The following is a 288358-nucleotide window of genomic DNA, read 5'->3' as shown; positions in this document are numbered from 1 at the left end:
GGCTGCTATCAAGACTGACCTGAGTTCAGGAAAGGCAGGAGAAAAATAAATGGATTTTCTCTGAGAAAAGCCTGTTTTGGCTTCAGCCTTTCTTTCTTCTCCAGGAGCAAATGAGAAAGAAAGGACACAAGAGCCCCTGAGGTCCAGCAGAAGACCAGGGAGATGACCCACTAGCTCACACACTCTTTATTCACTTGCTGTCACCGTGTACTGCTTAGTTCATGGGTGAAATATGTAAAACAAAAAAAGTGCATGGGAGAAAAAGTGAAGTTCACTTCCCATCACTGCTACTTGACGTAACTTACAATGATGTGCTGCTTCTACTGGGCCTCTATGAATCCAATCTCCTGCCATACACAGACTGTACCATACTGTGATTTTCTCTCACAGCCCAAGACTAAAGTCAGATAAACACTTCCCAGAAATTAGAACTGCAAAATCTTCTCTCAAAATCACAAATATTTTTATCTTTTGTTCCAAAATTTTTAGCACACATCTTTGCATTGTATCTCTCTGCCATCCAAAGAAAGATGCAGTAGACGAAAGTGTTAAATTGGGTATCTGAGCGGTGGGAGGGGGGTGTCCATTGAAGATGTAGAGGATAACCTTCCAATGAATCCTTCTCAACTTCCCCTCTTTCAGATTATATACATATTTCTCTCCAGCAAAAACATGCTGGCGCTACGTGATAGTGTAGCAGATGGTATGCAAACCAGCAGCAAGAGAAATAGGCAGAATTTAATTACCTATCAACAACAGTCAAACAGCACTCAGAGACCTACACAGAACCCTGTGGAGGGATATTAAGAGCCATGTTTATGCACAAACACTACAAGGGAAATCAAAGACACCTCACTGTCCTTTTCAAATTACCTCTTCTCTGGGCCAATGAATAATCAATTGTATTTCTAACAGCCACTGTCACTTCACCTAAATGAACAAGTATTCTACAAGTGCCTCTTAATTTGCCTCAGGTTGTTTCTCTAAAGAAAGTATTTCAAGATACCCACTACTACATTTGCATGTGCATTTTTAATTCATGTAATGAAATACACACCTTGTGAAACAACAGGTCACAACCTGCTCTCAACAACCTGCTATATTTTCCAAAAACTCTGCTCTGTGGAAAAATTCACCCTTTACATGAAACTTTTCTAACTCCAGCTTTCATGTACCTGTCGATCGCAGATCTTATCTGGCTCTTGGGGAAGGAATAGCTTTCCTGTTTTCTGGAGATGAGAGTGGGGTGCTGTGGGAAGAAAGTTATCCTGATGTGAAAGAGGGTGTAAGATTTTCAGGATCACAGAAGTATATGACATTTCAGTCTGGTCCAGACTGTAATACACAACTATGAACAAATCAAGTTGAGAAAAGGATTTTTCCAATATAGGAGAGAGAAAAAAATAGATTGGTATCAGTGCCTATTTGTGTAAATCTGCCAAATACTGTAGAAGTCTGAAGTCTACACTGTTGCAAAGCGTACTTCCTGTCTGTCTGGACATAATTTCAATGACTGCACCTTCATTATCAGCCATTGAAAATCATGCAGCAGGAAAGCCTGCCCATAGTCATTATCTAATAAGAATTAACTGCTTTTTTAACAGAGCCATAATGTCAGCATTACATTCTGAACTATACTTTATGGTATGAACCTGATTTAAATTCAAGTGCCATTGCCTGCATTCCATTCTTGAAAGCAATGCTGCTACTTCTATTGTCACAACAGATCCTTCAACCCTCTTTTTTTTTTAATAGTATTGCTAATGGGTCATACCATTAATTTTTTCTTTTCAGTGTGGTTTAGTAAAGTTTTCCCTCATTGCCCAGCAAAATTTAAAATATAATATCTTAAGCCAAAAACCATGTAAGCTTGTATTTTATGTTGAGGCTCCTACTTTTTACAACTTACTTTTAACCAAGCCTATAAATCCTCATTACCGGGTATTCAAAAGCAGAAGTACCCAAAATCAGTTGTCACATTGTACTACCCTGGCAGATTCCAATTGTTAGAAGCTCACTCAGAAGTATTTATCACTTTGCCCTTTGAGACCACGCCAGTGAGCAAATGTAGCAGTGTTATAAAGCACATGCAAAAAAGTATTAAGAAAATACGGCACTGTAACTCAGCTGATAATTATATAATCACTGCTACTCTGGTAGAGTAGTAAGTTCCTTTCAAGAGTAGCTCTGTGAGCCAGCAAAAGCTGGTCTGCTATGAATTTGTGGTCTCTTGACTATGTGTTCCCAAGAAGGTGTGTGTCTTCCATGAGCAGACACTACATCAGACCTCTTCCCCCTACGGCTTGTCTCCTGTTTAACAGCTGAGTGTAAACTGACTCTCCTTAAAGGAAAGAGGATGATGCAGACTCTCCACCTTCTTCATTGACTCCCATTTTCATAAAACTAGGGAAATATCATTCTTTCTAGTATTTTCACTCCTCTGCCAAATTTGGTTGAAACTCAGCAAAAGTTATTTGTGGAAGGCAGGAAATGGATAGCTGTATGTATAGGACACAGAGCACGATCTCATAAATCTCTGCCTTAAGAGCATGTCATGTGAGATTTCCATTTCTGATTTTATGGGGGGATGCTGTTTCCAAATATCTAGCACTATGTCAACACTTCCGTAGGCTCCAACAGTATTGCTATCCACTGGGGAAAACACAAATCTCTCTTAACATAATTTAATTGAGATTGAGAGAAAGAACTCAGCTCCATATTAGAGTGCCTAAAAAATGAGACTTTCAAAACTGAAAGTTCAATTGCAATTTCCTTATAAAAGAAACAGAACTGCCTTAAAGGAGTCTGAAAAAGGCAATATATTCAGATAGAGAAATGAGCTTCCTTTGTCTTAATCTAGTGTATCAGAATATTACATTATTTAGCTAATCCACAGTTCATGAAAACCAGTGAAGTCCATAAGAAACTAATGCATTTATTTCTATAATACGTCTAAGGCTATTACACAGCAGTAACGTTGCATGCATTCAGAAGCCCAAATACTTCTACTTCACAGTACTTCAGCAAGAGGCTGCAGTGACCACTTTGCTTCAGACCTGTGAGATTAGTAATGGCTTTGACAAATGGAAAACTTCAGCTCCTATTTTCCATTAGCCATCCTTAATTTCCCCTGACCTTGCCCCATGTGCCCAAACACTCTAGCTGGAGATTTGCCAGTGGCTCCTAGTGAGGACAGGAATGAGCATTTATGCCACAGGGTACAATTCCTCCAATGGCCATGTACAAGTCATGGCATTTTTCAGCTTTATTGACGCTGATGGGAATACCACATATCTTCTACTCATCCCCTTTGGGTTGGATCTTCCAGCCAGACACAGGCTCAAAACACATCACCAAGCAAGGGCAAGATCCTAGCCTGCCAGTAACTTAAACACAAGATTTTAATTGTAACTTTTAGCAGTGTTGACTTTATGAACTTGTTTTGGGCACATATTCCAGAGTTGCTTTGCTGATGTGGGAATTTGTGGGATTTTTGTTTTGTTTTGTATTCATACTAATATTAAGTGATCTACTTCTGTAGTGGTGATTTGTAACAAGATGGAGTGCTATGTTTACTATGCTTGTATCTTGTTTAAGTCTATTTCAGTTTCCACCCCCCTGTACTATTCAGGACTGTTGTAATTTTGAAAGGCTAATTTTCAACCTCCTGTAATATAATTAGACTTGAAGGCTGGCACTTTATGTTGAAACTGAAGATGCTTTGGCTTTAAAAAATATAATAATTCTTAATAGATGAAAAACCCCATTTGGTCACATTCCATAGCATTTTCCCTGAAATAGGTAATCTTTTCTTAAAACTGATAATCTGTGGCTACAGCAAGTTTCATCCCTCTCACAGCTCAGTCATATTCCGCACTGTAGATGAAGCATCAGTGTATTCACCAGGGGAAAACAGAACTCAAGTTTATGTATGAAAGCATGTATTTCTTCTCCATTTACCAAGTCAGACTTTTTCATTACAAAGAGTAATTAAGAAATGTTATTCTTTGAGTTCTGCATAACTTGGTTTTAGCAGAGTTGGATGCCACTCTATCCTTCATTTGCACATCACAATTAAGCTGATGTAGATATAAATATAAATATGAATATTAAATATTTACATGAAATGCATATCAAACTGAACATCAAATTATATTTGTTTAAATTACATCTATTTAACTTGTCAAATAAAGAACTGACTTTTTAACACTTCAGCAGTCTTTAATTGCAAGAGCAGACCTGTCCTCTCAAATGTAACTTACTGCCTCAAGAGGAATCCTTCTCCTGAAGGCTGCTGGCACAGCAACAGGAGGATGTTTGCCTAACCCAGCAGAGAGCAGCTGGAGCTCCAGCTCCTGTGCAGCAGAAAGCAGTGGACCGTATGCTGAAGGCTGCAATTAATATTCACAGAAAACTATGACAGTTTGTCTGAGCAGAAAAGTCCTTAAATACCCTTATTCAGGCACCCTTATTTACTGCTTTTTTATGCCTGTGTCCCCGTGAACTGCTCCAGAGCACCACCTTGCCCTTGTTGAAGTCAGAGGTAAATCTCACATGCACATCAACTGGGACAAGGGGGCTCACAGGGACCAGGCAGTGGGATTTATCTTTTGCTCTGAACACGTTCACTGGATCAGACCCAGCTGTTGAGTTTGTGTCATTTTTAAGTGCACAGCATTTTAAGGAACTGCAGTGCTTCATCTGAAGCCTGAACAACTTGTTGCTCTGTTGTACTTTATTCGAGTTAAACTCATACAGCACTGCAAGAACACAGGAGAGCTGTGTTGACAGAGAAAGCAGCACAGCGCTGCAGGGTCTCAGTGCTCTGCAACAAGGATGTCCGTCAGAGGGACCCCAGTAAGTGAAAGAACACCCCCCCCCCAGACCTGTGCAATCCCTGTCTTGAAATGTCTGTGCCATACACATGTCCCCCTACTCGAGTCATCCCCCAGCTGTAAAACCTGCTCTCTCCCTTTGCACCACACTCACCTCTGTCCTGCCACCTCCCAACACGTCATGCCCCTTCATGTGACCAGAGATGACCCCACAGCTCATGGACACCTGCCACCATCGTGTGTGGGCCCCCCCCCCCCGTTTTCCTTTTACATACCCTTCACCTCTACCTGTTTTGCCCCACCTTGGCATAACAGAAGGAGATGAGCAGCAGCGGGAGCAGATATCCGAAGACAAACATGCAAACCACATACACCTTCTTGTAGCGTGGGTTGGGCCACTGCTCCCAACAAAAGGTCTGGTTGGAGGCCTCGCGGTGGAAGAGGCGCTGGTGGTGAGCCACAGGTGAGGCCATGGCAAAGGAGAGTGCCCAGATGAGCCCCACACCCAGCAGTGCGTTGCGGGAAACACGCAAGGCTGAGGAACGTCGGGAGTGCACAATGGCCACGTAGCGGTCCACTGACATGGCTGAGAGCGTGAAGATGCTCACTAGCATGGAGACAGTGAAGAAGTAGTGGATGAACTTGCAGACAAAGGCACCCAGCACCCAGGTAGGGAGCACATAGACTGTGGACTGGAACGGGATGCAGAAGAGCAGATAGGCCAGGTCAGCAATGCTCAGGTTGAGGATGAAGATGTTGGTAGTGCTGCGGCGCTTGCCTGGCTTGCTCCTTGCCAGCACCGTGATCACCAGCGAGTTGCCCAGCACCCCCATGGAGAAGATCAACACAAAGACGATCAAGGTGATGAAGTTCTCGATGCCGATGCCGAAAAGGGGCTTCCCCTCTGTCACTGGCAGCCCGGAGAGGTTGAACTCCCCGCGGGGCGGCTCTGCGCCATCTCGGGACCAGTTGAGGGGGGACGCCACGGCCTCCCCCAGCTCCATCCTCCCCCTTCCCCGCCGGCCAAAGTTTCCGCGGGGGAAAAAAGGAGCCGCCGCTCCCCGGCACCCCGCCCGCGGCCAGCCAGGGGCGGCAGTCCCCCACCAGGGCAGGGAGGTGCCGGGGAGGAAAAGAGGGAGAGAGAAAGGCAGGGAATGGGGAGGAAGGGAAGGCGGCGGGTGCCGCAGGGCAGGGTGCCCCTCGGCTCACAGGGGCGCAGGCTGCGCCGCCGGGCGCAGAGGCAGCGCCGCAGCCCCGTTGCCCCTGGCAGGCAGCAGGCTCTGTACACCGCCCGGCTGGCAGCGGAACCCCCAGACCCCCCCGAGAGCTTCGTCCGCTAGGGGCGGTGCTCCGCCCGCGGCAGCGCAATTCCCGCTGCTCCCGCCCCGCGGAGCGGCCGAGCCTTGTCGCCTGCTGCCGCTTCTTACGCCCGGAGACTGAGAGCCCCGGGGGCGTCTCCTTGGGGAAAGGAGAGCTGGGGGATCTTTCTTCGCCTTTTTTTTCCTCCCTCCTTCCCCCTTCCTCCTGGGTTTATCTTGCAATTGCTCCGCCGGGCTGCCCGCAGGCGCGACAGCCGGAGCCCGGGCAGAGAGCAGAACGGAGCGGAGAGGAGCGGAGCCGACGAGCCCTGGCCCCGGTCCTCACCTCGTAAAACTTCCGTATGCTTTTTGCCTCGGGAGGCTCAGAAGTTGCGGCTTCCAGCACGGCCGGAGTGGCGCTAGGCAGGTCCAGCTCGGCTTAAATGAACTCTCTTGGAGAGACAGAAATAGTTAAGCGCCTGCTTAAACCCACCTCAACAGGTAGCCGGCAGTAAGAGTGAGTCCGGACTAAGCACCGCCTACGCTGACTGTTGCCATCCCTTCACAGGTTTCTATTACTCGTTCCGCGGAGCGCAGTAGCTCACAAGACAAAAGGTGGCAGACGTTGTTACTAACTCCAGGGAAAAAGAAAGCAGAAAATAAAGCCTGGCCGCTTGTCAGGCTCCGGTTATAAAAGCCGCGTTCCCAAACCCTACCACCCGCCTCCATCCCCACGGAGGCAGTTCTTACCGGTGCTGGAATGACAACTTCTGAAAAGCGAAGCTTGCAGGACTGCACGAAATAGAAAAGTTCCTCTAGAATACGGATGTGAGAGCATGCAAATTTTCACACAGGCACATGGACCTTGTGAATTAAACAAGTTTGCCAAAGATTTCTTAACCATTTGTTTCAGTTGCCAGTAGGTCAGCTACCGCTGGTTATGTTACATTTTATATCTTTTCTCTAGGATCTTGAGATCTTGAAGGCATCTGGAGGGGACCTGGGGATCTTGACAGCTGATGCTGAAAAGCACCTCTGTAGTATGGAGCCCTGCTGGACACACAGCTGGAGGCCTGGGCTGGCAGAGGTACAGCTTCATCATATCACGGCCTGCTTGCTCAAGAGTTCAATGCTCCTGTGGGAACAGTGGGACAGACAGAGCTGCTCCAGTGTGCTGCTGAAGCCTTTTCTTTGCTTGCTTTGCAGCCCACAGTTTGACAGGGCTTTTGTACCTTTCTTTTTGCTACTTACATCGAGGCATCTGAGCAGCTGCACATCAGCTGATCACAAAGCAATGGACTTCCATAGATCTGGATTTTAATTGGACTTATATATGGCCTGGACCATTATGTCCAAAGGAAGACATGATGGGACAGCACAGTTTGGTTTCTATAGATAAGAGAAACTTTTATTTGAATTGGTCTATTTGCTATGTCTGTTGTAACTCAGTTATTAAGCAAAAGTACACTAGTAAAGATTCCTAAAATACTTATGGCTTTTTTTTCTTCTTACGTGCATACCTCATCATTTTGTTGAGGAGTTTGATTGCCATACAAATCTACTAGTCTCTATTTATGTAAGGGATTTGAGAATGGACATTGTTAAACATTTCTGGAATGTACCAGATGTTTCAGACTTTTTGGAAGCACTCTGAGAATATTGTGAAAATGAGTGGAAGTCTCCACAGATGTCCTCAGATTTCCACAGATTTCCACAGTCAATGCCTGTGCTTGCCACTGCAAATTCCTTCATATGGTGAGATACAAGTAATATTTTTGAATGCCACTGATGTTTTGCTTTTGAATCCTGTCTTGTTGCCAGACATCACTCTTTCCTAGGGTATCAGGAGTTCAACCCCAGCCTTGCTGCAGTTAATGCTAATGTTGCATTGATCACAGCTCTCTAACTGAAATGCTGCACTACTTCTCATAGCTCATGCCACTGTTTTCTTAGGAAATACTATCTTTTCAACATTATAGCCTGAAGAGTGACCAAGAATAGCAGACTATTTTACAGACAAGTGGGCAGGAAAAGTAGGTACAAAATCTAAATCAGTTTTAAGGAAAAGCAACCTGAAGATCACATTTGTGATCTGGATGGGAGCCTTGGCTCTATTAGATTCATTTAGATATTTAGATGGTTTTGCAGTTCAAGCTTTTAATTTCTGGTATGTATGTATTGTAAAGTATAGAGTTCTCATAAGACTGCCCCTGAGCATTAGAGATAAAAAACAGAATGCAACTATATTGCAGCTTTTCCACCAGGCCTACAGGCTTCAGCTTTTGCGTCAGTGAAGGCAAATTCCCACATGGACAGCACTCATGATTCCTGTTAAGATTGCCGTGTACAAACAGGTGTTGACTTGTTATCTAGACTGAGTAAAATCTTTGTGCAATAGAAAATTCCAATGGAAAAGTTGTTATGAGTTCAGTGCAAATAATTATATAATTAGATACATTAATTACTTGAAAAAGCATGAGAAAAAAGAATCATTAATATATGTATATATATTTATCTCTTAAGTGTGTGTCTCACACATTCCTTGAATTTAATTTTATTGAGTCTGTTCCCAAACATCTTTTGACATGAAAAGATCTACTTTTGTCAAAACTAAAATAGCCTATGAACTTCAGGAAGAGTGGGAAGTTAAATGCTATCTTCTCCTGTCTGTGGCCAGGTTCCACAGTTGTCTTTATCAGATGTTATTACCCCCAACAGTGTATTTTGCCTACATAATTTTCCATAGCAAACAATAGGAAAAATAGAAAAGATCTATAAAGGAGCTGAGAGCCAAAGTACCCTCTTTAGTCTAGACGTGCATGTTTACTCCTCAGTAGCTTAATCTGAAAGATATTACTGAGAAAAAACATTACAAGGATGTCCTTCCTTCTGCTCACTCCAATGGTCAGATAGCTTTTTTTTATTAGGTTCTAATAATGAGAAAAATTGACATAGAGTGGTACATTTTTCTTTCAGGAAAGAGAAATCATTTAACAATACAACAGCTTGATTTAAAATATTCATTACTATTGAAGTTTGTGACTATGTAACATATATAACAAACATGTAATCAAAATACTGTCAGTAAAATGCATTTGTATTTTAAAATGGGCATGTACTTAGCACATCAAAACCAATAAACAGACCATGTATTATTACAGATTTCCTCAACTTTTTAGCTACAGTCCCACTTTTCATTTTTAGGATAGCCTGAATAGTTGAGGCACAAAAATCAGTTATACAAACATGTACATAGGTGTATGTCTGTACACATTGTATCATTCTACAGAAATTAAATGTGTATAATAGGACATACAACTTCTTCAGAGATGTGTCTCAGTATTCCTGTAGTGAAGATCAAGCTCGAGTTGAGGTTCAAGCCTCTAAAATGTACCCAGTGTCAGTACAGAGAAACAATTTAAAGTGTACTTATATTAAAGCATATGAGTAGCCCTGAATATTTTAGAAATCTTTTGACAACTCGGCCCTGAACTGATTGACCAGTTTTCTTTGCTGCAAAAATATCCTCCAGTTTTGATCATGTTTTGTTTATAAAACAAGAGGCTGAAAACAGGCTAATTTTGAAGACTGACTCTTTTTATTTGTGAAAGATCAGACACAATAGTCACATCAACCATACCCCATTATTTTTCTTTATGACAAGTTCCTTGAATAGAAATTTGCACCATAGAGGCAGATGTGAACTTTAAATCTCATTGGAAAGATAAATAACCCCCTTTGATTCATCTTCTATAAATTTATTAGTACAGAAAAGTCAAGTCTCTATAAGCGTTAATTCCCCCTTCTATCTATATTTTGGGGAATAATGTAACCCTGAGGTCACAGTTGTCACTACATTCAGATTTCTGTAGCAGAGAGTTGTCACTAAGAAACTTAAGCTTATTGCTCCTTGCTGACATTTAGAAAGAACATCTGCCCTTGTTCATTTGAGAGCCATTGTCATTCCATCACAGTTTATGTTGACTATTTTTCTCCTAGTTCTCTATTCCAATTCTTAAAAATCAGTTCTAAAATAGCCTTTAAAGGGCAGGCAGTCAAAAGCAGAGAACTAAATTCGAAACTATAGTTTCCAAAATCCCATCGGTACTTCATATTACAATTAAGTGCTTTAAATTAAATTCTAATAATACAACTCATAAATTCTATATGAAAGCATGCATCCATACCTTATTCAATGTCCAGCAATCTTCTCAGTAAAAATGACAAAGCTAATAACCATGGCCTAGCAATATGCTCTTGCCTTAAAGTTGTTGAAAAGGGTTGCTTGGTTTGCTTTCCTTGTTTTGTGACAATTACCCCATGGGATGCTTTTAAATGTTGGCTGCAAAAGCCTCTTGCCTGTACATAAGAACACAGCTGTGTTTGATTTAAAACAGAGAGCATCTATACCTGATCTTCCTTGATTTAACAGAATCAAGAGTACTTTGATGAACGCTTGTAGTATAATACAGCACAATAGAGTAGGTCTTATAAAACTCTGGAGAGTGCGTGGGCATCCAGGTCATGGGCACAGCTCTTGTAGAAGTCATTTAAATGAACACTTAGTCTACCTTCAAGCAGCTTCACAAAATGGGCATCTGACTGGTTTGAGGTAGTAGAGCAAGAATAGAAAGGGTTACGTCCTGTAAAATGATCTTCATGTTTCTATATAGGAAAAAATTAAATACAAGCTAGAGAACATACCTCAGACATGGGAAACATCAAAGTTACCTATGCTGGAAGAGATCACAGTAGAGAGAGGTAATTTGGAACACATGACTGCTGCCAAAGCAGGTGTTCACTGCTGGTGAAGCAGCCAGAGGGAGTTTGCAGGTTGCTTTGGCTGGGGTCAGCTCCAGGCACAGGATAAGAAAGCAGTTGCCAAAGGGAGTGAATGAGCTGATGGAAGTAAACAGGCCAGGGCTACACTGAATAGCTTTGAACACCTTGATCACCAGGGCAGTTCTTTGGACAAAAAGAGAAAGCTGGTGGGTAGGAGGACAGCAGCCAGCAGAGGATAGATGGGTGACCTTCCAAGCAGTGGCTGATGCTGCTTGTCTCCTCTCCATCCTGGTGACAGCAACTTCGATGACAGCAACAGCCTGGATTTGGTTTGACTCAGTCTTACATATGCAAAACAAGCAAAACCCAATTTGTCCACATTGTTGAGGAGCCTGGAGTTGGCTCCAAATCCAACTATGTGAGAAAAAAAAAAAAATTAGAGGTTTGCCATTTTTCTGCACGTATCAAGTCCAAAAACTGTAAATCATGTGATTTTTATTATTCTTGGAATACTGAAAATTTGTTATATGGGTGGCTATGTAAGCAGAGGCTTATAGTTTCAAGGAAAATGCTAAAACTACACGTACATAGTTTGCACAGATACAGTAGAGAAAACCAAGCCTTTTGTAGACAAAAACCGCTAGTTCTCTATTTCTATTAATTTTGTATGGCAGACAGTCATCATATAAATTGTGAGGCAGGAAGAGAAACAAAACATATTTCCTATCTTCCCATTAAATGAACTGATAGAATTCAGTTAAGAACTCCCAGGGATGACAAGAAGGCTATTTTCTTTTACTGTTATGACTTTGTGTCAGAATTCGAGGAAAGGACATTAAAATATAGAGCTCTTAATTACAAATTCAACACAGAAAAAAAATCATTCCATAGTTTACATAGTTTTTGCAGAAGCTGTCAGTGCTGCTGTCAGCTGTGTGGGTTTTGGTGAATCTTTGTTCTAATTCTCATCTTCTTTTCTGATAGAGACTGGTTTTGGTTTCAGGTAAAACTTTTTATTGCAGTGGATTGAGGCAGCTTAAGCTCGATTTTGTCTGAGCCAGACTTTTTGTTATTGATTTTGGTAGCTACCTGAGTTGGGGCTTATTGATTCTGGTACAGCTGTACAGTGTTTTAATTTGCTCTGGGACATGGTCCAGAGGGTTCAGAGTCCAGATCATTAGACTGATTCTGGTTTTCACTGTTCTGAGAGTTCATGTGAGATGTTACTACTCAGAGTTTGTTTGATGTTTACCAAAAATATAAGTGAGGTTGTCTTACCTCCCCACATGACCCAAGACTCTCTGGGTACATGCAGAGCACCATGAAAGAGGGCTCTGCTGGAAGATATTCTAGTCTAATTGCCCTGCATCTCAGAAGGCAAACAGAAATCAGAGAGAATGATTTGTTATATCTAACTGATCTTCATAAATGCCTTTTTATCGTTAAAAAATGCCAGAGATGAAAACCTCACCACTTTCGCAGACACTCTGGTTTAGTGCTCAGCTGCAATTTACAATCAGAAAGCTGTTTGCTGCTGACTTACATTTCTAGTGCAGCGATTTAAGCATGCTCCTTTCTGAGCTGTGGGTATGGAAAACAGTTTATTCTCTTTCCTCCTGCAGGCACATTTTAATATTTGAAGACTCTCAGCCCTTGCTGGGTGCAGTTCAGATTCACAGGTGTCCATTTGGCAGTGGGAATTGAGAGAAAAAGTTTGATTCAGAATACAAAGATTGCCTGTGCCTGTCCTCCTGGAAGGAAAACAGCAATGCACATTGAAGTACAATGATCATTTTTAGCGAATCCAAAGCATTACACAGGCTGTTCTAAAAAACCACTGAAAGTAGATGCAATGGTGGAGTATGCATAGTTTGTCTATACGTGTCCCACTCTAACTGTCAGTCCTGTGTACAGCCTGGGCCTGTGTGTTACCAGCCCTATCATGGAGTAAGAGAAGCTGTGACCACTTCCAGTCATCAATATCCTTCATTATATTACTTTTGAGGTATTTCACTCCAAAACAGGTGCATACAGAGCTAATCTGTAGGTCCTTTTGTCTTCATGAGAACATGCTGATGTTCTTTAAACTGTTTCAGTCATGAAAGGATGATTTTATTCATGAAATATGCTCTTTTGCTATTCTTACACAAAATAGCATGTACTAGTCAAGACCACTATCAGTTGTATCTATCGATTGATTTCTGGAGACAGAATTGACTCTTCTGATTTTCTCAATGGAGGAAAAAAACCCAAACCAATAGATAAAAGATACTTCTTCAGCAAAGAACCTAGAGTTGTGTTGTCTAAATCTTCAGCAGAGCTTATCCAAATTGATATTAATGAAACTAAAATACTTTAGGGATTTGATTTCATATGATTACTGCATTTTCCTTATTATTTTGTACTGTATTGTTTTCTAAGAGCAAGATGTTTGCAGTCATACAAGTTCTTTGCAGCACTGTTTGTAGAAAACTGTATGGCTCAGAGATATGGTATTACACATAAATGATAGAAGAGAATGAGTTTGTATTTCTACTGTCTTAGGATAAATTTGCTCTAGGCTCTTATAATATTTATTTCCTTGTAAAAATTCTGAGGGAAGATTGCAATGCTTGAATTTTTTGTTATGTTAAGTTATTGAAAACAAATCACCAAATTCTCATTTCTCTCACCTGCTTAACAGTCACTAATCAAGTTTAAAAACTGCATGACCTAATATAGACTGACTCGAATCAATCAATCGATATGAAACTAACTCATGGCTGCTTACATTGACTTATGTCAATCATGCAAATAGTTTATTTTTTACTTTATTAGTAATCTCTAAACCAGAAATATTTAATGTCAAAATTTGTGTAATACATTACCTATTTTCTGCAATTTTCTGGCTATATGTGTGGAAAGTAGAGAACAATGTACCATTGTTAAGGACAAAAAATCAAGCAGAAATTCTTTGAGAGCATTGTATATAGACATAAGGTCAATGAAATTACATTCGTAAGTGTCTCTCAGTAAAGCAGTTTTGTGCCCAACTCACAACCTTAACTATCATAAACATCAGAAAGGGGGACTGTACATCAGCAAATTGTATGCCTGCACAGTAAAGCATCACCAGCAGTGATGTACTGAACTAGGCACAGGTTTATTCTAACAAAATCAGAATTTACTTGAGAGCATTGTTTTTGTTCTGGATACTTCAAGATCAGGTAGCTTCTTTGTATTGAAGGCAAACTGCTGTGAAATGTGAGGATGGCTTAACAAGAATGTGAATACTTTAAGAGCTCAGTCAAGTAACAAACTATGGACAGCTTTGAACATTTTAATATCTACTTTTTTTGAATCCCCTATCACTAGCAGCCACTTTTCAAGGCCAGTTATAGTCTCAAGAATGCTTTTCCAAGAATTACATTGATGTTTCTGTCTAGAACACATCAATTTCTCAAGTTGGCATGTTGGCATTTCCTATAAATGAGCAGTCATCATCAAGTACTGTGCTTTCCAGCTTTTTCATACAGCAGCTGCCATGAAGTAGGTGCCAACTATACATATGTGCACATGTAAATGAATCTATTTACCTGTTCTATTCATCCATCCATCCATCCACCCATCCATGCATCCATCTATTTTTCATCATCTCTGTATTTAGCTATTTCTTGGACATGAAATACAAATATTTTAACCATAAGAAGCTCTGAAGAGGCATGAAGTGTCAGAAGCTTGAACTCAGTGAGAAATTATTAGTCTTATTCTGTTCATCTGCAAGTGTGATGCAGGTAGACTTTATTAATACTGACTATTAATATTGATACTCTAATTTAAAAATAGTTAGCTTCTTTTTCTTGTGCCTTTTGAGATGACTTGTTAGGATATTCATTATTGAAAAAAGATCATAAAAAATCTTTTAAAAATAATCAGTAATGTTAAAATTGGCTGCCTATCAGCTCAAAAGAGGGCTGCATCTACTGAGATTTCAGCCAGAAATTCTCCTATGCTAATTTTCAATATCCTTACAATTAGGAGAAAATCTGTATCCACACCTGGGGTAGAAGGGACTTCCACTGAGAGAAACACATCCAGAGTATCAGAGAATTTTGAGTAAAGAGAGATACTAAAAATTACTTAACTGAAATAATGGATTTAGATGTTCATTTGGATCATTGACACAGATGTTACGGGATATTAACCTACTAGTTAGTTGTATCATCTACTTCTCACTTTCAAAACCCCCAAAATCTTGAGGGAAAACAAAAATCCTAATTGATTTTTCAAATATTCTTAGCTTAGAAAACATATTAAGATCTAGATTGCACAACAGTAGGCTACAAAGAGCCTTATACTGTAATAAATTTATAGTTTCTTAATTATTATTAGATCAAGAAATGCCAATGAAATCAGCTTTTAATTTGAGGGTTTGTATGGGGCCCGGAGTGAAGCAATGTTTTTGGTAGGTAACCACCAGAGGGAGCCGGGCGAGTCTGCAGAGAGGGTGACGGCAAAAAGTGACAAAGCAAAAATAGTGTTTAAAACAAAATACAAGAAAGGAAAGCTAATCTTGCCGGTTTGTTCCTGTGTAAGGTGCTGTTACACAAAGTGATGCTTCCATTGATTTCAGTAATGAAATCCGTATGGCTGAACAGTTTCCTGACTGAAATTCCAGAGAGGGTAATGAAGATTAAATGACACATTCTCATTTCTTTAAATCACATCAATACATTTATTTTCTTTTTTAATTAAATAGTTAGTGGTGCTTCATTACACAGCAGCTGAAGTGATGCCTTTTAAAAACTGATACATTTCTCTGACTTCTCATTGGGGCTGCCTTTATTTCAACATACACAACAAAGTAAAGACATTAGATTAGAAAACTCAAAAATATGTTTTCTTCATTAGGTACTAGTAGTACCCTTTTGATATCACAATGGTAACTGGAGAAACTAAGGTAGCATACCTGCAGAAATGAAATTACAACATACATAGGTGAAAACATCTCTCTGAATAGTTTCCCAGTTTAACAATAGTTCAATGTCAAAACTAATGTATCAAATGCAGTAACCAAAACAAAGTTTTAGATCAGCCATGTCCTTTTCAGTAATTTCAGTATATATTCAGGACTGGAGAATAAAGACTACACTCAGTGAGTTTGCAGACACCACTATTGTCAATACATTCAAGAGCAGGCTTAGAAACCCAAAGGGTCTGAGAAAAACTGAGCACTGATGCCACTTAGACGGCAGGATAGCATCTACACACACCCAGGTGAGGAACAATAGGTGAGGTAGTAATGATCTAGAAAAAGATCTGAGGATCACAGTGGATTTTAAGCTGGGCCATAACTAAGCCACATGATGCTATTACGAGAAAGGCAAATACATGCTGGACTATATAGATAAAACTGTCTTCTAAAATCCTTGGCTATACCAAAACAAAATGTTATTTGATTTTACCATGTGCTTTTTGAACTGCTGAAAATACATTAGTAGAAGTTTACTTCCATTGCTGAGAGCCTACTACATTACTGAAAGTCTGCTAGTTTAGGAACTTCTCTAGCTGAAAGGGGAGGCAGAGGCTGCTTTATTTTGCTGAGGTCACATGCATGTAAAGTTTGGGGCAATTTTAAATGACTGCTAATATTGAAATGTTTACCAGAACAAGGAGAAAAATAATTTGGCTTTTGGAAGCACTTAAACCAAACACCTGGGCTAAATTTTAAAGCTGAAATCTTAAGTTTTCATAAGTGTATGGGGGAGTCTATGTTTTGAAAACACTTATGATCTGCATGTGTAATAAAGGAATTACATTTCTAAATGCAAACGACAGTGATCCACCATAATTTTATTAGCCTTTTTCTCATAGTAATAGATTAAACATGGGATTATAATTGAAATGAAAGTTCCTTTTAAGAGCTGATTTCTTGAGATGATGGTGTAAAGAATTCAGCAATGTCACTGGCAGAATATCCAGATTCTCCTGTGTAAGGGTATGGGTTCTCTTTCCAGCAAGTTGAGTTTTAGCACTTTCTTATAAAATTAATGCTGCCCTTTTCTGTATTTTTATACAGTATAAAGAGAATCAAGGTTTTCTACTTCATCCACCTCAAATACTTTTTAGGAAAATAAGAGTTCTTTAATTTCCTTACTGTATTATCATTAATTGTAGAAGGTATAATAAAAATACATTTATTTTTCTTGTGTCAATCAGGGTTGTAGCCTGAATGTGCTATTGAATAATCTTTTAATCACATGCAAACTCATGCAATAAAACTGGTATTCGGGATAATTGCTTCAAGAATTGTAATATAATCCAATTTAACATCAGGCAAAGTACTATTTTAATTACAGTTGCAGCTAATCCAGTGAAAATACCCCATAAGATCATTCAATGGTTTATGAGTGGATGTGCTTGCATTTTGACTGCTACTCAGTAGCTGAACTCCATAAAACTCACAGTGATTACATGATATGGGCACTTGTTTCAGAGGTAAAAAATTGGCTTTTTATGTGATACCATGTCTTCATTTCCCAACATCTGACTGAATGTTTATACCTTATCCTCTGAAAAGTACAGTAAGGTACAACACACAGTGTTATCTGTGTGATAGTGCCTCTTCAGCAATTCCCTGAGGGACAGTAGGTACTGAATAAAAACTAGCATGCTGAAACAAGCCTCGAAAATTGCAGGAAAGAAACAGATCTGTTTGCTAAACCTCCTGCTCTCTGTGTCATGGTACAGGCTCTCTGATTCATAAGTTGTTTCACAATGTGACAAGATCCAGTCCTGGAGAATGGCAGAGTGGCACGGGAGCACAACTGAATGCTTCTCTGCGGTTGGAGTTGCTACACTTTTGTAAAAAGGAGGTGTGAATAGTAGGAATTCCTTTGTTTGCAGTCTTTGTTCCTGACTGGACTTTCAAACTGGAGGACAGAAGGAAAAAGCCAGCCTATTTTGCATATTAGAACTATCCCCTGCAAGATTCTGGATAATGTATAATATTGTCTTTCTAAACAGGGCAGGCTGGACTGATTCCTCAGCTTTGGTTAGGTATATTGATAAGTCAGAAAAAGAAACCAGCTACACCAGAAACCAGCTGGGAACGGGTTTACAGCTGTAAGACTAGGTCTGAGAGATGTTCACTCAGTTTTTAATGCTATACTGAGGAAATAATTAAAATTCCTTCCCCCCATCCTTTGCTATTACTAAATTACTCCCAGGGTGTTTTTTAATTGTGCAGATGCATTGCTGGCCAGAGACATATAAATGCTTAATGCAGAAAGCAGCCCCATTTTAGTTTTCCTTTCTGGACCTGATGGCAACAGGTGAAGTGAGCTGTGTATCAGTTCCCTGCTCATATCTGTGGGATATCATTTCTTGAAAAACAACTGCACAAAGAATAGCTTTCTTCCCACAAAGTAAAAGTGAGTCAGTGAGTAAGAATAGAAACCCTGAGCTCCAACTCAGACATGAAGCTATTTGATCTTCCTAGACAATTGCCTTTTATCAGCAGTTTTTAAAACTCTCATGGGTTTTATTTGTGCTAAACCAGAAAAAAATCCTTCGAGGTTAAATTACTGTTAATATTCCTAACATTTTGGCAAGTGTCCATGAGGAAACAATATATAATTACTTCATATGTTTAAAGGAAATGCAAATACTCAGTTGATACTCAGTCATGTGGAAAAATGGTACATGTAGCTAGCTATATAGCTCTTATAGATAGGAATATCATAGGATATCTTACTGATTTCTGTAGAAATAGCAGAACAAATAAGCATGTGCAGAAGTAGTAGTACCACCAAAGCCTTGTAAGACATTTTGTGAAAGCATTCCCTGGTCTGAAGCTAAATAACCAGGTCTTAACATCAAAAGGTTTTAATTCTCTCTTTCCTTTCCTTCTGGATAATTTGCTATAAATAGCATTCTATTGCTACCAAAAAAAAAAAAATATAACAGTTCTCTTTCAATCAGTGCACTTTTATTACTAATGACATTTAAACCACTGGAAGTAGATTTCTTGCCTTCTTGGGAAGATTTATAAAAGAGCACTTGTTGCCTTTCATGATTGGAAAAGCAAGAGCATTATGGCCCACTTCACAGCAAAGATTGGGGTGAGGTCATTTCTTACGCAGTGAACATTAGTCGTCTGCACTGCATATAACATTATGACCTGCCAGAGAGGAAAAAAAAAACAAAAATGAGAAAAAAGCAGAGCATAGGAATGTAACCAGAAGCAAGAGAGACTGTGGAACAACTCACCGATGATGGCTGTGCACCCATCACCAGAAAATCTTTCAACGCAGGGAAACTTTAGGGTTGATTTACAGATTCAGTCCAATGCAAACGCCTTTAATGACGCAATCTTGTGACATTTCGTTAAGATCTGTGTGTTAGATCTAACACAAACATGAAATGGCAGTATGGTGAACTTCAGTTAAATTTTAATTCAAGTACCATAAAAACAATAGAAAATATATATGTAAGGAAAGAAATAGTACCCCACAAGTAATTTCCAGGGAAAATGGTCAGAATTTTATTTCATAGAGTGATTTCCTGTGTATCAGTTATCCTGAATCTTTTTTGTAAGGTCTATACAGGTGGTATTGCCAGTATAAATAAGCCATTGGCACTGCAAAAAAAAAAAAAGTAATTTGATTCTAAAATATTGAAGTCAAAGGGAAAATTTTTCAATTTGCTTGAAAGAATCAAATGCAAAATTTGGTTTACCATGGTTTCCACATTTTCTGTAAATGAGCCTAAATAATACTAGAGAGAGATGGTGTTTTGTAGGACTGATAAAGCTGATGGCTTTGGAGTGACTGATTTTAATACATGAGCTGCCATCTTTATGTTCAAACTCAGAACATGTTGACCAAGAAAGACATAGTGTAATGAAATGTAATCTGCTGAAGAAATTCTATTTTTAAGGTAACATTTATACAAATACCTGTTTCTTCAGGGATTTCCTTTACTTATATCAATAACATTGATACACTGTTTCTCTGGGATAAAGTTTTTTCTAATCACTGATTGCTCATTATGTTTATGTTGGAAAAGAAGCATAATTGGTTATGATTTCAAAGGCATCACTAAATTTGAGGATAAAGCAGCAAGAACTCTAAAAAGACAAGGGAAGTTGCTTAAAATTATTGATTCTACCATGATACTTAACACTTTACTAGTTTTAGCTATTTGGTGTAATTCAGGGAAGTATCAGCAGGCAGGAGTAAGATCTGTAACAGCAGCAGATGAAATCAGGCTGTGAGCTGCAATGCTAGAGGCATGAGAAGCCAAGCTAAGAGGCCTAACAGCAGTCACAGTGACATCCATGCTTTGTATTCTTCATTTAAAATCATCGTGGTCAGGATCAAATCCACATGCTTTCAGAACAAGATCCTTTCCATTTGAAGAACCCACCTGCTTTCACATGAGTGATTGGCTGAGAGATAATGGTGGTTCATAAAGATCTAAACTCTGCTTTGCCTGTGGGCTACATATGTAGAAGTTCACACTAAGGAGTCAGGACTAGTTCTGATCCACAGGTTAGTTTATTAAACATTTTTTGTTTCAAAATTAGCATCCATATGCCTACATTACACCCTAACATTGTGTATTTGGTCGCTATACACTAAATACACAAAAATACAAGGTATCATGGAAATTACCATAATACTGTAGTTAATGCAAAACGTGACAGCACCTCAAATAGTTTTAGGTGATGAGTTAAAAAATACTTTCAGAGCAATGAAAATCTACTTAATTAAATGCCAAACTGGGCACTTATATTTTTGTTAGAAACATTAATTCTCATCACAAACTACGCAAAAAAAAAAACAGTTTCAAAACTTTTTTAAATCAAAATTGATTAGAATTAACACTAATAGTCTAATAAATGCCCCACAGTTAATGTCTCTTACTTTGGCCATCTCTTGATTACATGCATTTCCACCTAAGAACATGAGTGAATTTTCAGATGGAGTAAAGCCAAATGATACTGAACTCTGTCAGGTTGAGGGCAGTACAAAAATACTTGAAGGATAAATGACATTGTCTGATTAATAATCATCAATCAACACGGGGGAAGGTCTCTTATTTTTCAGCATAAATGCAACGGCAGACAATCACTGAATGACTTCTTATACTTGTAAATGTATTTTTTAAGCACAAAAAATTGCCTTCTTTCCATGAGGGCCATACTACAGAATCATATTTTGCTCTGAGATGTCTGGGTTCAGATTTGCTGAGTTAAATTTCTCTCACAGACCCACACCAAGAAAGAATTAGTTTCAACTCCACCAGACCTTGAAGTCATTAACTTGAGCAGAATTTACAGGTCCATACAGAATTGTTAAACCCCCTGCACAACAGATTGTCTTTTATATTTGTTTTAAAGGCTAATATTCTTTCGAATGACAATGAGGATCTACACTGTTGGAAGGGCAAACCAGTGAGTTTAAATGAGACAAGAAACTGGATAAAGAATTATGTGTAAAGAAGAATGTTTGTAGTAGAATGTAATGAATCCAAACAGCTTTGGATAAGGTTATTTGCCCTAAAGTTATGGGCAAAGTTCAGCCACAGATTTAAGCCTGCAAAAATTAGGCTCTGAAGATTTACTCCCAATAATTTCTGCCTAAATTTTTATTAAGGAGTGAGGGATGTAAAATATACATAAAGTAAGGGTAAATGGAAGGAAACCCAGGGGTTCACTTAGGCTGTATCTATATTAGCATATTAATTTTGATCAAGAGTGTATTTATGAGGCAAATCCCCAGCTGACCCTTGTTGCTGTACTTCAGTTCTCTCCACTCAGGGTGAGCCCAAGGGCTGCCTTGCAGCTGAAGCTGAGGTGGGGACGGAATATGCACCAAAGTACATACCACGCCCTGCATCAGATGATGTATATTCAGTGCCTCAACTAGCCTGAAGTGGGGTTAGGGTAAAAAAGCTGGAAATGTGTGTACTGTAGGGTTTGAGACTCCAGTTTAATTGGAGTTGGGTTTGACTGACCACCTCCCTTTGTGTTGTCTACTTGGTTCCATAATACAGCCGAAATGCAACTGCTGCCTGAAGGCAGGATGAAAATAATTTTGGCTTAGAGCAGTAATTAGTCTGAATCACAGGTTAAATAATTTGTTGAATTTGGGCCTAAGTTAGGTCCTTTAGGATAAATGTATGTTTTATACTGAGAATAATTGCAACAGGTTTTCTGGCTGTGCTTGTTGTGAACAAGTATTCAGTCAGTCCCTTAAGCAGCAGTTGTTTACAGCCGACATATCATTAGCCTGGGTATCCCTCCTGAATAGGTTTGCTTGGGGTAATGATCATTACACTTGGCAGTGGATCTGCCCTGGTATCTCCTTCACTGAGGGTAATGAGAAATAGTGAAATGAAATTCGAAAAATAAAGAAGCATAATTTGTAACTTGCATCCTTACTCAGCTGATGACATTATTGCTTGACATGTCAATAATAATGATAGTCAGTCATCTTAGCCCATTCTAGTCTTTCATAATAAAAACAGTTTCATCACAGTAATCTTCTAAATTTGAAGTGGTGTTTAGAAGGGAATTTATAAGAAAAATACATTTGAATAGTTCTTGCCTGAGTCCCCCTATTAATCATCCCTGAAATTCCCTTAAGGGTCTGTGCTAAAGAAATACATCTTAGTGGGAAATAATGATGTTTAGCTTCTTGCATTGCTAGACTCACATAATGAGTTATTAAAAGTCAGGGCCTTTCATATAGAATTTTAGTAATTACATAAAACAGAGATATAGCAATAAACCGAGATACTGTTTACTTCAAACTCATAATGGCTTGCAATAAGCTTATTTTTTCTCTGAAAATTAATAATCAGCTGCAGCTGTGGGTCTGGCTTTTAAAATAATGCAGAATATTTTCTCTCTTTCCTTTACACACATCCTACAAAAGCTGTAAAGATGTTTAGAAATAGTGAACAGAATTGAAAATTATTCAAATTAATTTCTTTGTCAGGCATATAAAGAAATTCAGGTCTAAAAAAGACTTTCTAGGTCAGTGCATCGCAGGCAATTCCTGTGAAAAGATAAGATACAGTCTTCTCAGTGTCATTGAGTGGCAGGAATTTCTTCATTATTATTGAAATACCACTTCTTTGAAAACATCAAATTTTATTTGCCTTTTGCTTAGTTCATGTTTCTCAGAGAATGTTGATTTGAAAAAAGGTGCTTTTAATCTTAGAGAACAGTTAAAGAATCGAAAAATTATGTGTCGAATCAGTTCTGTGATCCTCTACCTATACTTCGAAACTTCTGGTTTCATCAGTTTATTTTCCTCACTAATGCTTTTGGAATGGAGAGTGTTTCTGGTGTTTGTGAGTGTGTGTGCATGTGTGCACCCATGTGCCCTTATTTTTCAGTCCAGGAAATGGAAATGTTTCAGATCACATTAAGCAGAATGATAGAAAAATGTTAATAAGATGCTAGACAGCACAAAATCAAATTCATGTATAAAAAGCTCTTAAACATAAATCTGAGGAACCAACAACCGTAGAGGTCTGTCTGCTTTGCCAAAACTCCTACCCAGAACTCAATCACTAAATGAAAATTTCACTGAGTACCTACCCTACTTGGCAGCTTCTCAACAAGTTAAACATCACCTATGTAATATTCCTATGAATAAAGCAGTTCTGTACTTTTATTACTTTAGTTTTAAAAATTCAAAATATGAATTCTCCTTCATATGATTCTTCCAAATTCTCCCATCATGTTTACTTTCCTTTTCAAGGAATTTAAATTCTGACCCATAATAGCTATCCTTTGGATCCAAATGAAGGGCAGAATCAGTAGCAAAGGATGCCATTCTTTATACGTCACCTTATTACTCATGTGAGTCTGTCTAACAGGTAAAATGGGTTAGAAAAGCAAATATTTTTAAGACACATATATATAAAAAAATCCCAGTAATTTATATGAATAGTGGTATTCAAGGCTATGTTCTGTCACTCATTCTCTTTGCTTTATATGAATCATCATTAAAAATACTGTGACCAGGTAAAGCTGCTTAAAAGCTCCTGCTGACACTTCAACAGAAAAGGTTAAAAGCAAATTCTGACCAATATCTGCACTTACTTATGAGATCAATATACACTATTGAAATTTTAATGAAACAGCAGCTTTTTAATGCTAGGAAATTACCCAATTTATGTGCCTTTACTGGGGAATCTAAGCTCCATACATAAACAACAGACAAAGATTAATTTAAGTACTCTAAAATGTCCTCCAGACATCAAATCTCTCTCCTGACTACCAAAAAACCCTAGGCTATTCACCCATATTAGAGCTGTACAGAAAATGACGGTATGCACCATGCTGAGAAGTAAAAACATAAATAGAAAAGACACTCTCGAGTTCCCATAGGTTGAAAAACCCAATTGCTCTCACATATGTCAAAGTCAGTGACAGTTTCTTGTAAACACATGGACTATTGGAAAGATGACACACAAGTTATAATTAGAGTGTATTACATGGATAGATTCCAGACTGCTTCCCTGCTCTGTGTGCTTGCCTCCTGTAATGCGGTGTCTGCAAATTAACAGAGCTACTTTTGAGATAAGTCTTTTTGCTTGATTTATCATCAAAAATTATTTCTGGAAGGTAACTGTAAAATAAAAAAAACAAATAATAAAAATAATTATTTTTTTTTGTAATTGTGAGAACTCAGTTATGTGCTGTCAGTGGATATATGAAAAGAATCATCTTTCCAGTTTTTCAGTCAATCCTATCAGAGCCATACCAAAATATGTGGAAGATATCTCACAAAACTTTCAGTAATGCACTAATAAAAGGTTAAAGCTTCCTCCAAGGAAGATACTGTTCAGCTCTTCTCACTTTTTCATGTTTTCAATACACATTGGTTTCTAAGCTGTCCCAAGGAACTTGATATTTTGTTGATAAACAACTTCTGTTTTATAAAAACCATTTTCATTCTCACACTGTTCAAAAAATAGTGTTCATGTAATTGTATGCTTCCTAATAGATGTCAGGTTAAATTAAGGTTTCTTGTGTTCCAAATACATGTACTCCTCCCTTTATGCAGGTTGACTACATTGGCCCATATCCCACGAAAGAGCAATGGGTGATTGGGTTTATGCATTGTCTTGCAAAGACAGCTGAGGAATAAGAGAGGGGAAGCTCGCCCTGGAGAATGCAGATTATGCATTCTCTTGGGAATCTTTCTGGAAGAAAAGTTAAACCACAGCACAGTTCAATTAGCAATGCTGAACTACACTGATAAACCTTAGATCAACAAAATGTTACCATACGAACTCGGTGACCTCTTTAAAAAAGATTTTAAACCATTTCTCAATAGCAGCTATAAACTACTGATTTCAGTACTTTGGCTACAAAGTACTTAATCAACCAACTTCCAGGTTATGTGCCATAGGTTGAGCAGGCTTGTGCTGCGTTTAGGGACGGTTTAGTGGTGGACTTGGCAGTGTCAGATTAGTGGTTGGACTTGATCTCAAAGGTCTTTTCCAACCTAAAAGGTTCTATAATTTTGTACTTGTTCAGTTCTTTGAGAGAAGATAAAAGAGCCCACTGAAGAGTCAACGCTTCATTGTTTCAAGCCAAGGAATTAGGATTTAATCAAATCCATGTGAAAATCAACAATGATATAATTTTACTTTTTGCATCTGTGATACCTTACATGTTTTTTATTCCAAATTGTATTTAAAGAATTGTCAGTCTATTACTTTGGGTTTAAACAGACAAAAAAAGCTTCTTGAATTCCACATTAACTGATTTTTTAGTATGCATCAACATGGTAGCAATGGTCTTCATGAATACTCAGTCAAGGAAATGCATTATATGGCAGAGCTGAAATGCTAAATATGTCTCTATAATGCTGTTTATGTGCAAAAGGATTTATTTCTAGCAGTGAAAAACTGCTGGAGCCTTCTGTGCTTGCAGCTGGAGTCACATAAAAATAAGCAAATGAAATCATCGGTTTCTGTAAAATGTTCTGGGACAAAGTTTTTCAAATTAAAGAGGTGGATGTGACAAGGCGAATCCAGGGGAGACTGAATTGCCAGTAATTCTCTCACTACCCAAAAAAGTGGCAGTGAATCTTGTTCTGAAGCTTTGAAAATGTTATTTTTGAGAGATGTTGAAAATTTGAGATCAGACTTTATATCCTCAACTTTGTTTTTAACTATGAGATGTCCTGATAAATCTGATGCATGTATTTCTCTGGAAACATGAAGAGCACTAGTCAAAAGACATCTGCAAATGAACCTCTTCCACTTGGCTAATAGAATCACTTGTCTGTGCTGAACCTCTTAGCTGCCTGTGTCCTTTATCCAATTTTATGAGGTATTTTTGCAAATTTTTTTTATATATGTGTAATCTATAAATGTGCATATATAAGCACATGGAGAGAGACCTATGTTTCTTTATGTAAATGGTCTTCATTGTTTGCTTTCTTTTCCTTGATATGCATCTAACTGGTGCCAACCACCCAAAGCCAATTAGAATTATTAGAATCATATTGAAATTTACAGTAGAATGCTCTATTTCCAAATACTCATTCTCCCTGTTTCCCCCCCACCTCTTTTCCAGGACTAGTTAAAAAGCGGGAGAGAGCTCTGTGGAGTTCCCGGAGGTTTCTCGGAACTTTCTTGAATATAAAAAAATAATCTGAGAATTTTGTAATCCTGCTGCCTTAAACAGTGAGAGATGTATTTTTAAAACTCTAAAAATCTCTTTATCTGCAAGGATATATATATATATTGTTAGCTATATCCATTATATCTAATGTCTAATAGCAGAAAGACATGGCAAGAAAAAGAAAAAAAGTCAATGTAACTCAGTGATATTTCCTTAGCAAGGGAAGCTGTGGATAGTCTTCAGTTCATTGTCAAAAGTACAAGCTTCCATTTGTAATGTGAGCATAACTTCATAATTTCAAGTGCTATTTTTAACCCAGCTTCTTTTTGTGAAGTTACTCAGTGTGTCTCTCTTTTGTATAGTGCATTATCAGATCTTTCAGGTAAAAACAATGTTGAAGGAAAAAGTAAACAATAAAAAAAACCCCAACAAAACTGGAAGCTAAGGCTTACTGTTAGTTATAACTACTCATGTGTTAAAGAAGAGAAATTGTGAGATTTCCTCAAGCAGGAAGTATAATTGGAAGACAGCCTCAATTTATCCCAGCTTTCGCCTTGCAGAGAGTACAATGCTGTGGAAATGTGTTTATATGTCCCTTGTGTCTTGTTTTACAGCTGCTGGCAGTAATCTGAAAACTATTCATGAAGCATTATTCTGCATTTTCTATTTTATTCGAGCAAAATGTTTCTGTATGTGCACACTGCTACCTGCATGTCTAGTACCAGTGTTTACTGCAGTAACAATTCACTAACTGAAGCCTTGTGGTCAGATGTGTAATTTTCTGGTCAAGAATTCAGAAGTTTCAATAGCAATTTGCAGAAATCACTGCCCTTATTTCTTCTTCGCAATGCTGCTGCCTTCTGGCACCACCAGTCCAGCTGTCTTTCACCTACCCAGCTGAGAGCAAAATGGGACTGAATATGGTATTTTGATGACGTTCTTTCTCAGTACATCATCTTTTCATGTTGTAAAGAGTTAAGATTTTTTAGGACTCACACCGAAATTGTCTCTGCAGTTTCCAGTTTAAAGAATTTTCCATGAACATGAATGATATCATCAGCAGTTGTGGCTGCAAAATACCAGCGTCAGCTTGTTCTCCTCTTGGTAATCATTTCACTCACACTGTACTGTTTGCTGGATTTTAATAATTGCATAATAACATGCTTATCTGATCCCTTGTGCTCCTTAGTGGGCTGCCTTCTCTCCTCAGACAGGATTTATCATAAAATCAGTATATTCCCCTCAGACTGAAAAAGAGGAATTTTTAATTTGAAATTCAAATCCAAAGTTCTTGCTAATACACCTAGTGTTTTATGTCCACAGCAGAAAACTGTGGTACCAGGGGTTTAATTCCTCAGAGAACCTGCAAAAGCAGGTTATCAGCTTTCTCCTAAAATAGCACATGCGCAAGGCCATTTATTTGTTCTTCTGAAAGTTTTATCTTCATTTTTTAAATTTAATTCCTTTTTTTTTTTTTTGAACAAGTGTCTCAACAGTTTTGCATGCTCAGGTTGCTCAGCACAAAAAAACCCAGCAGTCCACCACAGCATTTTAGGTTCTGGGAACTAAGCCTAAAAACTCCTGTTTATTCCAACAGCGAACAAAGGAGCTGAAAACACAACAGATCTACAATGCCTGAGATTTTATTAATCTATTGTATCTGAAACACTAGTGGCTGCCTGCCTCCTATACCTGGTCTTTGCAACAGCTCTTGGTATGCTTGTGTGGTAGTGAGTAATTCAAGGGCCAAGCAATTGGAAAAGATATTTTCTAACAAAGTACTTGACTTTCTTTTATAATCTTTGAAGTGGGTGAGTGAGAAAAATACATAACTGTTGAGAAAACATTAGTTACACTTACTAATGTCTATGTAGTTTAGAATCTTGGCTCCTTTTAAGTTCTGCTGAACTCCAAGTATGTGGTCCCACTGAGTATTGTGGGGTCTTGCGTCAGAATTATCTGAGTAAGTATCTTCCTCTCCCCTCTTGGTGTCATACTATGGAGATCAGCTGAGCTGCTCCCAGACTGCTGCTCACAAGAGCCACTTATTTTATCAAGCAGGCAGCTATTGGCAATGCATTCCAACTAGGAGTACTGACAAGAGTAAACTGTCAGCATCAAACAACCCAAACATGAAATTTATTTTGCTATGTTTTCTCAAGTTTTATGAAAAAGAAATAGATTTTCATTCAATGAAGAACTATTTGTAATTTTCTTCTTGTTTGTGGGAAATTTTGCTGAAATTGGTGTCACTTTTTGCAGAAAAAGGCTTAATTGAAATGGCAAGTTCTGTCAAAATCTGCCTGGGGAAGCTTTGCTGACCAGCTCAATTGCTGTGCATGATTTATAACAGAGCACTGTTTGATGGTTTCCCCTCAGCTATCAGGGTAAGGATGTGGTGCAGCAGAGCAGACACTGAGCGTGGCATGGCCCTGCAACTCTGCTGAAGGCAAGGCTGTTACCCCTCTTATTTGACAAGTACACAGTGTCATCATTTATGATGCCAAACTGTTTATGTTCTTCTGCATCTTTTGCTACACCGTATTTCTATTTGCTTAGCATGTTGGCACCATGGTGCAATGCTGAGCTAAGGTTGCTATTACTACTGCAATTTAGTCCATTTCCAAGAAAGATGCCAAGCTTTCTCCACATACCATGCTTTGTTTGAGACAAATCAAGTGAATTCATACATTCTCTAAGCACAAAGGGTAACATCCATTTTCTGAGTATATAATCAAAGAAAAGAACAACATGTTCTCTTTTCTCTGTTTAATGTGACTCTACTGCTTGTACTAAAGCATAAACCCAGAGTATTTCTTCGGAGGGGAAGTTCTAAAATAACATGATGACAGCCCACATAATTTTATTCAAGTTAACAAGTATTTGGTGCCTTACAAAAATAATCTAAGCTACAATGCAGATAATTTTTACACTGTTTAAAATAACCTGTACCAGTTGTGAGGCTTGTGAGGCTCTTACCTAGCTCCACGGATGTCCCAGGAGGTGGATCAAGCCATAGGTCTGTATCACATGAGATTGGAAATATCAAACAGGCAGGGGAAACATTCAGCATCTGACATGATGAATGCAGGTTTATTCTGCAGAAGTCACGTGCATGTACCAGACATAAAGACAAACAGTGATGATTAATTTCTCTTCCAGTAAGTACTCATTTTCCAGCAATTTTCCTAGAACATTTGCAGCACAGTTTATTAGTATTTGCTTTGTATATCTGTTTTACTACCAGGAAAGACAGAGTGTTATTTAATGAAAGCAAATCTCCCCTGGTTACGTTGAAGGCTTGTGCACTGAATGCTCCTGGGTACCCTGCAGCCATAGCTAAGAACTCTGATATAGCCCACATAGTAGAACAGTATTTTCTTAAGCAGAACTTTTTTACCTGAGAACTTTTAGACTGTTCCTAATGAAAGGGCAAATTATGCCTGCCAGCTGCAGGTGATATACCTCATTCCCAAGATGATATAAATACAGTGTCTCTTACTATGTCTTCTTCAATAATGGATAATGAAATAATTGGTACAATACGAACTTCCCATTATTGCTCCTACTGCTGCCACAGTCCTTCAACTGCTTCTCTAATAAATCCCATGTGCACTAAAACTGCACTCCTTCTTCTGCCTGAAATCTAATGGCTCATGAATATGGGAAGAATGTTATTAGTATCTAGCAGTAGAAAAGTTTCTGACACGCTAGTGCTTCCTAACTTGCAAAAGTCCCCAGTTCCTTTATTATTTAAAGAAAAGAAACTACCAACATGTAGTTTCTATTTATTTATATATATATGTCTATATTTAACTACTGCTTAAATGCATCATGATCTTTCATGCACTTGTCCACCTGCACAGTATTCCCCAGTAGGGAATTTTTTGGCTATCCCCAAGCTTTCAAAGATAAGCATGTGACAATTCAGCCTTAGTGCAAACAGGGGCATGTAGCAGAAAATTACAAGGTCTTTTACAAGGTAATGTCTACATTTTCTGTTTTCCAAAATGTAACATCTAAATCATCTTGTCCTCTTAGTATTATTGTGTTACCATTAGGAGTAACATGCACTGTTCTTCTTTTGTGCTATGCTGCTCACTGAAACATCAGTTGTTTTACACATGCACAGATTTGCACTTGGGCACAAATCTTCTATTGTTTTCTGCTGATACCTTCACCAGTCAAAACGTGTTAGAGCTGCCACTGATGACTCTAACTAGCCTCTAGTGAAATATCATTCTTTTCTTCTGTTAGAGTGTTTGATGGGAATATTTTTTCATAGCCTTGCTGAAAAACTGTTTTAATTTTCTGTGTATACCAGTTATGCCTAAGAGGGTAAGAAATCAAGAGAGCTAAGTTATGGGATGGTGCCTATATCCAGTTCCCTCCTGTAGCATGCCTAGTAAGTGCACACATCCTTTCTTCCTCATAATACACAGTACATCAGTGCAAAAGTAGGAAGCGTATTGTTGTCAATGATACTATGAAAAAAACAAGCCAAATATCAGAGAAATGGTCCAGTTTCAACACCACAGTGGTGCAGGTCAGCCAATGCCCCTACTGTGCAGCTACAAGGAACGCTGAAAATGGCAGAAACTCTGAAGAAAGGTGCTTCAAGCCCATGATGGGGACTGCCTCCTCCCTCAGGATCCCATGCTGGCAGAGCAGGACTGGGCCTGAGGTAGGAAACACCCCATGGCTGTGGAGGGGCAGGTGTATGCCCTGGGCTGCCCACAGGGGCTGAGGGACAGCCCTGAAGTGATCCTGGGGCTAGAGTGGAAAACACTAGGGCAGAAGCACCAAGATGCCACTGAAGGGGCAGCAACAAGGTTTGAGTGAGAAACGCTGGGGTAAAGCAGGTGTATCAGCAAGCTGCTGGCAAGAACTGCAATGTGATTTGGGTGGGAAACATGGTGGGCCCTCAGGAGGATGCACCAAGGTGCCTCAGCAGGGACAGTCAACCACTAGTTTCCTCTCCTACCCTGTGTATATGGTGACTGTCGTCCTCATACTACTACCCAGGTCTCTTCGTTTATGATTCTCAATACAGTCCTTCACATTTTGGAACCTTGCAAGCAGAGATGCTCAGATTCATGGTTCTTTTTTTCCACTCCCACCAGTGTTTCATTAGTGCAGGTGTCACCACTGTCTCAGTCAATGCTCAGCCTCACCCCTTCTTCTCCACTCTCATACCTGAAGGAGCTTTGCAGCCAGGACTCAATTTTCCTTCTCCTGTTGCAGAAACCATGAGTTTTTTGTCATGAAAGAAATGCAGGGACTGATGAGTGTAAAATTTCTCTCATGGTGCCCTTGGCAAGATGCTAGTTTTCATCCTGCTTCTGCATATCAAGTGATTTGTTTCCATTCCCATTTTACTGTACAATAGTAGTAACACAACAATTCTAGCTTTCTCCATCATGAAGTATTTGCTGTACAGTTATGTTATCAGGAATAGAGCACTGATTAGTCAGTAATACACCATGTCAATCTCCAGGGTATGCACTTGAAAACTTTGATATCCGATTCCGCTTTAAAACAGACCAATAAATTTGCACCATGCATTCATGTTAACTTTGCACCAACCATTGGAGTGTTTTGGCTGTTGTGAACCTAGCATAGTTTTGTTTCCCTATAGGGTTTAATTGGCTTCTTAGGGAAAATGTGGAAGTTTTCGTGAAGGAATTTACGGCTATGGAACATTATTATAGAAGGGGTGATTTATTTTGTGATGGCTGGTCTTTGAGGTGCAGTATGGCAGGAAAGAAGGGCGCTAGTCCAGCAACAGCGGATGTTGCTGTGAGGGTGTCATGGTTTAAACACAGTCAGCCACACAGTCTCTCTCTCACCCTCCCCCCCACACACTTCTTGCCCTCCCCCTGCTACCGGAGGGATGGAGAGGAGAATCAAAAGAATGCAGCTCCCACGGATTGGGATAAGAACAGTCCAGTAACTAAGGTATAACACAAACCACTACTGCTACCATCAATAATAATAATGATAAAGGAAATAACAAGGGAAGAGAATACAACTGCTCACCACCCGCCGACTTATAACTCACCCCGACCACCCCACCCGACTGAGCACCAACCAGTACCTAGTCCCGTCCCCCAGTGTGCTAGCCCTCCCAGGTAACTCTCAGTTACATCCTGGGGATGACGTGCTGTGGTATGGAATACCTCTTTGGCTAGTTTGGGTCAGGTGTCCTGTCTCTGCTTCCTCCAGGCTTCCCCTCCTCCCTGGCAGAGCATGAGGCTCACAAAGCCCTTGGTCAGTCTAAACATTTGAGCAACAACTAAAAACGTCCATGTTATCAGCACTGCTCCCAGGCCAAAAGCCAAAACCACAGCACTGCACCAGCTACTAAGAAGAAAAAATGACTGCTACTGCTGAACCCAGGACAGAGGGGTAATTGAAGGCCACATAGAGGTATAAGTTGGGTATGCCTGAGCAGTATGATGGGATTGTTGTGGAAAGCTGATGATGGAATGGGCTTGAGAAAGGAAGGAGCCTCTAGACTTTCCTGGCTACCTCTGCCTCTTGTCTTTTGCCAAAGCAGCCTAAGGAGATCAGTGCTGGAGTGTTCCCAACAAACAACCTAAACAAGAAAAAATTTAATAAAGAAATGTGGAGGGTTATGGGGGAGTAGTAGCAAACCTCAACTATATTCACCTGGGGGAGGGTAAGGTCTTGAAATTAGGAGCAGTAGGACTGGATATGTAGGAGGAGAGGTCTGGGTGAAGTGTGGTTAGTACTATGGTTGAACTTGTGGGGTGAGCTTTGAATTACAATAAGGTTGGGAAGAGTGAAGATTTCACTTTGCTGTAAATTGGGGCTGTGCTTTCAAGTTCAGAGTTAGCCTGGATTCATTATCAGGCTCCTTTTATGTAGCATCATGCATGATCTGGAGCCACTGTTAGTGCAACAGTTAAACCAGAGTCTTTGCTTCCAAATGGAAAATATACCCATGCACCAGTTTAAGAAAAGAAATCACACTGATGTGCTGCTGAACTTCGTATTTCTTTTAGAGAGGGAGGTCTTCTGTACTAACTGGCTAATAGATCCACAAGCCTATTACTGTAATAGCTAAAAGAAAAGAATATGGAAGTGAAACATTAAAGCAGGTAAGTAAATAGTCAGATAATCTGCTATTTCCAGATTTTTGAATAAACAGATGAGTAAAGGTGCATACTAAAAAGTGGTTTCTCTATAAGTGATTCCCTGTAGGCAGTAGTATAAAGAAATGCACTTTCTGATACTTTCAGTCCTGTAAAACAGTTATTAGTCAATTCTCTAAACATTCCTTGATGAGCAAAATGGATGCTGGTAAAGCCACTGGTTAGTATAGTTCTAGGGAAAGGAGCATTTCCCTCAGTTAAAAAGCAAAAAGATTTTCAGATGTTTGTGTCTTACATTTTAGAGGTGAAAGAACTCTTTCTATATTCAATGAGAAGATAAGTAATAAATATGAGAAGCCAAACTATTTTCTTAGTTTCCTTGATTATTTTTTTAAACCTATTTATCCTGAGGATATGCTTTTCTAATCAGATTTGATGACTAAAACTTGAAAACATGAAAAGTAGATGCAATACACCAGTGAAGAATTCTAAACATGCTTCAGTTCTGATGATTTAAATGCCATTTTTATTCTATGCTGGTAGCAAAAGAACATCGGTGGAAGAAAATGTTTGTTTATTTGAGATGCAATTATAAAATATAAAAGACCTGGATGTTTGATTAGATTCAATTTACAAATCCTATTCTGTATATTCACACCCAGAATTCAAGTGTAGACAGGTCTTCTAAATTCAGAGGCTGCCAGATACAGATAATAAACATGAAATACTACAATGCTCATTACAAAATGTGATTGCACTGCTTTGAGGTAACATCATTTGACCTGCATTTGTTAGATAGCTGTTCTCTGACTTTTGACAGAAGTAAAAGTTCATCCTGTGAACAAAAAGGCCTCTGCTACTTCACTTGCCTGATCAAGTATTTATCTGTGTTTGTACTGTGTTTAAGGTCCAAAAATCCTGTAAATTTTGTGCCATAGACTGATTTAATTATTAATATATTCAAATTGTAACTGTCATAAAGCCAGTTTGTGACTGCTATCCTTTATGTGCATGACTGCAGTTATAGCAATCTTGTCATGTATTTCAGTAGTGTAAACAGTCTTGTGGAATAAAGAGAGCTTTGTAAATAAATGATAAGATGAACTGCACTTCAGATTTAGAAAATCAGCTTACTGGCTATGTACTTAGAGTGGGGGCTACAATTGCATCCTGCCTTGGGGTTAAAAAGTTGAATCTATATTTAACACATGTTACAGGGTAAGAGGTACTGAAGTTCTTGTAACAGGGTAAAAACTGAAATGGTAAAAACTGAAAAGTTCACATTTTCTTACTCAGCAGTCATAAACTAGTAACTTCTTTCACATCACGTAATACTGCTCCTACAAGAAGATGTAAAAGATAGAGGAAGGTTCATAAATGTTGCAGGAAAGTTTAACAACTTTGCAGTATTTTAGAATTTTCCACTTTTTTTCTCTTTTCTTTCTTCCTGATAACATTTCTTCAAACTTGGTCTTTTCTGCTTCTCCATCTTGTGATGTCACTTGCGTTTCAGCAGTGTTCCTGCTCAGAATATGGACAAGAATAACTGCTTCCCAATGGTTTTTTTTCATATATATTTTTATCTAATAATAAAAATATAATGAACCTAAAATAAGTTATTTGCAACGTCAGATCTCTGGGGTTTTATTTTGGTCAAGTTCTATACTAAAACACTGCATTAATTCCTGGCGAGTTAATTGCATATCCGAGATAAAATGGAAGAAACTGTAAATCAAATGCAGTATGAATTGCTAAGTTACTAACAGACATGTAAAAATGTATATAAAATAAACTATTATCTGAAATAACAAGATCATGATTTTTTTTTATATTCAACTTCAGAAATGACTGAGTACTGCTCTTAGGATTTAAATGTCAGCTGAATTCTGAAACAAATCTATGTAAAGCAATTTTGTAAAATTTCGCAGATCCTAAAACATCATTAACGTCTCCTTAATTCATTCTTGGTTTTAAACCATTTCCTATTGTGAATTTTAACACTATACTTTGCCATTCAGATGTGACAGCAATGACCATTGTAAGCTTTGCATAGATCAAAACCAAAAACACCAGCAACCTGACAACATCACAAAAATTGTCATCAGTTTGTAGGCAAAATTCCTCTTATTTCTATGTTGTCGTATTTGCTATAAATTAAGTAGGCTTATGCAATGCAAAGACAAAGGAAAAAGGTGTAAAGTTCCATAAATATTCAATTACTTGAAATTGTTAAAAGCTAAGAAGTAATTACCTAGCTTTAGAGAAATTTATGCTGAAAATCTTCAGCTAGCATGTAACTAAACTGTCCTATAAGTCTAATATATTAGCAATGCACAGTATGTTTCCATGCTTTATGTAATTTACTTTTTTTTTTTTAATCCATGCCATCTGTATGACACTGACAAATTGCCACAGCAATGTCAATTTTCCTGGCCCTGCAATGCCATGCCAAGTATAGTGCATGAGTATCAGCACAGGATGGAAAATTTAGGAGGAAGAGGGTTTAATAATACCTGTATTAGCTGTTAGTTTGCTTTCTTTTACTCAGGAAGGACAGCGCCATAATCGGTGTTAAGTTCAGGTGCATCTTTCAGGATAGTAGGTGTGTAGTAGCATTTTAATGTTTTGTGGAAATGATGTTTTGTTTGTCTTCATATGCCACCAAATATCATAGAACAGTTAAAACCTTTGGAGAAAGGGTTCAGTGGGTGTTAGGTGGAAAACCATGTCCAGGAAAGGCATGCTGGTACTTGATGGCACAGAGATAGTTACTTAGGGCAGCACAGAGAGTGGTAGGAGAATTCAGAGACCTAGTATGACAGCAGTACTTAATAGCATTACAAACTAATCCTTTTTATGTCATTTGCCATTACAGACATTTAAAATTACAGTACTGATGTAGAGAAGAATATTGCCCATCACTTTTAATCATGAAACAGAGGATTCATGAAACAAATTTACTTGCTTGACAGACCACAGGGACTTGTGAGGTTTCCACTTGTGTTCTCTTCTTTTATTGACTTTCTCAGTCTTTCACAGGAATTATCCAAACCTTTTGGAGTTACATGTGCTAATGGAACACAGATGCCTAAGAGAAAAACTACAGTCTCCCTAAGCTGTAACTCTGACACAAAACAACTGCTAAAGATTATTGTAGCAAAATGGTATTGTCTTTACAATTCATGCCTAAATCAGCTGTTTGCAGGAAAGACCAACATGTCTCTGGGCCCTTCTGTTCAGAGGGTCCTCTTTTTTGCTGTGGTTTTGTTAGTTTCCTGCTCCGGGAAAATGACTGACATTAAGGATAATGAATGTACTGACTCCCACTCCTGTTAACAATTAAGTCAGATTCAAGATTCTGCCTTGGTGTGGGCAGAGGAAGCTGGGCCTCATTAATGGTTCAGAAGGAAAGATCAGTGCACTATTTAATGTACTACAAAATGACAGCCAAGATCTCTGGATCTGATTTCAAGCTATGTTCTAGCTGCAATGTCTCATATGGCAGTTCTAGATTAAGTCATAATTGTTCCATTAGAAGACTGTTCATACTCACAAATTTGCACAGGATTAAGTCCGTTAAGGATTGTTAAATTCTTTAAGTTTGTTAGGATTGTTAAGTATCAACATTAATAGATTATATTTCTCCTAAGAAAAACAACTTGTGTCTGTTCATCACAGCATACCATTGTCATGGCTCTAGCTACCTTGGTGCAAAACTGAAGGTGAGATCCAGACAGAATTATTCCTCATATTCTTCTAGTAGTGTAGCCAAAATAGTGAAAAATTGAAGCATTCAATTTATAATTACTGTCTTTGTTCAGGAAAGGCTCATTATCATCTTTTGTGGCCCTCTGAATCTTGGTAAGTAAAGAGAGTTTTGCCTCTGTAAAAAGAATCTTGCCTCTGTAGCTGAACTAAAGCCAAAGAGTTTTTTATTACTGGTTTTCAAAACATTAAAATCTTGTATGCACCAAGATGTTACTTTCTGAATTGTGAAACTTTCTTAAAGATGTGTGTACTGAAGATTGGGATTGGATTTTGAATGCAGAAATGGAATGTTTACACAGGCCACAAGAACACAAAAAATTACGTGGCTGTTAAAATCTGCTATGTTTGGAGCCTGGTGGACCAAAAGTTCCCACTGTGGTCATCACCTCTGTACTTTGGGAGTTATATAATGGATGGTGGCAAATGCCCTGTGGGGGTGGTTGCAGCAATGGAAGCAGAGCAACTGGCAATGCACAGGTAAACCCATCTGGGCTGCTGCACTGTTGCACGATACCGCTGCCCAGGTGCAGAACCTGGTGGTAAAGGTGCACCATGTACCCAAGAGTCGGGTCACTGAGGAACACCAGAATGACCAACAGGTGGATAAAGCTGCTAAGACTGAAGTGGCTCAGATGGATTTAGATTGGCAACATAAAGGTGAATTACTTTTGGCCTGGTGGGCCCATGACACTTCAGGCCATCAGGGCAGAGATGCAATGTACAGATGGGCTCGTGATCGAGGGGTGGACTTAACAATGGACACTATCGCCCAGGTTATTCATGAGTGTGAGACACGTGCTGCAATTAAACAAGCCAAACAATTAAAGCCTCTTTGGTATGGAGGACGATGGCTGTAGCACAGATATGGGGAGGCCTGGCAGATTGACTGTATCACACTCCCACCAACCCACCAAGGCAAGCGCCATGTGCTTACCATGGTGGAAGCAACCACAGGATGGCTGGAAACATACGCTGTGCCCCACACCACTGCCCGGAACACTATCCTGGGCCTTGAGAAACAAATTTTATTGCAACGCATCACCCCAGAGAGAATTGAGTCAGATAATGGGACCCATTTCCAGAAAAACCTTATAGACACTTGGGCCAAGGAACATGGCATTGAGTGGGTATATCACATCCCCTACCATGCACCAGCCTCTGGGAAAATTGAACAGTACAATGGGCTGTTAAAAACTACACTGAGAGCAATGGGTGGGGGAACATTGGGATACACACTTACCAAAGGCCACCTGGTTGGTCAACACCAGAGGATCTGCCAACAGGGCTGTCTCAGCCCAGTCAGTACTTTTATATATTGTAGAGGGGGACAGAGTTCCTGTGATGCACAGAAATAATTTCCTGGGGAACACAGTCTGGGTTATTCCTACTTCAGCTAAAGGCAAACCCACTTGTGGGATTGCTTTTGCTCAGTGACCCAGATATACTTGGTGGGTAATGTGGCAAGATGGGGAATTTCGATGTATACCTTAAGGGGATTTGATTTTTGGGGAAAACAGACAATGACCTCAATTGTATGCTGTTGCCTGCTATGTAGTACTTTTATAGCCCACCAACCAGATGTCTTCAGGTCACCAGTGATTGGCCCCGACTTCCCTCTGACCATCATCCCAACAAAAAATGAAGTCCGACAAAACCAGACCAGTTCAGCAGTGACCAGACAAGTTCCACTGAAAGACTGTTACAAGAGATGTCTGACATCATGGACCAGATGAAGTCAGCAGCTGCACAGGGATTTGTCCATACACTAAGGCATAACTTCTGTGTGTGTGTATATATATATGAGACAAGAGTGATGGTATATTGAAAAATGTGTGATCTGAGCATGACGTGAATGGTATGGAATAAGGGGTGGATACTCTCCTGGGTTAAGCAGTAGCAGTCATTTTTCTCCTTCTTAGTAGCTGGTGCGGTGCTTTGGTTTTGACTTTTGGTCTGGGAACAGTGCTGATAACACCAATGATTTTAGTTGTTGCTCAGTAATGTTTACTCTGACCAAGGATTTTCTGAGTCTCATGCTCTGCCAGGGAGGAGGAGAAGCCAGGATGAAGCAGAGACAGGACACCTGACCCAAACTAGCCAAAGGGGTATTCCATGCCACAGCACGTCATGCCCAGTATATAAACTGGGGGCAGCTACCCAGAAGGGCTAGATCACTGCTCGGGTCAGGCTGGGTATCAACTGGCGGGTTGTGAGCGGTTGTATTCTCTTCCCTTGTTATTTCCCTTATCATTATTATTATTGGTGGTAGCAGTAGTGATTTGTGTTATACCTTAGTTACCAACCCGTGGGAGTTACATTCTTTTGATTCTCCTGAGTTCTGAGTTACTGTCTGGGCTTAAACCACATCAGGTAATTATCAGTGTTGTAACAAGAACATCATGATGGGCTATCATACATGCTTGTGAAGATTCGCATTGTGTCTTAAAAATGTTTGCATCTTCCACTGAAATATTTGGAGGTAGGTAATAGAAAATACAGTAAAATAAAAGTGATAGCAGCTGATCCAGCATATTCCTAAGTGCTGAAAATATTTTATGGTATTTATTGTGCATTCTGCAATTGTTGGTGGGAGGGGGGCAAATTACAGCTGCCAGGCAAAAAAGGTATTAGCATCTAGCTAGAGACTTTGCTCTGTTCAGCCATTCTTTCATTCAGCTTATGTTGACTCCCACTGACTGCTCCCTCACCCAAGCTTTATATTTCTGTGTTTCCATTGTTGTTAAATATGATTTTAATGCACAGAGTTTCAATTTTCAGCAGCATAATGAATGATTGGAGTCCAAAGGATACGGTAAATACAGTTGCCTTTCACTTGCTTTTGTTTGCTTGCTTGTATCACCCATTTTGTGCCTTTCTATTAGCTATTTAGATTATAAGTTCTTCAAGACAAAGATATAATAATTTTTCCATACATTCACTTCTTTCATCGTCTCTAGGTTCACTTAAAATACATTGTAATTGGTAACCCCAATACAAGAATCTCTATCAGTTTAACTTGTAGTTTTAACTTGCTTTTAAAATACTTAGTCTAATGACTTTTTTTTTTTTCACCTTAGAGAGTAACTGCTCAAACTGCTGCTTAGGCTTTGATACCACTGACAGTCTGTTATGCCTTATCAGATGTTGCTAAAATTTAATCTCATGTTTAATGAGTCTCATTAGAAAATAAATCATTTCTTAGATCCATTAATTTAAATGTACTTTGGCGAGAGCAGCTTCTGACACAGTTATTAATATTCTGTTCTCATATTGCTCATTTCTGAGTGACTGTGACTACCAGCAAGTATTTGGAGACATATATAATTAATGAGAATCAGAAGTATGCTTGGTTAATGAAAAAAACATAAGAGGAAGAATGAAATGTCCTCTGCTGAGTAACACTCTTTTATCCAAGGACAGAACAGCTGATCAGCCTGGATGGTGTTCACCTTAACATCATCTAATTTCTTTCATTTGGAAGGGATTTTGCTCTTCTTGTTTGTGGCAGGAGGGGCAGAACTTTTGTGCTGTGGTATATTATCCAGGGTTCTTTCTCTACCTGCTATCCATTACAGTTAGGTGTTTTCTCTCCATCCTTCCCCTTCAATGTTTCACAGCATCACAGGCAAGCAAGGATTTCAGATGGGGAGAACTGAGTTTCATATTGTCTCATTTTCTCTGTCTGCTGTACCAAAAGTCTTAGAAAATACATACCCTTCCCTCTGTTTGGCAAGAGCAGCCTGAGCTCTCATGCTATTTTTCCAGGGCAGACAGTGACAGGCAGGCTGGTGGTGCCTCATGGCATTGGCCCATGACATTGCTGTTAAAAACAAATGTATTGTTTCAGCTTCTTCCCCACCACGAGGAAAACACTATGGGTGTAAACAAGACCAAGAAAGTATTTGCATTGTAGCAGATGTTCAACTACAGATAACCCCATTGAAGAGATGGGAACACATTGCCAAGCAGCAGTTGAAGAGCACTGACAGAAAGGTGGGGCCTGTGGCAGGATAATATTATGTTTTAGTATTGCAGAAGAACCTGCTTTTAGAATAACTCTATACTGGAGTGAAAGGGATATGTTAAATCAAGGGTGATCTTCCAGAAGAATAGATTTGGTGAGTATGTGACATTTCTGTTGGCACAGGTAGTCTTCTTTAAGGCTGTCCATGTTTGCTTGTGCACCAGTGCATTGTGTTACAACTAACAGCACAGAAGTGTAAATAACTGAAGCCAGCTCTGCCTCTTCTTTGCTTCATGATCTTATATTGATTTTAGTTTGATTAATGAGGTGACTTTTTAGATGTCCAGTATTTCACTGTTAGCTGGTCTCCAGAGAGTGGTGAAGGCTGAACTTGTTACCACACATCTAAGAGGAATTCTGCAGTTACCAGAGCTAATTGTGACTCTCAGTGTGGTCATCACATGCTTCAAAACAAACTATTGGACAAGATTCTTAAAGTGTTAGGGTGACAATTTGTTCCCAAATCGTGTCGAGGAGGTTTGGCTGCAGCTTTGGTAACCTGCCACAGTTGGATGCCCTTGAATGCAGTAACAGTAGTATATTGCCTATAGAAAGACAGAATTAAAAATTATGCATATCCACCTAACAGGATATTTTTCCCTGTTAATCTGTTTTGAAGACTAAAACCAGATGCTGTGTGCCAGACAGTGCCAGACAGTAGAAAACGTACAATTCATGCGGGATAAACTTATTTAAAACCCCAAAACCTGCAATGGATCTTGTCTATCATTTATTTCTTTACCATTCCCCCCACTCTTCTAGCAGTAGGTTTTGAATTTTAAGAAAGCAATTCCATCACATTTCTCACTAATTGCTCTCCACTAGCAGGCTCAAGTTCTTCACATAATAAACATGCAGGAATTCAGTATATTGTATTTCACAAGGTGTAAAGGATGGAGCAAGCTAATACTCTATTATTGATGGAAGCTCCATGACTTTTATTCCTCCATCTTCGTAGATGTGCAAGCCACATACTAAGAAAGATGCTAGGTTTTGACTGCTTTTTGATGTAAAACATCTTTGCTCTATCCCTATTGCATTGTACTTAAAATAAGTAAAGAAACAGTTTTTTGATAATTTGTTTGATTTCATTATTTGCTTTATTCATACAAAGTATCAGCCATATGTACTATACGCTAAATACTGTGTAGGGATTTCTACCTCAGAACTGGATGTTTCAGGTGATGTAGCTTCACATAATAATCTAGCAACTATCTTGGTAAATTTTTCTATATTTATGAAGAGTTCTCTACCCACACTGATTCACTCGTGTCTTGGTACCCTTCTGCCAGAGTTTGCCACAGTGCTTTCCTCCTGATCTGGGACATCACTTGGGGATTACGTAATCCATGATGCTTTCCCTTCACCAGTGACCATGTCCCCCAGGAACAATCTGTTTATAGTGAGTCATCTGTTTCACAGATGATTGTCTGTAAGCTCATTCTTGTACAGAATATTACAGTTTTTCAAGATTTGGGGACAGATACCACTAGGCTGAAGGGAACTAGTAAAGAATGGAGAAGCAGTTTAACACAACAAATAAGACTGACAAACATGGGTTGTTTCATGGTTTTAATTTTTCCCCTGACAGCTTCTGTGTAGGACTTTGATTTCTGATCATTAACTGTGGATATCAGATGCATGACCAAATTTTTTCCACACTTGAAGGACTGCTAGATTTGACAGTTTTGTTTCAGTATGATCCAGGTTTTCTGCAGGCACTGTCACAGATAAGCTCTGTGGATTTATGCAAGCAATTTCATCTGTCTTTGCATCCATTTATCTCTTCATTTGTCTTGTCCACCTATGGAAGTTTTTCTTCAGCAGAATGATTCTTACTGTGGTTTTTGACTTTGCTGACATGACAGGCAAATATAATCTTGGCAGGGTCTTGCAAGCAATGTTGTAATACCAATAATTAAAATTACAATAACAAATATATAGCTAGAGACAACAAAATAACTTAAATAATGATTATTTTGTTTTTATAAATAACTGCAGAACATAGAAGTGTTAAAGAAAAAGTATTTTCTTTTTGTTTCTGTGCACCTCTACGAAAGCCTATGCTTTTAGAGAGGAACACAGGTAAAGACAGAGTAAGAAGATGGAAGAGCAATTCCAAATTACGGACTCTCATAATACAGATAAAGGAGAGGTCTAAATGTCAGCTAAATACAGCGATTTTCACATTTTGGTTTTGAATGAAAAAATCTTTTCCCTTCACAAAATCTCCTGCCTTTGGAATTCATATCATTCCACTGTTCAAAGAATAGAAAACCCCTGGGGGAAGCAAGAGTAATGCATTGTAAAGCTTTTGGAAACAGCCTGCTGCATTTGAAGAAGATAGTGTAGGCTTACTAGTTGATGAAACGTTTGTGCCTCATCTCCTATATAGTTTTCACCCCAAAGTTACTGAGCAGCTTGTGGAGCATGTGGCTTTGTTCTATTTTATTAAAAGATTCCTTCAGCCTTTAATGCAGTGGAAACCAATAATGATACTGACATTTTCCCTGCAAGCCTCACATTTAGCCATGGCTCTTTCCAAATATCTGTGTTGTGAACCCTCCATCTGACTAGTGTGACTGAAATGCAGCCTGTTCTGTTCCCCTCTGACTATAGGACTATGTACTGAGAAGGCAGAGTTTTATTGAGATAACCCAGTATTAGGTTTGTTTAATGTGAGCAATGCCATGCTCTTCCAGTTACATTAAACCCCACGCATGCTCAGTTACAGTAGAATGCAAATACAAGCATTTATTCACAATATCCCAAACCAGCACAGTTACAGATCATTACAAAAAAAAACCCCAAGCCAATCCAGATATATATGGAAAAAGAGAAGAAAAACCTTGCCTTATGTACTTAAAGCAAGGTTGTGTAAGAGAAGTCTTTCTCCCTCATTCACATAATAATGTGTCTGTTTTGAGAAGATATCATTTAGGGCTTGGGTCTTCCTTTACTGTCTCAGATTGCCTCTGCTCAGTAGCCTCCACCTGAAATCTTGACCATTACGGTTTATTTTAGCTTCCAACAGTGAAACACCTTCACAGTACATCTTCATGTAATTTTACATGTCCACTTGCTCCTCTTCCTAATGGTTTAAGTTGGAAGGGACTGTAAGGATCATCCAGTTCCAGCCCCCCTGCTATGGGCAGGGACACTTTCCAGTAGACCAGGTTGCTCAAAGCCTGTCCAGACTGCTCTTGAACACTGCCAGGGATGGGGCATCTACAACATCTCTGGGGAACCTATGCCAGTGTCTCACCACCCTCAGAGTAAAGAACTTCTAATGTCTAATCTAAACCTAACCTCTTCCAGTTTAAGTCTGTTCCTCCTTGTCTTATCCCTACATTGCCTTTTAAAAGTCTCTCTCCAGATTTCTTGTAGGCTCTCTTTAGGTACTGGAAGGCTGCTCTAAGGTCATCCGAGAGCCTTCTCTTCTCCAGGCTGAACAAGCCCAGCTCTCTCACAGCCTGTCTACATAGGAGAGGTGCTCCAGCCCTCTGAAAATCTTCGTGGCCCTCCTCTGGGCTCACTCAAGCAGGTCCATGTCCCTCTTGTGCTGAGGGCCCCAGAGCTGAATGCAATACTGCAGGTGAGGTCTCATGAGAGCAGAGTAGAGCGGGAGAATCACCTCTGTGGAACTCCTGGCCATTTTCCTTTTGATGTCCAGCTCAGAATAAGTGACCTAATCCCAGTGGAGCTGCTGTAAGCAGTAAAGATGGCTAAGATGTAAAGATGGCTAGAAATCTTGTAGATCTGCCTTTCAGATCTTGCACCTTCTTTCCACCCTCCAGAAGTTAAAATCCCTCAACCTGAGTTCCAGAAGATGCTGTCTTCTGGGCAATCTTTGATTTTTTGGGAACTGAAGTTCTCCAGCTGAAGCACAGCTCCTGGAAGAATTAAACTCCTGACAGTGTGAGTGGCTGAATGCAGATTTTAATTTTCTCCTCTCACCGCTGGACAGTCCACTGTATATGCATGAGCTTTCCCAGTAATGAAGAAAGAGGTTTGATCAGTGGCTTGGTTTGTTAACTGCCTCTGTGCAAGGGCTTGGACAAAGCTTAAAGAGCCCTCTTCACGAATTCACTATCCTGAAAGATCTCTCCTGTAGTATATATGCTGCCTCAAAAGTAGGTAGCTGTACAAATTACTTGCACTTCAGCCTTCTTGACTCCTTGAGATACTTGTCCCAAACACTTATGACAGGAAGCCTCGACCAACAACATCTTTCTCTTCATGGGGACTCAATATAAACACAAAGAGAAATATGGAAAAATTCATGTGTTGGTGTTTAACTTGATTGAACGCACTCAGAAAACACTGGCAATATTTACACCGTTCTACTGCTGTCTTTTAATCTTGTTTTGTACAGAGATCAAATTTAGTAATTTCCTGGATCTGGAAGAGAGAAAACAATTTCCTAATACAGAAAATTGATTTTCTGCATCAATATAGCTAATGGGCATGTGAGGTGCTAATGGGTGTGCATGAACTTTGTGTGAAGCATCATGATTATCACATTATCCTTTCCCAAATCATATGCATTTATTTCCCAATGACAGCCTTTTCCTCTTAATTTAATGGTAGGGAAAAAAAAAAAGAAGGAAAATATCTGGAGTTTTTTCTCAATGAGACTAATTTTTCAAGAGCAAAAGGAAAATTACAAGTTTTCTCAAATAAAAATAAAATCCAGAATTTATTAAAATAAAACTTTCTATCTCTTGTCCTGGAGAAATGTAACATCCGCTATTTTTAGTTCTTTTTGGAGCAGTTCAATCTGCACCCTGTTATAACAGCTGAAAAGCTTATTATCAGTCTCAGAAGAAGCTAGACACTGAATTGGTCCATACAAGCTGAAGACCTAACTCACATATAGCCTTGAAATGAAATGACTGTGAGAGTTCCTGTGGAAAAAGGCAGGTGGCAGTGCATCTATATTAGATACTTTTCTAATCATGCAGACAGACGTCACTTTTATAGATACATTAGTCCAGCACCTCTCTTGAGCAGTATATTCATGTACAAAAAGCTCTTGACATAACAGACCATTTTACAAAAGTCAAATTCACCTATCCTGACACCTCATATAGCAAATAATCTCGCAACTAATGTCAGTAGTTTTTAATAGGAGTGCTTGTAAAAATAAAAAAGTACTCCACACAACATTAAGAAGTTACAGGATCTATTCCTAAAGTGAGATTCTTTTTCCAAGTACAGGCATGTAGTAATGATACACTGTGTCACTAATTCTCAGTATTACTGGATAAATCTGAATTATTTATTTATTTACATTTTGATCTAGTATTCGAGAGATGGATACAAAGAAAAAGAAACTGACAATCATAATTTTCTTCCAAATTTAGTACTTTGCATGGGAAATAATGGAGAATATGAAAATGGTAAACATTATTCTATTCTTGAAGATACAAAAGACTTCATTAATAGAGTGTTTAGTGAGACAAGCAAAGTATACATAAATACTAGTTGATGCTTGATATGTTATGTTTTAACTTAATATTTCACTTTCAACAGGGAAAATTATGACAGAAGTTATCATTAAAACATTTCTTTCTAGTTAATAAAATGGTTTCCATATTTTTTTGTAACTGTTATCATCCTGAATTAAATCTCGGACAGCAGACTGTATGCTACACATCACAGAAAACTCAGTTCCTCTCCCTGAAGAGCTTACAGTCTGATTAAGCTAACATTAAAATTGCTGTACATCTGCTCACTAACTTAAGGGAAAGGGACTGACTGCATCAGCCCAGATTTAAGAGTTAAGGATCACAGTTGCATACTGCTTTGAATAGGCAGCTTCAGTGAATCTAAGTGCAAGATGACATTCGGCAAGCTGTTCTTTGCAAGTGGAACACCCATTAAAAGCACATTTTTCACCCCCACTCTAAGATGCTTTCTAGTCGAAAAGTGAAATACTTTTCAGTGAAAGTCCCAGCACTCAGCATGGGCAGAGCCAAACACAAGCTTTCCAGTGAGGCTGGACAGATTCTGCCTGGCTTGCTCAGCCTTCAGGATCAGCAAGAGAGGCCTAATCCTAAAAGAGATCCTTTAATTTTTACAGTTTAGAATCATAGAATCACAGAACAGTTAGGGTTGGAAAGGACCTTAAGATCACCTAGTTCCAACCCCCCTGCCATGGGCAGGGACACCTCACACTAAACCATGCCACCCAAGGCTTCGTCCAGCCTGGCCTTGAACACTGCCAGGGATGGAGCATTCACAACTTCCCTGGGCAACCCATTCCAGTGCCTCACCACCCTTACAGTAAAGAACTTCTTCCTTATATCCAATCTAAACCTCTGCTGTTAAATTTTTAACCCATTACCCCTTGTCCTATCATTACAGTCCCCAATGAAGAGTCCATCCCCAGCATCTGTATAGCCCCTCTTCAGATACTGTAAGGCTGTTATGAGGTCTCCTTACTGGTCTCCAGACGGACATTGAACTGTTGATCACAACTCTTTGCATATGGCTATCCAGTCAGTTCTTTATCCACTGAGTGGTCCACCTATCAAATTGATGTCTCTCCAATTTAGAGACAAGGATGTCATGTGGGACAATGTCGAATGCTTTGCACAAGTCCAGGTAGACGACATCAGCTGCTCCACCCCTGTCCATCACTTCTGTAGCCCCATCATAGAAGGCCACCAACTTGGTCAGGCAGGATTTTCCCCTAGTAAAGCCATGCTGGCTGTCACCAAGCACCTTGTTGTTTTTCATGTGCCTTAGCATGCCTTCCAGGAGAATCTGCTCCAAGATTTTGCAGGCACAGAGTTGAGACTGACTGGTCTGTAATTCCCTGTGTCATCCATTTTCCCCTTCTTGAAAATGGGGGTTATATTTCCCTTATTTCGGTCTTTGGGAATTTCACTTGACTGCCATGAGTTTTCAAATATGTTGGCCAGCAGCTTAGCTACTTCATTTGCCAGCTCCTTCAGGACCCGCGGATGGATTTCATCAGGGCCCATGGACTTGTGTACATTCAGGTTCTTAAGATGGTCTCGAACCAGATCCTCTCCTACAGTGGGCCCAAGGTCTTCGTTCTCACAGTCCCTGCGTCTGCCTTCCAAGACTTGGGTGGTGTGATCAGAGCCTTTGCCAGTGAAGACTGAGGCAATGAAGCCATTCAGAACCTCAGCCTTCTCCAAATCCTGTGTAGCCAGTTCTCTTGAAAGCTTCCAGAGAGGGCCTACGTTGTCCCTAGTCTGTTTTTTTATCTGCTACATACTATAGAATCCCTTCCTGTTATCCTTAATATCCCTAGCCAAGTTTAATTCTAACTGGGCCTTAGCTTTCCTAACCTGGTCCCTAGATTCCCAGACAACATCCCTGTATTCATCCCAGTCCACCTGTCCTTGCTTCCACCTTTTATAAGCCTCTTTTTTCCTTTGATTTTTTCTCAGCAGCTCAATAGTTTAGTTTCAATAATTTAGTTTCAATAAAGGAAGAGTTGAAACTTATTCTAGAAATACATTACTTCTTATGTTTACTGGCATTACATTATTACATTATTATATTTTAAAGACGTGCATAAGATTTGCAAATGGCAACTTAAGCAGTTTCTATGCCATTTGATGGGAAAACCTGGAGCTAACTAATAGCCATGAACTAAATGTATACTCATTATTAAAACTGGCACTTCTTTTCCTTATCTAGTTGCAAATAAGACTGCATTGAATCCCTTAGTTTGTGCCAAGCCAACAGGAGGTAGGTACTTTCAATAGAAATGTAGGTAGCATAGAATTCTTCACAGATCTTCATGAACTACAACCCCACAGCATGTGAAACTGATGTAGTCAGAAGCAAAAAAAAACCAAACCAAAACAGGCTATAATCTATAATAAAAGTGTACTGGCTGTAATAATGTTTATCAGTGTCTGGTGAACCCAAGGCCTTTTTGTGCTAAACACTTTTTCCAACACAAAAGTAAAAGATGGTGACTATTACAAAGACTAAATCATAGACAAGACAGCAGATGGACACTGGCAGATGGGAAGGAGTATAAAGAGCAAATACTATCGGTCAGCTTGCCTGGCAGTTGTTTCAGTACAGCAAGAGCTTAACCACAGTCATGCTGTGGGTGGGTGTTTTTATTTGTGGAGGGGGTAGGTGGTTCTTTGTGGTTTTATTTTTTTTAACATATGCATTATTGCGATTGAAGGCATTAAAGCAACTGGAAGGAGGATAAAGAGAGAGCTCTGAAAATGTTTACGGGGGGAACTGAAGGCGCAGATAATATCACACTGTCATCTCTACCTTCCCCTCTAAGGGTTTGTGTCAGTTGTAGTGGGTTTTATACTCACTAAGAAAATAACTGGCTTCATAGCTTTCCACTTCATACTACATGCCTACCTTCATTTTGCTGAAGTTCAGCTCTCCAAGAATATTAGCTGCATGAGATTTTGCTAATGGGGGGTGAAATGTATGTTACCTGTAAAATTAAATCCTGCAAAGTGAAGAGTTGTTCAGTCTAAGGGACTTGTGATATTAAATATGTACCTGATTTAACTTGGATTGATGCGTGATTGTCATCAAAATCACATTCTCCCTTAATAGTCTTTCTACAGTAGAACACTTTAATATTCCTCATTCTGTAATATGTCCTTTCCGAACACATCATTTTCTCATGCTGTGAGATGCTGACACCTGATGTAAAAATTATGCACCAGCTATATTACTAATACAGAAACGCAACTATCTTCTGCTATTCTGGACAGGCTGCTGACTTCAGTACATGCTAATTTACAGTAGTACTTTCACAAAACTTATCCTTGAACAAAGTTCAAAATAGAACAGTAAATCATGCTCATTTTCACGTGTAGTGAATAAATTATTAATTTTTTTGCCTATCACATTTAAATGGCTGTTTTAAAATTATTTTAGCAGTTTCTTACTGCATTCATTAATTTGAGTATTTTTTTAATATATGTGGGAAAATTATTTGTATTTTGTTAACCGGTAAGGATTTACTGGTTTCTTCCAGGTTTTCAAGGAGCTTAATGGAAAATTGTGGAAGAGAAGCCTAGTCATGCCTTCAGTCACTCTTGTACCAAACCCAAAATCTGATGAAAGATATGATATGTGAAGGAAACATTACACAAGGTAATCTGAAGACAATATATGTAGTGTTAACATAATAAGGATCACTGCAACAGGGCTATTTTCTAACAAAGACTTCCTTGGGTTAAGGCTCAACCACAGATAAGCCTGGTCCACAAAAATCTCACCCTCACATTTTTACTGAGGTAGTTTCAGCTACTGGCAGCTGTTCAGCTCTGATTGATTTTTCCAACAATTTACATCCATCACTATGTAATTACAACCTATAAATGTTGGCTTTCTTAGGCCTTCTTAGGCTTATTAATTTAATTTATAAAGACTTCCGACCATGTACACAGAACTGAATGCTCTGGGCAGAAACTTTAAGGTTCCACTATTTGAATGAAATTATTAAAATATACTACAATTATGAATATACTTATTTTAATTCTAAGCTCATTGATTCACTGAATTTGGCTGTTTCCCACTGGGGGTGACTATAGTAAGTTTAAAAAGCATTCACAAAGCCATCTTGATCTCTTTGATTTCCATTTGCTTTGTTTACTCTTGGAAATTCAGTTTTGTGCAGACAACTAACTAGCTTTTTGGGTTATTTTCCTGTTTTCCATTCTAAGTACTTTTTCCTTTTGAAAAGTCAGATTTCCAGTTTACATCATCTCTCTTGGCAATGCATCAGATTTCAGTCTTTCCACAGCTGTGTAAGCTGTACTACAATGGAGTATACTTATAATTTTCTTAATTTTAGAAAAAGGACATTCTTCTAAAACACTGAGAAGTGGATATTTTGTACCACTAATCGAAGACAGTACATAATCAGTCACTTATGCAATATTTAAGTAGATAGTTTTGCCTCTTCAGCATTGCTGTCACAAACATTCTTGTTTTAGCTACAAGCAGTACTGAGACAGAGATAACATGCTTGTGCACATTTTCTTTCCAATAATTAGCCTTCATCTCATTTTGATTACCAGTTTTAATGAAAAAAAGAAAACCTTCAAAAATTGGTTCTACGGACGAAAAAATGGCAGAAAGGAGATACTTGGTCTGACAAATAGCTCTTTCAGCTAGCATCGCTAAACCCCTACCCTAGACTTGCATAAGAAATTTAACAAAAAGAATTCTTCCCAATACTCGATTTTATGAAAACTCTGCCAGCTATTTGGGCCGCTTGTTGTTGCCCTCATAAATCTGCCACAGCTGTAAATAACACCATTTGTGGTCTGGCGTTCTGGTTGCATTCCTTAACTCAGTGAGCACCATCATGCCTTTTGATCAGTCCTCATTAGGATATTTTGGACTACCAAAAAGATGACATGTGTGACTTTAACGAAATGTATGCCATCGCCAGAGCCGATGTCACAGTTTTGAGAATCACAGGGGCAAGAAGAAGCAACCCAAAGAGAAATCCCTGATTGTACCTCCATGCTGTTGCAGACAGAACATGTCAAAGGCCATAGGAGCTCATTCTGGTAGTTAACCTTGTGCTTGTACTTAGTGTTCCCCATCTCTAAACTCATTTGCTACAAATGCAACTACTTTTTTTCTGCCCTTATTTTTTACAGTACACCACACACTGTAATGATGAACTGCTACTAAGAGCCTCTCTCTTTCTACCGGACTATTTGCTCAGTCCGCAGCATAATTCAACACATACCTGTTAGTCAGATGTAATCACCAAGAATAGACATTCTCTGGCACAAACTGAGATCCTGTCATGCTCATCTTTAAAAATTATTCTGATACCTGAGCTTTGTGGGCCTGTTACATTGTAGTGATGCTGCTATACCCTGCAAGGGCACTGTAGCCTCCTTTCTAAAACCAAACTTTACAGGTGCAAACAATAACCTTTTGTTGTTCACCTTCAATTTGTTAACTTAATCCTTTTGCAAATGTAGAATTTGGGGGAGGGAATGTTACACATCAATGGTTCTAGCTAAAGTGAGACCAAAGTTACGTGCATTTTATTAACAAGCATTGTAAGCACAGTTGATAGAATTCCTTCTTATTTACATTGCAACATCTATTTAATCTGCTCAGACTGAAAGAAAAGATAAGAGTGGTAAGCACACTACCATGAATGAAAAAGTGTTTCCCAGTGGGGAAAAGTCAGTGCAAACAAGTACATGCCCTATATTTGTGCACTTTACATATATAGAAAACTGCTTGTTGTTTTCAAACCCCTCTAGACTATTTCATAGTCTACAGAAAACAGAAAATGGCATGATTTCCTATCCTACAAAGTTGAAACCCAGCTGTAAAATGTGATTGTGTAATAGGAAACAGTGAGAAGGGGAAGGCCCTGGTTCAGTTATTAGAAATGTTTTCTGTTTTTTCTGTGCTGATATTGTCACAGCTGTATTCAGGCATTCTAGAGTATGTTTTATGTGTGAGACTGGTTGACTTCCTCTCATTGGAAACACGTTGAATAGCAATAAGGCAGAGCTGTGTAGATGTCTGCCCACACAGTGACTATAGCTTCTTCCCGCTTTAACAGGGGAAAACATAATGATGGCTATCATGTTTCAGATTTAAAGAATATGCTTTACTTAGCATAAAATTGATCTGAGCACACATCAGATTCTCTTGTAAAGACATATCGTATTTGAGCTGCATTCTGTGATTTAGTTTCAAATGAATTCAAGAGCTAGGTGATCACAAATAGCAAGTAATACAAATCTTCGCTTTGCAGACTGTCATCTCAAGAATTACACCGTAAGAAACAAAATTCTATTGCCATTATTTTATATCACATATTTAAATACATCTATAAAATGAATTTGTAAGTTCAAATGTCAGCATAATTATGTAAAGAATAATAAATGAGTTATTTCATTGTGGGTGCCAGGCAATCATTCTCTTAGGTAAGTACACTAATGCCATCTTTAGGTTATAAATCTGTTTTTTTCCAGTTTCCCTTTTTGGAAACTTTCACTTGGGGACTTTTAACTTTTTTTTTAACTGAAAAAAAGCATTCTTCCTTTTTTTTCATGAGGAAAAGTAAAAAGACTTCCAACTGGGCAGCCCCGCATGTAACACTTGTTTCCAAGTTTGGTCTGATAGGCAGTTAGGGCTGTTACATCCCTGGAATAAAGATGATTTCTCCAAATGGCTCCCATAAACTGGCATCAGAAATAAACCAGCGCTTCCATGCACTGCAGGTGTTGGGTTGAGAGAATGGGTATTGCGAATGGAGACACAGCCAAGCAGAACTTCCCCTGACACTGAGCTGAACGAGGACGGCTATTTTAAAAATGTTTATACTGAAATAGAGGAAGTGCTGTCAGTCACCCTAAAGAGAAGTCCCAGTTCTGAGAAACACACAATGTAAGAGCCAAGCTGTAGTAAGCAGAAAGGTGAAAATGAGTAGAACAGATGTTTGAGGCAGATAGCATTAGATATAGCCATTTCTGTCCCTCTTCATGTTAGTTTCCCATATGCCCACAGAAGCTTTTACCACATTCTTAGAATGGCCTAAGAAACAAGGGATATACATGTATCATATGCATATATATGTGTATTTTCATACATCCTTAAGTAATTAGTGAGAACAGAATCATAGAATCATAGAATAGTTAGGGTTGGGTTAGGGTTAGGACCTTAAGATCATCTAGTTCCAACGCCCCTGCCATGGACAGGGACACCTCACACTAAACCGTATCACTCAAGGCTCTGTCCAACCTGGCCTTGAACACTGCCAGGGATGGAGCATTTACCACTTCTTTGAGCAACCCATTCCAGTGCCTCACCACCCTAACAGTAAAGAACTTCTTCCTTAGATCCAATCTAAACTTCCCCTGTCTAAGTTTTACCCGTTACCCCTTGTCCTATCACTACAGTCCCTAATGAAGAGTCCCTGCCCAGAATCCCTATAGGCCCCCCTTCAGATACTGGAAGGCTGCTATGAGGTCTCCACGCAGCCTTCTCTTCTACAGGCTCAACAGCCCCAGCTCTCTCAGCCTGTCTTCATATGGGAGGTGCTCCAGTCCCCTGATCATCCTCATGGCCCTCCTCTGAACGTGTTCCAACAGTTCCATGTCCTTTTTATGTTGAGGACACCAGAACTGCACACAATACTCCAAGTGAGGTCTCACAAGAGCATAGTAGAGGGGCAGAATCACCTCCTTCGACCTGCTGGTCACGCTCCTTTTGATGCAGCCCAGGATACGGTTGGCTTTCTGGGCTGTGAGCATACACTGCAGCTGGCTCATGCTCATTTTCTTATTCACCAGCACCCCCAAGTCCTTCACCACAGAGCTGCTCTATCTCTTCTCCACACAACCTGTAGCTGTGCCTGGGATTGCTCCAACCCAGGTGTAGGACCTTGCACTTGTCATGGTTAAACTTCATGAGGTTGGCATCAGCCCACCTCACAAGCATGTCAAGGTCCCTCTGAATGGCATTCCTTCCCTCCAGCGTATCAACCGAACCACACAGCTTGGTGTCATCAGCAAACTTGCTGAGGGTGCACTCAATCCCACTGTTCATATCAGCGACAAAGATGTTGAACAAGACTGGTCCCAACACTGATCCCTGAGAGACACCACTTGTTACTCTTCTCCGGCTGAACATTGAGCCGTTGACCACAACTCTTTACATGCGGCCATCCAGACAGTTCTTTATCGACTGCGTGGTACATCTATCAAATTGATGTTTCTCCAATTTAAAGACAAAGATGTCATGTGGGACAGTGTTGAATGCTTTGCACAAGTCCAGGTAGATGACATCAACTGCTCTACCCCTGTCCATCAGTTCTGTAGCCCCATCATAGAAGGTCACCAAATTGGTCAGGCAGTTTGATTTGTATTAGTAAGTGAAGAGGCATTTACATACAGGCTTGTTTTCCATTCATTAGCTTGAAAATTAACCACACAGATCAGCCATCTTTCTCTGCTGTTTAAGTGCTAGTGAAAACCAGAAACATGGTAATGTGCTTAATAGCATTTAAACACATCAAATATTTTTTACTAACTTTTCCATCAGCTGGAATATTCGTGTTAAAAAAACACAAGAGTAAAACCTCCTTCTATTATATGACTTTTCTAACCAATACTGCAGCCGTACATGAGATCTATTTGAAATATCCTGTGAGATGATCAGTTTTACAGAAAAAAGGGTAGTCAGAGGCAACAATTAGAGACAAAAAACTACAAAATGGAAAAAACAACTTTGAAATTTTGCTACATTCATCTTCACAGTCCTGTGCTATTATAACCATTTTTGGATCTTTTTCAGCAAACAGGATATTGGTGGTGTCATAAAAAACATAGAATCATAGAACGGTTTGGGTTGGAAGGGACCTTAAAGATCATCTATTTCCAACCCCCCCACCATGGGCAGGGACACCTTCCACTAGACCAGGTTGCTCCAAGCCCCATCCAACCTTGAACACTGCCAGGGATGGAGCAGCAGCAGCTTCTCTGGGCAACCTGTGCCAGTGTCTCACCACTCTCATAGTAGGAAGAATTTTTTCATAATAATTATCTTAATGTTAATTACATTATTTATTTATGATAAAATAGTATCTTCAAAAATAATGTTAATTTCATGAAAAATCATTTGGAATTTGAAGATAAAATATTTAGGCAAACAATTCAGAACAAAAATTCCTGTTTTACCATTGTTAGGTTTTTTCTACTCTAAAAGGTAATATCACTCAAGTCTTTAAATTGTGGTATTTCTGTAAACGGCTACTTTTCTTTCTCATTCAGACAAGGCTATAACAAGGGCTGTCAATATTTGTTACACTGTCATTCACTCAACTGCTGTCTTCATCCAGTAGGGAATACTCATTGACCATGAGAAAGATTTTCTTTCCAGTGCATATCTACAGTGAGGTCATCTACCTTAATACCCATGGCTGGTAAGAAACTATAAGTTATGGCAAGATTTCTGAAGAGGATCTGTCCCCTTGTCTGCAAAACACCTCCTCAATTCTCACAATTCATTTAGAAAACAAAAATTCAATTTTTTGAAGATTCAAAGGCTTCAGAAACAGTGGCTTTTTCATTGCTCCTTTCATGGGTATTTGCTGAAGAAGGACATATTTTGAACCATTTTTCTAAGATCTTCTAAAGTTTAGCCACCATGACCATACAGAAAACTCTCAGCAACCAACTCTAAATATGGGGTTAATCAGTTATTAAGACATAGCTCCCAGTTTGTTTCTAGATCTCAGCATCTGTCTGTAATGATGTTCTGTTTGCCTGCACAATCAGTCCAAGATTACTCAAACAAGCACGTGCTGAGATGATGTTCTTGTATCAAAGTCTTGTCACGAAAAAAAGGTATCAAGAACTTGTTCTGATTCTGCTTATAAAAGTACGGTAAGCATTGTCTTGTTATTTTCAACTACTCATATATATTCAAAAAGTTTATGAAATACACATCATAAAAGGTTTTATGAAATATAGCAATCTCATAAACCTTTATAATTAAGACTTGATTCTAAGACTTAAATGAAAGTATTATCATCTGGAGTTCACTGAAGGTCCATTCATGAAAAAAAATCAAATGAGTTCTTAATTGGGTCTAGACTGTTTCCTCTACATGTAGGGCTTGGTATCATTAATTTTGCATCAGCAACCAGCACTGTCTCAGTGATGGTCCCTTATTACCGCATTTTGCCATTTACCATTTTCAGTTCTTGAAAGTGGCTAGCTGTTCTTTTCTCTTAATTCAATAGCATCCTGTGAATTTTAATGAAATCCTTCTTTGAGTTTATGTGACATTGGTCTGGTTATTCTTTATGCAGCTTTCATACCCAAACTATAGTTTCCCTAATAAGTCTAACCTATTGGCCAAGGAGGTCAATTGTTTCTCGTTAATAATAATAAATGGCCAATTCAAGCACAAAAGTACATATGAAATAGCAAATTCTGTTTTCTGTTATCCCTTTCTCTGACTTGCACTCAAACAATTTTTTGCTGGACAGTTAATTGTAAAAAAATACCAAGATTAATTTCCCTGTGACACTTGTTTTCATAGTGTCATTTATTCAGGTAGAGCTCTTTACAGTGGCCTAAAGAGCTGGGGTCAAATTGTGTGTGTGGAGTATTTTAAAAAGAAGATGACATTTTTCCTTTCTCCATGCAACAGGAAGCAAGCAGAAGAAGAAACGATAATGGCTTGCAAGATTCGGACACATTGCTGCTGAACATACACACTTGCCTTCTTTGTGCAGGGTTTCCAGGAGCTGGCATTCATTAGTAGCAGAATCATAAGGGACAAATCAGAATGTCAATGTTTCTAGCTACCAATGCTATCCAGTGATTATAGCATTTTTACAGAAGTTTAATTTTAACAAGTATATGTAAATAAGCATACTGACATCTGCCTATATATAAAAATCCTGGAGCAATAAGGGAAGCTACAAACTGATGCAGCTATACCATTTAACACTGCCGTACAAATGCAGTATTTTTTCAATCTTTTTTCCACATCCTGTAGTTTTGTCTTTTCCTCACACCTTTATACACCTTTAAGCCTCAACAGAGTAACAGTGCCTAATTGCATGCAGACACAAATACACACAGGTATTTACATGTATATATATTTAAATGCATAACTTCTGTATGCACATCTGTGTGCAAAGGTACGTTCACGTGTAAATCCAGAACCCAATATGTGCAGGATCATTTTTCTAGCTCAAAGGTACATGTAATATGAAAGTATGCAAGATTGGGGTTCTAGACTCCACTGTGATTTATGCGTCTGTTTTCTGAGAGTGCAGTCAGTGAGAGAATTTGGATCTAATTTTCCTTGATATTTTATGCAAAAAAGACAGAGATGACCACCTGCAGACTGAAACTGAGTGTTGACTTTTAAAGTTGATAAATGTTGGCTTTTTACTATGCTTTTTAACAAAGTTACCATTTAAAAGTAAAGCTATCCAAGAAGGTTAACTATCAGACTCATTTAAAGTGCTCCTCAAATTTCCAAAGAAATAAAGCAGTATCTTTTTGCCAGTGAAGGATGGTGAGGAAAGAGAGTGATTCTAAGCAGTATTTTCTGTATTCTTAATATAAACTTCCTAGGCTTTGGATTGTTCATAATGGTGGTATTTTGTCTATTCCTTTCCTCTGGAATCCTTCCTTCCTTCTGTGAGCTTTTGTAACTCACACTCCAGTGGTTTATCTGCAGGGTGTAGAATACTGTATGGTAGTCTTCAGTACTGTAATAGAGACCAACACTGCAAACTTCTCACTTTGCACTGTAAGGAACTACTGGAAGGATGTTTCTTTCATACAATGGAAATATTTATCCAAATAACTATCTGTAAGACACCAGAGTTTATAACCTGACACAAAATATTTTTCCTAAAACCTCCTCCATCTTCAAAGATGAACAGCAACCCAAAAAAAGATTTACATATTGAGGAACTAGTGGGTAACTGACTTAATAACTCTGCCCTGCAAATGAGGGAGGCTATGAGATACTGCACAGGTTGCCCAGAGAAGTTGTGGATCCTCCCTTCCCTCCATGTGCTCAGGGCCAGGTTTGATGGTGCTTTGAGCAGCCTGGTCTAGTGGAACGTGTCCCTGCCCACCTCCCTTGGCAGGGAGTTGGAACTGGATGCACTTTAGGGTCTCTTCCAAACCTAACCCTTCCCTCTGAACCCCACACAGCCCACCCTCAGGGGTCATGCTGTGAAGCTTCATCCCACAGAGGTGGCAGAAGCTTGCCTGCCTTTCATGCTCCAGTCTCACCGAGTCACATAGCTGCAGGAAGCCCCATCTAATTGGGGTGCCATTCCCGTTGAATCGATGAGTTGTTCCCGGTGACTCGGACCGGGCAGAGTACAAAGTTCCCTGCTCTCTGTTGCGGGCGCATGAAATTGAATCTAAACTTGCACGTAGCTTTGGTTCCTCCCCTCCCGAAGTCAAGTTTATTAAAACTAGGCCGAACCACGGGCACAAGTTACCGGCCCGCAGCAGGCAGGCCCGGGAGGGCGACGAGCAGCTTGGCAGGGACAGCAGGCACGTTGCCAGCACCCGCCTCGCTGTAGCGAACTCAGTTCCTAGTGGGACAATCCCCCCGCCTCTTCACCTGGTGGGACAGCGGTGCCCGCCCCGCGCACGATAATGGGATCCCGTCCCCCCTCACCCCAGGGGGGTCCCGTCCAGCTCGCCGCTTCTTCCTGGTTGCGGGCGGGCGGGCGGGCGGTGCCGGAGCCGCCGGGGAGCACCTCCTGCGCAGGTACCGGGGGCTAGCGCCGCGACGGTAGCCGCCGTCCTTTGAAGGGGAGGGCTGGGGGCAGGCAGAAGCAAGGGAACAAACCGCAGAGCTCCGGCACCAAGCGGGGGAAGTGCCTCGCTCGCCGGCGGGCGGAGGAAACGCGGTTGTGTGGCTCCTGAGCGCCGTGTAGTTTCTCCCGCCCTCCCGGCTCCATCCCTGCCCCTCCCGGTGGGTGGCCGGGACGGGAGGGGTGCTGCCCTCCTTCACCTCGGTTGTCCCCGCTGCATGCGGCCGCCGGAGCGCCGCAGCCCAGGAGGACACGACGGGTGCGTTGTGATTTACTTGTTTGTTTATTATTTTCGTTACATGCGGTTTCGGGGCGGGGAGCGCAGAGGGTTCGGCTGGGGGACCGGAGGGTTGCCTGGGGGGACGTTCCTGCTCCGCACGCCGGGCTCCGCCGCGTTTGTTGTTGTGCTCCGGGGAAAGAGACGGTACAGCGAGCGGTTCACCCAGGGCGGGGGGGGGGGGAGGTGGCGGAAAGCGCTTCGACTTCTTTCTCTTTGCCTTCTCTTCTTTCTCTTCTCCGTGGGTGCCCCGCGTCTCTCCTCCTTGGCGGGGCAGCTGCGGGGGCTCGGCGGGGGGCTGACAGTGCTGTGGGACACCTAGAGCAGGTGGCACGGGTGGGAGGGTGGCAGGAGGTAGCCCTTGGGCTCCCTCTTCCCCGCGATTCCGTCTGCGGGACAGGTACCTGCGGGCAGGCCATCGGCGGGGAGCGGAGAGGAAGGCAGGGACGGGTCTCTTCGCCGCCGCTGCGGGGGGCTGAGGGGCGCCAGTGCCGCTCGTTACATAACTAGGCGGGCGTGGGGGGGGCTGGAGGGTGTGCGTGTGGCACAAGCCCGGCGCGCCCCGGCCGGCAGCCGGAGGCCCGAAGTCGGTACCGTGGGCTTCCGGCTTCACATGGCCGTGCCGGGGGCTTCAGCCAGAAACGGCCGACTTCTCCTTTTTCATCGTCTTCTTCTTCCGTTTTAGTCTTACGGCTCTGGCGGGCAGCTGGGGGAGAGGGACAGGTGCTGCCCCGGCCGCCATCCCACCGGCTGGTCGCCCTTCCCTTGCCCTGGCTCTTACCAAGAGTTTTCCTTGAAGTTCCTGAAAGGGAAGTGTGAGGAGTGAGGTGCGGCGGGAGCTGGCTGAGCGCCCCCCTCCTCCTGCCCGTGTCCCCGGCTGGGACTACCACTTTCTCCTCTGTCAGTGGCTTGGTTTGGTTTGAAGCTGCCGTACCTTTGGTGCTTGTCACCCACCGGCTGTGCGGTTTCCGTGGAGGGTTTGGCAGGTGTTTAAAATAAGTCGGTGTGCGGTGAGCTGCAGTGAAGGGGAAGGCTGCAGGTCCAGTTTCTTTGTGTGCTTCTGGGGACTTTCTGAGAATCACTGCGCAGTTTGTCTTGGGAAGAAAGTAAACATGTTTTTTTTGTAGTTTTAAGTAGGTCAGTCATGGTGGTGTTTCCTGTGAGCATCGCATTTGTCCTTCGGTGTATCAGATGCTACGGTTGGAGTGATGTTGATTTAAAATAAATATGAAGAAGCTGAATATAAAGGCTTTCTTGTAGAGAAACTGAAGTTTTCCCTCTTTTCAGAGGGACCAGAATTGAGTCTCAGGTGATCAGGAGTGACAGCATGTGTATTGTACTAGTTTATTTCTGTAATACTTACTGATTAACATGCTGAGATAAACAATAAGCATAATTTTGTGTCTATGGAGTACTGCTAGTTCACAGACCCAGAAATGTTAAGAGATAGACTGTGGGACAATTGCCTGTAAAGGCTTGAAGTAACCTGTCTGGAAGGATGGTTAAGTGCTTGCTCCTTGTCAGTCAAGGTAAATAATAACAGAGTAAGAAAACAGACTTGTTTTGTATTAATGATTTGGTTACTGTTGGTGGTGGAGTAGGAAATAGTTCTCTAAGGTCTTTAAATGGTCTTAGAGCAGTTAGTGGTAACTGGTATGAGTCTGTCAAAGTGCTCAGCCATCTCGGATTGTATACTTTAGTTTTTTACATAGTCTCTGCCTATATGCATTCTGAATTATTGTGAAGAGCACCTATGAGAAGATTAAAAGTGCTGTACCATGATACACCAAAAGCAGCCAGGAGGATGTGCCAGGAGATGACCGTGACAGGGAAAGCTTGCAGTGGTGCTTCTCCAGAACACTGTCTCCAGGCAGCTGGGGCTCAAGGATTCCCTTGGGTAGAAGTGTTGCCTTCGTGCTTGAAAGATACCAAGTTTGGGGTTTATTTTTTTATTTGCTTGATCCTATACAGTAGTTTTTGAAGCCATGTAGACTTCTAGTAAGATAACGGGCCTCTGAGCAAACAAGTGACCCGATGGAGTATTTTACAGACATTATTGATCACTAATAACATGGTTAAAAGGCAGTTTCTAAGTTTGCAAAGGCCTGTGCATAGAAGTTGCATTAATGGATATTAATTTTCCAAGCTGTGTTCATGCATTAGGCTCTGAGATAATCCATCTAAAATAAAGATAGTCATTTAGCCATTATTGTAGTGATAAATTTTGGCCTACCAAAGGGCCTGTATTCTATGATAGAAATTGCAGCATGTTACTCTAAAAATAGTTTCATGTTTTTATTTGCTTAATTTTGTGTGTTTATGGAAATTTTCACGACAAAATCTTTCCTGTGTTGGGCTTTATTCCTTATAGTCAGCTCCCCCCATATGATACCAGCCAGCTAAGGCCTAAAAATCCTTTTTAAAGACAAGCTTGTCAGAATTCTGAAAATCATGGGCTCAAAAGATCCTGCACACATGGAGAAGGATTATAGTGCTTTCAAGGCACAGCAACAGCCAAGACTTGACATTGGTCGCCCTATGAATTCATAGCATAACTGGGACATGCTTCCAGTTCTTTCCAGTTCTGAGAGCTGGAGATGAGTGTGATGGATTACAAATAAAGGTACATGGAATGGTAATGGCAGGATGAGACAAGAGAGCATCCTGTCCTAGGGGAGTGCTGGTGTTCTTTTGGTGTTGCCTGGAGAAACACAGGATTTTGAAAATTGATGCTTAAATCTTAGTACTGCTGCATATGCACAAACTTCCTGTTTATTTTTTTGTGATGTTTCTACTCAGTACTCGATGTAAATTACCCATATGGTTTAAATAGCCACTTCAGCTATTTATTCCATCAAATAGAGCACATCATTATAGTTTAGGCTCTAATTACTTTGCTACAGGATTGTTATGACTAAAGAAACACTTGGATTATAAACTGTTGGAGAAGGCAGATTAAACTGAAATCTACATCTCATATTAACTTGCCATGTAAGTAGCAGAAGTTAAGTGTTCAAAATGATCTATGCCACCCATTTTAAGTTAACCTTTTACCTGCCAAAAGGAAGTGTTGTGGAAATAGACGAGTGCTTATGTTTTAGAAGCTGGGCAGTTTGGTTCATTTTTTTACTTATCAGAGCTAAATTGTTCTAATTTACATGAAAATATAACAATTTTTGACAGTTCTCACAGTATATGGGCTAATGTGAATGAAATCTAGCATTCTTTGGCTAAAGTACTGAGAGCATAACCAGTGTTTAATGCGGCAGAAGGCTGGAAAGTTTGCAGTCTAGGGCTCTGGTCTTGCATACAGGTTTGAAGTGTAAGCTCTGTCATGGATTAAAGGATAGCACAGTCTTCTGTATCACTGGTGAAGTGCCCAGTCCTGTGGTGTTTAATTACCTGAATAATTTTTCTTCTCAGGCAAGATGTCACGTTGAAGCTGTGGGCCATGCTTTCTGTGACAAGACTCTTATTTAAATAAAGGGTACCAGTGATGAGCAGCAGTAGGTCAGGAGCTTTCAGCTGCAGTTTTGAACAGAGCTGGCTCATAGTCTTTTATAAAACAGATCTTCTCTTTTTTGTTCATATGTTGTGGGGTTTTTTTTTAACACTGTGTTGAAGATGGAAAGGGAAAAGCCATTACAGTTGTCCAGAACTGTCAGGTGCTTTTAAGAAAAAATCAGCAGGATGCTATAATTTCTGAAGCCTTTATTTAAATATATATATTAATAAATAAATTAGTAACCAGTGGAGGAAGAATCAGAAAAAGGATACATACTTTAAGAGCTTGGATACTCAAATAACTTGTAGAACTGGAGTTTCAGAGAGGTAAGACTAGGCTCCAGTACTTTATCTGCATATTGTTTGTGTTAACACCCGTTTTCTGGGGCACACAGAAATTAAGCACAAACTGCTTAATTTGGACTTAATTAGATAATCAATATAAAATAAACAAGTTGGTCGCCAAGAGACCGATCCAGTTTTGATTTTCGGTGTCTGACTTCTGTGGAAGTTAGAGCTGTATTACTGTAACCTTCAGTTGTAGTTCTGAGTCTCACTGTGCTAATCATTCTGCAGGCAGGTTGTTGTCACCCTGATGAGACAACTTGTGAGTGCTGCATTTGAGCTGAAGGAGTATGGTATGGTGATGCCTAGTAGGTCATTAATTAAAATGACAGAGTTGAAATCTGGTTCTCTAGGAGTTTCATAAATGTATGTTAAGCACCATCGAATTAGCTGTGGTTGGAAAGAGTTGCATAAAATTTAATTGGTGGCTCTCCCCTAGCAAGACAAATATAGTGTCTAATCTTATATATTCAGTGACATTAAATAAAGCCTATGTCACACTCAGGTTTAGATTTTCTTTATTTAATCAGTTTGTTCAAATCACTGTGGTTTTTCTGTATTTGTTTCTCTGGTTATTTCCATGTATTAATAGCACATGAAGAAATTACTCTCTCTTACCATCTAATCACCATACAAATATCAAATATAATCCTGATTTGATCCTTTTGTCACATAGGCTTTTAGGTATAGCAATAATAACTTTGATGTTAAGTCATATAGATGCTTAACGATTTTATTGACTTCTCTGAAGTACAGCTTGTACTCATGTTTTGCCAGCTGTTTTCAGCATTTGGCTTTTGGTTGTTTTTGTTGTGTGGTTTGTTTTTGCTTGTTTGGATTTTTTTTGGGTTTTTTTGTTTTTCTGGGGAGGGTGGAGGGGTTGCCTTTTTTTTTGAAGAAATTTTCTTTGATGTTCAGGAGATATCACTCGTCATCTCAGTTTTCTACACCTCATCTTCTCAGTTGAGAGGTTTGCATAGACTGACCCTTCTGTAAAAGCTTGGTCATCCCGGGTTAACTTTTCCGTAGTGCTGGACATACAACTTCCTGATATATCCTTTAAAGGATTCAGAAACAATTATGAATAATGTCTTGTGGCTAAAGAATTTCTAAGTAGTAGATACTTAAACAGTTCCTGACAATGTTGTTTAGATTTTAACATTCTGGATTTCTCATATTTGGAAAAAATGCTTTATGTGCCTTAAAATGCTCAGTTAAAAATAATTGGTTAATATAAAGTGAGATAATTCCTATGAGGCTTCTTGCATCAGTTGCAGTAACTGTGAAATCCCAGCTCTGTTGCTTGGAATAGCTGTTAATGTTGGACATGTCCCAGGAAAGCCCACGCAAAGGGCACGTGAGAGAAAACCAAGAAATAACATGGAAATTTCCAGCCATGTTTTTTTCTTCTGTCCTGAAGAGATTTTGAAATAACTCAGTAGGGAAGTTAGTTTTCTAAATCTTTACTTCACTATTGCTTTCTTTTTTTTTTTTCCCCAAGCTTTTGTAAGGTCCTTCAAAGGGGAGAAACAAGCAAAATAATAGATCTGAAAAGATTGATGAAATCAGACTTTATCTTTTTTAATAGACTGTGACTTAAGGTGCAATATTGATTTTTACATTAATAATTGTATAATTTTCAACAGTTTTTGCTCGATGTATCAGCTCTGCTAAGTTTGGTTTTGCACATTGGAAGGGAAGATGGTTTTTACATCTTACTTTTTTTTGCTTTTTTTTGTTCCGATACTTAGAAAGTTTCTTAGTGTATAATTGCAATTCTTAATACTTAGTTTCTTAAGCTTTTGGGAAAGCTTGAACATTTGGGAATGTTTAAATTCTAGCCTTTCAAGATTAATGAAGTTAAGAGCTGAGTGAATCTAGCATATATTATGGTTTGGAAGTGAGAGGGAAAGGAAAATCAAAGCAAATACATACCAAGATACATTCCTGAAATTAATTCAAGCAAGTAATGTTTTTTTATGTGTTTACCTGGTGCATTATCTTTGGCTTTTGCTAAAGAGTTGAAATCTCTGGATTACAAGTGAAAATATGTTGGTTCTTACCCTACTTCCTATGAGTCACAAAATTCAGGTGAAACAATGCAGTTGGACAGGCTATAGCTATCTTTGGAATTCAGACACTTGAAAAAAAGCAGCTTAGCAGTATGTACTGATAGACATAAATAAAGCTGTTCTGGAGAAAAATTATGTATCTTTTACAACCTTTGCACCTCATCTTAATGTTTGCTTCTAATCCTTGACTTTCTGAAAGAGATTTTTCAAGAATACAGGACAAGGAATGTTGTTATTAAAGATATTGATATGTTCATCACACCTGGCTGCATTTTTTAGTGTTTTCTTGATTGTGGTCTTGTGAATGCATTGCAAGCTCATGAGAAATAATGGTTATGTGTAATGGATTACGTTTGATCGAGGACTTGTGCAGTGCAACATCACTGTGTCATCTCAAGGGGAATATTTGTCCTCCAGAGATTCAAAACCCCTGAAAGATGGTTGTTCTGTAGTTGTCAGTGCCCTTCCAGGTTTTTTTGGGGGAGTTTTTTGTTGTAAATTAGGCCATGCTATTTTCCAGTTTTAGAAGGTACCTGCATATTCTGGGTATCCAAAGGTGTTTCAGAGAATGGTGTGTAAGCAGTGTAGTTATATGTATCTGCAGTGTAGAAGCTGTTTCTTCTGTTGTGTCTAGGGATCTCCTGGCAGCTGGGCATGGTATTACCAAAGTGTGGTATGGTTGTAAGAAGCCAACCATGAGGTAGGTTCATCTAAGGTATTTCACTAATAAAAATGTCACAGTAAGATTGTGTTTTCCATGTATTCACATTCCTAGTTTTCCTTGATAGATTTCAGACAGACAAACTGAAGTAATGTAGAGTGGCTTCAGGTTAGTGATACTGGTTGGGTGCATTAAGTGGTAGAGATAGTCTTTTGCTGCCTCCTCAAATCTTCTTTCTCACCAGCCTAACAGTATCTTTTTCACCTTATCCACTACAATTGACCAAATCTTGCTCATTCCTCAGGCTTTGTATAGGCTGGGTTAGTGTCTTTGTGAAGATACAGCCTAGACTTTCGTTTTGTGGGTTTGGTTTGGTTTTTTGTTTTTTTTTTTTTTTTAATGCAGGAACTCTACAGATCCCAGTGACATCCCTATGCCTTAAAATCTTAAACCTGAGTGCTAGTTCACAGCTATTTTCTTCTGACTAATATATTTAATAATAGATACATTTAGAACTTCTGTTGGCTTTCCAGAGTACCCATTCTCAGGAAGAGTTCCTGGATTTCTTGACAATTTCCTTGAATAACCTAGACTCTCAGCTCGTCTCGGAAGAGATTCATCAGCTTCTGGGATCGCAGTTAAATCCACAACGTCTGATGGTTAATATCAAAACATTGCTTTATAATGTTGTGTAATGTGTTGTAATGCTTTTCACTTACCTTTCTCCATCATTATTTCCCACATGTCAGCGTCCTTCTTCTGTTTCTAAACCAAAATCAGTCCTTCAGTTAAACTCTCTTGTCAAACCTTGTTAATTATCTAGATAAAAAGTAGTGTGGAATATAATCTGAACAGCTAACACAGGCAGAGCTTTCAGTGATTGCAATAAAATCATACACTTGTCCCTTTGAGTGTTATAAAGGTACAGAAGGAATTAAGATGCATTTGTGCATTGTTTTTTTTGTGTGAATGACAGCTGCACAGCTTTGTGTCCAGAAACAACCTGTTACAGTTGGCTGAAACCAAACCAAAGGAAATAACTGACCGATGTTTTCAGTAGATACACTCTATGTAATAAAATACTGGTAAGACAAAGCAAAGCGGTAACTATGGAGATTGACATCACTCAAAGCTTTATCCGTAAAGAATCATTATGATAGGAAGCTTCCTGACCGTTGTGTTGCATTTGTAGTGTTTTGACAGCTCACACCATTCTAGAGAGCTAAAATAGGAGCAAAACCCATAATCCTCTACAGTACTAAGATTCACTGTCAGGTTACCCATCTTAGGGTGGTGGTCAGTGATCCCATCTTAGTTTGGCTCTTTAGTGAAATGGTCAGCAATTTGATTCCAGACATTTTCATCTCTACATTGCTTAGTTCAAAGGAAGAAAACACAGTGCCTGAAAGGTTAACCAAAAGACAGTGGTGAACTCTTGTGGAAATGGTTGGCTGGTGTGCTTCATATATTAGCAAAATTGGTAGCAAAGGTAAGCAGAACCTTTTCACATTTCTTAGGTCAGCCTTGGTGTTAACTCTCCTCTTATTCTTGTGAGAGTGCAAGGAAAACAAAACAGTGATGTTTTATTCATAGTTGTTATTTAACTGAATATATATGCTTAAATAATTGGGACTGACTTCAAAATAGTTCCAGTTATTTTTTACTTTGGCTCTTGTTGGGCCTTTTACTCTTAGACTCTTTCCTCAAATGATGGAATTACTGTATTGAGGGACGTCTTACTAGAAAACGTGTGTGGCTTCTACAAATAGAAACTCCCTAGCTTATTTTTTTGTGATATTTTGTCTGTACTATAACTTTGCCCTGACTTGTTCGTGGAAAAGAGATAAGTATAAACTTCTGCACAGCTTTCATCAGCGTCATCTGACTCAGCACTGTTCACCTGGAGGGTAAGCAGTAGTTTGGCTTTTTTGTTGTTTTTTTTTTCAGAAAGATACCCTTGTCAAGTGGGAAAGAACCCATAATAGCCTCACAGGGAAAAAGTGTTGGATTTTAGTAGCTGCTCTTCAACTGAATGCAGGACCGTTGGAATTTAAAAGTTCATCTTAAATTTTGTCTGTCTTGTAGAGATGTGAAATATTCTATTCTTCTCCTCCTCCTGTGGTAAAAAGGTTTGTGTGTGGTGTTGTATGTGGTTATTTGACCTGGATTATTTTTTTACCCTTAATTCTAACTCCTGAATGCTACAATCTTTTTTTTATTAATGAAAGCCCTATAGGAAGAAATTTGGTTTCAGCTAAAGGCTGGAATTGTAGCCACAAGTAATAATTCTTTGTGCCCTTGGAAAGCAGGCAAAAGAAGTAATGAAAACTGTTTTTTGCAGCATGATGGTCCTTTTATTGTAAATGGTTTGCAAGTTTCATTTCCGAGTAATATTTTGTCTATTAGGCCTTAGTGAAGCCGCAAACAGCATATAGCAACAACAGAGATGCTCCTTGACTTAATGGAATTGTCTGGTACAGCATTGAGTAGCACTGTATTCAGAATCCTTTAACTGCATTAGGGACTGCTGTATTAGCCATGAAGTGTATGCTGTACCTGTAGTCTCTTCCTGATTATAATTAGCTTTTGGTTTTGGTGGCTTCCACCCTCACAGCTGCAGTGCTAAGAAGTTAATTAGGATTAATTGTGGTTAAGGTTGTTAAGTTTTCCTGGCTCAGTAAATCAAGTAACTTTGTAGAGGCTTTTGAAGGACATGTTCTGTTGGGCCATTCTCAGTCACATGATGAAATAAATACATGCATATGCGGTTCTTTTGATCTGCATAAGTGCATACAATTCAGAGAATTGTTTCGGCAGTTAGTGTACTGCACATACATAGATAATTTTTACAGCATTTTTGAGTATGCCTGAAGTTTCTCTTGTCTTCCTGGACATTGAGGCTAAATGTGCATATGTACACAATTCAAATATGTATTTGTAGACTCATTAATATTGGAAGAGACTTTGAGATCTCCAGTCCATCCTTCTGCCCAAAGCAGTGTCATGACTCATTAGATCAGACCAAGCAGCAAAGGGCTTTGTTTAGTTGTGTCTTTAAAAGCTCCAAGGACAGATTCCACTATGTTTCAGGGCATCTGTTCAATGCTTGACTACCCCCATAATGATTTTTTTTCCACATATCTAATAAAAATTTGTAGCTTCCCAGGTTTCTGTTGACTTGTTCTTCCCCCATGCACCTTGGTAAAAAGCCTTGCTGCACTTTTTTAGTGATTTATTAATATTGGAAATTTGCTGGTGAGTGCTTCAGAGCTTTTTCCAGGCTGCACAACCCCAGTGTCTTCAGCCTCTCCTCGCAGGGCAGGTGCTCCAGCTGTCAGATGTCTTTGTGGTTTTTCACTGAACTTGCTCCAGGTGGCTGGTGCTTCATAGTGGGGATCCAAAACTAGACTCAGTAGTCCAGATACTAGACCAGTAGATCATACATGAAGCAGAACAGTTGCTTTTCCTCAGTCCACTGGCTGTGCTTCTGTTGCCCAGGATCTTGCTAGCTCTCATTGCTGCTGAATGGGCTGCTAGTTAATGTCTTGCCTACCATCTTTCAGGGCTTCCGGGTTGTTTTCAGCAGAGATATTCACCAGTCGGTGTTCAGGGTGTACTCTCATGATGTTTCTGTCAGCAATATTTAAGTCATTCTAAATGGCAACCTTACTTTCCAGTCTATCAGCTGCACCCCTAAGCCTGGTGTTGTCTGCAGGCTTACTGAATGTACTGTACGCTCTGCCAGGTTGCTGTTAAAGATATTAAATGGGATACGGTCCCTAACTAGTAACCAGGTTATGGGCAGATTATGAATCATTAACAGCTACTGTTCAGGCCTAGATAGAGACAAGGTTTTTGTTATCTAGACTGTAATTTACATTAGTTGCAAAGATCTGTGGGAGACATCATTGAGATTTGCTAAAATTCAGGTAGGTGATACCACTGATCTCTTTCATCCACAAATCCCATCATTTTATGACAGGGAAGAATCACATTGCTCATGCATGATTTCACCTTGATAAATCTGTGCTGGGGATTCCAAATCACCAGCTTCTTCATGTGCCCAGAAATGACATTCAGGTGAGCATATGTCTGAACATACTGTGGGAGTAGATAGACTAACAAACAATGAAAGTAGGTAAGACTGTGAGGCTTTCTTCCCCAGTGATTCCTCAGATATGGCAACCTGTGCATAATCTCTTTCCTGCTCTTCTCTAGATGCCCAGTTGTTGTCCATCTGTAGGTGATTAAGTACATGCTGGTCACAGGATGGAGCACCTGCATCTCTTGGGCATGTGGTCATGAATGAGTTGGGACTTCATGTGACTTTGAGGAGCAGGCTTCTTAGGAACATAATGCTGCTCCTACAGTGATTCTGGCTTCCTGAGCAGTTTGCAAGAAAGGAAGGCGGCAGCAAAAGTGACAGTATGTTTAATAATTTTATTGGTTTAATAATTGTATTGGTGATCTGCTTGTAGCCATTGGGCTTTGTTTCTCTTTTGTATTGATTCTGGTCCATAATTTTGATATTAGCTTGATAATAATAAGAAATGTATCTGCAAGTGCCAATGACAGGACATGTCAAAAAACTTTGTTTGCGTCCTTATATGCATTTTAAATGCTTCCTTGTTTTGGTGGTTGGTTGTGATGTGGGTGCGGTTTCTTGTGTGTTTGGGGAGAGAAGGGGATTTGTTGTTGTTAAAACTTTTCCAGTCATGTGGTGTCTTTTTTTCATCTAATCACCAGTAATATTCCCTTATTACTCATAATTTTGGAAGACATCAGCAACCCTCAAATGCAGTAAGACCCACAGTAAAGCTGAGACTTGCTTGATTTGCATGTGATAAGAAGCAAATAAATTTAACCTGAGTATATGGTGCTGAGCACCAAGTTCGCAATGAGTTAGCGGAGGACTTAGTGTTTCTTTGGTCTTGTAATTTGCACTATATGCCTTACTGGTTCAGATGTTTAAGTTTCAGACTTTTTCTGTTACTGACGAACAATGAGTACTCTGTGTAGTCCATCATGTATCAAAATAATTTTGTCATGTGATGATAATTGTCCTTAGTTTCCTGTACAGAACTAATACATTATGGCTTAGGTATTAGTTTTTATTCATTGCATAATTATTTAGGATCTGAAAAACGTCTTGGGAGTAAGGTTGCAAATATGTTTAATGAAACATTTATCCAGGACCAGTAGTGGAACTAATTGTAAGAGTTACATTTTCCAGTTTAGAAATGTTCTAGTAACAATCTTCTCTGCAGTGAATGAATCAGAAGTACAGCTTTCATAATGTTTTGAATGGCATGTGTAATTAACTCATGATTTTAATGCTTCCAATAGTGTTTAATTGCAGCAAGACTTTAATACAGTAGATTGCAAATCATTCTCAGTATTTTAACTCAATCTTACATGTACCCCAAAATTATATTGACGATTTTTTTTTAATTTGAGACTGAAAAATGCATTCAGGGAAAAATTCAGATGCTAAAAGGTAAATAGTAAATAGTACCTCCATAGTAAGTTTCAGACGCATAAGTTCTTACTTTTATATCTAATGTCAATGTCTTACATTTTGGGAATCTGTTTTTATGCTTTAACTATTTGTGAAATGTAAAATTGTATTTTCCTTCTGTTCAGTTCAGTAAATTGATGCCTGCAAATAAAAAAGTAACATGCAGATATGACATTGGTAGAATATTACATTTGAAGATGACCAAATGGTTAAAGGTATTTCACAATCAGCCAGCTCTGTACTTTAACCTGGGAGAAAAATCCACAGCTTTGGAAAGAGAGCAATTAAATAACTTCATAATGAGGCTTGCATTACAGCAATGATAATGGCACACGCAAGTATGAAAGCTGCTTTTGCAGTGTCTTCCTGATGGAAAACAAAGTGATTGGCTTCAGTGAGCTTGATTGTGTAAGAAAAGGCCACCCAAGTAAGTAAGACCAAATGAATGCAAGATTATTTTAAGACTTTAATGTTTATTGTCACACTTATTTTAAATAGATAATAAATAGATAAATTTTTTATTCTGCATATATCTTTTTATGGGATTGAATCATCATGTGATGATTTTCTTTTTGAGGGAGGCAGTGACTCCCTCAAAATTTTCTTTTGAGGGAGGCAGTTGATTCAATTCCAGCTTGTAATTACATTCTGTTTGTATAAAAATTCCTCCTGTAGTGTCAGTTGAATAAGTTGCCTGTCATTTACTGTTTTAAGCATTTTGAGTATTCTCTATTTAAAGGTTGCTGCAATTCAGAAATGTTTGAAATGGTTCTTTCTTGTATTTGGTCAAGAACTTTGAAATTACTGAACAGACTTTCATCTTTTTTGTAACTAAAATTTGCCTCTCTTATGACACCATTTTTTTATAATAATGGTTTATGATTTAATGGTCCAGCTTTATATAGAATACCAATTTTTGAGGTCTGGTATCACTAAAGTTCCTGAAAATTTAGCTGTTATTAGATGAAACTAAAAGATACACTTAAATTATTTCACTTCAGCTCCTGTCAGAAAGAGCAAGTCCAGCTCCTCATCAAAGAGTTTCTCGTGATTTCTGTCTTAGCAGAAATTCATAACAAAGGAACTGAAATAGGCAAGTGACAAAAGTGGTACCAGTTCACATGAAAGGGAAAATAAAAATGTTCAGGGGATACGGAGACATGAAATTAGAGTTCAGACGAGCAGCATTGCTATGGGACATCCATAGCATGTTTCTGGTGAAGAGAGATTTCCTTCTGCTTGCAATACCTTATTTATAATATAAGGTATGAAAAACTGTCTCCTTTGTGAAAAATTATATATTCTGGATTGTGTTTGTGTAAGGGCAGGCTGCAGTGTGCAAGGGGGTAAACAAGTGATGAGCAAGAAACCGGTATTGCAGGAGTGTTATGACGCAAAATGAGAAAAATAGTAATTGGTGCCAAAATCTTTAGGCACCCTTGTTTCTGCTATTCTTTTACCAACCTGTGTATCACTTTGCATCTGATTGTGTTATTCTCTGCTTATACCCTTTCCACTTGTGGCCTTTGAATGAGCATTTGTGGTATCACTTGCAAATCTCCATTTTAGCAGACAATCCATGTATAGTGTAATTTTAAGTGCTTAAGAATATGATACAGCTGGCACCACAAGGGAAATTTATGAGCATTACTAATTGAATTTAAGAGTCAATACAAGTCAACTCTGACATATCCAAACTAATAAAATGATTACATGTAGTTACGATAAAACAAAAGCAAAAACCAAAACACAAACAAGACAAAGAAAAAAACTGTTCTGTTGGTAACTGCTTTTCATGTAACATACAAAGTCTGCAGTGCTTTTAGCTTATGTTTTTAAACATCTTTGCCAGTTACAATGAAGCCTGTGGTTTAGGAGTGTGGCTGTGTTTTTGATCAGGGTTTTTTTTCTCAGTGAATATTGTGTGCTTCAGGATAATAAATGGGGGAATATTTTATGGTTTTTTTTCCCCCTAGTAGCATTGCTTTGTTTTTGTTTTGTATATTCACATATAATAATAATATAATACCAAACTGGAAACGGATTTACTAATTAGATTAGGGACCACAGCTTGGCAGTGTTGGCATAAAGGCCTGGCACTTTAAATGGGTCATCATCAGTTTATTTGGGAGTGAAAGGCTCCAGTTACAGTATCTCAAACTGATCAAAACCGCTAACCTAGAACAGCTGGATTTCCACTTAAAAAAAAAAAAGAGCTACAGAACAGTTAAAAGCTCTCAGTATAATTTAGTTGCTTGCAAACTGATTGATCCCATATAATCTCAATAAAAGCTGATTCAAGCAAGGTGCTACATGAAATAAAAGACCTGTTGTTTTCACTTGTAGATATCTAAGTGTTAAATGGCAGGGGTTTTTTATTCAGTTATGGTGTAATTTGTACTTCAGAAAGTAACCTGTATTCATGACTGTACTTTTATTGCTGTGAGATGTTGTTGCTTGAGAATGCTAAATGTGAATTAAGAGTTGATAGTGTTTGGGGCTCAAAAGTAAGGAATTCAGCTAAACCAGCAACAAGGTATCTTATTTTCTCAAAGTTTTAAACTCTTTTAGGGATTGGGATGAGAGGCACCTTGAGCAATTGAATCAATTATATGATACACACAGGTTTGAAATGTCTGTTGCTGAGAGTTTGTTATATATATGTGATACAAAGTTTAAGTCATTGACCATAGAAATATTTGTTACTGGCTTCTCATGGTGAAGTTGTTTACCACAGTGTGCTTGAGCAAGGTTTTTTAGGGACTCTTTTGGAATATAATCTTGGAGGAGTGTTAATGAAAAGACTAGTCATTTTGTAAATGATTTGGGAAATGAGGTTTAGAGTGTTTTGAAGAGCCTTGTATAAAGCACCCAGTCTGTTTTGTGCTGAGAATTAAATGTCTCAGATTATTATCCAACATAGCCAACAAGCTGAGTGGAAGGCTCCTTAAAGTCAGTATCTGTCCAAACAAAGCATGTTACGCAGCTGATCCTGTTGCAGGAGCTGTGAGGGCCAGAGATAAGCATTGCATGTGTCTCGCAACCCTTTCCTGAGGGGAGATACCCACAGACTTGCTGAAGAGCTGGTTAGCCAAGACTGCTATGCTGTGTTTGGCATGGAGATCAGCTCTGTTTCTTCCCCAAGGGGTTCAGACCTGCATTTCTCACTTTAAGGAGCAGGCTGCAAAGGAAGAGGTAGAGGCTGTAGGGCAGGAGTGATGGTCCCTTTCTTCAGTAGGTGCGTCTGTGCAGAGAGAGTTACAGTTTTCCTGTATTTATACTGATCACTTACAGGATAAAATGGATGAGCAGGAATTCATCAATAAACTCAGAGTGGGGAATAAAGTCTAGTTGTCCAGGATCCTGTACCCCAGTGAAACCCAGCTGGCTAAAAGCTAGCACTTTTCATTTTTGCTCCCCCTTTCCAGGATGCTGCTGAGTTTGTGATTTTTATTTTGTCTGGAGTTTTGATTATTTTACCTTTTTTAAAAAGCCAGTTGTCAGTATGTGAACAGGTTCAGCAAAAGGTAGTCCCTGTCTGCTCCTCCCTCTACCCTGCAATGCCCCAGGTACACTGTCTAGAACTGTGGACTAGAATATCCTCAGGCAAAAAGAGTCACCTGTGTCATTTTGGGCTGTTCTTCTAGGGCAAGAACCACTCCATTCACACAGTCTCTGAAATAGAGTGGTCAGACTCTTGCTTTCTGTTTTGAACATGACTAGGTTTTCTACTCTCTGATTCTTCCAGAGCCCTGCTCTTCTGATATTTAGAAACACCCTGATGCTCAGCTTAGATTTATATGTTGGCAGCATGTGTTTTGTCCTCTTCTAGCACTCATTTACCTTTGCTTTACTTCATCGTGACATGTCATAGGCTTTTAATCTTTTCCCTGTGTAACAGGCTGTGACTGCTTTCATAGTCTTCGCATCTGTTCTAGTAAAAAATTCATGTTGTTACATATGGCTGACCAGAATTGTACCTTGTATTCAGCTGAGGTTATGATAGTGGCTTGTATGATGACATGACTTCTTCCCTATCTTGACTGGAAATATCCCTTCATGGTATCAGGTAGGTCTGTGTGTCTGTCTGGTGTTTTAAATTTTCCCCTGCCAGATCACATTGGTGATTCAGTTACCCTGTGATCAAGTCAGACAGACTGATCTTTCCCCTCAGTATCTTCTAAAATGATTCCTGGTTTCCCACATCCTGTGCGTGTTAATCACAAGCTTATTATCTAATGGTGTGGGTGACCTCCTGCTATAGCTGTTGTAAAGAAAAAAAAAGGCAGGGAGGGGAGTATTACAGTGGTTTCCACTCTGTCTTGTGATAAGTGTGAGTCTGACAGTTAGCATTTTCAGGGTTTGAGACAGTCTGCTGAATTAAGACCTAGGATGGCAGAGAAATAACTTCATTGTACATTGATGGGATTCTGGTGTAAAATGTGAAACTGCTTGGCTGTGTCATCATGGTTGGAGTGTTGTTTCCTTATGACTGATTGCAGAACTTGAAGTCTATGAAGCACTTGGAAAATAAGAAAGGATGTATCTGTTGTGATTATAACCCCCAGCATTATGTAGTAGCTGAGAATGAGGTTTTGGAATTACAGATCTGGATTTAAGTTTCTAATGTCTCCCTAAGCTGCTCAAGTGGGTCGTAAGTAATTTTTCATGTAATGCCCTTATCTCTGCCTGTGTTCTATATCTCTAATATGGGAGAAAGGTTTATGTCCTACTCGTGTTTTGTATACTTATGTTGCAAGACCTTTAGGGAAGTAACTTCTTTGTTGTCTTTCCATACTGTCTGGAATGAGACCCCCCCTGCTTTTTTCTCTTGCTTGAAGGCTGTGGAGCCTGTCAAGATTTAATAATGGTATTTGAAATGTTTTCTTCTTTTGAAAACATTCAGTTAACAAAGTAGAATAGTTTACAAGTGCAGCTTGTTCAAGAACAAGACATTCTTATAATGGGAGCTATGAATATTATGTATAAGCTTCTTAACTTTGAACCATATAGTAGATCTGAGGTATATTTTTGCAAGCATCTTTGAAAGGGAATACACTGCTAATTTCCTTACTAAAACACGTTTTCTTATGCCATTGTTTTGATGTGGTGGCAGATTTTGTTACCTTTTTATTTTTTTGTGCGCTGAATTTGATGTAAATAGTGATCTGTATTGGAAAACTATGCTGAAGAAATGAGTGTTTGGCATGTCATGGTCTTTTTGTCTCCTTTTAACATGAAATAAGCAGTCTGTTTTCTTTTTAATGAAGAAGGGGGAATGATTGTGTACACTTAAACATTCTCATGTTCAAATAGAAATTTTGCCCTGTGCCTGTCGTTCTTGTCTTTGATAGTAATTTGGTAGTGACTATTTCTGTACTATCTTTGTATGTCACCTAGTTAAAGGGTTGGAAAGCAACATTAGTACATGAAATTTAAGATTTAGATAAAATAAGGCAATGCTAGGTATGAGGCATGAGTACTTGAAGTCATATTTGAAGAAGCATAAAAGTGCAATAATTATATTGGGATGATGTAAAAACTTAAGTGGTTTCTCATGCAGATTTCAGTGCCAGAGTTGCTGCTGTTACTCATTAACTATTTAAAATTCCAAGTGCAGCAACTCACAGCTTAGTGACTGTAATGTGCTGAGCCTCTGACATAAACAACTAAAGCCCAAAATGCCTGGATTAAAATTCAATTTGAAAAGGAGATAGATTTATTTATTTGTTTCTCAGGCACACAATTATCCTTAGCAAAAAGTAATTTTACATTCTCTGTTTGGAAGGGAAAGCAAACCATTTTATCATTTCCAGAGAAAATCCCAAACGGATGTGATAGTATCTGTGTTCCCATGTAAGCATTCACAAGCACAGAAAAAAATATTTCTCTACTGCTTTGTAAATCACTTTGGTCTTAAATTTATTGATTTAGAAGCAGAAAAATTTACAAATCCTAAAGTTTGATGAGGTGTCACTTGCAACTTGCATAGGAAACCATTTCAAGCCACAGAACTGTATTATTTGTGTTTGTGCTAGTGGGCTGCGGATGATAGTTATCTGTTGGGAAGCTGTCACGTGAACCTCAAACCTTGTTATATGTCTTAAGCAGACTCACAAATGAAAATACCAAAGACTAAGTCTCCATCAAATTGCTTTGGAAATTGCTTTTAGAACATATTCTCATGCATGAACTCTCAGGAAATCAAAATAGTAAAAGGAAAGGAAGAAAGAAATGAGAAACATAATGCACAAAAAGTGAGAAATGTAAGTATATAGTTAAGGGTGCATTTTTTTCATGTCAGAACAGGATGATTGGTGTTTGTGTTTCCTTGGCAGTGTGTTTGTGGGAAGGGACATGACTTCACAATACTAGTTTGAGCCAAGAGGGCGTCAACTTGGAGTACAGTGAAAGTTGCATCTTTTTTGTAATATCAGTATTTATGTCAATGTGACAAAGGAGCGTGTACAGGAAATCTATCTCTTGGTTGGTACATTTACAGTATAGGTAGATTACATGTGAAGTCAGAACAGAGAGGGGGAAAGGGCAGAAAGAGAGGCTTTTTCCTATTTATTTATTTACTTTTAAATTTTCATTGAGGTATTTAATTGAGAAGGATTTAGTGGTTCAGTGTTTTCTCACAGTTAAGTTAACGGTGTCTGGAGAGGGTGAATCATCTTCTTGTCCCATCTGTCAGTCAGTTGAATATGAGAAGAGCCAGCATACAGTGCCTTTGATTCATATGCTTTTAGAACTGCAGGTGTGCATTTTGTCATCAGTCTCTACAGTGTGTTAATGAAACAGTGATCATCAAAGTGGCTCTGTTCACGAGAAGCCTAGGTGGCCTACCTCACTTTAAGAGGGAGAACATACCGTTCACCATTTGGAGAGAACTTGTTTTTCTGAGCTGAGAACAGGAAAAAACGTGAGTCTTTAAATATATGTTGGTTTTGTTCACATGGTATATTTTTATTTTTATGGGAAAACAGGTGTTAGGTCTTGTCTGATTTCAGAGTACCTTAATCTCAAAACCTGAACATCTCCAAGTAACAAATGATGATACTTGTCTGTACAGTGTCTTGATTGTGCCCTTGCTGGTACTGGTAAGATTATTACTTTGGCCTGAAATATTCTGTGATTTGAATTTAATTCTTTTTTTTTTTTCATTTTATTGGTTAATACTGCACTCGTATATTCTTGTTTGCTGGTTTATCTTTTTAACAAATATTTTAGCATTCAGGACAAGTGTATACCTTTTAGTTGTTGACTCATTGAGGCTGAGAGGTGAAGTCCACAGCTGCAGAGGTGTACTGCTAAAGGAAATACGGTACTTTAGAAGCAATGATAATGGAAAGTGATGGTCATAAGAGTCTACTGCATATCTTTACAATTTATAGAATGAGGTTGTGTTTCCGTTGTTAGCTATTCTCTCTATAGCTTTCTCTTTTTTCCTTTTTTTCTTTTTTTTTCCCTTAGAGAATTTATGCAATGTCAATGTCAAATTACTTTGTATCACACAGGTGCTGGAAAAAAATCACCCATGATTATGTGTCTGATCCTTTATAGGGGGTTGGGAAAAATTGGTCCTTGGTCCTAGGTTTTGTATGCCATGCAAGACCTATGCAGTCCTTCAGTGTGTGTGTGAGTCGAGGGGAAATCAGCCTGTTTTGTTGTGGTGGTGTATATAAAAGACACTATGTAACAAATTAAATGAACCCATTGATATTAATGACTGAGATAAAAATAGCCAAATTAATCTTAATTTCATAGGAGGGCAACATTTCCTTTTTGGTATATGTTGAAGGGATGCATGTGTTAGGCATGCGTGCTGTACTCTGTTCTCTGGACCGGGAATAGCTGTGAGACATATATATCTTGGCACAGGCATGGAGGGCAGTGAGGAGATCCATGTTTTGTCAAGCCCCTGAGGTGCAGGTGCTGCGGTGAAAGTGTAGCAGCCAGAAGGAATAATGTGGATGTGCTGGGATCCTGTACCTTGCCCCAGGTCTTTGGGCTGGTACCTACCTCCTCAGTCAGATGCACTGTCCTCTCCTTTAAAGTGGAGGTGATTAAGGGAATTTCCTTATGATCCTGCAAATGGATTGACATACAGTTCCCAGGGCTCCACTAACAGTGTTTTGAAGACAGAGAGTAAACATGTAGCTAATCCTATATAAATCTGTTTTATAATCACTGGCAGAGTATAGCTATCAGTGTGCTAAGTGATGTTATGTGAGCATTTTTCCCTTCATGAAGGGAAGGTGAAAAGCCCTATTAAGACAATTTGTTTTAAAATTGTATCTTAATGGGTGGATGATATTGATGGTGTTACAGCAGAGAGTGGAGTGGGTTAAAGGAAGAAAGAGGAGAAAAGCAAGGGAAACGTAAACTACAGAAAATAATATGTGGTGTAGCAATTTCAGTATATTTTTTTACAGACTGTTGTCTCTAATGAAGTTTGAAATATCCTTGGCTATACTGAGGTGAGATTCCTGAAAATCATGTGCTTTTCAAAAAATAATATGCAATATCCTTCTTCTTGGCAATCAACAGAAGACAACAGTGATCAAAGCAGTCAGAAAAGATGTTAAACATTGGGTCCTGTTATGCTTACCCTATGGTAATTTTAGGAAATAACTTGCCTTGCAAAGCATCCTTTCCCAGAGTATATTTTATCTCAGTGGTGTAGCCCTTCTCTGTTGTACTGTTTGCACAAAATTGTAGTGAAAAAGAAATAATTTTGGTGTCCTTTGCAATAATATGCAAGGAGTGTGTCAATTATTGAGCAACTGTGCTCAATACACTGGGGAGTACTTTCTCAGATAAACAGCATTGCAGAACTTGGCCTGTCACCCTGAGGGGTGGTGCTAAGGAACTTGCAGTTGTATATAAGCATGGAAATTAATGTTAATGTCTAAATAGGCCAGGAAGAGCAGGACTCTCGTATGCAAGGCACTGTACAAACAAGATTAAATACACCTTTTGGCACTAAGCTCCTGGTGACTTCTCTCATTTAAATATTATGGTCAGCACTGGTTTTAATAATTCATTATAGAAATGTGCCTGGAATAATGTCTTTTTCTTTCAGGAAGGGTTCCTCAGAGAAATATCATTGTGAAAGTCAAAAGTTAAATAAGGTTTGATCTAGCAAGGATTGCTCACCTTCACAGATAATGAAAAACTAAATCTGCATTAAATAACAGTGAAACTTGTAAGGGATATAAGGCACTATATTTTGTGAAATAATTTAACACTTGAATTAAGAGGGTAGGATTCCTAGGAAGAAGTTTGCCTGTGGAGCAGGTTATTTCTGTTATGTAGTTGCTCACATCTGAGTCTGAAGCAGCTGACTCTGGCTGCTGATGGAATTACCTGCAGGTCACACTCACCTGTGCCTGCTGGAAGTTTTCTTTCTTGGTGCATTGCAGTACTAGGTTACCATGATGAGGGAATTCCAAAGGGACAGATGAGGCATACTGAGTGTCTCGATTTGTTTCAAAAGAGGGACGAAGGAGCGTCCAAAAATTCCCACTCAAAAGTTTTCCATCTAGCTGGCAGCCAGAGCTGGAAATATAGTGATTGCTTCCTAGGAAGCTGCATAACCAGGACCTGACAGTAAAAGAAAAAATCTTTTGCATGTTGTTTTGCTGGGTTTGTAATTAAGAATATACATTAGAAGGGCTACTGAAGTCAGAGAGATCTTGCACATTTCCTAAAAGTAATTACACCTTTCTTATTTTGTCTAATAAGATCTGGATATACTAAGTGAAGTATGATATTTACGTGGATGAGAAGAGTCACTTATTTAGCAGGAATTTTAAGTAAATGCCTCAGATATTTTTATATTCTATGGTTCCCTTCCCATGCATGAGTAAGGCAAGGAGCACTTGCTAAATGTATCTAGAGTTGTAGCTCTGCACTATTATCCGACAACATCAGTCTGTGGTGCATACGTATTCCTAGACAAGGTAATAATTATGTTCTGATACTTGTAAATATGTAAGTACTTGCATACCTTTATTATTATGTGTAATTCTGTTGAGTCATAGTTAAGTGTGTGGGAAGACGTAAGATTGAACCCTTATTTTATGTAACTAAATTACTCTTCAAGGATCATATTTAACAGACCATTTGCAGCATCCTGTGATTTATATTTAGTAGTTTATGTAGTTTAATATGAAGTGACCATTAATGTTCAATAAAGGTGCTCCAGATACATTGGCTTATAGCCTCTTGTAACTCTTGAATTACAGTTGGAGACCTGTCACTGTAATCCAGCTCCTGAACTAAAGTTTATAATTTGTATTTAGTATAGACAAAACCTACAATGTTCTATGAGCTATTACAGGGGAAGATCATTCTAAAGGGAGTCTGATGTTCACAGGGAGTGAACTTTTCTCAGGTTCCCATGAGTAAGAAAATGCTGTTTTGCACTTTAAACAGCATAGCCTGCAGAAAGTGATAACCATTGCATTTCTTGGTACTTTCAGAAAGTTTAGAGAAGCATTTTTCTGCCTTTCAGTGAAAATTCTAAATCATAACTTAAAGTTCTTTATCAGTGTATTTGTATGGGAGGATCATTAGAACCTCTTCTTAACTTCAAATACCCATTTAATTTTAATAGGCAGACTAGAATGGGCTAAAAAAAATGTGGTATGATGATATGTGATACCTAAGCCTCTGTTTTTAATCAACTGTTCAGATGAAGAGAAATAAGTTACGTGATTCCAACATACGTGTATTTTTATAGGTTTCATCCATCAGTTTTCTCATCATTCTTTGTATCTGTTTCATTTTTCTTTTTGTTTTGTATTTGGCAGAGAGGGAGGAGAACTTTCTCTTCTTAGGTAAGGCAGTGGGTAAGGCAGTTGCATTTCTGTAGCTGTTGCTAGGTGGAATATGTCTTCCTATCATGAGGAGAGCAGGAAAGCCACTCGGCGTAGGCTTCCATCAGGTTACCTGTTAGACTGACTCCGTAAGAAGGTAAATTGATGGGAGGAGACACTTTATTTTATTACCCCAGGCAAAATCCCAGGGCTGGTTTTGGAATTACTGGAGGCAGGCTGGATAGCTGGAGTTATTTTTGTATCAGTCATTGATGGGGAAGTGCCTGGATCTTGGCAGCAGAGCTCAGTACGTGATTGTGGCGTAGTGCTGAGGTGGCTGGGTGACTCTGCTGGCAGCGTCTGCAGCAACAGTTCACGGCTTCCTGCTGTAATTCACTCACTGCACCCAAAAGATTTGTTGAGTAGCTGAAATGTTTTGAACTTTTAGTCATATTGAACCAGTTTGCTCACATGGCCTGTTTTTTCCCGAGCCTCTGTTTTAGTGTGCTGAAACACACAGGCTCGATGGTGAGTTTTAATCAGGGAGCTGGTGAGGTACTCTGATTGCTGCAGGTCTGCAGTGTCCCCTCTTCATTTTGTGACTGAAACTCATGCAAAATCTTTCATCTCACGGGAATTACGAAACTTGCAGGGTTTCACCAGGAAGGTTTCGGGCAAATGCTGTTGCAGTCATAAACTCAGTCTCGTGCTCAGGCCTATTTTGGCAGCTTATTGTTAGATGTGATTCATGGTAGATTCAAAGAAGGTTACTGCATTTCTACAGGACTTCTGGTTTTGCATTGTTCTGGAGCTTCATGACTGTCCTGTGGCTGTTTGTCAGTGCTAAAGCACGTACAGATTCCTCTGCAAACAAGAATGTTGATCAGTTGACAGGCATCTGTTAGTAAGGGCAGGAAGCTGCTTCTTTCCTTTCTACAGAGCTGCTTAGTCTGGCACCCTGTGTGTTATGAAGGTGACTAAAAAGAAAACACAAATCTTGTTCCAGCTTCGATTTTTTTTTTTAAATAATTATCTGCAAGTTCCTACGAAGATCGTAGAATGAGTAATCCTACTGAAATCAGTGACTCAACTCCTTGCATAAAGATTAGCACAGGTAGAAACTGTGCAGTGTCTCCTCCCAACAGTAAGAACCAAAATCAGTGTTCAAGTCTTAACGCTTCAGGGTGTACTTGTATCCTGAAGTGAAAACTACTGATGTACTCAGTTTTTAACCAAGTAAAGCAGACTTCTGCTTGAGGCTAAATTGAAAAATTAGGTCTTTTCATTGCTGTAAATGATTTTCATGTTTACAAGGCGTGTATGTATGTATGGTTTTGCTTCCTGATCAGATAAATACAGAACAGTTGGAGCTATATAATTCCTTTCCTAATTCATGTCAGGTTTTTTGGAAGCCTTTTTTTTTCCCCCAAAGGATTACTTAAGAGTTTTCTCCATTTAATAGGTAGTGTGAAGAATTCTGTAACTTCTAGGATTCTCTTGCTACCCATTTAGTTGCTTTAGCCTTTTGGCTAAAAAGTAGCCTCTTCTTTACACTAGGTATTGCTATAAATTCATTTAGCTAACTTATCTTGAGTTTCAACATCTGCATTTTTTTATGCATAGAAAGGATGAAGTAAAATCTAATTGCATTAGTGTTAGTTTCTGGATGTTGGATGAGAATAAGAAGGGGTTGATCTCGTGAATTTAGACCACATGCATTCAAAACAATAAAGGAAGCAGAAGTGCAAATTTACAAACTTCACTAATGTTGTTAGTTTTCAGATTTTAAGTCTGTTCCTATAGAGAAATGTAACACTCAACCCAGATGTAGGTGTACTCTTGAAACACACTCCCAAACTTCTAATTGCACTATGCATTTTCATTTCTCCAAGCCTTTTTTTTTCTCTTTCATTCCTTTCTGTGTGTAATTTTTAGCATCTTGCTGAAGGAATTATGCACATGGGAATCAGGGGGAACATTGATCAGATGTTTCCTACACTTCCCATTTGTTTGGTTTTAGTTCTGTTTGCTTGCTTTGGGCAGACTCTTGAGCAGAAAACTGACCTTATCATTTTCAGGTATCTGTGGTGTGGCAGCATGGAAGTTTTTATTGCCTTTCTTTTCGCTGGCCAACAAATGATTTTTAAATATTTATCTGGCTTAGTTTCACAGTACAGCTCATCTGCATCTGCCATCTTTTTCTAACTTGGCATTGCAGGACTAGAACCCAGCAGTGCTCAGTGTTTCATGGGACAGGGTGGTCATTCCTGGAGCATTACTCCAAAGACACCAGGGAGACTAAGGGGAGTCAGGAGGATGCTGGTCACAGTTCCGGTTTGCAAGTACTGTCTTGACTCCATAATCTGTTTACCTAAACATATGTATGTTACACATCAAGTTCAGTTAATCTTTTGATAAAGGACTGGAAGGTTAACACTTAGAACATTATGCCTTTATATTCCACTGCAGACATTTCTTACAGTTTTGTATTCCACTATATTTTCTTTACGTTGTGAAGTAAATGACGAGATTGAGCTGCTGCTCTTAACTTGTAGGGTAAAGGCCAGTTTGAGATAGTTCAGCTCTGAAACCCAGTATGTATGAATTTTTGTATTTTTCCTTGGAAATGTTCATTATTTCACTAAAGAAAGTGAATTTGTTCTGCTGGTTTCACAATTTGAAAGGCTAGGGCTTTTTCTTTTAATGTTTTATGGATTACATTGTGCTGTTTAAAACTAAAAGTCTGTTTCCAATTTGCTAATAAACTCTACCTTGCCTACATTTACTGCGTTTGGATGTTCTGTAATTTTTCCCTTGTGAGACTTTTGAAGTGGGTATTTGTGATGAATTATTTAATCAGATACAGCAATATGTGGCATTTAGATTTTAGAGCAAATGGAATTCAGCAAATAGTCAAATGAGCACTGCAGAACGTAACTAATTTGAAAATTTATTAGCACAGGAGGGGGAAATAAATATATCCATCTCTTCGAAAGTGGCAGGATACAGGACAAGATTGCTATTGATAAAGTACATGCTCTGTGATGGAAAGTTGGAAGTAATCAGTTTCTTTAGAGTGCTCTGGTACACAAATCAGTGTTTGTAGTGAGGGTTGTAACTGTACTTGTATGTTCTACAGCGTGTAACTGGTTAATAGCCTATTGTTTTAATTCATGTATTTTCTATCATAGCAAAGGCCTTGTTGTCCTTTTCTCCCAAGCCTTTTCATAAGATCACACTGGAAATAAAAACCCTCTGGTAACGAGAGCCTTGTGCCAGGATTTCTGCTGATAAGGTTTTATGGTATATAGCTCTGCTTATTGCAGAATAATCATAGAATCATAGAATAGTTAGGATTGGAAAGGACCTCAAGATCATCTAGTTCCAACCCCCCTGCCATGGGCAGGGACACCTCACACTAAACCATATCACCCAAGGCTTCATCCAACCTGGTCTTGAACACCGCCAGGGATGGAGCATTCACTACCTCCCTGGGCAACCCATTCCAGTACCTCACCACCCTAACAGGAAAGAATTTCTTCCTTATACCAATCTAAACCTCTGCTGTTTAAGTTTCAGTGCGTTACCCCTTGTCCTATCACTACAGTCCCTAATGAATAGTCCCTCCTCAGCACCCCTGTAGGCCTCCTTCAGATACTGGAAGGCTGCTATGAGGTCTCCACGCAGCCTTCTCTTCTCCAGGCTGAACAGCTCCAACTTTCTCAGCCTGTCTTCATATGGGAGGTGCTCCAGTCCCCTGATCATCCTCGTGGCCTTCCTCTGGACTTGTTCCAACAGTTCCATGTCCTTTTTATGTTGAGGACACCAGAACTGCACACAATACTCCAAGTGAGGTCTCACGAGAGCAGAGTAGAGGGGCAGGATTACCTCCTTTGACCTGCTGGTCACAGCTCCTCTTGATGCAGCCCAGGAATACGGTTGGCTTTCTGGAGCTGTGAGTGCACACTGAAGCTGGCTCATGTTCATTTTCTCATCAACCAGCACCCCCAAGTCCTTCTCTGCAGGACTACCATGAATTTCCTTTTTGCCCATCCTGTAGCTGTGCCTGGGATTGCTCCAACCCAGGTGTAGGACCTTGCACTTGTCATGGTTAAACTTCATGAGGTTGGCATCAGCCCACCTCACAAGCATGTCAAGGTCCCTCTGGATGGCATTCCTTCCCTCCAGCGTATCAACCGAACCACACAGCTTGGTGTCATTGGCAAACTTGTTGAGGGCACACTCAACTCCATTGCCCATGTCAGCGACAAAGATACTAAACAAGACCAGTCCCAACACCGATCCCTGAGGGACACCACTTGTTACTGGTCTCCAGCCAGACATTGAGTCATTGATCACAACTCTTTGAGTGCGCCCATCCAGCCAGTTCTTTATTCACCGAGTCGTCCATCTATCAAATTGATGTCACTTCAATTTAGAGACAAGGTTGTCATGTGGGACAGTGTTGAACGCTTTGCACAAGTCCAGGTAGATGACACCAACTGCTCCACCCCTGTCCATCAGTTCTGTAGCCCCATCATAGAAGGCCACCAAATTGGTCAGGCAGGATTTCCCCTTAGTGAAGCCATGCTGGCTGTCCCCAAGCACCTTGTTGTTTTTCATGTGCCCTAGCATGCCTTCCAGGAGAATCTGCTCCCAGATTTTGCCAGGCACAGAGGTGAGACTGACTGGTCTGTAATTCCCCAGGTCATCCATTTTCCCCTTCTTGAAAATGAAAATAATGAACTGTTACTGTTAGCAGAAGAAACTGAACTTTATTATTGCAAGTTCAGAATTCTGAGAGGAAAAAGTCCACTTGAGTTGCATCTTTTGCATAGAGTTTTAAGTTTCAGGACTTCAAATGTGACCTTGCACTGCATTCAGGTTGGCTGAAAACAGCAGCAGTATATAAGAACCTCTACAAACACATGCTTCTATGAGAAGAAATATGTAGAGGAACCACGCATATACTCTAAAAAGCTGAAATTCAAGTGTTGTGGTTTAACCTACATAAACTCTGTTAAGGCTGAGCTACAACAAGATGAGCCAGAAAATTCAAAGAAAGAGCTGGCATTCCTTTCTTACTTGTCAGGAAAAGTGTGGGCTGTAAGGAACATATCCATTCTCACCTCCACAGCAAATTGTTAGCAGTTTAGTGTGGTGCTTTCTTGCAGTAACTGCTGTTTATATAATGGCAAATGTGAAAGAATTTGATCTTTTTGGGGAGTTCATAGTTACAGATCTTTCGATACATATTGTACTGTCTTGTTATTATAAACATAATATCAGAAGACATGGCCTCTACCTAATGTCTAATCTGGTCTTGGTTTATGTGTAGGTTTCACAATAAATGCTTTATTTTTCCTGCTCTGTATATGTGGGGCTTTTTGTTGTTTTGTTTTCAAAGAAGGAAAGCTTTCTGCTATTTAGATTTGCAAAATAGACCAGATAAGCTTTTTTTTTTTTTTTCCCCTTCAGATCTTCCATAGCTCTTAATCTTGGACTGTAAAAATGCTTATTTTATGGGAACAATATCTTTGTTCTGTGTCAGATGAAAAAGTAATTTGTATTTCAGTACAAATGTATTGGTTTCAAAAATGCTGTACTGGTTTTATCTTTTCAGAATTTGAAGTTCTGGTGATCCATCATGGGGAACCATGTAGGAAAACGAGAACATAGTGCTGACAAGTCAACCAAGGTAAGTGCAGAAAACTGAAGAGGCAAGGCCACTTTAGACATGTGTGCTATGAAATACAATGTTTTTTTAGTACAGCAGTGTATTTACCAGATCACTTTCACCATTACTGTTTTGGAGTTGTCGCTATAAAATGACCATCTTTTTTTGTTGTTTTCCTGTGTTGGAAGAAATGTTTCTCAGTTATGGTAGGAATGAATTAAATGAACCTTAGAAGCGTGATATTGTTGAAATTTTTTCAAGAGCCAGTGATCTAATTGTGTTCTATGTGTTGACAGCTTTTCGTTTGGGCAGTCATTGGCTTTATTTGTAGGAAGGAAGCTATATAGAGACACATAAAATGAGAGAAGCACGTAAGAGAATTCTAAAGGAAAAGATTCTCAGTCTATGGAGATACAGCTTTAAAAATTTCCTCCCCAGAAAAAAAAGAGACAAAATGTTAAAATGTTAATTAAAAGTTAGTACTTGTTTTCTTAGGCTCTGCTGACACTGTTGTGTATTTTGCACATAGTGTGATATTCTTTGCCTTGTGATAATATCTTGTTTATTTGTTGTCTACAATGTACTGGAAAAGAATTCACACGTATCTTAAAAAAAAGACATCTTTATGTGTGTATATGTACGTGTATACAAAAAGCTGCTTCTTGTTGTTAGCTATTGCTAACTTCCCTCCACCCATCCCCACCCAAAAATAATAGTTTACAATCTGAGCCCACACTGTATAAAGCTGTTGCCTTTTGCATTGGACAGATGTTGTAAACAGGTAGTTCTGTGCTTTGTCTGGAGGAATGTGGGTAGTTTGTATTGCTGTGGCAGATAAGCAACTATCCCCAAAAGGTATACAAACTAGAATTCATACAGTTGATAGTACTTCCATCTCCTTCAGGAAGATACATAAGCAAGCTGGAAGGAATAGGGCAAAACTAGGAGGAAATGAAGACAACTGGCTACGTATGGTTTTGGTTTGTGTTTGTGCAGTATTTTCCAAAGTAGTTTTGTAGCCCAAAGTTTCAGTTCCAGAACAAAGAAAATTGGGAGTCCCAAGTTATGGTCTTGTAATGATCAGTTTTGTAGGCTTCCCCTCTAGAAAAGTGTTGTGCAGATCCAGCAAAGTCAAATGCATCAAACAGACGTATTTAGCCAACTATTTTGATCCTTTCTGACTAAGGGTGGGCGATACTGCAGGTTATGGAACTCAATGGACTGTTTTGTGCCATATATCTCCTTCTTTAGTTTTTGAAGACATTTGGCTAGAAAATCATAACTTTTTTCCTGCTCTGAGATTACTTGTGTCTGATGCATCTGGATGGCAGGTGAGTGAGATATGGGGCACACGAGGCCTCAAAAAGGAAGAGATTCTTCCAACTGAACGAGCCTATACCATAAGTGCAAGCAGTTGTGAGCAAGAGTCACAACTGAGGCTGTGAGTGTTGCACTTAGTGTGTGAGACACATCTACAAGGAAATGGATTGCAGCAGTTTTTTTCAATTCCTTCTTTTCCTAATTAGTTAATGGTGAATACTTGATTCTCCAATCAAAATAATGTTCATTTACCTGAAATATTTTTGAAGGGGGAACTTATTTCTATATTAATATTTTCTGTCCCTCACTCATCCTTCTAGAGTAACAAAACCCTAAACCACCAAACCCCTGAACTTTAAAATAGGCAGTGTTTTACAAAATTTCCCTTTATGCACGTAAGACAGTAGTCATGTCACAAGAAATAAGGCCACACATTTAAAATCAGGAAATACATGGTTAAGGTGCTGCTATGCATTTCACGTAACGTCAGTCTGGATTTAGTTCTTACAGGCAGCATTGAAGTTCTTAGTGAAAGTAATAACCATGTCATACTTTTTTCTTTTTTCCTTTTTCTTTTTTTTTGTCTTATTTCTTTTTTGGTTAAAATAGCTTCTTGGTTTTTTTTCTTGTTGTTATTCAATATAGCTCTAAATTAGAAGTATTTTCCCACCAGGCTTCTAGAATGGTATGGGAAACAGTTGGTGAAGGCTCACAGAGACTACAGTGGAAATGCCTCTCCTTGCTCTTAGCAATAGAACTTCAATGAAAGAAGCTACCATCTCATTATGGGTCGTTATGAAATTTGTTACTTTTAACTTCAGGCTCTTAACTGTATTTCCTTTCCCAAAAATAGAGTACCAAAGAACAACATTGTTTTAGGCTGCTTCTTTTAACATGTGATGTCAAATTTGCGTCTCAGATGCGTACTGGCTCCTGAACTGATAGGGAAGTTCTCCAGGCAGCTGTTTCATGTGACATTAGAGAGACTGTTGCCAAACTGTAGCAGTCATAATTCTTGGTTGTTCATTAAGTGTCCTGTGATACAGCAATTACTATGGATTGGTTTTAGTTTGTTGTTTTTTGTTTGGTTTTGGTTTTGGCTTTTTTTTAGTTGGCATCTGGCTTTGGTTTTTTTTTTGAGCAAATGTGAGTACTTGAATTACAAACTTAGAAATAATGATCTGGAAACTAATTATTTCATCAAATGTCTAACATGACACCAAGATGCTTTCAAATTGAGAAATTTGCAGAAGACAAAAAATGGTTTCTTATGCTGTGATACTTCTTTCAAAATATTGTCCTTTTTTTGATTTGTAAGTGTGCTAAGTTACAGCGATTATTTAATAAATAATGAGGTACTGTGAAATTAATTGAATGCTTTGAAAAGCAGTTGGTCTATTCGACCTAAATAATGTAAAACTATTTACAAAACTCTCATGTTTTATGCAGAACAATAGCATCCTCAATCTCATTTCAGTTGGATTTTTCTCTTGTATTTAATGAATCTGCATTTTTTTAATAGTTTGATGGTTTTGTAAGATGCACAAAAACTATTCAATGAACCCAGCAATTTATCTTCTTTTTTTTTTAGTTTGAATTATAATAGACTTTGCAGTCTATTTAATGCATTAGTAAATGTGCAAGTATTTATTTTGTTTAAGTTTGTTAGTGTCAATACTTGGGTTTGAACTGAAATAAATGTATCTGAGAGCAACAATAATGAAAAGAATGGGCTGTCCTTCATGCCTTGGGTTTCTTAAAGTTCTCAGAACACTTAACAGTTCTCTGACAGTTAAATGTAGAGGAACAGATGGAGTAGATGGACTAAAGTTTTATTGGTCTTTTTTTTTTTTGGGGGGGGGGGAGTGGTAGTTGTTCTGTGTAAATTTAGCATCATTAAGCTACAAGGTGCCATGTGCTCTTTTGTAATTACTAATGCTGATTTTAAGTATTACAACAGCACAGTTGTCTGCTGCTCTCCATTTTTATTGTCTCTGAGAATTCTGTACAGCACATACATTGTCATCCCAAAATCTTTGAGCCTTCTTGGTACCTGTCAGAAGTGGCCCTTAACTTCATTGATTGTTTGGGATGATGGGGTTGGAAGGAAGGTTTCTGGCATTGTTCCATCTATTCCACAGCAACTATCAAATGCACCAAGTCCTTGGAGCCTGGTTTTCATGTGTCTCAGGTCAGAGTACTGTGGGGAGCTGAAACCCAAGCTTGTGACCTATAATAAAAGATCAAAATCCATGGTCATGCCATGCCAAGGGATTGCTCAAGAAACTTACACAGGCCTGGAACATTTTAGATTATTGGAAATACTGAATCAACTACTTATTTCATGACCTTAACGTACTTGGGGTGTGCTGAAAATAACCACCAAGGAACCAGGGAATAAAATCCAGTTGCTACCTCTGGTACCTAATTGAAAACTTCGGGAAATGCAATTGCCACAGTATATTGCTTTCTCACAGGCCAAAACTGAAAACAGATGTAGTGATCATAAGACACTCAGGCTACAATTTAATGTTTTGTTTGAACTGAAAGCTGTCAGTTAACAGTGACTGAGTCTTGCTATGTAGTAAACTTACGAAAAAATTTGTCTTTAATTGTCCATTTGGTACTGTGTTTTGCAGTTGTTGATCTGATAATAAACTGACAGGTTCTCAGTGTTTTAAGGAGAACTGAGCATAATTAGTTTAAGGTAAATAGCTAGAGTAAGCATTTATGAATAAATCAGAAGGTTTCTGTGCTGCTTCTGAGGAGATGCTGTTTTCTCTCCTCTTTTTTCCCCCATTATTTTGCTAATGTTAAGGAATTTTCACCCTGGACAGAATTACTCCTGGTAGCGGTGGCAAAAAGTTTTCTGACTCACTGATGAGAGAGAATTGAAATTTTGAAGATGGCTGGCACAGTTGTTGTATTGTTCACTTCATAGATGCTCAATGATCTGCAAGCCAAGAGTTTTCACACTAATCTCATCTGGTGCTCTACCTCTCATGGTTGAGGTTGCTTACAGACCTGAACCATATGTGTGGTTTTTACAGGTGCTTCCTTTTGATATGTATCATAAAGTATCAAGAAAGGAAAAAACACAACAGATGAAGTGATTTTATTTGCTTTGTTAATTGCTCTGAAGTGTTACTTTTGTAACACAGAACTTTATTTTTTAATACTTACAGGTTGAAAGATATGTAACATACAGATTATGTGGATTTTGAAATCTGGGGTGTGCTTTTCTGTAAAAAGTAAAAAAATAAAAACCAAACATGGCATTTGATTTTTTTTTTTATTATGTTTAAATAAATAGTCTCACTACCATACATAAATTAATCAGAGTGCAGCCTTTCCACTCTTTCACCCTATCAAAGCTGTATAACACAGTTTTTATTTGCTAGTACAGCTGTGTGTTCTCAGAGTTGCTGTAAAGCAATGAAGAGCACAGAGGCTATAGGGGCATATTCTTTGTGATTTGATATATTGATTATAACACTCCCTCTCAAACCAATACCTTTTTGAAAGCAAAGCAGAAAGAGAGAAGTACTTTTAAGGTTTAAGACTGCCAATGTTTGTTGTGAGATTTGATGGACATTTTCACCAATCAGTTTTACAGGTTGTACCCTGTAGAAATTCTCTTAACCAGTTCCTGATTAATCCAGTGTCTGGTACAAGGAAGTACAGCTTTTGGAAGAGGCAAATCCCTCTTCCAGGGTGTGAAGGGAAGTTCTGGGCCATCAGGTTAAGCAAGACTAGTTCAATTTGGCATATGTATCTTTAGTTAAATTCTGCTGTTGACGGACGGTTGGCCTTGGGCATATTGTTTTGTGCTTGCTCTCTCTTTCTGTTTTATTTCTTAATTTTAGTACTGTCTAACTGGATTGTTTGTTGGAACAGATGCAGTATCATTCTGTATTAGTACTAGTGCTTGGAGTCTTCAGGTGGAGCCTTTCAACCCTAATGTGCTTCAGGTAGAAAGATGATATCATAGCGAAACGGAAATTACTTTTCTGTTGAAATGTCTGAGAATGCAAAGTATGCAATAGTTATGACATCTGTCCTCAAAAATTAACCTGAAGACCATCATTCAGCATGGTATAGCAAGTCTAAGTTTAAGTAGGCAAGCAGCTCTACTCTAAAGTTAAAGGGAACAGTTTGTGTCTAAATTAAAGTCATGTGTTTGAATACTTGACCATTCATTAAATTCTTCAGGCACTGAATTTAATAGGGTCAGTTCTAGTTATAATATTTTGTTTCTAATGTCTAAAGTACAGTAACCTCATTGTAAGCCTGTGTGGAACAGAAACTGTCCCTGGATCAGAGCTGATACTTCTACACTTCCACATTTTCCTTTGCTGCGTGTATGTGAAAGCCACTGCTGATGCAGTGCTCTGCTGTGCAGAGCAGTTGGTGGAAGACCTAAAGGTCAAACACAAGGCAGATGCAAGTGAGGAGCAAGTTCTGATCACTGCCACGACACCTGCTACTAGTGTTTAAAGAGTTGCCTAAATTGTATAATCTTGGAAGTATGTCACTAGATCCATGTTTCAGTTAAAATGTGAATAAATATTTTGCATAACCATTACCTTCATAAGTAGAGAGCATGTTTTTCTGTTCTGCACACATGTAACAGTGTTTCTTGGTTTAGGTCTCAAGCTGGTTGAGCTTGCATGAGTGGAAAAGGAAGAGGTGCAGTCACTGTGGTTTTGGCTGGGGAGGAGGTAGGGTCTTAGGCTTTGTTCTCCCACGCTCATTCTGCAGAACTGACTAGAAAAAGAGGGAAGTACACTCTGTACTTTTTAAGGTCTTGTGCTTCAGATGCCATGCTATTGTGGTATAGTTTCCTATAGTTCCCTTCTCGATAGCTTTGATACAGGACTAGATAAACGTACTGTGAAATAAGTTTAATGACAGTACCACTTAAACTGGATATGAGTTGGAAGAAAAGAGGTGTAATACACCACCCATTCTTTGTGAACTCTGAACTGTTACAGTTGCTGAGATGACTTAATAGTCAGACCATACTTCAGCCTGGGAACATGTTGGTCAGTGCTTTAGCATCTTCACACCAGAAAAACAAAGTTGTTTATACTTTTAATCTTGAGGAAGCAGTAAGTGATGTGGAGAGCCTGAAAAAGGACAGTATCTTCCTTTGTCACGTAACATTTTTGTACCTCTCATGTTGTAGTGGCCATAGACCAGTATGTAACGATATTCTACCACCTGCTCTGAAATTGGGTGAGATAGGTCAAAGTTACAAACTAGAATTTGTTATGTTTGAGAAGAGCCTGAAAAAAACTTTTGCAGTCATGTATTACCTTAGAATGCAGGTATAGCTATAAAATGGGTTGTGGGCAAGTGTATTCTCTTTGTTAGAGATTGACAAACTTTACCTACAGGTACCCAGGGCCAAACCACAGCAGAATCTCCAGTATCTGAGACAGTGACTGGTAAATCTCTCCTCTAGCACCTGAAGTATTAAACCTCTGAAAAAGTGCATTTTGAAGTTTGTCCTCATCCTTTTCCAGTAATGCTAGTTCTGTTGTCTGTGATGCTCCTGGGCAGCAGCTGGGAAGAGTAGTGCTGGAGCAATGTTTTGTTTTTCTTCTGTTTCACACATTTGCATTTCTGGTAGTGTAACTGACTGTGCAGCTACGTCAGTGTAACTAGTTGTAAGATATGGTTTTACACTGGGCATTGGTACAAAACCAATGCCCCAGCTCTGCTCAGACCTGATGCAAGATGTTCTGCCATGAGGAAAGAGCTCCATACTACTAAGGCGAGTTGAATTTTGTTCTCATTTCTGAATTCAGCAGCTGTGAAATGGACGTCTGAAGGAAAAAGATACAGGGCTTCTACAAACCAAGTGTCACTTTAACAATTGCTTCCTTTGCACTTCAGAAGCTGAAGGTGAATTTCTTAATTGCAGTTATTTAAACACTGAGTAAATTTACCTCCTCTGTGGCTGCAGTTCATAAACTGATTTTTCCACTTCGAACTAAAATGTTGTGGAATGTTTTTTTCCTTTTTACTTAACTTTCTCATGCCCTCTGCTTTAAGTTGATGGAGATATTTAGGTAGCATTTACTGAAGAGAAAAAAAAGTTTTTTGCAAAAGGAAATTGAAAAACTTTTAAGCAGAGAAACGTGACTTTATTTTTGATTACTGAGATAAGATTCACTCTTAAAAACAATCTGATCTTTCAGTGTAGCATCCCGTGGATGTGGCCATGAAAATATCAAGATTTGCCTAGAGCTGGAGGCCACAAAATACATGCCATTTCTCCCTGGGGGGACTTCTGAGTGTTAGTTATAATCAGGAAGAGGCAATAATGGAAATCTTGTGGCTTTGTCACAGTGGCACAGAGTGCCATCTATGTTGGTGTATCTGGACTTAGCTGGAACTGAAAGATGAACTTATGTGAGGCATAAGGGCTTCTAGGCTTGCTCATGAACCCTGTGCAGCTTGAAAGCCACAGAAAAGACCTAATTTTGGAGTCCTTCGTCATTCCCATTCTATGTAAGAGCTTTGGGATTGGATGCACTGTCTGGTAGTGCTGAGGTTTTCAGATGAGTTGTACAAATCCCAATCTACTAGAAGCATCTCAGTTGCAAGGCACTATCCAAGCGTGTTATGTTGAGATCTGAGTGATTTATTTTTTGTTGTTGTTTCGTTTTGTGGTCATAACTGACTTGCACATCTAGCTGCTTCCTTTATCTTCCTTCTACTGCTTCTTACACCTGCTTTCTTCCTGCACACTACTTTCTGCCAGCATTTCCATCTCTGATGCTGTCTAAATTCAGTGCCATGTTTTGATTTTTCTGAGGCATTGGAAACAATACTTAAGAGCTGACAGTTCAGTTGCTTGCTCAGAAGCAGTGAAGAGATAGGCAGCTAACAGGCAGTCTGGTCAGGAAGATGGGAACACTGTAGAAGAAAAGAGAAAATTTGCACTTTTTTGACAACAGAACTTCACTTGAAAAATTTTCTCTACAGCCAGCTCTCTCTCTCCATTTAGACATATGACTTTCAGCAGCTATCGCAGCCTACAACACTACATTGCTTTATAAAACAATCCAGTACTGCCATTGCAGATACTTGAAAGCTGAAAATCAAAACCATCTTCTGTTACTTTTATGACCAACTATCATAAATATTTATATAATGGTTTGTCATAAAGTTGTGTTGCTTTCTTGCTTTTCTACCTTGTACCTATAAGGATTTGTTTTATGCAGAAAACAGAGAATTGCTGTTGAGTTCTTTTGGAGAAACGTGGCTGAAATTTTTCAGTGTGAAGTGAAATTGTGTGCAAAAACTCTAAATCCCATCTCAGTTCCTTGTGTGCCTGTGTATGTATCTGTGCATGTGTCCATATATAAAAAATTTCTCCTGTATATTTAAAAGTATATATAAATGGAAACGTATTTTCAAGTGTAGATACTCTGTTATATATCCCTATAGGGCAGCAAATGCACTCACTGTATGAGTTTCAAAAGGCAAGACCAGTAGCCTTCCACCCTGGGGAGTCTGGCTGTCTTCCCTCTGAGCTACAGGCTAAATGTTTTCTTAATGTTGAGGCAGAGCTTTCTACTGCCGATGAAACTGGCCTTATGGTGTGCAGTGATAAAGCCTGAATAATCAGAGTCTTTCTTTTTTTATGTTTTTTTAAACCCAGTGTCTGAAATTCCAGACAATCCTGTTTTTCAGAGACTTGGCAGATGAGAGGTTGGTGAATGTGAGACTGAGAATCTTAAGTCGGTGCCTGTAACAGTTGAGGAATGTTTATATCTCATGAAGTATATTAAAGATATTTCAATACTTACACTATGTGTTGATTAAAAAAGCTAAATATGTTTTCAATATACTTAACAAATCTAAAGTACTAATATAGATAAATATATCATAATGTTCTAGGAAAGGCTTCAAAGCTCACAGCAGGTAAAACCCACTGCATAAAGGAACAACTGCTTTGTCTTTGGTGCACTGCTACACAGAAAACTCTGTGTTTGGGATGATTGATGTTCCTTCTGGAGCTTAGTTACATGAGATGAGATTTGAGATCACAAGCTGTACATAATAAGAATAAAACTTAGTTTTCTCTGCTGAAAGAAATAACTTCTTTATGCTGCAGGATGCTTGCTGATGCAAAGAGGTTCATTCCTATAGTGTGGTGCTAATCCTCACTTTCTTTTGGACTCAGATCTGTTTTTGGAGATTCAGATTTGCTTAAATGATGAAGCATGTTTATTTGTAGCTGTTGACAATGCCATCAGGCCCCCTTCTTGCTGCCCCTTTATCTTTGAAGAGCTGAGCTCCAGGAGGTCCAACTAACCCTCACCAGCAAGACCCAGAAATCCAGGATCTCCTTGTGGACCTTTTATAGAAAGCAGTGGAGTTTCAACTGCTCCCGGAGGACCTGGGGGGCCTTTTTCTCCTGGATCCCCCTGTATGCCTGAGTAGGCAGGCTGTCCAGGAAACCTAGCAGAACCAGGTGGCCCAGGGAACCTAGGTGACCCCATTGCACCAGATAAGCTTGGGTCACACTTTTCTCCATCTCTTTCAGGGTATCCCATATGTTCTTTCCTTTCTTGAGTACCTGAAGGTACCACATGGACCAGGAGGACTAGCACTACATGAGCAGAGGCCTTGATTTCCCTTTTTTCCTTTTTCATTAACAATGTGGACTGGAACATTTAGCTTTAGGATACTTGCAGGTTCATTTACTTGACAAATTGCTTTTTTCCTGCAACTTAGTTTTTTTAAAAAATATAATTCTTAATAATTTTTTTTTTTACATTCAGCTAATTTCTTGCTTTATATGTAAAGGTATTTGTAACTAGAAAAAATAGATGGAATACCTATTTAATTCTTTTTCCTCTTGTTTTGACTTCAATGCTTGTGTTTTACTTCCCTTCAGTCCTCTCAGGAGGAGAGGAAGCAACTCCATTCTGTAATTTCTTCAATGTACCTCTTCTGCCTGTTGCAGCCTTTTCCTCTAGCACTGTTCTTTATTATTTTATCATTATCCTGTTATGCTATGCTATATGTGCCCTATAAAGGATCAATAAAACCATCTAAAAATAGAAAAAATTACGAAGATCTGGGGAAAGGAAGTCCGAAGGTCCCTGTCACTGGATGCGTTCAGGTGGGATGGGAAGCCCTGGGGTCTAATAACAGATTGTCTCAGTGTTCTGGCCAGTGACCTTTAGTTCCAACTACATGAACAGCCAGTGGAATGCATGCTACATCTGCCTTTGAAAAAGAATGCTGAGATCTTTCAGGCATCAGATGCTACTCTGAGATTTTGCAGAAAGAGTTTATAATGCAGTTAATGCTGTAATAACACCGTGTTGCAGCTGTTGAGTCACCTGATTATGGGAGAATAAAAGGTTTGTGGCGTTTTGGAAGCTTATGGGGCTTGACACACAGACTTTGCATCAACTAAATTACTTATCATTGATCAATTCCAATTCAGCCTCCTGCTGCTTGTGGGTAAGGGACAGGAGACCCCCTGAATGTGTCTAGATGTGACCCACAAGGGAGATGGCTCCACCAGGAGCAGGGGGCCTTGGCTTTGATCCCAGCTTCTGAGCTCTGGTCTCAGCAGTTGACAAGTCATTCTGGTTTTTGCCCTGATCAGCTTGCTTTAACCAATTAGGCTAGGAAGTGTGGGCTGGCAGAGCAGGTGCAGAGCTGCTTTCTTCCTGCAGAGAGCCAGATGGCCAGTTAATTGCCCCAATCACCGAGTTAGATTTGGCCAGGTCTCTTGCTCAGTTCTTCATTAGGCTGCTGTGCTGGCAACTTGGGTCTTGTGGCTTTAAGAAAATCAGGGCTTCAGGGACATCTCTGAACATCTGGACTTCTTTTTGTCATAATATATAGTGTGGTTAGTTTCGAACCTTTAAATGGTTCCTAGCTGATTCTGAAAAGAAAAATTGCCTGATGCTTAACAGGAGTAAAGGCTTCTTGGTCTGAGTTAGGGCATCTTGTTACAACATCATTAGTACTGAGGTATGGTTCTGATGAAAAGAAAAACTTAAAGTAGGAACCCATAGTCTGAAGGATTGATTTTCTGGGATTTTGCAAGGAGAACTTCTGTATCTGTTGAGTTGCCTATTATAGGACAAGACTTATGGGTGAGGAATTTTGAGAGGAAGAGTAATTTGGTTTGCTAGAGTCTCTGCAATCCTTTTTTCAGGTAATTATTTTTCATTGTTAGAAGGAGATGGGAAATTATTATTTGAATGCTGCATTTAAGGAGATGTGCTGGACTGCAAGAGGTTGTAAACTGGCTAATAGCATTACCGATGAAGTGTGTTTGCTTATCTACATGCTCGTACTTAGTCACTTGGTGTAATAACTGCAACTGTGTAACCACTTCATATGAATGTATTTGTTCATGAAATGCAATATAGGTAACTCAGTTGCTTTTGTGTTAAGGCAATCCACTTCTGTTACAGTAAATCATTTTAGGAGTTAAAACTTTGGAATGGGACAAACCAGAATAATGATATTTCCTTTGCAGTGGTAGGGAATTGAATTTAAAAGATGCCTAGGTGTTTCCAGCAGGCCACTTATTTTGCTCAATCCTAAAAAGGCAGGCTCTTGATCTAAAGTGATTCTGAAGTTCCATGTTGATAATTACTCAAGCAGCTTGCATGGGCTGTCAGTTAATTTAAGTAGCCTGTATATGGGAATCATCAAATATATGAATTAATATAAAACAGCTATGTAAGTTTTTGTATTTAGAATGGATTGATTTTATTTATTATTTGTTGTTATTCTGGTGGTGGTGGTGGTGGCAGCGGCGGTGGTGTGCTGTGGTGGTGTTGTGCATCCATCATACTCCACCTGTTATCTTCAGCCAGCCCTGGATCTGTTTTGCATGGCTTTTTAAAGTAATGTTTTGACAGTGGCTTTGGCAGTGCTAATTCTACGTAGAAGTTACATAGCTAGTGGATTATACTACCTCTAGAGGAGAAGGTGAAGAGCTTTGCAAAGTCTGTTGTCCTTATGTCTGAAGTCTCCACTCCACAGTATATGGATAATACCAGAAAGCCTGTCCGAGATAGCCGCCTTTGAAGTTGTAGGTGCTCCTTTTTTATGATAAAATACTAGCAAGAGAAAAGTAGAGGAAATGCCTCCTTGTTCATGCACAGTTTTTCCATCTCTGGTTAAATTCTCTGCCTAGAGAAGCAGTTGAATGTTAGCTGGTGCAAGTTTGATATACGGTTTCCTGTGTGACTCCTTTAGTTCCTGCTTGCCTACAGAATTGAGGCATGGATTTTAGCCTTCACAACACATATGCAGTAATGTAAAATTCTATTTATGTGCAGAGGGGTTACTAAGTAACAGTTGCTGAGGGAAATGCAGCCTTTAACTGCATGATGCCTGTGCACTTAACACTGCCAGCCATGTAGTGCATTAACATAGATTTTGCACATGAATGTAATGGGATTTGTTGTGGGCTATGTGTGAGCAAAACCTTGGGAAAAATATGAGTAGTTTGAAGAGCTGGAATCTCTCTGCAGCCTGATCTTGTGGATGGCAGATGAAACCCAGTTTTTCCCTTCTACCTCATCCTCTCCATACCACACCATAATTATGGACCTTAATGTGTTTGCATGTGTATTAGTATTTATAGCTGTATCTAACAGTAGATGAAAAGATGTGTATCTTCCTTCCGGGGGAGGAAGCTGAATGGCAAACAAAGACTGTTGTGACATGGGGGTTGATTTGGGTGTTGATAATACAAGGAGAAGTTTGCCTTGAGCTGTGTCTTCTCTAGTAACTGTGCTTACTTCTAATTTTGCACAGAGGTTATAAAGGGATGATTTTTATTGTTTTGGTTTGTTTTTTGGGTTTTGTTCTTTTCCTAAGGATTCCTTTTCAAGGAATGTTACTTTGGAAAGGTCATGTGCCTAGCCTTGAGATGGAGTTTCCTTTAAATTAAGCCTAGTATAACATGCATGGTTTGAGCTGGAGACCTTTGTATGTGATGAAAATGGGCTGTCACAAGTTGTGCAGGGTTTAACTCATTTCTCTGTTATAAAGCTGCTTTTTGTCTGTAAATACTTGAAAGATGGGTGTATATCAGTAATTATTTCAGTGGAAAGTAACATGAGCTTATTAGGCTGTATGATTTGCTTATCATGGACTATGTAGAACTTAGTGAGTTTCTTTTATTAATTGTGTCAGTGTACGTAAAAGATGTTCAAAATAAATTTGATAAGTAACCACAGTCATTCTTTAGAGTGGCATAAATATTTATCAGGCATATTTAGTTGTTAGTTTCTTGGATTTTTATAACATTGCTTTAGCTGAATCCAAGAATGTTATTTCTTAATCACTGACAAACGCGGGTGGGAGTTGACCTTATATTATCTACCTGTGCTCTTCAGTAGCCAACATTGCCACTGTCATGTAAATAATATTGTAACTTGTCAACTTTGCAAAATTCACTTCATCTGTTCACTCATGGCAATTGATTTTTAATTTTTTTCTTTTTTCCTGTTATGGATGGTTTACAAAAACCCAAACCAAAACCAAAGCTGGAAAAGCTGTGTATGCTGATTTCTTTTGTTCCTGGCATTGTAAAGTCTCTTGACATTTTAGATGGGTTATAAATCTGAAGTACTGTCTGACTGCATTTTTGTCTCTGTTTGAGACAGCGTAGTATCGGAGGGTTTTTTATAGTCTCTCATACAGTCCACCCATTTTGGTTTTGAAAACAGAAACCTTTTCCTCTGGGAAGAAACTGGTCCTGAGTTCTTTGTTACTCAGGCCCCTGTTTTTCTGTAACTCTCTGTGACCATCTGTGACTGTTCAAATGGTTTTAAACTGGTGTGTTAGCCACAGCTTTTACCTTAGGAAGCTGTCATCTCTTTGACTCCAAGCAAAGTGTCTTTGTCCATAGGAGAAGCAAAGCAGAACAAGGAGAGAAAAATTGTTAGCACAAAAAATAAGTACATATCTGTTCTTCCAAGCCTTTTTCTTGTTGCTCCATAAGGACTTATGTGTGTCTTTTTTCTCTCAAATCTCCAAGTTCAGGAGAAATGGGCTTAAGCTTTTTGCTATTAGTGCCTGCCTTTCCCATATACTTCAGGGGCTGCTTATAATTTCCAAACACCTGTAAACAATCATTTATATTAATTAACATGGATGCAAAAGTGAACCCTTTTCTGCAAAGCCACTTTTGGCCAGTTGGCTCCCAGAGAAACCAAGTGAATGGGGTTATCCCATTTCAGATGCATGGCTTTCCCTTTATTGAACTTCATGAGATTCTTGTCAGTTTATTTCTGTAGCCTGTCAAGTTCTCTCTGAATAGCAGCTCTGCTTTTCAGTGTACATACTGACCAGTCACCCACTCTGTTATTACTTGGGTCTTTAATAAGACATGAAATTATATTTGCCTTAGTGTTGATTCCTAAGGGGTACAGCTACTGCCTGACTGCCAGTTGGACTTTGTGCTGTTGATCACAATCCTCTGAGCCACGTGGTCCAAGCAGTCACCCACCCCCTTTTATTCCATCTACCCAAACTTTCTCTTCTCAGTTTGACTGTAGGGGTAGAGTGGCAGACTGAGGCAGGCTGTGTCACAGACCATGCTAAAGACAGGGGATATGACATTATGCTTCTCCCCTCCTACACAGAACCAGTCATTTCATCACTGGAGGCTATCAGGTTGTTCATATACCATTTGTACTTGGTAAATCCGTGTAGGCTGTTCCCATTCACTTTCTCTCCATGGTGAACCATTTCTGTTAAAACTGTTAGGTCATCTGCCTTTAATAAAAAGATAAAAATGGGTAAACACTCGACATGCCATATATTAAGTATATCTCTCACTTTGCCAATGGATTATCACTCCTACACTGTAGACTCAGAGGTTTCTTCTGAGCACAGAATGTACCTTACTTTCAATAGTCTTTTATACTTCAAAGAAGTATTGCACTTTGGGATAATTGACTGGAGATGAAGCCTTTTTCTTTCAAGATAAAAATAAAAGAGGAAGAGGGAAGAGGCGTGAAATGCACTTTCTAGTTGGATAATGATCCTTGCTTGAAATCTAGCTAGAAAGATGGACACTGGTCACAGATTCACAAAGACCTGGCAAATTAATGCCAGCCTGTGTATGGTAACTCAACAACAGTACAGAGGTAGTGTGGAAGGGTCACAGGAGAAAGGCTGGCTATGTTAAGGTGGTTGGTTGGCTGGTTGGCTTTTTTAGGGGGTTGGTTTTGTGGGGGTTTGTTTGTTTTTAAATAGATAAAAAGACAAAAGTTCTAAAAGTTAGGCACTGAAGGAAAATGTGGAAGCTGAAGAAGACAAGAACCTTCTTTCCTGCCTGAAGTTTGAGACAGACCCAGACAATGAATAGAAAAGCTTGCTGGTAATGCTTCATTCTTCCCTACAGAGCTTGGGGCTTGCACAGATGATGACTGGATGGTGGAGAAGTAGCACTTATTTAAATCAGTTTTTGTTTTTTTTTTTTTAAACCTATGACTCCCAGATTTCAACATGATACAGGGAAGTCTTTGTCTCTGCCATGATACATTTCTTTTCCTGAAGGTGTGCAGGGTTTTTACTAGAACCACAGCGATGAATCAACCTCTGCTAAACTAAATCATCTTTTTAAATGTCAGTTTCTGTTTGCTTGTGGCTCACTGTGTGATAAGGTGGCTGCTCACAGTTTGTAGTTCCGGTATTACCACTCCTTCCATCTGTGCATGCACATGAGTCTTTCATTGTCATCACTTTTGATACTTACTTATGTTGGTAGTGGAGAGGATGGTCTTTCTCAGGTTAGGTTTCTTTGTTTGACTTTATATTGTTTAAAACAATACTCTCCCTCTGAACTGTTCTGTTTTAAATACAACAACAAAACAAAAAGTGCTCCTGGAGAGCAGGATTCTTTATGGTGCAGATGACATCAGTGATAGATTATCTGTTCATGCTTTTCAAAAGGTATGAGAACAGCCATGAAGTATTTATATTACAGAACAGGTATCATATTGGATGACTGAAGACACTTTTGCTAAATGCTTTGTGATCACAGTCTTTTACTTTATTTTTTTTTCTTTTTTTTTTTTTTTACCCTGGTGTATGTAAATGGAAGCAATTATTTCTACAGGAAAACCTCCCCTATTTCCAGGTGAATAATAGTGTTTGCATTTGCTGATGAATTAGGTGTCACCTGGGACTGAAGAAGCACTAAGCGTGAGATCCCAGTGAGTCATTTCCTCATTATTTCAAGGTTTGTCTTACCACTAGCTTGTTGTGGTAAAGAACAGTTGTTAAAGAACAATAGCTAATAGTTTCAGGAATAGGTGACTATTCCTGAAAGCAATGTTTTACGTTCTTGATATATGAAGAAAAAATGCAGCATTTTACCTATGCTAGTTGCCTGTGAAATCACCAAGAGATGTTAGAAACTAGCCACATCACTTTACCAACATTTGGATAAACGTTAATCAGATTGCAATTAAGCAGATGTAAGTATCCATATCTGCATACTACAACTTGGGCTGCATTATGGAGTGTAAGTGTGCTTCCAGAGGAGGGCACCAAAATCTCAAGGTGCCTTTGGAACTGATATAACAAACCACCTCGTGGCCTGGTTGGTAGCCAGAACTTGGTGAGGTCAGGCTCTGAATGATGGCCCTTACAAGGATTAGAAGCCCCAGTGAGATCAGGTGCTGTCATTGGGTTTAAAATATGTGATTATTGACGTGCATTTATCTCCCAGTTGCATAAATATTCTCAAACTACTGAATGAAACAGTGCATCCTCTGTTTTCTTGTAGCTTCCTTCTCGCTTTAGGGGACCTTCATTTACCAATTATAAGGACAACTAATGAAATCAGCCTCTGCCATTCATTAACAACAGTGACTTTTCAGGGTTTGGGTTTTTTCTGTTGATACTGTTTTCCCCTTCACAGTGGTCAGTACACTTTGAACGCCAATTTCAACATTTTAAACACAGACTGAACAGTTGCCTGAAAATAAACAATTAAAATGTCATCTTTCTGTACATGTTTGGGTAAACAACTGTATTTATATAATTTATTCCAAGATGTTTTGCCTCTGAGACTTTGTTATTCCCTTCTGAGATGGGAAAGTTCAGCCACTGATCACACAGGTTAGTCTTTCAGCTAGCAAGCTTTGTACATGTGTTACAATGGTCCATTTTTCTTCTGATCATATTGCTGCAATTGTGGCTCCACACAGCAGTTTTTGTGAGAGTGCCTCTGTGTTGGCTTAAAGCATGGAGGAAAGCATTGTTCACTTGTTTTGCTTTTAGAAAACAAAATAACAGAATAAGGAGCAAAATAATGAGAAGAAGTATCTGTTTTTTATGCAGATCATCAACATAATGCCTGTTACACAAAGGTGGCTGACAAATTTTGCTTTGAAGGCATTCACCTTTGTGAAAAAATAGCAGACTTTAATGGTGAGAGCCTCTTGCTTGGAGTCTTTGGAATTGCAGTTCTCACTATTAGCAGTGCCACAAAATTGGTTTTGGAGAAGCCATCAAAGAAGAAAATACCAATTTTTATGTAATGGCAGATTTCCTGTCTCCATAGAATTCTTGCATAGTGCGTGATCTGTGTGCGTACTGAATGGGTACTTGCTGAAGACTGGAGAGAGTCTATATGATGTCTGAAGAGGAATTGGCTTCCTAATGACTTTTAAATTGCCTTCTCTCTGAAAATGCTAATAAAGAACCATGATCTCGTTTACTGCGTATGATCATTATGAAAGGGAAATGATCATCCCAGTAAGGGTCTGCTAGTCCGTTCTTGATAACAGATGCAGAAGTCAAAGCAAAAGGTGAATGGGAGCAGTTTCTATCTGTTTTAAAGCCATTGCTGTGGAATTTTTTCCTTATTTGAGTGCATTATTTTCGATAGCTTTTTGAGATTCTCCTGACTTGTATTGTTGTAGTGTTAATTTGGTATATTGGCTTGTGTTATTTATTGTATATTTTATATAGTCCTTGTCGTTCAGTTTAGACAGTTTCTTGAAGAATGACTGACAGCTAGAATATTGCAGAAATCGGTTAAATCTTCTCTTTAGATTTTGCATTTTGTAGTTGGTAAGGTAACCATGGTGAGAAAAGGGTCCTTGTGGTTCTCTTCAAATGCCTTGAGCAAAATCACGAGTTGATTATAAGAAGTGTTCTGAAACTGCTTTCTTAAAAAAAAGGTCTAGGATGACCTTTTATTCTAAGCATGAAGGTATTTCTGTATGTTTGAGGTATTTATGCTCTAGTAAGTAATTTTTTTCTTTATGTGTCATTGATGACTATCTACTATCAGCATTTGCATTATACTTGTGAGACTTACAGTAGCCTGCTGAAAGTCATCCAAATTTCAGCCCATTGTTGGTCAAGAAGTGAACAAATCCCTGGGATGTTATTGTGGCTTTCTGAAAAGGTATTGTTCCTGCTGTGATTTTCATTACAAAATTTAGTGTGGAGTTTTCTGTTGCTTCCTTCTAATTGTCTTGTGTGAGAATTGAAGTTGCTGAGAGTAAATGGGCAAAGTCATAATAAAATTATGTATTTGAAAATGTGGCTTAATAGTTCCAGAGAAATATAATTGAGTCTGTATTTGCTGGATTTCTTTGAAGGAGGGGGAAATATTTCATGCTACAAAAGTACGAACATGTTTTGCAGGAGCCGTTACTGGTGAAACACTTCATTTTACTGAGTTGCAGCTTTCTGCTTTTCTGGGGCAGGGAAAGATGGTACTTTAGGTTATGGCTTTCCTGTGTAATTTTTTGCAGTACTGTATTCATGTAACTGCTGCCATAAATCTCTGACTTTGCTTCTTTGTCAAAGAAAAACACAGTGAAGATATGTATTTGCTGACATAATTATCCTAAAAATCTATTTATGCTGGCTGTTATTTTGGAGTACAGTCTGCCTGTATATCTCCTTTTAAGAAATAATTCATGATGAATGGGTTTAAATCTAAGTTCTTTAAACCAAACATATTTAGTTGTTAGAAAAGTGGGAGAGCTCGATAGTTTATTTTTTTTTAATCTGGCTTTGTTCAAGATTTGCAAAGGGGACTAATGTTTCTAAGAACCTTCTTTTAATGTCTTTGGTGAGGTATGAGCAGGGAGGGAACTTCTGTTTTTTAAGTGCGTTGAGGGGGCTTAACACTGTTCTAAAAACTTACATAACATGCGTATCAAGCATGGTTATATGGCTCAGGGGCTGAGGAACAAGGCCATAGAGGCCAAGGGTTTTCTCCTTGATCCTCTCAGTAGGGGTGTAGGGCTTGAGAAGTGGATGGATCATGGAGGTCAACAACTGGTTGCACAAATGATGTTGACAACAGGCATTTGGCGTTTACAACCACGTTTGTTGTAAACCCTCTTTGGGTATTGAGAATTATGCAGAAGAGACTGGATCTACCTGGCCAAGTCAATTTAATATTGGTCTGTTTAATACATTGATGCAGTAATGCTCTTATCATTCAGTTACATAGACAGAAGTTTTCTTCTGTCTTGGGTGGATAAATGGGAGTATTTATATGAAAGTTTCATGCTTCATGACTGGTGGTGAGTTTGTGGCAACTTCTCCTTCAAGCAGATGTTACATAGCAAACCTTATTTCTCCCATTAAAACTGGGGGGAGACTGTGGTGGATTGGATCTGAGAGCCGATCTGGTTCAGTTCTCTCCCTCTCTCCCCTCCCATTGTTAAGAAAGATTATTTGTAGCCCCTCTCCTAGCCATCATCTAGCTCCCTGAGGGCCCAGCAAGTGTTGGGAGCAGCCAAGCTTGAGGGGATGGTGAAGGGGGAGGACAGATGCTTAGGGTATGAGGCAAGGCTGATGCCATGGGGGGTGCGTGTTAATGAGGAGCTCAAATGTCTGGGTTAAAATACCTTGCTGCTTTTCAAAGACAAAGACATTTTTGTCAAACCCCCCCCCCCCCCCAAAAAAAAAAAACAAGCTAATTTTGTACAAGATTTCAGAATAGTTTGATAATTTTCTCATATAATGGTACAGAAACAAATGCATTGGTCAGCACTGTGGTCAAAATTTCCTTTGAGCCTACAGGTCTTGCAGGTAAATGTAATATATTTTAATACTGGGCAACTTGTGTGTAAATTTTTTCTTAGCTTTGGCCTGGAAATACACTTCACAAGGTTAGAGACTGCCAAGTGATCTAAAGCAGTGAAAATGGTCTTCCTTTTGAATCAGTATGTTGGAAAAATTCTCCTCTAAAATTAACTGCTCTGTGTTAAATTTAATCTTTTAATTCTTGGCAAGTGTGAATTTTGCTTTTTAAGTGCTTTAAGTATTTTGGTAGATTTCAGGGAGTTGCAGGGGTGTAATTTTGGAAATAAAAGTGCTTTTACATAGCAGCTTCTGAGCTTTGTTTCCTCATGAGCTAAAACCTTGGAAGTGAAAATTAAATTAAATGCAGGAAGTTGAAAGTCCATGCTTGGTGTGCAGTGGCAATCTGTTCAGGGTGTGTTTCCTACTCATTAAACAAAAAGGGAATTTGTATTAGCTTAAGGCATGACTGGGAGTAGAATGGTGAGAAAGTCCCTTAAAATTGTCTACCCTTTTTAGCATTTTTTTTTGTGGTACTCTTTTAGCATAGAGCAAGCCCCAAAAAATACTTCCATTATTAAGAAAAGTCAGTTTTCAGCCACCTGTAGAAACAGTCCAGTCATATATGCTGGTGTATTTATTTTTGCACGCTGAAGGACTCATTTTTGCATGTGATGGAATTAAGAATAAAATACCAGAAGTGAAATTCTGCCCTCCCTGCAGTCTGGTTTGCTGCGGGGGAGCTGGGCAGAGCTGTCACGTCACATCCTGAGTCCCTTCTCTGGGCATTTTCTTGTCCCACTTGTGCTTCAGCTTCTTTGTAGCCCACACAGTCATGTGAGTTCCAGTTTGCTTCTACAGGCCTGCAGGGTCAACAATTTATATTGGGAAGGGAAACCTTACCTGTTTTCTCTTAACAAAGGTAATGCTGGCTACAGAAGCAGGATGTCAGCTGTGTTGGGTTTTTGTCAAAAATACCTGTCCATTGTCACTTGGAGTACTGAAAAAGCCAGAAGGTTTTCACAGCAGTGGCCCCAGAAAAGATGTCTGGTTGCTGGTAAAGTGGCAGACTGGTTTATTTCTAATGGTTTTGTATCATTCTTAGGCATGACATTTTCCAGTGAATACTTCTGAGATGTTCTGTAGTAATTTTCATTTTATAACATATTTCATTCATTACCTTCTAGGTAATGGAATGAAAAAAAACCCACCAAAACCATTTAACTGAATATTTAGGGGTTTTACTCTAAGACACTAAATATCTTTCTGTTCCTGGGCCACTGCAGGCATCCTTTGATGTGATGAAGCAGATTTAGACATTGCTTGGTGGGATTTTTTTGTTTGGTTGGGGTTTTTTTGTTTGGTTGTTTTTTGTGGTTTTGTGGGGGGATTAGGGGAGTATGGGTCTGTGTGATTTTGTTTGTTTGTAAGCCTCTATAAGCAGCAGGCATATGCAACATCATACAGCCAGTGGTTGGTGGGAGTCTGGGAAAGGACTGTAGTCTCTCTTCTGTGTATCACGACATCAGGTAACTTCTGCACTGGGTCATGGTTTGGAATGGTGAAGTCTCCAAAACATGGTCCATTGTGGCCAGCTATTTCTATGTTGCCCACAGGGAAGTGTTGGAAGTGCTCTCTCTCAGTGCCTTTGCTTGTTTTGCTGTTCAGTGCTGGTTTGTAGAAGTGTACACATGGGGCTGTGCGCCCTGCAGAAATCCTCACTGCATTGCTTTGAGGCATGTTTGTAGTGCTGCTGAGTGCCATGCTGTACCATTGCATTGTGCTCCCCATAGAGAGCTGCCATCTCATTTACCTCTCTTTCCATGGTTAAAATCAACAAGGGGTAAATCAACAGATTTACTGCCACACAGTACTTTATAGGCCACCCAGGAGGATTCATGGCTGAGGATCTCTAGTTATTTGAGCAGTGGCAAGTGTTTTGCATTTTATTCATTTAAATTAATTCAAAACAAACTCAAACCTGTGATATTAGAAGTTTAATGTACAAGGAATTTTTGCCTAAAAGATATTTGCAATCCTCTCTCCCTGACCAGTAGATTATTTTTCACTTTTTTTAATGGTCACAGTTATGTTTTTTCCCCCATTTTCCCCCTTTTTTCCATTATTCTGTAACTAGTTGCTAGTTTTTGCGGTGTCTCAGTATAGATCAAGTATTCGTATGTTTAGATGACCTTTTTTATCTTTTTCTGGTGTATCAGATATCTATATGAATTCTTTCCAGATTTTATCACTATGCTAGAATATAGCATGGTTTCATTGGCAGAAGGAAGTAGGATTGCTTTTATACACTCATTACCCCTTCAGAAAGACCTCAGGTGATGCATTTAAAAATTGCTAGTCTGCTGGGATTGGGTACTGCCATTATTCAATCTATTTATGAAGCCCTTAAGGAAATGCACTGAGATTCAAGGCTGCAGCATCAGTGTTGTTTTTATTACTTAAACCACATCCTTTTCTTAAAAAAAAAAAAAAAAAGAGAGTGAAATGTTTATACTTGTTCAGCATGTGGCTAAATGAGTGCTCAAAGGAAAGTAAATTAGCAAACAGTCTAGATATCTTAAAGGTGATGAGCAAACTGTGAAAGCACCACTATTGATAGCTATCACTCTTCAGGCTATACTGAAAATCTACTTCCATGCCTTCTGTAAAAGAGATTTGATATTGATGTCCAAAGGGCCTATATTTGGTTTTGCTCATCATGTGTTGTCACAGTTCCTGTTTGATTCATGAGGGCAAGAGTTGCATCCAACAATGTGCCTGTCAGATGCTGTTTGCAGTGGCACTGTAGAACTCTCTGGGGTTAAAGGAGGGAGCACATGTGCTTTAATAACATTAGTTTCAGGTCAAGTGTTCCGAAGGCTGTCAAAACTCACTGTGTTCCCAAGTGAGATTTTAGATCCTTACATTGATCTTCACAGATTTATATTGCGTGTGCTGCTGCCCTGCTTTGTACAGCTGATGTGGTGGTTGCTGTGCTCTGTAGGGTGGGATATTGGTAGCGGAAATAACAAGTCATATAGCTCTGTCCATACTTGTCTGAGTTTTATGTGATTCATATTCAGGTTTCTTCTGTACAGTTTCAGGATTAATGTGAACAGAGTGAACAGCACATGACAGGATTCTAGCTTCAAGTTTAAAACATCGACCTGCAGCATATTTTTGCGTCTTGTCTTGTTTTGCAAATTCTTTGCTGTTTTAAGAGAATTCAAGATTCTGGCAGTGTCCTAAGAGTACCAGCAGAGTAACGGCTCACTCACATGGCTCTTCCTCTCTCTCTGCCCCTATGTGTAGGGTACATGAGTTTGGGATTTGTTGATTTGTTTGGGGTTTTTCTTCAGTACATGATTTTTGATTCTTACACATGGTTGTCTGTCTTGGATTTTATTTTGTTTTGTTTCCCAAATTAACTCTGTCATTTTGGCACCTTACTCCCAAATGTAATTAACCTCTGCCAGTGATACGGACACAGTAATAGAATCACAGAAACATAGAATAGTTAGGGTTGAAAAGGACCTTAAGATCATTTAGTTCTAACCCCCCTGCCATGGGCAGGGACACCTCACACTAAACCATGTCACTCAAGGCTTCATCCAACCTGGCCTTGAACACTGCCAGGGATGGAGCATTCACAACCTCCCTGGGCAACCCATTCCAGTACCTCACCACCCTAACAGGAAAGAATTTCTTCCTTATATCCAGTCTAAACCTCTGCTGTTTAAGTTTTAACCCATTACCCCTTGTCCTATCACTACAGTCCCTAATGAATAGTCCCTCCCCAGCATCCCTGTAGGCCCCCTTCAGATACTGAAAGGCTGCTATGAGGTCTCCATGCAGCCTTCTCTTCTCCAGGCTGAACAGCCCCAACTTTCTCAGCCTGTCTTCATATGGGAGGTGCTCCAGTCCCCTGATCATCCTCGTGGCCCTCCTCTGAACGTGTTCCAACAGTTCCATGTCCTTTTTATGTTGAGGACACCAGAACTGCACACAATACTCCAAGTGAAGTCTCACAAGAGCAGAGTAAAGGGGCAGGATCAGCTCTTTTGACCTGCTGGTCACACTTCTTTTGATGCAGCCCAGAATACGGTTGGCTTCCTGGGCTATAAGCACACACTGAAGCTGGCACATGTTCATTTTCTCATCAACCAACACCTCCAAGTCCTTTTCCGCAGGGCTGCTCTGAATTTCCTTTTTGTCCAACCTGTAGCTGTGCCTGGGATTGCTCTGACCCAGGTGTAGGACCTTGCACTTGGCATGGTTAAACTTCATGAGGTTGGCATCAGCCCACCTCACAAGCATGTCAAGGTCCCTCTGGATGGCATTCCTTCCCTCCAGTGTATCAACGGAACCACACAGCTTGGTGTCATCAGCAAACTTGCTGAGGGTGCACTCAATCCCACTGTCCATATCAGCGACAAAGATGTTGAACAAGACTGGTCCCAACACCAATCCCTGAGGGACACCACTCGTTACTGGTCTCCAGCTAGACATTGAGTCATTGATCACAACTCTTTGAGTACGACCATCCAGCCAGTTCTTTATTCACCGAGTCGTCCATCTATCAAATTGATGTCTCTCCAATTTAGAGACAAGGATGTCGTGTGGGACAGTGTCGAACGCTTTGCACAAGTCCAGGTAGACATCAGCTGCTCTACCCCTGTCCATCAGTTCTCTAGCCCTATCATAGAAGGCGACTAAATTGGTCAGGCAGGATTTCCCCCTAGTAAAGCCATGCTGGCTGTCCCCAAGCACCTTGTTGTTTTTCATGTGCTCTAGCATGGCTTCCAGGAGAATCTGCTCCCAGATTTTGCCAGGCACAGAGGTGAGACTGACTGGTCTGTAATTCCCTGGGTCATCCATTTTCCCCTTCTTGAAAATGGGGGTTATATTTCCCTTTTCCAGTTGTCGGGAACTTCAACTGTCTGCCATGATTTTTCAAATATGACGGCCAGTGGCTTTGCAACTTCATTCGCCAGCTCCTTCAGGACCCACGGATGGATTTCATCAGGTCCCATGGACTTGTGTATGTTCAGGTTCTTAAGATGGTCTCGAACCCGATCCTGTCCTGTAGTGGGCCCAAGGTCTAGATTTTCACAGTCCCTGTGTGCGCCTTCCAAGACTTGGGTGGTGTGATCAGAGCCTTTGCCAGTGAAGACCGAGGCAAAGAAGTCATTCAGAACCTCAGCCTTCTCCAAGTCCTGTGTAGCCAGTTCTCCCGAAAGCTTCCAGAGGGGGCCTACGTTGTCCCTAGTCTGTTTTTTAGCCCCTACATACCTATAAAATCCCTTCCTGTTATCTTTAACATCCCTTGCCAAGTTTAGCTCTAACTGGGCCTTAGCTTTCCTAACCCGGTCCCTAACTTCCTAGACAACATTCCTATATTCATCCCAATCCGCCTGTCCTTGTTTCCACTTTTTATAAGCCTCTTTTTTCCTGTGAATTTTTCTCAGCAGCTCCTTATCCATCCAAGGAGGTCTCCTGACCCTCCTGCTGCACTTCCTTCTAGTTGGGATGTGACACTCCTGAGCTTGTAGCAGGTTATCCTTGAATACCATCTAAGAGTCTTGGGCCCCCTGCCCTCTAGGACTGTATCCCATGGAACCTTGCTAAGCAGGTTCCTGAAGAGGCCAAAGTCTGCTCTCTTATTTCCTACCTGTTGTATGCTTGAACCTCTGTCCTCAGCATTGTGGTAGTACCATATGGACTAGTAAAAGCTGTTTAGTGGCGTATGGCGGAACCATTGCTTATCTTTATGTTACATTCTGAGCTGAGATTTTAGTTCAGTTATAAAACATGTAAACCCCACTGTGTTCAGAAATCTTTTCTCCAAATGAAACAGAATTGTTATAAAGGCAAAATGTCCTGTGTATTAACCCAGTATGTAAGAACTTCTCCACAAACAAAAGCAGTTTTAAAATGCCTTTCATAAATGGAGAGAAGCGTGTAACAAAATAATGTGGAACTGATAATGGGGAATGTAGCAAATTTTTGAGTTGGAATTCAGTGCTTTTTTACTTCAATTCCTCAGTGTCTTAAGGTTTTAAAATAGATTGAATGATTTTCTTCAAAGACCTGGATGTTGTGTTTGAGGCATCCCAACCATTTTTCAAAGGACCTTTGCCTGCCTTGGGGGTTAGTGATGAGATCCTTTTGTTTGAAACTTCTTTTGAAATTCTGTCAGTGACATTAGCAGCAACTGTACCATTGAAGCTGAGAGGAGCAGAAAACTGTCCTTGGGAAACTCTTTCTGTCACTCTATCATTTATTTTTTTTTAGCCATTCTTTGCCTTAGGTAAAATTTTGACACATGGACAGGAACAGAAGAATAATTACTCTATACAGAAGTTACGGAGTGGAAGGTATTTTGAGTGTTGCATTTTAGAAGCTGAATCTATATAAGTGAAAATTAAACTGAGAATGTGAGGTATACCTGAGAAACAGATATAATGTTTGTGATTAGCTTGCTTTTTAAAAGACTTATTTTATTTGTCTGAAAATTGATGGAAAAATTTAAATCCTTTTCATAACCGATAGGGACTAAAGAATGAACTAACATAGCCTTTTCAAGAACTTGAAGCTGTAGATAGAGATAACATGAGCCCAGCTTCAGTCTGGCATAACCCTATTCTGAACGATGGCAATAGTCTTGCCTGGGAGTAGGAATTAGCCGGTATGGCATTGTTAAAATTTGGCATTTGTGTTCTGTGCAAGAAGCCTGGTGCTTGCTAGCATGTGTATGGGTTTCTGTATCAATAGGCTTGGAAAATATCCAGTTAAGAAGAGTTAACGAGTTTAGAAAGATGTTTGAACATAGTAATGCAGGTATGAGAGATATCTGCTCACCTGAAGAGGGTCGACTGCCATTCCAAGAATTCTTGCTGCTAATAAGGGTTGTCCACAGCATTTCATCTGTTTGATTGAGTTAAGCTGTGTGTGTAAAATTCCTCACAGTGAACAAGAGATAAAAACTTTGAAGCTGATGGAGGTCTATGAGAAGAAAACAGCAAGGAACATCTCCAGTTTTCATGAAAACAACGTTGTAGGTGCTTAATTTGTGGATGCAGAATACAAAAGTGACAAAGAAAATGGACATTGTTAAGAATGACTTACAGCCTGTCCTGCCAATTGAAGCAGTATTTGGTATTTAGAAAAACACTTATGCATTTATTTGGCAGACTTACTGATACATGGCTCTCAATCATGTTACTGTCACATTTTTGAAAGAGTATATTTTATCCCCTCTGGAACTTTGTGGAAGATCAGTTAGATTTGAGAAGAGGTAACATATATAATGTCCTGAAGGTATACTGTAACTTGAACATCATACACACATTTTGTGAATATTAGATGAAAGGTAGCCTTGCATGATAGAATTTAGGTGAATATCGGTGCAGAAGTGGAAGGTGAGGAATGTTTTCCAGAGTTCTTCATCCAGGTCTGCTGTTGCATGATCTACTGCTGTGGATACAGTTTAGATTATCAAGATTGCTGTTGCCTGCAGCAATTTACCCTTTTCCTGTTATTCCAAAATGGACATTTATTGCCAGTCAAATCTGATTTTATCCACTAGAAACTCTTGTCTGTCTTTTGAGGTGGCATCTGTTTTTTTTAATCTTAATTTCCTAGATGTAGCACAGAGGAAGAATAAAGTATTTTACCACGTGTGTGTGTCCGTCACCCTCTGTCCCCTCTGTTTCTGCTAGATGTTGAAGACTTAAGTGCAGGGAAGGTAATGTGCAATGGACAGGAGTGAATGAGAATGAGAGAACGAGCTGGAAAAATGGCTGTGCTACAACTCTTCAGGGGGTAGGGGGAAGGAAATTGCAACTGCAGTCTGTTTTCATTTGTGCCACTGGGATAGAGCTAAACATTCTAGCTACATAATAAGAAAACAGAGTAGATTGTAAAGGGCAGGAATGAGAGCACAGACAATACGAATCTCTGCTTCACACTGGATTTCTTTAATTCTCTTTTTAGATATAACACTTTGAGCAGTTTTAACTTTTCTGAAGTCATAGAGTAAAAGCTTTGTGGTTAAAGGAGAAGAAACAAGCTCTTCCTTACTAATATGCAAAAATTGCAAGATAGTTAAAAAGCTGGCTTGGATACCCCAGAGTACAACTTTCCATTTCCAAGTCTTGTGTTTTCTTGGTGAAATAGCTGCTTGAGTTCCAGTTTAATGCTTATTTTTGTGGTGGTTGAGGAGATGCTTTCTGGAGAGAGAGAGAGAGAGGTTTTGTGTATTTAGGTCTAAGTAATATATATTTCCTGCTAAAATCAGGTGTAATTTGTAGTTCTGGGGAACTGATACTATAAAATAAACCTATTTTGCCCATCACTTCCAGAATTGCTCCGAGTGCACAGCCTGAAAGTAAGAGCTAGACAGAATTGCATTTACTATGTTGTGTACAAGCCACTTTTATTTTATAACCAACCATAAGCACTTTATAACTGTAGGTGAAGAATCCCTCCTGGCACAGCTCAGGCAGTGAAAGGGTAATGTGTTTTCACATTTTCTGTTAATTTATTGCAAGGAAAGAGACACATAAGAATTTTTAGGGCACTGGAAAAAATAATTAAGCAACAGGCTAAATCTTGTCTTTTAAAATGCTGTTTTGTAGTATTAGTATTAGTTTTAGAACATCTGGACCATTGATTGTTCTTTTACAGTGATTTTTCTCGTATTGTTTTTGGTAATACGAGTATTAGGAATGCCAGTTACAATGTGTCATGTTAATTTTTTAGTGCAAATAATAAAGCAAAAGAAATCTTTTAAAGTTTGTATTTTGTGAGAAGCCATGCCAAGCGGATTTACATCCAGCCATGCACTGTCTCGCTTTAGGCTGATGTATCACACAACTTTCCTGTCGATGTCTTGGAGCTGATACCTGTCAACACTAACACTGTGTCTTATCTGGGGAGCAGACAGCACAGCTGCTGTGTAGTTCTTCCCAGTGATTTAACTCAAAACAATATCTCTTATGGTTCAGTCTTTCTAATTTCCTTGACACTGCCAACTGCATTTTTAAAGTAAGAAATGCAGACATCTCTCTAGTAAGAGCTTGGAATGACAACTCATTTCATAGACACCACTGAGTATCTGTTGGGTAGTTTTTTGTTGCTACTGCACTTGATGCCTTGCAGCAGTTCACAGATTTTCAGCTTTTACCCAAAAGCATGAGGAACAGCAGAATCCTTTCTCTTACACAGGTGTTTCTTCCTCTGAAGCACAGTTTCTCCTTTCCTGTTCTGTTTTCTTTCTCCAATTCTTGTTTGCTGTTGTGTGACACCAGTAGGCTTCCTAGGTTTTTCTTTCATTTTTTCCTGACAAAGCTTGCTGCCTTGCTTAAAAGTCTCTTGAGTTTACATGCCCTAAGTTTGTACTCCTGTGTTCTATAGGGAGGTTGACAGACTTAATCTACCTGTCGTCTTATATCTGGTATTAGTAAGGGGAAATAAGAGGCAGCTTATGGTTTGGAAGTATGCTGCTATGTTTCTGAGGGCAGAACCAGTAGTTTTGATGGACATATTGTATAGCAGCATTTTCTAAACTAAGTCAGAATTTTTAAATTGTACGAAAGTGATTTCTCCAGAATTCCACACAAAATCCTCTGAAGAATTGTGTACTTGAATAGAGCAGTATCTGTCCTCTAAAAAGCATAGGCATACTACATTTGTCTTTTTTCCTTCCTCAACCTGTAGTCCTTTCCAGTAATATTTAATGCATCAGCCAGTTCATATCCATTGCTCAGTAGTTGACTGCGTATGCAGTTTACCGTCTGCATTGCTGAAAGCTTTCATATGCATTTCTCTTGAGTACCAAAGTAAAACATGAGTTATTTTTTCTTTTTTAACGATATAAATATTGAAAATTCAGTGTTTCACAGGTTATATTTTCTTCAGTTTTTTCTAGCTAAAGAAAGAAATGCTTTGACTTTTGTCAATTTAAGTGCTGAAACTGTTGCATTATGTTTTGACCCAGTCTAACACTAGGTAACTAACTGACAGATTTGTTTCAGAAACAGATAAGTAATTGTGCTTTAAACAGTTTAGTGCATGAGTTGTTTAAAGACTTTAAGATGGCTGCTCCTATAAGCTCTCTCTAGCTCACTTACCTTTGCTCTGCAAGGAGAAATATTTGTGCAATGTCTCCTGATCTCTTGTTTCACTAAGTCAACAATGGAAGATGTCAATAGAAAGAAAACGAAATATGAGGAGGAAAGGTGGAAACTTACAAGTCTGTCATGGTTTTTAAGATCTCTCTTAGATGTCTTCTCTAACCCTCAATTTTATGTCCTCTAGTTAAACAGACTCAAAAAAACACAAAACCAAAAACCAAACCCCCACAACTGTGTCTCTGAAAGTATTTTCCCTCAGTATTTTGTAAAACTACATATAGGTAGTAAAGATACCAAGACCCTCTGTGTTAATGATTCTGTATTTGTGAAGAACGTAATGTGTGCATATTTAAGAAGTTTGAAAAATATTTCTGTTGATAACTGTAAAAGACCTAATCTGAAACAACGTTTGCTTTACAGAATGCCGAAACCAAAGTGGAGGAAGCAGCTAAAGAGAGTCCAAAAGCAGCCAGACTAACGCAGCAGTTTTCAGAGGATAACGAAGTCTTTGGTGAGTTAACTCAGCTAGAAAACATTATCTGATCTGTAAGTTGAGAAAAGAGAATTCCCACAAAATCCCTGTGATCTACTTAATGTTTGTGTACAGCATTTGAGTGTGGACTGTACAGTTCTACAGAGACCTGAAAAGGTGGGGAAAAGGGCTAAGTAGAAAATACAGAGGGACCAAAGATCTGAAACTAATAATATATGTAGAAAGATTTGCCATTCATTACCATGAGAAGAAAGGCTGGATCCAAGTGTTCAACAAAATTAAAGATTTGTGAAGAGGGAAAATAAACTTTTCTCTGTCCATGATGGATAAAACAAGCAGGCAGTTCTTTAAATTCACTTGTAGAAAAAAAAGATTTGAATAAATGCTGGGAAGGAAAATCCTAAAAGAAATGTTAAAGCAGTGGGATCATTTGGAAAGTGTGGAGATTTATTATTGTAGGCCTTTAAAAACAGGTTAGATAAGTAACTGGCTAAACTGATGTAATGTAGTCCAGCTTGTGGTGACCTTTGAGGATACTTGGAGGCCTAGATTTTTAGATGAGGTCCTCTTGGTAGTTTTCAGCGAATCCCTCTCTGCTCCCCCTGTAGGTTTTGCTGGTAGTTTTATTATTTGATCTCAAAACTGGTTTTGCCTTTTCTTCTGCATTAAGATTTGGAAAAGAGGCAGGGAAACCTTATTATTTCAAATTTATGTTGATTTTATGCTAATAGGACTTCAATAAAAAAGCAGTAGTCTAGCATTAATGCAGAAGAGGTGAAGGCAAGGCTGGAAGATTATCAGTGGGTGTAATATTTAGCTCCATTATGTTCTGGAGTGGAAACTCAAGATCTGCAGAAGTCATGTGGATTTTATTAAGTCTGACTAGCTTGAAAACTTTTGGATGAGTCAAATATTTTTAATATAGTAAGGAATTTTTCTCTTTTGAAGGACAAAAAGAATGAATAATTAAGTCTTTATTACTCTACATGGAAACAATTCTGTGACCGTTTAAAATGGTTTTGTTTAAAATCAGCTTTCCTCAATGAGATAATGTAGTGTGATTGGCATATGAGTCTGTATCCCTGGGATGAATGCTTCCAACACTGATCATAGAATGCCAGTGTCTGAAGAATCCATAAGTGGACTTAAGAACTCGTTTTCAACTTTATTAATTCAGTGGTGAAGCTATTACCTCATTTCCTCACAGTAGATCCGGTGTTACTGGTTATAGAGCCCTGTGGCACTGTGTAATGTGCATCTCAAATTAATCTTTCTCAACTCATATCTCTGGTTTTCTTTCTGTGGGAAGGATGGAGACAGCAAAGCAAGATCTTCATCTGCCTCTCTCCAAGCACAGCGGAGGCCAAAGAAGGCTTTTAAATCTTCTGTATATTCTGATCACTAGTCCCATCTACCAGTGAGCTAAACCAGTGGATAAGTCAATCCTGTGGTCTATCTGGGGACTGTAAACTTAAAAATGGAAATGATAAACCATGAAGTTAACTGTTGGTAGGCTTAAACTCACCATCCTGTGATCCATATCCTCACTACAAATTCTTTTATGATTTAAGGTCAACATACAGTGTACTATCTGTTCTTTAAAGCTAATGATTTACTAACAGATTGCTAAATATTTCCGTGTTCCACATCTGTGAACTGTACTTTTTATCCAAGATAAGCCAATGATCAACATTTGATAACTTGGCACCACAAGGAGGAAAATGTCTTTCCAAATCCAAACCCAAGGTTATATCAACCCTTTTACCATGTTACAACTGAAAGTTTGTTTTTAAGGTTATATCAAAATTGGAAGGGGGGGGAAGGAGAAAATACAGTTCAGATGGAGTCTGTAATCTTCTTTTCACCCTGCCCAAGTGAGGAAATCAAAGTGGATTGAAGGTGCAAATGAAACTACTTCAGCGTGAGACTCCCTCAGAGTCAGGGAAAAAATTTTGACAGACACAAGTTTTATAAGTCTGAGAATTGCACTGTTGTAAATACTTACCTTTCCCTGCAGTTCTGGGCAATTTCTTAAGATGTTTAAATCCATCTCAGGGGAGAAATCAGTTTTCCATAGGTGAGTTATTTTTTCTCCTGTGACTTAAATGATTAGGTTGCAGACCCTGTTCAGTTATTCTTTCTCTGGCTTGATCTATGTCAAGCTATCTGTCATTTCTTTTTTCTTTCTTTTCCACATTGATGCTAATTATAACGAGCATCAAGAATGCACCAGCACTTGGTTAATTTATAGCTCCAGCTTCCACTCAGATCCCTCTTCTGAAGAATTTTAAATAGCCTTCAGTCTCTGAGCTGGTGCAGCACAGCCTTCCCTGCTCACACAGAACTCTTGTCTTCTCTTTCACAGAGATCACTCTCCCCAGCTTTCTCTGGACAATGCCACCCCCTGAAGAAAGGTTAGCAAAGGCAGCAGAGAAGTTAACTGCTGCCTGATGTAGCCACTGAGCCCCCTTCAGAGCAGGCGACAGCACCCCTTGATTGCTGCCTGCCCTTTCTGTCCTGGTGCATGAGCGTGCAGTGGGTGCTTGGTGGGGGCTAACCCTCTGATAGCCTTGGCTGTCCCTCTTTCCTGAGCCACCCGGTGGCAGCAGCTGCCAGTCCCCGCAGCCACTGGAGTGCCTGGGCTGCCAGGGCAAAGGCTCTTCAGCAAAGGAGACAGAAATCTCTTATTTTGCTCTCTAAGGTTAGTGTATTGTCTTGGACCAGGTTACAGTATGATCCTTTAGGACAAGGAAACTTACTGTACTGTAAACAGCATGGAATAGGTGCAGTTGGTTTAGATTGTTACACAGAAGGTATCCGAGGGTGTTATACAGAAGGTATCTGAGGAACCCATGCTATTTGAATACACCATATTTTTTTATTTTAGAAATACTTGCTCTCAGAGTAAGTGTGGTGTCACCCTACCCTGTCAGCTGGGTACAGGTTTGCAGGCAAGTATGTTCTTATTGATAGAAAATGTTACTGTGCTAAGGAGCGAAGCATGGATATCTCTTTCAAGTCTGATAGATCCTAACAGCATTCTTTGTATACAGAAGCAAAGACTGATCTACTACTGTGGAGGGCCACTGGTGAGTGAACATTAGTGTCTTACTTTTCCTCTTCATATGATTTGGGTTTGAGAATTACCATTCTGGAGGGTCTTTTTGCATTTGTGTTTATTTTCACACTGAATAGTAAAAACAGTATAGCTGAAATATCCTTATGAACAGTGAAGCCAAGTTGTACCAGCGGCTTTATGAAACAAACAAATCAGGTATGCCTTGTGTTTCAGAGAGGTAATTCTCAAAGGTCATGAACTTTTATACAAGAGAATAGAGTGGATAAATGGAGCAGAAGGGTAACAATATGAGAGAGAACTCTAGTCTGCACAGTAATGGTATTTGTAACTATTAATTTCTGAATTAACAAGAGTTAGTTTTGTTTGTCTTTTGAAAGGATTTTCTTGTGACACCCAACAGAGTTCTGTTGTCTGATATGTACTGAATATGCATCTGTGATGTGGAACTAGAATATCTTGCTTGCTACAAACTTCTGTTGAACTTGCACGTAGTCAACACGGTCTCTGTTGCAACCAGTATGTAGTCAGAAAAGGATCATGAATGACATCTCAGTCAAGTGAGAGAAGACAATTGCTGAGTAAAGTGCTATGTGTTTAAAGAAATGGATCAGGAGGTGGCTGCTGGTGTTACTTCCAGCGATTATTTCCAGAAGTTTATTAGATCTGTCGCTGCTCTACATCTGTGAGGCACAAGCAGGGCGGCAAAATTCCTGTCCTCCTGACTGCTGGGAGGATTGTACCTTCCTTTGGTCCCATATTGCATGAACTTGGAAAAAGGATAAATGCAGATTTTTATTGATATTCCCCCCCCACCGCCCCGATGGGGTTGAATAAGCATATTTCCTTTTTTGATAGCGATTCAAAATCAAAGTGTACTAACTTTTCAAGATACAGTAAGTTATGATCTTCTCAAGCAGGAAAGTTATATATCTATTTAGTAGCTCAGGTCTGAATTGTATCTGTGGATGTGGCTATGGTTCTTCATGGCTTAATGCCTTCCAGTGATACATGCTGTGTGGCTGGAGCTGTACTGTGTGGTGTTGAGTTTCGTTGTTGTTTTTTGGGTTTGGTGGGTTTTGTTTGTGTTTTGGGATTTTTGGGGGTGGTTTTTTTTTGTTTGGGGTTTGGGGTTTTTTTGTTTTTTATATAAAAGGGAAAGTGAATCTTTCTTATAGAGGAAAGAGAAAAATATCAGAATTGTGGAGGTTTTTCTTTTCTTTCACTTGGGCAAGAAGTAAGCTATGTGTGACAAAGCGATGCAATGCATCACCATCCGTCAGTCCATTATTCTGCTGTTTCTAATTGCAGCACTAGGTACATCAGGAGGTATCTTTTTGTGTGCAGAGCTAAGAGATGTAACTAGAAACTCTGTATTCAGCACAATTTGACAGCAGCCCTGCCTCACCCTGATTCATTACTTATGCTGACGCCTGCTGCTGTGTGCTGTGCAGAATGTCCTGTGGATAGTTTTATAATCCCACACAGGTTGAAGAACTACTGTCTCCATGAGATTTCAGTCTGTAATAGTTTGACAAACGTAGTCATGCTCACTGTTGGCCTCCCTTAACATGGTAAGGAAAGGTTAGCTGCAGTTGCTGCAGTCCCATTGTCCACACCTAGGAATTTTTGGATGCTATGTATTGTTTACCAGTTCTTGGAGTTTTTTGTTCAGTTGGGGATTTAATGATGTTATATGAACCCATTCTCCAGAAATAATAGGCAGTGTTGATCTCTCACAAATTGACATAGGAATATGTGTCACTGTGTGTTATGTCTGTATGGATTTCACTCTTCATCAATTTTTTTCTTTTTGATTTGTGTTTAGAAAAGGGTGGAGGCAGAATAGGAAAGAAGGAGCTGGAAGGCATTTAGCGGCTTTTAGCTATGCAATGCCTTTATCAGGAGATGATGGGGTTCAGTCAGGATCTTGCTAAAAGCTGAGGGTTACTGCAGTTCAGTGACCTTACTGGGAGGCTTCTCTCCTTGTAAACACAATCGATTGTGGAATACAAGCTATTACTTTAATGCAAAATAATGGCAAATTTACACGAAATAATGAATCTGGTGAGACAGCAAATTGTCCTAAAATGAATGTTATTACCACAGTGTGGTTATTCCCTCTTGCATGAAAAGTAAATGGGGGAATTTAGCCTCCTGTAATTTTTCATGATAAGCTAAGTAACAATTCTAACTGTTAACATATTTCCACTTTCTTTCACCGTCTCCTTTTCCCAATTTCCTGCAAGCAGCCTGTCTGCTCGAGGCAGAGACCACCGGTTTATCAAAATGACAACAAGACTGGATTAGCTTTTTGAGATGGGAAGAATATATTTACATTTTAATTAAAAAATGCTTGACATTTTTTTTGCAGTTGTCGGATCTCAGATGTACTGCTCATAGCTTTTGCTTTTTCATGTGTTTTATCATAAAATGCTTTTTCCAAACAATATGTATTTTACACAGGGACAAGATAAGCCGAAGTCTGGAGAACTGAGACCCACAGAATTTCAGAGGCAGCAGTTGGCCTAGTGGTGGGATTTTTTGTTATTTTAGGGTCTGAAGCTTTTTCTGACATAGAGATATTAGCTTTTTTTCCTTAATGTTAATTCTGTGGTTTCTTTGATTATGGCTCATTTTTATGGATTTTCTTAAACAATAGCAATAACTTTTTTTTTTTTTTTTTTTTTTCCCTGGCAGCTATCTGGTGCTTTAAACAGTAGCAGTAGTTCTTGGACATCCACCTAGTTGATATAGAATCATAGAATAGTTAGGGTTGGAAAGGACCTCACGATCATCTAGTTCCAACCCCCTGCCATGGGCAGGGACACCTCACACTAAACCATATCACCCAAGGCTTCATCCAACCTGGCCTTGAGCACTGCCAGGGATGGAGCATGCACGACTTCCTTGGGCAACCCACTCCACTGCCTCACCACCCTCGCAGTAAAGAACTTGTATCTTCCTTATATATTCCTTTCATCTTCCTTATATGCCATTATATTTAGTGTACTGCTTTACCATAGCATCTCAGCTTTTAAGATTACTTTTAGCATGACACTAATGTTTGCCACAAAATCAGTGCACAAGCACTTCAGAGCATTTTAAAAGTCTGATGTGGTATAATTTTTCTTTTTCTTGTCTGTACCACAGGCAAGCTGTGTGCATAACAGAGGTTTGGGTTTTCCTTTTTCCATAGGGGCTAGAGTTGTAAATAGATTTGTTAGCATAGACATGAACCTGATCATGTGCTGCCTGCTGCATTTTTAGCAGGGCAGGGCTGGGGGCCTGTGCTTGCTGTAATTAATCAGCACAGTAGCAGTGTAAGAAATTACTTATTCATTATTTTAATGCTTGCCATACAGTGTACAGGATCTGCTGATTTCTTATTCTCCTTGTTTATTCAGTAAGAGTCAGTCAGTGTGGGAGAATGGGGGAACACAATAGGCATTTGCCATCCTACTGTTATCCAAAGCACACATTGTAGCTGATTGTAAAAGTGAGGATGGCTAAGGGTGGTCTAATGTCACATGTTGCTGGGTGGTGATATTAGTTTTCAGCTAATTAGCTAGCCATGAAAACAAGTTACTCCTTTCCCAGCTTATTTTGTCATCTTTGTCCTGTTAGCAGGCTGTAGCCCAAGGGAATATTCTGTTTGCACAGAAGAAACAGAGTCCTTACTCTTGTCACTGATTTTTATGTACCACCCAGTTTGGCTAAGGCAGGATCTTGCCTGTAAATTAGTTAGAAGTGGTTCTGAAAGATCTTTATTTTGGGGAAAGTATCTGTTACTGTTGCCCTATTTCCAGTTTTGCTAAGACTGCATAAATGCTTAACTCTGGTTTGAGTGAAGAAGCAGAATAGTCCTCCATGGGCCAACAATTCTTCTGTCATGTTTGCTGAAACAGATGTTGTCATTAAAGTTTTATTACGATGTGACTCACTTCTTAATGCATTGGCTAGAAAAGAACCAGAATGAGGTTTTGTGCAAGCTATTAGGAGAATACAGAAATGCCAGCTGAGATTGATAAGCCTTTTGTGGCTTAAAAGGAAAAAAAAAAAGTGAAAATCACCTACTTTGGCTTTCTGCATAATCAGAATTATAGAATTTGGGTAATTCCTGGACCAAATCTGCAGTGCATGATTTCAGCCAGAATAATATCCTATTGAAGGAATTGTATAAATCCAATGGATTCTCCTCAGTGGTCAATTATCCTGGCTAAAAAGAAGCCCTCTGCTGATGGTGTAACCCCTGTGATTACCTCTGATTGCCTACCGGTCTCCATTCAGTTGCTTATATCACACATCATGAGAGAGAGATCCTAACCCAGATTTTTACTTACCTGAATGCAGAAGACAGGAACCAGGAAGAAAAGGGGATACAGAGGTAAAAGCCTTGCCCTTATAAACACAGTGAGTCAGTATTAAGTTGGTGCTTACTGTCCAATATGCTACCAATCAGGTGAAATTTGAATTCCTTGTCAGAATCAGATTGGCTTAAGAAATTCTGGCTTGGATTTCTTAGTTGTATTTCCCATGTATGGCCCCATTTTAGCGTCATTCATCAGCAGTACTCTACATAGTTCTGTTTACTTTGGCAGAACTATGAAGAGCTTAAAAATCAAAAATCAATCAGCCTGTCTTTCAGCATTAAATGGCTGGGCTGGATTATGAAAAGAGCTGTGGATCTTCTTATGTTCCAGTTGTTGTCTGAAGAGTGTGAAAAGGTGGCAAGAAAGTCATTGTAGTTGCATCCTCTTGTCCAGCAGCAGTTCTGCAAAAATACCAGACTAGGTATGTGATGGGTGTATCTCTGGAAAGAGAGAGCCAAGCACTAAGTGCACCGTGAAAGGGTTATGAAAGCAGAGAATGTCAGCATATGGCAAACACCACACATGCTGTTCTGGTGGTGACCCTGATAAAATATTTTTATTTCTATGCTAATTTAATCTAAATTGTGCTTCAGCACAAATGACTTTTGCAACTGTGTCCTGAAGACTGAAAATTAATCTAATGGTGGTGCAAGAAGGAATTCAGAGCTTTTGAATGAGTGAGTGAAAATTTGCAGGACTTGGCATCTGTCAGCTTCCCTTTGGCACTCCCATCTCTGCACCCTGGAGCTCTGTGAAACTCTAGGGCTTCAGTACCATGTCATGCAGCAAATCCAAGCCACACTTGATGGTATGGCTTTCTGTTACATACTTGTTCAAGAAGGCCGACGGTGGTTTGGCTTAGCTCCTTCAAATACATAGTTTGTGCAATAGTTCAGTTTTATGGGTGTGACAGTGTCTCTTTAAGTGCTACCAAGGAGGCACAGAACAGAAATTCCCATCTGAGATATCTATTTTTGATGAGGAAAATAGAAGTGAAAAGGACTAGTATTTACTGGTGTGCGCACACTGGTACTTGTACAAAAACATCCTGGTGGCGACAAGACTGCAGTCGCTTACAAGCCTTGCGAGGAGCAGAGAACAGCCATGATAATGCTGCTCTTTATTTTCAGTGCTGTTCAGAGCAGGCTCCCTCTTTAAAGCCTTCCCTATGGTTCCCTTCCCTGTTGCCAATGAAAAGCTTGGCTTTGTCTAGGCCTTTTAATATTCCCACTTAATTAGAACAAACCATTTTTCTACTGGATGTGAAATATCTCCATCAAAACAGGAGTTTTAAATTAGTCTCAGTGATTTCTATTAGCTGTCATTCACTGTGATTTCTTTCTATCTTTTTTCCTTTTTGATCCTTGCTGTAGCAACTTAAAATTTCTGCTGTGCACAATATTAACCATGGAAAGCTATCAATGTCCCTGGTAGTGCTGACAAGGAGGTTTGCAGCAGAAATCATTTTAAAGGCTTAACTCAGTGTTTAAACAAACATATCTATGGATGCTGTTGCAAAAATACTTCCAAATCTCTTTATCTCAAGTGATTTCAATAGAAATGGGCTACAGATAAAAGAAATTCACTAGAGTTCTCATTTCTGTTCTGAAAGATCTATAATAAGTTTTTCTGTTCAACCTTTTCTTGTGGAAAAGTGATTGACTACACTCTCAAAACAAAAGTGGTGGGTTTTAGACACTTAACTAAGCCTCCACGCAACATTACCGTAAATAGACTGGGTTTCACTAAATTCAGTGGAGACTAGATGAAAATATTGATGCCTATAAATATATACATAACACGTAACAATGTATTTCTTCCTTGAAATATGTGGCCTTCCCTGAATGTTTATCAGGATGTGGTGACTCTACTTGCCTTGATTTATCTACACAGTATCTCCTATTTTTTCAGCACAGTAGCTTTACTGATTTCAACAGAGCTATGTGATGCCCAAGTTTCCCATCAAGAAAGATGCTGATCTTAGGTCTGTGGTACAGGAAGTCCTTGGCTCAGCTCACAGGCTTGAGGAAGCTATCTTTTGCATCAGGCATCCCACACGCCACTGAGGCAGCTTCAGGCAGAAACTGTCTGAAGCATTTCCATTTTCTTGTCTGTAGATGTCTTGTAATGCAGAATCAAATGGAGAGGTAGAGAATTTTATCCTTGAGCTGAAGGGCTTAGTTTTAAATGCAAAATGCAGTTCTGACATTCACTGTCATGAGCAGAGCAAATTATTTGCGAAGCCTTTTCAGGCAGGATTAGTTCTAGACATATGTTTTTGCCTCCTTTTGCTCCACCTATTGATCACATCTAAAATGTTGCAATATTTCATTTTTGTAAGGTAAGGTTATGGCATGAACAAGACTCTTTGCCAGATCGGTGGTGTTATTCTCTGAACTTCTGACTTTCTTTCTTGTCCCTTATTTTGTGTGTCATCTTTAGTCTTGTATATAAACTGGGCATCCTTTAAAATGGCCACAAGAAGCTCTTGTTTGGTCTCCAGATTTTATGGCTGTAGTATCCTCTACATTTGTCAACACAGGAAATCTATTACAAAATAGGATGAAATGGAAAACTGAAGCTGTGTGGATGCCTATTATACAACAAGCCTAATTTCAGTCTGAATCTCTTACTTGGCATTAAATTCTGAAAGTTTACTTATTCCAGTTTATTTTCCAAAATTTCTTTAAATAATTTTACTGTTCTGTTTCAAAATACATAATTTTGTTACAAAGGCCTGTAATCAAATTAGTTTCAAGATCCATGCTGAAAGAAAACCCTCAACCAAAAAATATCAAGACCCTTGAAAAATTAAAGCTTTCTTCTTCTTTTTCCACCAAATTACTCTGCCCTTGCTGTAAGGGGTAAGTGTCTGGCCAACATCAGTTTGAACTGCACAGCTTACAAAGTGACAGTGATAAATGGAACTAACAGAGGAACTTCCTTAGGTTTCAGCAGAATTAGTAATGTGCTTTTACACTTTGAAACACTATCCAGATTTTGACATAGATATTTTGATGGGTCTGAGTTTAAGGTGAGAATCAGAAGATTGGGAAAAATAACTGGTTTCCCCTTTTTCCGCAGTGAATTCCATTCTGGGCTCCAGCAGAGAGCTGTTAACCTCCGCTTCCATATGCCAGCAACAATAAATCTGGCTTCTGTACCAGAATCAGTGCTCACCTGATTGTAATAACTTGTATTATGTGGCCTGTTTTCAGGATGCGAGTTGAAGTGATAAGTGGGATTGAATTTAATTAACAGGTGTTTTTGGAATTGAGAAGTCCAGGAGGTGAGACTTTTAAATGCTTATGTGCTTGGGATTCTATTTTTCCTTTTTAACTGTTGTAATTATTTTTCATGGAGCATATGAGATTTTCTCCTCTATTACTGAAGTACCATAATCCAAATACAGGCTCATTTCCAGCATTATTTGAGTTACTATTCATACTGCAAAAGCACCTGATTAAGAACTATTGATGTATAAACAGAATGGGAATACTGTAACAAAGTTTCTCTGCACCCATTACATCTCATTCCTGTTTCTCAAAGTACTTCCAGTCAGACTACTTTTGCACCAGGCATTTTGTTGCTCTCTAACAAGAGCCATATCACTCTAGTTTTTGCAGATAAACTGCAATTTTATGTTAAAGCCTGTTCTGCTTGGGAAAACTCAGTATCAGAATCACAGTACCACAATTATTCTATGTAGATGGGTGCTTCATTAGCACCATCTCTGCATAACATTTCTGTTCTGGACAGAGGGCTGAAATGTCATACCTGTACCAATACAGCTCTGCCAGTGATTGCTCCGTGAAGGCAAGCATTTAAATTATTTCTTTTTCGAGCTCTTCTAATCAACAGTCTTTTTATATGGACCTGTAAATTTTCTTTCACCCCTAAATAATTATAAGGGGTGACAAATGTCATCCTAGTTTCTGAGTTACACTCCTCCCACCCATCTTTGGGGTTTTTTTTGTTTAACATATGCGCTGGATACAAGTGTCTCCTGCAGTGAAAATATGGGACCTTTTCTAGTGCATTTTTCTCAGTTCTCATGTAAAAAAAGGACCCTTTTTAGCTTTACTTAAAGTTATGGTAACTGTTATAGGATTCCTGAGTCTTAATGTTCTTCCAAGTTATTTTCAAGATTCCAGTAGAAGGAAAATAAGAAAAATTGCTGCCTTCACAAGAAGACAGAATCGAATGTCTTAAAATCAGCATGTTACTCAAAATTGCACAGTGCTTTGGTTAGTCATCATAACTCCTGACCTCAAATACCTGACTTTTCTAGTCCACTCGTTATGTTATTTGGAATATAATGATAATGTTGTTTATCAGGAATAAAATGTGGGAAAAGGCTGAATATAAGCTAGTTGGAAATAGCTATTTAAATATCCCTATTTAAAAATCAGAGCATTTTCTCCACCACCTATGGTAGTCTGCTTATATTGATATCATTGTGATGCAGCACTGCAGCATAAAGACTTCTATTTTAAGGGCCAGATTCATAACTCACATAGTCTGATTTAAATAAAAATATAACCCCTATAATTTAAGAGATTTCACTAGGGAAGTACAGAAATATTTCATCCCTTATGATGGTTTCACTTAGGTGGTTTTGTTTTTTTAAATAGAGATTAAAAAGGAGGTTGATTTCAGGGTTCTCAGAATGTGTGAAGGTGTAATTTTTGTGGGTTTTTTACTTACAATGTTAGAATTAAAAATATCTGGGCAAAATGATGACATTTTCAGCTAAGTGAACATCCTAACATTTCTTGGTGGTAGAACTTTTAATGAGGTCACATCTTTCTGAAAATTGCATTTTATTTCTATGAAGTGTAGGGATTTAGAATCCTTCAGACCTCCTTAAAAAAATCATGGTTACAATTGTGCATTTATTTTAAGGATATTATTCACACACAGAAATAAGGAATCATGCTAATAAGCCGTCTTTTCCATAGAAGGGAAGAAAAACTGTAGACCTCAGATTAAGAGGAGGAATTAATACGACTTATTTATGTCCTTTTGTGGGCTGTACATGCATCTTTAATTCGTAGTAAGTCTGTGTGATTATTGTGTTAATTCAGAGAATAGTAATGTGCACACTGTAGAAATGCATAGACAATTTCCTTGTCTCTTTCAAGCATAAGCTGGAAAAGTGCATTAGTCTTCTGTAGATTTTAGGACATAATACTGATTTGAGTTCTTGCCTATATGCTACTTGTGCTACAGTGGCATGAATTAGAGGTGATTTTTTGTTTTTAATTAATATATGTATGGGTAAGAGGCGGGGCATTTTGTTTTTAAGATTACTGGTCGGAAAAATAATGTTTTCAACTAGACAACTGAAGAATCATTAAAGTGCATCACAAGAATATCTGAGTGATTCGAATGTTGTAAAACAAGAGGTCAGAAATAAAGACTCATACATATTCTTAGGAGATGGTAGGACAGAACAGCATCGAGTAACTTTGCTCTTTACTAATTACATTGTCTTTGGTGGGGGGGTGAGTGTAGGGGTTTTCCTTGTTTGTTGGAGTGGGTCTGCTTTGGTGGGTTTGTTATTTGGGGGTGTTGTGGTTTTGTTTGTTTGGTTTGGTTTTTTTTCTGATTTTGTGTTAATATTTGCTTGTGTCAAGAGTCTTGGGTCAAATTCACTTTCAGCTTTGGGGAAGAGACACGAGTCTGAAATTAGAAATACTTCTGTACCTTTTACCATTCTTAAGATTGCTTGTAAAGATTTGTAAAGCTTGTAAAGATTTGCTTTTATATTTGCATGTTCAAAATTAGCCGGGTGGTCAGCAAATTCAACTGTTGTCCAAAAACATGGAGGAGAAATGCCACGTTTGTGAAAATCCTTCCCTTAAAACGTCCTGCCAGCAGTTCTACCTCAGCCTTTATATGTGATAGCCAACATATCTCAGATGATCTCAACTCTCAGGGGAACATAAGAATAGAGGCATTCTCTGCATGCATGAGTGGTTAGAATAATACTGTGCTTAGTGATCAAATGAACAATCCCTTTGAGCTTTCGAGATAGTACCCCCTCTCACAGGGCATCGGAAAGCATTTCTTTAACAATTATGCAGCAACAAAGCACAATAGGATCTCTGGTTGCCATGCTTTCTGAGGAGGGAAATCAGAGTTTGTATGTTACCTTGTTGTTAACATTCTCAAATTAAAACACTTCAGCAGTCAAGGAATGCAGCGCGATCTGTTGCCAGGTCTCTGGTATTAGTGGAATAGGCTGCTGCATAAATACAAGATTATTTGCATATTCTCACATAGATTTTTTGTAAATAAGGTTACCTGCCTGGTGCTTGGTTTTTTTCAGTCCCTCTTCTTGCCTGCCTGCTTTGCATTCATCAGTTTAAAAATCCTCCTGGTGTAAAAAGAAGGTGTACCACCACTGACTGTGCTTTTCTTATGTTCTGGGTCATTTCTCCAGCCTAGTGTTTTTCCTGCTTATTGTGACTTATTACCAGTGTGTGACTATGCTATTTTATTGCTATTGTCCACTTTTGGCTTGCCACCAGACTTTCCCCTATGCTCTTCTTCCCTTCTTTAGTTGCATTTGCATCCATCCATCTGGTTAGTTCCTTCCATTTCTTCATTACTTTCTCCTCCTTCTGATGATCCTCCTTTACTGACAGGAGTCAAATCTTCCTCAGCTGCTTTCTAGCAGCTACTCTACCCACAAACACTCCAGGTTCTCCTAATGAGCTTCTTGATAATTAATCTGGTTGTTACTGCAGTCATACTACAGAGTATTAGCTAGTCCATCTCTCTTCTTGTATCCCTAACATCAGAAAAAGGAAAAAAAAGGTTCATATGTTAAAGGTCAAATGAAAAGTTACTTAGATTTTTCTTTTTTGATTTTTAAAGAGACAAATGCCTTCCTTAGTTGTAGTAAGCTGACAGGATATATGCAGTGTGTGAGACACTGCAAGGCATGTGCTAGTGAATATTCCAGCCTTGCACAGGTAAATATTGGTGAGATGACATAGGTTAATAGCACTGCTCATGGCCATTGTGGCCCTTCTGCTGTAATAACAGATTCAGGTCAAGATTTGAGACATCTTCTGCAAGACGGTGTCCTTGAAAAAGAATGTTCCTCTGAAGAGTTTCTTCTAGCAGATTATACTGTTCTTCTGATGAAAGTCATTGTAGTCAGTATTTAACCAGATTTGAGGCCTAAGATACACTGAGTGAAAGAAACTATCTTTCCAAAGAGCAAAATAAATGATAAGTACGACTCCAGGTAAATGCTGTTACAAGTTGGTCGCACTTTCCAGAACTTAAATACTGTCATCACTGAATGGTCCATTTGTTTTACAAATACTAGAGCACTAAATCTCTAATCTGCTTACTAGACAGACAGGCTTTATTTGTAGTTGCTTAGATAGCAGCAATTTTTAAGTAAAATTATGCCAGTGAGAAAAAGAGATACTTCTATAAGAATGCCACTGAAGGATTTGCATCATGAAGTAGGTTTCATAAACCAAAAAGTCCCTGGTACATTGCAGTGCACAGATTTTTACTTACAATGATTGGGCCACTGCAGTCACTGCTAATAAGATGAAAGTTATTTTGGTTTTGTGGTTATTAACAGAACTATTATTACATGGTTTTAGCAAACACATGGCATCCCTGAAAAGCTGAAGCTTTATGAAAGTTGTACTGTCTTGCTATCAATCTCTTAAGCATGCAATAAACCTTTTAGCGAATGTATGGTGGTTGAATGTATGTGTTTGAAAGGCAAAGGAATTGGCTAACCTAAGATTTTCTAAAGCTGTTAAGTGCATCAGTTCACACTGGTTTTGAATTTATTTTATTCATTTTTTTAATCTGAAAACTAAGAAAAATGCCAAGATTTCCTGATGTTGTGTATGTGTGTACAAACATTTATTTCTGTGATGCATAAGTGTTGCACACTTAGGCAGTAGTATTCCACTACTATTCTGTAGCAGAATATATAAACGTAAGTTTATTCTGTGGTTTTAGATGTTCATGTTGCCTAGTCATTTTCTTTCTTGATAATGGAAGTAGAAGATGGTAAATTGCATTCATTCAAAATTCAGATCAGGTGCTTACCTTGTTTTGGATTTTTTTGTCCACTGTCCACACCCTATTAAAATCTTTTTTTAAAAAAGAGTATAACCTTAACAAAACTGTTAATTCTCAGCCACTGAAATGGGCCTCAACTTCATATTGGTACTCCTTTCGTTAAGAGTTTTACTGCCTCCCCCGCCCCCTTTCTCCCTGCTGATTAGATTGATGCTGCCAGTTTACTACCTTCAGACCAAAAACCACGTTTTTACTTTTGTATTTATACCTTTTGTCTATACTTCAGGTTTGTCTGAACCTTTTAGGAAAGGAAATAAATTTCAGTCTTAGTGTCAGATTACAAATATGACCTATTGTTGTGTCTGGAATCTGTCCTTGCTAGCTCTTCCTACTAATGCTACTACTTTGAGAGACATTTTTGCTCTCTTAGTTGTAAAGCATCTTGTTTGTCACCTATACTTTTGCCCTTACTAGGTCAGAAAAATCCAATATCATATGCTGTCTGCTTTATTCTGTATTATGTCCTGCTGCACTTCAGAGTCCCTTAGTCCTGTTAAATCCAGCCAAATCGGGCTGACAGGTGCTTCCAGCTTCATTGGTATGAAATAGATGGAGACATTTGTAGCCTGCACTCTAAAGAGCCACTTCATTTAACAAGAGCTTTGTTCAACTGCATAAATATTAAACATTTCTTCGTAGAAAAGTAATTGCTGTGAATTTCCTGTGTTACTTTGTTTAAAAAGAAAACTGAAGTCTAGGTTTTATCAAAGCAGAGTCACTTGCAGTGGAAGTTTAGTAGTTTATTATGGGTTACAATGAAGGCTAAACCGATTTTTATATTATAAGTACCTGATGTCAGGTAGGTAGAGGTGGCTTTGAGCTTAAGATATTTTTACACTTGTTTTTGCCTTGCAAATAATTATGCTCTCTGCATTCTCAGTTTGAGGCACCATTTGAGAGAATTCAAGATTTTACTGTGCTCTCTTTGGGATGACTCTACCCAGCTTTAAAGTTTTGAAATAAAACCCTGCTTTACTTTAAAGCAGATCACTAACAAAGTTGTCTTTAACAGGAACCATTCACACAGACAATACCATTGATGTTGTAGGACAGCCTGGTAATATTCTCCTTCTTCAGGCTTATCCCAGTAGAACAGACCATGATCATTGGCTGCAAGCTTTGGGAAACAATTTTTTAGAGTTTGCATTGTAGGAGTGCCAGAGGCTGGCAATGGGAGTGTGTAAATTTGATACTTGATTTGATATTCTTTATGCATTGTCATATTTTCTTTCCATCAGTGTTATATTTATTCAAGTTATAGCCCTACACCTGTGGGTGCCTTGGACACTGAATTTTCAGGTTTTGACCCAGAGAAATTTTAGAGACTACAAAGTAAGTTTTGCACCACTGTTAATGGGTTTACTAATCACATGCTGAAGAGCATATTGGCAAGCTGTGCTTTATGATCCTTGCAGAGTAAAAGCCATATACATTTATCCTTTCACAATCTTATTTTCTCCTGGTGGAGTAAACACATCTTACATTAAATCCAAAAGCAAGTGGTTATTTAATTAGCAACAAAGTGCTCCATAACTGTGGTCCCAAGGAAGAGATGGGAAAATTGTTCTGATTCTGTTTTACCTTGCAGAGGGTATTTGCCACGGCCAGTTTTCTTTGTGTCCTGCTGCGAGAATATTTTAGCACATAGACAAGAAGTTTTATTGTCTGAATTTATCCTTTTTTCCTTAATCATTTTGAGTCCTGTGTGTTAGTATCTTGCTTCAGATTTAAAACATAAAAAAAAAACCCCAAAGCCATATGAAAATGTATGATAAATCGACAGCTCATTACCCTATCTGCTAGAGAATGAAACTTGTACAAAATAAAAAGCAGATGTAAAGTTGTTAAGTAGGCATTTTTTATGTTGTGGATGGATTTTCTGAAATACCCAAAGGGAATTTTTAAATATTCTGGGAAAAATATCAGAAAGATCATGACCTGTCAGTGTTATAAATAACAAAGACAACAGAGCCACAGAGGTGAGCTCTTTAATATATCCTAAAGCATTTGCACGTTCACAGATTGGTCTCAAAGGAGAAAATTGTAAATGGAAGGGAAGGACTAGAAAAAATCCAGACCATGCAAGCATTAGTAATGATCACTATGTCAATACCATGTTCTGGAAACCTGGAGATGTGAAATAACCATTGACATTTGAGTTTGTACAGGGTTTTCTTTGGAAAACTTGAAGGTTAAAATAACTGATGCCAGACTCCATATGAGCTCTAATCTGACAGGTGAAATACTGACAACACGTTTCCAGTTTTGCTGGTAGTAGAGTCCCTAGCTCTGTATGACTTAAGAAAGATACTGGGGACAGCCAAGTAAGATGGTTAAATGGGCATAGACCCTTAAACAGCAGCTGTCTGTAACATGCAGTTTCACTTGGCTAAGGGCTCATTTGATCTTTTGCCACTACTGGGTTGCTTTTTTCTTATTTTTCCTTCAGCACTTTCCAGTCTGTTTGGAAGGGTTGCTTAAGTTAGCAATAATAGTTCAACAGCAGAACTTGACAGCTGCTGCTTTATTGCCAGCTTCTCCATACACAACCCATTTCAAACAAAGCCTATTTCCAGGGTAGAGTGGTTATATATCTGGCTTGTTTGCTTTTGATTTCCATTAAACTTCACTGCCAAAACAACCTGGCCATACTAGTCACAAGGCTGAAAGTTTGCTTGCCAACAGTTATCAATGTTTGCCTTAAAAAGCAATTTGACAAGAGACATGCAAAAGCCCCCTCCAAAGAGGGAGGTCTTTTAGGGCAGTAACTACACAATACAAATATTTAATTTCACTTTTGGAGACCACTCATTTCTATATTGCTCTGGGTGAATATATCCTATTGTATGCTGAAAGAAGAGACATAGCAGTTGATTTATTATGCCTGCATGGGGCAAGAAGAGAAGGGAAGCAGAAGAATTCTTATAGATATGGAGAGAAGATTTCAGCTTATATGAGAATGGGATGTTTCCTTCTTGTACTGCTGGGTCTTGGTCTGAAATTCAAGGCGTGTGTCTCATACTGGCCACAGTCATGGGTGGAAAGCTTGAGTACTTGGCTCATTTCTCTGCTTTGGACAGATACAATACCAGAGTGTTCACATCCCAAGTAGGATAGAAAAGTTGGCTGATCAAGCACATAACTGATCCTGGAATCTAAAGATTTCTTTCTGTACTTTGAAATTCTTTCTCAGTGAATGATTTATTTTATATGTGCACCATTAAAACAAAGAAGTGTTTCTCCCTCCCTTTGAAGTTGAGGAATAATGAGGTATAAAAGGATCCCTCTGAACTGCAGAACCCCAGGAACATTTTCCAGTTCCCTCTTGGGGCTGGGGCCTGCTTCTCCCTATTTGTATTTGTCTGCATGCAGTCCCTTCATTCCCCTGTTCCACACCTCTGTATCCATGTTGCCACATAAAAGAAACCTTAATGTGTGGGTTGGGTGACACAGGATGTCAGAATTCACTACCTGCCACGTAGCACAGGCACAGCTATGTAACCCGTATACACCCAGTGTGAACAAACAAAAGGACAGACTGTTATTCTACAGCCAGGCCATTGGCCTCCTAATTCTTTAGAGATTTTCAGTGATTATTACCCTTGATAATTTTTTTTTAATTTGTATGAGATATGTGCAGAAAAGACTTTGGAATTCTTGGACAACATGAATGTTTCCCAAGCATAGATCAGCTTAGTTCTGAATCATGATACTGTGTAATTACTGTAAGAGAGATGAAACACATAGTCCCTGACATGTATGCTGGGGTCAGAGGTAAAAATATTTCATTCAGTTATTTTATAAAACTTTTTACATATCCTGTAGGGCAAACAGTATTTCTGTAAAGGAGGAAAAGAAGTTGCTGTAGCTGCTTCTGGGGTATCGTTGGCATCACTGGCATCTCTCCAGTCAGCATTCAAGTGCCGTTGTATTCATTGAGTGTTAATGGTTCTCAGAAGCAGAGCCTCTTGCTGTATTTGAGTTGGTGTTACAAATCATGAAAAGACAGTCTCTTTGAATAAATGTCTTCTTGCAATCACCCTTTAAAATGTATTTCTTTTTTTACTCATTTTGATTCCTTTTCTTCATCCAAGGTATATTTGAACTAAGTTAGCTAACCCTTCTGGAGGCTTAATGCTTGCTGGTACTCCTCAGTTATTAATGCTCATGTTTGTGCAGATGCTGCTGTATATACCCACTATGAGAAGCTTCACTGGCAGAAGGTAACCTGATGCATTCCTCAAGGATGTGGTGTGCCTGCACTGGATTACATCCACCCTTGCCTTTTGCTGACCTTTATCTGTTTGGTTGGGGTTTATGTTTATTAAGGGAATTGTGTTTATTCAGGCAGCAGGTACGCTGGCACTGGCTAATTACATCAAATTTGTGTATGTGTATATGCACGATAGTGGTGGCAAAAGGCTTCTGCTTACAAAACGTAATACTTTTGTACCATAAAATAGGTCTGATCTCTAGGCTAACTTACAGCTCTACAAGTGCAAATGTGTTTTTCACAGCATGGCTCAAGAGAACTGAGATTCGTGGCTATATCCATGATACATCTTGGATGTACGAGGTTGTACATCTATGCAGTGATGTTAAAGCGCCTGTGAACTGGGCTGGATGTTGTGGATCCTGCCACTCACATGAGCACAAGTGGTTCTTGGTGACTTAAATACCAGACAAAATAAACTAAAGGAAAATTAGCAGACCTCTACTGCAGTGCAAGCAGCAGAGTGGCTGAAGATGATGCAGTTTTTCTGCTGTTAGTGGTGGTGATGGTAGATGGCACTTAGCTAACCCTATAAAATTCCAATGACTGCACAAAGTGCGCACTTGGTAAATGTGAACTACCCTTTCAGTTCACTTTTACTGTATTCAGGAAGCTTGAAGCCTTTCATTATGTGTGGCAGACCTGGCAATGAAAAACAATGTAACCAGCATGACTTCAACTTGCAATCATCTAGTCAACCTGCAGCAACTCATAAATGAGATTTATATGAAATGGAGTAAATGTCCAGACAGTGGTATTTATCCGGCTCCAAGTTTATAATGGCATTTATACAGCTCCAAATCAATTTATCCTGTTTTTTCTTATTTTCTGTATGGATTACAGCACACTTCTTGTACCATCAGTAGAAGTGTAGGATAATTTGACAACTGCTGATTTCAACCAAATTGTGTCAGCTAACTGCAAAGAATAAGGGCCTTAATTTTATTGCTTTCAGGTGTAAGAAAAATATTTTCCTTTTTGGAATAGAAAATAGGGAATTCAAAAATGGGGTGGGTGTACTTCTGTTTCAAATACTACTTCCCGCCTGTTTTCTTTGTTACTTGATAGACCTATCTTATTGAACATCATAAAACTGTCAGGAGGAGATGCAGGTAGGGAGGAGGGGATTTGTTTTTTTCAGTGATTACCTCTTTATGTCACTTTCTGAAAGGCAAGGAAGCAGAGCCGGAGACTTTTACAAGTGCAAGGTTTTGTCCTAATTCCTTATTTTCCCTTCTTTTTTTTTTTTTTTACTATAAAATGTGTCTTGGGTTGTTGCTTTTTATTTCTCAGGCAATGCTTATCCTCAGTGGGCTTTGCTGCTGGAAGGGTTATCCCTGAGTTTTAACCCCTTCTCTCAGCATTTTGTTTTACTGAGGTGGGTAGGATAATTCAGTGTATACTGAGGCAGTTTGCACATTGGCATTGCAGATGGAAACAAGGTGGAGCCTTATGGTTTTCTTACACTCATCAGATTGAGCGTGGGTTAATTTTCTTTCAAGTGTTTTTTGAAGACCAGAGAGAATAAATAAGGACTTGAATGCATCTGCTTTTTGCGTTTTGATGCTTCAGGCTGTCAGGGAGCAGCAGAGAGAGGTCTGCCCAGTGCCCAGGGTGACAGCAAGGCAGGCAGGGCAGGCACCTCAGGCACCCAGACAAGGGGAGCAGAGCAGGACCAGGACCAGGGGCAGCTCTTCTTTTAATTTTTCAGATTTTTTTTATTGCCTCTTATTATACCATTCTCTCTTGATTCCAGTAGTTCAGGCTTTTGGTGGGGGGGAAAGAAGAGGCCCTCAGTAAGCCGTGAGCACAAATCTAGAGATATCCTGCTACGTCCTGCAGCACATTTGGCTTCTACAGACTGCAGTCTAGCCCTTAGTGGGCTGCACTGGTCATCCTGGGTTTTCAGGATAACCACAGTCTGTGATTCCCTGCAATGGACTACATCCTAAATTGAGAACTGAACTGGATTGCAAGGGTTATAAATAGGTTTAAAATTATAAATAGATTGCGTAATTTAGGTATTTCAAAAGGATGCTAAATTACTTTTTGGGATAGTGCAGACTGTGAGTAGAAAAGACTTCGTATTTTGCCAAACAGTCGTAATTTGTGGCTATGGAGATGTTGTTAAAGCATTTACATGGGAAATGAATGACCTTTTATTTTCAGAGATAAGGTTAACACAGATATTTTCTGTCTAGGGAGCACTGTTTACCTTTCATGAGTTGTCTGCACAGCTTCCTAGGAGGTAGAAAAACAAAACTTCCTGCTGAGAAGATGGAGGCAGAGTTGATGTCTGTGTTTATTTCAGCGAGGCACCATGGCATTCTCATAGCGCTCCTGCATACACAGGCATGAACTCAAGTACCTTTCTTGTTGTGGGAGTTCAAATGGCACATGGTTTAGAGCTACTGATTGTTCAGCCTGTGGCAGGTGGGCACAGGTCTGCTGCACCTGAAGAGTTTCCTGCTGGAGGTTGCGAATCCCAGGTTAGTGCAGCACCAAGCCCATTCCAGGCATCAGCCAGGTTTGTTGGCTGAGATGAGCATGGTGTTGGGGGCTGTGACATGGCTTCTTCTGACCTGGGGTGTGAGTGGAGCAGTCTCTGCCAGCAAAAGGCAGGCACGGTATTACCTGCCTTCCTGGGGTTGTGTCTTCACTTGGGATAGCCAGGAATGACTTTCGTCTACAAGTCCTGTCCTGTGATATTCCTTCTGGTGCAAACTATTGAATTGCTCTCAGGCTCTTAGTAAATTATTCTAGAAGTGGTGGGTTTACTCATTCTCCTACTTGCTGGGTGGATTGAAACATACTCAAATTGCACTTGGAAAATCATGCTTATAGCATTTCTTGCCTGTTAAAATATTTCAGGTCATGTGTAGCTCAATCATGCTATCATTTTAGTCTTCAGAACTAATAGCTCTCTTTACTGAGTGGTTTTTCTTCATCTCATAAAAAAGTGACTTTATACATACTCAAACAGCAAAATAAAGTTTGTGAATTCATTTTTCTTTCTTCTCTTTTTAATAGCAGTAACTCCCACGAACTGGTACAAGGCTTGGTACTGTGCAAGCAGTTTTTCACTCTTAGATTGCTGCTACTGAAAAGCAGATATTGTGTAAAGTACCATCGATCACTGCCACGGTTTTATACAGTTTGTCACCATTGTTCTTCATATAGCATTGAGTCACATTTAGAACTATGGTACAGCTCACAAGTGTCTTATTATTTATAATCTAATCTCAGTGATTTGTTGGTGCACAGAAAATATGTCTAATGTGGCCTAGTCTAGATGAGAGCAGGTTTATTATGTATTTAGAACTATATAATGTGGTTTGTCATGATGGAGAGTGGGATGGAATTTCTCAAGACCTAGAATAGCTGAGGTTAGGTGCTAAGAGCAGGAATCTAAAAGGCTGTTCTGACAGATGGTTAGCTCAGAGGCAGAAATAGACCTTTGTTGTATGTTTAATTTTACTTTAACAGCTTTGGGGTTTCCTAATTATTTCCTGTATTTTTTTTTTTTCTGATTAAGAGCGTACTGTATGTCAGGTAGAATCCAGTGGAATGACTAGATATATACGTCTTTAATTAAGGAGGTTAGTTGCAGAAGTTCTCTTAGTTCTTCATAGAGACTGGTATTTCTGCAGTGCCACAGGGTTTGTTGTGCTCCCTGGATGTGTTGCTTTTGCTGACAAAGAATCCTGTATCTACTACAGGATTCAGATTTTTTTCTTCTAATATCGCATTGACTTAAACAAACTGGTTCCCTATGGATATGCTGTAATAATTCCACCAGGAGTTTTGTTTTCATTGGCAGATTCTTCTGGCTGCATTGATGGGAATGCTAATTAACACTACCATCACTGCCACTTACCATAGTAAACATGGTGGTAAGCACAGTAAATGCTTTTTTCGATGGTAAACTTGCCTCAGTCTGTTGTAATGTGTGTATATATAAACTGGTCTCTGTACATTCATTGCTATAACATGCATGGGTATAGCGTAGGGTGGGGAATTACAGGACTAAGACTGAAGTTGACAGTTGACACCTTTAGCACTTGTTGCAGGTTGGAGAGGTTTAATTTGCTAAAGGAAATTTTCCTTGTGTGTGTGTTTATATGTAGGAATTCAGCAATAGGAAGCTGGTTTTAAAAATTGTGGTTTACAAGTTTTAGACAAAACAGTAAGCTAAGGCAAAAGAAGTGAGGTAAATTAAATCAACTGCTGTACTGAAGACTGTTGTATGCTTATTAGAAGGATTAATCTGTGACAGCCTGTGACCTTTATATTCATCCATGTTGGTCTGGAGTATATTGGCATGAGAGAAATGTAAGGTGAAAATTAATTCTGAAGTGAAGACAACGTCAGACAGATGAAGTGTCTTAATAGCTGTGGCCTTGAACTGACTGCAGAGATCTGCAGTTCAGGCAGCTTTGAGCATCCTTACAGCTCCTTTCAAGCTTTCTTTGAGTATTTTTTTGTCAGCTTCTGTAGAGCCAGATCTTCAGCTTTGTAAAGCATGTGGAAGAGTGCAGGACAGTGGCAAATGGTATACAAATGGTTTATTTGTGCCCAGGTATTTTTAGAAATGTTAGCACATATATACTTTGTACTCCAGATGTGTTGTTTTAGGACTGTAGTGGATCTTGGAATTTTCTGGGAAGAAAAGTTCTGCTGAAAAGCTATCAAATTAACTCCCTACATTGCAAATTCTATAATGACAGTGACTCTGAGATCAGCTGGGCTATTAAAACTTAAATTCAGGACACATTAACAGGAAAAGCCAGAGATACAGCAATTTGCACCTTAAGGATGCATGAAAATTTCAAGCGTATTGATTACAGTGTCCTCAGGTAATTAACAGCTACCAAATACCTAGCCTGCACTGTGTGCTGCTCTCTCTAGGCCTGCTACATTTGTTTAATTTACTTTTTCCCTGGTCTGTCACAGCTATCTTGGAAATCAAACTTTGATGTCCCCAAAGCATTGAATCAGTGCATTTTTTGGGGGGGAGTTACAGGCATTCATAGTCTCTCTTAACATATGAAGTCATATACAGTACTTCAGTCTGTATTCATTACTCTGAAGTGTTTTGTTGGGGGTAGGTGTAAGTGGTTACCTTGGGAAAAATTAACACACATGAACAGTATTCTGTAGGGCTAAAATGAAGTTCATATAAATGAGGGTTTGCTGTAATGTAGCTTCCCTGTGGTCACAATGTATGTTTCTTAAGGTTAGTGTATTTGATTAACTGTATTTTACTCTGCAGCTTATACTTTGTAAATAATAAACTACCATCATACACTTAAGCCCTGGTCAAGGAAAAACAGCAGTGTTCTCAAGAATCCTTTTGGAGAGGCTAAGTGATGGGTTTTAACAGAAAATACCCTACAGTTGAGTTTTATGTGCTGCTTATCAGCTCTTAGCAACTGCCTTTGGTTCAGCCGCTGCCTTCACCTCAGTTATTTCACCATCATTTCTTTTTCTGCTGTTTTTAAGGCTCTCTTTCTCTATGGTGTTACGAAAGAAATCTTTACTGTAATATTGCATATTCTGTTGCACTGACAGGAATAGATTATTTTTCAGAAAAACCTAACTGATGTGGAAAATGCAAGATGGTGGAAGTGGTGAAATCTGCTGTAAGCACTAGTCATTCTGTTGTGCTGTTACTTTGGGAGGGGGCAGGATATGTACCAGCTTTGCAACCTAAGGATAATTTGGGCTTAAATTTGGGAGAAAAGAAGAAGAATCAGGCACTCTTTGTTTAATAACAGTCAGCTGCACTATTTTTAAAGGCAAATGTTCATGGATCAACCAGGTGATAAAGATTTTCCTCTTTAAGTACATGAAATTGTTCGTTCCAAACGATGCCCCAGCTCACTTTGCTGTGGGTGGATCCCTCGTGAGATCCTCCAGATTAAAACAAACCTGTATGTTCTAGTCACACAAAGGAACGTTTTTCTTTGAAACTGGTGGGTGGATAAAATTCTTTGGTTGAGTTCTTAAAAAACTCTCTGCAGGCTGTATGGAGAGTTGCCACATGCTTCTCATAGATTCCAAATTTCTGCCATAGCAAGTCCCACTGGTTTTAACCACAGGCCTTTTTGTTTTCTGTACTCTCCTTTGTAACCCTCAGCAAATGGAAGCAATGCCAGAAGTTCTGGAAAACAAGAGAGAGAGGTTGTGAGGCAGGCCTACACTGCTGCATTCCTCTGCAATGGTAGGCCACCATGTGGGCTTTGTTTCAGCTCTTCATTGTGGATCAGTAGCACGATAACCAAGTGGCCAGCTCTGTAAAACCATGCCGAATGCAGGGCAGCTTGTGCAGTCAGGTGGAATGGTTTCAGCTACAGTCTTGAGAGTGAAAATTGTTTTCCCACAGGGGATGTTTTTAACGTTTCTGCAGCCTCTTTTTACTTTCTTTACTTCAGCATGCTCACAAGCATATAGCACCATCACACACACCCATAGAGCAAATAACAAAGTCCAGAGCTGTCTTCTTTTTGCTATGGTTTGGACCATGTATTCCCAAATAGGTGGCTTTCTTTACATGTAGCTGGTCAACGCAGAGGCAGCAGATGGCTCAGCAGAAAACTTTTCTGCAAGAGCTCAGAAGTTAGGAGTAACTGTTAATTTCTTATAAAGATGCATCACTGAACTGCAGAAATGCATATACAGTCTGTGCTGTAAAACCCCATTAGAACAGAGGAAAAGGAGGAAATTTAAACTTGATGCAGTGACAGACAATGTGTTACTTGGGCCTCCCAGTAAATTTCTTGCATGTTGAAGCTGGGGTGTCTTTCAGAGTAGGTTTAAGAAAAAAGTCTGTTGGACCTTTGGTTTTAAGCTTCAGCATCAAGTTTGGTATGCTGAGGGAACAACCAAGAAACTGTTAAGTTGGCTTGGGAGGTTTATTTATCCCAGTGTCAGAGGAGCAGCGCAAGTGTTAAAAACAACTTTGGCAGCCAGCAAGTTTTTAATTGACTGGTCCCTTAGAAAGTAGGGTGCTAGTCATTCTGAGAGATTTTACTGCATCTCTTACCTAGTAAAACAGCTACGTGTAAATTGATGTCAAAATATGTGAAATATATGAGGGTTTTTTTCCAGCAAATCTGGAATACATTTTAACTTAGTATCAGAAATTAAGTGAGAAGAATTGCACTGTAGTAATTAGTATCTGAAGGAATTGTCATTCTCCTATGCAGTTTTCATTTTTTCCTGCAGCATAGTTGTATGCTAAAAAGTACATATTCCTATTCTGAGTGAATGCAGTATTTATTTACTTCAAAATACAAGCATAAATAATGCAGACATATGTCACTCCTCTTGCTAAACCTGCAAAGACAGGTATTTCTGTAATAGGATGCAAACTGGCACTTCCCTTCTCTCCATCAAAACCTTCTTGTGTTTTCATGACAACTCTGCTGCAAGGCCAGGCTCTACTTCCTCAGTGGGAGAAGGCCAGGGAGGGTTTGGAGAGATAGCATCTTTCATGAGTCTGAATGGAATTGTGTCAAGAATTTGGCATTAGCCAAGGTTTAGCCATTCATAGATACTATTTGACCTATTGGTTTTCAGTCCAGCAATAGCTCTCAGGGGGATAATGCTGCCTGCATCAAAGAACTGGTGTTCCACAAGGTATCAGGGATCAAGGGAAAGCAGCATTTGTTGGGCTGTTTCTGTAAAATTTTAAGCAGAATTTTCATTCACTTGGCCACAGCAATGCACTCTAAATGTCACATCTAAAAATCTGCTGTGCCATTGCCAACAGTGCATTTCAGCAGGCTTAGCCAGTGATCATTACCAACCCAAGATGCAGTACAGAACTCTAAATCTGCTCTTTTATTCAACTTAGTTCAATAGAAATAGATACAACTCTGTAATAAAAAGGTATTTATGAGACTATACTGGGCCAGGTGGCGTTTTCCAATATTTAGTATTAAGGTTTATTTTAAAGAAAATCATATTCTTACTGCTTCAGCTCAGAGTAGAAGTGCACTAAACTCATCAATGGAGTGGAAGCACCCTCACAACCTTTCATTCTTTTCCGGTAAGAGCCTTATATGCTCCATAATGTTGAATGTATGCAGTGAGGGAAGGAGAGTCAAAGGAGTGCATGTTATGCTTAGCAGGTAGCTTCTCATTTTTGTGCAGGTTAACCCATAGGAAAAAAAATAATTTTTTTGTGCAGAAAAATATTTTTCCTTCAGTCACTGTAAAAGCATAAAAAAGATCTGGTTTTGGGTGGATTTTTTTTCCCTGAAAGTGATGAGCTTTGGTAAGGAGGGAAGGAGGAGAGTGAGCTGTAAGGGAAGTGATCTCCGATAACTGTGGTAGGAGTGTTAAAAATGCATGTGAATCTGTGTTATGAGACACAGTGGCCTTTCCCTCTACATTCATTCTGCTAGCAAATGGCAAAAATGTTTGGGTAAAGGCTAAGTTTGCCAGCAGATAGTTCTAGCTGTGCTCAAGAGCTATGACCAACTGTTTGTTTCACAATTACGCTGCATGCTATCCATTGCAAACAGAAATATTTGTTCAAAATTGATTTCCAACAGTTTGACAAGCATCAGACAAACCCAGTAATTAGATTTGTGAAGTGTAATGTCTGATGGCATACTGCCTTCTAACCAGATTAGTGAAGTTAGGCTGAGAGCCATTTTTTGTCTGCAGTGTCTTAGCATAATGAGGTAATAAAATCAAACTTAGCAGTTCAGGTTTAACAATGCAAACACAGTTCTTTCCTTCCTCTCCCCAGATATTTCTGTAGCAAAGCCTAATGGCTGTAGACACCCCTTTCTGCTGCAAGCTGTGCTGCAGTAAAAGTCCAAACCAGGAGCTGGGGCATACCCTCTCATTGGTGCCCAAGGGAGAGAGCGGAAACCACCTCAAGCATTTTGGTTGGTAACCCCTGTACTTTCTAAAGCCACTCAGCAAATAACCAGAAGATCTTTAGTCTTGTTTGCTGAATGTTTCTCCGTGTCAGTTCACTGGTTTGCACCCATTCTTACCCCCTCTTCTCCTTTCATTATGGTTAGTTGGTGCTTCTGCTGCATATTGAGCCATGCAGCAGTAGTGCTATGACTGGCAGGCTGGACTGGCCTTGCTGCTTCTGACAGATGACCTGCACTGGTCTGCTGGATGAACAGGTTTTGCCACACTCTCCTTTGATACTCAATACAGCTGAGCACCAAATAGTGAGATCCTTTTTCCAAGGAAAAAGGCCTGATTTTTCATTAGGCTCTTATGTGAGGTCACAGTGTGTAATTACTGCTGCATGTTCAGACTCCCATCTACACACACACACAAAGCTCCATTGTCTCCATCTACTCAAGAACGTTTGTTGGAAGCAAGGTGTGATAGTGCAGGAAAAATTATGAGTGTGGCTTCATGACATCATCCAAAGACAATTGAATTAGGGCTCCCAGCAGAGCCTTATGGTATATTTCATAAACTTACAGAATCAGCTTGGTTGGAAAAAGCCTCTAAGATCATCAGGTCCAACTGTTATCCCAGAACTGCCAAGTCCACCACTATGCCATGTCACTAAAGGCCTCATCTGCATGTTTTCTTAACACTTTGGTGTTTGAATACTTCCTACAAAACAATTATAATTCCTTAAGGTCCTTTTTCTAGAGAACTGCATAAAAAGGAAATCAAAATGTTGGGAAGCAGTTATCACACAGTTGGAACCCAGACATCCTCAAATGCAGCTCATATGTAATGATGATTGACCAGCTTTTTCTGTCTTTTTCATTCTTTCAAATGTCCTGGTATTACCCACAAATGTTACTGAAAGCCATGTGTTCCAGAACAGTGGTTTTCAGCCTCTTAAATAATGCAAGGCAGACTATTACTAATACATTACAAATCTGCCGTTCTGCTATGGCTTACTGAAGATGTTGAAATCTTAGGTGTTGCAAAGCTGAGAAATTTTTAGCTGTAGCCTTTTGTTGGTGGAGTGACGAAACCCAGGTAAGTCAGTACAAAATTCCAGATGTTTTACTTCATATTTTATTATCAGCATTGCAATAAATACATTGACTCAGAATCAGGAACTGTACTTACTGCATTATATTTAACTACCCAGTTGTCTTACAGAAGAGGTAGGACAAAAAAGTAGCAAAGGACAAATATGCATTTTATTTCATATACTGAAGAGCACTGCTTTATGAATATACATGACTTAGCTTTAGGGACCTTTGAATCAACTTTTCATTTTAGCTTAAGTGAGATAATTTTCATCTTCATACCCTGAGAAAAGAAGGCTGGGGAAAAGGAAGTTGGTAATCAGTCACAGAAATGTGTAGTTATGATAAAATATATTAAATATTTGGTGTTATAAATGTGATCAGTGTACTTTCTGGTGTTTGTAACAAGTAAATAATACTTAATCATTAAGATTTCTTACAAATACTTCACCTGCTGTCATGTATTATTGCAATCAATATTTGCAATATGCTGTGGTTGTTGAACTAAGTCTCTCTTGGGAAGTCAAAGTAGGGGAATATGGTTCAGCATTTATCAGCTTCACTTTACTCATTTATTTTACAGCATTTGCAGAGGGAGCATCAGTAAGAATGTGAGAGGAATTACAAGCATTTGCAAGAAAGCATGACTGGAAAGGAGTGGGAGGAGATGAAAAACTTGTAATTCTTTTTTTAAACTTAACACATTAAAACTGTTTGCTTAACAACCTCTTTCCAGGTTGTTCTCTGTTAAGGAATAAGGCTACAGACTTCTCTATATACTCAAGAAGGGACTGTCACAGAGCAGCTCTACCAAGTGACCCTTGAGAAGTGTATTTGTATCCAATATATCAGAGATTGTTCTTTGCATAGGACAGGTTTCCACATTCTTGACAGTAGGTGCTGTTTGAACCACAGGGCTGACAAGGCCCAGCTGATAAGAGGCTTATGCAAAAGTGTTAGTTTGATTCCCAAGAAATGGGCTTAACTGTTAATGTAAAAGCAAGCATTACAGCACAGTGGGTTCAAAAATACTTGTATGTGGCCTAACTCATGTTAGGAGGCAATGGGGAGTTGAATTTAATATTGTTACATTGAAAGCACCTTTTGAATTTCAAGTTTGTTCCATTTACGGATTATTCCGAATTTTTTGGTCCGTCCGTATCCCTTCATTTTGGGAGTCACTGTGTGTACAAGGAAGCTTTGTTCACCCTGACCAACATGTAACAGGGAAAATCATTCTAGCAGCAGGCTCCAGAGCTGCACAGAGCAAGGCGCAGTAGAAAGGTGGCAACACTTTCCAGAGTGCTCTTTGGCTGCTCCTGGAGTGTCAAATCCCTGCTTGGCATCTGGCTCCCTCCTGCTGCTTTTGGGCTAATGTGAGGATATGCTTCTATGATGCTCTTACTTGCACAGTTCTCAATGACTTTATTCAATGAAATATAAATAGTGGACACTTTAATAGCCTTCTGGTGATGCCTGTGGCAATGCATTCTGCTATACTTGGTCTTTAACGCATTTCACAATGATATATATCCTGAAGACTTCTTTCTCCCTGGGCAGCTTTCTCTTGTACAAGTGATAGGGCACAGGAAGGCCACTCTGTTTTAACGAGAGCTTCATCGTGCAGGGAGTAACAAAACAAAGAGTATCAGTATCACATGCACAGCATTTATAATGAGTTTTAGTAGAAGAACCATAGAATCACAGAATGGTTTGGGTTGGAAGGGACCTCAAAGTGCATCTAGTTCTAGCCCCTGCCATGGGCAGAGACACTTTCCACTAGACCAGGTTGTTCAATGCCACATCCAACCTGGCCTTGAACACTGCCAGGGATGGGGTAGCCATAACTTCTCTGGGCAACCTGTGCCAGTGCCTCACCACCCTTGCAGTAAAGAAGTCTCTGTGTGTGTGTGTATAAAATACTTGTTTTAAAATGAATAAATAAGCATATGTTTATATGCCGCATGAATCCTGGATATCCTTAAGACACTATTAAAGTGATCTGTCTTTCAAAATGCTCTTGAAGACTTTGATTAGTTAGCTCAAACATTAACAATACTTCTGTTACATATTTTTAAATATTGGAGAAGACTTAAGCAGGCAGAAAATCTATAGGAAAACTTAAATGTGTGCTTTCAATACTGAAATGAGGGATACAGAAAGATTTATACTTCATAGCTCGCTGAGTTATGCGTTGGGAGAAGCTACTTTTGTGGCACAAATACCCTTCTTTGTTGCTTACCAATACCCGTATTCAGTTACACAAAGAGCAACTGTTGTAAAAAATATTAGTATGCAGATGCTCTGGTGTTTTGTTAATGCATTTAATTAAATACAATAGCTCTTTTGTTTGCTTTTCTTTTTGTGTCCTTGAATGGATTTGTATTATGGTATAGAATCTAGGCTTAGAGCTATTTAAAAGGTTTTGTAGTTTTAGGATGTGTCATGTATCCATGTTAGCTGCTTTCTCTTTCATTCAGTTAAGAAAATCATTTGGGGACTTTCAGTAGTTTCTAATAGGTTTGAAAGTATCTTTTCAGGAAAACCCAAATCCCAAAGTTGCCAGCAAATATATTCCTTCCCCCCCCACTAAGGAGGTCTTCAGTGATAATTAGCATTGCTTAAAAAAATGTATTCCTGATAAATATGCTAAGATGTTTTAACCAAAGAAAATTTTCTTGAAGTTCCCCAACATTTTCTAGGTAGCTTTCACAAATAACACAAAAAGTTGTGCAGTAAAACTGCACATTACATTTGTGTATGAAAACCTGTAGCAGAGTGATTGCAACTAATTGTAACTTAATTGTAAGTACCACTATCTCCAGCATTACTGTCTTGTTTCGTTATCCATGAAGTTGTTCCAGAATTCTTCTCAGCCTGAGAAAAGGTTTCTTTAGTGCCCTGTGGGTGGGTGAAATGCTATGGAATGACTGTGTCAAGTCTAAAATTGCTCTGGTGAATCAGCAAAGTACTTGAGCCCAGAGGACTTTGTAAACCTAACAGGATCTGCCAGATCCTGACCCTCCCATGGCAACAAGGATCAAATCAAATGGGGATGGACTGAGGTAATTAGAAAACCCTAAAGGTAACATCTGACTAACTGTAACTTCTTCATCAGATATTGAGCCCCGTTAAGCCCAAAAGCCCTTTTGACAGAGTGAATGTGTGGGAGGTCTCTGCTGTGAAGGCTGCTTCTCAAGCAGTGACCTACTAATTTTCTGTTGGTGTTCCTTGGAGATCAGACATATTCCTTAGTGGGCATAGGTCCCTGTAGGAATAATGGCATAGGCTATAAAACCCTCCATTAATCTTTCTGTCACTGATAGAAGCAGCTACTACAGGTTAAGGGTTAAGTGTGCTGCAGCGGATTCTTTTTAGATATTTTACTGCGTGCATCAGAACACGGCTGTGGAGAAGGCAGCAGGGATTTTACTTGCATCACAGGGATCTGTCCCGGCACTTCCTTGGCCAAAAGCTCACCGGTTTCTGCTGATTGTTTCTGTCACTTCTCAAGAGCACGCAATGCGAATTGGACAGTTTTGCTCTAGGCCTTCAGCATCAGTACGAGAACACTGTGTGCTGAGTGCCAGGGTCATACATGGAGAAAACCTGTCACGGGAGGCCAAGCAGAAATGACACCTTCATGTTCTCTGCCTTTTTGAAGCAAGGACAATTTTAAACACATGAAAAATCCTCCCTTCATTACGCTTGTGTCATCAGTATTGAAGTTACAGGGAGGGATTCTAAATGGGGAAAAACCCTTCAGGTACAAAAGCTCTGACATCATGGAGAAGGAATGTACACTTGAGAAGGCACAGGCCATCCATGTCACTTGAACTGTATTGTTTCCTGTTTGGAGGAAACCAGCACCTTTTAGAGTTGCAGCCCTCAAGGGGGAAAAATAAGGAGATTCTTATTCACTGAAAGCCTCCTCCTTAGTGAGCTTTCCACATACATAAAGTTGGTTTCATCTGTGCTTTGAATAACCTATTGATCTATTTAACAGGATGTGTTTCATTATAAAAAAAAACCACCTAGAAGTACTGCAAATTTTGTGTGAGAACATCATCCCGGTTTCAGTTCCAAGATAGCTTAATGTTCTAAAAGGCTGGTAGAGAACATAGTTTCATTACAACTGCACATATTACGGGTTTTGTATGAAATGAGCATCTCAAGGCAAGGCACAGAAAGCAGCATTGTTCCAGGGCTGTTTTTCACAGGCCCGTATTCATATCTCATCCTTGTTGTTTGCAGGAGAGGCAGATGTGAACCAGAACAATGGGACCTCCACGAAGAGCCCAGCGGTGACAGACTCCAAAGGCACAGCAGACCCGAAGAATGCCTGGCCTGAGGCCAACCCAGCTGACACGACTGGTCGCCCCCATTTGATCCGCCTCTTTTCCCGAGATGCCCCAGGAAGAGAAGACAACACCTTCAAAGATCGGCCCTCAGAGTCAGACGAGCTACAGACCATCCAAGAGGACAGTGCAGCAGCTTCAGAGAATTCGGATTTGATGGCTTCACAAAAACGCTCCTCGTTCCGACACGGATCAAAAATGGCATCTGCGAGCTTTACAGACCATGCTAGACATGGATCTCCAAGGCACAGAGACTCGGGTCTACTTGACTCGCTGGGCAGATTCTTTGGAGGTGAAAGACACGTTCCCCGGCGGGGCTCGGGCAAGGTGAGCTCTGAGGAATAGAGAACTCACAGCTACAGCAAAATAAAGTACAGTTAAACAGAAAGGGTGGGACTACAGGAAGGTGTAACTGCTATAATGCAAGAGTTGATTTAGCCAGCAAGATGATACTTGCAGATGTGTAATGTAATGCTTGGCTTTAAACTGAAAACAACAACAAAAAAGCATAGATCTGGGAAACAAGAGAAGCTATTCTGTGTAGAGCAAGGAGTATTAGAAATCCAGGTGGCTCTAGAAACATTACTGAGGGGCATTTTAATGAACACTTAGTGTGGTGCATTGTATGCATTTGTATGCTGTACCATTTAGAGAAACTTCAGTTTGCTTTTGTATGTTGTTCTTATATATTTGCTGTGTGAGAGCACTAAATGCAACTAGACAATCTCTAGATAGCTTGGCACTAACTGAGGGACAGGCTTGGAAATAGATGTTAGAAAACCAGCAAGAACTGTGGTCAGATTCTCAGCCTGCTTGCCTAAGATCATGTTTTAAGGTCAGATGATAGCATTGCTGAGGAGGTGTCTTGGCAGGTAACTATCCTGAATCCCGGGTGTACAAAACAGTCCAGCAGCATAGCTGTTGAGCAGCTGTTCAGCTCTGTTCTGGTGAGAAGGGAAGGTTTATATTCTAAGCATTTCAGATTAGAAATTGTGCAACAAACCATTTCTTCATTAGGAGTTGATGAAAGGCTAATTCCTGAGTTCTTCCCACTTCCAGGATTACATGCCTCCTCTGATCCATTATGCAGATGTTGTGTTAGTTCAGTGTTGTTTGAATGGCAAAGTTTTAAGATATTTTCACTGCACCCTTTGCCATGTAACTGATAAGTAAGTGGAGTCTTGTGTTTGTGTGCTCACACACTACATAAGCATTTGAATGGAGCTGCTGTAGGGCTGTAGAACCTTTATTTTAGATGAATATATTGTTTGATGCAGTTGCTCGAGTTGTGTGTTGCAAAAAGCAATGCTTGTAGTTGCTGGCTGGGCCCAATTTTTTCAGTCACCTTTGACAACCTTTGCTGTCTGCTCTATAGTTGTAACCTGCAATACTTGCTGGGATGGGCAAGCACGTGCAGCTTTCCCACACTGGCTGTCTCAGAGTGTTGCATGGGGACATGGTACATACTACTCCATGGTTTAAAACTGATGTGATCATACAACAGCTGCAGGCTGTCGGTGTAACTTCACACCTCTGCACTTGGAAGCACCATGTGTAATTGCCCTTCCCCAAAGAGTTGGTGTAATGTATAGACCACTGGATGAAAAATACTCTAGAAACTTAAAACCAGAAGCTTCTCGCATGTGGCGGCCACCTCTAAGCAACATGTGTGTTTTGGTCTTTTTGTTTCCTCACAGTTACAAACTCATTACAAAGATTTAGCAGCTGGGCAGTTGTTTCTGTAGATACGTAATGTTCATACGTGTAGCAAGCAGTTGCTGTGAGAAGGAAGAAAACCACTTTTCTTACTACAAATACCAGAGCCGGTTCCCAGCACTGCTGTTTTCTGAAACCCAGTTGGCTAGCTCAACTCTTGCTCTTTTATTCATATACTGTGTTACTCAATGAAAACATGCAATGTAGAACAAAAGGGGAACAATACAAAAAACTCAGATTCTGCATACAGACTATACAGAGGTATGTACATTCTTGCTTAGCAATAAAACCAACCAACTCCCTTTCTAGTAGTGAGGACTAGGAAGCGGCTGCAAGTTGTACAGATTCTGTATTTTATCCTTTGCATGGACATGATTGCTGTGATTCTCTGCAGATCTCTATGTAGTTATGGATGGGAGCACAGGATATCATGTCTTGTATTTCTGTTGCTCTTCAGTAAACTGCTGTTTTGAAGCAGTTAAATGTCTGCAAAACAGTACAGAATTATGGACAGTTCCAACATTTTGTGCCTAGCAGAAGTATTTATAATGGTGGGGGCTTTTTCTAAGGACAGCTGCATGCAGTGTTAAAAGTCCTGACTTGCAGATCTCAGCTGGAAGCACAGAGTTCTATTATGTTGGCAAAAGTCAGTCCCATTTGGACTTCGAATGCCAAAGCATCTCTGGCACTATTCACACAATGATAATATTGATAAAACCATGCCCAAGAAAGCTCAGTTGTAGGAGGTTTCAGTGCACAAAATATTGAGCAAGTGGCATGGATGGTTGTTTTGATGCTTATTTATTCAGCCTTTGAATCAATGCCTTTTGGTTTCTTGTATCAAGGAAGGCTCGTGGTGTCATTTATTTATGCGTGTGCGTGCACAGGGGAAATTTAGATGGCTTATAGTCTTTATTTGTGCTTAAAGCTTAAGTAGTTGCCACTTGCTGAATTTTGTAGTGTCAAAGCACCGACAAATGATGAAGGTGTGCTTGGATGAGCTGAAATAGAATCAAGTCCCTTGGCAGCTTTCCAGACTCCACTAGGTAAACATGTATTTGGTAAATAAGATACCATGAAAAGCACCTTAAAGGATGAATTTCAAAGGCTTGAAATTGAAAAGTCGATAGAGCTGCACTGTTTATTTGCTTGCACTTGTTTCTGATTAATTTTTGAAGCTTTTCAAAGCAATTCTGCAGCTGCCTTTCTTGCAGTCTCCTTTTTCCAGCCAGCCCATGCCCCAGTGCGAGCGTGTAGCTCAACTACCCACACCAGCAAGCACTGGAATGCAAAGACAACACTTGCTCTTTGTACAGATTTAGGGCTGACATTCAAGCAAAACACATTATAAATTCTTTGTGGAGGCATTTTCATCTTGCATCCATAGCTGAAAAGCACATTAATGAATAATACTCACTGTTGTGTATGGAAAGGTGGGGTAGGAACAAAGCGGGGACTGTTTCATGGCCTCCTTTTCTCCCCTGGAGCAGGTTCTCCCTTACCCTGGAATTCTGAAGTTGAGTGCATGGGAGCAAATAAAAATAGGAAAACTGGAATGTACATAAATACTCCTCCTTTAAGGGGCAGCAGATACATTCACCAGGATTTTAGATAGCAAACTCAATCAAAACCAGCTTGAATTTTGTACTTGTAAGAAAGTTTTTTAAGGTAGAATATTCCAAACAAAACTTCTGTTGTGCACAGCCTAAATTTATTTGTATTAAAGAATTTAAACAGTGACAGAAAGAAACAGCAGTGCAGACATCTCAGCAAACATGAGACAGTCATGTAACTATAAATTATTACCTTTCTAATCTTTACAGAGTATTTATCTAAACTTTTGTAAAGCATATAAGCAAGTTTGTTAAAGTGATTGAATCCTTCTTGTTCCTCTTCAAATATCAGCCTGTATTCAACTTGAGGATGTTCAGAGCACTGGTTTGGTTCTTTGACACAATTGTTTATGCATTTGGAATTGTTTATTATTTATTTATTGTTTTTTTCCTACTAAAGTTTGGATTGTGAAACAAGAACTTTTCTGTCCTGGTTTAACATTATGCATTAACATACTAAACTTTAAACTCCATTTGTGGCCCCCTTGCAATAAACCAAAATATTGTGACAGCAAAACAGAGGCTCGGGATGAACTTAACTGAAAAATTAAATCATTTTTTTCTTTCACATTTTGCTTTGGTTTTGTATGCAATCTTGTAATGTTCTCCTGTTGCCTGTATGAAACCTTGCTCACGTGTTTCCTTCCTGATACATACATCTTCATCAGGGACTGCAGTGCCAGGACAGGGGGTAATGGGTTCAAACTTAAAGAGGGGAGATTAGATATAAGGAAGAAGTTCTTCACTGTGATGGTGGTAAGGCACTGAAACGGGTTGCCCAATTTGTGAACCCCCATCCCATAGCAGTGTTCAAGGCCAAGTTGGATGGGGCTTCGAGCAACATGGTCTAGTGGAAGGTGTCCCTGCCCATGGCAGGGATGTTAGAACTAGATGATCTTAAGGTTGTTTCCAACCCTAACCCTATATGTGTGTGGGGGGCAAGGAATACAGAAGGCAGTCATGCGGGGGCTTCCCCTCTGTAAAGACAGATAGGAAGTACAAGAGGTACTGGGATGATGTCCTTCTTGGGTTGAGCAGAACCAAGATTTAGGATCAGCATCTGGGAAATGGCAGTTCCAAACCTGTCCCAGAGTTAAGTGGTTGTTGTAACAGGGATCCACAAAAAGGACTGAGATAAACATGCACAGGCAAAGAGTTTAGAACCATGGCTTTCAAGAATGACATGGACAGACACATTCATCAGAATATCCAGGCATATTTTATCTTTTTGCACTCTCTATTAACACTTCTTGTGGAGCTCTCATGTCTACTACAGCACCATGGAGACTGCAACGTAGTTCAATCAGTGCTAGTTTGACTAGTTTATGATGCGATCCAAGTAAATAACTGTGATTCTTATTTCCAAGTCTTAGTTTCAGGCAGTGGCAGTACTCAAGATATACTGTTCTGTAAAACCTGCTGTGCAAGCAAATGCTTGTAAAAAGATTTTTATAGAGTTTATGGTGGTTGTAACAATTTTGTTTTAATCTTTTGCTTTATATGTGCTTCATGTATTCATTAAACTGTTTACATCACAAAACTGGTGTACTAATGATTTAATTTGTTTTAAAGTTTTTTTTAATCCATTAACAGAAGCGGCAACAAACTCTGCAGGTGACTAAAAGGGTCTGTATGTCCTTTACAAAGATTCAGTTAAAACAGTGTGTTGGGTAGAAGTGAGGAAAGCTAAAGCTTGCCTTCCATAAGGAAAGGACAAGGTACTAAAGAGCTGAAGCTGCTAAATCCAATATTGTTGCTCTATGATAATGGGAACTGAATCTGGCCTCTCTCTTTTGCGGCAGGTAATAATGATGAATGACCTAGAAATGAATGTGGGTATCAGAACTGCCAGTGTTTAGGCTAAAATAATCGACTGACTAATCAATTGAAGTAATTCAGAGATGATTCTAACCAGTCTAAGCAAAATATTTCCCCTTTTCATTACACTTCTAACAGTATCTTCCAGTTCAGTCTTTGCTAGACTGTTTCTAGATCCTTCTATCTACCAGTAAGATACAGTGATAATAATACTCTGCTTAAGAGGGATCTGTTTGTGTGCTGCTCTGAAGAAGAGCTCCAAGGATTCTTCAAGGTGCTTGGGGAGGGTCCAGGCTTGCTTCTACGCTTTGCCTGGGCCCCAGCATAGCAGGGCAGGGAGCAGTCATAGCTGTGGAAGAAGCAGTGGTGGCAGCTTTGAGGTCTTCTGGTGGGAATGGGTCTTGGCTGTTTTGCAGTGATTCCTGGTTTCTTTCAAGTGCACAGCACCATAGCCTGGTTGAGGGGAAGGTCTGGATTTGATTTTACTGTGATAGACCTAGGGGTGTTTGTTTAAACAAGTGGGAGGGGCAGGCAGGAGTCCCAGAACTCACATGCAGAAGGTCAAATGGTTGTATTCAACATGGAGCATGAGGGTTTTTCCTACCTAACATTAAATTTTCCTCATCATGTTTACTTTTCTGGAGATGAATCAAGTTTACAAATCAGAAATTGCTTCATATTAAAGTCTGTTAAAATGGGGTAAACTCATCTTGCAAATGAAGAACTGCATTATCCTTAGCACTTCCCATCCTACAGTGCCAACATTAATGAGTTCATGCAATCTCAAACCATCTGCAGAACAATGGCAAACACTACCCAAGAGAAAATTGAGGCAACTGTGAATAGCTCTCCCCCCTCTTGCTTTTGTACCTCCATCATCATATTCCATTAGCAAGCATTATACTTCAGTTTGTGTACAGGTGTAAAAGCTTTCACTTTGTTCCCGAAATGGTCTCCACTTGAACAGACATGTTCAGTTACTCAGTTCACTCTAAATCACTTGGTTTCATTTCTCAGCTACACAAAACCAGTATCTGCTGCCATTTTCAGGTGCTTTTGCTGAATTTCTTACAAAGCAATTTAAAAAGTGTTGGTAAAACACTGAATTACTGCTGCAGACCCAAGATGAGCCTTAGCTCTGTTTCACCTTTTGCCATCACTTTGGTTCATCTCCCCCCAACTTTTACACTGGCTACATTATTTGAAATAATAATTTTACCTCTGAGTGTTCATTTCAACGAAATAAGCTATTAAACCATGCCATGTCTAACTTTCATAATAGTAAACTCGCCTTACTATTACACTTGCCACTTAAGTTGTGCCAATGTAGGCAATAGTAATTTTAACGCCTGTATAAGAGTCTAGACTGTAATTTTTTTACCTATTAGGGGCAGAAAAGAAACAGAATTGGGACAGTCTCTTCATAAAATAGGGGTTTTTTTGTGTAACCAGAGAGAAGAAATGTGTATTTCAAGAAATTAAGGATGTAGTAACATTCTTCTCCTCTTTATTTCTGGTCAGCAGCTGTAAAGCCATAGTGTATCCCTGGTATTTATAGTTCTGTTCTCCAAATAACGATCATCTTGCTTACTCTGTGAGCTTCTTCAGTATACAAAAATACTAGGCAACAGTCCTTGTTAAAATTTCTACAAGGTTCTGCTTTCTTACCAATAGCCATACCTACAACATTATGTTCTTTTGCTGTAGCAGCACCAACAGATGTATCTCCACCAAATCCCGTCTTACCAGTAGACCTTTATCATTGCCAATACTGATCTCTGATGCCTTCCCTATCTTGGCCATGTAAAGTCCCTAAAGGCTGTGAAGTTCATTGGTAGCAGAAGCAACCCTGGAAACTCCTGTGAAATACTTGCTAGCCAATATACTTTTTGCTGGAGTGATCATTGGCAAAACAAATTACAAAAACAGCCCCCAAAAACTGAAACCTTGCACTGGGTTTCTGTGGTGGGATCACTTCAACAAAGTTTAATCCATGTCACTGATACCAATTTGATAAACCAGCACAGAGGACAATACTGAATACACATCATGAAGAATATGTCCAAGCAGACAGACAAACAACGTTTTATCATGAAAAATATTCGATTAAAATGACTAATGCTAGGCAAAAAAAAAAAAAAAATGCTTCAGAAAAATAAAGGTAAATAAAAGCATCAGGTTTTGTTTCTGAAACCATTTATCAAGTGTCACAACAATGCAATAAATTGGACAAGGAGAAAAACACTAAGATATGAGGCCACTAGTCTCTCACTCAGGACTCATCATAGAACTATTATCCTGAACCACTGTTCTGATTCTTCTTTTTTCCCCTGTAATTCTTTCCTTCCACCTTGGAATTTGTGAACCATGATCACTGAGGCACTAAGGAGTAAGAGGATGATGGAGGAATGTGGTTCTGGATATCAGTTAGCACTTCCCTCTCTTGATGGCCAGTGTCCTCCATTGTTTCCTTCATCACGCCATCTGTTTGCTCATCTCCCCTGCATTTCTCACTTCCCAGTCATCTGTAGTCTTTCCCCAATGCTTTTTATTCCCATCTTTCTAAGATTTCTTCCTCTTTTTGTTCATCACCTCTTTCTAGATAAAGAATCTATTAACAATCTCAGCACAACACGGAAAGGCAGAATCTCCTGGACTCTTCATCTCCCTACCAATTCTCTGTAACTGAGCAAGTAATTTAATTTCTGTCTTAATTTCCACATTAGTAAAAATTAATGATGCCATTACAAGGAAGTGTGGTTCATCCTTTCTAAAGTGATTAGAAAAGCCTGCTGGATTAGCTAATTAATTGCAATGTCACCATCAGACTGGCATGTGGGCAGGATAGCAGCATTCTTATTGCTTTTTGTAACAGATCAGGAAAAGTTGTGGACAGCCTGGAATAAACACCATCATGAAAAGCAAATTGGTACTTGGGTTGCATGTGAATGAGAATGGAAGCAATGACATCAGGATAATGCAGCTCTGGTTTAGCAGTGCATGTTATGTTCACAGTGGGTATTTTACTGCTAGAATAAGCATGGAAAAATACATCCTCACATTACACGTGCTCTATATTCTATCACCTCCTGATAAGATATCAGCTAATGGCACTGGGAGGCTCAGCTATGCCCCGGAACACAAAGTCCTGTGTACAGAGCACCTTTGAAACCCCAGAGGAAGTGATTTCTGTATATAAGCACCTGGCAGATTTCCTGCAAGTGCTTCAGGCAAGCTGTACAGAGAAAATACCCTCTTCTTTAACAAAAATAAGCTTATATATTCACTGAAAGGATGAGTCTTCATTCCTGTTAGGAATACTGCTTTGAAATGGTGCTAACTACAGAAATTCAAAGCCAAGTAAGAATTTCCTTATATGTAAGAGTTTGGATTCAGAGCCCATTTCAAGGACTAACACAAAATTACCTTACTAAGTGGCTTAGAATTGCTTGGTGCTCTTTCATCTCCCTCATCCTACAAACCGGCATGAACAGTGTTCATCACTTATTCATTATGCTCAATTAGCATTAAGGCTAATTTTAGTCTACCAGTGTGGCTGCAAATGTTTTAGCGGTGGTTAAGCATCACATCCTGTAGGCTGGGGAGCAGTTGGGTTTTCTAAGGCAATATCTAGATATGGATACTGTTGACATCTGTATGAATCTGAAATTTGTAGGTTTTGTAGGTTTCCTTCTAAATTCACGCATAGCACCTCCTTAGGTATCTTGTGACAACAACCCACTGGAGGCCATGAAACCCAGTGAGCCCAAGAAGACAGCAGTGTTTTTTGTTCTTACAAATATCAAAAACCCGTACTTGGTTTGACTGCATTTTAAATCAGTGATTACCAGATTTCATTGGATTTTGCCATTATATAAGAAAGGTCATTAAAAGTGTCTATTACTGCTTAACCACATATTTTATATCAGAAAAGAAAGTCAAGTGGGACATGAAGAATATGTAACAGCAGTTGTGTTTACATGAATATGAATTTATTCCCCCAAATCCTACCACATCTCAAGTCACATACGTGGATGATCACAAACCTGGATTATCAAACCTGGTATCCAAATGTACAACTCAGCTGTGCCTGCTCCACTTAAGAGAGCCTACAGGATCCTCTTCTCCAGCCTCCTGGGGGATTGCAGTGCAGACAGTAATGACCCTTCACTGTGGTTCAGGGCCACAGAACCAACCAGGAGACATGGCCAGGCCTGCTGTGGTGGGACACTGGAGAGCACACATTCAGGTATCTTCACCTCAACTGGAAATGTAATAATCATCTTGCACAAACCCTAAAATGGAGCACATATGAAGTCACGTGTGGATTCTTGTTACCGTTAGAGAAGCGGCATCTTATTTTTCTGAGCAGTTCTTTCAAGATATCAATACAGGTTGTGCCAGTAAATTGAATTAGTTTGATGTGAGAGCATGTGGCTAAGACAGGGAATGCGCTGTCAATGTATAGCTATGATAAAATACCTGTGTTTTGTACTACACTGACAGTTACTCTCTTTCTTTTGTCTTAATCAGTAAGGTAGGTGGCACAGCAAATAATGCAACTTCCCATGAGCTGCAAAGCATTCCAGAATTTAATCACTCCCCATGACAGGATTACTGTGGGTATTTTACATCCATTATTGAGTTCTTATTTCCATTATTAATCCTTAAAACTAAAAGTGAAGTTGCAAACTACACCTGTGTCATCACATCTCACAGATACTGCTTAAAGTTCCAGTACTGGCAAACATTTTCTAGTAATTATGATTATTCAGCAGGAGGGATCTTTGACTTAGTAGGGAACCTCAGATGTGAAGTTAACTGGGAACAGAAAGTGCTCTCTGGTTTTTATTCGCTTACTTTTTTAATGGCACAAATGGGCACCACTGCTTTGAACATCACAAACAGCACCCAACAGCTCTAAATTCAGGATTCTACTCTGTGAGTACATTTCATAATACACAGATATTGAAACTAAGGTTGCTTTTTATTGGCAATGCTCTTACGACTGAAATTCATGACAACGTTGCAAGAGGTGCAGGGAAATCTTGCTGCAGCTGCTGGGCAACCAAGGACCAGGAACCCAAAGATGCAAGATGTAAATCTCCCTATTCCTATCCCATGCTTAATCTGCTGTATTTCTATTAGGTTTTAATAAGGATATTATTGAAGACCAAGCATTTAAAGCCTGTTTAAAGATAAATGGTGAGCTTCGGACTGTATTAATGAAGCACACAATGACAACTAGATGAGCTTATTCAAAAAAGGTCCATTACGAAACACCACCCAAATAGCCCATCCCAGCAGGATAAATGAGATTTGTTTTCTCTTTCATTCAACAAAGAATTGCCCAGCTCTGTTCAGATTTGACTTATAACACCTATAGATATCAGTTATTACCCTTCTGAGGAAGTGAGTATCTGAAATCATGCATATGAGCACTCTCAGAAAAACCCCAGGGGATTTTGTTCCTTACCTCTAGGAATCAAAAAACTGAAAGAACAAATTACAGGTGAGAGTGATTCCGACAATAAATAGAAGGGAAGCCTATCAATGCCACAAATTGAGAATAACACTGAAGATTCTGACCACGGATAAAATTTGCTGGTGATAATGTGAAAGTGTTTTATTTGTAACACCAGGAAATACACTCTTGAACTCACACAGCACCATCATTGAAAATGGCTTCACACTTGCTGCTGCCTCAAATGCTTCAAATGGGGACCCACTGAGAGACTATGCTGACATTTGGCACCAGAGACAGAAGAAACATTGTCTTCAGTGCCTGATAAACTTTTTGATAAGCAAATTAGTAGCACTAGTAATGGATCAGAATGCTCGATTCAGGAAATCCATACTCACCTAGAGGGTAAAAAAAACTTACTGCAGCTTTTCCCTGTGCCTGCTGGAAATCCACAGCCCACCATGGAGCTGCAGCCTACCTGCAGTCAGATCTGATTGTGAAGTTTCCTGCTTTACATGCATTAACAGTTCTAAAATTAGATGGTGACCCAGTTCCTGCTGCTAATGACAGACATTCAGATCTGCAACACCAGGGTATTTATCATGTTATCTATGCTAAAGACAAGGCCGTCCACTGTTTTCAGAGGCAAAGCAATGCTTCATTTGAAGATTAAAAGACAAAGGCATGGCTGAAGTAACTTGTTCTGAACATGTGCTGATACCTTCCTGCCTCCCTCTCAACAACAGCAGCAGAGACAACTTTGTCAACACTGCAACTAGCTACAGAGCAGAAACTGCTGCAGAGGTATAAGCAGGAATGGCTGCCTCACACTATGGAAATTTCACAGACCCAATAAAATTCATAAACTCCTGCTTTTTAAGTGGTAAATCTTTATGTATCAGCAGAATGCAAAATACCGATGCTGGTAAGTAGCAGCTGAACTTAGCTGCATTGGCTCATTTTTTTTTTCCTAAGGAAACTGATCTTTTAGAAATCTATCTGAATTTCATTTCTCTTCAGAATCATGTAACTTACAAGGCTACTCATGAAGATGGATGCTTCTGACTCATTTTGGATTCAATATAATATAAATTCATTTAATTCATATAAAGTCACAAGGCAAGACCTGACTTCATGCACTTGAAAATAAAGCTATGAAGCAGCTTTGAGCAGCTAACACTAGATGGTTTCATATGAGCTTTTATTCAAGAGACTTAAAACGTCAATCTCTGTACAGCCATCTTCAGTGGTTATAGCTTGAGGCTGTCGAGGTCATTTTAAAAGCTATTGTTGTCACTAGACTTGAGTGCAAAAAGACTCTTCAAACCTGTGAAAGTCTGTGCTATAGACATTAAGTTGTGAAAAATCACCAAACTACGCAGGAGTCCAACAATAAGACCAAGCTTTTTCCCTGGCGTGTTGAGCAATGTTTTTCTGTATGTGATGAAAGTGAAATACGTTTTAGATAACTATTCGTCCTGCTCTACAGTCAAACGTTCATTCAGTTTGTACTATTAGGAAAGTGCTTATGCGAACTCCTGTCTCACTATGGATTTCCATCTCATCTTTAGAGGCCAATTAAAAATTTAGTATCTATATAACGCTGATAACACCATTGTACTCTCAGGGAGTTCATTACACTAAGAGAACCACTGCAGCACTTTTGTTACTGCCGTTCTCTCCCACATTCTCTCTTCTGCATTGAGTACTTCAAAAACGCAGCAGTGAACATGAAGCCTTGTGCCTTTGCATTCATAAGGATGGGCAGATGTCTGTAACTGGGTCAGTTACACCTAACAGTTTTATAAGGAACTTTGTCATACAGCAGAGAGCAGTAACTACACTGAATTTTGACACTCTTTTCACTGCAACAGATACATCATGCTCTAAGTACCAGTCAAGGTATTCACTCTTTATAAGGTGTTATTTCTGTTATTTATTTTACCTTCATGTACTGGACTTCTTTCTGTAGTGCTCAGGAAGCCCCACTGAAAACAGTATTGAAAGCCTTATTTGATTCCCTTATTCTAAAAACTAGGTTGCTCTTGCAGTTCATCAGTGTTCTGTAGTCTTTGGGAACTGAGAAATGATGCACAATCCATTCCTGCTCTTACATGGAGAATGACCCAATGCCATTTTTTCTCCATTTCAGGTTTCATTTCTAAAATTACATTCTACAATCCTACTTATGAAAGGAGGAAAACTACAAGGTTTCTGCTAGCAGAACTTCCCAGTAACAGATTTCATTCCACACGGGGCTGTAACATGACAAACATGTACACCCTCATACATATATGCACAACATATGTCTATATACATATTTTGCATTTACCATTGCATTAAAATACTGGGCCCTGACAACTTTAAGCTGTAATCTCTGTAGCTTTCCAAAGCATTTTTCTCTTCATTCCTGCTGAAAGTGACTCTTCTTTTTATATAGTCACCGATTATCCCTCCTTCCTAACTGACCTGGCAATACGCCTATTGTGCTTTTCAGGACATACATGCAGCCAGGGCCAGCCACCACGTAGGGTCCATCCCCCAGAGATCTCAGCATGGCCGGCCTGGTGATGACAACCCTGTAGTCCACTTCTTCAAGAACATTGTAAGTCTTCTCTCTTCTTGTTATGCACTAAAATGATCTATATTCTTTAGGATTCCATCACTAATCAAATACTCCCCAGTCATTAATCATTATTTTCAGCCTTATGAATTGTGCCTTTAAACTCATCAGGCTGTTCTAACACAAAAAATAATTTTTACCTGGAAACACAAACAATACTGAAAAGCTACAAGGCAGTGGGTGAACACTCCCCAGCATAATCAAATTTCAACCACCATTACCATTATACAGCTTCACCATTAACAGGTTTTGTCCTTGTGTCTTCAGCACTGGCTGCATTAAGAAATGCTTTCTGTTTAAAAACAGGCAAAAATCCATTGTATTCCAAGCAAAGCCTAGGACAGCAGAGGAGCTTCTCAGTGCAATTACTTAGATAGCACTTTAATCCTGCTAACTCACAGATAATAATTCAAAAGGCTCAATGATTCCCTACATTTATTTTTCCTTGGTTTTACAACATTTCTGTGTTGGTTTTTAGGTCTCACCCCGTACACCTCCCCCAATGCAAGCAAAGGTAAGCATTTTAAGGGGCTCATGCAATGTCCAAGGTCTTTAGTGGGCTAATGTTTACCAATTCAGCTGCCAGCCTAACTAGTTTTCTTTGACGATACTAAGTAAAAAACTAGAATTATTACTGGGAATATTTAAAGCAAGGGACTAAGACAGAAAAGCCATGGTTCTCTTCCTCGTGCACTTCCTGACTTGCTACAAGACAAATTAAAGTCACTCTCGGTGAGCTTAATTTTGTTTATACTGTGATTGCTTTATAATAAACTAGTTATAGGTAATGATTTCAAATGAGCCTCACCCACCACCAGGCACTGTCCCTCTATTTATTAAGCTCAGCTGGCCTCTAAAGAACGTAACACTGACAAACCATGGCTAGTCAGTTCTTGTAATTATAACAAAGAATATTACCTTTTCTGTTTCACGGAATGACTGTGCAGGTTGTTGTTTTCAGCTCTTGTCTCTTTATATGGCCAGTACTTCATTATGTTCATTGCATTTTCATCATCTTCTGTGTATGGTACACCCAGATGGTATGTTCCATAGTGATCATCATGTCACTGTTTCTATTTCTTGCATGTGCAGGGAAGAGGATTATCCCTCACCAGATTTAGCTGGGTAGGTGACAAACATGCTTGCAATAGCAGCCATTTTATTTACCAGGCCAAAGCATATCTTGCTCCATTGCCTCAAGCTGCTGCAGCAACGTGATAATTTTGTTTTGTCTCAATTTTGCTATTTTGCTTCTTCCTGTTCCACTTTCCTTCCTCCTCCCACAGCACTTTTATGATGGTAATCTTGCTTGCTCTTACCCAGCAACTTGACAGCCTTGCAGCGATAATTTCTTTTGCTTTAGCACAAAGGGAGCAAAATCCACTGCATGGCAAAGCTCTCCTACCTTAAAGACTCCTGGAAGACTTATCTGCTGCATTTTAATTTTCCTGGGAAGGACAAAAATGGGAGGGGAGGCTAGGAAGAGATGGGTGCTTATTCCACAGCTGGAATTGCTCTTACACAGTAAAGTCTGCAAAACTAACACTGTCACTAATTCAAGTGTTTTGTTCCACCTTTCCTTGCAATGCCTTTCAGTAAGAAAGGATCTGCCTGAACAGTTATCAGACAAGTTCTTCCCACAGTTATCTCACAACTAATGACATTCTACTTCTCTACCACAGGTTTGATTTTATATGGGATGGACATATAAATTACCTGCATTTTCAGACAAAACATTAAAGCCTTCAAGCCATTAAGCATTCCTTTCATTATCAGAGGTGCACAAATCAGTTGAAGTGTTTGTTACCTTCGAACTTGTGAAATTGAAACGTTTTAAGTTTTGTCATGTAGGGTAACCTGAGTATCCTTTTTTGATTACTGTCTTTTACAGATCGGTGCTTCCCTCAGATTTGAGTATATTCAAATAACTTCCTAACATTTTCCTTCATCCTTGCTCATTACATTGAAGATTACTTTGGTCCAACATTAGATTTCTTGTTTTAATTATTACATTTTAGGGATCAAAAAAGATTACAATGTGCATAGGGTACCTGGAATGCAATAATTTGCAATATATATGAAAATCTTTCTTTGCAGGGTGGTGAAGGACACAAGCCAGGATATGGAGGAAGCGGAAAATTCTATGAGCATAAGTCTGCTCACAAGGGACATAAGGGATCCTATCATGAGGGCCAGGGAACTCTTTCCAGAATCTTTAAACTGGTAAAGTACAGTTGAACTTACTCTGAAGTACAAAACAGTGAGTCCAGGCCAAACCTTTCCAGAAACTGCCATGTTCGAAACAACCACATTTCCTTATAGCTTCTGAAGGAACTAGATTTGCTTGGATAAACCAAAAGGTTATCTCATGGGTCTAGTAACTACTTACATGATAGGTAAAAAAGGTGAAAGTACACAATCAGTTACCACCAGGAAAGAAGGTAAGTCCAGAGAGTCCCACAAAGACCTGTGCAAGGATCTGCGTTGTAACTCAACTCCCAGATGATCTGGAACACAGATGGATGAAGTGACACAGCTTGCTGCTGCTGCTAGATTATTTAGAATAGTAGTACAGGGCAGTGTTGGACATGTATTTGGTTGAGATGCAGTTTCAACTTGAACAGTCCCTGGTTGTTTCCACTGAGGTGGGAGAACCCCTGTAATATGTCATTACAGTGAGTTTTGACACCACATATGTAAGTTAGAAAACTGTCATGCAAAGAATAAACATTTGGCCAGATTAGCTTTAATCTGGTTCAGTTCACCATTTTGAGTCATGGCACAGCCCCACCAGCACAGCTAATAAATCAAAAGAGACCAGGGAATTCAGTCATTTCAGCTTGGACCATCTTTGCTATAAAACCGCTGTAGGGCTTTTCTCAGTTGCAGATACATGCATTGTCACAAGTTTGAGGTTTTTCTCTAGTTTGATGTTTTCTTATTGCTTGTAAGAATAGGCCAGGTTTCAGATCTCTTTTCTAGTTTTTTTTCCTGCATTTGTATCCAAGCTTTCCATACAGACTCAAGCTGATACAATCACATTAACAATTTACCCTAACAAATATTGCAGAGTAAAATTATTACATTTCAATTCTTTCAGATGTGAGACTCTCATAACTCATATGCAGGGTCTGGAAGGTTTGGTTTTGGTGGGTTTATCAAGTACACACACAGTTCATAGGTACCCTCAGAAAAACTAAAACTTCCAAGATGTCTAAGCAAGTAAGGTGCTTTCATTAGGAAGGCCTGAATAAGAACACACACCTACAAATAACTCATGAGAGACTGTCCAGCCCTGTATGAGAGATTTAGTAAATTAATCATAAGTGAAAATACGCAAAACCCAATTATCTCTTTGAAGTGAAATTCCCAGCAATATTTAGCAATATACCAGAGACCACTGCAAGCTATTTTCATTAGATAATATTCAATATTTTGTCCTACTACAGATTCATGGGTGTTTTTAACTTACAGTCCCAAATACACAGTACTTTTCTCTGTTCTAACTTAACTCTGTTATTCCCTCCACAGGGAGGCTCTGGGTCCCGACCTGGATCCCGGTCTGGTTCACCAGTTGCTAGGCGCTGAAGCTCTAAGATACCATCCAAGGATCATGTACTCTGCTTCATAATGTAACTGCCTTAAAATTAATAACAACTGCAACAATTACCTAGATAGATGCAATCCATTACTTATTGCCAATTAGGTTCTGCATGCAGTAGACGATTATACAAACTTTTATTGGCAATCCCTGACCAACAGTTGAATGAAAGGAACACAAAGAGTAGCTTTACTAGATGTTTTCCTTATTTTATGTGAAGTAACAAGATCTCTGACTACTCATTCTTCTCCAGGATGCCCTAACTGTATGCTGGACTTCATTATTTCTCCCAAGCACCTAATTTGAGCTCAAGTCTTCTGATTTCATTTTAGTGAACATCAGAATTACAAATAAAGAGTTAATGTCTTGAACATTGAGCACTGCTGTTAATGAATTTCTGAGACACTGCTGTTAAAACCAAAAATCCACCATGTGCAGAAGTTGTAAGGACTGTTTATCCAAATACTTTTTTTGATTTGGTTTTTGTTTTTTTTTAATCTTCCTTCTCTCACTCACAGAATAATTTATTTTTATAACAGGATTAGGCAGTCATGGAAAGGTCTACCAAACATTGGGAGTTCAAGGTATGTGAAGTGTGGGAGGGGGCAGATGTTGCAGAATCAATAAGATGCGGAGCAACAGTAATAAGGAAATTTTTTCCATACCATGAATTGCTCATCGCATCCAAACCATTAGAATTAAGAGCAGATGAGGGAGAGAAAGAGGATTTCAAATTTGAGTTAGACTAATGTTAAGAAACAAGGGATATTCCCAGAGAAGAAACATCTCAGATTGCGCAAGTGACCACTGGACGTCGCTGGTGCTTCAGACAAACGCTGCTGTAACAGCATAAACTTTGCAGCACAATAAATAAGTAAATATATAAACAAGTAGGTCTAATTTCTGAAAGAGAGCCCTTCAGTACTGGTATCTCAGATAGTCCTGCACATCTCATGTTAGAATTTCTTAACTTTTTCAGCAGTGTCATGTTTGTTCAGCTCACCTTTTGTTTGTGAACATCTGGATGCCTGTTAAGGGCAGTGCACCAAAGCAAACTCATAGTGAACTACTGTGAACATTTAACTGTGGTACTGTAGTTGCCTTATAGAAATAAATTATAGCCGAGTTAGATTTAGATATTACTTGTTCACAACTTACTAAAATGAATGTGTGGCAATGGTATTTCCAACCACACTTAGGGAAATAAAAGGCTCTTCTGAATTGCACTGTTTTATTACTTAAACTTACCATTTCTTCAAGCTGTCATCTAAGTGTCTGATTAATTATTTTGTTTTTTTTTTTAGTTTTAGCCTATGCACTGTAGACTACAGTTAATGCTTCCCAGGTTGAAACTGCATTCCTAATAAGTGCCCAGTAAAAGTTACCTATGAATACGTACATTAATTGCATTTCACATCTAAATCTATTGTAGGTTTAAATCAGTGTCCATTAATATGAAGCAATGGAAGACAAGAGGATAGAAAATACATAGAGACTAAAGAAAACAAAAACCACCAAAATTATTAAGCATACACAGACTTATTACATCTTCTATTACCTACATTGGTTGCTATGTGTATTTTTCTATTGTAGCTTCATCCAGATGTATACTCTACAACATAATAGTTGATTTAATTTGAATACATATTGTTCTTATAGGAACACAGCTTTTAAAAATATTCATTATTGAAATAAAGTAATCAACTTGAAATGAAACTTGGACCAGTTCTGTCTTTTGTAATGGAGGAGATCCCATATATGAAATTCTGCAGTGTTTGGTTTTTTTATCCTCAATTGATGAAGTTCTGTAGTTGTTTTTTTTTCTCAATTTATGAATGATTTTCAGATACTAGAAAATAACACTTTGGGACCCACAACCCAGTTGCCTGCACACAGGCTTCTAGTGACATTACTGGTGACTTAGCATGGCCCACAAGACTGACAACTGACACAGGATTTATGGGAGGCCAGTGTCTATGGAGTGGCAGCTAAACAACAAGCAAGGCATAAAATGCCTATGGTATACCAATCCCACCCTTTACAAACAAGTATAGCATGAAGTATGTTCTTCGAACAGGGTATGTAAAAATCAAGTTGTTTTTTAGAGCAGCCATCAAAAATAGGAAAGAATATTTAAGATGAAAATATTGGGAAATACATCTTTCTAAATACCACACTGTAGAAATACAGAACTTATCCAAAGCTTTTCCACGCCTTTATCATTCTGCTTTCCCTCAGTCATCTTTTCCAGAGGCTGGAATTGGCTTTTTAGGATTTACGTCCTACAGAAGAAAAGGTATTGTACTTTAAAGCATGATATTACCAACATGTGTGTCTTTAAAGAGATTAAAACTTAAGACTGAAATTTAGTCTTATTCACCAGTAGTTTCACTGAAAAGCTGCTGAAAAGCAGCAGTTTAAATGGCTACTGGATTTGTAAGCAAAGGATCTTTCCTGAATGCACAACCATTACTGGGAGTATGGAATTTCTTGTACTGAAGGAACAGACATAAACCAAAACAAACAGTTGAGCAGACACAAGCCAAAAAGTCTGAAGCTAGAGTAAGTCTACTACTGCATCAAACCAGAAAGAACAGAGGCATTCCTACGCTCGCTTCACTCGCCCACTACACCACATGACTCTTCAAACATGCATGCCTTAGAACAATAGGTCTTTCTGCACCTACTTCAACACTGCTTTTGAAAATATCAAGATATTGGTTACAGTGTATTTGTCCTGAACCATCAACAGATTAATACTGCTTTGAAAAACTCTGAGTCAATTCTTACTAAGATTGAAATCTCTATGTCAGAATTCTCAAGAGTGAATTACTGATGTTCATGGGGTAGGAGGATGCAGGGAAGCAGATCAAACATCATGTTACGAAGAAGTTTTTAAAAATGTCTATTTACTGTAACTGACAGGATGCCCAAGTGCTGGAGAATCAAACTGAACTCGAGAAACATGTTAGCTGATTCCATAACTCACGCTGCATATTTAATACTTCCAAGACCTAAACCACACACTTGTTGCCTCCAACCAAGACACAGTACTTTGAGAAGTGACCATTTGAAAACAGTATCTTTTTACTCATGAGATCTGCTTTTAGGACATAGTCAGCCACTATCAGCTTTTACCTGTGGCAGAACAATTGCTGCTAGAGTGGACTGAATGCTTTCAAGGATTCAGGAATCACATTCCCATTACAAAAGATAAGACTTCCATCTGGATGAGACCAGTTGGAATCATCTTCTGTCAACCTCTTGAAAGTGCCATCCCCTACACAGCAAATCAACGTCAACAAACTTCGCTGTGCATTTATACAGTATTTTCTAAAAGAACAGGGAAAAGCTTTTATACATGGTCCATGCAACACGACACACTTACTGTATTATTACAGATAAACAGATTGCTATGCCATGGGGCCAGTATACATTCAGACAACTGTAAAATACTGCAAAATTTAACATATTCAGTTCTGAAACAGCTAAAACACTGATAGGCTGTCTGAAAGGAAAGGCACTGCCGGAAGTTGAGAGACGCACTTCTGGTGAATGGAGTTTTTAGAACTTTGTAGAATCCAGAATTAAATGCTAAAAAATACACGAAACAGAATTTGGAAAAAGGTAATATTATTTATCATGGTTTTGAATTAAATATTCCACATAACAAAAGTGTTATTTTCATGTCACCAACTATATTACTTATATACATATGCCAAAAAGTTAACAAAAGAATTAAGAGACGCCTTATCAAAACCAACAGCGATTTCTTGCTTCAGCAGTCTGAAATAACTGGTTTGTATCATAGACAAAGTATAGACAATATTTACAGCAAAGGGCTTTTTGGATCTGAGAACAATTATCTTTCTTAAGGTAAATTAAAATCCAGCTCTGTATTATAGTACAACAAACCCACCACTGATCTAGAAGTACTTGTGGCAAACTGAAAACATGAACTTCCTGCAACTGGGATTAGTATTTACAAAATATACTGATCAGCCACACAGAGGCTCATATAACTTTAAATATATATATACATATACAAGCACACATATATATATACCTATATATATGTCACATATAAATAAAATTCAAAAGAACAAGGTAAAAATAAGAAAAGAGTTTCTGTCTTTGGAATGTCTAAAAGATGACTATGTTTTTACTCCAGTGTTTCTTTGTTATGAATATACTTAACAAGTGGTACCTTTCAAAGCATGACTTAAGTCAGCTAGGTAGGTTTGCTGAGACAATGACTTCAACAAAGTAACATTTCTAAATTTCATAAAGAAATTAATGAAGAATTTACAGATTTGAAATGACAACTGTTTACGGCACCGGGGAATATTGTATAACACAGCTGACCTAGTGTGCATCTAACTTACTGCTAACACTAAACTGTATGTTTACTTCCCCAATTTAGTATATGGCTGTGTTTTCCACAGATACTGAGATATGTACCTGCTGATCTATTACAGCAAACAAAAAAAGAAGAGGCTTTCATTGGAACCTCTTCTAGTTTGGATTCTCTTTAAATAAGTATTGCCGAGTTTTAAGCCTCAGACTTTTCATGTGAATACTAACAACTAACTGCCTCTGCGGTTGGAATGGAAATGAACATGCTCCCTTCTCAAGAGTTTAACTCAAGAAAAGCTGTAATTTCATGGCATTTTACTTTCTTCAACAAATTCTCAAAATGTACTAAAAAAATAGTAAAATAACTTAAACCAGAAGTACAGCATTTTCCTGTGCCTTAAAAAAAATAAATCCCAAAACACAAACAGACCTATTTTATACTGCATGCATTTTCTCTGTAACACTTTGCCTCCAACCTCAATTATTTCTTCAAGCACATAAAAAATAATAAAGCTGACCAACAGTTTCATGGTTTTCCCACAAAGTTGTTCTTCACCTCCTTTAAAAAAGGGAGTAATTCTATTCTGATATGAAGTTCCAGTTTATTTTTCAAATAGATATACTGGCTGTGAATTAGAAGATGAAACTGTATACAGTATTACCTGAGTTCACTGATTCACAGACAACTTAGCACAGATTAAATGATGTTTTCCCAGTATTCATCTACAGGCTTAAAAAAGAAATGATTCTTTAAGGTATTTTTTTAAATAATTACAAAAAACTAATATATTATTCTATTGTTAACATTTTCAATGTTTGAAGCTTTAACTGTAAAATCCACCTTTGACTTTTCTGAAAACTTGTTCAGAGAAATTCAAGTCCCAGAAATGTTTTTAACTGTCAAATTTTAAGGTGTCATCGAAAAACATTGCCTATACTCTGCCATTCATTTGAAGATTCTGGTACCACTTCTTCTAAATTCAGAGCACGACTAATATCTTCTCCTTCTTGTTCTGGATGACTAGCAGGCTCTTGTACAGGACCTACCAAAGTACAAGATGAAAAGACAAGTCAGTTTGATTCTATGTACAGTATAAGAATATTACCAATACAGCACTTGGGAATAAAGGAATCATGCTGGGAAAGGTGTTACACAACTACTTCAGATTCTGTAAATTCATTAGAGGCTCTCTGAAAAATAATTTAAAAACCCTTAATATAATCGGCTGTTTTTCTATAATACTGTCTGAACTTTGTTTTTCTGTACTACAGAACTCCACATATAAAACTACAAACCGTAAACAGTAATCAGTCTCTATTTCAACCTGCTTTTGGGTTGCACGTGCCACTATTACGTTATCAGTTCTGGTCTTTGGCTATTAATGCCCAGTTCCTCAGTAACTTACAAGAAGCGTTTTGTGTTTCCCTTGGAAAGCACATGGCTTTCTGCACTGACCATTACTATCATGCTACTTACCAGTGTAACCATGAGCCCGTTTCATATGTAGTTTCATATTGCTTTTCTGTGTAAATCCCATTGCACAGTAATCACATTTATAAGGCCTCTCTCCTGTGTGCTTTTTCATGTGGACCTGAAGAGCACTCTTCTGGTTAAAAGCCTTTTCACATAGCGTACACTGAAATGGCCGCTCCCCTGACAACAAAGAAAAACTTCTTTAATAATTTCTAATTTCAACATAAAAATACAGTTCAGAATTCAGTAAAAACTATCAAGATGACCTAGGAGTTAAGTAGACATCTTTTTCCTTGATACTTTTTCAAAGTACTATGGCTTCATACTGTCAGCAAGACAACACAAATTGTCAGAATATTTACATAAGCCCTAAACCACTGATATTCTTACCTTTCCTATCCAATTTATTATCTAAGTCAATTATTTAATAGACAAGCAAAAATATAAGTTTACCAGTTTGGCTTTTCTGTACTCAATGGAACCATTACTTTTTTACATCACTTAGAATAATGTAAATAAAGCCATACTGTAGAATTAACAAAGCTGACACTTGTAAGAAACTAGAAAGTCAAACATGCTAAAGAAAGTTCCAGTATTCCTACATGGGACCTCCTACGCCAATAGCTACTAGTGATTCCCAGACCTTACCACAGCAGGCATATTATTCCAAACCTGCCAGCACACTGCTTTTAAACAGAAATTCAAGCACATATTCATCATAAAAATATTTAAAAGACCTACTTGGCAAAACCAGACCTTTGCTTCAACATTCAACACCACAACCTCTGACATCAACAGAAGACACACTGATATATGTCACTAAGGACTTCTAAAAGCACTTTCAGAACTTACAAATACATTGTAGTTTCCACGCTAAATCCATCTTCAGACAAAGGTCCTTAGAAGCACAGAAGTGTTCTTTCTATTTTTGTTAACAGTGATTTCACAAATTTGAAGTGAAATCTACTTTTCCTCAGATACTTCTGACTCCAGGTTTTCCTGTTAAGATGAACAGCCTTTCTGGTGTTGTGTAATGGATTACCACGTGTCTTTCTGGTAGAACTGGAACCATCTACTTCGATCTAATTTTGGCAATACTTCTCCAAACTGCTCTTCACTGATAAATCCAAATGTCTAAGATATTTACAGCTATTCAGAAAAATAATGCGTTTTCCTTCTGCCTGCTGATTCAGTAGGTAGTGCCCATTAGAAGTCATTCAAAATGTTTAATCAAGAAAGAAATCATAAGTACTTTCTCCTAGACAAGGATCATACCTTTAGGAAAGCACATCAGCTTAGGTTCACATTAGCCTTTCCAATCATAGTTTATGTAAGAGCACCCCTCTAAAAACATCTGTGCAGCACATTTTCACTCTTTTCGTCTTAAGAGACTTTTAGAAGAACATTCTCTTCTGTAAAAATAACTACCATGTGGATTGACTTGCTGTTTTAACAACATCAAGCAACAGTAATATAAAAATAGATTTAGCAAGGATTGTAATAGTTTGTGGGCATCTGTCTTTAAGATACTGAAGGTGAAAGCAGCTGAACCACCCTATGTACAGCTTTCAGCATATAGCAGGGCAGAAGCCACAACCTGAAAAGCATTTCTATCAAAAATGTGTGCTCCCTAGACATCTGTCAGTGTTTTTATAGAATAAGTTTAAAATAATTAAGCAGAAAAGAACACAACAAATTAAAAGCACTGTCATTAGAACACAAATTAAAAGCACTGTCATTAGAAACAGATGAACTAAGTAGTTCAATAACAATGAAGCACTGCCTACAGCAGTCAGCATCAGTAGTCAAGACTGTCACTTATTTAATATCATTGAGCACACCCACTCATTTGCACATTTTACGATGCTTGAAGATGATAATATCCAGAGTCTTTACACCACTTTAAATAATACATTAGAATATGTTTTTATTAATCTGTTTCAAAGACTGACAAATTTTTAGGTACAAGCTTATGCATTCACATCACCGTTGCAGTAATGCTAGTCCCAGCATATGAAGAAGCTTAGTAAAGGATAAAGTTCTGGCTCTGAACAAAACATCAGTTTCTGAAATTTCAAGTCTGCTATTCCTTATTTTAGTTTCCAAACACTTTGGGTTAGAAATTCACTTTTTTTTAAGCTTAATCTAAACATCGGTATCTGAATGCAGTTACTTGAAACCAAGAGCAAGGACTTCAAACACAATACGCATATGTTCATAAGAAAGTCTTGTGAGATACAAATAATTTTTGGCATTACCTGTGTGAATGCGACTATGTCTCTCCAGCTGACTTGGCTTAGCAAAAGCTTTTTCACAAGTATCACACTTAAACACTCTAGGCTTCTGGGAACTCAGTGAAGGTCCAGCCTGATGGGTTTGCATGTGTTCCTAAGCCAGTATAGAAAAAAATACATTTCAGACCACTTTTAAAAGCTGGAAGAAGATGAAACCCTGCTTTTTTAAATTATTTTTCTTTTAAATAAGAATTTTTTTAATCAATTTTTTGTAATGCTGATGCATCAGTATCTTTTCATTTCTGAAAATCTCTGTTAATAACTGCACGCATTGCTTGTTTTGCAACCATTAGTCCCTTTCACTAGTTATCTGAAGCAAAAAAACCCCCAGCACAACCAACCCAGAGCTCTTGAAATACTTTGTTCATAACCCTTTCCATAAAGATTTTTTTCCTAATAGATAAACTAAACCTTCTCTGGTGCTACTTGAGGCCATTTCCTCTTGTCCTATTGCTTTTCACCTAGGAGAGACTAACACACACCTCACTACCTCCTTTCTGGTAGCTCTATAGAGAGCCATAAGGTCTTCTCTTAGCCTCCTTCTCTCCAGGTAAACAACCCCAGTTTCCTCAGCCGTTGCTCATAAAACTTGTGCCCTAGACCCTTCACCAGCTCTGTTGTCCTTGTCTGGACTTGCTCTAGCACTTCAATGTTGTTCTTGTAGCAAGAGACCCAGAACTGAACACAGGATTCAAAGTGTAGCCTTACCCGTGCTGAATACAGTGGGGTGATCACTCCTAGTCCTGCTGGTCACACTGTTTGATACAGGCCATGATAGTGTTGCCTTTCTTGGCTACCTGGCACACTGCTGCTCATTCAGCTGCTATCAATCAACAGGTTCGTTTCTGTAGGCAGCTTTCCAGCCACTCATCCCCAAACCTGTAGCACTGCATGGGGTTGCTGTGGCCCAAGTGTAGAACCCAGCACTGAGCCTTGTTGAACCGCATACAATTGGCCTCAGTCCATGGATTTAGCCTGTTCAGACCCCTCTTAGATTCTTCCTATAAGCAGAGTCCTTCCTATAAGCAAACTCCCACCCAACTTGGTGTCATCTGCAAACTTGCTGAGGGTGGACTCGATCCCCTCACTCAGATCATTGATAAAGATATCAAATAGAACTGGCCCCAATACTGAGCCCTGGGGAACACCACTTGCGATTGGCCACCAACTGGATTTAGCTCCATTCACCAGAACTTTTTGGACACAACCATAAACCAGTTTTTTTACCCAGTGAACAGTACACCATACAAGCCATGAGCAGCCAGTTTCTCCAGGGGAATGTTGTGGGGAGCTGTGTCAAAGGCATCATTTTGTTCCCCAATCTTGTCTTCACAATAGCCTTGTAGTCCTCCTGAGTTGCCTGCCCCTTCTTCCAAAGGTCATATGCTCTTTTTTCTTTTCTCCCAAGTTCTAGCCAAAACTTTCTGTTCCCAAGAATCAAAACCTCTATCATTTCATGCTCACTATGCCCAAGACAGCCTCAAATGATTACATCACCCACACATCCTTCTCTGTTTGCAAACAACAGGTCCATCGAGCACCTTCCCTAGCTGGCTCACTCACCAGCCACGTCAGGAAGTTCACCACTCCAGGAACTCCTTAGACTGTTTTTTCTCTGCTGTATTGTATCCAGCAGACATCTGGTAAGTTGAAGCCCCCCATGAGGACAAGGACTAGTGACTATAAGACTCCTCTCAGCCTCTTACAGTGTATTTTGTCTGCCTCTTCAGCCTGGTTGGGTGGTCTGTAACACAATCTGCATTGTTGACCTTACCCCTGATTCTTACCAACAAACACTCAACCCTTTCATTGCCACCATCAAGCTTTGGAGAGTCAAAACTCTTCCTATTAACCCTTGACCCAAGGTTTCTTTTGATTGCCCATGGACTTCTTATTACAACTTCATCACTACCTACATGACAAAGCAATAATAATAACCCAAGGGTCATACCAGAGTAAGAATTTACCTTGTCATATCTTTAACCTGGGACCAGTATGTAACAGAAGTAAAGGCTTAAATATGAAAAAAATAAAACACCAGCAAGTTCTAAGGACACAAATGGAAGAGAGATTCATTTTTTGGTTTTGTTTTCATTACTTAAAGAAAGCAAGTATCAATACTGGAATTTTTTTTTTTTTTTTTAGTTTTTGTTGTTGTTGTGTTGGTTTTTGTTTGTTGTTTTGTTGTTTTTTTTCCAGGAAAATTAGCCTAAACCATAGGCTAACAGTTTCACAGCACCACACTTATGAGTTTCCCCCAAGGACCAACAGTCTGGTTGACACACATAATCACTCCAAGGGGGTGAACTTCACAAACAGAGTATGTTTCCTTAAAATATGATACTAAAGTGAAAGGAAATCTATTGAAAAGCTCTCCTAAGGGCTACTTAATACTAAGACATTACCTCTGTCTCCAGAAATTTCCTGCTATAAATTCTGGGAAGCTGGCAAAATTTTGGGAAGTTTTGTTTCCTCTTTTCGTAAAGCACTTCTTCAAATCACTGCCTTTTAGAATCTCTCAGAGATAGGATACTGGCCTGGACATAGCACTTGTCTAGTAGAGCTGAATATTCCTAACAGGAGCATTCCATAACCTAATTAAAAATTTAAAGACACCACTAATTTTTTTTAAAGACTTGGAAGTATCAGGTTGGTCATAATCTAAAGAAAACTAAATATAAAATATCAGCAGACAACAGCAATAACATAAGGATCTTTTAAAACAAATGCTCCCTCTGCAGACATCCAAGAGACCATTTAAAAAAATCAAATGATACAGTGCAAAGTGTATAGCTTCCTATGATTCCAGCAGCTTATCTGGAAATCAGGATTAGCATTGATGAGATACATAAGCAAATAAAGGAAGTGGAATTTTTTCAGGCACTATTACTTCCACAACAGGCATTCACATTTTTCATTCTGTAATCAATATATGCATTCAAATCCTCTCCACACTCCAAGAGGGAGTTCTCTATTTGTGTATACATTACTACTGAGATGTCTTCTCTCATATGCACACCTCTCACACTGTAAAAGTAAAGGGATAACAGGTACCTTTCATTAATATCACAAAAAGTCCAAAACAAAGGATTTAACAGAACAATTAACCGTTATTGCCAAATACCTTGAGATGTGTTGCCCGCTTAAAGGCTTTATTGCAGACATGGCAAACATGTATCCTTTCCTTGCCATGAACCTCTTTACTATGCTGCATCAACATGGTGGCTGAAGAAAAAGTTTGACTACACTCAGAACACTGGTGCACACGACCTTCTTTTTCCGTTTGGCTGCTTTTAGTCACATTAGGAGAAACCTCTGTCACCTATAAAAATTTACAAACACACTATCAAATAATTTCATAGGCATATCCACAACAGTGGTTTATTCTTCAAAATCTACCTCAACAAGACCTGTTTTTGTAAAGTACTTAAAGCAACTCAGCAACACAAAGCGTATATAAATATGAACTTGATTTTCATTGCTCTTAAGAATGACATGTAAATATATTTTAAGGAAACAAAGATTATACCAACTACGTTCAAATTAATTTATGCATTATAAATACAATGTGCTTGTATCAGTATTTCCCTATATTCTGTTTCATATTCCAGATCATCTCAGACAATTCTCACTTCTCTCACCAAACAAAAGCTTGAGACAAAGCTATTTCAGGCAAAAAAAAAGAAAGTATCTCTGATTTTACAAAGAGTATTTTCTATTAATTTACTTTCTCCATTAAGGACTTAAGAAAGCAAAACTCTGAGTTACCAACCTAAAGCTCCAGATGTACTGAAACATAACAAAAAGTTAATATAATCTGGATGGGGCTGTGCTGTATTTTTATCAATGAGGAGCGTTTGGAAAAATTTCACTTTCTTCAAATAAAATAACACTAAATTCCTTGAATTTTATAGATACAAAAGAATCCCAGCTTGCCTACAAGAAGATTATGGGAGACAAAAATCAAAAGCCTTACTGAAGTCAAGAAAACCCACACCAACAGCTCTCCTTCTCCACCAAGCCAGTCATCTCATCATGGAAGGCTCTTAAGTCAGTTAAACCTCATTTCCCTCCAGAAATCTCTGCTGAATACTTCTGATCACCTTCTTGTTCCTCATGTTTCGAAATGCTTTCCAGGATTATTTGCTCTATTGCCTTCCTATGGCCTCTCCCCTGTCCTTATCTCAACCCCTGTCCAGCTGAAGAGGAGAGTGACAGAGCATTCTGGGTGACCATCTGGTGTCCAGCCAAGGTCAACCCACAATAGCAGATCCCTGAACACACTGCAGTTTGTTCTCCTGATGCCCAGGGCTGTCATCCTGCTATTTGCCTTATTTCCTTTCTTCAGGATCCTGAACTCCAGAGTGAAAGGACATCCCTGATATTCACATTTCCAACCAGTTCTTCCTTGCTTGCAATTGTCAAGTCCAGAATACTACTTCTACATCTAGGCTTCTCAGTCATCTGTATTGGGAAGTTATCATCTATACAGTCTAGAAATCTAGATTGCTTGTGCCTTGCTTGTTGCCCTTCCAGCAGATCTTAGGCAGGTTGAAGTAACCCATTTGGACCAGGGACCACAAATCACAGGTTTGTTTAGGTTGGAAGGACCTCCTGAGATCATCTAGTTCAACTCGCCTACACAAAAAGAGTCAGCCAGGGCAGACTGCCCAAAACCAAGATGAAAGCCTCATCTTTTACTTCCTCCTGATCAGGCAATCTGTAGCAGTTAGTTAGCGTTCAAGGCAGTGTCGCCCACGCTGGTCTGCTTGCCAATCCTTATCCACAAGGTCTCAGTTGATTCACCATGCAGGCAGAACTCCTGGCATTCCCACTGCCGTGTTGCCATTCTTTCCTTCCTAAAGATCTTGAATCTAGCCATGGTAGCACTTCAGTTGTATAAGCTGTAGCACATTCTCTCTCTGATTCCAATACCATTACAGTTTTGCAGCATATTAGCATTCCAGAGACACACATGGTTGTAACAATTTTTCCAAAAGTGTTTCTTCTAGCATGTTCTTGTCTCAGGAGCCTTATTTACACGTATACACATGAAGCAGGCCACCTTCCTTAAGTTCTTACCATTTCTGAGGTTTCTAGTGCCCGTATCAGCACAACTTGCCCACATTTTGCCCTCTGCTTGCCAGTCCAGTCCACCACCTCTTCACTTAGTCATGGTTCATCATGTGCCTCTCTCATTTTTCTGATTTTAGAGCTTGCATTAACAGGTTGGTTGAAAACACTCATTTTGCCTTCAAGAAGAGAAGTCTGAACTACTTTTTCCAATATTAATAACATATTACCTATGTCAAAGTTCCTATTGAAATTCAAATACGTAAGAAGTTGAAAAGACTTGATACTGCACCACTATTAAAACAAATCGGTTACAAAAAAAACAGAATGGAAAAAGTGTGGCAATAGGTGCTATTTTTCCGACAGCTCTCAACTTTGTCAATTTTTTGTTATCCAATTACAAACTTACTTGAAAATTTCTGGAGCAGTCTGTGTTGAGAGCATGGTCATATAATTTGTAGGACGAAACACATTAAATTCATTCCTTTTTGGTGTATGAAAGCATGTTTTCAACTCAAAACTTAGAAACTGGGTGATTAGGAACTCACAATGAACCTCTTCTAATACTCCTTCTGGGGAATGACATTAATCTTGTTTCTTCAGAAAACAGAGGAATCATTCCATATTTTGATTAAATAATGCCCTTTACCCACAAAATGTACAGAAATATATTTTATCTACCTGATATGTTATTTCATCAGAGTTTGCAGATGCTGAATGAGATGTATGGCTCACCAGTATGACTTGCTGTGAGCCTGACCCACTTTGGCTAGCGAGACTGGAATCTGTGAGTATAGCAGGGAACTGCTGACCCTGTGAAAGAGGGCAGGAAAAAAACAGAGTAAAATAACTATGCTTAAACAGCTAACTGTAGTCATGTAAATTATTTTTGTATCTCAAAAGTACTTCAATTTTTTGAACAAGACCATTTCAGAACCCTACCTTGGTAAATGCTACTGTTTTCTCTCCTTTTCTCCTTCCATTTTAAGTCTAGCAATTTAGAGTGCAACAACTGCTGTAAGTCTGTAAGAGCAGATATTCAGCCATGCATAAACATGCATAAATGTTTCAGCATTCCCTTGTCTTTGTCTTTTCAGCTGACATCCTCTTTCCTGAGTGATCTTCCCACAATATTTTCCTTTTTAAAAATCTCTCAATTATGCCTACTTCAAAACCACATGAAAGTAAGATACAAAATTACTACTTTAGATATACTAATATCATACTACTACTTTTATCTCTACATTACTGTTGAAGACTCTTCAATTTCCACAGTACCTTTATGTACAACCAATTCCTGCAACACAGACTGTGCTTGCATAGTGCCCAAAACAAGGTTTAATTTTTATTTATGCATGCCTTAACATTAGGCACAGCATCTTATTAATAAACATCAACACTGCCAAATGTAATCACTTAAATTACTACAAAGTCTGAAATGAAATCACATGTTGCTTTGCTACTTTGTGATACCAGAAATCACAAAAGTGTCATAAGAACATTTAAGAAGTCTTTCCTTCCCTTCCCCAGAGCAAAATTGCAGAAGGAAGCATATAACCATCCTAACTGACTTTGCTTCTCAAGGTTTACTCACACCATATGCCTGACAACCAGTCTTTTATTTACATACATTTACACATTTTAATTCAGGTCAAAAAGTAAGTAAAAATCAATCTAAACCTAGTTAAGCCAAGAAAGTAGAAGCAACAGCCCAAGTTTTCAGATGTAAAACCTACACCAAAATGCCAAACACACAATGACCCTAAATTTTCACTTTCTAGTCTTTAAATATTATTTACTGTTTGGACCTGCTTGTTTTTTTTTTCACTCCCCATTCTATACATTCTATTTACCAACATGTCTTTGGCTCTTGACGACACAAAAAAAATCTTTAATTATGATAAAAATAAAACTAACGCTAAAGCTAGTAGGGAGATGACAGTCCATACAGCACTATTCTTATAAAATTTCTTATAACACTACCTGTTTTTAAAGACAGTAGATTTTTTAGATTCTGTCCTGTTATTTGTTGTGAAAGGAACTGTTGCATCTGCTCTTCAACTATCATGTTCACAAGAAGGAAAACAAAAATTTACCATATTAAAAAAAAAAAAAAAAGATTAGGAATATTTAGTTGTATTCCTGAATAGCAATAACAAAGTACAACACAGTTCATCACTAAAACTGATCTCAAACAACGTTTGAAACAGTGGAACCTACCTGATTATTGTAAAAAAAGAAACCTGCTAAATTTACCTGTATTTTTGTTTAGTTTATGCTTCTATATACCAGTGTGCATAAACTGATGGCAGAAAGAAGGAAAGTTAACTGAATTTTCAAACTCTATGCGTTTACAGGACAAAATTATTTTCTAAGCAAAATCTCTGATTCCTGGCCTGTAAGCCAGTGACATTAGTTTATCTCTCAGTTCAGAAAAACTTTTCTTACCTGTGAAGTGATATTAAGTGTAACTGCATCAAGACCACCTGACAACATTCCCTGAGTGTCAGCAAGAGTTAAGGTAACACTACCATCTCCTCCAACTCCTGATGAAGACATTACCAAATTCTGAGTAGAAACTGTAGACTGAGATATGGGTGTTGTTGAAGGAAGGTTTGTTCCACCTGTTGTATTAAGCTCTGGAATATATGCAAAGTAGTAAAATAAGAAAAATTATATCTATTATATACCTAAACTCTTAGCTGCAAGCTTACTTTAATTGAAGTTAATTTCTATTTCTCATTTGCTAGGCTTTTCTCTTAAAAGAGAAGCAAACAAATCAGTTAAACAGCTAATCATGCATTAAAATTTGTCAGATGATAAAATCAGAAAAATTACATTTAATGTAGCTTGATGGACATCATACTGCAAAACAATAACTTTGTAACATGGCACATGGAAAATGACTCATTGCTGAAAAGACACCCAAAGAAGTTTGAGGTTATGAATTTCTGTAGTCTGAACACTTGCAGAATTCTCAATGAAACACACTTTTACTCATGGCAGTAAACCCAAATTTGGTAACTGTAACCCAACAGTCACACCCTACCCTTGCAACATGGTTGATAACCCATAAGAGCAAAAAAGGGCAGTTTATTATCAATAGGTATTTCATAACAGTTTGAATATAACAAGCGTATAATAGTTTATTACAAATTCTCCAACACATGACTAGAGGCCTCATGGCTCTCAAGTCTAAAATAGGCCTGATAAGAAAATAATACAGAGGCACAGTATCACTGTCTGTTTCTACTAATTAATTACACAAGAGCATGCTTTAACCTTCAAATCTTACAGGATACTCTGGGGTAGGCTTCCCCCAGTACGACATCAAAGCAGATTTGTTTTATAGATGTATATGAGCACTAAAGCAAACTATGAAAGGAGACAGACTAAGGAAAAGGAAGACAGGGAAAATATATTTCTTTATCAGTAATAAGATCGTATTAGTGCATCCTGCTGCAACCAATCAGTGTAACCAATGCAATCTGCTGCACTGGGTGGAAGTATGAACAATTATATATGTACACATGTGGTTGTGTGCATATTAAGCAGATATAGGCAGAAATTCATATACATATTTAAAACCTTAAAATTTAATTATCAGAGGAAATTTGATATAAAGGACATTTTATCATCTGTCTGCAACAAATGTATGATTTCTTCATCCTCCGATTTACAGAAATAGTCCCTCAATATTTCTGTAACTGCCACAAAGTACCAATTTTTACATAGGCCTTCTTATTTTCATCTTCTTATGTGGAGTAAAGTTCATTTAAATTGGCATAACAAGTTAAAACTCGTAAGAAAATACACAAAGCCACGCAGTTCCTGAACTGTAATATGCAAGATTATACCATTTACTTATCTGGTCTAGTATTTTATTATTATTATTATTATTTTTAATTTGAAAAATCACTGTATGCATACCTGGAGTATTTAGTGAAGTGCCCTGAGAAAGAAGCTGGTCATTGCTTATAGTTAATGTAGCACCTGTTGTCTGGCTGTTGATGGTTGGCGCTGTCAGCCTTAAGCCACTATTCAGATCACTGCTTCCAGTATTATGCTGAATAAGATCTTGGCCTGAATACAAATTAGTCCTATTATAACTGGAAATGTCTCAATGTTATTCTGCTACTGTACTTAGAACTATAAAACAAGTGATCATAAAATAATAAAAGTACAAAACATGCAGATTTTTATGCAGAGGTTCAAATTTTTAATACAGATGTGATTATACATATCTAGATACTAGCATGTAGAGAAATACCTGAAATTATTAATATTTAGACAAATACTGATCTTACTTATCTAGTTTCAAGACACCAACTTCATGAAACCATAAAACTCTACCAAAATAAAAGCTAATGACTAAAATATGGGAGGGGTTTTTTATCTAATATATGGATAATTGCATTGAACACATCCTCTTTTGTAAAAACATCACTTTACATACGGTGTTAATTCTGTGGGACAGTCAACAAGCACAGAATATACAGAAACTGAAACCTATACTCCATTTTTCTTGGAATAGCGAATATCTATTAGCAAGCACAAACACCTAAGTGGGAGACCCTGACACCTTAACACTGACATTATTGTCGTTAAAAACGCTAAATGCATTACAGAAAACAGAAAAAGAGAGAGGAGAAGAAAAAAAAGGAAAAGACATTTAAAAAAGTAAAACACAGATACAATCATTAAATATTATACTGGATCTATTAAAGAAGTGTTATGATATAAAATACAAACTATCTTTGGGAGAAATAGGTATTTATAATATATAGAGGCTCAGTGTCTCGGAGGCAGTAAGAAAGAATTCATTCAGACACCTGAAATATTAGCTACGTATTATAAAGTCTGAACTACACTTCAAAGAAAGATCAGAACATCTGTTTGAACATGGCTCCACAGCATTTAAAGAAAACTGCTTCAACTCATCCTCAGTGACTGCCTGTTTGTTCATGTCCTAGTAGCACCCAAGAGTTGCACTACCCCAGACAAGCACAGCAGTGAGGTAAGAACTGGTTATATGGGCTTTGCCATTAAGATAAGTATCTGTTGGCTCTAGGCCATGAATAAACAGGGAATCAATCTAACATATCCTCAAAGCAAATATATTTGGTTTTCAAGAACAAATTTAAGGAGTACCTTTTAAAGCTGATGAATATTAAAAAAAACCCACAACACACCATGGGAAAGCTGTGCACTGTGAAACGACCCTCAAATGCTACTGTATAGCTACCTTATAAAATACAGATCTAGTACCATTAAAGATATTTTAAAATACCAACCAGATATTGTAAGAGTGATTTCTTGAGGACTTCCTGATGAGTTTGTAGTAGTAGAACCTGAAGCATGAGCTAGAACTTGACTCAAACTGGAATTATTTATGGTCAACATTATCTCATGTTGTCCATTTGAAGATGATACCATGCCCTGTGAAGTCATGACTTGAGAGATGTCTTGGGTACCTAAATGTAAGTGGGTAGAACAAAGAAAAAACAAACCAACCAACAAAAACAGGCTATGAAGATTTTTTCATCACACTAAACACAATTTTTTAAAGCAATTCATGCATTATTTTCTGAACTACAACAAAACACAAACGAAGCCAAGGGAAGATGCTAGAACTTGTACTCTAAAGAATAACCTGCAAAGGAACAAACGATATGAAACAATTTAAGATCTTCAGAAAAAAGACTGTGTTCAATTTCTCACTGTGTGTAATACCATAAGTAAAACTAAGAAATCCAAAGCCCAATAGAATTAGTGATACTGCTTACCACTAGCACTGGTTGTCAGCACAGACTCTTGCTCAGATAGGGATCCTATTGTCATGTTAGCAGATGATGTTACTGTGGGCTGCAAAGACAGGCCTGATAAAGGCTGAATAACCACATTAGCCGGCACTGCATTCTCTGCTGCCTGGAGGGAGGAATTCTGTGGAGCCATATTGGGATCTCCAGTTAGCTGTTGAGCAAGTAAATTACTCTGCTGTAACGTCTGCTGTAGAATACTTGGGTCAATCTGGAAAGCAAATTTTCAATCTGATCAATCTGAAGTTAAGAGATACTACAGGATAAGCAAATACCCTTAACATAAATCCAGAACTCATATTTATTGCATAGAGTACATGTAACATTTAGACTTCTTCTATAACTATTTTAAACTTATTTTTCAAGAGTCCATATACAGCCACTCTTCAAAGTTGCTATGTAAGCAGCCTAGATTCTTCCCTCCCTTCCCTCAGCAAATGTTTGGAAAATCATAATCCCAGTTACATGTGAGCATGCTTGGCACCAGGTACACTGTTGATATTCTGTACTTTCTTATTTCTGCACGTAATGCTGTTTTCAGGTCTTTAGAAGTGAAAAGGCATGGAGCACAACCAACTTAATGAAAATTATTCTTTCATATCATTTCAAATACAAGATTTTAGGTGTAATTATCTCACCTTTTTCTGTCATTCATTTTACAAGCTCAATAGGAATTTAAATTTGTAAATCCAAATATTAAAAGCTTATACAAGCTTGCCAAAAAAAGCAGGTGTCTGATGCTAAGGGAAAGAACATTCTGTGCAATAATTTGAGTTTGATTGTTTCCAGGGGAGGTTTCTTCAGGGGGCTTGGTGGGGACCCTAAACTGCATTTGAAGTGAAAAGACAAAATGCAATTAGAAGAAAAAAATAGAGATTTTTAAAGCAACCTGCCAAAATCCCAGAGGGGTATGGGAAAAAAAAACCTGAAAAAATGAAAAAGAGAGAAACCAATCAGAAAAAAAAACCACTTGTGCAGCTATTCTTTAGGCCTTCAAACATGGTACAGCTGACATACATGGTATTCCAGCATGTCTCACTCAAAGGGAATCTTCCAGAATTATGTATGCTCTTTAAGACTTCCTTCAACCCTCAAAGTGATTCTATAAAATTAAAAGCAAGAAACTATGAGCAACCTACCTGTAATGTTATGTTGTTAATACTGGTGGCATCTATTCCAGAAATTTGTACATTTTGTCCAACCAGATTAGCAGCAAGTTGTAACTGTATTCCTTCAAGAGTGGCCAAGCTACCATCTGTCAAGGACACAGTTAAGTCACCTCCAGCTACCAAAGAAAACAGTTATATTATAATGTTTTTCTATATCATTACTGACTGCCTCTTTTAGCCTGTTTATTTTTACAAGTTGAATCAATATAAAAGCTATACATACACATTTATTTATGGCAAGAAAAATACTGTTAAGTAGATTATTACATATTTTAAATCTTTATAAATTCTAAGTAATTTAAGAATTGTTATTTAAGCACTTACAAAACAAGAACCACGCCAGAGTAGCTGAATTCCAGAGTAGTGCAATATCAGTACTCCAGCTACTTATTGTATTTTCTTCCTTTCCGCAGTATAACATCACTGCAGAACTGAAGAGATCTTTTCAAGTGAATTGCACACATTTTTCCTTAATTCTTAAACATTTCTGTTTGTGTCACCGCCATGCATCAAATCATGAATTCAGTACATATCTTACCTGTTTGACAAGCAGCGTTTGGCATAATTTTCTGAACTCTAATTAAAAGCAATGTTCAGTACTTGATCTCAACACCACCAACAAAAAGTCATCCATTTTTACCTGACACTGAAGCAGGCAAGATAGCCTGGCCCACAAGTCCTTGTTGAAGTAAATTCTGATCAAACTGATTGGTCAAAACGGAGTTATTCATGATGAAGACATTAGGGTCTGTTGAGGATGAATTAAGAAGATTGACTGGTTGTAGTCCCTCAGCTGAAGTACGTGTAACAGGCTTCCTAACTTTCTTTGCCTCTGGTTTATAATGGCACTGTATGTGGGTTTTTCTGCGCCCTGAAGTACGAAACCGTAAATCACAGTGTGGACATTTAAAGGGCTTTGCTCCTGTGTGCAGGCGCATGTGTACTTTTAGGCTCCCTTTTGTAGAAAAAGAATTACTGCATACATGACAACTGAAGAGCTTCTGGCCTGCAAAAGTTTCAAAAACAGAAAGGTAAGTGATAAAATCCCTAAAAATCAGTAGCATTGTACAAACAGTTAAAAAAATACAGATTCTGAACTAATTTGAACAGAAGAAATTTGAAGTAACTTGCCTTTTCCCCAATAATTTAGATTGCTTTTCAAATTAAGGATCTCAATTAAAAGTATCTTAATTTCTTCCTATTTCTAAAAATCAAAATGCTCTTAAAACTTCCATGCAGATTCTTACTTGGTCATCCACCCTCCTCATCACCTCAGCTTCCTGACTAATCAAGTTGTTCCAAGTACACAGCTCAGGAAACTGAAGAATTAAATTTTATCCTGATCTCTTCAGCATTTGGTTTCTCCTTAGCTTTTCCTTTTTAATTGTAGCAGCAATATACTTCTGCTTCAACCTTTACCTCAATACTGACTAGTATTAATGGATTACAGGTAGAAAATGAATAAAATTTATAACTGAGATACTTAGCTGTAGGTGTTGCCCACAGACTAAAACAGCTTTCTGGAAAGCAATACAGGCTCAAATGGAGAAATTGCAACCAGTTAAACTTCATGTTAATCCAACATAAGATGGCCCAATTATGAAAGAAAATGGAAAAAAAAACACAAACCAAAAAAAAGCACAAACTCCCTACATGATCAAATGTAGCTTTGTACTGAAAATTACACTTCACAAATGCATGACAGCTCTTTGAAGGAGACCAGATTTTCACTGACAAGTCTTTTTGGAGCTTTATACCAGTTTTATGTGAAAGGACCTCAGAAAAACTGCTGTTACAGGATGAAACGAAAGAGTCTTTTAATGAATTAAAGAGTTAAAGTTTAAAGTTTAAAGATTAAAGTTACAAGACTGAAAACAAAAAGTAGGATTATATGGGCAATTTCCCAAGGCTGGAAGTCAGCAAGGGAGCTATTTAAGCACTTGAGTGAAGACCCAACCTAGTCAAAATTGTAATACACAATGTGGAAGAGAGGCTTTACAACAGGTTGGAAAAAAGCTGTTAAAGTCATTGAAGTATTTATAAAGCTCTGGTATATATTATTAAAAAGTTTGCAAAATTGTAAAAAGCTTGAAAACCTGGGAACAATTTCCCACTATTTCTCAAATGAACTTAGGAACAAACTCATCAAATGGCACACTGAAAAGTAAATTTGAACCAAGAAATTTGTTACTGCTGGATCTGCTGGAAGCTACATAGTTACACTTTGTTTTATTAGGTTCAGAAAATGACTGGGTAAAAGTAATACAAAATATTCCATTAAAGGTAGTAAGCAAAAATGTACAATTTCTAGTTGAGAGTCCCACAACTTGCAAACTGCTTGAACCTGGAGGAACAATCCCTGCTTTGTTCTTTTCATTATCCTTACGATCTGTTACTGTCTAAGACAAGATATTAAATTACAGAGACAACTGATATAAATCACAAGAGAGCATTTCTACTAAACAACAGTAGAAAGCACAAAACCATTGAACTGGAGAGGAAGCTTCCATGGTCAAAATAATTATAAATTACAGCATTTAAAAATTACATTTTTGCATTTTTTAAAAAACCTTATAAAGCACCACAACAAAACTGTAGGCTGTTGTAGAAACGAATTAGTTCAGGATTGGTTTACTGAAATTTATTACAGAAGTTCAATGGTAAGAAGCAAACAAGTATTAAAGATTTAAAGAGTTTGTTTTTAATTTACAGAAAGTTGGGCTTGAAAAATACTACTACTATAATTGGACCTCTCTCAAGAACACAAAGAAACTACTGTAAAAACTTAAATATTGCAGAAATTTGGTTTATATTGCACTTGCATGATTCAAAAAGCGGGATACTTTCATTTTCGTACTCTTGTTTTTCAATATTCTTAGCAGCACAAACAGTAACATTCAAAATTTTTTAAATTCCTCCAAGTCCACCCTCTTGTTCACGAAAATCACCACTGAAGTGCTACAGCAGATCTGATATAATTAAAATATTATATAGATACACACATAGCTTTTCCATGAGCTAAGACTATGATTGCTTTGTAACTCTACCAGTGCAGAGGGCTGTAATAAAACAGTTTATTCAATATCATAAGACAATTCATCTGATGACAACAGAAGTACTGAATTCCACCTAGCACTGCCATTCATAGTGCCATTTCCCATATCACAATGAAACAGTATTCCTTGCAAAAACTTTAGTTAAAAGAGCCAGTCAAGAAAGTAACCAGTTCCTAAACAAAGACATCCAGAATCTTACTGACCTGTGTGCGTCTTAACATGACAATCCAGAGTGGATTTTACAGTGAAACTTTTCCCACACTCTTCACACTTATATGGCTTCTCTCCAGTATGGATACGAACATGCCTAATAATTCCAGAATACACGTATATGTGAATTTCTACTTTTATGTCTGCTTGTAAAAAATTAATTTTGTATCTTACTAATTTCAGACCTGAATACTTATATTAACATTACATTCAACAGAACTAACAAAGATGATGGCTCAGGCATTTGTTTTTTTTTTCAAACTGATTCTTACATGTTTTTGCATTCAAGTCCTATAGCAAGAAAAAATAACTGATCCTAAAACTTCGTAATAATCGTTTTAATACTGCAGAAAAAGAAATATGAAAAGGCTGGTTTAGTCATATTCAGAATATGTAATATTTTGACAATATTATGATATATTCTGAAAAAGTGTATTTAGATAAAAGTCAAACTTAAGCTTAAGCATAAAGAGGTTGTATGAAACAGTTACTGCTAAATTACTGGTGAACAATTTAGAAAACTGAAAATACACAAAACTTTTCCATTCCTTACCTGACTAAATCACTGGGTTTTTTAAAGCTCTTGGGGCAATAACTACAGCAGTTGGCATATTTGGGCTCGGCTTCCAGTTCTGCTTGCTTATCTTTGATCTCACTAATTCTGTCTTTCTCTGCAGCAGACTGGACAAGAACTTTTTCTGAAACAGTGGCAGTTTCTCGAGGCCTGATCTTCGCCAGTTCTGCAGTTTCTTCTTCTGTAAAAGTTATGACACCAGGACGAGATTTTCTGGATGTTCTTTCAGAGTTTTCATCATCGTCTTCACATGCAACTATTGGAAAAAAAAAATCAAATCTAAAACAAAACAGCACATGTCCATTTACTTTAATCTGTCAGCTGAAATGACAAAAATAGAAGGGTTTAATAATAAACATGTGGCCACTACACTACGTGCTTGGGCTCAAATCTCTCTCAGAGGTCTAACTCCTCATGTCTGTAACTTCTTTTTAAAAAAGCTGGATTTATCATTCTTATTAATTACAGTAATTCAATACAGGTGTAAGTAATTGAGAGCAAAAAAATGCTCTACTTTCGTGACACACTAAAATAACAATTTAATGTACAATACCTTGAATACACTGGACAGACTCCTGGAAAACTTACTTCCTTAAGCAATTTAGATAACTGAGCAATTTCAGTGGCTCTGGATATTACATTACCCATGCTGGAAGGCTAATTTTTAACATTACTGTCACAGAATTCACATAATCCACTGAAACATCTGTACTTGTTATGTAGTAAGGACTGTAAAAGTAAAAATGAAATAATTTACCTCCCCCTCCTGTTTCTGTAGCTGCTGCTACAGCTGAGGAGACTGCCTGATGTTTTTTCATATGTTTTTTGCAGTGAACAGTTGTTCGAAAGCTTTCATCACAGAATGGGCACTTGTAAGGCTTCATGCTCATGTGAGTTGCCATGTGCCTGGTAAGGCTGCCATTAGTTGTGAAGGAGGTATTGCAAATGCTACAGCTGAATGCTTTAACTCCTTGAAGTAACAGAAACAAATAAGTAGCATGCCATTTAAGTTTACTTATACAGGACATATACAAAACCCAAATGTGACTAAGGCTAATATGGAGCTGCTATATTCTGTTACCTGTATGGGTCTTCTCATGTGACTTAAGAACTCCTGAGGAAACAAAGCCACGGCCACAGAGTTGGCATTTATAAGGTTTCTCACCAGTATGTGATCGTACATGTTGTTTCAAATGGCTGGATTTCTTAAAACCCTTGTTGCAATACTCACATCTGTTAAAAGAAAATTGTTTTCATTAGTTGCATATAATTACTACCCATAAAATATTAAAGAAATTATGTGACAGAACCTAAAAGTATAACGAACCTATAGGAACGCTTGCTTTGATCTTCATTATCCTCAAGAAAATGGGGCCTTTGGGAGTGCAAATCGAGTTCTTCTTGTGATGCCTGATCTTGTATCAAGCGGGTAGTCTAGAGAGCAAAGCCTCAAGTAAATTTCAGTAATACAATACTAGAAGTCACATGAATAGACAAATAAAAATTGCAGCATTTACCGTCAACACAAGTAGTCAAATTTATGCTTTCATACTTTTCTGTAAAAAAATTAAGGGTGTGATATGGTATCTCACTCCTTCACAGTGAGAAGGAAAGCAACAAAATGTGCACGTGCTGAATTAGAAGACACAGACAAAATGCTGCACTTACATCTCACTGTGAATCTAGACAAAATCATGTCTCAAGTCTTGCAGATTTTCTAGTGGTTGAGGGGTTAAATTTAACACCAAAGCAGCTGTTTTAAATGGTACAGAGCCTCTCACTGCATACAAAAATGCACAATGCTGCTGACAGACTTGACTATTTTTTTAACAGATTCTTCTTTTAAGCAAAAACCATGACAGAACAATCCTCCAAAATGACAGCATGTTTTAAGATTTGAAGAAAACCCCAAAGCCTGTTGGCTCCTTCCAGATCCTAAAATCCACCTCAGTTCTCTCACTGATATCTGCCCTTTACAAGCAAGCAAAGAGTAATTATTTCAGATCATGGTAAGCACATTACTACAGATGTTCATCATGCTAGGTACTGCTACCATCATAAAAAGTTTTATTTAACCTGTATTTTTAGCAATTAAGCTCTTCTACAAATTTAACCAGGTGAGAATGACAACAGAATACCATAAACTGCAATATGTAAGCTCCATGATTGATCCCTACACATTTTGATGTTTATTGCATGATCATATCTATATCCATAGGAATTTAATAATTAGGACAGAATATAGTGCAATAATGTAAAATTCTTTTGTAACATTAGGTCCTTCTCTTAGTTTTAGACTCCCAATCCAACTTTACAGCACTATATCCTTTTTTGAGGCTGGAGTATCAAAACATACAGCTCATTTTTCAGAAACACGTACCAAGGTCACTTTTCCTCCACCCACCCTTTGATTTTCTGGTTGTTAAGCAATCTAGAAAAGAAATCACAAAACTTTTCTGACTTTTAAGTTTGCCTAATTACCAATAAAATAGTTCAAAGAAACTCATCACTGAACACAGAATTCTGCCTTCTTGCAGTACTTACTACATTAATAGTGTCTGTATTTGGAACCTGAAGAAGGGCTGGTGGATGATAACTCGTTGAAAGAGCCTGAGATTCAAGTGTGCTTGAATCCTGCAGCTGCTGTACAGCTGGAAATTGAGTCTGTTGATTGTAGCTATCATTCACTGTAAAACCTGCCAGAAATCAAACAGTTATAAACCTGGAAAACATACTGAATTGGACTTTGAACAACACCACATATTTTTGAAGACTACTTTCAAAACAGATTTTGTAGTATTACCATACAATAATACTTATTTTATACTCTACACTGTTGAGTGCCAAAATACGCAAATGTTTCTGGCATCTACATAATATGCATAATAGGGTTACTTACCATTAGCTGGAATTCTATTGGAAAACCTCCTCCACAGAAAAACACTGTTTGAAGTTTCTTCGGGGTGCCACAATTACCTTAGAGCCATTGAAATTTTGAATTTCTTGTATGTAAGCATGCATGTGTCAAACAGGTTGACCCATCTCCCTTTATCCACGTTGGTACCACGCTCCCTTAACTACACTGAAAGCCGATCACAAGGATGCAAAGCTCAGTGGGGAGGATGGCGGGTGAGTGGAGGAGATGACCCAATAGGAGAACTCCAGTTTCTGACAAAGTAACCCCATTTTCTCCTACTTTGGATCTCCTCCACATATTCCCACTCTTTAGATAATAGTAAAGTAGATCCTCTCAAAGGCAAACTGCAAAGTAAAAAACAATCATATATTTTTATTCACATTTCCAGTATTAAGAACTGAAATGTTTATTCAGTTTTGTTCTTCTGAAATATCAGATCTAATCACCTCCTTTTCTAAATGAATGAATGAATGAATGAAATGATAGTATGAATGATTCAGAGCCAGGAAAGTATAGCTCAGATTGCAGGGTTTTTAATGATATCAGAGATGCCCTTTTATCAACCCTTCTAAGTCCTAATACTTCTATTTTTAAAAAAACAAATAAACCAATGTTGTGTGAAAAAAAAAATGAAGTCATAAGTATGAGTAATTAAGGTAAGGGCAGCAATTTTACTATTTCTGTGCAGTTTGCCTTTAATGGACAAAAAGGGTGAAGATCATGAAAACAGGGTAGAAACAAACCCACATCAGATGATCATAGCATCAAAGGCTGAAAAATAATGCTTAAAGAATATTCTGAATTACAGTATATAAAAAACTGGGATGTGTTAAGTTTAAGCACAAATTTTCCCAAAAGACACTTTCCACAGCAGAAAAATACTGATACAGGAAAAAACCTACTTGTATGCTCTTGCTACACCACAGAATGAAACCCAACAAATGTAAATAAATTTTGAAAGCACTATTAGTCAGGTTGTAATATATCCTAATGCTGCAACTTATGTAACATTTTATCTCCTAGAACTACCAAGATTACAAGAAGATTCAGCAAATTAAACCTTGCACCTCAATTACTCTTAGTGAAATGACAAAATCAGAAAAGTAGCCTGAAGAATAGTGATGCAAAGCTTTACTGTGTAAGAGGGCTGCTAATTTCTATTTTCAAATGGATTTTAAGAGCACCTTTATGCAATAATGGTATTCCCACTACACTTGATGAGAATACAAAAAAACAAGCCTCAAGAAACTAAAGCAGGAAGTGATACTGCTTCTATGCCCTACATAAAAAAAGGACATAATGATTAAATGCACAAAGAAACAGCTATCTAAAAATCAGATATTTTTTCAACTCTTAAGTAATTTTTACTAGCTAAGGAGGAAAAAAGACATTACTGTACCATGACCTGTTTCACTTCACTGTGTTTCAATAAAAGCAATTATCGACATCCTGAAAAATTTCCCAGGCTCAGGAAACAAAATGATTGGAAGAAAAATTCTGAATTTAGAGGTATTTGGGACAAACCAAAGAAAGAAATACTACTTCTAAAAGTAGTTCTGGAATAAATATAAACTAACACTGTAAGAAGCATGTACATGATGCTTCCCCATTTTGCTCAATACCTAGTATGAAGGTCAATTTCCACTCAAATTTTATAATGATCTGACAATTTTGAGTATGCTAAAAGCATTTAGTACCAGCATACTATTTCTGCAGTACAGCATTGAAAAAATCCAAACCAAACACCAAAAACCAGACATTTAGTCTGAGAGAGATAAAAATAAATCTCAGTACCTTTATTTTCTGCTTGTTTTCATAGAATCATAGAATAGTTGGGGTTGGAAAAGACCTTAAGATCACCTAGATCCAACCTCTCTGCCATGGGCAGAGACACCTCACACTAAACCATATCACCCAAGGCTTGATCCAACCTGGCTTTGACCACATTATATACTGTTTCTCAGAAGCTTTTGGTTAACTTTCAAAGAACAGAGAGCATCTTAAATTCTGTAGGGGAGTATTTTACTACAAAGTCCCATAAACTTGGAACTGGATTTTGTGTTATTTCAGTACAATCACTGCATTGCTTGTTTTTCCTTGCCTTTAGGACAACACCTAACCTATTCTCGTCTACATTAAAGCATAATAAAAAAATAGATTACTCTGCAGATCAGTTTACTAGTGGAAAGATATGTCTTAGAACATGAGAATGAGAAACAGTATGGCAGCTCATAGCAAATGCTGTATCTTAGTCTGGACAAACTTGGATGTCTTTATCGATGTATCATTGAATTCTAACATTAGAAACATATCTACATGCATCACAGTGAAAGTCAGTTTCTAGCAATTCAATTTTCTGCAGGTTTGCTTCCTAGGCAATTTTTAGACACAGCTGAATCAATGTGTTAATAGTCACTGAAAAAATCTGAATTCCAAGTCCGCAGATTGCAGATCAACTTCTTCGGAGGAAAAAAAAACCCTCAAACAACCCAGCACTCTGATGGCAAGGGTATATTTGTATGGGATAGTGAATAATAGTATTTGGATTTCTTACAGTTTTTCAAGATCCTTTTCCTATCAACACTAACTAATTATTAACATTCAACCACACTTACAGGGAGACTTTAAAAGGAAGACTATCTATATGAAAACGTATTTGTTGACACATGATATTCAATAATCCAAAGACATTTTCTGATAAAAGGTCCATTTGTTTGTTCTGACTTCACTAAAAGGTCTTCAAATGAAGACACCTAAATATGTAAACTACTAAGAACACAAGTTCTTTTTCCCAGCTTTCAAATCTAGCTCAAATGAGTAATAGATCATGATACAGCAGCACCTCCACAAGATCTGCACTTCTTTACAAGTTTGGACTTATCAAGAAGAAAATCTATCTGAACCAGAAATCCTGTAGAAGTATTACAAATAAACCTGAAAGAATAAACAAAATTCTGACAAGTCTGGGCAGATCTAGAGATCAGCCTCACCTGTCTTTTTTTTTTAAAGAAGAGAAATAATAAAACCTAGTGAAGATTTTTTAAAACTCCTACATTGTTTTATTAATAAACACTGAGTCAAAATATTTTAACAAGAATACAGCCTAAAAATATCAAGGATAAAAAAGATGTTTTAAGCTTCAATGTTCTGCCTAGCTGATAGGAAAAAGAAATTAGGAGCATGAAGCACAGATGCAGACATAGGGAGAGGGTCGACCAATTTAACGCATGCATCCGCGCAAATGCTTACCCACCTGAAATTCAAAAATTTTGAAGGGCCCCAGGATCTTCAAGGAAACTTCAAAGAGTTGGAAATCTGTGGATGAGATTCCAAGTAGAATAGGAGACATCTTATACAAATGAGACTTTAAAAAACAAAACCACACACCACAAATGTTCTGATTCTCTGTACCGATTTTAGAATGTACCGACGATCAGCCTGGATTTCTGATGATGAAAGAATTGTTTAGTGAGATCTAGAAGAGTCTCCTCCCTTCCCAAGAAATCAACCAATATTCAATAGTTACTTAATGGAGAAGACACATATACATAGAAACTGAAGTCTTAGATAACAAAACAAGGTTCACACACTGGATTTTCAAATTCAAAAGAGTCATAAAAATCCAACAAAACCCACAACCCACCCTTGAGAGAAACAGAGTGAAAAACTGCACTTTTTTTTTCCTGTACTCTCTTCTGATTCATTTGGAAAACTGTAAAAGCTAACCAATTAAAGCAATCCATAGGGATTTAACAGGATCAGGTTCAGTCTTGTTTAATAAAGGCACAGTTTTATTTTTTCTAACTCAGTTACATAAAAAGCAGCACAACTTAGAGAATTAGAACCAGCAGCAAATGATACTGCTTCTTCAGTGTCTTTCAACTTACCACAGTCAATTACATTTTTATAAAAAACCTGACACATATAAAAAGGGAATGAAATTAAGAACAGAGACGTTTAAGTAGATGGAATACCAGTTACTGGTTAATCAGTTAGACAAATATGGACCTACTTGCTCGAGTAAGGAACAAAGAGATTCAACTGATCAGACAGAGAAACAGAAATGCCCTTGAACAAAGCCCCCTTCCTTGCCTTGTCATCATCCCCTCCCCCACCAAACCCAACAAACTACACACAAAAAACTAGTAGCTTCATATCAAACAACTCAAGGAAGCCATCTCTGAAAAGCAAAAGAAATAGTCATTTCTTCATTCTCTACAAGCCACATAAGCCTTACATTTTTTCAGTATTTTGTGGAGACAAGTTTCCAAATGTTTACAACATCTTAATTCATTACTCATGTAGCATGACAAAAGGAAACTGCTGTGCTTAGGTGAAAGTATGGGTTTTTTTACATAACTATACACGATTATACTTCTTTTTCCATAATGAATCCCAACAGCTACTCAATCAAATCTCGAGACTGTGATTCTGATCATCTCAGATTATAAGCATGTATACTTATGTCGAAAGTTGTGTAAACTGCCTACTGCCACAGCAACTTCAAACAGTTAAGGAAAGAGTATTAAATACGTACATCAAATAACTATAAACCCTATTTTGTAATGACTAAACAATCTCATAAGAGCAAAATCTATGTTTAAGTATTCAAGATACTCTACAAAATATAGTTTCAAAACTAATTTAAACAGTTTTTGCAAGTTCTCTGCATCACAGTTAGTTTGAGTGTGGATGCCCACTTTCAAAATGTTTTGATAACTATGTTGTAAAGCCAGATTTATAAAAATCACTTTAAAAACCTTTATTTATTACTAACCTTGTGATAAGCCCTGCTGATCAAATGGCTGCTGCGTTATAGCTTGCTGTTCAAACTGAGTGATGTTTTCCTGTAAAGCATGCTGGGATGTCACAAATCTATCTGAAATGGGGAAAGAGGAAAGAAAAAGAAGGAAAAAATATCACGAAAAAAATGTCATTAACTGCGTAATTCAGTTGTTCTCAAAAAACCCTGCATTTTTGAGCATATGAATTTTTACTGAATTAAAAAATAGTCTTAAAAAGTTAGATGAATAGGTATATAAATCTTTGCTTATTGTAGGCTTTACTTACATTCCTCTGTAGTATTTATTAACTCATTACACACTAAATGGTGCAAACCTTCAACAGTCTTCGTAATTCTTGAAAGTAAACTTAAACACCAATGAAAGAAAGAAATTGCACAATATAGTTTACATAGGTAGTTTTTACTCTGTTTTCACAATTGTTTCCTGCACTGCATTGAAACTTACAAAGTGAGGTTAATTTGTGAACTTGTTTCTTGAGAACTTGTAAACTACCTCATTATAAACCTTTAGCATTTCAAATACTCACCCTCATCTTGTCCTAAAGGCTGATCAGCCAATTGCTGCTCTAGTGCTGTTTCTTCAGTGCCTACTACTGGCTGTTGGTCTAACTCTAAAATAGCCTGCTGATCTGTCGCAACAGCTTCTGACTGCTGTAGCTCATCACTTTCAATCTCCACTTGCATCTGGGTAGAAACATGAATGCTCTGCTGATCTACTGTAGAATCATCTATAGAGGCAGACTGCTCATGTTGCTGAAGTTGCTGTGCAAGTTCATATCTGCAAAAAAAAGATGAGGTCTTTTTATGGCTCCAGTTAAGACAGTTATCCTAACTATTTACAGGAACAAATTTCTATTTTACACCATAATTTACATTCAGAGCTACCTAAGTGTTTGGCACCCATAAACATCTTTATTCAATTATCAGCACTTGCTAAAGAGCAATTCCAAGTCCTTTTAAGGAAGGAGTACTGAAATACACTGAAGGATTCACATAAAAATTGTAAACATACCTATGAGTCTTCATGTGTTTTTTACAGTTTAGTGATGTTTTGAATGTTTTTTGACAATATGGACACATATATGGTCGAAGGTCATTATGGATCCCCATATGTCGCCTGAGGCTACCACCAGTAGTGAAGGCCCCGTTGCATATAAGACACTTAAAAGCTTTCAATCCAGTGTGTGTTCTAATATGTGCTTTCAGAACTCCAGCTGATACAAAACCTCTTCCACACTGAGAGCACTTAAATGGCTTTTCACCAGTATGTGACCTTTTTAAGAGAAAGCAGAAGTAGATTTAACAGTTTGACTTATGAAGTTATTACAAGACTATTTTACTAACTTTAAAATAAGCAAAATAAATTAAATTAAGATGACTGATGTACAGATGGAAAAATACTCAGTTAAGAAAATCCAGAAATTAAAGCTTATAAACTATAAACAACCTGCATATCACCACTAGGAGGGCTGTGATGCTAGTCAGAAGCATGTCCAAAGCAATACTGTTTGACAGTTTTAATTATGTTCTAGAGTCCAATCTCCTTTTCTGATCCTCCTCTGCCCTAATTAAAACATTTGGGGTGATTTGTTCCACACCAGATAATATACTAGGTCTTCTGGCTAGCATATTACCATTCACATGTATTTTTTTCAGTTTAGCTAAAACAATGTCCACAAATGTTTTGAGAAAAAAAAAAAATTACAGTCCTCCTCATATTATATACTACTACTACGTTTAGTAACAAAGCTTTTGGGAAAAGAACTGTGCCCATCCTGAACACCCCCGAACAAGGCACAGTACAACCAGTCTTTCAGACTGTGAAAGCAATATTAAAGTGAGTAAACTCTTTATCAACATGTCTCACTCACTATATTTCCTTCCAGAGGTGCTACAGTAGTTTCCCTTTCAGACTATAGAGAGATATAAAACAGACTCAAGGACAGGTTAGAAAACTGTGCACTGTGCAATGAGAATTTTAAGGGTTACGACTGTAGCATCTCAGACATGAGAGCTCAGAGGGAGGCAATGTGAAATGGAAGATAAAGGAAGCAAGTTTTGATAAAATAGGGAAAAATTAGGGGTGGCTTATAATTCTAATAGCCTTAGAAGGCCAGACCACCACATCAAATGCCATAAAAAAGAAGTATGACAGGTATCTGTTTTGCTACCGATATACATCTATGGAAGTAAGCACTTGTACTGCTAGGACTGCACAAAGATATGAATTAGTCCAAAGTCTCCTCCAACTTCACCAAAAAAATCAATTATCACTGCTTCATTATTTAAACAATGGTAAAAAAAAAAGTCTTTTCAGTGGAAACTATACAAATTTCACACATTTCCATAAATTTATTACATACATTTCCTTTGTTCTTTGTATTTATTTTACCTGATGTGTTGTTTAAGATGGCAAGATTTTTTATAGGCTCGTTGGCAATAAAAACATTTGTATGGTCTGTCTCCATCATTCACAAAATTATTGTTAAAATAATTTTGGAAGAACTGGCTATTCCTTGGGATTGGCTGGATAAGACCTGCACACAAACACATATAAAAAGGACAAATTGGTAAATTTACTCCAAAGTTTCAGGAGTCTGAAAAGCTAGATTTGAAAAAAGTGACCAAACTTTTTGTATGAAGAATATAAAGAAAATGAGCACGTTTTCAGCACTGAAAATTATGCATGGACCTATTTAGCATTATATATATTGTATTATACCTGGTATCTTATTTTAGTGATAGTTCTTTCATCCATAGGTTGACCTCACTACATTAAGTCTCACGTATGTCCAAAACAGGCATTAACATTTTTAACGTTGACAGTTACAAATTCATTGTTAACCAAATAGTTTTTCACTCTACCAACTTCCACCTGAACCAAACAACATTTGGTCAACATACCCCAGATATACATTATAATTTGACAAATATTTAATATGCATTTTGTGATAAGTACAAAATACAATGATACAAACATCTGCCTTTACTTAAAGGCTAAAAAAAATCTATGAAAATTTATTGTATTTGTACATAATCAACTTTGGCTAATCAGTCAGTTTGGCTAATTCTCTGGGCACCTCCAAAAACTTATTAGTAAATACTCTTCACACATTGGTTCCTTAAGTCATTCAAGTGTAGATGTGGAAAACCAGTTAAAAGTTCTTGCTACTAAACATTCAACTGCTAATGCAAGAGTATGCTGTCTCAGAAGCAGCCAGCAGAAGGGCATCATCTCAAGCACCATGACAGAATGGGAACAGGAACAGATTTCTCAAGTAAACAAACTCATCATTCATACATCTGTGAACTAAAAACTACTCATCTCAATACTAATACACAAGGCTAAAGGAGCGATGTAAAATCTCAATATGCAAAAGATCCCTTATGGCCCTAAGTGTTTCCCTTTATGCTCTCTCTTCCTTTTTCAAGCCACTTCATCTAGCACGCTATGTTTCATATCCAAAAAGGAATGCCCAAAGAATTTCTACTGACTTCCATGTGTAACTGAAAAAAGCAGAAGACAAGAAGAGGAAATTCTCTCAATTTTGAAAAGAGGTGGCAACAATGAAAAAAGAACAAGTTTATCTGTCCCAGACTTTAAAACGTTTATGTGTGTATATGTACTTTTTACACATATATAAAACCACATATATGCCAAAACTTCCTTCATCTTCCCCAACTTCTGTTGGTCTAGTAAAAATATCTGCTCTTAAAACAAACAAAAAACCCCACATAAAAAAACCCACCAAACTTCTCCCCCCCCCCCAAAAAAAAACCCTCTACAAAAAAACCCAAACCACCACCAAACCCACAACCCTACTTTCTGAATTCCTTCTGGCATTCTTCTGTGATAATTAGTAGAGGCATACAGGAGATGACACAAATCCTCCAAATCAGAAGATACTCCATATGACAAATATTTGCCCTCAAGTTATTTTTGATCATATAAAAGCAGAGTAACTTAGTTAACTTTTAGAATAAATGACAGCTAACTTGCAAGCATATCCCAGGTTACAGTGGTTCTGGTCTGCAAAAGCACTGCAGAAATCCTGAACAACATACATAATGGAACAGAAATAAAAAATTCCTCATAAAACACTTCCAATTTATTTATTCAACCTGCTCAGCTCAGATAAATGAGACATTTCACCAAACTGTTAGACTAGTTAAAGGTGGCTCTACACTCAATATAGCAAATCAGTAAAATAGTTCCAAGTGGAACATTCAACAAAAAAAAGGTAATCTTCCTCCTATCAGTTCCATCCTTAGAACCACAGGACATGCTAGAAAAATTACAATAATTTTTTGCATTTTCCAGTCAATGAATACCATCAGCTAATGCAACAAAATGAAAAAAACCATTGTACCATTCTGCAGACTTTTAAATAGACTTTTAGAATAATTTCAACTTTTTTTAAGAAGCCAAATATGTACCAACTTGTTTTCCTCAAAGCTGTCATTCAAAGATTAACATTATAATAGAGCAACAATGTTAAGTTTCTAGCACTAGCCTAAAATAAACAAGATTTTTCTTCCTGTGAACTATGGAAATATTGTCTGTGGGTTGGAAAAACACAACATCTTCTAGACAAATGGTGGAACTTCTTATTTTCACATTGACCATTCCACTATCAGCAGAGTTCATGTGCTATCAGTACCTGCTGGAAACAACTTTTACAGTATTTCTTTTTAAATAGGTTTGTTTTGGTTTTTTTTTTCCAAAACCCAGAAATTCACTGCACAGATTTCAATTGCATTGGAATGCTTTTTCTTTAAAATCAAAAAACAGGACTGTACGTGTTTCCAGGGTTTACTCAACAAAGAAACACTGCATGATCCAGATATCTGAAGCTTTTGGCTAAGTTTTGATGCTATCCTGAAAATTCAGGTTTCATATACCTGATACCAAAATAACCACTTCTCTTGCATACAGTAATTTTTTGGAAGCAGTGAAAGCAAAAGGATCTCTAAGGAGTGAAAAATTTCATCAATATAAGATAAAGATATTAACAATATAATATTCTACTATACTACGATGACTACGCAACAGAGAAAGCAGGTCAAACCACAATGAACAGTAAATGCCTTGCCCACTACACTGACCTCTACTAGACAAGAATGCATATTGTCTTGATTAGGCTGTACAATTCACCTTCTCCCAAAACATGACTTTATGTAACGTTGTAACAATTACTCTACAACAGAACTAAAATAACTGTATGATTTCTCTATAGCACATTCCAGAATTATTCTGCTCTCTTTTGAAATATTACCACTAATTATTACCACTAATCCAGCTGAAGTCAATTACAACAAATACACTAAAATCATATAACGCACTGACTCATTAATATATGTAATCTGAATAAATTATAATCTTAAAAACAATCTAGGTCATGAACTGTCATCTCTTCTGTAACAACAGTCTAAATCGACTCCTCTCCTAACAGAATGTAAAAATGCACACACTTTTTTTCTGGTAAGGCTTATACAATTTCTCTGTAAATAAAAAGAGACTCTTCTCAGTAATACTAGTGCAAGCAAACTATAAAATATGACACTTTTCCAAAGCCTGATTTTTTCCAATGACTTATTTCAAAGTGTATCTGTCTGAGTAAGCTCTAATTAAACTGATAATTAACCCCCTATTTTCCAGTGAAATCTAAATTTCAAGGGAGTGTGGATTTACTTGCTCTTTACCTAAATCAGTTATGAGTATGGGCTCTTGTAGAGGTATGTCTGGTACTGGAGCACTCGTCTTTCCTACTCGAACTTTTGCTGGTTTACGTTGATGTCGCAGCTTTCTTAGTTCAGTATGTTTAAAATGTGAAGCAATGTGAGTTTTCCGGTGGCCTGATGTCCTAAACTTTTTGTCACAGTGAGGACAAGCAAAAGGCCTAACACCTGCAAAAGATTAAAAAACAAATTAGTTTGTGACTTTATTTCCTCTGTCACAGAAATATCATTTTGGAATACGTATTACCTATCCTGCATTTTCTTCTTTGTTTTCTGTCAGGGTGTTTATTGTTAAATATTTTTTTCAAAATAGATCTATAAAATCCAATCAAAATTAAGTATGGAATTGCTGAACTACTAACTGGTTGTAATACATAACTTTAAGCAAGCCTGTTATCAGGAAACTGGATAATGCAAAAGTGACAGCAATTTTCAAAGGGATCCAGAAGCTATCCTAAGAATTGCAGATAGCAGAACAAATGTCCTTCCAAAACAGACCATTAAAAAAACTGTGAGAAAAAAGCATCAAACACATAAACAAATGACATATAATAGAAAGCATGCCAACAGGAATTATCTATTAAATACTTTTGCAATGCAAAATCCAGTAAAAATTTCTCCTTGGCAAGGATACTGGATAACTTGTTACAGACACAGGCAAAGCTGACAAACTTTCAGCTTCTGCTGAAGGGGAAATGGACTTAGACAGCTAGGAAACATGATTGAGTGTTATGAAGAAAGTGCTATAAAATCACAGGTGGAAAAAATGCACAAGAAATAAAAATTAACCAGTCTTCACAGTACAGTAACTAAAAAATCATATGATACTTTACTCAACACGTAGCTCAACATTTAAATTCATTATGTCAGGTTCACATGGGTTTAAATCCATTTAGCTATGGTCTTCAGAACAAAAATGTACAACATGCTGCCTACTGCAGAAGTACAACCTGCTTCACAAAGCCCTCAACCCAAAGATTAGTATACACTGCTAAGAAGCATTACTGTAGGCTTCCCCTTTTCCACATGCTGCCATCAGAGAGAGCACAGTGGGCTAGATGAATTTCTAATCTGACCCAGTAAGTCTAATCTTCTAGACAGAGGAAGAAGCAAACATCTCTGACAGCAAGAACAACTGCGCTGAATGATGCCTAACTACATGCTAGAGTTCTGTAAACACTGGACTATGTATTTTTCAAGGCACCTAGTGCTTTTGCCACTTTGTACGAGTCTGACTTCTTAAACAGAGTAAGGGTGACTTTGAAGTAACTGAAAATACTGTTTTACAAAAAATACAGTGAAAAATTTTCTGCAGATGAATCCAACATTGATATTTCATGGATTAAAGGCATCTGACTATAAACCATAAAGGCACACAGCCAGTAAATGACACTTTTGCAGAACGCGTAAATACATAAACAGGAACGAAAGGCAAGAGAGGCACATTTACAAGCTTATCTTGCTTAAAGCTGACTGACCTCCAAGAACAAAGAAAGAAAAGTGGAAAACAACTGGGTAGTCCACCAAGAGTGGAAAATTCATTTTTCTCCATGTAGAGGACAGAAGTTCAGCCACAGAAAGATAGATATGGAAGATACCATATATGATGCAATCAAGGACAAAACAAACAAATGAGTTTTACAATATGCAGTGTAAGATACTGAAAACAGGTAAATTGGCAAAAACATGAAGCAACAGCTTATTGTTGAAGGCAAAATGGGAGGTAAACAAATAGTCCTGAGTGCTACAGTGAAATTATCAGAAAGTGTGGGAGAGTGGCAGGAAGAAATTATGCAGAGTAAATACAAAAGATGACTGGGGGTCAGTAAAATCAGAATTCAAATTCTAAGAGTACAACTCTTTAGAAAGCACAATTAAATACACTCAGAACAGTGATATTCAAAAGGAGCAACAGCTGCCTCATAATCAGAAAACTAAATGTCCATGGCTTTTTTAAGAGCCTAAAGTTCCAAAGCCATGAAAAACTAGAAAGATATGACAAAAATTAAGTTCATTATGTAAGACATTAAAAGGGGTTAATTCTCTGACAGATATAAACAACAGGGTAGACATCTCTGCAATTTAAGCACTTCAATTATCTTTTCCACTCTAGGTTTCACCCACATTACAGAAAATACAAATGCAATTTTGAGGCCTTACCTGTGTGTAGACGAATGTGAACTTTTAAACTCCCTGAGGTGGAAAAGCATTTCATACAAAATTGGCACTTGAAAGCCTTAATGCCAGTATGTGTTTTTATATGTGCTGTGAGAGTACTCTTAACAGCAAAGGCGCGGAAACACTGGGGACACTTGAAAGGCTTCTCATGGGTATGAATGCGAATGTGGCGCACTAGATCACTTGGTTTCTTAAATTCTTTAGAGCAATATGGACAAACATGCCACCTTATTCCATTTTCTTCACGTATAGAACCTAAAATAAGGAACATCAAAATAAATGTGTTTTAAGCATTTCAACAGTTCTCCAGAAATTCCACCACACTGATATTATACAAATCATTCAAAACACAAAAACATTTTGTGAAATAGATGCCATTACAACACATTTTGTCGAAAATTAACTTCTCTATCCGGTACTTCATAAAAATAGTGATGGACTGGAATGACAACAATAAAATCCAGAAGAATCCTGCTGAAACTCAAACATTTTTATACTACTGAAAAGAAAGAATGAAAAAAAAAAGAAAAAAAAAGAAAAAAAGCTAAGAAATGTCTGACTTCACAGAATGTAATTTTTATGCCACTTAGAAATGCAGAATGTAGTTGCAATGCAATATACCAGATATAAATACAGTATTAACACACAATTATGCAACAATTAATCTAAATCCCTAATCATAATCACAATGAATTACTTTAAGTACTAGACACTTATCTACATTGGGCAGATACTTTACATGGGTCTTCTGCAAATTCAGACTTAAATTACATTTTATAAATTTTTTAGGAGAAAAAAGTCTTTCTGAAAGATTTACAATTTAAGGCTACTTTTTCACAGAAGTTATGATCCAAAGGTTGTATGACACCTTATTCTGGGCAAAAATGACAAAAGAATCTTCTAAATCCTATCAGGGTTTTTTATTCATATATGTTGTTCAGTATCAAATAGTCATTCATTTAGATTGGTTCATATAGTGGGGTTTTTTTCTGTAAACTATATCAACAGCTGAGGTTATTTTATCAAAAAATACAGGTGGCTGTGTTTTACTGTACTGCAGAAGCCTTCTATTTTTATTTGCAGTCAGAATTAAACAGTTGTTGTTACACACATGGAACAAAATAGTTACTATTACCAGAGGAAAAAGCTAATGTTGTGTTTTAGCACAGTTATGCTGGATGAGTTTTGAACTTCAGTTCAATTTCTGCCTCCCTTGTACAGAAAAAAAGTAACAACAGTGTAGCTATGAAGATACTACAGACAGAGCTCAATGACTGCTTATTTTAGCACTGTCTACACTAGGGCAGCCATTAAGGTATGATGGCTATGTTCAGAACATACCACTTCTAGCAACCTTAATGCTAACTAAATTTACATTTAAGCACATGGAGACAAAATCCAGGCTTGCATATCTACAACAGAGTATGGAGGTGCAATATTAATATGTAGTATATCAGCACTGTGATTCCCAACATAGGTGACATGAAGTATTATTCATAATGCCAAATCTTCATCCTTCCCAACATGGCCTAGCTCAGTGACAATCTGCATGATTGCAGCAGTACTGCACTTCTGCCTCTGTGAAGCCTCACTTCCAAAGAGGAATAGTGCTTCCAAGAACTCTGCTATGGGACATACCATAAAAACCCAATCCTTCTCAGAGAAGGATGATGGGAAAAAAAGCAAAAAGATTAATATTCTTTTTTGTCCTTTTCCATAAATTCCACTGGTTTAAATTTAGATTTGACAGCGTAACTTCATTTAATGCCATTCTGACATGGTTTTGCACCAGTACAGTGAAAGTTATAAATAAGATTGACCATAACTTCCACACATACTGTGGTTTAGACAAGAGTAAATTAAATTTATAACTCATCCACAATACGTTTTGGGGAATTCCTTTATAAAGCCATCAACACACCCACACATACTATAGACCTTACAGCACAAAGAGCAGCAGGCAGTGGCAACATTACCAGGTAAAAATGATGACTTCTTCTTAATAAACTTTTTTTCTTTTTTATCCAATTTATCTGCACTCTCTTGCTCCTTATCTTGTTCTGCATTATTAGAGTCAGCCTGATGATTTGAAAGCGTCTGGACATCTGGGTTCTGATCCTGTGTCCCAGGAGTCTTAGTTTGATTGCAGTCAGTAGAATGTGCAGAGACAGGAATTGAAGACAACCCACTGTTCTCTAAAGCTTGCTAAAAGGAAAAAATACTTCTAGATTAAGAAAGAAACATTCCACTATTGTCACAATCTTTCTCAAGCAAATACTTAACAAGATATATCACAACTATAAAAAATTAAATGTCTTGACCTCTCAAAATATCAGCTGGATTTCAAAACTGCAAAAACATTCTTACACAACACTGACTTCTGATTGTCTGTGAGATTTTAAGTTGGATTTCCTGCACTAGTACATGTTTCAACAGCTGCCTTTCAGAAAAATGCCAATTATTTCCACAGAATCAAGCATTTCCCAGGAACATTCAGCTATCTCTTATGCCTACTGCATGACAGAACAGTTCCCCATGTCAAATGTGAAGCCCATGCATGTGATCAGTGCCTAAATGCTTATACAAAAACTTGAAGAACCAACCTCAACGGCCAATTTAAAAAAAAAAAAAAAAAGAAAAATCTATCAAGATAAGAGTTACATTTCATGCTGCAATTTGCTGCAACCACACATCACTTTCCAGACATTAGAGAACTTATACAGAGTTACATGTAACTTTCAGGTCTTCCAAAAAGAAATTTATATGGTACTTAAAAGACCAGAGATGAAGAAATAGCCTGAAGGTTAGCTGGCTACCACCAGTACTAAAGAAGTTTTTATTCTATCTTATGCCTCTATGGAGGCCACACTACAAGCACAGGCAGTTGCACCTCTTCTGTTACAAAGCATCTTGTACTGCCAGTACCTAGGACAGAATAATGGTTACAAGAAACATTGGTCGAGCCAGGAAAGAATTTTCTTGCACAAATAGTAAATATTCAAATAATCCTTACTAATTAGAACAGGATAAAGGCCCTGTATACATTCTCATTTTTTAACCAGATAAAAATATTTATTTTTCCCCTCTTAAACATTATCAAGCTTTAAGCATGGCCTAATCTAAGGACAAGCCAGAAGATGCTTCTAGGAAACAGAAAAAGAAAGCCAAAGGAATCGATGAAATGCCCATGTATGGCTGTGTACACTTAAAGCTTTCTTCTGGGTCATATGATCATTATTTATAACCTTGCTTCTGTAATATTGTACAAAGATATCTTGGTGTGTTCCATACCCTTTCAGTAGATCATTACAAGTCTTTCTTGACTGATAAAACATTTAAAAATGTAGAAGGAATGCTGTAACTGAAACTACTGAGAATGAATTTGACTAAAATAAAAACAAGGAACCCACTGAAATGGAAAGCTGTTCTCACACAGAGCTCTTACCTGCAAAATATCTCTATTGATTCCCACTGCAATGTTGAGCTGCTGACCAGGTTGTTGAGGTTGGCTATTTTCTACAGGACCTGGTTCCGATAACTCAAGGAGCTGCTGGATGACATCAGTTACAGCCTGCTGACCCTGGTGAGAAGCAGCTGAAGAAACCTGGTTTTCTGGCTGTTGAAGAAGTGGAGACCGAAAATGTGTGGCCTGTAATATACAGTGGTACACTTGTAAAGGAAGATGAAAAAGATGTAAGAACTGTTCACCTTCCTTATCTCAAACGTTTGTTAACTGCTACTACAAGGATGTCCACTTGACTAAGACATAAGAATTGTACAGAGCTGTCCACTCACTCCACTAAAGAACTGCTTCTGTAGATCCCTTTTCTGGAGTTCTTCCAAAGCTGCAAAACTGTAAATTTACAGCTTGAATTACATTTATCGTAACTACTGAACCTTCAACCAGTTCACAAAATAGAGGGATCAATTACTGAATTCCACATGTACAGGTCACATGAAAAGTAATTCCAAAACAAATGAATGTCACTGACATAGTTGTCCTTTTAAAGTTCACATTTAACTAAAGCAAGTCACTTAGGAAAATAATCTTCTATTGGCTGAGATTTTTTTGTATGGAATTATTTGTCTTGTTACATCAAAAATTTTCAGAACAAACCATTAACTTTTTCCCTTCAACTTTTAACCCTCTAAACCTCTTAGCTTTGGAAGAATCTCTTTATACTCTAAAACTTTCAATACACATGGAGCTGTGTCAAAATACTAAAAACACCTTGAAGTCTAACAATCAAATTTCATAATCTTTGATAATTTTATCTGAGGCTACCTTAGTAACAATTATGAAGAAACGAAAAAGTGACAAAAAGCTTCTTTTTAAAAGTAAACATAAAGACTCTTTCTGTTCTCCTTCATTCATAAATTTCATAAATTTCTTACAACAAACAGACTGCATAAGTATGCCATTACTGAAACAAATGCTTTCAGTAATTTATTTTACTGCAGAAAACAGAAATATGTAATGGCTAGCCCCGTAATTCTTTTCCTTAGAGCACACTGGATATTTGCTTCTAATATTCACTTCTCTCTTCTAAAAATAATCACTTCCAGGCATGCACATATATATATATATATATATATATATATATATATATATATATAACACTATCTTCTTTCAGGTAGTTTTTAACAAGGAATAATCTTAGACTTCATGTACATAATATTTCTTCCAATCTGATAACTGCCCTGAGACTGTCCTATACTGATAAATTACACTGGACAGTTAAAATGACACTGTCACAGTTTTCTAGAATGGTTAAGAAAAATTAGCCTAACTTAGCTCCTGCAAATTTGATGAAGTATTGTTAATGCCTTCTCCTGAGATAATATAAAACAAACCCTTATCTCATTTCTCTTGCATGCACGTGAGAATAGCCTTGCTATTTTGCCAATTTAACTATTACTTCATCTTTTTTCACCTCACCAGCAGGACAGATGGAAATGCTCTACTTCTTCAGATTCTAATTTTACAAAAGTGCCATAAACATTTCAATATGTGGTTTACAAAATAAAATACACTATATGCCATTTTCATTGCAGTAAACAGGAAATAAAGCAAACTGTTTTGCTAAAGAGTGTAACAGATCTTGGTAGAGATCATTCATTTTCCTGAAACAGAACTGAGGGAAGCTCTTTAGCAGAGTAAGAAGCCTACACTAGAAATCTGCAAGATTCGTCCAGCATTTAGCAGGAGGAAAAAAACTGTTAATGAAGGAACTGCTCAACAAATGAACAGCAACTGCACACCACCATGCAGGCTGTGCATCTGAAGGCATGGAAACAAGCAGACAGTACATCAAAGGAGGAATATCTGAAAACATGTATCAAAATTGCTGCTGATTTACCTTAGCATGGAGGTCTGTCTGCCTTAAGTTTTGATGCGATGCCATACTTTCCTTTTCCACTAGATTCCCACATGGGTTACAGTATATACTTATTACTGTAAAAACAGAAGGTACCCTAGCAAGTGGAAGGAGAGTTCAGGTTTCTGCTCTACCTGCCAGACTAGCAAACCATGCTTGGTTTCCTAAATCCACCACACCTAAGCTGACACTGACTCTGTAAAGGGTCAGACTTAAACTGCTTGGTGACTTAGCAGTTACTAAGTCATGCTCTGCAGAAGAAACATTTCTGAAGACACTACTACTATGGATGGAACTAAAGCAATTCTCTCACTTGGTGAGCGAGAGTCTGGGAACAGTGGGTAATGGGATCTGTTGCTCCAAACTGGAACCACACAATATGACACATTAACGCAGGAGACTAATTTCAATATTCAGATTCAATGAAACAAAAACAAAACAAAACCAAACAAACAAAAAAAGAAACAAACCCACCAATAAACAACCCAACCAACAAACAAACCCCAAACAAACAAAAAAACCCATCCTCTTGACTCCTGAGAAGCAAGTAGGTTATCAGTTCCTCTATGAAACTTTATTTATTGGGCATCTTTTGAATACAAACTACCACACACAAAACAAAATCAAATGAGAAATGCAAAACTTGAACTTAAATAATATTCAATATACTTAAGTATTACTTCTTTTAAAAGAGTGGTTTCTAAGAGATCAATATGAATTGACAAACTGCATTCTAGGCAAACTCCTCTATTTCTAGAACATGAACTTGCCACAAGTATAGGAAGATCGTCATTTTCTAAAGCTTCATTATTTAGGAAAATATGTTACATTTACTCCATTATACTTTCAATAAAGTATATCCTAAGTTAATGATTAACTTCTTTTCAGACCTGTGCTTTCACAGACACGCACTCAGCTCCACCCCGCAAAAAAACAGGCATCACTTCTCATACCACTCTTTAGCAAAAGAAAACTATTTCTGTTTGTTAAAAAAAATGAAAAAATTAAAACCTGCTTAAACTGCTTCTGAAGAACAGCTGTTTTTAATATTTTTAAAAATTTAGTAAGCAACATAGTATAACTATTTATTTATATAATACAGAAAATATTAGCAATTAATTAGTTCATATAATTTCTGTCTATCTCTAAGTTAACTGGTCCTTGAATAATGAATTCAGTCAAGATATAAAGAAAGTGGATAGACTGGTTATGGTGACTTTAAAACAACACTGCCAGATTTCTGAGTCCTTGGTTTTCTGGATTCTAGTACATGAGAAGAGTATCAGTGGCTGATGTCGTGAAAGGTGGAATGCAGGTGAACTTAGTCTGTCACTAATATAACCATGCTCCAACCTGCAGTTGACAAACAACATGCTACATAGCTGCAGCAAACCATGCTACTGCTCTAACTGTGACTGGCACATAAAGACCTGCCTGTACATCAAGACTGCTTGCTATAGGGCCCCAGAAAGTGACCCCTGCATCATACCTCCCTGGCTCCAGGGGCTCTTCCTGAGACCCACAATTCCAGTGCTGCCTCAATTCCAACCAATTCAAGCAGCATGAACATAGCTCTTTCTGTCTCTGCCCAAACTATGCTATCCCTGTGAACTGAAGTCAGAGCAGAATAATCCAGTATTTTTAAGAGTCCTACTCTCCTGTGGTCCTTTTATGCAGGAGGGCATCTGTCTCCACTTTCAAAAGCTAATAAGCAGAATTATATGCAAAAGCATGAGTATATAACAAAAGACGGAATACAATCCATTCAAGACCTGTTCCATTGCTAAATAACCAGCTGTATTCACCAAGAAGCTTGCCTTCCATGTATCAGCTGATCAACTTATCACAGAGGACCGTTGCATATATACTTTTTCACCATGTTAAATCAAAATTTACAAAGTTTCTCCCACTTTTAGGCTTGAGAAAATATGACAAAAACTCTACACTTACATTCTTCCATTTGTTATCAACAGGTTGCAAAAGATTAGCGGAGGCTGCTGTTAAAGATTGGGTGACAGAGTCCTACAAAAAAAATGAAAAGAAAGTTTTTTTTTTTTTTTTACACACACACACACACACGAAGGAAAAAGAAAGGAAAACATGGCTAATATCACACAGAAAAGCAGCACAATTCATTCTCCCACAGTATGGAGACTAGGGGGAGAAAGACGTACTCATGTATAACAAAAGAATACATTCTTTGGTAGCACAGCACTTCAGGAAACTTCAGCTTCTGGAAAGTATATTTATTAAGGGTGTACTCATTGTTTATCCCCACGTACACAGCAAGGAACAGCAGTCTGACCTTAAACTTCAGAAGAGAATTATCATACTGAGATCTGTTGTTAAAACAGATCTGCAAGTTTTGAGCAGAATGAAGAAGTCAGTTCTCATCTAAGAACGTCAGTACTAATCTAAAACTGCACCACCTTTCTATAGCAATAAAAATCACTAAATACCTGCAGTTTCAGATATAAAATTAAAAATGAGAAGCATAATACTCTTAATAGGCAATTGGCATGCCAGTTATTATCTTTGTTCTTCCTTGTTAAACTCCTTAGCCTATATTTTAGAAAGATTTTTTCCTTCCATTTTGCTTATCCTAGTATAGGGAGGTATTCTTTACTTTTCCCCTCTGATGCAAGCAGAGAAGTATGCATGCAGCAAAGTTCATAACAAGTCACTGCTGTAATGCCAATAAGTAATGCAAATGCCAAATATTTAAACAAAACAATCCAAGAAAAGCAGAGCTGGCCAGGGTAAGCAAACATGAAGTAGTATGAAGGAATTCTTTTCCATCCTGCTTTTAAGATTAGTCTTGGGAATGCAGAAATGTACAACAAGATGCAAATTGTATGTTCTTGCAAGCACACAGGACATATTAGTGGGTTTTTTTTATTAATTAACCTGAAGAAACAAACAGCATCTGCCTTATAAAAAAACAGACACATTTTTACCATAATACAGCTGCAAAATGAAGTTGAAACTTTAAATTTTAACCCTCCTCTTCAAAGTCTGATATTACTTGTAATCCACTGAACATTATCAAAGCACAGAAACTGGAAATTTTGCAAAATAGAGTGGAATAAAGATAGAAAAGGTAGTTCTATTAAAAGAAAAAGTAGTATATATTAATTATGCACTGGGTCAAAAAATAAATCAATCTTATGAAACCAGAAGTGTTTTCTGAATTTTAGCTCCTTCCGTTATCTTGGTAAAGAAAGAAAAACATTCAGTGCTTCCAAGAAAGATTTTTCCTTTATGATCTGTCAAATAGGAAGATAACATTTAAAACAAAATACCAGAAATAGCCGAAAGAAGAAACCATTATGTGTTTCCATTGACTAGAACTGTATCAACAACTAATTTCTGAAAATCAGTTCATTTGCATAGTACTAAATCTGAATGATTTAAATAGTTCTAAATCTGAATGATTTGAATAGTTCTAAATTTAATTGTTCAGTAAAACTTCCTAATTATTTGTTATCTGAGGAAGAAACCTTTCCTCCGCACACAGTCTGTAAGCACCAGAATTATATTTCACTTAGTTGTAGAATTATTTTTTTATTTTTTTAACCGAAGTCTCAAACAGCAAGTCTTTTCTTGCATATGCTTGGCCAATTTACATTCTGCCAATATTCAATCACACCCACTAATTCCAGAAATGACACAAAACTTTACAAGGATGAAAGACAGTGACAGGTTTTTCAGTTCTAACCTATCAGAAGAATTATTGGAATTGAGATACAGATCTAATCAAACTCTTAAAGGTATTATCACACTTAAGCAAGCAATGCTTACCGCTGTAACATGAGATACATCTGTTGAAGCACTCGCAGAATTCTGTGGACCACCCATGTGCATCTTGCTGATATGTGTATTTAAACTACCCAAGCTTTTGAAGACACAGCTGCATTCTGTACAGTTGTATGTAGGCCCATTCTTCACCTTCGATAAAACAAACAAACAATCAAGTAAATTTTCCCTACATCTACCAAATATTATGGTTTTCATTATTTATCCATATAATAAATATACTATGGGATTATAAGAGCTAAAATAGTTTCTGATATCCAGTTATGGAATTAGTTTGATATCTTTCATGTATCAAGTCAACTGTCATCTATGTGCATGACTGTCATTTTGTTACCACTTCTCAACATTAGGAAGCATCAGAGTAAAAAACAAGTCATCTGGCAAATGAGGCCTCAGACTTTTCCCTCCTTATAATTTCCTGCTGTTACACACTTAGAAACAAAACTGAAATACAATTTTATCAATTAAGATGTGCCCGAAAGCAAGGCATCATACATAATAAAATGAAGTCTGGAAATAGGAAGATGAAAAGTGCAGAGAGTTGCTCTTCAAAGTTTGGCTTTCTCTTGTTTACTTTTGCAAAAGGATTTTTTTACAAATTTCCAATAAAAAAATAAAATCAATTTCTTGGGTCAAAAAACCAACACAGAGAACTGAATTTGAACACATAGCAATTGGCAGCAACCTGGTTTGGACTTCTAAGACAACCTATTGAGACAGCTAAAGCAGCTAAATTCGCAGATTCCAACCATTCTCACTTCCCTCTCATCCTCACACTATCACATAGCAGTAAGATCCATTGCAGTATTTTTAATACACAGAGAATGAAAAGCTAAGGAAAACATGCTGCATTGCTTGCAGTATGGTACAGAATTTTTTAATTTCTAACAGTAGTTTAAACTGGTAACAAGACTTTCAGAAAAAGGTATCAGCTAATAAAAAACTGCTACAACTAAACAGTAATAACACAAAGTAAGAATCAACCTGCTTCATCATCACCAGTAATGTTGTTTTGTGACTGCCTTGGGAAAAAATGAAGAATAAAGATGTGTGCTTGTAGTCTTGAAGGAAACAGTGACACAGCAACAAAGAAATAAGAAATAAATTTAAGGGGGGGGGGGGGAATCATACAATGATCCAAAGCAGTAATGAAAATGCAGGCTTAGGAGCATGAAACACAGCACAGGATGAGAAGTAGCATGTATTTAAACTCCCCTATCCCACAGCTTTTTTTTTTAAGAACAGTATCAGAGAAAAAAGTGAAAATATCTTTTGCTTGCTCTCCAACAATCTTATAAAATTGAAAAAAATCTATGAAAATTATTAATGTTGGTTAATTTATGTAGCAAAAACTACCATACATTGTGGTAGAAGACTAGTCGCCAAAGCTATATGAAAGGCAAATGTGATTTAATAGAACTGAGCGTAATGCAAACCACTAAGACATACTAATAAGACATGTCCTAAAATTAAGGAACTAACACACTAGAAGGATCCTTAATAAAAATATCCAGTAAATAAGATTTATTGCCATAACACAGAAATGGAAAACAAGCAAGCAAATCTCAGACTTAAGGGAAAAAGTGAGAGCAGAGATGATATTCTGCATGCAGGTAAAAAAAAAAAAAAAAAATGCTGCCTCTATCACTTCAAACCTTCCAAATCAAAACTAGGTCTCTTTCTATGGGTATTTCCAAGCACAGATCACTAAACACATCAAGGAAATTACTGAACAAAGTTGCACAGCCAGTGTTGCTCAGAAGATTATATTACATTAACACAGCAGCACCTTTTGAATCTTAAAAATCGTCTGTCACAAAGAAGAAAAAAATCAGCACGAAGACATTTTTTATCTTATTTTGTAATTTTCTTCCTGTAACTGAAAAACCTCTGAAAAAGGCTGCAAGATATGTACTTCAAAGACAAATTGCAAGTGTGCTCTATGATGGAGTTAGTGGTTTGCTGTTTGGCCTTGAAATTTTTCACCATTTTCTGCTTTGCTGCTTTTGCCTTACTTTCATCTGATTCTAGCCCTCATTCTTCCAAGACTGACACATACGTTTTTATATACCTAACCCACTAATCATTTCTTAATCTATCAATGTACTGAAAAAACAATGGTAAAGTAAGCTTTTTCTAGCTATCCTAAATATACATTTATTCAGATTGTGCTATTTTAGGAAAGCTTGCAGGTAAAACCAACAAACTAGAATCTATACTATAGCAGTAAAACCATACTGGCTACAGAAAACACCAGAGAGCAATAGGAACAGAAAATAGGACAATTTAAATATTGAAAATGAAATAAGAAGTATATTAGCACCAACCACTTTATGAATAATTGTATTTACCTCTGAATGAACTCTCTGTATATGTGACTGAAGATTGCCTTTCTGAGAAAAGGCTGCAGGACAAAAGGCACAAGCATGGGGTTTTTCGCCAGTGTGCTTGATCATATGGGTCTGCAATGCCCCCTTCTGGTTAAAGGCTTTTCCACATTCACTGCATTTGAAAGGTCTTTCACCTGAAAGGAAAAAGGAAGAGGATGTGCGGTAAGGTGCTTTAAGTAAACGCTAGCAGTCACATGTATCTAAAGGAAAAACTGTATCAACTAGAATATTTCATACAGTTACCTGCATGTACACACATACAAACTCAGAAACATATGTTACTGGGTGATTCTGTATCTCAGCCACCAATGTCAGCATCTACTCTGACAAAGCTTTGTGAAACAGTTTTATGACTTAGCTGATGATTATCAGTTAAAATTGATGATAAAAATTAAATCTCTATGAAATTACTATTTAGAACTGCTTCACTCAACTTGTGGTTTGGAAGACTTCAGAAGTTGCTATCCAAAACCACTGGAGGAAAGCGAAAAAGAAGAAAAACCAAGCCCACATGCCATTCTTTTACAACAAAACTCATAAAATCGCATGGAAACAAATGGAGGACCAGAGGGTAGAATGGACAGTGCTGAATAACGAACAGTTAAAAATTTAACATTTTGTTTAGTCTAAAATCAGGAAGTCTTACAGCAACACTGGAAAAAATGGCCTATGGTTCCCACTCCCCAGTAAATAGCCATTCATTCTTTACAATCTCCTATGGAAAACATGCAATAATTTTTTTCTTATTAAAAAACACTGTACAGCCCTACTCAGAAAATAACTTTAAAACTCTGAATGTTCATATTGCTACTAAACATTAAAGAGCAACCAGGCAATATTGTTACAGGAATGCTGTCACTATTTCCTCATTTGGTGTTCTCAATGCTGTTTACACTTAGGAGTTCTCTGTACATTAATAGATTAAGCATGAAAAACTCCACAAAAACATTTTAGGTGATAAAACATAATAGAACTGCATAAACATATTACAAAAGTACATATTTGAAACACACAAAGAACAAAGCTCAGTTTCTCACAACCATGTGTTAATTTACTACTGTGAACTCAGTAGTATTTTTTTTTTCCTTAGTGAAATAGCTTAGGCATGGTTAACTCCAGAACCTGGAAAATATTTGCTTTTGCATATTTCTGTAGCAAAACTGCTATCAGCATGCTGTACATTACGTCTGCTACACCAGTAAGTACTAGCATGTGGTAAATATTATATGCACACTAAAGCAGTTTTAATGAATATTTTTATGACTTCTAATTACAGAACTGTAATTACATAAAGCATAAGATTATTAATTCTTAATTAAATTCACACTTTTAAATAAAAGCAGCTGCTTTTTCACATAGATAACAAGCATATAGTGTCAACTCTGATTTTCTGTTCTGCTGCTTATGGCTTTTGAAGATGCTTTAAGGTCTGCAGGTATGAACAGTATAGTTTTAATAACAGATTTAAATACAAAACACTGATTCAAATCTTCTTGAAATAAAGTGTCAAAATCCCTATTGGGCTTTCACAGGTAAAAAGCTTAGCTTCCACTAATTGCTTCTGGTGGACACATAGAAGAAATGCTTCAGGTCAAGTTTGCCTAAGTAAATGTCATTATAAAATTATAATTCTACTGTGGAAATGTGGAATTTCTCTAGTTCCCAAGTATAACTTAATAACTTACAGATTTGGGAGGGGAAAGGGGAGTTCATCACTTAATTGTTAATAAAGGATTTGCAATCCCTGAGACTTAATTTTTCCCCAAAGAGTGTAAGTGCTTGAAATTAATAGCTATGTGCAAAAAGCATGGCAATTAAGACACTAATGTAATGTACGTGTAGCACTGACATGCTCTTTTAACAATTACAGACTTAAGTATTCTAAATTCCTTAAAACAGAGTTCTTCATTCCTACATATTTTACAGTACCTCAAGCAATTAGATGCCAGACATATTGTCTGCAGATACAGAGGCAACATGCTTCACAAATTGAGTATTCAACTGGATACTTGGAGCTTAAAATGACCTACCATCATGTGCAGATAATGACTACATTTTCTGTCTCTGGTTTCCAATAGACAAATGTCTTTTTATTCTTCAAAATAATTATAAATGCCCTTTAACTTCTTGAGCTTTAGAAAAGTGTCCTCAAGCAACCATGATCTGGTTTCTTTAATTCTGACTAGAACAAGCTGAAACAATGTATCAAATAGCAACAGGGCTCTAAAATAAGAAACTTAAGTTTCAATTACTTCTTTGAGATATTACTTTGAGGCAAGTTTTAAAGCAGGTACAATGGTGACCTCTTGTGTTACTATTCTATATAACTGGATCTATAATACTTAGAGACTTCTTAAGAAACAGTCATGCAATGGAATTTTTTTTTTCTTCCTTGGTAAACAAAGTCATTCTTGGCAAATCATCACACTACTACCCATGGCAGGGGGATTGGAACCAAATGATCTTAAAGTCCTTTCCAACCCTAACTATTCTATGATTCACTGAACAACAGACTGCTAACACAAACAATATCGCACATTTACAAAACTGACTACTTGAATTAGCTAAAAACTAGACAACAATTTATTCACAAGATGGAAAACACATACTGCACATCATTGGAGCATCTCCGAAGAAGGTTCTGTTGAAAGCCAAAATCCTGCTACACTATGTATAGCTGGTTGCAACATGAGAACTATTCTCACAGTCCTCTGTACACTTCAAAGACTTTTATATTATTTTATGACTGGCATTTTTCAGTTATTTCAATGGCTTTAGGGTTAAACAAGCATATTTTTATTACAGTAATTTTGCAAAATCCATTTGCTATTCATTCTACAAATTTGAACAGTCATCTGAACTTCTTCAAATACCAAAATTACAATCTAGGCTTACCACCTCCCAGGTTCACTTTGGACATCCTGAAAATGGCAGCTAAAGTACATAATATATGTATATGGTAGTAACTTAAAATAAATCAATCAATAAATAAAACCAAGGCTACTATGTTAAAAGTGTTGTTTGTGCTCATCTACTTCTGCTCTTTTGTGAACTGTAAATTTTCGAACATGTTCTCTAAAGTACATAAGACCTTATTTAGAGTAGCTGACAGGCCCTTATCTAGAGATTCAAATTTTAGAGCCCATTGAAACTTTAAGTACCAAAACTGGTATTCTGTAACAACTGAAACCTATACAGTACTTAATTTCGTTGTTCAACTGCTTCTAATGATATTCATCTGGAAATTTTAAGAGCATGTGTATTTCCTAAGCAAAGGAATTACATAAAAGTTGTTTTTAAATTACAGGTAACAGCATCTGATGAGCCAAATATATTAATACTGTTTCAAGTTCAGACAGGGAGAAAAATACTTAACATTTCACAGGTTAACAGAATTTGGTAAAGCAAACGCAAACTAAAATAATTCATTCCACAGTCTTACCTGTGTGTATCCTAACATGACGTGTTAACTGACTTGGTTTCTGGAATGTCTTTCCACAGTGCGGACAGGAATACGTAAACCCACTTCTGTCAATGTTTCTGTTATAAGATCTGGTATTTGATACCCTGTCATTTTAAAGCAATAACAAAAAAAGGAATTTACATAAAATAATCTTAAACACTATTTTGAAAAGATTATTTTACCCCATCATTTTTGAATATACGGTGTAAATTTGATGACAATATACAGTATCAGCTGCAAGTTAAAAACCAAGCCCTTTAATGATACAAAAAGAACAGAAACAGAACTTTTCTAAGTTCTAAGTTTTCTGTGAGCACCAAGAATTTGTTATTTCTGTAATAAAATCAATATATCTTAGAGATTCTCTAGAGACATTTCTGCTGAACAGAATACAGTGACTTTATTATTCATGTGAGAACTTAACTCCGTGAAACTCCATTTCTTTTGCCTGAACATCACAAGACTTTCATAGAATCATGAAAGGGTTTAGGTTGGAACGAACCTTAAAGATCATCTAGTTTCGACCCCTCTGCCATAAGCAGGGAAACCTCCCACTAGACAGGGCTGCTCAAAGCCTCATCCAACCTGGCCTTAGAATATGAAGACAACGTGTTCTTGTTAGTTCATGACAAGAATTTAACAACCCAACTACAAGAGGTAACAGCCTCAAGCTAAGGGATGCTTAGACTGGATATTAGGAAAAATATTTTCATCAAAAGGGTGATCTGACATTGGAACAAGTTTCCTAGGGAAGTGGTGGAATCATTGTCCCTGGAAGTGTTCAAAGGCCATGCAGACGAGGCCCTCAGTGACATGGCTTAGTGGCGGACTTGCCAGTCCTGGGATGATGGTTGGATTTCATAATATTAAAAGGTCTTTTCTAACCTAGCTGATTCTGTGATTCACAACTGCCACTCAAATATAAATCAATCTCCACATAAAAACAGATTATATATATTCTAAAAATTAATTTCTCTACAGATCAAACTAATCAGTTTAAATGTCTGCTGAAAAACATCAACAGCTATGGGGAAAACAACAACTGATTTGATGCCTGAAAAAAGGATTAAAAAAAAAGCTGCAGATCATCACAACTCAGCTAAACAAGCAAAAACCAGAAGGCAGTGGGCAAGCCAATATGGTGTCTAGAGCACTACACATTTTCCACAGTGCCCGAGTATCTACACCTACACAGTAATCCAGCTTGCCAGTACTGCTTAAAACTAACAGCAATTAGACAAATTTAATACTTGGTGCTTTTCTGAACAACTGAAAGAATTAGCTAATGTTGAGCAGATGTGGAAACTACATCACCACCTTGAAACACAAGTTGGTACAACAGCACAAAAAAATAACAGGGAAGCAACAGTCTGCGTGTAACTTCTGCTCAAATGCAGCATATTTCTAACTAAGAGAACATAGATATTCAGTATATGTTTAAAGGAAAGCACATTTTCCATTCAAATTACTTCAAATAATACATGAATTTTAAAACTTCTTTATACTCTAGCAGAGTGAGTACAGAGTATGAGTATTTTATTTTTACACATTAATTGTAACTACTAAAATTTACGGAAATATCCAGACTAAAGTCAACTGAAGATTGAAGAAAAGGAGATATAGAACAGCACAGATGTTACAACCTATTCCTGTCACCTCAGGACAGATCTAGATCAGTCTGACTGTCAGAACACACTCTCTGATGAGCAACAACATATGTTTCAACTATAGCTGAGGCACTTTATTTAAGGAAATAATACCCAGTTTAGGCTATTGTAGGGACCGCCCTTGAAGATCAGATCACCTTCTCAAGTATTTAATCACTTGGAGTTATAATGACCGTTTTATTTTTAGCAAAAGGTAGATATTAAATTTAAATTATAACTTCATAATAGTTTTCCATTCAAATTATTTAGAGACAAAAAAAAATACCTTTTTAGGAAGGGCAACCACTCAGCAAAAAACACTCTAAGGGAACAACATTCTTCATTTGAAATACCAAAATATTTCTAAAGCTTATTGTACACCGAAAAGCAGGAACCAAATTGATCTATATCTCTGAACTTTAAATATACTATATACAGTCAAACAAGTTAGAGCAAACATTAACTTTTCATAATTCATCAATTAATCTTTTCACACTCAGCAGTAACAAAAGATTGTGTAAAAAAAAATCAGAATTTCTATATTTTTCCTTTCAAAATAATTTCTGCTGAAACACAGAAGGTCTGAGCTACATTAGCTTCGTGATGAAGTGGAGCAGGAACACTTGCACAATTCATTAACTTGGGTCACATACATGGCTTGTACTAGTATTGCTGGCAAATGGACAGCAAAGCACCATTATGGACAATAGTTTATTGAATACAAATGCAACATGTTTCTACATCTGAACTGATGAATAAGGTGAACCTCATATAAGGAAGCTCTGAATCCAGAAATAATCCATGTTTAGAAAAATAAAGATAAACAAATGATCATGGAGCACTTAGATCACATTTATGTCAGAATGTGGGACGCATGCAAGGCCAAGCTGGATGGAGCTTTGAGCAAGCTGTTCTAGTGGAAGGTGTCCCTGCCCATGGCAGAGGGTTGGAACTAGATGAGGAACTAGATGAACTTTAAGGTCCCTTTCAAATCAAACCATTCTACGATTCTATGATAATGCTCTCTCGAAATCACAGACATCATATTATAGTCACTCCTCTGTTCTTTATCTACTCATTCTAACTTACACAGATGTCCACAACATGAATGTTTGTGTGTAATATTACATATTTATATAACTCAATACAAACATAACTTGGTACTTCAAACCCTCAGTGTTTGGTTTGTAAATGAAAATCTACACCAATGTATTTTTAAACCTGCTGGAACACAATTATTAAGATCTTACAACCTGTGTGTATCATCTGCTAATAAAAGGAACTGGGAACAGCCAACATTTTTCATTTTTTAAATGCATATTTTTCACATCTGTTTTTACAGAAACCCTAAAAGTAAACTAGAAAGCTGAAAGGACACAAATATTCACAAAAAATAAGAACAGCATTTATTAGGCCTCTTTTTTTCCCCTCCATTTTGTGCTTTTTCAGGTTTACAAGAAACTCACGGCACGTTGTGATGAGTACCACTTGCAAAAGGTGATTAAACTGCACGGAATGATTTATTTCTCTGCAGAAGGTAAGCAAAGACTTTTGCAATTGCAATAAGTGGTATGCAAAATTAATATATATTTGCTTCAACGTACTGCCAAGAGCCTTTAAAATCACAAATAAACACACTCAGATATCACTTTGGATCAGAAAAACAACCTGCGTTTACAGATAGGTAGCAGATGGAATTATGCTTAGTATGGGTGCCTAAATACAAACACAGAAGGGAAGAAAAACAAAAACAAAAAAAAAGCCTCTAAAAATAGCACCTACTTTTAGCAAGGTTTTGAAAAACAAATGCCATTTCATAACAGCACACCAAAGAAAAGAAGCTATCTGTATAGATCATGGCACTTGGCTGACTGGAAATGCTACTCCAGCCTTTCCCAGCTATCACCATAAAAAAAACATCTGCTCATTTTGTTACAATCCCATGATTGTCACCTGATTTTATAGTGAGTTTTCATATGTTCCTTTAACTGTGAAGAGGTTTCAAATTCCTTTTTGCAAGACTTGCAGCTGTGGATCCTATTCCCTGCCAATTCTTGACGATGTTCTTCCATGTGTATGGAAAGCTGACTCTGTAAAGTAAATTCATCTCCACACTCTGAACAGATAAGGTTCTGAAAGATAAGAGACACAGATTTTTCGAAAGATTCTCAAATAGCAGCATGCATGCACAAGCTTTGTTCAAGTAGATGAATGCATCCTTCTATGGACACTGGCAGCTGCAAGCAAGCAGCAACAGAAGTATACAAGAAAAAAATCTTTTGAGCCCTATAGTATAAATCATGAGCAATAATCATTGCAAGCTTATGGTAATATTTCATATTTTAAGAAACTCCACAGAAACTGAGATCTGAAAAAGTTCAGAAACAAGCAGGTCACTACCATCATCACTATTCCCTGTTTCCTTGGAAGGCTAGTTCAAGATCCTCACAGCAAATTACCTTAATGCCATTACACTATGGCCGACAAACATTTGTGAAAAATACTACTTTCTAACCAAAAACTAGCTTAACTGTAGATTCAGGCATTTTACACTTTCCTGATTAAATTATACAGATTGTCACTTTTGAACAGTAATCCCACCACAGTTACTACTGAGTTTTCTTGAACTACCTTCACAGGAAAGATGACAGAAATAAATAGGGACACATAATGTTTTTGACAGATATCTCTTCAACCCATTAATTTTACAGCAGCGTTAAACGTATCACTTTCCTGTTACATTAGTATTCCATGCCATTTAGAATGGAGGCTATACTTAAAATGTTTGATGCAAAAGCATTTCCATTCCTCTGAAAATCAGAGGAATAATCAAAGTCGAATATTGTTCCAATGCAAACAAAGTTCTGCAATTAGTTTAGTTCACTTTGCTTTTCAAAATCATTAGTTTTATTTTTCAGTGTATCTTTATTTTACAAAATCTAAACAGAAAGTTAAGATTAAATGTCTAAAAATATTCACCATATCTTTGGCAATGCATTTGTTACATGTTCCTTACTGGTGTATGTAAGTTACTTCAGACACTTTTCGTTTCTGTTCCTTTTTCAGTAATTGTGATTATCATTGTAAATTTTTTATCTTCCCCTCATTTTTTTTTCCTCCTTGATGAGAGGAAAAAAAAGCCAAAGTGTTCATTTAAATAAAGATATTGACAAGAATATTTTAATCAAGAGGACCAAAGATATGTGGTACTATTGTTAAAATGCTTTGATAATTATTTTGTTCCATAAGTCTGAAAGAAACAGAAATTCTGCAATATCGCCAGACAAAACATCTGAGGTACTCCAGTGAAACGAAACACTACCCCAAAAATTGCTTGCTTGATCTAACCTAGATATCATTATTACTGGACTCGTTCAAGTGTGGGACTATAAATAAACATTACTTTCTTTCCAGGGATCTCCATTTAAATCTGAATAAGAATACTTCTTATTGAAAAATATTGTTCTTGTACAACAAATCTGGTTTATGACAATCTTTTTGTGCAAGTGGTGAAAAAGTATCAACACATACTATACCAAGCTCATGGACAACAAAACTGAGAGTTTGTCAATCGCTGCTCAGCATTTTTCAGACACACATATCTATGACATTAAGTTGCTATTCCATTCTACTAAGCAACTTCCACAAAGAAAGAATAGCCCAAAAAGTATTTCAGACAACGGAAGTCTACATATTTTTATTTGTTATTGTGGAATTTGCTGTGGGAAAGCAGGGTCATAATAAAACAGAAAAACTTTACTAAAACACTGCAATATATCAAGCACAATAGCTGCTCTCTAGAATAGACAGTATCAGATTTATTTTTCTAGCCTCAAGCAAGCAAACAAAATATCCACCACCACACACAGAACAAGTAACTGCACACTGTTAACCTCACTATAGTTAAACCCACATTCCAACATTAAACAAAATGGGCTGATATATTGTTGTAGAATACTTAAAATTCTGAAACTCAGAAATACTAATTCTGCCTGTATTAACTATTTTTATCTTATTAAATGCAGTATCTAAAAGAACACTTTGGAACTCGCTATCTTCACCTGTTTAGTATCAATGACTTCTACCATCTGCAAAAGATTTTAATTTGCACTTTAAGACCATTGCTCCTGAATTATAAGACAACAGAAATCATACACAGTGAACATTCTTAAAAAAGCAAACAACAAAATAAAAAGCCTCCCCCCCTCCCCTGGGATTCTATAGCAATGGAATTTTCACTTTATATCAACCAAACACCAGTTTTATCTTTTTCAACATGGCAAGGTTTTCCCAAAGCCAAAGAAAACCTCATGCTCATGGAGAAAGAAGACATATTAGCAGTTTCAGTGCAATCAGTTAAATTTTTTTTGTAATTTTATTTAGCATTCCTGCCTCACTAGGCCAAAAAGAAGCAGCAGATACCACTGTCTATTTTTGTGGAGGAAATGGACGAAATCAAAAATCATCTACAAGGTTGGCTATATTTAAACAAGGTACAGTTTTCGTGACTTCTTAAAGTTAGGAGTTTCAAATGTGGTATTTTTTTTGTTACATAAGTTTATCACAAATTACCAAGGAACATGAGGAGAAGAGTCTCATGCAAGCCTGATTTCAATAGCCCAGAAAAATTCCTTCTAGAACCTCTAACAGAAGTAATCAATCACGAAAACCTGCATTTCAACAGACAGGCATACTTTTCCAAACTTAACTGGATAGCTCTAAGAAGCCAATCCACCTAGTTTATTGGTATTGCCTTTCTGCAATCATGTGTACATAAACCTGGCTGATGCAGCACAAAACAAGTCTAAAGTCATCCAAACATCATTTTTGTGCAGCAATCTCCTCAACTGCTATGTGTGTTCCCCAAGTGGGTATGTATCTTTATTTTCAGATTTTTATCCTTCTAACAGCAAAAGTAAGAATAGTGAACAGAAGGGAGAATGTACTCCATTGACAACTAACTACTTATCTTGCGCATTATAAAAAAGATTCCTGAATGACAGCAACTGCTGTTGTCAAGATACTCTCCTTCAAGTTCAAATTCCAGTCTCCCTTGTGCCTACGTATGGGGAAAGTTATCCCTACAGTTCACTGCGAACTGCTACATTCATCTCTGGTTTATCACAGAAATACAGGGCCATTGTAAGAACAGGTTCATTAGCAGTTGAAAGTGTTCATATTTTTTATAAATTACATTTTAAAGCTGCAGACTCGATTTTATACTGGAATGCATCATACAACCTACCCTTGACATCTGCACTGAGTATCAAAATCATACCTGCTGAAGTGGGTGAAAAAAATCCACTTGGTCATAGAAATGTATACTAAAAAATCACTCTTAGGCATCCTTCTTGATGCTCAGTTTACTTATTATCATGTTTTTAGCAACTCATAATCAAGTTTCCTCGATAAACACCCATTGAGCTATGTATCATCATAAATAAAATGCAACAAAACTGTACTCAAGTCCTCTTCTCATCTCAGTTGTTATTACGTGATAGAAGGTAAACTGGTAGCAAGACTAAAGAAGGAATATATTCTCTACAAATGGCATCTCCTGCCTGGTTCAGGCAAAAATGCAAGCAGGCCTATCATCCCAAACCTAATGGTCAAAACTGCTCCAAGCTGTCTGCAGTTGGTATGGTGAAACATAAAATTGTTATGATTAAAGTCTGGCAATGAAAGTGCATACTTGGCTCCAGTTCACCAATGCAAAGTGCAATTTTAAGAAAACTTTCACAGGAGGAAGAAGTAATTACCTGATTGAAAGCTTGATATTTTTGCCTGTATAATCAACTCTGGCAACTACAGTAATGAATATGAAGTGTGCAAAATACTAGTAGGCATTAACGGCTAGGAATTTAACCAATGCCTTGTAAAAACTGAAAATTAATCATGAGATGGAAAGGAACAAGAAGTCTTCTGAAGCAAAACAACCACTCAAAAGTAGGGGTGGGAGTTCTCAATGATGGAACCAGTTTCATGATGCAAGAAATAGATGGTGAGTGCCTCACCATGAAATCTGCCATTAAAAATAATTACTCAGACTATTACACGCAATACATCATGTCACAGAAATTGCTTTAAAAGTATTTGTAATTAATTAATCAACATTCATGTGTGATACATCTATCACATGTGCACAGAATCTCTTTCTTAGTAAAAACTGGATGGGAATACTTGCTTATATTCAGTATATTAATTTCTGCTACTATTATGAAAGCAGACTTCCCACTGAGTTTTAATTTTTTCTGAATAAGACCATTTATTCAATCCTCCAATCTAAAGCATAATGGTTGTACTTTATCCTTTACCTATACGACATGTCTTTTCAAAATTTAAATTATGAGCTTTAATGAATTACCTCTTCTTTCTCATGCAACATTATATGAGCTTTCAGACTGGCTACTCTGGAGAATTTCTTGTTGCATACGGGACATGTAGGATCTTCACCATTGTGAGTACATTTATGAAGTGTCAAGTTGAATTCAACATTAAATGACATTGGACATTGGTCACATCGGTGAGGCTGTTAAAACCACAAAAATAAAGAAAAAAATCAATATTCCCATAAGTTACATATATCCTAGATGACACATACAACCACAGAAATCAAAATGTTTAAAATAAAAGAGCAAAATCAAGTATCCACATATGATTATGATCCCTAATAATACCAGAATTAGTTTATCTGCTTTGCATCTGTACTGGAAATGCAAACGCAGCATTTCAAGAGCATATGGGGAAAGAAGGCAGGGGTATTAAAGAAAGCAGAGACTCAAAACTGAGACTGTCTGACTGCAGTTAGCAGGAGAGAAGAATGAGCAAGAAATACATTTTCCTATTTTAACTGAGATCATCAACTCTTCTTAAACAAAACTAATAATTAAACCAGTGAAGAGCTTAGTTTATGCTATGATTGACTGCTCTTCAGTTGCTATCTGCACAATCAGTTTTCATTCTTTAAGAGCTCCTTTGCTTTTAGATATGAAGGCTCTTAGACAAGTGTGCAATAGCATGGTTTTAATAATATCAAATTCCATTGTTCATGTATCAACTTTACAACACTGAAACTTGTGCAGCTAGTCCTTTGTATACATAAACTATCATCTCAAAGTCCTCCACCTAGGAAAAATTAATCTGTATCTATAGCTACCTCAAACAGCAATAATTTTTTCTTCACATGTACTTATAGCTTTGTGAAATATAAAGCAAAGAACAGAAATTAAATTCTTCTGATTACAGATGAAACCTGTGGCAAAAAGCTTCATTTACAAAGTCAATCTAGTTTTTCCCAACTTTGATTTTTAAGCAACTAAACTGATTACATTAATCTACGAATTCATACACGCTAGATTCAGTTGATTGACATAACTGAGAACATCTGTAAGAGACTAACAGGGTCCAGCTAACCAATATAAGCATTATTTTATTTTTATTGCTAATGTGGAGAATCAGTTTGCAAATTAAATAAAAGAAACTCATACATTTTCCCATCTACCTGAATATCTTATAAACCAAAGAAAACTGCTATAATTAAAAATTACTGAACAGGAAACAACAGTATAATTAAATGGTATCAAAGTAAGGTCCTGTCTCAAAGGAAACATGAAAAAGAAACTTAATAAAATGTAAAACTCTGAGGTCCCCAAGTAATAATTATTAGTGACTGTGATTAAAAACAACTGAAAATAATGTCTTGTGTTAGGTTTACTTGTCAGTATACGAGAATACCAATATACACTATTTTTTAAGTTAGTATCTACTAAAAATCATACCTTGTCGTTTTGCTCATGATCCCTCATATGGCGCTGGAACTGGGTCTCTTTTTGAAACGACAACAAACAAATCTCACACTTACGGAAGTTAGATACTTGGTAGGGAAAATTACTGTTCTCTGTATTCGGTGTCAGAACATCATCTACAAAACAAGCATCAAAGCATTTGGATTAACTCATATTTCATTCACTTAAAATTTACTGCAAAAAAAAATAATTATTTGAAGCAGAAACTATTCAAACTCCTGTAAGATTCTGACTTATACACGATTCCCACTTCACATGATCTTGAAAATCTCAAACATAAACAATAGTGCTTTCATTGACACAGAATCAACAGAATATATCCATCCCTCTAACTGCCAGTCACTAAAAAAATAAATAATCACCTTTTCCTAGTAATTTGAAAGTAATTTTTGTGCCTCATAAACACCCATCAAGTGTTTATGCAACAAAATAGAATCCTGCCAAATACACTAGGTATGAGTAAGATACTGCCAGGGGTTATCTGCCCTCTCTTGCTCCTTTCTCTCTTCAAGAAAAATATTGACATTTTTTCTTTCTTCTACTTCTGGCAATGTAAAAATTTGTAAGTTGCCTTTACCATTGTAAAACCAACACCAATGTTTCAAATAACCGAGATGCAATAAACTGCAAGTCAAAACTGCATAAACACGAATTCAGTGGAGAAAAAGTTATTTTTTTAATAGACCCAGTCTAAGCCCATATAGTTTTCTTGCTTTGAACTCCTACAGTATCACACAACTTCTGATATACAAGTTGCAAGCTTCTATATCCTCTTGCTCAAATGGCTGAACTCAGACCTATAAATATTTAGGATATTAGGAAAACATTGATAAAAATAAGTTAAACAGATTTTACACTTGGAGAAGATACTGTCTTACTACAGAATTAATGTTCATTTAAGACAAACCTTAAGAAAAGCAGTTGGTAGGAGGGGTTAAAATAGGTAAGATCATTCAAAGCAGTATCAACAGAATGAAAACAAAAAATTATTTGACTTGTGCTTCACATTAAAGACACTAAAGAGAAAATACACACACCATTCAAACACTGCCACAACTCAACAAGTACATTAACAGAATGAGAACGGATTCAAAAAAAGGGAATGCTGATTTTAATATCTAGAAACCTGGTTTCTAGATAGGCCGGATGTTTCCCTTTAAGAAAGTCAGTACTCCTCAGAATGTATGTAAGAATTAGGCATAGGAAGTAACAACACAACTAGAAGTTCACAGAATCCTGTTTACATTTCCTCAAGGGAAACCAAAGATTATGATTCATATAATATTTCTGTTCAGTACTGCACCTACCTCAAAGTCCTGCTTTATTCAATACCCCATTTACAAGGGAAAAAAAATAGTCAGTACATTGTGTCCTGACCACAACTTCTGCTTTGCAAAGTGTAGTTATACATCTTTCTGTTAGATCAAAAGACTCTGCATAAATATCATGGAACTTTAATATGTATAAACTGAACCTACTCCATCCTTTAGGATGCATTACAGGACTCTCAGTTGTAAACTAATAATATATGCAGATGCTAACATCACATCCCTGAAGGGGTCACATCTCTTCAAAAGCTGAGAAGCACAGCTTTAATTACAAGACACTGTCCTTTAAGCATCCTTATGAAAAATATACCCAAATAAAGGGTGTAAAATCAGTTTCTGTAAATACTGGCATGACAAGAAAAAGAGAAACAAAAGAAAAATTCACCCCAGTACTCAGGCTATATGAAAATGTACTGCAAGCAGCTTTCCTATCCACTAGTAAAAGGAGTAATTGTTCAATCCCATGAAAGCCTGCCCTCTCACTTTAATCTGACAACTGAAGAACGATCCAGTCCATGACTTTAGAACGGTCTTTAAGCCTTCTCCATGCACCAAAGAGATTATCATCTTTAAATATTCATTCTTGAGATCAAAGACACCAGGCAACATAAAAAAACAAAAACTAAGCAACTGAAGTAGCGAAGAGTAACTTTGAAATAATCGAATGTGCTATCTTTTCTACAAATGGAAACGGAAAAAGCCACATGCTCACTAGCGTCTGAATAATATGACCAAATTATTTGCTTTTTAGTTGAATAATATTTCTATAATATATAATTTTTATTAAAATGTGTATCATATCTGCATCAACTGCATTACTAATTAATCTACAGGCTATTATTTTTCGTCTGCAATTCAAAAAGGCGTTTAAATTACCAATATGCTAATGAAAAAGCAAACATCCTTGAGACGTTAAACAGAATTTGTTGACTCTAAGTGTATGAAATCATACCACGCAGCAAGAAGGTATTTCAGTTTTTCTTTAAATAGAAGGAAATGATCACCACTAAAATAAACAGAAAGAAGTAACAAAAGCATAATCTTAAAATATCTCATAGGAAAGAACAGAAAAATTAGCCTAAACTTCGAGCAATGAGGAGCTGAGCGCATCACACCCCATATTGAAGTGTCAGGAGTTTCTCAAGACTAGTTCATATGTGAACATAATCCCTGAGCTGCCTGCAAGACTTTCCGCCTCCCTGAAGACCTTTAAAGAAGGCATATGCACAGAAAATCCATTGCTTACATCTGTAACATCTTAACCATTACTCTTTCCAAGAAAAGTCTTTGTAACTATTTCCAAAGCCAAAACTCACGCTTTTTTGGTCCTATCTTTTGCATTGTTTAAGAGCGAAAGATAGATGTGTGGGAGTTCTGACGGGACCCTAGAATCAGCAACTGGACTCTTAAGGTCCAGCTCGACCTGGCAGATGACTCCTACTACAGAAATCCTTAAGGATAAAGCACAACAAATCAGTTTATGTTAATTCCAGAAATCTTCAAAAACTCGAGTATTTAAAGATCAGGCTGAAGACTGTTCCAAGTAGTTACAGCCAGTATGAATAGAAAACCACATCCATTTTGGGTTTTTAACAATTCTGAAAGTTCAACTGCTTCATTCAGAGAGTAGGATTGAGATCTAATGCAGATTAAAATAAAACACGAATTAATTTACTCATTAACACTGCGTCTGAAATAGCTTAAGGGAAAAGATGAGACTGTAATCTTTTTTCACTTATATTCTCACTGAAATACTCTGATCCTCTATTACCAGCCAAATACTGGGTATTTCTGTGAGTTGCACAGCTCCTTTTTATTAGAAAGATGCAGGAAGTGACTTATTATTTTATTCTTCCAGTAACAAGGAAAGTATTCAGAATAATATCCCTACTGAAATCCAGCAATTGGATACCAGCAAGGACTAAACCGTTACCTTGTGCTTGGAACTGGAAGGACAGAAAAACAGGAAAGACACTGTCAGTTAAAAAAGTAGAAAGTGAGATGTATTTTGACTTCAAACAGATGTCACAAACTCATGAAGTCTGCCCTGGGTCTATCTTCATTTTCATGTAAAAATGAAATATCAGTTTGACAAAGCTTTTTGTTAGAAGACTGGATAACCAGATGAAGGTATTATTTACACTGATACTTCTATATCATAACAAGTCAAGGTAATAACGCGCATTACTCTATTTCAGGGAAATGAGCAATAAAACACAGTTGTACAATCATCTTTTATCAGAGAAAAAAATGCTTTTAGATGCATCAGCTTGGATCATGGAACAAGCCAAACACTGCAAAATGCTGAACCTATCTTAAAGGCCAATATTTTTAAATCCCCAAAAGCATGCTGATAATGCCAGTTTGGCAGTGGGCTATGGATCATGCACTTTTAAATGCACTGAAAAATCTGTTAATTAAAAAATCAACTCTAAACATTCCTTGTGTACCTAAAGGAAACAAAACAAAAATACTGACATATGTGACATCGCTTTCAATGGTCACAATTCATCATTTATCAGACTAGCAACCCTACCATAAATGGCTAACATGGTGCCTATATTCTCACAAAAATATAAATACTAGGTACACAGATTAAGCAATCTATTGTAAGATATACGCTGGCCAGATGAAAACACAAGTTTACTGCCATTTACTGTTAATAAACTAACAGAATGTCATTCAAGTCAACAACAGAAAATTATAAGTTTAAGGTTTTAGTTAAAGAATACATTAAATGATTAATTGATAAAAGGTTAACAAAAACACTTGGAAAAATTGGCATGTTCTTATTAGAGAAAAGCTACTTACTGACATCCATAAACAAACATACACACAGAAAACACAATATTAATACCAGAGTAACTGATATAAATCCCTTGAAATATAAGTGATTCGTTCAGGTCTGCACATTAAAACAAATTATAAACATCACTGAATGGCTGCAAAGTTTAAAACACTGCCACTTATTAATATTAACTACATGAAAACAGGGCAAGGGCTACCCTCTCTTTTTTTGTTATTTTTGTTTATGTTGCAACCAGCCATGTGTGGCTAGTTGCAACATAAATAAACCCTATTCTATCACAGTTTGAGAGAGATGGTCCAGTATCAACACAATCAAATTAAACAGGGAGCACTTAGTTCATTATGCAGCATCAAACACACATTTTGTCTGTATTCTTAAGAGTTTGTCCAAAGTGTCTAAAAATACCAGCAGATTTGCAAAGTACCTATCAATGATAATAAACTTTCATTTTAAAGGTGGACTTATTTAAATATTCATAATGTTACAACCTTCAGTGTCTTTTCAAATCAACTGTCCTTCACAGAGCAGTAGCAATAGAGCTTCAAGTCAACTCAGCTACAGATTTCTGTGATAGAACCTCCATGAAAACTCGACCCCAGGCCTTCAGCCAGCAAGCAGGTGCTCTCTGCTGTAAGCCACTGATGACAGCTCAATGTGGAAGGAGGAAGACAGAATTAGAGCACTCCCAAACCATTCCTTCCTTATGTAAGCAGCATTATGCCTCGCAGCAGCCTGTAGTCCTCTCTGCAAGTCACAGATGGACTCATCCAGCTGTAAATGCAGGACAGTCTTATTAGATCTCTAATAGCCTACTCACATTGCAGGGCACTGCAAATACAACAGTCAAGCTTGCAGAATTTATGGATGAAAACTTGTCACTGAAGTTAAAAGGCAGCTGTGTCAAGTCTAGAGATGAAAGGGTCTGACCCTATCAAAACCTATTTACTAATGTGTGAGTGGAAAGAAAGTGGTAGGACATAGAAGCATAGAATAGTTAGGGTTGGAAAGGACCTTAAGATCATCTAGTTCCAACCCCCTGCCATGGGAAGGGACATCTCACACTAAACCATGTCACCCAAGGCTCTGTCCAGCCTGGCCTTGAACACCACCAGGGATGGAACATTCACAACTTTCCTGGGCAATCCATTCCAGTTCCTCACTACCCTTACAGTAAAGAATGTCTTCCTTATATCCAATCTAAACTTCCCCTGTTTAAGTTCTAACCCATTTCCCTTGTCTTATCACTACAGTCTCTAATGAAGAGTCCCTCCCCAGCATCCTTATAGCCCCCCTTCAGATACTGGAAAGCTGCTATGATGTGTCCACGCAGCCTTCTCTTCTCCAGGCTGAACAGTCCCAACTTTCTCAACCTATCTTCATATGGGAGGTGCTTCAGTCCCCCTGATCATCCTTGTGGCCCTCCCCTGTACTTGTTCCAACAGTTCCATGTCCTTTTTCTGTTGAGAACACCAGAAATGTACACAATGGGAACAAAACAGGGATGGCAATATTGATGTTTCCTCATACTACACTTGAAGTCATAGAACACAAATGATAACAAATCTTTAGAACATTTTTTTAGCTCTGCAATCATAAAAGCATCAGCTTAGTTTAAACCTAGGTCACCACACTTAAAAACAGCTAATAGTCATTCCTCATGGCTTCTAATGGGAAGGGCAGGGGACTCAACTCTCAGTCCATGTATCGGACAAAAAAAAAACCCCAACCCAAAAAACAAAAAACAACCAAGATTTTCTCACATAACACAAGGTAGTTTTATTACATTTTGGTCAATACTTAATCTGGAATTTACAGCAGTACCAGCCCAGACATTTAGCTTCAAGGAACACACTGCTGAAATGGACGTCCAAGTGCCAATTGCTCAGCATTTGCCAACACAAAGCAGCTCCATTCTTTTCAGGACCACAGAAGAGTCCAGAAACTGCATAGCCACCCTGATGAACTGTGGGCAGCAGAGAACGTTGACATGACATGGAAATAATGGCTAATTAGATGCTAAGCAGACATACTGGGTCTGGCTCAGATGAAGTTAACCTGCTTGATAGCAGCCCGTATTGGTGCTGTGTTAAGTCTGAGACTAAACCAATGCTACTGATACATCAGTGTTTTAGCTGCTGCTGAATAGTGCCTGTACAGTGTCAAGGCTGCCTCTGTTTCTCACTCTGCCACCACAGTAAGTTGGCTGAGCGTGGGAGAGAGGTTGGAGGGGACAGCTGACAAGTTAACCACAGGGATAATCCATGCCACGCAACATCATGCTGAGCAATACAAACTTCGGGGTTAGTCTTTGCTCAGAGACTGACTGTGCATCAGTCTGCTTGCAAAGGGTGATGAATGTTGCCTTTGCACCACTTGGCTGGGGCTGTGTTGCTTGGTTTTTGTTTGGTTAGGGTTTTTTACCAATTCTCCCACCCTACTGCAGGAGGAAGTGAGCAAGTAGCTGTAGAGTGCCTAATTGCTGGCCAGGGTCAACCTACTACATAGATACACCATATACATCATCCTGAACTATGACAGATAATTGAAAATTGGCATTTCCTTAACTAACTCTGATACAGCTTCATCTGACATTCAGGTAAATACTACTATATTTATTGGTAAATATTCTAAAACAGGAGTTACGCTTTTTTACAGCTACATATGAATACACGAAGCTAGTGTTTTCCAGCTGCTTCTACATGATCTGAAATGTCTCACACTTGAGACCTTGACCCTTACCTGCACCCAGCCACTACACCATGAACAGAAACTTCAGAATTACTTAACTGAATTGCTAGATGATCACAGAATGGTTTGGGTTAGAAGGGACCTTAAAGATCACATAGTTACTACCCCCCTGCCATGTCTCCAGGACAACCTTACAGCAGCCTTACAATACCTAAAGAGGGCCTACCAGAAAGGTGGAGAGGAACTTTTACGCACTTTTTACAAGTAATAGGACAAGGGGGAATGGCTTTAAATTGATAGAGGGTAGATTGAGATTAGATTTTAGGAAAAAAATTATTCACTGGAACAGGCTGCCCAGACAAGTTGTAGCTGTCCCATTCCTGGAAGTTTTCAAGGCCAGGTTGGATGGGACTTTTGAGCAAACTGGTCTAGTGGAAAGTGTCCCTGCCTCTCCCCAAGAGTGAACACAACCCAACTACAGCAGAAAAAATCAAAAGACAAAACAGGCCTCAAACAGAAATTTAGTTATATTTGGAAACAATGTATAGAAATGAGGTATGAAGGTATGAGCACAACTGCAGTAGGGAATAAATTAATGATGATCTGCCACTGCAACTGGCAGAAAGCGGTGGAGAAGGTACAGAACAAGGGCTTAAGTTATCACACTTAAACCCAAGTTACTTAACTGCAGAGATTACCGGCGAAAAGGCAAAGACATATTTCAAGTATAGTGAGGAAATAATGCAGAATTAAAATACACCAGTGTAATCTACATCTATCTTCTCACTAAGACCCACCATACCCCTCATATATGAACTTTGATTTTTTTACTGCAGAACAGTGAGATGACCAAACAAAAGTATCACTGTTAAAACCTAAAGGTTATCTTCTAAGGCAGAAGTTTGAGTAGTTGTTCCTCTGGTGCATTTTAAAAAGGAATTACCCAAACCTATCATATTTAAAAGATTTACCCTACATCACAGAAGCAGTACCACAACCTCTTCATTCTTGCTTGTAAATCACTCACCTATTCTGATCAGTCAGAGGTCACCACCTAAAATCCTAGTGCACAACTACATAATAATAATCTACATAATATAAATTCAGGGAAGACTTATCCAGGGAATTCAAGTTGCATTTTTCCTCAGTAACACAAAATTTAAATGTAAAGCCTCAGAAATGACTTCCCCTGATTGAATATGCCCACAGCCTAAGTGATACTAGAGGGCTGACAGCACACATAATGCAGTCAGCTCTGCAGTGGCAGACTTAAATCTACATTGCCTTCTCTGTGTTTCTTATCTTCGTGTATTTCATATTTACCACTCTTCATATGTAAATTCTGTTAAAATTCACACCATCTGAAGGCACAAAATATTCAGTTAAAACTCCACTCATATTTCACTTTACTTTCAAAGAATTCCTTCTCTGCTATTTGAAAGTGATGAGACAGTTGTGAAAGTCAAAACTGACTGTCAAAAGTCAAGAGCTTATTTCATGTTGCTGCCATTCAGTGACATGCAGCACTGATAGACATAGAAAGGACATTCATTATGGGGAAGAAAAGACAGCCAAGGGTGCAGGAAAAATCCTTCTTGCACATCTGAAATAGCAACAGTAATAAAGAAGGACTGACTACCAACTCATAGCAACAACTACATGTTCATTGGGACAAAATTAGCAAAAAGAAGCAGTGATGAAATCTCAAGTTTTCACACAAGCTTTCACAGGACCTACAGAAAACCCTTGTAGAGTAGCTAGTAACTGTAAGCATCCAAAGTATTACTCTGGATCTACAAGAAGTATGTCTTCAAACACTAATTTTGTTAGCTATCTAACTGAACAGTAAAAGTCTCGTATTTATTTCAACTCCAGCTTAACAGCAGCTCTTCATTGCTAAATTCTAATTAAAAAAAGCACTGAGTGAGATTTTCCAAAGTAACATCCTCACAATATGAGGCCTACCATATTCTTAAAAACTTATGTCAAAGCAAAATTACATATTGGCACTTCTCCCAAGTTCCAAAAATAATTAAAATCAGCATCTGCCACTATGCTAATACCTTAAAAAAAAGGATACAAAGAATATTTTTATTAAGTCAGTTAGTAAAACTAAAAGCAAAGGTAACAGTTTAAGGGATTATTACTAAGAAAGTATTGCTAAGATATCCAAGCTCAAATCAGAGAAATAATTATATTTAGAAAGAGGCATGATAAAACTTATATCAATATAAATAAAACTTCCCTTTGTGTTTTCTTTGTGCTACCTGACCTGCACTATAGCATTAGGAATCACTTTCTAGTGTCTAAGAGAGACTCCTAAGGGAACAGAGTACACAGAACTGCCTCTCAGCCAGCAGTTCTCAAATGAATGTTGGCAATGATGCAGAACAGACCAGAGAAAATTCACATGGCCTAAACTCCTGACAGTTCCAGCATTGCAGTGTGGATTACTTAGAATCACAGCAGTCACACTGGAAACTGGAGGCCACGCATATGAATAATTCTTTTTTAACTTCCTTCTCATGTTAGAGGCTATGTCACCAGAACCTAAATGCTATTAGCGTGTAACACCTATTAAATGTTAAAGGCTGCTTGTCCCTTTCCTTCTTCAAAAACATCTGCATAGAGTAGCAGTTTTTCTAATGCATTCTTGCTTCATATATACTCAAGGTCTCACCCGGAAATTTTCAGAAAGGCAAGAGCCAAGGAACACCACATCTCTGTAAAAAGATCTGTTATACAATCACTGCTAAGCAGCCAGAGCAAGAATCGAGGAGCAGTAAAACCCCAAATAACAGAACATTAGCTCCTTTAAGCTTCTTGAGAATCCCCCTCAAAGAGAATCACAGAATGGTTAACGTTGGAAAGGACCTCTGGAAGTCATCTTGTCCAACCCCTGCACTCAAGGATGGCCACCCAAAGCCAGTTTCTTAGGACTGCACATAAATGGTGTTTGAATATCTCTATGGAAATAGACTCCACATGTTGTGTAAACAACACCAGTTCTCAGTCACCCGCACACTAAAAAGTGCTTCCTCATGCTCAGACATAACCTCCTGTGCTTCAGTTTGTGCCTAACAGAGAGGTCAACAGTTCAATTAAGTTAAAAAAGAGGTAGTTGCAGGATGGTTTTGGGGAAACACTCCAATGCAGTAAAAACGCTCTTTGAATAGCAGCCACTGAGGCCAAGATATTATTTTAACTATTGCTGCCTAATTTTTTTATTTCACATAGTTAACTTTCCTAGAACAAAGAATATGCTCTAGCATTTGACATGTAGGGTGGTTAAAGCAGTCTGAGGAGGCTGCACAACACATTACTTGCGCACCTTTATTTTTTTCCAAACAAAGCTGTATTATCATGAATATACAGACTGTACAACTACAGAGAGCAACAATTCTCTTCCATTAGTGTACCAGGGTTGCAGGAATCCTGAGCACCACACTAAAACAACAAAACCTAAAAATGTGCAATTTCCTGAGCAAGAGATATGAAATCTATTTTTGTAAGAAGCGATTTTCTACATAAAATTCCTCCTGCTTAAAAGTGAAACTTACAGAATTCACAACCAGTTTTCAAAGCCTGTCAGCCTGCATGTGAATGGGATGAACAGCCAAATATCCTGAGAACACAAATCTCCCAGACTCAAGCTGTCCTGCTCAGCCAGAGCTTCTTCACTCATGACCTTCTTTTAGCCACATACAAGTGTGGAAAAATATTAGATGCTTGCCAACAATGACTTGTCTGTTTTCTCAAACTGCTGAAATCTCACCAACCATAAGACTCTAGAACCCACAATATCTGCCTACACAGGGCAGAGCCCTTGCAGTTGCAGACTGCTGTAGTCTCTGAATACCTGTGGTAGCCCAGACCCTGTAATTCTAAACTGTTGTCTGCAAACTACCTCTATGAAACAATTTCATTAATAAATTACCAATTTATTTTTAAATAAATCAATATGTGAAAAATACAATCTATGATCAAACTCAAACTAAGTCCTGTCAAGCCTTTTACCATAGGAAGGATCTAAGATCAAGGTCCTTCTAACAAGCCAAAGAAATATAGCTGCTAGGCAGTTCTGGACAGCCTGCCTCTCTTTTGATGCATATGATACACATGTACCCTTGCAAGAGCTATTAGATAATTCGGGAGACATTTTAATTAAAATAAACTTAAAAAAATCCCACTCAGCTTCCAAAACTGGTGATAGCCAAAGCTCTTTGGGTCCTTCTTTATGTTTTTAGTGTTCCATAGCTGAGACCAATGGCTTCATCAAAAAAATAAAACATAATCAAAACCTGTGGAAAAACCTGTGGCCCATCTGGCTTTCCCTAGGAGAAAATATTTTACCCAACTTCCCAACAGTCATGTAACAGTACAGCACCTTTTTTTTTCTTTTTGCCTGCCATCACATTTCAAGTCTACAAAAAGTATTCCACAGAAGGATCACCTACACATTCCTCTTGAAGAGCCAGAGCTCATCTGTAAGCATTCAGAAAACCAAACATTCTAAATGTGTATTAAAAATACACATTGGTTGACTTTTCACGACTAAAATAACCATAGCATCTGAATGGTTTATGAACTTCCTCCCCATTCTATGTGGTAGGAAACTGATTAAAAAAGCCTACTGCTATATGCTTCCACTAAAGGGAAGTCACTGATGAGCATTCCATCTACCTGAAGCACTGTATGTTAGGCTTTTGTGGGCTCTACCCAGATACTACTCACAGATCTCTGCTAACATCAGCAGCAACGAACTACACTAAAGAGCCACGAAGATATAAACTGCTGACAAAAAGAAAGTACCCAAAACAAGCCCATCAAACAAATCGCGTTCTCAAGTATTCTCATCAACACTGATATGCAGGCAGAAATTTGGAGTGCGATACAGACCAACACGTTTGGGGAAGAAAAACAGTTCTTTATACACATACAAAAAACACGACTACAAAGACGAGTTTTAAAGCCTAAAAAAAGCCCCCCTTCTTGAAAGCAAGAGAGATAGAAGCATTCCACTTTATTTTCACTGGTTTATCACCCTTTATTCGAAGCTCTCATTAATCTGGCCCGCGGGAAAGGGAAGCAAAGGGAAGGGAAGAAGAGCAGCGGAAGGACTCGGAGCCTTCCTGTTCTATTCTATCCTGTTCTGCCTGCCGCTGGCCAGCCAGGGTTCTTCCTCCGGCCCTCCATAGCTCCAGCCAGCCCAGCATCGGGACTCGCTCTCGCAGCCGTGAGAAAAGCAAGGCCGCTTAGGCCGAGCAACCCTCCAGCGGTAGCGTCGTCGCCTCCCTATGGCGAGTCGGACAACGAAGGCAGCCACCGCGCAGCCAGCAGCTCCCCCCACACCCTCTGCGGGCGAGAGGCCATTATAAAAGCCGCCGCTGCCCGAGGAGGCTGCGGGTCGGCCACGACACTTCCCTGACCGAACGGCCCCGGCGCGAGCGCGCCGTGTGAGGAGACGAGCGCTGCCCGCTCGGTATCATTCCGCAGGGCCGGGCCCGGCCGCTTCCCCTTCCCTCCGCCCTCTCGCCTATACCCTCGCACAATAGACCCGGCCTTCCTCCCCCATATCCGGGGACTATATGCGGAGCCCGCGGAGGCTTCTCGCCTTCTCGCAGCGCCCGCGCTTTCACCACCGCCGCCCCCCGCCCCGGGCGCGTATCGTGCTAGCCCGGCCGCGCTGTTTTACCTGACTCGCTGCCGGCCTTGCTAGTCTCCCTGCTGGGTTTGGGAGGCCGCCCCCTCGGCATGGCTGCCCCCTCCCTCCTTCCCCCCACCCCCCTGGCCCTCCCCCCCTTTTTCAGCGCACACACACACACTTGGCAACGACGGAGGAAGCGGCGGTTGGTGAAGGGGGACGAAGGGGGCGGGGACGACAGAGCGAACCCGGCCCCATACACGGGCAGCCGGGGGCCCGGCGTTGTGGGATCGCGCCCGGCGGCGGCTGGCGCAGGCGCACACGGGCTCACCGTGGCGGCGGGGAGGTGTATGGGAATGGGGGAGAGAAGAGCGAGCGGGAAGATAACTCACGGGCAGACAAGAGCGGGCTGCGCAGGCGCACTGAGCGCGCCTCCACGCCGCGGAATGGGGGGGAGCGCGGCGGCTCCAAAGAGGTTGTGGAGGGGTGGTAGGCAGTGGTGCGCATGCCCCGGGGGTTCGTGGAGCTGAGGCTATTGGCACATTCGGGTGTGTTGGTGCATGCGCGGAGGGGCGGCGGTGGGTGGGTGTAGGGCTCCGCTAGGCCTCATTGGGCCCTGGTGGAGTGTGGTTGTGTGTGGCATAGGCTGTGGGGTCTCCGGGGCCGTTTCAGCGGGAGGGATGAGGGTTCCGGGCACAACAGCAGGGGGAGGCCCCCGGCCAAAGCTATGGCGGCTTCCCTGTGGGCGGTGGTTCGCTGCCTCTTTCTTTGCACCTTCAAGTTTGGTGTTAAGCTTGAGAGGTGCGTAACGTGTGCACGGCGGACATGGGGCTCGGCCTGTCCCCTAAATGTGTTAGAGGCTAGAACGCATCCCCCCAGGGCCTGGTCGGATTTTCTGCTTAAACATCGTTCGGTTTGCAGCCTGTCCTCAGCTCTGCTGCCTGAGCTAAGTGCTGTATGAGGAGATCTGGGGGAGGAAGTATCTTGAAATTTCACTGGATTATTTAATAGCAATTTTGGGGTATCATAATTCGTAATACTTATTTCTGTCACCTGTAATGCGTGCAGTGGTGGTTTGCCTTCTGGAAAGTGGGTACGTGAAGATGGGGATGTTTTATCCATAGCTCTTTCCAGCTCCTCGTTGCTTCTGTTGCCTCCAAAGATACTGCAGTATGTCACATTTAAGTTCATAGGGCTTCAGCTTCTAAATGAAGTTTTGTTAACCTCTTTCTTGCTAAATAAAATTTTTCATATGAAATTCTTGCTTTTGGTGGGTGATTTTTTTCATTATCTCAATAGTTTGACCTAGTTAAGATTCTAAAGCTTTCTGAGTTACATATTCTTTCTGTACCTTTTATTTTTTAATTTAATTTTTAAATACCTTTTTTTAAAAGGCTAAGTTTCTCTGCAAAGGGAACTGCTATGAGAATACTGCCTACAGTGTTAAGTCTACTTTCCATTTTTTGGCTGCTCAGTTTTTCACCAAAGATTGATTCAAAACTCACTTTCCACTGAACCAGATTGCTGGTGCTCACATTCTCACTGCTTTCCAGGATACTCCTTTTTTCCTCCCCCCATCCCATATGGCCAGCACCTGGCCAGTTTCTTTATTTCAAGCTATTATATTTCAGTAGCCTGTATTAAAACACATTTAACATAATGTGGGTGTAGCTAAGCCAGCTGGATGACCCTGTCCTCGTTTACTACACGTATTACTTTAATGTCCCTTTCTGTAGTCTCTGCAAATAGTGATACAAGGGTAACCAATGTACAGGGGGGTAATACAAATAAATTGTACAAGGGGGTTAAAATAATTCCTTTGCTTAAACAAAAGTATTGTCTGTCCTAAGTACCTAACATGCCAAGGCATTGACTATTGATGAGGGGGAGAAGCAGATGCTTAGTTCTACTGATAAGGGACAAAAGCAGATGCTTAGCTCTACTGGTAACAGACAAAAGCAGATGTTTGATTCTACTGAGAAGTGGGGGAGAAGCAAAACTGGGTGCTGTGGAAAGGACTCAGTCAGAGACCAATATGATCAGACAAAAAGCCATTTATTGCAAAGCATTAACTCCTTATATACTATTGCTTACACACACCTACAGCAATTTGGCATATAATGATTGGATACTTGTCTTGAAGACCCTTAGTGACTAACACATAATTGGTTAAGCACAGGTGTGAGAACTTGACCTCGAATGCTTGCCAACAGTCCACAGTTCTCATAACTCAGTGAATTACAGCTTCGTCTTATCTTGCTTGCTTAGGCTTCCTCGGGCCTCCCACGGCCTTGCTGTATCTTTCAGAGTTATTCAAAGCTCATGTACCAAATACCCATTTTCCTGTGAGAACACTGTCTCCACAACTGGGCACCGACCAAACCCTAAGGCCATGTGTGAAGATTAAAAGGTGAAAAGTTTAAGAAGAGGAAGACTCATTTACTTCATCTTGAAGACCCCTACCCACAAGAGGAAGACTCATTTACTTCACCTTGAGACCCCTGCCCATGACCAGAAGGGGCACTGCACATGACCTTCTAGCCCATAATACGAAGCGGGGATAGATAATAAATATGTATAGGCATATTGAGTAACCTAATGCATGTGTATACCTTAAGAGAATAAATGTAAAGGGAGAGCAACCCTGAGGTGTGCATACTTTGGAAGAGCTATCTCCATGCACCTCAGTGCTGAATAAAAGCATACTTACTTTACAACTTTAACGAGTTGTGGAGTCTATCCACGTATCAATAATACTAATCAGGTACTTCTGATCAGTGATTGAAAAATAGGGCAGGCTGGGCACTGATACCTGTAAACACTAATAGCAAAGCAGTACTTAATAGTTTTCTCATCGTTGAATGTTAATTATTACTTTGTTAATTCATTTATTCTGTTGCAAATGTGTGGAGCTATTTTTGTCCTCAGTTGTAAGTTAAATGCCTTTCAGATACCTAATTAAATTACATCTTAAAACTTGCCTTTAGTTACCAAATTTAATCATATCAAAGAATGAAATCAGGTTTTTGGAATGCAAGGTTTCATTTCTTCCTGAAGGCTAAGGTTGGGTAAGCAATATTTAGATAATTTCTTGTTCTGTCTGCTAGTGGAGAGTGTACCGTATTAAATTTTCTCTGCAGAAGTGCAGTGCTGAAGCATAAATACGGAAAGAACTGAAGTTGCTGTGACCTTTGCTCGGGGCTGCTGTGTGCTGACTACTCGCTGCAGCCCAGCTACAGGCAGGGAAAAGGCAAAGAACAGCAGTGGCCTCTGGTGGTTATGGACTAGTTCTGTGCTGAAAATTAACTTTCAGCAGTGAACTGCAGCCAAGTACATGAGAGAAGGTGACAGCTGTTCATGCGATTTCAGTTAGACCCTAGGGAAAGGACTCAAAAACAAAGAACCTCAACCAAATCGTTGTCTAGAAGAACTTTGGACAAGCTCATTATTTCAGCTACTTGCCCCGATTTTTATTCTACTTTGTAATGTATTTTTTTCCTGAGGTGTTTGTTCTGCTTTAGGGTTAAGAACCTTGAATCTTGAAGTTTGTTTAGTTTTAAAAAGAACTGATGTAGACTTCACAGCAATGTAAGTAGGATTATATGTGCAGGCAACTTCTGTCTATACTGACTAAAATTTTGCTTCATTTTTCAAGTCTAATGCAAAAGTCAACTTTAATTTCTGTTTTAGCTTTTCGAGGTTATTGTTTCCTGCATGTCTTTCAGTGTTTAGCAGCAGTATGCACAATCATGGTTAATTTTGTACTGCAAAAGTCTATGCATCATCTGTTTCAAATTTCGTTTGTTGTTGCCTATCAGTGTTCAAATGCTTCTGCATCATTCTCATTCTATACAACACTAGCTCTGCATAAAAGTAGAAAAGATACCAGGTTTTACTTTGGATCCTCAATGAGCCTTTAGTCATGGGAGACGAATAACAGTTTATGAAGATTATAGGGAATAGATGTTGAAGAACATATGAAAGTAACTTTTTATTAATAAGGAAATCCAGTGGTAAATCGTGTGCTTACAATAGTGGCTTTAATTTTACAGCCATTTTCACTCTGTTGAAACTGTTTAATCTCCATGTAATTTTCTTTCTTTGACTATGCGATTGACAATATTTTCCACCTGCACTTTGCAACTCCTGGAGGAAGGGCAGCACAAACATAGCTAAAACTGTTGTTCTGTTTGTTTGTGAATTTACTGTATACATATGCACAGATGCCAATATTTGAAAATATTTTAAATCTGTTGTTTTGTACATAAAAAATAACCTTTTCCAGTCTTTTTCTAAAGACTCCAGCATTACTCTAGAGGTTCTACACAGGAAAATTCTGCTTTGGATTGTGACCTAGCATTTTAACCCAGTGCCTTCTCAGGTGAGAGCCTAGCAGGCCATTACTTACGCTCTGGTGCTCATGCAAAGGAAATATGGGTCTGTTCCTGAGATGGAATCTGTAAGGTAATACAGAGACTTCTAGATGGTTGGCCTTTAACTCTTTCTATCGTTAATTTTATCTGGTATTAGTAATTTCTAGGAAGAAAAGCAGCTATGGTGTTAGCCCGTAAAATATGCAACATTAAAAGTTATGGTTGGGTTTTATCTACAGAAGAATAATATAGCATCATAGAGTAAGGTTAGCGCAAAGCCCCAGAACAAATTGACTTCTAGGTTTTACTACCAACTAGTAGTACTAGATTTGCTACTAAATTTTAAGGCAAACTAATGAAATCCAGTGAACCATTTCAGAAGAGCTGCTTACTAAGTAGGATACTATTTACTGTTGCAGTTGTCAGACCCTTAGCGTTGTAAGATACTATTTTCAGTTACTTACAGCTTTGCCACACTTGAACTGTGCGGACTAAAGTTCCCATGCCAGCTGTCTAACTTCAGTTTGGGTTTGCTTGATTTGAGCAGACTATGTCTGTTTCAACCTGCTTTTTTTTTTTTTTCCTTTTAAAGGGGCATATAAAATTATTTGCTGCACTCACCAGTGAGACTAGTGATTGAAAATTTTGATGCTAGCATGAAATATAAGTCAATATGAGTCTGTTACTCTCTTTCCAGCAATGGTTCAAATTTATCCTTTTTATATATGTTTTAATTTTTTTTCATTTTAAGGAACTGGGTCGTGTTACAGCTCTTTGTCCATGTTTTCCAAGCAGGGGCAGGATAGTGCTTTCCCTCAGTTAAAGCTCTAGGTGTGTAGTACTTCAGGTTAGCAAATCCCTCCGCAATTTGCTTAAAATGACAACATTTAACTAAGTACAGCACCTTTTGAATTCTCATGTTTTAGCTTTTGCATGTTTGAGTGCTTGTGAATTAGAAAGAAACGTGCTTTTAATGAACATAATTTTGTATCGTGGTTTGACTTTAGGCAATGACATTTTAAGAGAAAACATCACAATTTTCTCAGCATGATGGAAATACTGATACACTGAAGTAGTTATGTGTTGAGCCAGAGGACTGATTTACACCTGTTGCCAAACAGAAATAAGCTTTACCAGGAAGAGCAACTACGTGCTTATAGGACATAACATGAACTAGAACCTGCAGTAATGTGGAAATGTCAATAAAAGCAGCAGTCGTGTCTCATATTACTGTGAGCAAAAGCTAAAATAGATTTGGTGTATATTTAGCATGTAAGTAATTGTTAAAATTATACACTGGAGGAACTGCAATATACATTTTTCATGAAGGATTTCACTAAAGGACTTCCAATGTTAACATATTAATTTCCAAGGAAATAAAAATATTTTCTGTTTTGCTGTGTTGGTTTGTTCATTTATTAAAGAATGGGTGCTTCCTACTCTTTCTTCATTTGCTTTTGTGTGGCTGAAGGACTTGGGTTTCCATCACTGTCAACTAACTTGCTTCTTAAAGTGCTCTACCGGTGGAAAATAGTATTTTGATGAAAAACTAATATTTTGTAAAAATCTGATATCTAGACTTATTACAAAAAAAAAACGGTTAATGAATACTGAAAAGGTAAATGAATACACTGTTAGCCACTTGAATAATATCCATAAAATTCTTATTGGCAGCCATAAGGCTGCATGTACAGTTCAGTATTAAAAGAGAATGTTCAGCACAGTGAGTTATTATATTGGGATACTATAGTATATTGAGATAGTACAGCTGTGTTAAAGGTGAAATCAGCATATCTTGACACCAGGACCCCTAATCCGATAAGAACAGCCCTGAGTCTTAACAGCTTCTTTTAATACATGCTGCTAAGTTTAGATATCTCACATCTGTGTGACTTTTACCTGCTGCCACCTCGGTACTAACTCAGACTGATCTTCTGAAGGATAGGAATTGCATTTGTTACTGGTGTTGGAGTTCTAATTGGATTGCTATGGTTTCCTACAAAACTCTGTTATCTAGGTTGGCTCTTACACTGGGATTTAAAGGCTCATTCCACATTGAAAACTGACCACAGACATCACAATTTTCTGGTGCAGCTTTCCTAAATGTGCAGTTATTACTATCACATTGATCAGTTGGAGGCTCTGTGACTAGAGCTGTGGTTTTTCTATTGCATTTCATTCTCCCATTTTCTTTTATTTATGTAATGTATACCCCTGTGGTGCAGGGTGCCACCAGCTGAACTTCATGTGTTGTCTGTACTATCTGAAATTGCAGCCTGTAATCCTTCTCTGTTTTCTTTGTGTGTCACTTCTTTGGGGTAATTATATGATTGTTGTGGGTTTATGATCATATATTGTATAATTTTAATCTGTCTATTTGTGGTTCAAATTTTGCTCTTTAGTCTCAAGTAATAATATAGGAATCTTCGTCATCTACTATTTTCACTGATGCCTTACTGTGTACTTAGCACTTAATTTCCTGTTTGTATGCTGCCTTGTCTTATGATAGACATGGAAAACTAGTTTATGTTTTCTGGTTTATGTTGCCTTTTTATTTCCTTCCTCTTTTCCTTTTTTGTTTTCCCTTGTCTACAAGTTTTGGTATAATAATTTCTTCTGCTACAAGTGTATGACCCCAAACAGAAGGTCTGTCCATCATGCTATTTTTCTTCATAGTACACCATGAGCAGTCTTATGTGATACTGTAATTTGCTTGTCTTCTCTGCTCTGTATTGCTTTTTGATGTTAATGTTGGGGTGGGTTCTTGGGCAGGCTTTTTGCTGTGTTTCTGCTCTTTTCCTGTGTTACATGCAAAGTTGTATCTGAGACCACTCTGTTGAGGAGTTGCTGTCCATATTGCACTTTTCTGTATCTCTTCATAATGTTAACATGGAGCTTTTGCATATTTTCATACAATCTTCTGAAGCTGCATTTCTGTTTTTAATTTATGAAGATTTTTATCTGACATTTGGAGAATTCAGCTATCATACGTAATTCAGAAATGTACTGGTCTGTTGCTTCCCCATATTCTTGACCACAGTTGTTTAAATAAAACCCTTTCATTAATTCTTGAGAAAATGTAAAATCCTCGAAGCATGAACTTTTCTGGTCTTCTCTTGGTGTATTCAGATGCTGTTGTAATATGTAGTAGTCTTTACCAGTAATGACCAAGATACGTAATTTCAAATGCATTCCTACATCCATTTTGTTGTAAAGAATACCCAGTTACTATATATCCTCTTTGTGCCTACAGTGAGGTTGTGATTTCACGTATATTGAAGATGAGACTTGTTTCTGACATGTGCATGTTTCAAATACTGAAAGAAAGAGTACAGGCTCAGGACTTTTTTCTGCCCTCTGCATATAAAGATCTTTCCTGAAGATCAGAAAGGTTTTCTGTTCATAGAAATTACACTTTATCTTTTTTTTTTTTTTTTTCACTATGAATACTATGTTTGGAAAATTGTTCTTTTCATGTAAAGGGTATTCATAGTAGAAAAAGAAAAAAACCTCATACTTGGAACACGACTTGTATTTATTGTATTTGAATGTGTTGCATTTGCTTGCATTTGGACACGCTGCAGAAGCTTGATATCTTGGACGCTGCATAGACCACAGAGTCTTGACAATTCAAGTGCACAGGAATTCTTTTTTCCCAAAAAATGTTCAATGGAAATGAACTTAACAGAATTTAGAGCCAGGCTATGCATAGGAGTTATCCTGAGATAGGAATTTACACTAAATACTTTGATCCTGAGGTAGAAAATACAAAGTTTTCCAGCTTCAATCAGGAAGGGAGGGGATCTTAGCTGCTATAACCTGTGCTAGTCTATATTTTATTTAAACAGATAGCTAAACGATTTTTTTCATTTCACAAGCATGTACTTTTCCTTCTCATTGATGAGAGTCTTTCATACTGTATCACACACTCAGGTATTTAGTCATATAAATGATCCCACAGTGAAAAAGCACAAAAAAAGTGAACATGTGCTTGCAGGGAAGGTAAGAGTAAGGAAGGAAGCAATTATACTTCCTTGACAACAGAAATGCATTTCATTTTATTGGAAAAATGATAAAAATATTTCTGTTTTAAACTTAAGTTTGACCTTTTCTAGGTCAATGTAAATATCTGAATATTCATGTCCATAGTCTAGTAATTTTGAAAACTTGTGTAATAGCAAACAATGCCATGTAATAACTTGTGTTTGTGGTTCTGTAGTGTTAATTCGTGTGAAGGAGCATTACTATATGCAGAGTGCTTCTGGGCATGTAGCTGCACATTGTGAAATATTTGGTGGCTGTTGGAGCAAATGCTACATTAAACTAACACAGAGATCCCCATCAGTAGCTGAGTTATGGGGAAGCTAGTTAGGAAGAGCCCAGAAGTGTTTGCAGCATGTGAGGTAGTTCAGAGCAGCACCCAGGGGCTGCTTCAGAGCTGCACCGTTGAAGGTTCGCTCTGCCATGGCTGCTGTAGCACACTCGGCTTCAGCAGTTGGGTTCTCTCAAAAAGGGCAGCTGTGTAAAAGAAGCACCTTGTCTGAAAAGGTCAGCCAGGAGAATGGAATCCCCTTAGTTCACCTAGAATATATTTCAGTCACCAACACGTTGGAAACACAGGGCCAACACACCTGCATATGAAGAAGTGAGCAGGAAAAGGCAAAGGAAAGCACACATAGCTAAGGAGCAAGCGACAAGCATCATGAAAGCAAGGAGTCACTCTTCAAAAATAACATGTCTATATTAAAAAAGAATAGAAAGCATAAATTCTGGCAGGTAACATGTAAAAGCACATTTAGACAAAACAATTTAGAGGGGCATCTAGAAGAAGGATTCACAAGTTACAAATCTTTCTTCGTATATATCTAAAGCAGGAAGTAAGCCAGAGTGTGAAGGGCCAGGATGATAATCACAGTATAAAGAGAGCACTCAGGAGAGGCTTAGGTCCTTGCAGAAGAGATAAATTAGTTACTTGTATCAGTGCTTGCTGCTCAAGAAACAGGGCAGATTCTGATCTAAAGTCTTCTTTGTGAGACTCCTCAGAGGACCTACATGGAGAGTAGTAATTATAGAACCAACACATGGAGCAAACAGAGAAGTCAAAGCCAGGACAAAGTGGTGGACGCCAGAGAGTTCAAAAGGAATGCAAGTCTAAGATAGTTGAATGGCTCCTCAAAGATGACAGTGGTAACCTCTTGCGCAAAGCTGCCTTGGTACCCAAGAACGGTTGAAAATCTGAGGCAATTTTTATTATAAAAAGTTTTGAGAAGAGACCTGGGTAACTATAAATTTTTAAGCATGACATCTATACCAGGCAGGTTAACTAGTAGAAAAAGAGTTGTTGAGTATCTTGATAAAATTATCTTTTTGGGAAACACCATGTTGGTTTTTCTGAAGTTTTATCAACAGTTACATGGATAACTGTGATGAGGTTGCCACAGCTTACTTTTTTTTTCCAGAAGGCTTTTGAGAAGTGCCGTATTAGAGGCTTTTAGGGAAACTTAGCACCACGTCATCGTCGTGGTTTAAACCCAAGCACACAGTCTCTGTCTCACCTTCCCCCCTTCCTCCCCCAACTCCCCAAGAGTTGGGGAGGAGAATCAAAAGAATGTAGCTCCCACAGCTTGAGATAAGAACAGTTTAATAACTAAGGTATAACAAAAATCACTACTGCTACTACCAATAATAATAAGAGAAATAACAAGGGAAGAGGATACGATACCACCAGCCGAAACGAGCCTGACCTGGGAGAGAGCGAGCCCTTCCGGGGAACTCCTAGTTACCTTCCCGGGCATGACGTGCTGTGGTACGGAGGTATGGAATACCCCTTTGGCTGGCCTGGGTCAGGTGTCCTGTCTCTGCTTCCTCCTGCCCTCCCCCCTCTCCCCCCGTCCCTGGCAGAGCATGAGACTCACAAAGTCCTTGGTCAGAGTAAACATTACTTAGCAACAACTAAAAACATCAGTGTTATCAGCATTGTTCCCAGGCTGAAAGTCAAACCACAGCACTGCACCAGCTACTAAGAAGGAGAAAAACTGACTGCTACTGCTAAACCCAGGACAGTCATGAGAGGCAAGATCCTTGTATGGTTAAATGGTCAGAAGGCAGGCATAAATGTTTTTCACAATGGAACATGGTGACAGATGACTTTCCATAAGATCTATGCTAGGCCTTTGCTATTCAACATACTCACAAATGACTTTAAAAAGCACATTAGTGGTGAGGTAATCAAGTTTGGTAATATGAATTTATTCAGGGTACTAAAACTTAGTGACTGAGCAATAAAATGACAGGTGAAATTCAGTGTAGATAAAGGTACACTGATGTATATAAGGGGAAGAAATCCTAATTTCACTTACATGAGCTCTGAGCTGACTGTAGTGAGAGTTGGGAGTTATGATAGATAGTCACACAGAAACATCACTCAGTGTTCAGTAGTGATCAAAAGAGTAAATCAAGTATTAGGAGCCATTAGGAGAATAATGAAGAACAAAAGAGAGGAAGTCACTCTGCCATTATGTAAATCTGTGGTTTTGCCACAGATTTTGTACAGTCTGGCCTTCTCCTTCCATACGACCTCAAAAAAATACAAAGGACTGAAGAAGAGTTAGTCAAGGTCAACAAGGATGATCAAAGATATATAACGAGTTCCATATGAGAAAGTAGTTAAGCTACAACTGTATAGGCTGAAAGGAGATGTTTTCTAATGGCAAGGGGCAAGCTACGGAAAAAGGAACCAGGAGGAAACCGAATTATCATTAAGGGGTACAAATAATATCATAATTAAAAAAGGAGAGTTGAAGGAAAAGTCAAAGGGTAAAAGGTGTAAATATAGGGAAATTGAGATATGAAGATACTAGGCAGAATACCTCTTAATAACATCCCTTGGTCCCTGAGGGCATCCAGTGACTTGGCAAATGCAGCCCAGCAGTTCTGCGCACAGAGACATTTCAAGATGTGGTCACAACAAAATACTGGACTGAATATTTTATTTTAACCAAATCCAATTTGGTACTCATTTACATTTGCAATTTTTCAGCTGCTGTATGCTGTTTTTTCTCTATCTTTTTACTATTTTGTTGAAATGCAAATTATAAACACATATCTTTTAATGTATAGCCCAGTTCTGCATGAGGCTTTTGGATGACCTTCAGGGACTCTAATCAAAATATGTAATAAGTTCCAGTTGTCGTCAGGAGGACATCTAGTTGAATCAGTTTTTCTGTATAATATTTATCAGTATTTGAAAAATATGTCAGCCTAAAAATACATCAGTCAACATCATAACAAATCTTTTAGTATTCATCCTTATTTAAATAAGGTTAATCTATTCCGTCTTAAAACCCAAGATAACTAGATAGTTTCCAGCCAGCTTATGACTGCTAGACCATTAGCAGCTAAACTACTGTGGGCTATGATTAATATCACTGCAGGTTTTCTACTTAAGGACGTGCAAGTTAGGTGGCAGATGACCATAAAACATTGGGGACCTGCCCAGTCATCAGTACTGGAGAAGGAAAGCATAAATGCCAAGCTGTGTTACATCAAAGACAGACACTGAGGGTTGCCCTTTACTGATGTTAATTGTAGTCTTTGTTACATTCAGCATCTGCTGGCCTGGGCCAGAATGCAGTTTCCAGTGTGTATGTGGCATGCTCTGTAAGTTGCTGGTAGATCACATACAGTCATATATATTTTATAGGCATTGTAGACAGCAAAGGCAGATGGGCTTACTGTGTTTTCAAAAGTCATGCAGAAAGCTAGGGGTAAACTGATAACTAAAACCCCAGACTTCCTGAGCCCAAGTTTTCTGAGAGGTATGAGAAGAATAAAGTGTAAAACCATCCTAATTAAAAAAACAAATGACAATGTCATATGTAGGTTTCATCTTAACAGGTGAGCACATATTACCAACAAATTTAGAGATGCCAGTAATTTCAAACATTATTTCCTTTACAAAGGTTGTTGCAGTCCCTATGTAACATGAGTCATGTAGTGTCCCTTTTATGAGGAGAACAAACGATTTTTTAACAGCATATGTCTAAACTCCATTTCTAGGTATGTAGAAATTTGCACAGAAACCTGATGCTGATTTTGCTTGGGGGAGGTTAGAATAACTGCATCTTCCGTGTGAGTTATCTGCCTGGACTGTTTAGGTCATTGGCACAGAACTTCATCATTATTTTATTGCTAAAGAAGTAACAAAAGTGGGTTATCATTTTTGTGAACACATGAATAGAAAGACATGGAAAACTAGTTTGCCTCAAAATCATTTACTAAAGAGCAGAGAAGTGTCAAGACATTGGAGTCATTATTTAAATACTTCATAATTTAAATGCCTGTTGCCTCCTATCCTCCTCCCTAGTATTTCCTTTTTTCCTTGTTAACATTTATTCTTGTTTCCAGTGCTCACTGGCATTACATGTCTTACCATGATTATTTATTATTCCGTTTCATGCACCCCATTGCTACACCTCTGCCCACATCATCCATCCACATCCCCAGCTGTCTTTTTTCACTCCTGGAAATTTGTCAGAGGTAAAAGCAAGTGGAATCTTCAAAGATGTTGGATACAAAATTGTAATATGCTTCCACTTACATCAGTGTGTATTGTCTGATTTTTCTGGGGCTCATAGCTTGGCCAAGTATGAATGCCTTTCTAGGGAACTTCAGCAAGTGGAAGTCTGCTGATTTTCAAGTTCTTGTTTCAAATGATGTAGATAACTGATTTTTTAAAATGCAGTAACTGAGAGTCTGTATGAAATAACGGAGCTGTTAACCTCATGTAATTCTTGACAATTGCAAAAACATTTCATCTGAAACACTGACTCTTATCTTTTTCCCTTTGATTTAAATCTGAAAATGACAATTTTCCCAGAAAAGATCAGCCCACACAGTTAAATGGGCAATGAAATTGAAAATGGTCTTATAATGGGAAAAGTGAGGCAATCTTAACAGCAGGTGTCAGTGTAAACTCTTCCTGTGTAATTAAGAATGAAAATAAACTGATTAAGAAGTTTCAGCACCATCACGTGGTATCTTCAGTTGTGGCTCTTAAAAGCTCCTTTATTATTCAAAAGCACTTTCCAAATATTGTTGTTTCATATTGCAATATATATACCAAATAGTTACAATATCATAATCAGGCTATTCTTTTGCCTTGTCAACAGGGTTCACTAGCAGCAGCCCATAATGGAAACTTTGAAATCACATCTCTGAAAGCGGCAACCATATATGTAAATTTTTTTTTATATCTATTATATTTGCTTTATAAAAGAATGTGCTAAATAAGTGATAAGGTTGATTGAAAAGACAGACTAAACTCTGAACAGCCAGAAGAAAAGAAAAGATGATTTTGAAGAGATTTGAAGAACCGTGCAGCCAGTGGAAAAAAAAAGATCTAGTGTAGAAAGTCACTGAGGCATGTGGTAATAAAAATCAATTGTCTGCAGAGCTGGCTGAACAAGTTGTAAGAAGTTAATGAAATGAATTAAATTAGAAACACCTGCTAACTACTAAAGTAGGTGTTTTTTAAAAGTAGGGTGGAAGAAATGAACACTTTTATCTTGAAATCCATTTAGGTATTCCCTCTTCCCTCCTCATTTTAGCCAATACTTTCACCCATGTATTTCTGTGCTAGATGTGAAAAGACATTTTCTGTTGTTGCAGATGTTTGGAGTGCCTACCTGTATTTCTTCTCCAGTGCAGGTATTCTGGCCAGTACACTTGTTGGGATATTTAGTTTTCTTTTTTTCTGAGAAGAGAGGCATAGAAATTGTTGGTCAAAGTGATTGCTTAGCTGTCTGGTTTATGTTGCAAGCTGGGGGTAATCACAGGTCAGGCAGCTGCAGGTTTATACTATACTGTACTAGATATGAGATAAAAATCTTAAAATAGAAGACATATGGAAGATAATGATTCCTTTAAAATTTCTGCTATACATATATGTGTGTATATATCCTCGTCCAGAGGAGCAAGGCTGGAAGGCAGCCAGCTTCTCAGCTGAGAATTCCCCTGGCATTGGGGGACTCAGCTGGCACCCAGCCTGCTTCATTGGCCCCTGCCCTGCTCTGCTCCGTGCCACAGAGCTGCAAGTACCTTGCCTTCAGCTATACTCTATGGGTGCATGGAAAGAAGCTTCTACCAGGATTTAGGACAGTATGAGTCTGTCCTGTGAATCAGTGATACGTAACTGCCTCCATCATTCACCCCCTTCTGCACCACCAAAGATGTTTTCATCTTTTTGGCTGTGTATGGCTCCCATGGTGTATTGCATGAGTGACTCCAACATGGGAATGTATTATCTTCCCGATCCCTGTAAGGCAGAAAAGTTCTGCTACTCCCCATATTATGCATGGGGAATTAAGGCAGTGCTTTGTTTCTACTGACTTTGAAATCTGTGTTTGAATTCAAAGAGCCAAATGGCTTGAGCTATGTCTATATGGCCTGGAGGAACTGGAGCTCAGATAAGAGCCAGTCCTGCTCTCCACTTCAGATTTCTTTTTTGGTGAGGCACCTTGATTTTCCAGATGAGAATCAAAGTGATAGTCAATGTGCAGACAGTCCCCAGGGGACTTTGACTTTGTCCTGAAGTAACAAGACAGTGTAAATACAGCAGAGATCTGAAAGCCAGAACTATTTCAGCAATTAGATGTCCATAATTTCAGCACAGCTAGATTTTATGAGATTGGGATTTATGAGTGGAATACAAAACCCAGAATTTGGGGACTAGACAAAGTTGCAATAACCCAAAACCATTGTGTTCTGAGGAGCCGCTTAAAATTGTCTGTAAGGTACTGGTAATAACATTTGCCTGAAACCTCATTCTGTTTGGGACTTGCATAACTATAACAAAACTGCAGAGTAAGAATCTAGATTACGTTTGAGAGTAAGTATTTACAAGTAGGAAGGGAAGGAAGCAAGTAAACTTTGATTGTACTTTACCTTCTGTCCTAATGGCTACAGCATCCAGCCATGGGAAGTGGCTGTAAATCGGAGACACTGGCTCTCTATTTTGTGTCCTTTCAGCTGGAAGAATTTAAAATCTGCATTTCTTTAGGGCTGCCTTAACTATTAGGATATTTGGTGATCTGCTTTGAGGTGTCGTCATCTTATTGCATGCTTAAATGGATTGTATTGGAGGCAGAGAGTAAGTGTAATCTTGTAGCCTAACAGTTTAGACATTATAGACTGAGCTGTAAACAGTTTGCCCAAAACAAGCCAACTCTGTGTAGGTGCAAGAGTTAATGCTCTGGTGCCTTGGCTTCCATGACAGTACTTGAGGTGGCAAGCACTCATTGCTGAATACTGACATATTCTGCCTTTAAATGTAACTCCAGCCTTTTTTTTTTCTTTTTTTTATTAATTCCCTTAATACTGCATATGATTAATGAAGATACAGAAAAAAACAAGCTGCGCCTCAAACTGTTTCTGACTTTAGCTGAATGCTGTGTTGCCTTTGTTGCAGGGCAATTAAAACAGCAGGGGAAGGTGGCTTCTTAAATAATGGAAAAAAAAGAAAAACCAGCCTTATAGATTTGGCTGTCAAAAGTGATTCCAACTGAATGAAACATTAATGATTCATTCTTTACTTCCCTGAAGCCTCCTGCTTGTCCTCAGCACTAGTGGGAAACGGATAGGAGTATGTCTATACTAGCAAATAAAACTGTTCCTAAGCCTATTCCCAGGCATGAAAGCCAACTGGTATGGACTGACTCACAAGTGCAGCAGTAAACAAACACAGCCAGCCTCCAGAATAGGGTGGCTGGATGCAAATCCTTGGGTGGTAACGGTCTGTCGGCTGTTCTGACTCCCAGACGGTGCCTGGGAATTGCTAGGGAGACTGCTAGTTGGTACAGGCCAAAAGCATGCCAGAGACTGCTCTAATAATTTCAGAGCAGTCATATTCCAGTGTCTGGGAATGCTCATAGGCACTACTTAATTCACTACCATAGACATAGCCTTAGTTTCACTGGTGTATTCCACTAATTCTTTTCAACAGCTCAAAGATGATAAAGACAGGTGATTATTAGTGAGGAAACATTTAAAATTAAATCCTGTCTCAAGTACCTATTTTGTTGTGAACTTTTTTGCTCTTGAGAAATACAAATTTATAGTTTGGATTTGGGTTTCTGGTCTTGTAATATTTATCTTGTTAGGGCAGCCAACCTTTTAATGACTTATAGTAACATAAAATATCTTGGAGATGTCTACAGATTTCAGAATTGATTCTCTGACCTTTAGGACAAATTTAGGAGTAGATGAATTCGTTTAAAATTCTTTGTGTCATTCTTAATATACAGAAGCAGTCTTCTGTGCATAGTTTTCTCCGGCCTGTTGTTGTCTTTGATACAAGTTACTTAATTAGAAGACGTTATGATTTTAAAGTATCATTAGAGGGGCTTAACTTTGGCCACTGGATGGTATATTATCTATAGCTGTCATTAATACCTGTAGCTAAAAATCATGATTTGGTTATGTAATGACTGTAGGCTGGCAGATAATCCCAGAAAACATATAGCTTTGAAAGACTTCCAGGTTTTGCAAAACATTGCTTAGTTTTCTTGTGCAATTAACTGTGCTTTTTATATAGGAATTGAGTGAAATTATAACGATACAGAAAAACTGAGGCAATGGTTAGGTATGAACAGAGATTGCCAATTTGAATTATTTTAATTTGTTAAGTATACCTAACATATGAAAAATAACTGATTAGCCTTTACATTGAATTTAACTTCTTTCTTTTAATTTTTACAGTCATTTGATTGCAAATCTTGTACGAGAGAAAAAAAGGTGGGGTTTCTGCTCCATCTCATATTCTTTTCTCTTGGAAAAGGAAATCAATTCAGCATAAAGAATTCAGCTTTAACCTGAATAAAATAGCTTCCTTTTTCTCCAAGTTATTTATTCATTCAAGTATTTTTATCTGAATTGCTCTCTACTTAGAGAACTAATTTGAATCTTCTGAGCCCACAAAAGGTCAGACAAAAGCTTCTGTCACAACCCTAATGCCCTTCGTGAGTCACTTTGTATTTTTATGGAAGTTTTTTCAAATCATGAGGATAAAAGAACAAGGCCCTAAGAGGATCACTCTGAGGATCCCATAGTTGGTATATTATAAGATATTGTCTTACTTCTTTGTGATTAAATTATGTTTGCATATTTCAAAGACTAAGATTTACAGAAAATTATCACTTTAAACCGTGGTAAAGCAACATAAAGAAGCCAGAACAGAAAGAAAACAGCAGGTTTTATTACAGTATATTCTTAAAAGGCCTTTTGGTATCCAACTGTTGGAACAGATCTGCAGCATTCGATCAGATGGTGTCATTGTGCAGGGTTGCATTTACTAACACACAAAAAGAATGGTGTAAATATTAATACATGAATTTTCATTATAAAAAAAAAGTGAAGCTAAATAACCAAGCAATAAAAAACATTATTCTTCAGTTATGCTATATTCTACCACCAGCTGAAATGAAAGCTCTTCTTTCCTCTCTGTTTCAGCATCACTAATTCATTTAAATCCTTTCTGCCTCTACTAATAACAGTCTCCATGTTGTGACATGATATTCCAGTGCTATTCTAAAAGTTTGCATGACTATTAATGAAAGGTAATGAAATGAGACATAAAATTATGTAGGAAACAAAACTAGGAATGATGGCTAGAAGACTCAATTTTTAGATGTTTTATCTAGATCTGAATGATTGTTGAACCACCTGTTGAAAAATACAAGTCCATAAATATGGGTTGGGACAATGTGATGCATGAACTTTTTCATTTTCTTGTGATAAATATATTGTGCATAAACCAAATATTATGATTTCCAGTTTTCATGCGGAAAGCACTTCAATTAATAGATCTTCAGGACTGGGAGTGACTCAAGGAAAGCGTATTTGTTTAAACTATACCATGAGCAGAAGACTGCAGTCTGTGACCTCAGTGTGTAAACTCTGTGAAGTTTGGTGCTTTCTTGTAGTCTTGTGACTCTAAGAACTGGTATATTAAAGCAAGTCATCACATACCATGAAAATCATGACATAGAAACAAATTCACATCACTGGAAATTTCTTTTACTTACTCATCTGTTGTCACATCTCAAACCACCTCTACCAGTTCTAGCTACCTGGCCACATTAAATCTCCTCAGTTTAGGGAACTTCAGCCAATACTAAATGCTGTGGCATGTTCTCTCAGTTTCCCACTTCATTTCAAACCAAAGACAAGGCTGCAATGGTTACTGGTAGTTGGCTTGGTTAGAATCTGCGGGATCTGTGGTTTACTGCAATTTGTAGTTTACAGTCTCCTCCAGGAGAGCTGAGTAACACAGATAACATGCAGCTGAGCCAGCCAAAGCTTTCTGTTTTTAATCACAGCTGATGGACAGTTAGCTGCTGAGATTTAACAATAGAAGTAGCCAATGTTGAGGAAAGTTCAGGGGCTATAAAATCAAAGAAATAAAGAGCATTAAGAAATGTTTTTGTAGGGTGAGATGAAGGAAATACGATTTTCTCTTTAGGAAGGTTTGATCTGAATTGATCTCTTACAAAACTAATTTAAACACCACGTCTTTAAAAGGTCAGGCAAAATCAACTTTCACAGACTTGATAATCTTCATAAGTTACTGCATATTTTAATGTCTGCACAGGTTGTTGTTCACTCAGTATAACATATCCAAAAAAACTTCCACAGTCTATTAAAAACAGGCAAGGGACAGAGAAATCATTTCTTTAATGCATAAAATCTGACTACAAATGGAACAGGCATGCAAAGGACTTGATGCAGAAGCTGTAGGATATTTTTTAATCATGACTAGGTACCTGATGGAAATAACCTACTGATGAAGTGTTGCCAGACAGAAAAGATCCGAGGATTAGTGGTGCAGCTGGAGGCCTGGTGAAAGAGCGATATGAAAATAAAGGGCAAAGGAAGGGAGAGAGGAGATTGTGCAGGCCTTTGAAATTTTCACCTATTAAATGAGTTTACATAGAGAAGAGATGCTTGGATTAGTTGGATGACATAAAAAAACATACGCCAACAGGTCAAAGTGCAGAAAAGACATCACTAGTAAAGGAAGAAGCAGAGCTGATAACCAGGTTTAAATTATTGAAAATCATGGACAAAGATCAGACAGAAAATTTATTTTCTGGAAAGAACAGGAGTTGCTTCTCTAGAAAGAAGGAGGATGAAGGTAGCCAGGGTCACAGCAGTAGAGATAATGGTTTGATATAGGATATGATACAGGATATGATATAGGAGAATGTGAATTACAGAAATCATAGAATCCTGGAATAGTTAGGGTTAGAAAGGAACTTAAGATCATCGAGTTCCAACCCCCTGCCATGGGCAGGGACACCTCACACTAAACCATGCCACCAAAGGCTCTGTCCAACCTGGCCTTGAACACTGCCAGGGATGGAGCATTTGCAGCTTCCTTGGACAACCCATTCCAGTGCCTCACCGCCCTCACAGTAGGAGCATGTTGGTTGGAAGGATCTCTGAAAATCTCCCAGTCCACCTGCCTAATTGAAAGAGGACTTTTCAGCAGCTGATCAGGCCAGCAACGGCTTTGTATAGCTGAGTCTTTAAAAACTCCAAGGATCGAGTCGATGTCTTTGTCCCAGTACTGCACCACGCTCTTAGCAGAGACATTTTTCCTAATGTTCACTTGGAACTTTTTGCACTGCAAATCACTGCTGTTGCCTCTTGCAAACCTATCTGCAACTGTCACAAAAAGATTCTCTCATCTCTATACTTCCCCTTCAAACAGTTGCAGGCCACTCTTAGCTTACTCCATATTTTCTTCTTCACCAAACCACACAAATTTCTCCCCACATATGTGAAAAACTAAGACCATGGCTCCTTTCCATCTTCAACAAGATTTTCAACATCCTTTCTGAGCCAGGCAGTGAGTGATTCAGGACACTATATGCCAGGTACGGCCTCACTATCACCATCTGACGTGGAATAACAACCTGCCTTTAACTTCTAGCAACTCACCTGCTAATACAGTTCAGTATGCTGTTTGTCTTCTTTGTGATGAGAGCTTACTGTTATCTCTTCTGTGTGTTCAACTTGGCATCCTCTGTCACCTTCAGGTGGTATCTTAGAGAGTGACCTAGAATCTGTAAGGAAAGGGTTGAAGATTGATGCTGACACCAGGGAAAGGCAGGTTGACATGAGCAAAGCTTCCTTTTTAACATGCAAGAGTCACAAGACCAGGCTTGGGGAAAAAAACAGCCATTCCCCAAGAGGAAGGAGGTAAGACACTCGGAAGGAAGAATCTCTTCATCCTCTTTTAGAACAAATAACACTGGGATTCTCTTTCATATGTTTCCAAAGGGTTACAAAGACAAGGTAGAAGTGCAAACTTATAATGTCTTAGAACCACAGGCTACTTTGGATTGGAAGTGACCTCTGGACGTCATCTGGTCTGTACTCTGCTCAAAGCAGGGCCAACTTTGAAGTCAGATCTATCTTGGAAGTTAGATCAAGTTTCTCAGGGCCTTATTCAGTCAAGGTTTGAATAGCTTCAGAGATGGAGGTTCCACAACTATAGTGAACTGTCTGTTTCAGTGTTTGACCGCTCTCTGTGTGACAGCATTTTTTCTCAGATTCAACAAAAATTTCTGTTGATGCCACTTAGAACCATTGCCTTTCACTGTGTCCCAAGAAGAATTTTATAACAGCAGAAAAGTCCTCACTAGACTTCCCTTGTACAGGCTGAACAAACAGCGCCCTTCTATCACCTCCTCATGTCTGATGTATTCCACCCTACTAGTCATTTTGGTGGCCCTCCAGTGGAGTTGTTCAGGTATGTCCATGTCTTTATTATACTGGGAAGCCCTAAACTGCACACAGTACATCAGATGTGATTTCATAATTACAAAATACAGGAGAAAAACCATGTCATTTGACTTGCTGACTACGCTTTTCCCAATACACCACAAGATGTGGTTAGCCTTCATCATTACAGGGACAGGGGGAAGTCACTCTGATCTTTTGAGAGAAAAGGCAGTGGTGTGTGAAAGCAACAACAGTCAAACAGACACTAAAGGCTGGTTTTGGAGGAAAGTTTTGGTTATGAGGGCTCAGGTCACAGCCACTGAGAGATTTTTATGCGAAGAGGAATCTCTGAAGATGGACTCCGCATAAGTGTTGGAGTGCTGTTTTCTGCCCAACTGAGAAGAGTTTTAAAATACAAGCTTAAAGCTATTCTCATATTTACAGAACTGTTTAAAATGTAGTGTAGCTATATGTAAATTACTTCACATCTTGGAAGCAGCCTGGCTGCAGCAGTGTGGAGCACAAAGCTTGGTTTGCTTATGCAGTTCAACCTGATGTTTAGAAATTGCTTGCACAGCAGGGGAAGACTGACATGGAGATTCATGTTAATTTCCACGCTTGGCAAGAGTACAGAGGAAGAAAAAAGTTAGTAAAATAAAATCAGTATTAGTTAGAAGAACTAAAATTTAACCACAGCATCTTCATCCAGTATTCTTCCATTCAATTTTCAGTAGATTTAAAGTATTTAAGTCTTTACTGTAATACTGTAATTGGATGGGAATTGCAAAACAAAACAGACTGAGGTAAAACAAATAAATGTCTTAAGACAATGGATTCTTCATTACCTTATCTCCTAGTCCTTCTCTGCATTCTTTTCAGATTTGAAGCATTTGAGTGCTGCTATGGGCTGGCAGAGATATTTAGTATATCTGCAGGGCTTTTCCCAATGTGCTCTGGCTTCCCTGTGCCTATTGGTTCATGTGTGATCAATATGTGCAAAAAACTTGATTCCAACCACAAGCGCAAAGAGCAAAAGTTCTCAGAGCAAAAGTTTCTTCTTTTAGTCTTTAAGCACAGCATCTTGCATTTTAAACTGCTACATTTCATTCAATGGGTATTTTCCACTGCTTAAAATTATAGGTCTACATGATATTGCAATCCTGGTTTGCATTATCAGTGCTTCCCAAATATGTGACATCAGCACATTTCATGTTACTTGTGTCATGGCCATTAAAGAAAAATAATGTCAAATATTGATCAGAAATACAATCACTGATGGGTTCTACCCCAGTACTGGTGTTTTACCTAAGCCACTCTCGCATACATACATAAGGGGAGGAGAAAAACGTGAGAAGGAGAAAAGGGCTGTTCAGCCAAGGGACAGTGCTGGCAGGATAACAAATACCTGTGAATTGACCATAATTAAATTTTTAAGATGTGAATTTAGAATCAGGATCTGACTGTTGGAGGAGTGTTATTTTGGAGCTGTATCTCAGCAGAAGTAATGGAGGGGGAGGAAAAAGACAACCGCTTCTCAAATGATGCTATTCTGTTCAGGTAATAGAAGTCTGGGCTTAGTGTAACAAAACAGGGAATTGAAATAAAGCTTTTTGGCATTTCCAGGTCTATTTAATTGATAGAAATGTAAATAATGTTAGAGATAGAGATAAAATATAGACATAAATATTACACTACCTCCTTGAAACTGGTTGGTTTTCATCTTAAAACAACAAGAAAAGAGCAAACCAAGGTTTCCTGTTTAGTTTTAGTCCTGAAAGGGAGTAGGCAAGATGGGCTTACAGCCATCCTTGTTTTCACTGGAAGGAGGGTGAGAACTTTTCCATGTCTGGCTCAGTCACAGCGTAGTTGTCATTTTCCAAAGAAAATTGTGTGTGGGGAAAAAGCTAATCAGATTATCAACCACTTTTCAGACAGTGTAAACCATTTTGGGTGAAATGCCCAAAGGTATCAAAGCTGGGGCCAACTTTTCCTAAAAGTGGTTAGCAAGACACTCTTAAAAAACAGAATTAAATTATTACAAAAGGAAGCTATTATATTACAGTCGAAACTGTTAATACATAGTCATATTATCATGATCTTTTCTCACCTTACACATATACTTGTGTTATTGATTTTTAAACAGTGCTCTGGAAAAAAGTAATTATGGTTCATTTATTAATAAAACACAAACAGTGAACCTTAAGGGTTTAGCATCTCATATAAATCTCATATGTCACATCACACTTTGGCACCTCATGACAAAAAATCTGTTTTATTGAGCTGTCAAATATGCAAATATTACTGTAGTTCTGCAAAAGCTTGGAAGGTACATTTCTCTGTTTTGCATGTAAGAAAGGAATTAATTGCCTTTGGTAGGAGTGGTTAGCCAATATTTAGAGCCTCTATGCATTAGGAAGAGAAATGGAGAGTAGCTCAATAGTGACAATCTCGGTAATTTAAAGAAGGTATGTAGCATCCTGTTTCCTACAATATAGCTGAAATAATCACTATGAGGCAGCTTCTTTGTTAAAAAATAAAAATCTGCCTGGCTTTCCAGAATTTTTTCTCCAAATAACCATGCATGGATTGATCACATAGGTATGCCCTTGACATCTCTAGCATTCTTCTGGGTTTCTACTCCTCTCATATATATGCATCGGTAATCAGTCTCCCAGCACTCTAGGGACCTTCTCCATCTCTCTCATCTTCTTGAATTGCAACCTATTTAGTTAGTTACTTAGTTACCACTCCCCAAAGGGGCCCTTACTTTCTCCTTCCAGTTAGTCTGTTGAAAAGCTGGTTTCTAATGCCCTGTTGATTTTGCTTGTCTATAAATTGAAGAAAGCATCTATTCTAAGCATCCAAAGTACTAAAATTCTGCATTTGTAAAAGCTGATCTGTGATACATTGCTTATTGTGCTTATATTTGCATTGGAGTAACTGTTAGCTTAGTCCTAAGTAAACCTAAGCAGAAGCTGAAGCTTCTGCTTCTGATAGAGCACCCATTCATGCCCCATTTATATGAGTGCTATCTATCTTAGTGGGTTGCATGGTAAGAATACCAGCTCTACAGCTGCTGAACTTCCTGCATGAACTGCAACAACAGTTGAGTATTAGGCAGTGAGAATGAGTTAAATAAAAGGTATTGGACAAACTTAAAAAGGATAAGTCCATTGAGATTTTCAATACAGTAGCCCCAAAGAAGACCCTGATGCAGGATCCACCTGGAAATATGGAGAATATTCCCACCAAAGATTGTTCTACACTTGATTTGTTTCTGATGCTGTCTCCCTAAGCAACCATTTTAACCTTCTGTCATTGGTCTAGATGGATTTGGCATAAGGCATTCTCTTACTTTAAGTAGAAATGAAGTAGCCTGTCCTTCTTTGATTGTAAGGAAAACTACCTATGATTATATTGCATTTTCAGGAGAGGAAGAATGTGTGTATATGGATAGTTACCTCACAGGAGCTGACACATAGCAATTCATTACCCCATGGTATTTTCTTGGCAGTTCAAAGCTTTATGACTTCAAATTGGTATTTTGTTACATTTCACTCATTAATTCTCTGCATTGAACAGACCATATAATCATTTCTTGAAGTCACTGAGAGAGCCAAACATAAAATGATGACCTTTTGAGATTTTGACTGCTGTTTGTAATTATATAGTTTATGGTGAAAGTTAGAGCAAAACTGACCTATACATATTCTGACAGGGCATACATTCTGTATAGCTTGTGTCCACCAATGCTAGCATGCCTTTAGTTCAGTATTTAGCTGCATTTTATTTTTGTTCAGCATTGCTCTTTGCTGAAAACATTTTTAGGTTTTATCAGCACCCGGCAAATATGATGCACAAAATTGGGTGACATGGTTTAGCGTGTCCCTGCCCATGGCAGGGGGGTTGGTACTAGATGATCTTAAGGTCCTTTCCAACCCTAACTGTTCTATGATTCTATGATTCTGTAATTAGTTGTGGTCACAGTAAATCCAGGATTTGAAACCTTCTGAAATAAAATTTCATGCTGCTGAGTATAGATACTTGTAATAAAAGCTTCCAGGCAGAAGATACTGTAGTGATGCTATCATGCTAAAGCAATGATTATTTTATAGCTGATAAAAGCACCACTCATATGTAAGAATTTCCTGATTAAACAAAGAGTTGAAACACCCTCACCACCCATATCCTACCATATTGTCAAGTTAGTATTGCCGTAAATAGCAGTCTTTGCAAACAATTTCATGCTACTTTATGCTTTTATCAAGTACAGGAATGGAGAAAATTAATTAAGGGTACCTTTATTCATCAATGTCAGGAAGAATGACTGACTGCTTAGTGAAGTACATGATATTGTGTTTTACTGTAGTTCATATTTCTAACAAAATATCCAATAAAAGAATCAAGAGAGAAGAAAAAAAAATCTAAAACTGAGCTGGAAGCTGAAAAGATACCTCAGCAGGTGAAAACATACAGCAAACACAAAATAATCTATATGAATGGATCAGCAAGTGGTAGCCCAGGAAAAGGACTGCCCAACAACGACTTATTGACCCAATGTCATTGCAAGGCCACTCTCAATAGGCTTGGATGGGTCATGACAATTGGGAGAGGTTCCCAAGGACTGGAAGAAAGCAAAAGTTACTCTTGTCTTCAAGAAAGATAAGAAAGGTAAATTGGAAGATCCAGGGAGCTACAAGCAAGTCAGTCTTACTTTGATCCCTGAGAAGGTGGTGGAACAAATAATCCTGGAAAGCATTTCCAAACACACAAAGGACAGAAGTTATTTGGAGTAGTCTGCAGGGATTTATGGAGAGGAAATCATGCTTAACTGACTAGAGAGCCTTTCATGATGAAATGACTGGCTTGGTGGAGGAGGGGAGCAGTTGATGTGGTTTGTCCTGACTTTAGTAAGGCTTTTGATGTTGTCTCCCATAATTTCCTTGTAGGCAAGCTGATGAAGTATGGACTAAGCTAAATGAAACAGTGAGGTGGATTGAAAACCTGCTGAACTGCTGGTCTCAAAAGAGTTGTGATCTGTGGAGCAAGATATATCTCAAGACTAATCATTAGTGTGTGGTGTTGAAATACTGGGGCCAGTTCATTAATGTTCTTCATTAATTACCTGCATGGCTGAACAGAGTGCATGTTCAGCAAGTTGACAGAAGTGAGTAGAGGGGCTGATAGACCAGGGGAACCTTGGGAGGGGCTGGGGAACTCGGACAACAGGAGCCTTATGAAGTTCAGGAAAGGGAAATGCAAAGTCCTGTCCTTCAGGAAAAATAACTCATGCTTAAGTACACGCTGGGAGCCAACTGCCTGAAAAACAGCTTTTCAGAGCAGGACCTGGGGATGCTGGTGGAAAAATCAACCATGAGCCAGAAAAGCACTTGTGCAGCAGAGAAGACCAGCAGCATCCTGGGATGCATTGAGAAGAGCATTGTCAGCAGGACAAGAGGACTGATCATTTCTTCTACTGAGCACCAGCGAGAACACATTTGGAGTGCTGTGTCCAGTCCCAGGCTTCCCAATACAGAGAGACATGGACATGCAGGAGTGAGTGCAGGTAAGGGCTACAATGATGGTTAAGGGATTGGAGCATGTGACAAAGAAGGAGCGGCTTAGAGAGCTGGGATTGTTTAGCTTGGAGAAGAGAAGGTTCAGGGGGGATCATACCCATGTGTATAAAGAATATGGAGTTAGGTGCTTCTCAGTAGTGCCTAGTGAAAAGTCAGAAGACAAGGGACAAGATGAAATACAGGAAATTCCACTTGAACATAAGAAAATCTTTTTTACTGTGAGGGTAGTTGAACTTTGGAAGAGATTCTCCGGAGAGGTTGCAGAGATGTGTTTCAAGATACTCAAAAGCCAGCTGGACACAGTCCTAAATAAACTGTTCTAGTTGCCCCTGCTCTGGCAGCAGGGGATGAATGAAGTGAGGTCTCTACCCACCTCAGCTGTTCTGGGATTCTCTAACTCAGCAACATCATGCAGTTTCCTGAATAAGTTCTCCATCAGTCAATGAATGTAATGGGCACAGTTTTCCTAATACTAAACTGATATCCAAACTGGAGACATAAGCCAAAATGCTTAAAGAAAAGAACTAATAAGTAATAGCATAGATGAAGCTGTAAAATGTGCTTGAGAGGAATAGCTTGCAAGACACTATAAGCTTTAAAAAGACTCTGAGGCCCCAGTGAAGATACCAGGTAACTCAGCCCTAATCAAAGAGTTTGAAAAAAGGCTTTTATGACAAAAATTTTATGACAAAAATCTAAAAAGACAGATGTAAGGAACATGGAGTTAGTTGTATTCTACTAAAAGATTCTCACATGCTGAATAACTGTAAGGACCACCATGCATCCTGTTCTGTGAAATACAACTCATTTTATGTATGTTGGTTTTATATGCCTGTTTAGGTCAATGCAAGAAATGAAACTGTAGAGGATAAATACCTGTAAACTAAAGAAATAAACCTAGGGAAATAAATAACTGTGACAAGTGAAGCCCGCAGCAAACATGAATGGGGAACATGCAAAATGGGTGTTTGTTGAAAATTTGACTCAATTGTAAATGTTTAGTCAAAAATGTTGAAACATAAGATAATATCTTTACACTGAGTTAATTTTCAGTCTCATGAATAGACAATTCGTAAATGCTGTTCACTTTGAGGATCTTAGAAAGAGCTGAGGACTCTTATTTTGTAAAGTAACTATAAACTGGAGGTGAATCAAATGTAACTGCTATTGGCATATTTGATGCAATTACATGATTAATAGCAATGAAATATATAGTTTGATTAAAAATAAAATATAATGCATAGAGAGGGAGTACAGATGAAGTTAAACGTGTTAGTATGAAAATAGGCATATGAAAGTAAAAATCTGTAGCAGCAGAAAGCCTAAATATAGTTCCTTTTAATTGTGGGGGGATAAATCTTGCCTGAAAAGTTGTGGGAAAAGAGAATCTTGTTTAAAGGAGAATGCACATGTTTTGAATACACAAAGAAACAAATTGCTTTTAGAAATCTGTTCATTTTACTTAAAGAGTAGTGATCCTAGCATACACACAAGAAGCATTTCAAGCAAATTGAGTCTGGACTCAAGAGGAATTTCACAGCACTATGCTCAGCGTTACTCATATCGCCACCCAGCAGCTGGCCACTACAGCAGACTTTCTGAACACCTTGATCTGATGGGCTAGAAGAGTAGGGTACTACAGGTTGCCCTGCATCTAAAAGAGTGGAGCTGTCATTTTGTATATGCAAAGTTGCTTAGAGGGTCAAAACCATGACTGAGTTTAGATATCAGTGGAAGGAGAGCGTGGCATTTCCACTATTTGCAAATTAGGTGCATTTACTTACAGAAATTCTGGGAATTCTTTACATCATTCAGGAGAGAAAGAGTATGAAGTCTACATTTAAGCTGCATAATGAAACACATAAGGGTCTTCTTCAAGAGACCTGTGAACCTCAAGTGTGTGAGACATACTTGATGATAGAGATACTAAGTAAATGTGGATTGAATATAGGCAGTGGACTAAAATAATGCCCATAAATGCTGTGTGCAATCTAAGATGCCGTAAATGTACATACACAACATCTGAAACTGGCCAAACTGAGTAAAACAAAGGCAAATAAAAAATGTGGCCTGAGGCAAGCTGCTTTCTTTCATCTGCATTAGGAATGTCCCATTAAAGGAAACTGTAGAAAAAGAGCTAAGGCAACCAGGCACCCTAAAACTTTGTCTTATTTACATCTGTTTAAATTATATCTCTTTGCTACAATTTGAAAAAGAAAATAAAAATGAGGTAACTTTCTGATTTTGTTACCATTCTTCTCTTTTTTTTTTTTTTCCTAAACAAATGAGGAAAACCATATCAAGGATAAAACTAAACACTGCATACACACTGCTGTAACAAAGGAAGCAGTACAGGACAAAGAGAAAAATGCCAGGAGTTTCAGAATAATATCTCACATGCAAACCTCATATAACAGATGTAACTCTCTTGAAAAGGCTGGAATTGTATCAGAGCTGAGTTCAGTCCTCTGAGGTTACTTGAAGACAAACGTTTTAGTAGACTGTGGGATGGACAAAATATTATTTCCCCTGTTCAGGAAGCTTATACTAAATACACACACAGATGGGAATCCACAAATACTTAATTTATAACCATCATTCCAGCTTGTACAAATGAATACTTAACTACTTGTTTATATACTTTGCATATCATCATTCAATAATATTTTATATTCTTCTTCCAAACCAAATATCCAAGCAGAATGTAAATAAGGGGGGGGGGGGGTTGTAACTCAAATAATATATATGTCATATGGACATCTAAATCACATCATATTTTAATGAATTTTTGAAGGAAATCAAATTATGTTCGTTTTAGTTCTTTTTTGTTCTTTTCTGTTTCTGCCATTGTAACTTTGTTAATGCATAGTCAAAACCTTCCCGTATGGCATCTTTGGTACTTTCCTATATATACATTTCAGTAAATGTTATGGGCTTTCGTCCAAATTTGGATTCCCTTTTGTTGTTCAAAACAATTGACACCAAGCTGAAACATGAAAGAGGTTGTAGAAAAGTGATTTTTTCCCCTACATGAAGAACCGCAGTAGTGTTTTGCATTTTCTACATGTATGCAAGTATTGTTCGTCTCTTACTCTCAGACTGCATCCAACATTTGGATACCTGAGCTGGCTAATGCTTTGTCCAATACCGTGTTATTGTCCACTACACATTGCCCTTCCCCCACATGCTACTTAAATGCTTTTTAAGATCAGTTTTCTGGAGTCCATCTGGCATTTTTAGACCCCTGTTGCAACTGTGTTTTGCCACTGCACTGCTGAGGTGTGGTGTAGCCTGTGAGAGGCCATCGTGCTTTCTTACATACACACAGAGCCACAGAAATGCTTTGTGTTTATCCTCTTCCACATGTTATCTATAATCTAATTTCAAACATGTTAATGCTAAAATAAGACTTCCAACTACTACTTCTATTTATACACTTACAGCTTTCTCAATTCTAGCTTTATTGGCTAAAGAAGTATAAATAGCATACCCCAGGCAAAGTTCTCTAATGCTTCATGTAAGAAACATTAGTAACTGTGATATGTGAAAATTAACCAAGACAAATTGTTGCTCTTTTAATACAGCTTCTTTATATCCAATTTAGGTATCAAAGGCTGAAACAGTGGTAATATGTCTGAAGCATTTGAAGATGAAATAAGAAATAACCATTAAAATGAGGTTGAGTTTACATCATTTCAAGCCTGATCTATCCAGACTATACCATAACCCTGAAGTTTTCAGTGTGCAAGGGTGGAGGAGCCAGTGATGTCGGTCCGTGCATTGTAATCAGTTCTCCTTTGTATAAACAACTGAACCTTCCTTGGTCTGGATCATCTCTCTTGCACAGTCCTCCTAAGCATCAGTCCTCAGACTGCTTGAGCATGATTCTTCCTTCAGTACCTCGGTTTCCCTGCTTCATCTTGCGTAACCTATTTAAATGCCCACTCGCACCAGAACGGCTCTCGTGTGCTGTTGGAAGCACATGGTGTCAAACACAGTATCTCATTCTGTATGAGGGCCCTGAGCTACTGGCTAAAAGTGGGCAGTTTCTGCTCTGACAGTTCAATGAACCCAGTAATCTATTCTGATGATGAACCAAAAAATCAGTTCTCAGCAAATCCTACAACCAGTCAAAATGTCTGTTGGAACCACAATCATTAGCACTGTCTTTAATGAAGGACTGGCATTCACCCATAGTATCTGTGGCATTCAAACAAAGGAAAAGTGCTAGATTTAGTGAATCCTATCTTGGAATCCACTTTTGTAAATGTGGTATTTTTCAAATACAGTTTGAAGTAAGTCGTCTGCGTCTTCACTTCAGGACAATTCGCTCAACATCAGTTTACAAGAGTTCCATGAGACCTAGGGCAAACTAAATAGTTCAGCCTAATCTCAGTTCTCTATTAATGAAAAATAATAGTGTCTGAGGGCAGTTGGTTGCAGTGATGATCAAGTGTTCTGGTTCTGGGATATCTAGGTAGTCTGCTTTTGCCAAGTAGTAACAAAATTCAGAGCTTTGCAGTCAATTCAATTATTTAACTAGTCTAATTTATGCATTGAAAAATTATGCAGAAGTTCATTTTCTCTAAATAGAAGTAGGAACAAAGAGCAGAGGGGTAATTTCGTTAGGCACTTCTGTCTTGCAACCAACCATCACTCAAGTAACATCAAATTTTCCACAGCCCCTTCCTCTGTTGAGAGGAAGACGAGTGATGCCATGCCAATTTTGGAAAAATTTTGCATGATTGGAAATGTTTGTGTCTCATCATCTTTCTGTTCCTGATTACTTCCTCCTCATCTGAGCCAGATGAATCAGGTATGGGAAATCACTACCTTGAACATTTTAGGATAGAACCAGCTGGACTGTCCTAAATCCTAGCTAATGGTAGTTCATGGCACCCAGGTGACATGGCACTGAACAGAATGAGGAGCACACACAAATTGTTTCACTGAATCAGCTGTAGGGCCAATAGTTTCCTATCAGAGGGTCATTAAAATATCTGGGGATAGAGGAAGAGGAGTGGGTGCTGCAGTTATTTGTACAGTCGTTTTTTTCACAACTGGGAACCTCCTAGCCAAAGGCTACATACCACTCATTTAGAAAAAGCAGGTGAGACTGATCTTCCTGTTTCCTTTCTCTTCACTGTGCTGTCTGCTGGGGTTGTGTAATATAAGGCAGCTTCAATGCTTCAAATGCCATGCAGAAAGAAACATAATTTTCTGATCACTGCTGATTACTGTTTGGCATAATACACTCCAAAGAGTTATCCTGATTGTTTGCACATCTTTAACCTTCAGTGTACCTGAAATTCTTCAATAATGGCTTTCACTTCAGATGCAGTGTGCCAATTAGCATTCCAGCTTGTTTAATTCAGAACAGTTTTTTTCATATAATATTTTTAATGACTATGCCAATATATTGCACTTTATAGTTAGTACTAAAAAGTTAATTATACAATGCACAGCATCTATTTTGATGTGTAAGTTCTCTTGTAGAATCAAATTACTGCTTGCTGACCTTTTTCTCATTTCATAATCTTTTCAGTGCCTTCTTAGAGCGTTCAATAGTGAACATAGGAAATTTCTGAGAGCCAGATCAGTTGTTTTCTTGGTTTTTTTTGCTTTAAATTCTTACCTTCAGAAAACAAAATTCAATGAAATAAAAAATAATCTGAAGCAAAAATCAGAAATGACTGGGTTTATAAGCGCATTTTCCCACATTACTTCAGATGTTATCTGTTATGTTCATACCACAAATAATCAGGGGGGAAACACTTGGAGGGTCACATAGGTCAATAAACATCTGGCTTATGAAGTGTTGCCCTGCTGCCTGTATTATATTGATAAAATTACTTTAGTCAGAAGAAAGAAATATAAAGTACAAAATATAAGTGGTAAATTTTCCCATCTTAACATATGGAAGATTTGCATGTGTAATTTACATTGGCGTAAATCTCAGCTTATCACAATGAAATTCTATCCAAAATTCTGTTAGAAAAAGATGGTATGTGTGTGTGTTTGGTAGTGTACCTCCATCTCAGTGTGAGTGTAGGGTCCTGTGTGCACTGAGATGAGACCATTCAAGAGTGCTTTATACTTCCTCAAATAAAATATATGAAGGCACTGTTTTTTTCTGGCTACAGAAACAACTTTAAGCTGCTCTAAGTACAGATGAGCAGTGGAACCCCACAGCTATATGTATTCTCATAGTTATGCCCTTCCCCAAATTCTTCATGTTTATCTCTTGAGCTTTTTGCAAATATTTGAAATTCCTGTAGAGATCCGTCTTCACCTGCACCCACTAGCAGATCCATGAAAAGAATATTTAATGAGAAAGTACTGTGTAGTCTTATGTTATCAGGTATGGCATGTTTAGCTTCCTTTAATTCATGTGGCAAATAGCTACCTCTGTGGTAAGTCAGTTTTCTTATTTTTACAGTTGTTCTTTTCATGGCTTTGAAGTTCTCTTGTAATGTAACTAAATATTTTGCTTGAATAATATTTTGTTGGGCTTCTTATTGGATTTTTGGAAACTTTCTGTATCAAAAAGCAAAATTGCTTTGGGCTAATTTTTTTTTTGTTGTTTCAAGGAAAATTCCTGTAGACTTCAAATAGGGGCCTCAGGGGTTAGTTGTCCAAGGAAAATGAATGTATGATTACAAGAAGAGATTTCTGACACTTTCCTTGGTTAGGGGCATTCATCACTTATTTGAACGGAGTGCTGCCTAGAATGGATCCAAGAAAATAGGTATTACTTTATGAAATCCAGTTACTGTGAGCGAAAGTGTCCAATATGTTTAGGTGATGATCTTTTGTCCATAGGAGAGAAAAAAATATTAATGGATGTGATACAAACAAAATGGATGGTCCTGCATTAACTGAAGTTATTTTGTTGCAGTCACAAAATTAATCCCAAGTCATCTGCAGTAGACATCTAATTCTAGTCATTTGCTCAAAGAATATTTCTTTTTACATCACATGGGTTGGATCATTTTTCAAACAATTTTAATGGCTAACTTGAAATTAATATTTCTAGAGGCTTGGTACTCACACTGTAGGTAATGCAATATCCCTGGCAAGGCATTATGGTCTCTGATCATCCCCTGTATCCTCCCAAACAGAAAAAGAAACCCACTGATCTTTTAGTGAAGGTCTTGAGCAATTAGACAGTATATATGTACCATGAAAGGTGTAACATCCTCAAGAAGTCATCATCTGGTGTTTGTTAGGTAGCCTAACCTCCAATGTAGCCAGTTGCTGTCTGATCTGACCAATTCTCATCCTATATTCCAAATAAGTCACCTCATTCGTACTTATCTGGCCACTTTCTCAGTTTTCATGCAGTCAGAAATACTCATAAAACTGTCCTAAACACCTCTCTCACATCCTTCAACTATCCCAAACAGGTGGGGTGATAGATCAGAATTTCATCACTGTTGGCCACAGTGGATTTTCTCTGCACTTCCTAGAGTTGGGGTTTTTTTTACCATCCCCTGAATGGCACAGGTGTGTGCTACATGCCAGCAGCCAGCAGTGACTCTGTGGAGAAGAAAGACAAAAACAGCCTTCTGCTCTCAACTACTTTGAACTGTCAGAAGTGCAGGGAGTCAGGTGAGTGCCTGTCTCTGCTCCCCGTGAAGGAATGGCATGCAGTGTTAGCAAGCTTGGTGCTTTTAAATTGCCCCTCAGGTCACATGCATGTCTATGTGTATTGGTTGAACCAGTTGAATTAATATCTCTAAATGGTTTTCAGTGCTATTATCTACACTCTGCAAGTGATGGTCTAGGTGATGACTTCCATGGAGTATGAGTGGCAAACTTATGTTGTCCTCTTCAGTATCCCCTGCTTTTACATTAATGTTCACTGTGACAAATACTCGGCCTTAGGTTTTTTCTTTTACTTCATGTGCACTAAAAGCTGTGATAGGACTTGAAAAGAAGGAAGCTTTGAGGCTCCAGTAGAGAGGCAACCTCTTCTGTTCCCAGTGATGGTCATTGCAGCCATGTTTGCATGTCCTTGCAGATTTAGCAAACCCTGTGAGTCCCACAGGTGATTCTGCACACTATGCCAGCTGTCCACAGCACATATATCTACAGCCCCAGCATTGCTGGCACACTGATAAGCCAGCATTTCTTGAATCAATTGCAACTAATTTGATCTCAGTTCTGACTCTTGTGTTCCTGAAGAGCTGTGCCTGCCTCAGTGCTCTCAAAAAACTATTTTCTGAGGAATGGATGGCACAGGCAGAATTACTATAGGACATTCCCAGACACTCTGTCATCCTGACTGATGGTGTTACAGATGATCCACTTTAAACTAATTTTTTACCACCTCTCTGAAGATCAGAAGGCCTTGGCTTTATTTCTAAGCTTAGATCTTGCACAGTATGTGAATTCTGTGCTATATAAATTTAAAATTAAAACATTAAAATATATATTGCTATTCCAAATTAGACTCTTAAAACTACCTTTAGGCACTTAAATAAATGGACAGTATTTTAGATAATTAAGCCCTTGTACCTCCCATCAGTTTAAATAGAAGACACTTAGCAAAAACCTGGCAGTGACTTCAAGATACAAAATAAAAAGAAACTTTTAACCAGTATTTTATCAACTGGAGGCACATGCAGAAAGAAGATGCAGAAAAGGTACTCTTAACATGTATTCTGCTAATTAAGGGGCTCACTGTTCATCTGTCCACTAGTTGGCAGGCATAGCAACGCGATCAGCTGTCCTGTGAATGCATCCCCGGCTGCTACTGAATCACTGCTAAGGCGTCCTAGCAACTGTGTGCCAACCCTTCACCGTGCAAACACATAAGCATTAATAGATCAATCAAACCTGCAGGGGAGTTTTCCAGTAGCTGGTACATAAAGCGTTCCACTGGAAGAGAGCAAAACACCGAGCAAACTGGGATAACCAAGGTTAAGTGTGAAGCTATTTGCAGGACTGCAATTAAAAAAAAAAAACAACAAAAAACAAAAAAAGCTGGAAATTACATTTGTGGATAGTAGCATAGAGATTTTTCCCTTCCATTCAAGATTCCACTCCTGAGGCTTATGCAACTGTACATCAGCCTGCAGCAGGTGCTCAGAATATTCTCTCTGCTCTAATGGATTAAGTGGGTCACTTCAAATTTAGGGACAATAGGACCTTACAGATCAGGCTCACAGTATATTTAGTATTCCCATTTTGATGGTGGACAGTCCAAAACATCAGCAGGGATTGAATTAACTGTAATGTAGAAGTATAGCCTTTTTTAATTTTCTCCAGACACTGTGTTTTCAGAAAAATGCTGTTGTATATCAGCAATTTCAGTTGGCCCAAAAGACAAGGTGTATTTTTTTAGGTTTCTATTTTGCTTTCTGCCTTTGCATCCCCCTTATAACAACCCTGTAATATTTATTTTGGAGCAAACTTGTTGTTTATTCAGCAAACCAAGAAATGAGTTACTCAGCTCCCATTTCACATAAATCTTTAATTCCATGTACATGCAGATTCACAATTTCATTTTCTGTCTTGTGTGCATTACCTGGTATATTAACATGCTTTCCTAGTCTGCTCCTACTCTTTCACTTTTCTGTAGCTGCTGGAGAGACTTTTGTTGGAGCTTTTTTTGTACTGAAGCAAAACCCTGTCAACAGAGTGCAAAAGCATGTTTAATGGCCTCTAGCTGGCTGCAGATGCCCACATTTCTGAATAGTACTCAACATCAGAAAACTGAACGTACTATTAATTAAAGCTTTCTTTTCAAATGATGCCAAAATAGAATATTTTCTAGAAAGACTTCTCCTCCGACATGAAGTAAGACGAAAGACGTTTACTCTGTGATTTCATTTGTATGCTCTAAAGTGACTCTGTGAAACATCCTTTGATAATAAAGAAAGTGCTTGTTGCTGAAAACCTAAAACAAAGTATTACTTGTCAGTCCCTATACAGAGTATCTGAAAATGTGATTCTCGCGTGCAAAAAATTAGTGTTGGTGTAAAATCGGACGTGCAAAGTCACACACTTACTGGTTAGAAGATCCGAAAAGGGAATTTTTTTCCAACCCCATTATATCATCCACACCAAATATCTATTTTAAGGTTACTGTACAATAATACATTAAGATTTATATTTGACATTAGAAGGAAGTGTAGACAGTACTGAATAGAGCTAAAGTAAGAGGCTGAATTATTTTTTCAGAGTTAAAAAAAAACTTTTTTGAGTTTTACAATGTAGCACTGAGTTTTACATACTTTATTTTGTACCCATGCATCCCTGTGATGTTGCATGAAGATTCTGTTTACAGTTTCATTTCCTTTTATGCATACATGTATGTATTTCAGTGGGAAAAGGAAAAGAGTGTTTAAATGTAGTGTAAATGATTGGTGAAACACCCAAGAATTGCTTGTTGTCAGAGTGAGCAGGTATATGCTTAGGTTACACAGGTGACATTTAAGTGGAATGGAAGGCGTGCTTGTCCCAGTTTGCCACACTGGGAAACAAACTAGTAAGTGCCTTTACCCCACTTGCAGGCTACATACTGTGCTTTCATTTCCACCAGCCCAAAGCTGAAAGGAGAATAGGAAATGTGGTCTCAACCTACACAGAGTCAGGATGTGACTGTAGCCTAAACTTGGACCTGCCAGCTGGGGAGAGCACACAATATAGGTGCAGTAGGGCTTCAAAAGCAGTTCAGAGCAAGAAGAAACATATTGTTGTGCTCCACTCGGAAAACCCCTTCCAACTCCCGAGCAGTTCAGAAAAAGGGTAAACACCTCTATGCAAAACCCCAAAGATATGCTGGCTGCTGTTCTGGCAAAGCTTTCTCCAGCCTAGATCTCTATCTGCCTGCTCTTGCCTGCCTGCATGAGGAGAATACGTAATGAGTCAGTGGGATCGGTGTCTCCTCTTGTACTGCATTATGAGGAGTGCTAAGGAACTTATGGATAGCTGGTACCCCTCTCTGTCCTCATTAAGTTACTATGTATCAGCACTTCCAGGGTATTAGGGAATACTTTTCTAGGCAGGATTCTGTCATACATCTTATTTTAAATTATTAAGTCCTGTTGTTCTTGCTCAAGGACTTTTATAAGCTCTGGGAGCATGCTGCTGCTAAACTTCAAAATCCTTAAAACCCCCAAATTTATCTGGAAGCAGTCAAATTAAAGAAGCTTGATTTGTGAAGGGCTGTGCAACTGCATCTTCAGGGATCCAACAGGCTTTAGGCTTTTTCTATGGTAGGGTTATTCATAATGGAGTTCATATTCATCCTTTACCTTACTGGAAAAGTATTTCCACAGGGACAATGGTGAAACCCTGGAATAGATTGCCCAGAGAAGCTGTGGAGTGTCAGTCCATAGAGATATTGAGCTCCTGGCTGGACAAGATCCTAAGCAAACCTAACTGGTCATTTTTGAGAAAGGAGTTTGACCAGTGATCTCCAGGGGTCTTTTCCAATCTAAATTACTACGTTTTCGCATAAGCAACAGAGTCTCATTAATACATTCTGTCTGGTTTTGCACCACTACTGTGCAGCTCCTCTATGCAATCGAATTGGGTTGAAATTGGCAAAAAGAAATCAAAGGTTATAAGAAGACGATACATATCATAATCACATAACCCTTATTTTCTTTCAAAGACAGACTGCACACGAAAACAGAGAAAACCAGCTTTGTCTGAATAACAGGTTTGATAATTCCTGAGATACAAACTGTTGTAACTCACAAATACATTTTTTAAATGCATTACTTAACACCAGGCTTTGAATGAAATTTAGATTCTATACAGATTTTTGTTTACTAGATTAATCTAGAATCTGTATTAACATAGTAGTCTATATTAATTCTTAGAGTGACAAAAAATCAAATTCTCAAATTCTGAACTCTGCAACACTGAAGTAAATTTCTGAATTAGTTAAACTAGAGTATAATTTATTCCATGAATTCAAAGAAGTTATTCTGAATGTTCCAATATTTGTCTATTTCTATACAGAGCTATAATAAAATTATATCTTAAGAAATAAGTTATGTGTGCCTAAGAAGCCAGAAGAGAAACCATAGCAATCTTTTTCATGTGTTCAAATAATTATTTGTAGACACTAAAACTATATTCTGTTACTTTCTAGTTTTTATCATTTCATTTGCTAGATACAGGATACACAAGATTAAAGATGACTCGGGGGCACACAAAGGCTTATTAATTTGATGAACATCACTGATGTCATGAACCATAGGAGTGAAGACTGAGGAAACTTGGGACATAAAATGGTTCAGCCTACATAAGACAAAAAGAACTTAGATGGAACAGTGAAAGCGTTATTTGTTTATAAATCTAAAAGCCCTATGAAATTGGATGAGAGATTAGGTCTTCGGAATCAGTGAGATTGGTGATAATGCAGAAAGTAAGAAGACACATCTTTTATCTAAATCCAGAAACTAATTCAGCTGTAGAACAACCCTTCCTTTGGAAAGGTCTCAGTTCTTTCTAGAACAGAAACAGCAGAACAAACCAGTCTCTGCCAGCATGGTGAATGCTCCTTTGGTGTCTTCTGGTGGATATTTGACATGGTATCCATCCTAAATAAAGCAGAAACCAGCCAAAAATCATACTTTGGAAAGAAAAGCATTACACCCTTCTCTTTACAATATTTTCCATCCTTGCAAAGGAAACACTAGAAATAAAGTGTTTCTAAACCAACCCCCTAAGATCTCTTTCCATGCTACTCTGAAGACCCTATGTTTGTAGTTCTGCTGAAGGTGTCAGTGTCTGGCCCAGATATCCAAAATAGTAGTATAATACGTAGTTATGACAAAATAAACATGTCCTCTGGACCAGAAGCATGGACCTAAGTGGTCTGTGCTTACTGCAGCTTGCTATGAGTAGAAGTAGATTTACTTTTGTAGAAACCCAGCCTTGAGGAAAGTCGGTACAGTTGGTGCTTGTGATTGTTCTACCTTGAGCTGTTAATAGCACCCAATAAGATACTTGTCTCCCTGCCAGCACTTGCAAGGTGAATGGTAAGGTTGCAGAGAAACTGTCATTTGGCTAGTTAAGCACCCATTAAAGTTGCTTTTGCTCCACTTCTGGCACAGTTTCTGAACTGATGGCTAGGGTCCAAATCCTTCTCAGACTTCTAGCCCATATGAAGTATACTACAAATAGAAATATTTGTGTAGTGTCTTCCAGCATTGCTCAAGGTAACTCAGATAACCATAAGAACGAGATGTGTTGCTCATTTTTGCAGTGTTTCTGTTCTTGTGCTAGATTACAGCCCTTCCCATATTTTGGCAATGTGCATGATTTTCATACTCAGATGCCAGTTTCATGTACAAAATATATAATAATCTCCTTCCACTAGACCAAACAATATTTGTCCAACTTTTATGGTAGTAAGTAGGTGTTGGGTTTTATATCTGGCTCTGCCTCTGTGTTTGGGAAAATCTGATCGCTGCTATACAGCAGGATGTATTAAGCTCATAAATACATCCAAATTTCTGGAGTGCCTTCTGATTACCACCAACTAGGGAGGAAGGATCGGAAAGAAAAATAGTCACAGTTGATTAAGTCAGTTGGGAAAACCAGTAATTTTTTGAATAAGAGACTTTACTTGACATGAGACTGTGGCTGAAGGACATTCCCTTTAAAAGGACTCCTTGCTACACCAAAGTTACTAGGAAATTTGCTCCTTGGTCACTATATAACACACCACGACAGTGCCCTTTACCTCCAGGTGCAGCTGATGAGAGGGCTGCTGACTACATGCCCATGACAGGTGAAGTCCCAGTGTGGACATGTAGGAGGCCAAAAGCTAGTGAGTCTTACACCCAAAGCATAAGGCTTCCTTTTCCCAAAGGCCAAACAGTAGTGTTGTGTAGAAATTCCCTTAAATAATTGCAGAGGTTCCACCCATACAGTTGAAAAATGCAACGCTCTTTTCTGTCTCTAGCCAGAGAAGGAGTTTAATAGCTCTCTTGAAACCCCTGTTGTAGCTAAGCTGTCTGCCTGCAGCTGCTTTGGGTAGTTAGAAAATAATATGGGTAACTACTTTGTACTGTACAGAGTAGACTACTCTAAGTCTTATCTTTTGCAAAGAGTAGGTATTAACATTCCCATTCATTTGCAGCAAGTTTAAAGTCTATAGGAGCAAATAATAAAATTCAGTACTTTGGAGTTTGTATAATGCCTGGAGTTTGTATTATGCCATGACTAAGTCATTCTGTGATGACACAAACCATTGTGGCAATTTTGTTTTCTTCTTTACTTAAGGATTCACTCATAGATATTATGATTTGCCA

At 38.3% G+C, this 288358-nt stretch overlaps 3 protein-coding genes across 11 annotated transcripts in view; 1 reads left to right on the top strand and 2 right to left on the bottom strand.

The window, feature by feature from the left end:
• The window catches only part of GALR1 (galanin receptor 1), a 14140-nt gene extending 8299 nt beyond the window's left edge, over positions 1-5841 (bottom strand). The window contains exon 1 of the mRNA XM_005153434.3: positions 5138-5841. Within this exon, the coding sequence (XP_005153491.2) occupies positions 5138-5839 (702 nt within the window). The 5' untranslated portion in view covers positions 5840-5841. The remainder of the gene's footprint in view (positions 1-5137) is intronic.
• Positions 5842-59843: 54002 nt separating this feature from the next.
• On the top strand, positions 59844-172425 carry MBP (myelin basic protein). 9 transcript variants are annotated; one of them, XM_034063474.1, is made up of 9 exons: positions 59844-60049; positions 88617-88691; positions 119621-119711; positions 153771-154201; positions 166983-167090; positions 167587-167622; positions 168201-168233; positions 169206-169331; positions 170640-172425. In XM_034063474.1, the coding sequence occupies exons 2-9, from the start codon at positions 88641-88643 to the stop codon at positions 170694-170696; spliced, it is 933 nt and encodes a 310-aa protein (XP_033919365.1). In that variant the 5' UTR covers positions 59844-60049; positions 88617-88640; the 3' UTR covers positions 170697-172425. The 9 variants fall into 9 exon arrangements, with proteins under 9 accessions (XP_033919365.1, XP_033919366.1, XP_033919363.1 ...); XM_034063475.1 differs by lacking the exon at positions 59844-60049 and adding an exon at positions 60155-60214; XM_034063472.1 differs by lacking the exon at positions 59844-60049 and adding an exon at positions 71034-71074.
• Positions 172426-174325: 1900 nt separating this feature from the next.
• ZNF236 (zinc finger protein 236) lies at positions 174326-234976 on the bottom strand. Its single transcript, XM_005153435.4, has 32 exons — positions 234844-234976; positions 233430-233594; positions 229019-229197; positions 225399-225523; positions 221918-222090; positions 219552-219698; positions 217701-217772; positions 213818-214021; positions 212349-212577; positions 210355-210627; positions 208159-208362; positions 204848-204992; positions 203468-203728; positions 202983-203233; positions 202429-202530; positions 197279-197430; positions 196062-196168; positions 195816-195967; positions 195492-195704; positions 194714-194990; positions 194154-194257; positions 191535-191900; positions 190865-191010; positions 189693-189936; positions 189201-189380; positions 187837-187989; positions 186355-186545; positions 184588-184719; positions 181958-182155; positions 178798-178927; positions 176543-176719; positions 174326-176108 (listed from the first exon to the last, which is right to left on the bottom strand). Exons 1-32 carry the CDS (start codon positions 234868-234870, stop codon positions 175981-175983), a joined length of 5607 nt encoding a protein of 1868 aa, XP_005153492.2. The 5' UTR covers positions 234871-234976; the 3' UTR covers positions 174326-175980.
• Positions 234977-288358: the final 53382 nt, after the last annotated feature.

This window comes from Melopsittacus undulatus, chromosome 1, assembly GCF_012275295.1.
Source record: "Melopsittacus undulatus isolate bMelUnd1 chromosome 1, bMelUnd1.mat.Z, whole genome shotgun sequence".
Taxonomy (NCBI): Eukaryota; Metazoa; Chordata; class Aves; order Psittaciformes; family Psittaculidae; genus Melopsittacus; species Melopsittacus undulatus.
This window is presented reverse-complemented; position numbering and strand designations above follow the sequence as displayed.

What these genes read in the sequence shown, in the direction of transcription:
- ZNF236 (XM_005153435.4), bottom strand. Translation starts at nt 234,870, where the DNA reads ATGAGGGATCATGAGCAAAACGACAAG. An exon ending in TTAACAACATAACATTACAG is followed by an intron (nt 189,937 to 190,864) that starts GTAGGTTGCTCA and finishes TTTGCTTTCCAG; the next exon opens with ATTGACCCAAGTATTCTACA. An exon ending in AGCGGGCAACACATCTCAAG is followed by an intron (nt 178,928 to 181,957) that starts GTATTTGGCAAT and finishes ATACTGGCTTAG; the next exon opens with GAACACATGCAAACCCATCA.
- MBP (XM_034063474.1), top strand. Translation starts at nt 88,641, where the DNA reads ATGGGGAACCATGTAGGAAAACGAGAACATAGTGCTGACAAGTCAACC. An exon ending in GTGCTGACAAGTCAACCAAG is followed by an intron (nt 88,692 to 119,620) that starts GTAAGTGCAGAA and finishes TTTGCTTTACAG; the next exon opens with AATGCCGAAACCAAAGTGGA. An exon ending in CCCGGCGGGGCTCGGGCAAG is followed by an intron (nt 154,202 to 166,982) that starts GTGAGCTCTGAG and finishes TGTGCTTTTCAG; the next exon opens with GACATACATGCAGCCAGGGC.